The sequence below is a fragment of the Neodiprion lecontei genome, chromosome 7 (genome assembly GCF_021901455.1).
Source record: "Neodiprion lecontei isolate iyNeoLeco1 chromosome 7, iyNeoLeco1.1, whole genome shotgun sequence".
NCBI lineage: Eukaryota > Metazoa > Arthropoda > Insecta > Hymenoptera > Diprionidae > Neodiprion > Neodiprion lecontei.
Genome location: NC_060266.1, coordinates 6232140 through 6520497, shown reverse-complemented (window position 1 = coordinate 6520497; position 288358 = coordinate 6232140). Strand labels below are relative to the sequence as shown.

The following is a 288358-nucleotide window of genomic DNA, read 5'->3' as shown; positions in this document are numbered from 1 at the left end:
TCATACATCGAAGTGTAGACTTATGCTGTGAATGAATGGTAATTTAGAGGGTCGGAAGACTCTTTCTAATTGAGTTAATCGTCTGTCTAATCGCACGATTGAAAATATTATCATCAGACAAGTTTGCTGCTTGAGGTGGAATTAATTTGCGATGGATTGTTCGGCATTTTTAACCGAATTTGTGGAGGGAGAACAATTCTCCGCGAGGTGAATAAAATTGAACAGAATTTTATGTACCGGTTGAAGTGTTCCTCTCGATTATTCAAAGCGCAGTATTCTCAGCCTGCAGTTTCTTACATCGAAAGGAAGCAGATTCGAAAGCTCGTATCTTGAACATATGGGTAGGAGCTTATTGATTTTCAGGTCACGTGCCTCTGAAAGAATCTTGACAATTTGGACGAAACTTGGTTTGTTCCTGCACCCGTGGTATTTTATTTTATTCGCGTATAAATAAACTTGGAGACTCGACACCCAGTCATGAAAATAAATAATTTCTCGGAAGTTTTCTCCGCCGTATTGTTTCTCGGAGAAAAATCATTTATTCATTCACTCTCGACTTGTAACGAAGCGAAAAAGCGATTGAAAGTAAACCGATGTCACAGTTTTCGAAACTGAACAGCTGTACTTGGAGAAATTTCTAGCTGTCCGAAAAATATAGTTTTTAATACAGAACGAAATTCATTCTTGACAACAAAAGAATTGTGTTACAGTGAATGAATGTTACGTATAACATACAATTCACCAAATATTTTTTCGGAGGAATTCAAAATTTATAATAGAACTATTTCGTATACGAAATAAAAATAGGTGGTTTTGTTCGCGAGAAGCTTTGATACCACATTTCGAAATATTCTTTTGCGGCGACGAAATTCGACCTGCGTACTAAAATCATTTTATAAATATCCCAGAATGGTTGATCAATTGTTGCAATTTGTCACGATTTATTAGACAGTTAATGAGTTATTTATTTGATTGTTCCTAAAAAGAAAATATTTATGGAAAACAGTTTCATTTATTTGCGTGGAAAATTGTTGTTTATCTGGAACAATAGTTGCGTAAATCAGGGTTATGGGCACATGATAAACTTAGAAATTATCAACGACTGACTAAAATGAGTCAATCGGCTTTGTACGGTTGATTTTATTAATCAGTTTTGGCTCTATGAAATTCAAATTCTACTATTTCAAGGACTCTAAATCAGATAAAAGGGTGAAACTGAGTTTAATAAAATTTTATAAAAAACAGTTAGAAGCATACCACGAAACGAACCTTAAATGTACTGAACTTAACTGAATTAACAAAGAGGATTAACAGAAATTGAAAGAATTGTCGTTTCAGTCGAGATTCCGCGGTAATAAGTGTATTTCATTTGATCAATTTCTTTCTAATATTACATAAATCGTTTGATTTATTCTGGATTTTCTCTAAAAAAATATTCTGTCCAATCGGGGAAAAATATGTGCAAAATGGATGAAAGTATTGATGCTGCTTGAAAAGCAAAAAGTTTTCGAGAAATATATTTATATATGGAACAGTATTACGTGTGCCGATTTTCCATCTAATTTAAAAAAATATTCAAACCTTTGCAGTCGTTATTATTAATAGTTATTGGCGATGCGTGAAGCGTAAAAATTTAAATCTTCACTAGTTATGGTTTGAATTCGTACGAGGTCAATGTCATGTCTCCAAAATTTTCTTTTTTTTTTCTGCCCTAAATATTTAAATAAGTACGTGTCCTAAGAAGGGCCTGCACAAGGGGCCGAAACGTTAGTAAAAAATTGATGCTTAATTTTGATCGACCTACATTTCCAAAATTTCTTTCCATACGTAAACTTTGAGGTCAAGATGATTCTTACTTTGCGATTGTTGTGGCGATGACAAATTTATCGAATTTTTCTACAGTAACTATGAGAGAGATGAAGTTTTCCTCGGTGTTAGCGCATGACGATGTCTTTCCGATCACCTTCCCACGCAGGTGATGGTGGCGAAATGAAATAGTGGCGAGGTGGGGGTGGATGGCGGGCATGGGGTAGTCTGGTGCAGTGAAGTCGATAGCGCAGTGCCGGTTGGCCTAGGCAGTGCTGCCATCTGCTGGTACGGCCGGAACTCACCTCGAACGAGAGCTGGAGCTTGCAAGCTCGCGGCGCTGCGTCTGCCCGCCTTTAGCTTCCCTGCGCTTCACCGGTTCGGATCACACTCGGATCGGCCGTCGCAAGCGGCGCATCGAACCGCGGAGCTTTCGCCTGAATGTCTGAAAATTTAAGCTCGCGGAATAAATCTTGCGATTCACTTGCAATAAGATATGCAAAAGTTTTTGGATAAAGCTTTTTTTCTACTGTCAGTATCATTTACAAATAGTAGAAGTAATGGAATATCGAAATTTGTCGTGAATGGGATAGTTTTTGGATTTTCAAAATGGAGTTTTTTTTTGGATATTATACTATTCATTTTATCAAATTCTCTCGGATAGCTAAAAATTTGAGCTCGCGGAATAAATCTTGCGATTCACTCGCAATAAGATATGCAAAAGTTTTTGGATAAAGCTTTTTTTCTACTGTCAGTATCATTTACAAATAGTAGAAGTAATGGAATATCGAAATTTGTCGTAAACGGGATAGTTTTTGGATTTTCAAAATGGAGCTTTTTTTTTGGATATTATACTATTCATTTTATTAAATTCCCTCGGATCGGCCGTCGCAAGCGGAGCATCGAACTGTGCCGAGCTTTCGCCTAAATGTCGAAAAATTTGAGCTTGCGGAATAGAGATCCACTCGCAATAAGCAATGCAAAAGTTTGGATAAGGCTTTTGTTTTTTCTGATTTTCTGGCAACATCGTTTACGAACAGTACGAATAATGGAAAATCGAAATTGGTCTTCAACGATACAATTTTTGCATTTTTAAAATTGAACTTTTTTGGGTGTTATATTATTAATTCTATCAAGTTCTATGAAAGTTTTCTCGATCAATTATGCGTTAGTGAAATGTTTGGAATAAAATACAATATCCTTTCATTGTTTTCTGAAATAAAGCTTGCGCAATTCAGATGGAACATTGAAGTGCAGTTTCCGAAGTGTCGATTTTGAATTTCGGATTTGATAGAAGTCGAGTCTGAAGACAAAAAACAAAGACACAAGCAAAAATTTACATAGATATTTAGAGGAGTGTACTTTGAGAGCTCTGCAGGGGAGTTTCTAGAGTCTTTTGGAAATCTAACGATATGACGAAACGCAAAATTTATTATACAGTTAGGAGTGAAATTGACATTGAGTGACAGATCTTAGACATAAACGCAACATTTTGTAGAAGTAAACGATACATGTTTTCGGTCTGCGATTGTTAATAAACAGATGAGTGCAGGGTAAAAGCTTTTCTATGCTGGAAGAATACGATTCATCATCAATTTTCATTCACAGAGTTTCGAAACTTACACATTTCAGTTATTACTTATTTTCCAATTTTCTGTTTAAAACTGAAAGTTTTCACGGCACATAAAGTTCTCAGTTGAAAATTAAGCTACGATTCTTATATATAAGTTTTTCATAAAAGAACCGTAGTGAAATACGATTTTTATACAACGTACGTTTCTTTTCTCTCCAAATTCGATGGTGATATTCGAATGCATTGTTTGGTATTTGAGTGTCCGTAAAAAGTTTTGGCTAAATTGTTGCCTTTCGAATTTAGATTTGACGGTTAAGGTAGCAACAAATTGTTTTCACTTCTTTACTTGGTCCGCGAAAGTTTAACAACACTATTTTTCTTCTTCCAAAATACATCGGGCTCTTTTAATTTCTTTTTGTGTCTTTTAATCCTGTGCGTATATTTTGACATATTTATAACATAAATACACATTCGTATCTAAACAGACGATGCTGAAATTAAAAATCCCGTTTTTGATGGATTGAGTTGAATAAATTTCTTCGTACTAAAAAATACGCAGCTGTAAGTTTATTGAGGTTAACGTTTATTTGTAATAGTGTGAAGAAAATTGACACGGCCAATGACCGGATTATTACAAATGCTTCTAGTATTCTGCACAATTCCAAAACATCGACCGACGTTTTATCGTTTTAGACATATGTATTATAGTACCGGCGTCGAATTAAACGGGTAAGCAAAGTGGTTATTTATCATTTCACTACCGTTTGTTCGAATTGTCAGCATCTAGACTATCTTTAGGAATTTGTTAGCAGCTGATTGTGAAATCGGCAAGAACAGAACTCGAGCCAAACTTACTGAGAATCTCTAAATCTGCAACGAGAGTGCAAATCTTATCGATGCGAATGATGATTCGTACGTAAAAATTATCAGAAATTTAGATTGTGAAAATTGTAAAAAAAGACAGATTGTAATCAATGTGTTCTCAATCAATTTTTTTATTTTTTAATGAAAATTCTCATGCAATATTGATTTTTTCATCCGATTTGTTATTTTTATTCGCCTAGCATTACAAAGTCATTGAATGTTATGTCCATCCATACAACAAAATTGTCGAGATTCGCGTAATTGCATGATTTCACCTGACGTCATAGAGAGATATCAAACGGTTAAACTGTTTCTCTTTGAAAATCTATAGAAAACTGGGTCAATGGGTCATATACTGATATAGTGAATGGTGAGGCGAGTAGGTTGCACATAGAATCGCTGGGAAAAAGAGAATCATTTATTCAGAAAAAGTAGTGAGGTGGAAAAATTATGTTTGTCAAAACATTGAAAATCCGTTTATTTCCGGTAGAACTGGCAGTTCGGTCTAAACAGAACATGGCAATTTTTCATGTCCGGCATTTCGTTGCAAAATCCGACAACCGGACAGACATTTTTCTAAAAACCTGTTTTTCGGATTCTAGAGGTTTGAAAACGCAAAGATTCGTTGAAATTAGAAAAATAGATTTTCGACCGAAACCAGTACTCTTCTTATATCGACAGAGATGGTGAAAAGTAAAAAACAAAAATGTTCTAACATACGATCATTGAACCAGAAAACAAGAAAAATTTGATTGACTTGAATGTCAATTTAAAAATTTAACTGATTAATGAAGCATTAAATAAGTCGAAGTTGTATGAAATTGGCGAGTAGAGGACACGCCTTAATGTCATTTAGTACTCCTACCCTTACCGACCGAGCAAACTCATTTCTATCACTTTTAAAACACACTTTCCTGAATTCCGTTACAAAAGAGCGATGCACCGTCGAAATTTGAACCCTTTCCGTTCATTGGTTTATTTAATATAGGAAGACAAAGGGTGGGTTTGCTCGGTCGGTAAAGGTGGGAGCACTACATAACCTCAAATGGCTCTTAGAGGAGAGATAGAATTCGAAGATAAATTTTTTGCTGTCAGTCGTACTTTAGCTCTGTTTGCGAACGCGTGTTTTGGCCTGTGACCTAAGAGTCATGTGACCCGAGTGGCTACTGGACTTGAGGCACTCGTTTATATACCTGATCGGCTTCCCCCACTTCGATGCGCTTCCGTAACTGCATAGCGCTGCGCGGTAGCCGTGCGCTTTAGTTATCGTTTACATTGTTTCAACGTTTTCCCGCCAATTTCATTGCTTCGATCTATTTTTACACGTCTCGATTGTTGCCATGCTTATTCTACGTTCGCGATCATTTCCCAAGAGATTTACTTTTCTCTATGATTGTTTGTTCTGATTTTAATGTACGCTTACCTTCGTACTTCGATAAGTCTGAAAGAAAAACAAGTTACAAGGAATTTTTTTCTTTCAATAAATAATCCGACGTTTTAGTCCACTGAAGTGTGATGCATTTTTTACGGATCATCGGAGCAAATACTTGAGCGAAGATATTTCAGTCATGTTTTGTGATAAAATCTTTTATCTAAGATTCGTAAAACAATTGCAATTTTTTTCACCAACCGGAGTACAGAGAATCGTAAATCATTTTATGGAGATTCAAAGTGACAGATTTATCGAAGAAAACCCATCAATTTCAAATCGTACCCGAGTGAAGTTATGCTTCAGAAACTTTTTCGATTTGAAATAACTTGAAACCACTCGTATGTGTGACCTGAAATATTTCCCCTTGAACTGAGACACCCTAATAAGTATTCTTGTACTTAAAATCCGTCGACCACGTCACTGATAAATCATTAGATCGTCCAAAGTGACCCGTGGATTTGTTTTTCGATATTTCATGCAGTATGAATAGCTCCGATGGAAAGAAAGCACCAGACAGGTGACTCGACGTCATTTCCGTGTCTCAAACGTCGATGATACACTGAGAAAAATTCAGTAAAACAGGTATCGTTAAAAAAACTGTTTGAATATTGTTGGAACTCGAACTATATTTTTCGATTGTGGTAAAAATTGAAAATAGTTAAGGACCGAGCGGTAACCGGGACTAAAAATTTCTCTCAGTATAAAAATTACAATAACTGGCCCAGTTTCTCCGCCTTCTCGCAAACGAACGATGATGTTAACGACCCTGGACAGATGTAAAAAAGCTGGGCCGACGAACGTCGACGACGACGACGAGGCGAGGATGTCACGGATGTTTCATTGATGCACGGAGATCACATTGAAGAAGTCCAACCAGCCGCTACTCCCCCTCCTCCTCAGTGCAACCAGGCTGACCCAGATTCGCTTCTCGACGAAGCCGGTGAATGGACCGAGCATGATGCACACGCATGCATCCCTTCGCTTTCCCGCGTCACTGTCCATTCGACAATCTCAGAAACAGACGGAAGCGTTTTTATTCTCGACTCGACCGTGATGTAGAATTTTTTTCACATGGAAACCGGGACGAAAGTAGCATATCGGACCTTGGCGATAGTGAAAGTGACACGACTCAAAAATTGAGACCATATTTGGATTTGCCGAGTTCGATTCTGTAGGCTTGAAAAGTGACATTTCTGTAGTTGAATACCATAAACGGTTTACTTCGTAGAAGAACAAGTAACTTCCACAAGCATGCAAAACTTTCACTCGTAGTTATTTGCTTCTACTGACAAATGCCAATGTTTGGTGTGGAAACGGAAATGTGAATCCACACGCGGGAATAATCTTGAACTTTATTCCCTTGTTACGTAATGTAGAATTTTTCAAATCAGAATCTGTGATCTGATGTAATTGTATTGACTGTACTTTATACGGTTGATTAATTTTTTTTTTCAATTGCACAAAGCGCAAAATGTACCATTTTGCAATAGACTGATGAAAAAAGTATGAGAAATAATGATTCGCAGATACTCAATTAATCGGCGCGTAATGACAGTTAAAAATAACTTTGAGCAAATCCCCGCATGAGGATCTTTCTTATAGTCAACCGTAATCACGATGCTTGTAATCTTCAGGTTGTGATCTGAAATTTTTCGCAATTCCTTGGAAATGAAATTGAAGGGAAAAGAAACTAGCTGTGGTCGGTAATTTATCATTCAACTATGGAAGGAAGGATATAAAATAATTGAACCTTTTGACAACTCGAGAATAAAAAAGGCTTATGCTATCAACTGTCATTTGACATCACTCAGTTTCAAGTGAGTCACGATTTGTCTTAGGAAAATGTATTTGCCGCAGAAAACATTGAATCATTCACGTATTATTTATCCCAGTCGATTGATAATATTTTGCGAGGAATTAGAACGTGAATTGTTGGAATATTCCTGCAGAGTCAATTTCAGCACGCTGATCGATAAAATCACGTAACACTGCAAAGCAACAATTCGAAGATACAAAGAATCCTCAGTCTGTGATAATAAATAAAGCACACTTTTTATACGATCGGAATAGCAAAAATTAAATTACATTAAAGACAAAACCGTGAAATCTCATGAGTCCTGAAGGTAAAAAAATTAAAAAAAAAATGAGTGGTAAATTTTTTGAGTTTACAAATAAAGAATACCGAACTTCCCAACAAAACATCATCAAATGAAACGAATGGTACTGCATTTATACTTATTTATACGATCCCTCATCTGCGTTTCTCGAAATGCAATTAAATTTTACCCAACGTGCGTTATATTTAGAGATAATTTTTATTGTGTAATCGGTACAATAGCTTTGATATTTTTTTTCAAACAAAGTATTTTGAATATTCATTCCTTAAATTTCAACGACTCTTTAGCTTAGACGGAGCTCTTAGGAGGTGTCGATCCGCTGGAAATTAAATATACATCGATAGAAACTTACGAGTTAACTTGTGACGACGTCATGTTGTCCAAAACTGTTTTCGTTTCAAACATTGAAGCGACGAACCGTAAGGCGCTTGGTTGGATAAATTTATTTTCTCAACACTGTGCAAATACATAATTTAATATATTTTTTCATCTATCTGTGCGAATGTGCCATTAATTTAAAAAATAAATTACGTTCCAATATTCGCGTGATTTGTTATTAATACATCATATTGAAACGAAAATTGGTTAGTCTGGTGAAATAATGAGAGCCAATAAAAGCACCACGAGCAAACGTCATCGATAAAATCGCGCTGCCGCGTCGGTGAAAAATATATACGACATCTCTACCAGCATCCGCAATGAAAATAAAAAGAGAGATCACTAAACATGGAGATCTTCCAAGAAATTATATTGAATGGTTGGTTGGCTCTAGTTGTGAGATCCGTTGGCTAGTATCCACGATGCGACGCTGCGGACCTGTAGTTCATTCCAGTTGCCCTAAATTTCTGGACACTTATCAGAATCCCGACATGTAAAAAAAATTGGGCGCATTGAATTCACCGTTGGCAAAGGATCGATGCATGCGTTTTTTGGATTTCTTTGGCGTTTAACACGGTAATATCAACTGTTACTTTAAGGTGGTTGAAACAGTTTTTTTTTAATTTCGAGAATTCATACCTAGACACTCAATTATTAAAATTCAATCGGTTTTCTTTTCCTCAAAATTACGTGGAATGAGCTTGATTGAAATATTGTTTTTTTTTTTTTTTAATTAATTAATAACCATTTCAGTCACGGAATTCAGTTTTTATTGTTACGGAAATGAAATTGTAAGTTTCCCTACGTATTTTGCAACGCTGAATACAAATCTGATGTCAAAAATGTGATAAAATTAGAAACAACCCCTAAAATAGGGCGAGAATGGGGTTAATTATAAACATTGTTTTAGACAGTGTTCTTGAATGAGATTTATATGAATATTTATTTTGAGACAGTATGATTTTAGACCGAGAATAGATGCGCGACCTCTAATAGTATTTATACGCACCCCTAAGAAGGGTGAAAACTACCCTTATGCGTTAAATTTTGTAAATCTAATAGCCATCTTGATATCTCTGTTCGTCAGCCAATGCAAAATTCCAAGGGTTTTTAAAATAAGCTTATCATCAAATTTCTCCGCCAACGACTTACATTCACGAAAATACCTTTCTTCCCATCTGTTTATTTATAATAATTCTTAAACAATTATGAATTCACAAAAATCCTACTCATTCCAAAGTTTAAGTGTCTGTTGTCGTTGTTTTTTTTTTTTTTTACCTGAAAATGCCAAAAAAAAATCAGGATTTTGCATGCAGTATAAAAAAAGAAAAAAAAATGACAAAAAAGAAAGGAGGGTTGCCACTGTAGTAACTTCTGCTACTGAAAGAGACAAAACGAAGCATCCAGATTTCATAACTCCACGGTGACTCGATTCAATGCGACAATCGCATGAATTTTCTTTCAATGGAGTAACGTGCGGGAAAATATTGTGCACTTTATTCTTCCTCCGTATCCATCGAACACCCAACCACGACTCTCTATTCACGTCTCTCGTAGAAGATCTGTTATATTGGTGCCGAACTCTCTACGTCGATGATAATTCAACCGAACTCAGGGGAACGGTAGGTCAGGTAGGTATAGGTTGGTACATGGAATGTCATTGGGTATTGGTATTATGGGAAATTGCAGGAAAAATCTCTTATCGAGGGGAAAGTGCATCCGTGTATAGATGAATATCTTTCTATTCTTGGACATTATTGTTACCCCACAATACCAGATATGAATATTACTCCGTACCTCGATCTCTACTTATACATACATACATATATATATATATATATATATATATGTATATATATATATATATATATTACCTACAGTCTCTCTTTCCAAGCAATTTCACTCCGCAGTTCCTGATTAATTCCGACCGTATTGAAATTGATTTTTTTTTTTTTTTTTTTTTACCACTACTTGACATTTACAATGCCCGGATGAATTCTCCATAGAATTCTCAACGGTGAGATCGTTTCGATATAACGAAATTGACATTTCTTAGCATCAGGCGATCAGACTATCGGTGCGCTTGACTTGTCAGCACTAAGAGGCGGCGCTTCTGTGATTATGATTATTTTTTTTTTTTATCAATTCCATTTCTCGCAATGATTGTTGACGTGTCCGAAGACGAAGAATCCGATTACGAGTAATTCTGTAATTGGGTCGTTGAATCATAAATTCCATTAGAAGCGTCGGATAAAACGTCGAAAAACAATCGACACGTATTTTTTTCTTTTCTCATTTCAATGTTTGTTAAAAAAGATGTAGCCAGTTTGAAATTGACGCGTGACGTCACAACGTGCATAGATATAGTTGTACTACAATGTGAGCGTTATGACGTCACTCAAATTCAACTGGCTGTATATCTTTGTTAATGAACATTCAATTTGAAGAGGAAAAAATTCGTGTTAATTATTTTTCGTCATTCTGTGTGACGGAATTTGTGGAAATTTTTCGGAATTTTTTGTTTCGGTGATTTAATTACACTTGTTGAAAACTTTGTCAATGACTGATATCGTTCAATATAAATATGTTGGAAGAAATGTTTCTATCGCTGTTTGTGAAATCTTTTGAAAATTTTCAGTATCAGTTTACCAAAATATTAACTCTGGAATTCTACAAAATCTTGCGATTTGTAGGAATTGTTTTCTTTATATTTTGAATCAAATAATTTTGATCGATTTCACTTCACCGTTGATGCTTCGTTGAAAATTTTGGCGAATGAAGTATCTTCTCGGTTTATATAATCGTCATGGCGTATTTGTTCGATGGGTAGAAAAATAACTTAGATTGGTAACTACTTTATCTAGCTTGATAATTAATTTTTCAACATTTGCATGCTCCAGAATAGACGGTCGTTGTTTTTTTTTTTGAATAGTCATGAGTTTGATTAAATTTGAATACAGATATCTGCAAGACTATTGATTAGAAAATTCCGTATCTGTCTGCAATTGTAATTTGTAATTTATTGATACCAGATAATTTATAAATTTAAAAGTTACAGCAAGTAAAAACCTTTAGATAGGCTGGTATGATATTGATATCTTACAGTAAAATTAAAAATTAATAACAAACTTACATACTACTTGAGACTATTCAACATTAGATAAAACTTCATGAGCTCAACGTTTATTAAATTTATTGTTAAAGTTAATAATAAAACAGTTACACCTTTAATAAATATAATAAATCTTTAATACACTTAAGAATATTTTCAGTTTTCTTTTGATAATGTCTCAACTAACAGTCAAGGTTTTAAGTTCATTAGGCAGTCTATTAAATACTTTATATGAATTTTTTTTTTATCACTTATAGTTTTGCTTGATCTAGGTAATTGTATACTCTTGTATCTAGTATTTAGTTTATTTTTTAAAAACAGAACTTTCAAATTTTCATAGCGATATGATACAGATTCCAGTACAAATAGCTGCGTTAAATTCAAAGGATTATTGTTTCCATGGCGTTAAAGCCTTTGTTTATAATTTTGAATAATCCAGTTCGAATTCTTCGCACGAGATTTATTCCTTTTTTCACCTGCTCCAAACCCCAAGCAATTATATAGCAGCTAATTACGCTATTGAAAAAAATGCACAACAAATTATCGTTAAAGTTTTAGTATCCGTGATCGTTTTAATTCTGAACAAATATGAAAATTACGTGATCGTGAAGAATAACTCTTTGATTTTAACTTCTGACAGTAAGAGCGGGTGTAGTCTCCCATCAGAATTTAAATCAATACAGAAACGGGCAATCGGTATTTTTTTTTCACGTCAAGTGACGAGTACCCTTATGCATGCTATAAAGCAAAGATACTTCAAACAGCCTCTACGGGGGTTTCATGCTATTTATAAACACCAGAATAGCGCGAAGGAAAGTATACTTGTATACATATATGTGTGTACACGTATATGTATGCATGTATACGTGTGCATGTTAACCACAGTATATCTCTGCCCGAGTCACGGTATCCACGAGGTTGAGTTAATAGGTTAAGTTTTGAATATATGCACATACGTATATATACGTATATAGACGTATATTATATTAAAGGACTATCAATCTGTTTTATCGACAGTTCGGTTGCCCGAAAGTTTTGCTTTATGGATGGGCAGCAATTATGCGAACCTGTCTTTTTGCCTCGATCTATACTGCCAAATACTTAGAGCCAGCCATCCCCTTCCCCGTTGCGCATTCCTGCAGTAACGTTTCTACCCATTGTGCACACTCATTCGATAAATTGATTTACATCCAAACGTTTGAACACAGAAATGCTTGGCGGATTCTGTACTTTTCATTTTCAATTCACAATTTGATCGCAGTTTCTCGACATCTTTTAGGGATTGCACGCGAGCTTTTGCGCTTCGAAGGAATTACGTATCACAAAAATTCAGCTTACGTAACGAAGGTTTGATGTCCATCGAAAATTAATGCCGATATCAGGTCGGCTTGTAGACGTTCACAATGTGGTCCGAGTTTCAGCAGCATTCGTCATTTCTGTTACGATAATTCCTGAGCGATTAGTGAGATTGACATCTCAGTGAGAAACAGTGAGATCGAGAATGTAGGAAGCGACACGTGGAAACGAAAGTGACACCGGGAGTTTTATTTTTGTTTCACACCTTAAAACTGTTTTACCAAACTTAACTTATACAAGCTACTACAAAATGGGAAGGATCCAACTTTATGTTTTGATGGTACTTAAATACCTATACGTACATTGATTGGCCATGCTGATATAATTTTACGTAACCTATACAATTTACATTGTTCAAGGATTTCCACGTTCTCGAACTTTTTTGAAAATAATTTTTAACAGCTTGATAAACTTCGCGCATGAAGAACACAACTTCACGTTCGGTAATCCGATCCTGAAAGTGCTTCTGAAAGAAAAATCTTATTCTGTTCCCACTCAACTATAGATGTTCCATTTATCGCGTAGAACAATTTTCAACAACGTCTATAACTTTCGATTTCAAATGAAAACTGCAAAGAAAATTCAGTCCATGTGACAAATGTTATCATGCGAATGGTAAGATTGCTAGATTGATACCGCCATTTTAATTCGTGGTAAAAAAATGGAAATTGTAGATTTAGTATACATACATCAAAATGCTGTAAATACTGCATAGAGGGAAAGCTCGTTATTGTAGCTTTGAGCAGTTGATACTTCAGAAAAAAATGCAGATAAATTTAGATTGGTTATGATGACTGAATCTTCATCGATAAAGAGGGAATAATTGTTCCGCAAGCCTGAAGCACGTTTTTACGTGTGCTGATCTTCGCGTTCAATGGGTTAAAACCACCCTTCAAACTTTCCTTCACAAAAATGACGTGGAATCTGTTGCTGAAACCAATTGGGCGTTACTCATTATCAACAGACCCAGATAAAATGCGCAGCGCTTTACTCTCAGGGGCTGCACCCCTTTTTATAGGGTGAAATTTGGAGGTGAATTTTGCTTCTTGAACGGCTGAATTATCACGTAGAAAAAATCACGTGTCTAATGATTTTTTATGTACTGCAATCCATCACAGAATGAAGAAATTCGATAAGGTACACCTCGAAATATTCAGGGTTCTTTCCTATCATTATCAACAACGAATCTGTCAAGTTCGAAATTGATCCCTCAATTTATACCAAAGTCATACGAAACGACATAACTATTTATAAAAACTGCATGTATTTTACATTTAAAACTCTCAGAGCTTAGAGGCAAATGGTCCAGTTGACGTAAAGCCTTGATACTTGACACAATTTTTTTTTTTTTCTTGAATGATTTGGAAAAGATTTGGGGCCATCCCAATGATAATTTTTCTGACTCCCAAATAAGGACGACCCTATCGCGCTTGGCCACTTCCCTCGTGTGAAGGCAGCTTGTCGTGCTCAGACCTGTTCAGATTCGAAGAAACATATCTGGAAACCATGCGTTCAGGGTATAGTATCGAATGAAAAATGCCGTTGTACCATTTCCAACGAAAGAAGTCTACAAGAACGAAAGTTGAACGCGGCAGTCACAGGTGAGCCCGGCAATCCTTTTTAGCAATGGTAACTCGAACTAGAATAGAAGGGTAGGACCTAATTTGTGCTGCTCGTTCCGACGCCCATGGAAGCATGATCGAGAGTTGAAGTGGAGGGTAGTTTCGTGCGCGTCTGGCCCAAAGAGCAGAAGTAGCAAATTGGTGGCACAAGGACGTCCCATGGTTTCCTCGACGGTTGCACTCGAGGGTGCAGAGCGTGAACGGGGCCCGTTAAGGACCTTGGCTTCATGGTGATGCGAGCGTTAGCCAGTACGCCCGATAGAGGCTGGCGAAGAGAGAGGGACAAGGAGACGGGGGTCTGATCAGCTGACTCGACGATTGTGTGAGGATACACACTGACAGAGGAGGCAAGCCATGATGCGACGGAGGGTGGAGAGATGGTAGTGTCGGTGAAGTTGAAAGAGAAGAGGGGCGTATTGATTGCTCGTGGTTCACGAGAGGGAGGCGACGAAGAGCGGGAAGCGCGGAAGAGAGGGACGAGCATCGTCGCTGCGGCCTTGTCTCTGGCACCCTCCACCCTCACCCCTGCTCACCCTCCTCACCCCCTTCCCCGAGTCCTCGGGATCAATGCCGTCACTGCAATGCTGCCACATGCCCCACGTCCTTCGCATCGCGTAACGGATCCCGTAGGCCGACGTCCTCGCCAAGCCAGGACGATAGAGGGAAAGAGAGAGAGACAGAGAGAGAGAGAGAGGGAGGGGGGGGGGGGAAAGAGAGGGAGACAGGGGGAGTGAGAGAGTTATCGGCATGCAGGCATACATGTTAGAGCCGGCGATGCGGACCACGCTCTGATCAGGGGTGTCGTCGGTGGATACCTGCAGAGGGATGAAAATGAAGGAGTGGTACCCGGTTGGCGGAAATGGCCCGTCGCAGCGCCACGCTTCAAAGACGGAGAGGAACGAGCATCCGAGTTTCGTCGCTTCGCCCCCGGCGCATGGGTGGCGCATTTACGGGGATGCACGAACCCTCACGATTGCTGCTCGGCTCATCGGCGTGCCTCGATCTCCGGGGCCCCTCTGCAGAATAACTCGGATGAATCCGATTTCTTATTCTCTAGATTCAAATATATTTGTTATTTGTCTCGTGTGAACGACCTACAAAAGATGGGATGCGAAATAAAAGTAGGCTAAGGTGTCGTCTGTGCGGCTTGACCGCGTGATGAGATTCGGTTTATCGAGGGGTACGAATTATCTGAGTAGTCGCGTTACTCTCTTGCTTGGTTACTTAAGCGAGGCTTACGAGCCTGGCGTGTCGGTGGGCAGGATCCGGTGAACAGCGGACACGCCACTGCCGAGAAAGCGAGTTCGGCGCGTAAAAAGGTGGTGGCAGGCGGCCGGCGAGCTTGCGCCGCGTGCGCATCCATCCGTCAGCTTTCAACGAGGGTGGCGCCTCCGTCGGCCGGCGCGGCGAGCTTGCGAAGGTGTAAGGCAAGGCGGCGGAGCAACGGTGCACCGGCGCTGGTGTGGAGCCGGCAGCCGTGATAGCCGTGATGGTAGGGCGTGCGTGAGCCTCGCGTCAAGGCGGCTAGGGGAGGGTCGGGTGGGGGTCGGCGGAGAAGAACTCGAGAGGCAGTGGCAGCAGCGGCAGCAGCAACAGCGGCGGCGGCGGCGCGCGCAGCTCGGGCTAGCAGACAGCGGCACGTACCCGCAGCTTCGGAAAAGCTCGAAAGCGTACGCAGCCTCGAGAGACGGTCGGTCGGTGTGTGTTCGCGGGAGACGGGTGTCCGTGGAACGGAGGTGGTGGTCTGTCTCCGCGCAGGCAGCGCGCTGCATATCCGTCCAAAGAGTGCAGTCAAAGAGAGTCGCGGGTGGGGGGGGTGGCGGCCGAAGAAGAAGGTGCAGAGTGCTCGGTTCAGATGAAAGCTAGCGTTCGTTGTAGGCGCCTGGTGGTGTTGTCTGCAGTTGTCGGGTTGTGCGGTGCAGGCTCAGTGAGCGAGCAGCGAGTGGTCGTTGTCGGCGTGACGGGGTGCGACGGGGCGGTTTTTTCATCCCCGTCTGCACGGGGAAGCAGCAGCAGCAGCAGCGGAAGCAGGAGAAGCAGCATAACCAGCAGAACCAGCAGTGCTGTTCGCCGTTGTGGTGCGGGTTGTCGTGTCAGTGGTTGTGGTGTCGGTGGTCGTGGTGCAGGCGGTGACGTTCGCGCGGCGACAAGGGAACCCGGCAGTCTATAATTAGAGGGAACGCGCGATGCCCCGTGGAAGGCTGCGGGTTATCGGGGAAAAGGGCGCCGCCTCCGACCTCCAGTATTACCTGTAATCCTGCCGCCCGCACGAGGTGACCTCGAGGTGACGGTGGAGGGCTAGAGGCAGCGGCCATTTTGGTGGCTGCGGGTGCGAAGGGGTCGTGGGAGGCCAGTGGATGCCAGTGGGCATGGGGATCGAGGGGGGGAGAAGCCCCCTCTCGTAACCGCCACGAAGCGCCAAGATTTCCCGCATCGAGTTCATCGAAAAATGGGGGCTGACCCCTGTCCTCAAACCGAGGCAGGAACTACGCCCCCACCGGAATGGTGCGGAGGAACACGGCGACACGAGGTACGACGCTGCGCCTGCTACCTCGTTTCTCTCACCCTCTTTCGTCTTTCCTATTTCTTCTTCCTCCTCCTCCTCTCCTTCTTCTTCTTCTTCTTCTTCTTCCATCCACCCAACCCTCCGAGGCTTTGAACTATCCCCTTTGCGGCGTTGCGCCCTACCTGGATATATAGATTCCTGTCCTCCTCTGCACGAGGTACGTCCTTTACGCCAAACGCTAACCGGTCACCCTTTTCCACGTCAACTCATATCCCACTTCAAGGTTCTTCACGGATTTAATGCAAGCAAACGTGATCTTGTACACATATCCAATCAGGTTCCAGCTTCCACCTTTCACCTTGATCTTTATCCACCTTGTCTATTATGAAATGAGTAGTATGCGATATCATGGAACTTGAAATTATGCGTTGTCGACAGTAACTCATCATCTGTCATAGTCTAGTATAATGCCGCATTTCAAATCTAGATTTCATCAATAAGCCGGCGTCGAGTGAATTGGGTAAAACTTGTCGTGACAATACCGTACTTACTTATTGATCTGTCCTCAGGGTGTACTAATGTTTACGAAATACAAATGGGCAGGTGCGAGATGGTATCCGCAGTAGTGGTTTCGAGTACCAATGAGGATTTCCATAGTGGGTTGATCTTGCCGTAGCTGCAGTGCGGATACTCGTTACAGCATAATCATCCACTCGGATGAGCCTCGGTGAAATTTTACCCGTACGGGCTAATTGTCCTTGAGGAATAATATACTCTCAATTGGCGTATGAGACGAAATATACGAGGAAAACAAAACAATTTAATAACAGTGTGTTTTACGCTTGTTGTCATCATCTCTAGATTATTCACAGCGTACCGTCATACCGGCGTTTTTCAAATGACAGTGTAAGTTTGGAAGTATCATCTGGCAGCTCAATATTCTTGTTCATAGACTGCTGACGGTTGGAATTGCTTTTTACATTCGGTTAATACCAAGTTTTTCTAGAACTGAACATAACGCGCTACAATACCAGAACGATGCCAAGCATCGATAAAGAAAAACTTGTTCACTTTTCTACGTTCCGCATTGAATAACCGGTTCATCTAACCGACATCAAATCCTAGTACAATATCTCCGTTCGTTGACGTCTTTGAAGATTTCCTGTACGAGTTGCCCAATGTGCGAATGGTGCACGCCCACGCAAGTCAAGCATTCGACGGCCTCGCTGTCAGTCCATTTTTCGCTATCTCTATCTTCCTCTCCGCCTCTCTCTAAACTTGGAATCTCGATGTGATAAATCGACGAAACGGCGAAGCGGAAGAACGAAAATTATGTAAGGGTACAAGCCGGTGCAGGTCGCTGTTCAATAGGTGGTGCAGAACATTTTGAATTCCATATATAATCAGTCCTGCGATTGGACAAGGTTCGTGCAGGTGCCGAATGACGCATCCTGAACGTGATAAGTCGTGCCCTCTTTGTCTTTAACACGAAACAGTTCAGCTGGGCATCAGAGACAGGTGAATGGATTCGAGGTTCTATGGTCCTGGGTCGCTGGGTATTGGGTATGACGGGACGAGTAGGCCAAAGGGTAAGTGGCAGTGCCACTGCTGCTGCTGCTGCTGTTGGTAGTGGTAGTGGTAGTGGTAGTGGTGATGCCGAGGGAGAAAGAGAACAGTGGCAGAGAGGGTAGGCGGCGAAAAGCGGCAGGAAGGGAGGGTAGATCCATGGCAGGTAGCCAATACCGTACTGCCGCAGTTCCCTAGCTACACAGCTCGACAGCTACAATTTTACCGTTGTGCTCTTCCTATACATACCAACGTGTCTTCTCTATGCACTGCTTTCCCCGTTCCGCTTTTCCGTCTCTTCCTTTCCATTCGTTCTGTTCCGTTCTATGCGGAACTCACCTTGTCATCCCTGGCGTTGTACACCTTGGCAAGTTCACAAGGATGACATCGGAATTAATGATTGACGGGATAATCGAATCCACGATCTCACTATGAAATTGATATTTTCGTACACGTTTTACCCTTCTTTCGATCCCTTGTGGAAGACAATGTTTCCCGACTGTCGCGTCGAAAGAAAAGTATGATGATAATTGTTCTCAACATTCGTTTCAGGTCAAGACAAGTCATTCGAAATGCCACGTAATCACAAGAATGGTTAAAAATAACGTATTTTACGTGAGCTAAACCATGAATCAAGTTTGAAGACTTACACAACCATGCATACGCCGTATTTTTATCATAGTGATAATGATAATTCGAGACCTTAATTCACAAATTACGTTTTACGTTTACCGCATACTGACGTGAAGTGTCGTTCTCCTTCGAGCAGTGTATTCAAATTCTCTCAACGCGCGTTAAATCTCTGACAAATATAAACCGATTCAATTTTGCTTATTCATTATTGTCTGGTCGGTCTGGAAAAATGTCTCACTACATCTTTATCGCAATACAGGGTCCTTAGCGTGTATTATATATTCAAAGCACGTACTGGTGCTTACATTAGGACAGACTTTTACGGTACAGACAGATTTCTTGAATTTCTTAGCGAATTAGACCAATGATCATTACAGGAATCTTGATATCTCAGTCTCGGATTGTTCAGAAATTGACACTTTAAACTTTACTCGAGTTATTTAAATGCGGTACAAGGTATGAGTAAATTTTTATTTCTAGGAATCCTTTCTATCTGATATAGAGTTTGAATTATTCAAAGACAGGTATCGTACGTCACAAATCGAGAGCAAGAACCAGGTACCCTTTTTTGTCTACAAATTTTTCTCTCACAAATCTGAAACTGAAAATGTTTATAATGGAGAGTAGATGACACGACATCTTTCGTTGTAGGTTGACAAAGTGAAACAATTCGGATGGAACGATTTCTCATCTAATTACAACCTCTGATACCGTCAGACAAATTAAAGTAGCGTATTTATACCTCCGACGATAGAGTTGTCAGAAAGTTTTCGACGATTCGAATATCCCAAAGTAAAGCAAGCCGTAGACCTAAATCGAAAAGTATAACGGGCGCAGTGAGCTGAAGATTTGCGTGCCGGGAATCCGTTCTATAAGAGCACGTGTCAAATGTTTTTAGAGTTTTGCCGTGTGACGCGGTTGTATATTTTTAAACTTGAGCGCCAAATGCAACGCATTATATGTTTATCAGGTGTGTGTAAATATAAACATGCATACTGTAGGTACGTACAGGGCATTCCATGCCAACTCGATAAACGGTTGACCATGACATTTTTTTATTTCACCAAGGATTTTTCCCACGTTCGTACGAGCCCTCGAAAAGGTTCCAAAAAAAATTTCGAATTTTTTTAACCACTCGTATTAACCCTATGACTTTTTGAATCCAGATCACAAACACATTTGGTTTCCGAAATGAAAAATGTTGACGCTTTTTAAATCGGTTTTTTTATTTTCACACCTGTTAAAAATCTATCTTAACACGTACCGCGTCTCTGATTTAATGACGGATTTTTTTTTTTTTTATTACTTCTCCGGTTCTAAAATACACTCACGATTTGTTTCAAAATTTTATAATAGATTTTTAAGAGGTATAAGAATAGAAAATGCTATAAAAAAAAATGTGTACAAAAATTGATTAAAAAGAAAAAATAGGAAAAATCGAGGTCCCATTCCGAGTTTTGCTTTAAAATGTGTTTCGTTCTTGTTTCACAGAAATCAATTTATGTGCTATTGAGATGAGTTTCGAAAATCACAGGGTAAAGACGAGTGACGTGGAATGCCTCATATATATTTATTTTCTCCCTTAGTCAAACCCACAAGTATAAGGTATTAGTGTAGAACATGTTTACATAGCTATTCCGTGCAGGTACGAAGATGCTGTATCCCACTACGGAATGTTATTTAAACCCATGATTCATTGGATTCGCGGCTAGTCTACGAATACACGCATCCTCTGTTGACCAGTCTGTTCATGAATCGCGATTTATAAATAAAATGCTTAATTGTTCTTTCGACCCGCGGTATGCGGCACCGTTCAACGTCCGCGATCAGGGCTCTGTTCCAACAACTCTGTCGTAAGTCATATAGGAACTCTCTTACTCTGGCAAGGTATAGCGGGCATTCTTTGGTTGGGATCCGGAGGGTGGAGGGTAAGGAGAAATATCCCATATGGATTTTCAACTGAAAAAAGTGTCCACGAAAAAAGATACGGATAAGGTGAGTGTACCAGTTATTGACCCTCTTCCAATGATTGATCTTTTTTGATTACATCCGTCTGATCCTTAGTTCTAAAATTACCAAAAAATAAATTTCCAGTGCCTAACTCTCTGGTAATTGGCTTTAGTCGTTGATAAATTCATAATCTGTACGGCTAATTTATAATTTTTGAAAATAAAAGGGTCAAGAATTGGGTCCGAACGTGTCAATGACCGTTACACTTACCTTAGTGGTTCAACAAGTCACCATAATGGCGTTAATAAGCAATCAGAATTAAATCTGATCGGCTATCTCTTTTAAATGTCAAAATTTTTCCTACAGCAACGAGATCTTAAGTGTACTCTATTTTATGGACACTTTTTATAGACACAGATAGTTCTCCTTACCTCTGCCCTCCGTACGTTGGGGAAAGGAGGCACCTTACGAGTTTATTTGATACTTTTCAAACCATCGCTGATAAACGTTCCACTAGTCGAGAGAATGAGTAAGGACGATTCTACTGCCGACTGTTTGTTTCGTATATGGCAATCCTCACCACCGGCAAGTGCTTTTTAGTCTTTGTTATAAAAGGCACACGTTTATAGAGTACAACTGCAGGAAGGAAAAATGGTTTCCAGAAGCACGGAGTTTTTCTTTGTTATCATTTCTTGTTTTTTTACCCACCTCGTGTTATGTGTGTTTTCTTTTCTCTCTCTCTTTCTCTTTCTCTTAACACATTTTTCACGACTATAATTCCTGCAGATGCAAAAGCAGGCTGAACATTTTTATTTCACCAGATCATCGTCATCGATTGAACAGTTTACCGGTATCTTGTCGATAAAGTTTTAATTTGTGTCGTTTTTATTTCATCTATTCTATCTTGACTGCAGAAAGTTGATTCATCGGTTTGGAACGTTTCAAAAATAATATATTGTTGTGTTTTTGAGATTCTTCAGTCCAACGAATCAACTTAATACGATTATTCCTGACATTGCGTATTTATCGTTTCACTTCAAAAAGACCAAAATGCGTTTCAATTATATTGCCGGCTTCGAGCCAGAAAAATTGAAAATAAGTTTTCGGCTATGTTTATAACACTTCTTTGAATTACACTGGTAAAGGAACTTTGTTGAATCTTTAACTCACAAGATACATTCAGGAAACAAATTTGTCTGCATATATATATGATATATAATATTATACGAAGATTAGTAATTAGAACGAAATTTTTAGTCCGTATTAAAAACGAGTTTCCTTACGATTTTCTATGACGAGCGAAAAGAATCTGCTTAGGCGTGCCAAAATCGGACGTGTTATTAAGAATCCATCAAATGCATAAATCAAAGTTGTATGAAAATTGAGTAATCTAGATCCAAGGATCGTTGGATCTCTATAAACTTTGTATTCAACACTCATAATGAATTAGGTATACCGATCGATGGCACTGAGAGTTGTTTGAAATTTATTTGTTGAACGTTAAAAAACGTAACACTAATATAATAATTCGAATTGATCCTTTCAAATTTTAGTTTCTTGTTTCATTTCATATCCAAGCGTTCAGTTTTCAATTAGTGTGATAATACGTTAGAAAATTTACAATATATTAAGGTTATCTTAATTTAAAAGTACCGTAATCTTATCCAACACTTTTTTCGACACTTTGAAAATTTTTCATCGTAAACCACTGCGCTGGATGATTTAAATTTTAAAAATTGCAAACGAACACGTCTGATGCGGATAATTGACTTGCCAAAATTCCGGGGAAGATATCCGGTCAAGAGAGTTTGACGGATGTAGTCAAAATATGACTTCCCGTTGCGTAATGGACTCGACGAATATTTCGCATGCTGCTACGATTTTAAATCTCTGGCACAAGTTGTTACAACCTTCAATTCTGAAATCTTGCGGTTAGATCAGCAGCAGTTTTTATCTCGAACTCACGACCTCAAACTCAACCACAGTCATATCGTTATTTTTCTCGGCTTGTATTTCTATACCCACCGTATGCGACTTGATCTCTTTCATCAACAAGGCTGTTCATTTCCTTATTTTTAAAACTTTGCCCCGAGGCTTCGATTCCATCACTATTTCTTGAAAACTGATGATTCACGAAAGTTGAAAGGATGAAGTAGATAATGATTTTACGGTAATGCCCCGTGAGTTTGATTCAAACCATCGAAATTTGGAGAATTTGATAAAGTAGAATATTTATGAAAATTTTATCAGATAATTCGATCAGATTTTCCATCCGTCGCAGTTTCGTCGACTTATATCTTGAAATTGTTCTGAAATTAGAGCAATGTGATTATAAAAAGCTGAATTTTTGTTATTTTATTACTCGCTAATGAATACGTATGAAATAATTTTTTGAGAAATATCCGACGTGTAGGTTTTGTGTAATTAATTATTAAAAATTGTATATCTAACATACAGTCAATAGGATACATCGTGTGAAACGCACATTGTTTTATACAATTCAACTACAACTGCTGAAGATAAAAGTACAAAAAATTATAATTTATATTAATCAATTTTCGTAGATTACGCAAAAATTACGAAGAAACGTATACTGACGTGTAGTTTTGTAAATATTCTAATCTCAATGATCGAAAATTTCCGAAAACATTACTCATCCATACTTGAAAATGAATGACGCATCTGACTCGTGAAAGTATGAGAACGTCGGTTAAAAAAACTTTGTTTCCATTTTATAATTTGTTTTTTTTTTTTTTATTTCTCAGAAAATCTTACGTTGTGTCTAAATTGAGTTGTTTAATTACTCGTTTTGTAAATTTATGAATGAAATTCAACGAAACTCTGGCACCAACAACGTACAGCTGTTGGATGCGCTGTTGCGAGATCTATTTTATGCGGAAAAATACTTGAGTCGAAAGACATTTATTTATTTCTGTCAGTGAATAAGTAATTAAATTAATTCGATTAGAAGTGATCTCAGGTAACATCTGAATTCAAGTTAATAACTTACGTATTCACATTTTTAGCATAACAAAAAAAAGAAAATCCCGATTTTCCCTTTCATGCATACATTTTTCCTTAAATGAGGTTCACTTGAAGTTTTGCATTAATGGGCTTTTAGGAACGATTATTAAATTAAGATTCTGAAGCCGAAAGTTGAAAATTGAAAAGGGCGGATCCAATATGGCGGACACAATTTCAAAACGTTATTTGACTTTGATAAAACTCAATGTTACATGGTTTTTGGGGTCACTGATTACGAATCTGAACTCGAGAATCTAAAATTAAAAATGGCAGAACCAATATGGCGGACAGATAAAACCAACGATAAAAATTTTGAAAAAATACTGTAAAGTTGTTTGGTGCGCATTAAGTTTGTGCAAAAATTGGCATTCGGATTTTCGTGGTAGATTGGCTATAAAATGCTTGTTTTCGTGGAAAACTACGAATATCGACCATTCGTTTACACGTAGGAGACTATTTTTGAAATAAATAAGTTAATCTTACATTGTTTTTCAGACTAAGAAATGTTTCACAGGGATCACTTGGAACTAAAAAAAAACGTATATCAGTCGTCAAAGTTGGTCGAGTTTTGACATAACTGGATCAGTAATATTTTCACCAACTTCCGGTCGATCGAAAAAATACTTCGACGATATTTTCGGTCCGCCTAATACAGGGTGCATTGTTTTATCCCGTACACCGTATGCTCGATGTTGCAGGGAGGGCTGATTTATGAGTGCAGGGTGGTCGTTAAGTGGGTCGTAGATAGGTTCGCGTGGTGTGTAGACCTTGTTCACGGGGTGCACCTTCGTCTGGCGGAACGGCAGTGAAGGCGAGTGAAAGGAGAAAGGGGTCGGTGAAACGAGAGCGGAGAAAAGAGGGTGGAAATACAAAAAAAAAGAAAAAAGAGAGAAGAGTGCCGAGGCCACTAGACGCTCTGACGAGGACCTGAATTAGCGATGAGCTACGACGTTGCATGTTTGGTGTTGCATAAGTATGAAACTTCGGGACGAAATTCGCTACCAAAAATTTTACCACCTTGATGGATGATTTCCTCTTGTATCAATGGACCCGGTAGTATCTGACTCGAGAAGAACAACCTCTCTTCAGTGTCTCTGGTTTCCACTCTTTGTTGGATCCTATTACAGCTGTTGGTCCTTCGTCACATAGCCGATGTTATTTATTCCTCTGCAGGAAGGTTAACCCTTGTTCTGTAAGCCGGGGTCAAACATCCGGAATAATCTTGTTTGATCCAAGATGATTAATGAAATATCGTAAAAATTGTTACTTTATCCGTTTACCAAATATTCATTTTTATCCAGTGTTGCAAATTATTTCATGAAAACGTAATGCATTAACCATTACTTTTTCAATTCATAATGAAAATAATTTCCATTACAGCATTAAATTTAACGATTTAATGGATATTATTCCCACTAAAACATTGAATTTAACGTTTTAATGGATATTATTTCCACTGCATTAAATTTAATGTTGCGATGGAAATTATTTCCATTATGAATTGAAAAAGTAATGGTTAATGCATTACTTTTTCATTAAAAAATTTGCAACCCTGATTCACACCAAAGGAATATCGCGATTTCAAAATTTTACTGTTCAGATCAATCGATTGAAAAGAATATCTTACTTTTCTCATTTGACCTTAGAAGCTTTCATTTTTAAGGCCACGTGTTTGTTTCTTTTTTTTTCGCTTCGAAAACGAGTCAAGAATTTTTCTTTCCTCGTACAAAAGAGCCGATTCGGATTCAACTTGGCACTGCTGGAAAAGCTTTATCAAAATAAATAGCTCTTACATGGCAACAAAAAAAACAACACCTTGGTAAAATGCCCTCGCAGTTTCACTCAATATTTCCCTTCTTTTTTCATCCTTTTATTTCTATGTTAATAATTTAATGGAAATATTTTCCATTAAATGTAATGATGTGGTGGACAAAATTTCCATTAAAACATTAAATTTAATAATTGAATGGAAACAATTTCCATTAAAACATTAAATTTAACGATTCAATCGAAATAATTTCCATTGAAACATCAAATTTAATGTGTTAACGAAAACACTAATGCAATTAAAAAAGTAATGCATTATTTGCAACCCTGTTCTTATCCACACAAATAGATCCCTTTTTTTCAACGCGTAGCATCTCCGAGTTTTTTTTTTTTTTGCCTGCTTGAATATCTGTGTCTTGATAGTTGCTTGGTCAATTTACAGCACAAAATAATGAAACTTCAGTGAGTTATGAATTTTTTTGTAGTATGATCCATTTTATTGAACATCATTAATTCACCTGGAAATTTACTAGCTAGTGAGTGGCCGAAAATTTTGTTCAAGTTACTTGAATCGATATTTCTGTTTCTACGCAAAGATTTTTCATGCAGGGTTTGAAAAGTTCCGAAAGAACCTAATTTTGAAATTGTTCGGTGGCGAAACTTGAAGTAAGGAAATAAAACTTTGGATAAACAACAAAGTTTCGAATGGTCGGAAAACCGACGGCACAAAGTATCGGAATTCAAGTTTACGAAAATTTGAATAACGATAGAGCAAAACCAGGATTCCGAACGCAAAAATATCGAAAATCCAAACCAAAGAACGATCAAAGTAGTGAAATTTCACGGAACTGAAAATCTTGGATCATTGGAAAATTTCGATGTTTCAGATTTTTTTTATCTTCTCACCTTCGCGCTTTCGGAACTTTGACTCGTCGCTGATAAGCTCATTCAACATTTTGTCCTTTCGGAAATTTGAGCTTCGGGTTTCGGACCATTAAAAATTTTGATGGTTCTTTAAAGTTCGATTTCTTTACTTTAAAGTTTCACAGTAAAAAAAAATCGGAATTTGGCGCTTTTGGAACTTTTCAAATTCGGAATTTCAACCCCGCCACCAGTTTTTATGCACACGAGATTCGCAGCGTTAGGGTCAAAGGATAGTCTGCTTCTTTGAAATTGTTCTCGCCAATCCCAAGGCGAAAGATCGAACGCACAAGTCTTGAGTGATGACCCTGCGTCTGACCTTCAGCTTTGAATTCGTTCCTTACGCTTTCCACCGATACTTCCATGATTTCTACTATTCTCATTCTACCGCCACGATACATTTACTCTTTCGTACAGTGCATACCTATGATTCGATTCGATGAAAAGTAGGTATCTGATTCCACTCCTCCACGGATGAACGACTCGACTGTATTGTGCAGAGTATTATCGAAGTTCGATACATCTTTAACAGTTAGGTAGCGTAGTGTCTCCTTATATATATATATATATATATATATATATACATATGTACACTTCTGCAGCTTCTTTCACCTTCGTAATTCCCGTTATCTGATGGATGAATGAATATTATTGAGCGTTGAAGCGTGTAACGCTTGAACAAAAGTCGAGCTTGAACTTTGTACAGACGTTTTTTTTTTCAAACCTCTTACTATCTATTATTCGTCACTGAAGTACTTGCAAGATGCGACCAAATTAAGGTGCAACATCGCGAATAGGTCGATTTGTTGAAAATCATGCAAATGTAAAAATATGTATAAATGTGGAACGTTCTTGTATTTGCCGTTCGCACTTTATTCTGTAACCGAATGTCCGCCTGAAGCTACGCTTATCTTCTTTCAGCGTAAGGAACGATTCTGCGGTAATTTCAGACGAAAGTACTTGAGCTAACTATATAATGAAAAACTATTTTTCAGTGAAATTCATTTGCCTTGACTTCAAATTTTCATACACACCAGTGTCTTTCAATGGATTTTTTTTTATCTTACGAACGAAGGAAATCAAGCAATGATTAACATAAAAGTCATCATCTGCAGGTATATTTTACGTAATCCTTATATTTATTCAACGATCTTGATAGCTACTAATTTTCAAAAACTGACTATAATCCAGACTCCGAGTTTGCGAATTCTTTGAAAACTAGTCGAGAAAAATTAATCTTTATTATAAAATGATGTGTATATTTGAAAAAAAAAAAAAAAAAAATTTCGAGACTACTTTGAGATATTTTGGAAACCCGGAAGTAAATTAGATCTGAAAGAAAGCCGTCTAACAATACGTGTGTTTATATGAAATCGCGTGAATCTTAACGTGTTCTCGACAATTCTTGACTCCACAACGTTTTCAGCAGCACAGTATCACCTCTTATTTGCTGGCAATTTAACAGTCAAATCTCGAGCGTATGTAATACGCGATAAACCGAATGGGTCAGTCAAGAGAGACGTAAAAGCTCGCTCGATCAGTTCGTAACTACGTTTAGTTATTCTCAGCATCGTTGTTTCAAGTTCGTGGGGAAGAAAAACGGTCTCAGAATATGTTTTAACGGTCGACTCTCAAGCTGGCGAATCGATCGAATCATATGATCTGTAATTTTGACCGCAAAAATACGCGGGTTCGTGGAAAAAAATGAATCATCAAATGTGGCAACGACTGTTGTATCAGGAATATTTTTCTCAGTAAAATCTACCAAAGCACGTGACTTAAAATCATGTACATTAGAGTGTTTCAAAAAGAAAGATGTTGTTTTTCATTTACATTAAAACAGGTTCCAATGTTTTAATCAGGTATAAAAATATGCCTGTTAAAATTTCAGCTCTTGATATATTAATATTAAGAGGTTGCGCATCGCATTTTTATATTTTCCACAACAATAACGTGGGATAAATGGTTTTTGTTTCTTTTCATTTTCACAACTAGCTAACGATGCGTCGTATAGAAAATTCACAGACATATTTTTCCAGAGAATTGAACGATCTTCAAAAAAGGTCTCCAACTTATTTTCTGATAAATTCATTCGTTGAAAGGTTATTCAAGGGTTGTAAATAACTTTTGAAAGAGTAGATTTATAATAAAACGATGACAGATCTTTTTTAAGAGCGTTCAATTCTCTACAAAAATATGTACGTGATTTTTTTCTACAACGCATTGTTAGCCTCTTATAAAAATCAGAAGAAGCAAAAACCATTTTTCCCATGTTATTCTTGTGGAAAATAGAAAAGTGCGATGCGTAACATTTTAACGTTAGTATTAAGCACTGAAATTTTGACAGGCGTATTTTTATACCTAAATAGAACTTTTGAACCTGTATGGTTTTTTTTTTCTACAACCTAATGTATATATGAGTGAATTATTTTCAAAAAAATTCCTCACACATTTAACAATAATCACTGCGAATATTGAATTGAAAAATACCATTATGTCACAATACAGTTGCCTTTATTATATTTTTTACCTCGTGTAAACCGTAATTCTGTTTATGACAATGCATATTTACTCGGACGTATTATGCAAGTAGAGATGCGTGCAGTTTGAGAAATGAAACGTATAATTCAATCACTGCGTACCAACACGTCAGGAATTATGTTGGTATTTTATTTCCATGGTCTCCAGAGAAAATAGCAGAAACAGACAAGCATTTATGACGGAGTGTTTGCACGTGAAATACCGACTCGTAATATTACAGATCATACAACAAGCCGCCGACGCTGTACGGAAATAGTGAAATTCTTGAATCGAGACAGGGAAATTGCTCGTTTATTCCATGCTCGATTGAGCCAATCCTCGTCCATTATACTCGAGGCAGATATTGTTCGATGCATAATATCTGTGACCTGCGACTGGGGAATTGATACGGTGTAAACAATTCTACGGAGTCCTGTACAGAGTGAACAAAGACGCGATGGAATTAGTGCAAAGTCAGATTTTCCGGTTATCGCTCAGTCCTTAACTATTTTCATTTTTACCGTAATCGAAAAATATAGTTCCAGGTAGAAAATGAAAATTAGTCTTCTACCTGTTACCGGAAAGTCTAGTATCAGTTACTATTCTTTCTCATTACTATCACTGTTGCTTTATTTTCTTGCAACTGTTGCGAAATTTTAATGCTTGTGCAAGAATAAATTGACGTTAAAGCCTTGTTTAACTAAAAAAGTCGAGTAAACCTCACAAACTGATTTTGCGTTACAATAACCAAAAAAAAATCGACGATAGCGCAAAATGGTTAGGCGTACCTCGTTTTTCGTAATCCCAACAATATGCAGACAGTTTTTTTTTTTTAACGATACCTGGTTTACTGAATTTTTTCTTGTTACTGTAACAAATGAAATTCTTCTCAGTGTAGCTGCGTAAGTGATCGACGTGATTATGCAAGGGGCTCTCTGTAATTACGTCTGATATCGATTGTTCCGCAAGCTTGCGCGTTCTACGCATCCTTTCCCGGTGAGGGAGAAAAAAAATCGTTATTTCAAATTTATCAATGAGAAACCCACTGCGAAAACCTACCATAATAATTCAGCTTTTATTGATCCCTAGTACGTGCTCGAATGCCGTTTGTTTTTCTGATACTTCACATATTGCTCTGCATGCTCAAACCTCACGCTTGCCACACGGGGTCAAAATGACCCCACGGCATGTTCACCGTAGATTCGATATATAAATGGTTTAAAACACACATTTGTCCTCGATTTTTCAACGATTTCAATACTGAAAGATTTATATTATATAGTTTATGATTTTAAACGTACTCTGCCTGAATTTTTATACAATGAAAATGAGATGAATCGGTTCAGATCGAGCGATCATTTCACGTGCATTATACAAACAGGTTCTGAATAATGAGGAAACGGTTGTTTCTACAGCCGCGATTATACGGATCAGTTTAACGAGGCTGACGTTAGTAACGTTAATGTATCGAAACGTTAAAACAAAAATCACGATATTGCACCTTTAGAAAATCTGAAAAACTGAAATGTACAAAATCTGAATTTATCGACGCAGTATTAAAAGTTTACTAAATTTCAAGCAATCCGAAATTTGCAAAATAACGATGTTTTTTTTTTTTTGTCCAAAGATGCATCGTTAAAATAACGTTAAAAAGTTAAGCCTGATTCAGGCTTATCAAATTGAACATTCTCACGTTCGGTGAACGCTGCGTTTATTCGTATCGGCAGATTTTACCTCTCCGAATTGCCAGGCGTTAATAATTGCGGAAAATTATCCATGAGGTCAACGTCGAGGAAGCACTTTGGAGCTGCGGAATCGCCATCATGCAAACTTTGAGCGGGATAGATTGTAATCTGCATCCGCCGGTAATACAGTTGTTTGTATTCGAGCACGTTCCTTGGCACGTTTACCTCTTTGTTTCTTTTTTATTTCATTTTTTTATTTATTCATTTTTTTTTCCATTACCATTATTATTTTAATTTTTTTTCTTCTTCTTCTCCGTCCAACTGAAACACGCATGGCATTTTACGGGTACGCGGATTATATTGTGCGGCAGGTAGACCGACGCTTTTATACCTACTCTCTAAACACACACGAGCTTAGTCCTTCGCTCCGTTCTTCACCCGGTTTATTGTTCACGTCCACGACAGCCGAATAATATTTGGGGTGTATAGAGGTACGTATACGGGGTCTAATTTAGCGTGGAGAAACTTTATCTTGCGGTTGCGCAACCGATTAGACTTGTAACAACGGCCGCCATCTTGTTTACGTTTATCGAACTTACTTACCCATTGTGTGTTACAGGGTACGTGTTTATAGGTTTTTAAACACGTTGTACGATATGGTCGTTGACTCGAAAAGAAAGAGAGATTTTATTTTATTTTTTTTTTGGGGGGCTTTCTCTTTTTTCAACGCTGCTCCATGATAAAACTGTTTTGTTTATGACGAAAAACAAATCCTCTGGAAATTCATTGAGCTCGATCGTATAAGATTTAGAGGCCCCAATTTCAAATTTTCGTTTTTACATTGAAGTAATACTGGAAAAAAAAATATACTTGCCTTAACCGTCGCTTTCATTTTTGAAACGCTTGAATTTAATACGATTATTTTTGACCATTCAATTTTTTTATTCATTTATTTTTTTTCTATTTTGAATTTTCAAGACAGAATAATTCTGAAAATATGCAAAACCGAATGAAATACCTGGAGAGCTTTTTTTATACTGAATATTGTTGCCTAAAAAAACGGTCTCTGGCTATTTTTTATTTTCGTATATGTATATTGTTACGCGAAATCGAGACTGCGGTGAGTTGAGGAAAGTATTTTTTTTTTTTTTTTTAATTGCTATTTCAATGCGAAAACGAAAACTCGAAAGCAGGACCTCTACTGCTGAAATTTTCAGGGGAATTGTTTTTCAACATAAACAATAGTTTTATAAGAGAGTAGTATTGAAAAAATAAAAAAATAAAAAAAACAATTTTCTTTGGTGAACCAGCCTATTGAACAACCTATTGTGGTATATTTCGAAAAGTTACTCGACAATCTGGCACAAATAAAATCCCACAGGAGTTCACATTACAACGAATAATATTTATTAATAAATAACTTGCTTTTAAATTTCTTCACGTTACACCTCTCATTGAGAACTCACTTCGGTCATAGAAGGTTGGTTATTTCGAGAGGAGCGTCGTATACACATATGTGTTTCTAACTTGTTCATCGGACCTTAGCCTAACTATTTTTCATTCAGAATACAACCACGGATTTAAACTACAGGGTAGTAATTTACCGGTTTTTCTCACCTTTGTTGTAATACCAGCTGTCGCCATATTTATTGCGTGAAGTTTAATAAGTCATGATCACAAACGATACGGAAGTGATTTCATCCGTACAAAGACTAATTTTCAAACAATCAAGTGTACCTTGGTGAAAATGATTCTACGACTTTCTACGAATTTTCAGAGAAATTGAAACATTCCGTATAATTTTGTACAAAAAACTATTTTCACACAAAACTGTAGACATGCATTGTTTCTCATAAAAAAAATTGTGGATTGTCGTGAAAATTTGTATTGTTTCATTAAAAAATCTACAAAAGAACTACAATTTTGAAAGAAAATTCACAATTCTTCGTGAAAAACTGCATATATACAATTTTGTACTAAATAATTCGATATGTTCCGATTTCTGTAAAAATTTGTAGCAGTAGAAGCTTTCATCAGGGTACCGAGTATTGAAAGCTTTCTAGATAAAAAAAACTTGCTCAGCATCGGATTTTGGTAGTGAAACGAGCAATTCAAGGGATCGAAAGTTGAATTCGTTATGAATACAGAATTGTACAAGGGTGGGCCACGAATGGTGCACCTAACCTAACCTAACCTAAAATAACCTAACAATGGTTGTCGGCATCCTTTTTTTTTCAACTTTATGACCTTTTGCTTTCCGGAATATCTCACCGCTAATTTATTTAATAAGTGTAAATAATTTATATAATATACATTGTTCACCGATTGAAGCAGCCGTCAATGGTCTTCGATGATCTAATCCGAAGAACCATCTCTCTCCTTTTTCAACCTTACGATTCCTGAATAGTGTTTTTATACTCTGATCTTCTTATACAAGTTAAACTTCCCCTTTATTGTTTATAATACATTTGTTAGTTGGAATAAATATTTGGAATGTACTCTCCAATGTACAATGGATGATAATTCTTAATATTGTGATATCTATTGATCTCATCTTCCTAACTGTTGAATTCTATGTTCTTGGCAGTTGAATAAATAATCGATTCGTTGTGAGGAGGGCCCCTAATCGGGTCGAAATGTTGACAAAATTTTACGTAACGCACTTACCGACCGTTTACCAATATTTACCACTTCGTAACCCAACCTAACCTCACCTAACCTAACCTAACCTAGCGTAGGCATCATGCGAATCAAAGGATGGGACTTTTGACGGTGTTTTAACCCTCGATTTCGTTGTTACAGATCGCTGCCAAAGCTCAGCAGTCAGGACGAGGACGGGCCAAACCCCCACACCCAATACACAGGCGTCACACACTTCGAGCCTATACCTCACGATCATGACTTCTGTGAAAGGGTCGTCATCAACGTAAGAAATGTTCATCTAACTTTTTATATATCCGCGATAATTCATGACCGCGTTTCAGTAATTCGACAGAACAGGAGGTATGTATGAGGCTTAATTTCCATGTCAACTCGACCGATGATTTTCTCTCACCATTTTCGGTTCGTTTTAAGAATTTTTCACACGATTCTCCGATGGCAAAGAAGTACCTGATCCTAAAGTTTTTTTTTATACCTTGCTCCTCCAACCGTTAATTTTTTATGATTTAGTCAATTCTGAATACTTCGACGCAAGAACACAGAATTTTTGGAATTTTTTTTTTTTGAGAATTTTCGGAATATTAGTGTTTGGTTTGTTAAATATGTTCAATTTTGAAAGAAAAAGAGAAAAAATCGAAACAACACAAATTGAGAAGACATCCTGTTATGGGATTTTTTGATTTTTACGAAAAAGGCTGATTTTGAGATGGGTCGGAATAATTTGAGAAAATTCTAGAGTACTTTTTTGATACTGGAGAATCGTACTGAAATTCGTGAAGTGAATTAAAAATGATAAGAGGAATAGATCTGTCGAGTTGACATAAAAAAACATCATATGTGCACAGTTAAAAACACTGGATTGGTGAAGCAGGTATGAAAACGAAGGTTTCTAAGTACCTGTTGTCGAATTAGCAGACTGGCGTATCATTCAGCATCAAGTTTCATTTTATAACACGACCGAGAAATATGGTTGTAGGCACAAAATAGAAATGAGTGTTTTAGCTGTAACGTGAGAATTTAAGATGTGCTCATTATTTCTGGTTACGATCACTTGAACGATACTTTTGGTAACCATTACGACAATTTGACGTTGAAGGAACGATAAATCGTCGTCAAAACTTTATTCAACTGAAAAAATTAGGCGAACCAAGCATAAAGATTTATTTCTTCTGATAACAAGAAAATTTAGTATAAACTGAGAGAAAAACGAGGTACGCGTAACAATTTTGCGCTATTGTCGATCCTTTTTTGGTTATTGAAACGCAAAATCAGTTTGTTCGGTTTACTCTACTTTTTTTAGTTAAACAAGCCTTTAACGTCAATTTATTCTTGCACAAGCATTAAATTTTCGCAACAGTTGCAAGAAAATATAGCAACAGCGATCGTAATGAGAAAGAATATTAACGGATACTAGACTTTCCGATAACAGCTAGAAAACTAATTTTCATTTTCTACCTAGAACTATATTTTTCGATTGTGGTAAAAAATGAAAATAGTTAAGGACCGAGCGGTAACCGGAACTAATAATGTCTCTCAATGTAGACAACTAAACAGGTATTTGCATCACATTTTCTTGTAATTTCAGGGCGAAAACGAGTCATGCAAAATAAATCAAGTCAAAATTGTTTGAAATTGATCGCGGCAAATTTGATTGCCAAAACTTATTTCTACTGAGATTCCAAGGATCGTGTGTACAGTTATCAGAAAAACATTTTGAAGAAATAACTCACACGTGAGAACGATTTCTAAAAATTCAGAAACATTCTTGAAAAATAAAGCCAGACGGTATATTTCAGTACACCTGTATAAAAAAATGCGGATAATATATTTCCATGAATTTCTCTGTAAAGTGCGAGTTGCCAATTGTTCATTGAACAGAACACTACATAGTAGTGTGAATGTAATGCGAACAACGTAACGCTAATGAAGTAATAAACAGTGATGGCCAAAGGCAAAGGTCAGGGAAGATTTAATTATAGACACGTAATTTCAAACGTACCTATACTAACGAACCTACGTTCGTCAGCCTTGGAATACACGTTTTATTTTGCAACAAAACTTTTCAAAGTCTGCACTGCGATAAATATAGTACTCCCAATGTCATTTCAATCACTACATTCGTTAGATACTCGAAATCCAAACAAGAATTTATTTTCTTAGTAAAATCAACTTTGAAGAAAGCTCCATGTGACCATGATGCTAAAAATGGTTCAAGACTTTTCTTTCGAAATTCTGTGTGATGATTCTTGACACGTGTTCAAAAGCGAATGAAAGAAAGCGTTACCATTTCTTAATACGACTAACTTTGCTAACCGTTTAACAAAACGCGTTTTCACACACATCGAGAATAGAACTTCATTTTACGCTTCGCGAAATGACCGCGGTAAAAATTTAAGCCTCAAGAATCAAGAATTTGAAATATCAAAGCGAATTTCACTCTTACTTGAACGATCAGTCCTAGTGAAAGGATTTGTTATATCAACGGCACCCAAACCAACCCAACCTAAGCGAATTTTACTCTTACTCGAACGATCAATCCTGGTAAAAGGATTTGTTATATTAACGTTACGGATTTAGTCTGAGAAAATAATTAGCCCGAAGCATTTCTCGGCGAATTTAAATAAATGATGTTTCACTTAGCGTCGTGAATTGTGTCGAATGTTATCGATCGATACATTTTATCGGCACATGTTTGGTTATGTAATATATACGTAATTTACATTTAAAACAAATAAATATAAAAGAAAAAAAATAAATATCGTTTCGAGAATTCCGCATGACTGCAGATCGCTCGATCGATATCGATCGACACCGGATATCGCGGATAGTCGTGAAACCGTGCATACAGAGACGTTAAAAATTATAAGTGCGTGTAGAATCGGTCAGGCGAAAATTTACGATATTTTCATACTGATCCGCATAGCTGCCGCATTTGAGATCGTCCGGTTGATTGTCGAGAATGTGTTTATTTTTATCGTCTTATGGGTTCTCCGTTGGAGTAAGATTAACCCAAGACAGTAGTGACCTAGAGCCGAAAGTTGGCTAGAGTCCAAGTTCACCTTGGTATCGGGAACCACGTATATAAGCACCGAGATTGCCATGTGCCAGGGAATTATTAGTCTTCTGAGGTTGACACGACTGCATTGCGTCGATTAAAACGATCCCAAAGCTTCTGCCGCAATTCGTTTTATTTCCGTAGCGGTAAACCATTTAAATTACAATACGTACGATGCTTTTTTATACGGGATAATTACTCAAGTTATACTTTGTTTTTTTTTGTTGTTTCTTTTTTTTTTTTTTTTTTTTTAAAGATTGATATTTTTAGTCGAGGGTCAAGTATTATTAACCGGTAGCAATAAATTCCTGGAACGATTATACATTTACAACATACTTCAAAAGGCGTGGAGACGAACTAACGTTATTTTTGCAACAAGAATTCAACGGTGATGAAATTGGTTGAAAAATTTACAAACGAGAATTAGAGAAGAGTAGCAATTCGGCGTTACGATAAAGTCCTTGGTTCTAGTACCAGTTAACATTCCAATAGACTTTTTCAGGTCATAACGTCAGCCATTCGATAAGTATTCGCTATGGATAAAGATACAGTGAAAATATATGAGTTGCATGTATCATCAGAATGTTACCCAATGAATAATGCTGCTTTAGTCATTGGAAATCTTTTTGGAACAATGCCATTACTAATCCATTGAGCTGCTTTCGGGTAGTTGGTGAGGTACCATCTGCCACTGTCGCTCCTCTATCCGCTTTACGATGTTAGCTCATATTTGAACACGTGTAGCAGTAGCCAAATGACAGTTTATCACCTTTCAAATATTCTCTCTCCGCACTCTTCGCCGTGCAAACGATCGACGTTAAACGTTATTATAGTAACCAGTTATATTAGCAGTTTGGCTAACTAGAAAATTTATCTGAAAGTCCGCATTTGTTCATTTCTGCACGTGAATGATAGTAAATTGATAGAAAAATTTAACTAAACTTAATGTCCCAGCAGGTTCACTTTTTATTTGTGTTATGTACACTGAGAAAAATTTCATTTGTTATAGTAACTAGAAAAATTCAGGAAAAAAGGGATAGTTGAAAAAACTGTTTGAATATTGTTCGAGTTGCGAAAAACGAGGTACGCCTAACCATTTTTCGATATTGTCGATCCTTTTTTGATAATTGCAACGCAAAATCAGTTTGGGAGGTTTACTCGACTTTTTTAGTTAAACAAGGCTTTAACGTCAATTTATTGTTGCACGAGCATTAAACTTTCGCAACAGTTGCAAGAAAATATAGCAACAGCGATCGTAATGAGAAAGAATAGTAACGGATACTAGACTTTCCGGTAACAGCCAGAAAACTAATTTTCATTTTCTACCAAAAACTGTATTTTTCGATTGTGGTAAAAAAAGGAAATAGTTGAGGACCGAGCGGTAGCCGGAACTAAAAATTTCTCTCAGTGTACTTGTAACGTCTTTGTTAGTAAATATGACTCTAATTATTGTAATTTTAACATTTAAATTGTACTTTGTACTTATTTTTCACTTAGTAACACATAAAAAAATAGTAAAATCAACTTAACAATTTTAGTGAACCTGCTCCTTGTTTAGTTCAAAAGATTTCAAGAAAACGATGATCAATCCCATCATCATGTTCGCCGGTGATTCGATAATCGTTGAATTTTTCCTTTACACAAAAGTATCAAAAATTGTATTTTTAGAACGTACGGTAACTACTGAGCTTTCAGGATTGTTGTTTACTCTCGGAATAACATAGAAGCATCGAAGGTTTACAAACTGATCGATACATCAATTTGTAACTTCCATTGGGTTTTTAATACGAGTATATTATATGATATACATATATATATATATATATATATATATGGTTTTAAGTACTATTGATCGATTGGCAGGAAGCTTTTTGGGTGTGGCTTCAAGATTAAACATCCCACTGAGTTAAAATCTTACATTCGATCTGGGTTATTCAGTTCGCACGATCGTGACAAAGAATCGTGTTCGGATTAGCTTGGATATCATGCGAGGGAGGAGGAAAGAATAATAGAAAAAAAAAGAAAAAAAAGTACGCCTGAACGCCTGATTAGGCACCTGTAAGGATTTTAGTTTCTTGTACAATCTAAGCAATAAAATAAGAAAATGATATAAAAACGTAAAATCAGACAACTAGAGAAATTGAGTCTTTTGTATAATTTTTGGAACTTCGATTTTTTTCTTTCATTTCTCCACTCTTACTCAAATTCGTTATTCTATGATTACAGTATTAAAGGGACACTATTCGTCGCAGGTCTAACAAGCTTATCCTGATGGTTTAAAAAAAAACCAACACATAATAAATAACAAATAACACACAGATGTATAAATAAAAAGACGAAACGATGAGTGAGGAGAAAATTGTCCGTGAAATAAAATCGAGACGAGAGAGGTTTTTTAGTCGTACGTATATATATATATGTACAGAAGACGGTGACGTTGAAAATGAGTAAAATAAGATTTTGAGTGAAGTCTTTGTATTCTCGGTCTTATATTTGGTTAAAATTTCTACCTGGCCAGGATTTACGCTTCAACTCATTATCGTCACACGTCTTATATTCTCGAGCTACGTAGATCTACTAACTCTTTCGACCCAAACTCGTCTATCTATCTCTCTCTCTCTCTCTCTCTCTCTCTCTCTCTGCCTCTCTGTCTCTTCTCCTAATTCCACTAAGAATCGTCACATATCTGTAACGAAAACGTAACCGTGATTGAAACTCGTGTAGTGAAATGTGTAAATCCATGATGTGACGATCGCGTCTTCTGAATGTAACGTCTTACTCTTACTCTTAATCCTGGATACAGGTGAGCGGGTTACGGTTTGAGACACAGCTTCGCACGCTAAACCAGTTTCCGGACACACTGCTTGGCGATCCAGCGCGGCGGATAAGGTACTTCGATCCTCTGCGAAATGAATACTTCTTCGACCGCAATCGACCTTCTTTCGATGCGATCCTCTACTACTACCAGAGCGGCGGTCGTCTTCGACGCCCCGTCAACGTGCCCCTCGATGTCTTCTCCGAAGAAATCAAATTCTACGAACTGGGGGAGATGGCCACTAACAAGTTCAGGTACGAGGGATCATCGATTCCATTTTAAAACAACGCGAGTTTAATCACGCCAGGGAACGATACGGTGCTTACAACAATGCGACCGTCGCTACATTTGATGGTACCGGAGTATAATGCAAGGGCAAAAGGTCTAACGTTTTTTGAGTTTGATTGGCATTAGTGTCAAGATCGTAATTCCCGGGAGAAATTGAGGCTGGAATGATCCGGAGAGCTTTTATTACTTGTGAAATTAATGGAAAAGAATTTCGTGTTACAATTGTTGTGAAATATAATTTTCCCGCTACTCGATAGTCGGCTCTCAATGCGAGGGGGTAGTCAGTTATTGATATCGCAAAACACTTTAGCAGGCAGTCACTTTAAAATCGGTTGAACTTAGTTGAAATCACTCGAAATCATGTATAATTGCGTGAAATCGCGTGAAATCGCATGAAATCACATGAAATACCTAACAATCGCTTGACATTGCTTGAAATGACACGTGTATTTACTTTTTGAAATCGAAAATCAATCCGGAGAAGTCATTTCCGAATCAGTTAAAATCATTTGAAATTAGTTAAAATCACTTGAAATCACCTCTAATTTCAAAATCGCTTGAAATCATTAAAATCATTGAAATCGCTTGTTACCCGATCTATAAGTAAATACCCCCTTGTTTCAAAGTACAAAAAGTAAGCCATGCCTACTTCTCCGCATCGTCACCTTCTGCAGTATAATGTAAACATAACGTGTGGCAGTTGAAATCCTGCAACTGGGAATAGATTAATTGGCGTTCGTATTCAAGTTTTCAAAATGAATCACATCACGTTTTAACAGCCATGCAAAGTGGGTGAAAAAAATTAACGATCAACGATCATACGATGATTGGGGGTAATTATGATACCTGCACTGATTTACTGCAACTATGACAATTCGTTCATCGAATCCTGGTATTATTCTCGGTTTGCCTTAAGTCTGCTTTTCCCTTGATCATGCTCCGGATAACGAATCTAGAAATTATCTTCACCGTTATATATTAATTTATGCATTAGCGACCCAGAGATTGATTTTTACGAAAGGAAAATGTTACACTGATTCTTGCTTTATTGAAAAACGTTTTCAACCACATTCGATTGGTAACATCTGCTTGGTTAGATATCGTTTAGTATTTAGATGTTTGAGAATTCTTACCAAGCACAAGTTCAATTGTTGACTTGTACGAAGTTCCTGTAATAGATTACAAATTTTTGCAACCCGTTGAACCATTTCCCAGTAAATCGAGCAACCACTTATTCAGCAACATCCATAATTTTTTACGTTAGTACGAAGGTAAACGTAACTAACAAGGAAGGTATCTCAGGTCGATCTCTTCGATTTCATTTCTTTTGTAATATGTTATAGTAGACTAAAAACCAAGCGATACATTTTTTTTTCATCTGCCATTGAAAACTTTAAGAGGGTGAAACCACCCTCCAAATTACGGCATGTCATGAGGTGATTTGGCAGTTTATTTTTTTCCAATTGAGAAAAATTACATTTTTCATTTCTCGTCTCAAGAAAACTTTTCCAGTTGGATTGGTTAAAAAATATTACATTCTTCCGGGTGAAACTGCCAAATCGCCCTTTGACATGCCCAACTTTGGAGGGTGGTTTCACCCCCTCAAAGTGTTTAATGGCAGCTGAAAAAAATACGTGTCGCTTAGTTCTCAGTCTACTATAACATATTACAAAAAAGGTGAAATCGGAGATATCGACCTGGGGTACCTTCCTTGTAAGATGATAATAAGGCTATCGCATAGTCGCGTGTTTAATGTTGGGGCTAATTCCTACATCAGTGCATACTGAGAAGGTCCTTTCCTCGAATCTGACGGTCGCAGTGCGATTTCCCTGAAAAACATACCATCCTTATAAGTTTTCGAGGAAAATACCTTGTTGTTGAACGTGTTTTGTGATGATTGACAGGGAGGACGAGGGTTTCATTAAAGAGGAGGAGAAGCCACTACCGTCGCACGAGCTACAGAGGAAGGTGTGGCTGCTATTCGAGTATCCGGAGAGCTCGCAGGCGGCGCGAGTCGTTGCCATCATATCCGTGTTCGTAATCCTTCTGTCCATCGTGATCTTCTGCCTTGAGACCCTCCCCGAGTTTAAGCACTACAAAGTGTTTAACACGACGGCGAATGTCACAAAGATCGAAGAGGACGAAGTGCCGGACATCACGGACCCGTTCTTCCTAATAGAGACTATTTGTATCGTCTGGTTCACGTTTGAGTTATCAGTACGCTTCCTCGCCTGCCCAAACAAGTTAAACTTCTTCCGTGACGTAATGAACATCATCGATATCATCGCCATCATTCCATATTTCATTACACTGGCTACGGTGGTGGCCGAGGAGGAGGACACGCTCAACCTGCCAAAGGCTCCGGTCAGCCCGCAGGACAAGAGTACCAACCAGGCGATGTCCCTAGCGATTTTAAGGGTCATACGGCTGGTCAGGGTGTTCCGAATATTCAAACTCTCCAGGCACAGTAAAGGGCTACAAATTCTAGGTCGCACTCTTAAGGCCTCGATGCGTGAGCTTGGCCTGCTCATCTTTTTCCTGTTCATTGGTGAGTTTCTCCATTACGGATAATTGTTATATCGTATTATAAAAGTAATCGAACCATCGGCACTGGCTGATACATTTTTTTAGGCTCCAATAACACTCGTTCACGTTTATATCGCGTGGAGAAAAGTTACTTACGTTTCAAGCTGGACAATGCATTAGTCTGTACGATTGATCCCTGCTAATTACTTCGAAGTCATGATGTGCATTGATATTTGAGGATATCGAAAAGTTTAGCAAAAATCAATTTACGTTCAGTATGTTGTTTCAATCCGCGACGGACGTAAGAACCTTTGCATTCATTTTATGGAATCTTCGTTTCACTAGAAAGAAGTGTTGGCACGAATATACCTTTAATCATTAGGCACACCCTTTTAATTACCGAAAGTATTCTATCGGAACTGCAGTACCTACAGTATCAATAGACAATAGAAGAGCTTTTCTATGATTATATTTAGATTTTGTGAATTGATATAGAATCTTTGAACTGTATTATTAGAAAAGGTAGTGATTATTGAATCAGGTAAGTTCCATTCGTTTTCCTCAACCGAATTCATTCATTCTTTATATTATATAAACAACGCAGCGTATTGATATTAAAGCTTATTACTTCTCAAACGGTATAATACCTGTTCAACCGATGTCCGGAAACACGAATTAAATCATCGATGTTGTTACGAATAAACGCAAATCAACTGATTGTTATAGTAGCTCCAGGAAAACAGCGAATGCTGTTGCCGCGATTGATCGATATTTTTCAAATTTGACATTACCTAATCTTTTATTTTCTTTCTTTCAATGTCTAGCCGGTAATTTGGCGAGATCAAGTACATGAAGTAAAAATTTCAAATTTTGGACTTGCGATGCTGGAAATTTTTTTATCCAAACATATGGAAACAAAAATGTCACCTACTTTAGTACCATGAATATTAATACTCTGTTGGCACCCAATCGTAAAACTAACGCTTCGGAAAGTTCACTGGAGAATTACCGGTGCAAACTTGAACATTTACGAGGCACTTAGGCTGCACCCGTAAGCCTGTCTGCCTGTCCGGCAGTACGAGCAGGCTTCAAACGATGGTGCGGATTAGTGAAAGAAACCATCTCTCAAGTAATATAGGTTAGGATTTGGTGATCGCCATGAGGTTGGAAAACAGTAAAAATTACCTATGCCTGGATTTTAACGTGAAATCAACGACAGAAAAAAAAATCGGATAATCGAGCCCTCGGGATTATTCAATATTTCGGCATGTAGTAAAGTACTACTCGATAATCTATTGTTTTTCGTTTTTGGTGTTTTTTCACGCTGCACACATCCTGTGTATGTCAATGGTCTCACACCGGGGTCTATAGAGACCCCACAGCAAAAATCAGTGCGTAGAAACAGAGATATCGATTCAAGTAACTTGAATTGAAACAATTTTTGGATACTTTTTCACCCTTTGCGGCACAGTGTCTCATATGTGAGACACCTTTTTTGAATTGATTATTCAAGATTTATATTCAGTTTTTGAGATGACGCTGTCGTGTTTTTTTTTTCTTTTGCGTGATTGAAATTTTAATATGTCAATGTTAATGTTTTAAGGGAGAGATTACGATGATTTCGCGAATATAGTGAGCGCTATGAATAAACAAATTGTTGAAATTGCCTGTTTTTACAGAACAAATGTAATTTTTGGGGTCATTGAAAACAAATCTGACGTCAAAATTTCAGAATTCAAAATAGTGGAACCGATATGGCGGACTGAGAATGTAAAAATTCATCTGATTCGTTTGAAATTTGTTGCTCGGGGGTTTTTGGGATCGCTGAAAGCAAATCCGAAACCATAATTGTGAAATTCTAAATGGCGGATCCAGTATGACGGATTGAAAATATAAAAATTTATCCTGTTCGCTCATATTGGATCCGTGATTTTGAATATTAAAAATTTCACAGATCTGACCTCATTTTTGAAATGAGTGACCTCGAAAACCTTTACGTACCCAGTTTCAAGGAATTTGATCGCAACAAAAAAATGTATGCTTCAAAGGGTTAAAAATTATATTTCGCTGCAAATTAGTTATCTTTAGCAAATTGAAATTTGTAATACGAAAAAATACTTTGCAAAACAACAAAATACCGGAAAATGCATCATTCTACTAAAAAAATCGCAACATACTGAGTTTGAAATATATTTAGCTGAAAATTGACTGACTAACTTTCAAGACGCAGATGTTAAAGAGTAAAAAATATTCAAATACTGCCCGATGAAAAAAAGGTGATTTATTTGAGCTAGTGTATTTGAATTTTTGGAAAACGATGAATTAAAGTTTCTTACGATATTTCATTATTTACATTGGATCAAATCAGATCAGATTTCGAATATTTTTTCACATGAAACTTGCGGTGAAGATGTCGTGGGGTCATTTTGACCCCGGCATGCAGGTCAAGGGTTGATACTCGTAAAATGACCGACGTTAAATAAATCATGATATGATTCGGAGTTCATGCTTCTAGTTCGGCAGGTTATAAGCAAAAGTGCCATCCGCTATCACCTTTTCCGGTGATTGTTTCCAGTATTGATTGTAGTGATTTTCCAGGGGCCAGTGAAGGATGGCCGCGTGTTACGACTGCGGAATCAACGAGGTAACTTGATGTTATTATACTGTATGTATTTTGATCCCGTTGAAAAGTATCCGTTTTTAGTTGTGTAAACAGTTTTTGTTTCTATCGGTATAAACGAGGAAAAAAAAAAAAAATTTAAACAAGTTACCGTGATTTACGATAAATGATTTCAACTTTTTGCGTTCGTTGCCTGGTGCTGATAGACTTTTCAAGGTAAAGTCGAGTAACAATTTAAGCATTAAAAGTAGAATTTTTCTTAACGTTGAAAGAGGTATGAAAGATATACGTAATTTCGGTAGAACGTTGCAGAAACTTTTTGGATCTCTTTAGTTCATGTAAATTATGAAATTCTACTCGATGTCTACATTAAACGCAGAGTTTTTAATGGAAAATGACGGGTTTCTGTACGCGACGTTTGGAAGTTGAAAAAAAAAAAAAAAATTCTCTGGCAAAATAATATCCGAAAAACGAGGATTTTTTAACAATCTTCGAAAACACGTTCAAATAGGGAAAGAATTTTTTTTTTACCCGGTTAACTTATCAATGGATTCGTTTGAAGGGGGTCGAAATATGTAGAAATTAATACAAAGTTTCTTCGCTGCTTCGCAGTCGACGTGTCCATTTCTTTATGGCTTCCGGACTACAACTGCTGTATATTTTACGCATTAACGATAATTGCCGAGCAAGCATTATACTCATAAAACGATTTTTATGTAAGATGATTCGACATATTCCCGCCAATCGATTGATACCTTTACATACGTTGTTACTTGCAAAATAGACAGGCATATGATGCATTCACCGATATTTGTATTTCGGTTTACTTTCTCTTATTATTTTTGAAATTAACATTATACTGTCATTATGCTGCAGATAAAAGATATTTAACCCAAAGTGACGATGAAAAATAATCGCATTTTGTACGTAACGTTTTTCTTAATATTCATAGGAAAACATAAACAAAGTGAAAAGTGATTGCGTTCGTATTCTGAGTAGTGAATAACAATATTAGCCTACCACGAATTAGAGTAGTGCAGATAGTAAACGAAACGGAAAGTGACAGAAGAAAAGTTTATAAAACAGGCGGTAAAACATACGAAATACAAGATGAATAATTTGCTTCTTATTTGATGTATGGTTATAAAATATCATTGTACCGTAATAAGGAATTTCAGCTCTTTTCATCAAGACGATGACAAAGTACTAAAAAAATCCCGTTCATTTGGTCAAATCATAAGAGAGTAGTTCTTAAATTTTATGACTCTCAAAGCTCGTCGTGACGCGGCAAAAAGGCTTTCGTTCTTACCGATATAAACTAACAATTAAGTTTAATAACACATGCTGCGTTTCAAAGGTAATCCATAACATCGAAACGAGATTTATGCATTTTTCAAATTTTTCATACCAATTTCATAAAACTCATTCGCATTTTTGGTAAATGTGATATTCTAATGAAAAATTATGCATCATTAAACAAGCGGGATTGATGTTTTCATTTTTTGAAAATCTGCAGACACTGAAACAATATTGCCGCGTACAAAATTCTTAAGGAGCTTGTTATTTTTTTTTCTTTCCGTTTTGACAATGTATTCGGAACTATCGACAGAATCAGGCAATCTTTAACCCCTACTCTGCACACCGTGTTCAAATTCATTCTTTTTCCAAAAATGCAACTTCGCTCACTCAAATAAATACCTTTTTTTCGTTGCGTGGTATCTTCATATTTTTTTTTTTTTTTTTTCAATATCTGTGTCTCGATAATTATTCGGTCGATTTTCACCAAAAAAATATTCCAAACTCAGTGAGTTATGATTTTTTGATTAGAATGATCAATTTTTCGGTATTTTGTTGTTTTATGAATATTTTTTTTTAATTCATTTCATATTCAACATTTCATTTTTCCAAAGATAACTAATTTGCCTTGAATTATAATAGTTAAAGAGTATCCCAAACATTTTTTCGAATTATTTGAATCGATTTCTTTCGAATCCGTTTCTTTCCAATGATTTTTCATTTTGGGGTCTCCAGCGAACCCGACGTGAAACCAGTCTTGTACAAAAGAGACCGTGTGCAGCGTGAGGGTTGAAGATAACAGACACCGTCACTGCACATGATACGTGCTGACGTGAAATGATTTGAAAGATGGAGTCGTCATTTTTTGGGCAAAAAAAATTAAAAAAAATATACACCTTCTCCCAGACGCGAAGAAGACAGAGAGGTGGAGAGTGTCGATATTATCGCGGTTGAAGAGGTAACGAGAGGTAAAGAAAACCAAAAAAGAATAAGAAAAGATAAGAAGATGAATGAAATTACGTAGCAGACGAAGGTGCTAGGCAGGCAGAGTTTGAACGGAAAAAATGTTGAGTAGATGCGGCAGTAGTAGCAAAGAAAGGGGCCGTGTTTCAGGCGTCATCCTGTTCAGCTCAGCGGTGTACTTCGCGGAGGCTGGCTCGCAGGAGAGTTTCTTCAAATCGATACCGGACGCGTTCTGGTGGGCCGTCGTCACGATGACGACCGTGGGCTACGGGGACATGAGGTACACGCTACGACTTAATCCTTCTGAACGAGTTTTCTCCCTTGTATTGCAGGTGTGGTGCTATTCTCGTCGGCTGTATACTTCGCGGAGGCCGGCTCCGAGAATTCATTCTTCAAGTCCATTCCGGACGCTTTCTGGTGGGCCGTTGTCACGATGACGACCGTGGGCTATGGTGACATGACGTATGATGTACTCATTTTCATTAACATTTTTAGTTATCTGCCACAGTATGCTCCTCTTCAGTTATGTCGTTTGTACGTGGTTTTATACTAAATGGTTGGTTGGTTGGCTGGCTGGTTGGTTGGTTGATAGGTTGGTTGGTTGGCTGGTTGGTTGGTTGGTTGGTTGGTTGGTTGGTTGGTTGGTTGGCTGATTGGCTGGTTGGTTGATCACCTACTAAGTACTGTACTATACTCAACAATACCTAACAATACAGAATACTATACCATACCTACTACTGCCATTACTACTTGTCATCGAACATAGATCATTTCCACCGTGCATCGATGATTCTTTATCTCTCTCTCTCTCTCTCTCTCTCTCTCTCATCTATATCCATATCTTTGCATCTCTTTGACGAGTACGTGGTTAGGCGTACGGTTCTTCTTGTGACATTATCTTCTTCTTCACTTCGACATTCACATTTCACTTGAAATTCAGAAATAATATCAAATCACTTTTTAACGTCTATCGTACACCAACTTTTGATCCGCTCTCTCTCTCTCTCTCTCTCTCTCTCTCTCTCTCTCTCTCTCTCTCTCTCTCTCTCTCTCTCTCTCTCTCTCTCTCGCTTTCTTTTTCTCTGCTTTTCAACACATCGAATTATTCACTTATCTATCCTCTGATATGTATAACCCTATTATACGATTGGAATGTTTTGTTTTCATTTCTCACACGAATGCCATTTTACTGTCTTGAATCATAACTGCAGGGTGTTTAACAACAACATATTATGCACACTGATATATTTACCTGGGTATCTAATATGTTTTCTATTTTCTTTCGTTCTTCTGATCATTGGCATTTCTTTTTTCACCTTACCAATTCTGTTACAACTCTTCTGCCAGTTGTGTTCATTCTACGTAGATGTTACATTATTTTACAATCTTTCATTCATTCATTTATTTAATTATACAAGACTCGTGCTACTGTAACTCACGGAAGTCGTTGACATTTTAAAACGGACTTCGCGTGCAACGAATCGGCTCTTTGCAAGTGAAAATTTCTAGAGAAATGTTTTCGACAATCCAAACTGGCGAACATAATTTTTTGTAAAAAATTCTTTGTTCCTCGCGGCGTGCGATTACTTGCGGTGTTGTTTTTTGTCGGTGGTTGTTTATTTTTTTTTAATTTTTTTTTTTATCTCACCTTACCCGCATCACAAACGGATATGTCACCTCGTCCAACACGCATGTACGAACATCCGATGGGAGATAATAACTAACAAGAAAAAGAAAGATCCAAGCACCACGAAGATTTAGGTGGATGAACCCAGCGACTGGATCATCTTCGCCACATACGTTTTTTATTATATACACATGATGTTTTTTATTTGTGTCACGATTTGAAACGAATCATGCATTCCCTCACCCCGTTTCGTTGGCGAATTGGGAACAGACAAAATTTCACCGTTTCCCATGTCCGCCAATTTTTCGATAACAGAGGAATAGGTGCATACAGTCGTTCGTTAATTGCAGTTTCACGGGGTGAACATTCCCCCCGTAGCCACTCCTGCTGTGAAACAACACATCAAAACAAATTATTAACTGCATCGAATTTATCGTAAAATTAACGCAACTATCACGAACATGTAGAAGCCTCATGAAACCTAAGAATTCCCGTCACCGTCGAGCGTTTGACGCAACCAATGCAGCTCCTGAAGAGCAGGTCCTCGAATATCTGAAGGTTACACGAATCCATGCATGTACATACTTTGATTCAGAGATCAAGAGTCTTGAGAGAGGCATGCTCTTTGACATCTCATTGTTTCATGTTTCACACGGTATAATCATCCTATTGTCAGAGTGCTTATAAATCGGTCAATTGACGAAGGGATTCCTCGGTCATCCTTGGCCAACACCATCCACATGGGATATTTTCGTATATACCAACATTATATATATTTTATACTAACGTTTGTTTTTCTCGATTTTTGTTCCTCAGTATATACATATATACACTGTGTATGTATATACCGGGACGATATCTTGAAACTTGAAAATCAAGTGCGCATGCGCGAGTTTTATCGGCTCTTCGTGCAGGCTTGCCATCCCGAGTTTCAGTCGTCGGACTGTATCTGCGGGCGATGTAGTTGACACAAATTTTCGAGGTTAGAATCTCAAATAATCGAGGTAGCGACTCGGAAAGGTTTGGGAAGCATTTGTTGTAGGGTCGGAAAGTTGATTCTTCAAAGAACGGTCGGAATTTAATGCTTGTGCTCTTTGAAAATTCAAACGTACACATTTTGCGTAAGTTGGCCCGCTTGCGTCAAAGACAAGAATATCGCTGCAGGAATATTTCGCCGACCAATGAGATTGAATTATTTGGCGCATGCGTGGTTGATTTTCAAGTTTCAAGAGACTATCCCGGAATACGTACATTTGTTTTACTTTGTTAATACATTCTGTTTGCTAACTAAACTAAGAACACGTAGACGATTGGATTGGATTTGAAGTTAATACTGATTATCATGATCGTTATTATATTTATCATATTATATACCATAGTTAAACTGCTGCACAATGACTTAGCGTTGCAAATATATTTATATTATATTATTATCAATTTTATATAGATTTAGAGGCTGGTGCACATAACCAATAATAATAATGTAAGGTCTGAGGCAAAGTCGGTATGTTGATTATAGAGTTTAGTGCTGTCACCGCGACACCACACGACTGTTTATCCCCATGTATTTCACATCCATGATTTTATGCGTCTCATCTCAAAGATCCATAATTTTTACAGCACATAAATACCGGAATCTAGGAACGAGACTGCTTCTAATAGTCGTGCGTTCGTTGGACATTATCATACGAAAACAATTTTGTAATCACTGAGTTTCTCGCTCCCAATAACACTGGTCCTCGGTATAAACTCATCCCTGATGAGTGGTCATGAGACTTGACATACTTCCGGGGTATGAAATCGTTGATGGAAGTTTAGCGGTGGGTAAAAAGACCGGTGTCAATTGCTACAATGTTCGCAGAAGTTGCAGTGTGGCGTCCTGTTCCAAGTTGTTTGACAACGATGAGAAAGAACGTTTTAGATCAAAACTTTGCCTCCAGCCAGACATGAAAATTAAGTAGGTAGTCAGTTTGGTGAGATTTTACGAAAGTATAGAATGTACCGAGCCTATTTAGCCAATTATAAGTTTAGCTTAGTTCTTAGTCTAGTATAGACCTAGAGAGCACTTGAATTAGACAAGCAGCACTAGTTATTCACAGATGAACCTCCTGCAAGTAGAGCCACACTATTCCTCGACACGCCAACACAAAATAGACACCACACCTCGCACAACGTTGAAAACCGATATATTTATTCGTCGACGGAAAGTTGTTACCGTTAATTTGACGTGTTTCAGGCCCGTCGGAGTTTGGGGCAAGATCGTTGGATCGCTCTGCGCGATTGCTGGTGTCCTGACGATCGCTCTACCCGTTCCCGTCATCGTCTCGAATTTCAACTACTTTTATCATCGGGAGACTGACCAGGAGGAAATGCAGTCACAGAACTTTAATCATGTCACCAGTTGCCCGTATCTTCCCGGTACACTGGGTGAGTCGGACTGAATCAATTCACCCCTGCAGCTTTGATCGAAATATTAGTGGTTATCCATTTCGAATGTGTTTCACAAGGCGAGGGGTCGGCAGTTGAGATAAAAAATTACGCAATTATCACGGACTACAGATATTACATGAATTTAAAAAATATTTTTTATCCTCACGAATACATAATATTTCGTGTTTTGAATATTGAAATTTGTTTATGTATGATAACGGAAAAACAATCACACTCAGACCGTTCATGTGCCAGTCATGGAACTTCCCATTCTTACAGTGCAGGTTCCAAGTTTATAGAGAAAGAAAAAGAATAATATCGAACTGGAATTTGGAACTAGAAATTCAGAACCGTGATTAACGATTTTAAAGCCATCGGATACCATACTACATGAAAATATAACCATTTTTTTTTATTTCGAACCGCTTTAATGGATCTACCATTACGAATTTTGAAAGTCCGTCCTTGGAAAGCTCCACCTACAAATTTCTACCAAAATCAGAATATTCTTGGATTTTTTTTTTCACCATATTAAATCGCCTGTTTCTATCTAGCAGTCTGACCTTAGATTCGTGATTAGCAATCCAAGAAACATCACGGTATGAATTTTACATTCAAATCCATCCATCCGTTCTCGTGATATCGACATTTTTATTTGATTTTTTGGAATTTTGTTATTTAAATAATTGAACCTAAAATCTAATCACTTTTATGTTTGGAAAAGCTGCGTCGATTCAGACAAGAGTCATTGAAATCCGGTTACTATTTCTCGAGATATCGTTGAACAAAAAAATTGATCACATACGTTCCAATGATTGGAGGTGAACTTCAAAACATGGAAATCTAGTAAAAACTCAACTTTTCATTTTCACGGTGATTACAATATCTTTTTTTTGTCTCTGGAAACAGAAAAACGGGACGTTAATTACATGACTACTGCGATCACGATAAAAACCAATCATATGTAATCATCTGTAATCATCAGTGATTTTGTTTTTGCCATATAACGAACAACGAATAAGACTATCTTACCGGCGCTATTCAAATTTCATGTAATCAAGGTCAAAGTTTTAAGAATTTCATGATTATTGTAATCACAATGACTACAAGACGACTGCAAATGATCACATTAATAAAGAATAATTGTTCGATTGCACACGTTTTCACAATTACAACGTAATTACAATGATTACAAAATGCCTACAATAACGGATGATACAATGACTTTTTTAACGGCCGACCCCTAGCTCCAAAGTCATGTTGAATATTTTTGTGTGCTTTTTTTTTTGATTGTTTTGATGCATGGTGCTAGATTTTTTCATTGAAAAACAATTGCCAATTTGCGCGAAAAAAAAACATTATATTGTAGAAAAAATGACATCGGTTAATGATTTCAACTAGCACTGGTATGCCTATAATTCTATGGTTTCTTGAATATTTACTTAACATGTCTCGAGTCTGACCGCTGGAGGGTTGAGTACTAAATCAATCGGTGTGATAAACAAGTCATTTAGCGTCTATTAATTTTTATTGTCGAAATGATTGAATACACGCGGAATTCTGAACGGGTTTAACGTCGATGTGCCTCTGTTAAAAATAGTCGAGCGGAATCGAATCGCGTAGCTGCTTCGTGTCAAAAAATACAGATAGTTTTGTGAATTGACGGATTCATAAACAGGGCGAATAATTTTTTAACCCGTTCGATGATCGCGCCATGTAGGTTCTTGACACGAGAGTCCTTGGAGATATTTTCAAAGCGAATCATTTGTGCTTTACATTTTGCAGAAAGGCTTTGGAAAGAAGAGAGAAAAACCCGTTTGAAAATCTTCAGTGAATCTCTTGTCTGTGCTAATAATAGTAAATACGAAGAAGAAAACATTTTTACCATCGGACAGAAATGAATTTTAGCAAATTCGAACAACGAAAGATACAATATCAAGAATTTGAGATTTTTTTTCTTTATGATCAGTACCCACGATCGAAATGATTGAAATCTAATGTTTTTGATCCAAATCTAATATCTGTGGGCTCATTTTGAAAGAAATTCTTCGTTCAAGAAATTTCACATTCAAGTGTAGTTATAACGTGTGATTTTAATCTTGTTCGTCATCATTTCGACGTTACAGAGAAAGAACTTTATATCACAAAACGCGTTCGAAGAAGATACTATTCCAAATTCAGTTTTAACGACTTGACACTTTCGTGCATACATTTTTCCTTACCTACATTCGATTCATTTAGAATTTTGTACTTATGAACTTTTGGAGTCGCTGATTACGAATCCGAACTAAAAATTATAAAATTCAAAATAGCGGATCCAATATGGCGGACGTAAATTCAAAACGTTATTTGATTCGTAGCTTACTCGTACATATCCATTTTCACCCATGCTGGTGATGACTACATGAAAAAAAATTCTTAACCAAGTTCTTGGAGATGTTCGAAACAAGTTGAAAAACATTGGGAACTGGCATCCAAAATATAAGCGTGTAATAATTTTTCAACACTCTGATTACAGTAGCTTTTATCGAATTGTTGTTATCTTAGGTTGCGGTAATTGAATTTACTCATATTGATACATAGTAAGGATGTCGTTTCTTTATGATTCACTATTATTAGCACGCATAAGATAACTGCAGATTTTGTAAACGGTTCTTTTATCCTTGGATCGTTATTCCTACGTGCTTGTACGTCGGTTATTTGTGGGAGACATTGCGTCAAGTCTGGGGTTGAATATTGAATGAAACAAGGGTTGAATCGGCACTGGGATTGAGATGTCGAAATCAAAATAAAAAGAAACTGCTGGCCTCGCGAACACATCGTCTCGTGATAAGAATAAAAAGAAAGAAAATCAAGGTGTCAGAAGAAAGTAGAAGACGAAGGTCGAGGGTTGTAAATTAGAGTAAAAGTCCGACATACGTCAGATTAGGTGCAAGGCTGAATGTTCTGCTGTCGGTAATCCCTTTACTTACGAAGCCACAAGATGCTCTTTTCATCCTACTTAAGGCTTTGCCCAGTTTGCGTGAAAGGTATTCACACCCTTTTACCAGCCGATGGATTCAGAGTAACAAGCCAGTGTAACATCTCCATTTAAGGTGATTCTGTCACACGATGTTATTATTGCAGTTGAGAGGCGTTATCGCAATTCTCACATTATTATAACCGCGTTCCTCTTTTCCACGACAGGTCAACACATGAAGAAGAACTCGATGTCGGAGTCATCTTCAGACATAATTGAGCTCGAGGAGGGGATTTTGTTGACCCATCACGAGGTTGCCAGAAGGCCCAACTGCAACTCCCGCCACAACAATAACATTAACCCAGCCTGCGTAAGCATTGAGACTGACGTTTGACTACTAGGTAATTATTATATAAATCGATAATATGATTGACACGCGAAAGTATGATGTATAGACTAGTATCGGGTCCTCTCAGAGAAATACGACCACTCCTGGAAGCCACTCATCTTTCTTTTAACGAAACCATTTCACTATCAGTTTTGCTAGTTGAAAATAACTGAACGATGATACTTTGGAAAGATTCTTTTTCATTTGAACACGAATTCGTCGATCAAAAATCATTCAGGATCTGATCGTTTTAGTTTTTACTTTTTGTATTGCTGTTTAGAAACACGTTCTTTTGATTACCAGAATTATTCAAGCACTGTAAAAATTCACTTTCGAAGCTTGGTGTCAATTTTCACTGTACGGTTATACTCCCCTGTTTGATACACGCGTCTCTGAAGAATATAGATGAAGTATGTCACCCTCCATACGTGAGCATCGTTTGGGTAAAAGAAGACTTGATCTTTTGGGATATTTTCCACAAAAAGAACTCGTACCTACGACAGAAAAAAAAAAAAAAAAAAACTTTACGAGCAGTGACGTTTTGCAGCTGAATTTATATCGATAGATGTAATATAGGAGAAGAAAAAAAATTGTCGGCCTGATTCCACGAGTGACCAAATTTCCTTGGAACGACCTTATTCCAATGTGATTAATCATCTAAGACACGGATAATGAAACCATGCTGTAATTACTACCGAAGAAACCATTTTTGTAACGATCAAAGATGAATTGAATGCTTGGGAATGATTGTAGGACCTTTTAAGAGAAGAATGAAAAATTCAAGAAACCAGTTCTGTACAATTCCAATTCCTACCGGTTCCAACCCCCGTAAATGTTATATCGTAATCTCCACGCCATTTGAGCTATGCCACTTTACAAACCGCGTGTTAATCTTAATCGTTACGTCACGTGATGTATGAGTTTTTAATGACTGTATCAAAAATGAAAACAAGTTTGGATAGTATAAAGCCAGGCTAACACCTCCGTGAATCTATTACGTATTCAATTTGTTACATATTGTTGACTGCCGTTGTCACAAAGTCGTGATTAATAATTTCATCAACTTTTGGAAATGTCTGCCATTTTAATGTTAATTATAATTGATGTACCTAGGATACAAATCCACGTATGTGGAAAGGGACAATTTATCAGTTGATATAATTTTCGATATCCAACTTCTTAACAACGATTATCTATTTTTTCAGGCCTACATATTTAGCAAAACACTCGACTCTCCTTTTTTATTCTCCAAAATTGACAATATTAATTTCTCAGATATTGTAAAAAATTTACTTGATTCAGTAGGTACCTAAAATTGACTAAAATGGTTTCTTCACGAGCATCAGTTTCTGAACGGTTAGTTAGTTAAATAATAGCAGCGAGCATCTGTGATGTGAAAAACTTTACTTTCGGTGAACATATCAGAAATGACTATTGTTATCGGTGCATGGAAATTTAACAGATTTTTCAGATCGACCTGAATTTTGACACGTGTTTCTTCTCGGATTTGCATTGAAAAAAATGTTGATTCTATAAATAGGTACTTTTTAATTCCAACACCTAATCAAATAGTTGAAATGATGGTTGAAAAAAAATGAATAAACTTGAAAAATTGTAACCTATCAAATATGAATACCATTGGGAATTGTCTGTAGCTTCAAAAAATTACGAATCATATTTGTGATTTCAGTTGTTACACATTTGATCAGAAAATTAAGAAATGGAAATTTTTGAAACCTGAGATTTTCGTTTTCAAGAGGTGTAAAATTACCGTATTGTTTCTGACGTTATGTACAATTATTATCTCTAGTAATTGAAAAATATGATCTAGCGTTTGATAAAAATATTACAGACAACTTGATGATACCGAGTAGACGGCTTAAAAAGCTAGTGACCGAATTTTGGAAATTTATATCTCGACAATCAATTACTCAATTCGATTGGGATTTGCGTTGTTCGGAAACATGCCGATCGAACTTTATTTATTCTTTTTTTTTCTGTCGTACGAATCAAGTGATAGAGAGGATTTATGGCAACAACAGCGGAAGTCATTTTGCTCAGTCACATATTTTTCGGCGCCTAAAGTAACTCAAAAATGGCTAAACCGATTTACTCGCGATTAGAAAACGGTTTGTTATTACATAGAGTAATTATATAGTTTAACATTTTTGCCAAATTGAACTGTTTTTTTGTTTTTGTTTAAAAGAAATGATCGTTTGAAGTTGAAATTCGTTTTTATGTCTGGAATTTTTGACTTTATTATTTAATTAATATAAAAAATTACAACGGTTAGGAAAAAAAGTGGAATTGTGGGTCACAGGATAAATCGTTCAAAAATACTGTGTCCAAATTTGACATAAACTGATTCGAGACCCTTTTGAGACATCGGGGTCACCGAGCGAAATGGTTGACGTTATTGCAAATAAATATGCTTCCTACAAATTGACTTTCATAAAAAGAATATGAAAATAACGCTCGATCTACACATTTCCGAAAAAAAGAAACCCCAATCGATTTGAATAATTGGTCGTCGAGATATAAATACTCAAATTTCAACCACTCTTAAAACCGTTAAACGGTTGCTCCATTCTTTACTGTTCAGAGTGAATTCCTAACGGCTACACGGTTTGTCGTCTGCTAAAATCTAACGCGCATGGGCTAGAATCCGAGAAGAGCTTTATGCCAGAGTGACCAACTGTCTTTAACTTAAAAAGTTTTCACTGTCGTCAATGGCAGTTGTGCTCAGTTTACATCTGTAAAAATTTTTGAGGTTAGAGACAATTGGCCACCCTGGCAAATACCCGCAGTCGGATTGTAGCGCATGCGCATTAAATTTTAACAGACGACGCTGCATGCAGTCGCAGGGTTGCCAAATTCAGTTACTTTTCGCCAAATTGGCTACTTCAGAAGTTGGTTTTCGCGGCAGATTTTTTGGATTCGTGACATGGCGATATTTTGGGTATTTCCGAAAATCGGTCGTAACATTGTGTGATTTATCACATACCAATGTTCAGCACGATTATTATATTACATGTGTCAAAGAAAAATGAAAACTATAAAATACAAACGATTTATAAGTAAAAAATATTAAATGCTACGTAATAATTCTTCGAATTTTATTTTTTTTCCAAAGTCTCCTGAATTCCTTCGTACATTCGTACGTAGAGACTGCCGGGAATCATTTTATGATCAGTTCTACATTCAATGTTACAAAGTAAATATGTACTTACATGAAACCGGACTTTTGGAATCATCCCTTGTATTTTGCGTTTTGGATAATACTTCATATATTTTCATATTTAACAATAGTTCGATTTGAGACGCGCGGTAACAAATATTTTTTGTTTTTACATTGCATAGGGATTATTTGTTAAATGGGAGGTTGGCTACATTTGGCTACCTGTTCGCCTCCTTTCGGCGACTTGCGGTATCTATTTATCTGGCAACCTTGTCAGCAGTGTTTGGGAATTCGCGTTGCATACGAAATTAAGTGTATAACTGTATATATATGGGGAATTCCACGCCAATTCGACCTGGGTCGACCTGGGTTGGAATTCCTCATACATGGATACCGATCTTTGTTGGAAAAAAAAAAAAAAAATTCCCACGCATCCGTATCGAATTACAAAAAGTAACGTGTGTACGTATGATTTTCAGTGAAGGAGACGGTGGCGGTATGGTGGCCGTTGCTGGGCAAGTTGTTCAAGAGCATCCCGTTACAGTACCTGGCGTAGGCCTGTATCACCGCACACCTACGAACGGTGTGCGTGCCTCCTGAGTGTGTTGCATGTGTGTGAGTGTCTGTCCGTCTGAACGCGGGTCGCGTTCGCCTGCAGTCCTGAAAAACTTGGAACAATGTTTAATTAATTGTTTGATTAAATAAAGATAAAACAAAATCAAAGTAAGAATGAAAACGAGGAACAAGCAGAAAACAACAACAACAACAACAACAACAACAACAACAACAACAGAAAAAATCCGGAGCACGGGAAATTAAATCTCACGCATGCGTTGCAAAAAAAAAAAAAAAAAAACACAATAATAACAATAATATTTAAATGAATAAACAAATAAATTGACGTGTTCCGCGGTGTAATATTACAATTCGTGTATACATTATACATACATACATGCGTGTGTAAATGCATGTGTAGTAGAGACATTGGTGAGTGCGGACAGACCCTCCTACTTAACACTCCCCCCCCCCCCCCCCCCCCCTCCACCCTCCCTCTCCCACCTCCTCTCCTACTTTCCCGTCAAAATCCGAAATCCAAAAGGAAAGAAAGAAGAAAAAAAAAAAAAAAAAAACGTTCCGAAATTTCCAAAATCCCTCCTTCCCCACCGCCTCCAGGGACCTACGCGGCGATCGCAGCCCCCACCACCGACTCCAGTGTTCAACTGCATCTCCGCATTTACGGTGCTCGGGGACTCCCCCTGGAAAAGGGAGCTCCCTCTCACCGACGGCGGGGATTAAATTATATACCAGATAATACTATATGATAATTATTATTATTGATTAATTGATGAAACGATTGATTGATTGATTGTTTGATTGATTGATTGATTGATTGGTTGATTGATTGATTGATTGATTAATTGACTATATAAGTGAGTATGTTTACGGGGATTGGGGACGAGAAGAGAATTACGTTTAAGGAAAAGGTTTAACGAAATAAGGGGAAAAAAAAACACGAAAAAAAAAAAAATGAAGCTAACAAATGAACAAAGTAAAATAAAAGAGAGGGTGAAAAAAAAAAAACAAAAAACAAAAAAAAAAAAAACAAAAAACGACTGCGATGAAACTGAAAAAAAAAAAAAAAAAAAAAACAAGAAAACGAACGCGCGAAGAAAATTAAGATAAGGGAAAAAAAAACCACACGCGAAGGATAAAGATGAAAATAAAAAAAAAAAATTTTAATAAATTGAAAAAAAAAAAAAACGACAACAACAACAACAACAACAACAACAACAACAACCAAATAAGCGCAAGAACACGAGGATATTATTATTATTATTATAGCTTCTGCGGCGGTGAAATTTTTTTTAAACAATATCGTTTTTACGAGATATTATATATACATATATACACGTTGAGGTGTATCGTAATATTAAAAAAATCTTGGATACCCTCAAAAATCAAAGATATCATTGAAATAAAGGTCTCCGTGCAATGATTCGATTTTTTGACAATATATAGGGGGGGCGCGGGACGTTTAAAAACGCCATATTTAGCGTTAAATTCACTGATTTTATCACTGATAGTATCAATATTTAATGATGATTAATTGAAAAATAGTGAAAATATTGATTTTCAGAGATTTTTTTTTTTCGAATATACGAACCATTTGTTAATGCTCGGTGAGTATGGGTTTGAAAGAGTACATATCTGGGCACCTTGTATATAAAAAGCTGAATTTTTTGATTGATCTGTTTCCGTTTATCAGTGATAAAGTGAATTTAACGCTAAAAATGACGTTTTTAAACGTCCCGCGCGCCCCCTATATATTGTCAAAAAAATCGAATCATTGCACGGAGACCTTTATTTCAATGATATCTTTGATTTTTGAGGATAGCCAAGAGTTTTTCAATCTTTCGATACACCCTGATACACACACACATACATATATATACATACATATATATATATATATATATGTATGGATATATGTATGCTTTATGTGTATTTATATGTATATATAAAGGCGTGCTGCAATGTGAAACGTTTCTACTAATTAAGGTGAAAAAAAGCTCTCTCGCGCGGCGTAGACGTGTTACGCTTTTCGCTGAGGTCTCTCACCACTTGCTCTCGTTTCTTGTTCTTTTCCTATCTGTTTTTCCTTTTCTTTTCTTCTTCTTCTTCATTATATTCTTCTTCTCTACTGTTGTAGAGATATATATATATATATATATATTCTTTTTCTCACATTAGCATATCCAGCCTTTGCATATTATATTCGCAAATTTTTTGTTTTTTTTTTTCTTGTTGCCATTCGTTCCGAAAGCGGAACGGAGGAAGGAAAAGCGTCGCATGTCTTCGGAAAATTTTTTCTCACCAGCTGCGACATGTATGTACATGCAATAGTAGTCGACACACAATTCTGTCCTGATTCTCGATATATTGTCATAGGAAAGCAGATAAGAAAAAACGAAAAACAACTTCCTCTTCGCGTTCGTAATTGCTCTATTTCAATTTCGAATATCCATACATGTGTAGCTATATGTCTGACGAAAATGTTCAACAACCATATCGTGTTATTTATTAGAAAACAATAATTAACGATACGTTTAAATGAATGGAAAAAAAAGGAGGGGAAAAAAAAATATATATATATAAAACCGAAAACACTACCAACAAATCAATCCCGACGCAAAGTCAAGCAGTTGAAAATGAGAAATGAGACAGACAAGAAGTTTCACCATTTTTTCACCAATAATTAATCTATACGAAAGTTGAAGATATTTTTCAACGATTTCAATAAAAATTTTCTCAACAAATTCAATATATATGTATATATATATGTATATGTATACATATGTATCATGTATATATATATGTGTGTATATATATTGTATATATATAGATGCTCAAATCTGAAATAGTTGCGTGCACAATATCGATCATCCCTGAGCCAAGTCTATGTTCTAGCTACCTATCTACTCTAACTGTATTCTATTAACTATACTATTCTATATACTGTCTATGTCACTGTCTGTATATATATATGTATATATACGTATATATATATGCGTGTGTGTTTGAGAGTGTCAGAGTGCGATTACGCATGCACATATATTATGTATATGTATATACACGGTGTGCTTTTATCCTTCCAGCACAGCTGGTGAACTGCCTAATACCTAACAACTAAACCATGTACAGATTATTCCGTCAACTCAATCTACAGTGGAATTATTCACACAGGCCCGAATTGCTAGTTTACTTGAAACGTCGATCAAAACAATTTCGTTGCAGTATGAAATTTCCCTTTTTTTTTTTTTTTTTTTTTTTTTTAATGCTATTCTTGTTTCGTTTTTTCGGTCACTGAATTTCACGATCTTGAACGATCGTCGACGATTGTTATGACGATTCAGGGTACTGGGCAGTGTAAGTAAGACGAAAATCGTTCAGTCTTCAACACTTTGTAGATCAGAAGAAAGTTGAGAAGCAAAAAAAAACTACCTATTGTTTTAGCAACTATTGTAAGGGTATTCATTTTTTCACTGAATCAACTGATGAAATTTTCAATTGATTCCTGTTTCTAAAAGTACGAATAAATTTCAACACGATGGAAATTCTTTGTTCTAAACGGATGCGACAAAGTGTTGTTGAGTCGACATTTTGTTCTTGATAGTGAAACAAGATTTTAATCGGTAAGGAAATTAATGTATTCAGACTCTGTGCAAAATGTGCGTCGAATTTATTTTTAAAAGAATTTAGTTTACTGTCTTTCATATCTTTGATTTTTAGCTTGAGATCTAGAAGAATGAGTTTGGAAAAAGAGCTGCAAAGTTTCTCATACATAATTTATCGCAAATACGTTTCATTCGGATTAATCGATAAAATTGGTAATAATTTTTTTTTTTCCCAAACTTCCAAACAGTAAAATTGAATAGAAAAGGAAAGTGAAATTTGATAGTAACTGAAAATTTTACACGCCTAGCCTAGTATTTCATACTTTGCTAAATTAACATTCCATTGCCTAGTGCCCTTAACCTTATAAAAAAGGAGAAAAAAATGAATAAAAAAAAAAAAAAAAATCAAATCAAATCCCTAGTTCGCGAAGTTTCCAACTTGCCAATCGTAAATTTTCGCTCTATCGACTCTCATTGAATTCTCTTGAAATTGATTCTCTTTGGTAAAATATTTTTTTTTTCTTTCCATACCTGATACGGTGATAAATCGTATTTCGAGGACGTAAATCATTCTAAGCGATTGAATCAGGTATACTTTATCGATTCAATAGTATAAATATTCGGTTTAATGGGACGTGGAGAAAAAAAAAATATACAAAAATGCTTGTCCTAAAATTGACTACGGTAATCCGCATCAAATCCAAATCTTTGTTAAACATAAACGCGAGTTTTGTCACGGCGAGAAAACTGATTAAACAAGCAGTCGATGTTCCGACCATGATATTCGGTGCGTATTGTTATTAATTAATTATTTATCGGCTGTGACTGCAATAATAATTAAAGAAAAAAAAAAAAAAAAGAAAGAAAGAAAGCATTTAGGTATTAGGTCTAAAGCATTTTTTATTATACCGGGACAATCTCTTGAAACTTGAAAATCAACCGCGCATGCGCGAGTTTTATCGGCTCTTCGTTGCAGGCTCGCCATCCCGAGTTTTCAGCAGTCAAACTGTTTCTGTAGGCGATATAGTTGATACGAATTTTCGAGGTTAGAATCTGAAATAATCGAGGTAGTGACTCGGAAAGGTTTGGGAAGCATTTGTTGTAGGGTCGGAAAGTTGATTCTTCAAAGAACGATGGGAAATTTAATGCTTGTGCTCTTTGAAAATTCAAACGTACAGTTATTTCGTACGTTGGCCCGCCTGCATCGCAGGCAAGAATATCGCCCAATGAGATTGAATTATTTGGCGCATGCGCGGTCGATTTTCAAGTTTGAAGAGATTGTCCCGGTATACGATACGTAAGTGACATTATTTGATTTTATTCTAATCTACTATCGTTATTATAAATGTTTTTTTTTCTACGTATAATACACAGAGCGAAATGATACGTTGAAGTAAGAAATGAAGTTTAAATTGACTTGAATTTCATTAGCAAAAATTGTACCTCGTGCAAACGTATTGAATTGTTATTCTTACATTTATATGTATATGTGGGAGTAGGTACGAAATATTTACGTGAAAACAGGTCGTCGGACGAATCTGATCGATATTTACAGAGGAAAAAATACTCTACACACGAACAAACACACACAGACAAACACGCTGCAGTTTGATTAACAGAAATTTAGATCCTGCAACTAGTTAGTTACTCAAAGATATACCTTCGCATTATTTCCCTTTGGTAATATATCCTCAACCTTTAACTGTATTATAATATCTATATACCCACACAGCCTCGAGCTATGATAATTGTATAACAAGTCTGGCAAAAAGTGTCCCGAAATATACAAACTCCTAGGTGTACGGTAAGAAAAAAATCCTAGGTGTAACCTGCATCGTAGCCTTAGCTAGGCTAGACTAATAGGAATTTTCAATAACAATAAAATTACAATTCAATTAAATCGAATTACATTGAATGATTATTATTTACATATTATATAAGTGCGTTATTACTCTTATTCTTGTTATCGTTATTATTATTCTTGTTATTATTATCATTATTATCATCATCATTGTTTCTATTATTTTCACTTTGTTTCAAAAGTTCGCGCTAAGCGATTTTTGATATCGAGGATGGAAAGAGAACAAAAAAAAAAAAAAAAAACCACACTCACGTATACTGGATTAAAATTTGTTGAAAAAAAAATCGTCTCGTCTCCGAAACTATAACTAACAAGAAATTGGGCTTCAGAAGTTAATAAGCGAATGAGAAGAGAATAAAACTACGATAAAAAAAAAAAAAAAAAAAAAGTTGGACAATATTTATTTCTTTTTCCAATGAATAATTAAATATATAATAATAGTCAAATGAGCCGAGTCAGAAATACAGTATATAATATAAAAATCGCACGTCTATACCGCTGTATAAATTCAATCGTGACGTTATAAAATACAATCATGGGACAACGCCTCGTGTACCAGTTGGATACTTTTTTTTTTTTTATAAACAATAGAACATTGCGAACACGGTTTACAGTCAGATGTTATTCTAGTCAAAAAAGAAAGCCTAAAAATAAGACTTTTCTTCGTTCTCGTTTGCGTTTTTTTTTTTGTTTTTTTTTTTTTTGTCTTTTCAACTCTTTGGCTTTACCGTTTGAAATTATTCGACAAAGACTTAAAAATTAGATAGATACTATTCCGAATAACAATGATAGTAGTAATAATAATAATACTTACTATATTGTAATAATTATGATAACATTTGTAATAATAACAATAATAATAATAATAATAACGAATAGTAATGACAATGATTAAATACGTATATACATATATTACACGTATGTATATGTATGTATGTATGTATATATATATATATACATCAAGGATAATCCGTCGTGCAAACAAAATATATCGTTCAATCGACTCCCAGCGGCACTGTTGTTCCATGATGAAAGCACAGAATAATAAAATTATGAGAAACTTCTTTATGCACTCACTGCAGTACGCTAATCGAAGCCTGACATTTTTATATATACATATATATATATATAAATATATATATATATATATGTGTGTATATATGTAATTAATTAATTCCCTTGAGATATAATTTGATTATTTAAGCCTAGAAGTGAGTTCAATAATTCCATGGACATCCATTTTTGATCAGTAAAGAGCGAAACAGAATAATAATAATAATAATAATATTAACAATATTAGTAATAATAACAACAATAATAATAATAACGATAATAATGATAATGTTAATACGATTAAACGATAATAGCGATAAGTGCGTAAAGAGTAAAGTAAAAACTTATAAAAGCAAACGAGGTAAATGAAAAAAAAAAAAAATATACAGAATTTAACAATACAATTCACATTATTGGTATTAGAAGAAAAAAGAAAAATAAAAGTAAAAATGATAAATCACTGACAATGAGGTTTACGTTACACGCTTTCGATACAATACATTACTCGAATCTCTCGCCTCGCTGACGTAGTGAGAAAGCTTAAAATACGACGCATCAACTACCAATTTCGTAGCTAATTCAAAAGGGAAGAAAAATAATAATAAATAAATAAAACATATTCTATAGATAACAAATCTACTATTACTATTAACACCGGTGTAGAAGTATAACAAAGGGAGAAGACGAACGTGAAAAAAAAAAGGAAAAGAATAGAAAAGAAACTACGGTGAAGTACGAATAACTAAATCTGCTATAGAGAGTGTGTATAGGTACTAGAGTACAGGAAAATAGACGATTAGCGAATTTTGCCGTATGAAAGTTTTGTAATTGTGTTGTATTTAGAAGAGATCGAAGAAAACGAAGAGGGAATAACTAACAATAAAACGAAACTATTCAACATTGAGATTATTGTAGGATCGCGAGGGAATCGTCTGTGCGGTGTAATTCGAGTGAAAGTTAACGTACCGCCCCCAGAATTATAATGATATATGCGTATAATATTGTTACGTGTAGATAACTCGTACGTAGAAAAAGATTTCTCAATTTTTCGTCCGAGATTATATTGCCATGTCGAGTGCATAATAGATACATACGCGTATAAATTCTTTAGGTACCCCGATGCCTGTCTAAAGCAAACAATACGAGCAAGACTTGTCGATTAATAAAATTCTGGCACATGTGACATTCAACCGCTTCGAAGCTCGTCCATTAATTTATTTAGTCTCGGAATAAACCTCGAAGTTATAACTGGATTACTGATTTTCACATGACCGTCGTTTTCGATATTTCGATAGTGCAAATCACTCGCTTTTTTTCGTTCGTCTTTTTTTTTGAATCATTATGAAATACTCGGCTGGACTGGAAAGCTCGGGAGAAAATAGAAAAAAAAGTTTGGAAAATCTCCAGCGATTGTTATACGGTTAAGAATGATTGGACTCTGGTAGGTTTTTTTTTGAACCGAATTTCATCTCTTTGGGCTCATTTCGTTAACCTTCGGTATAATTTTCCCAAATAACATTATTGAAATGTTTTTTTTTTTTTTATACGGTTTTGCCTGACATATCTCAATTTCTGATTCAGAAAGGTCACAAGCGGAGTTTCATCCGTAAAGAGTCAGCCTGTTTCTTTTTTCAATACATGTACATATATGTTAAATTTAATATAATTGAAAAGTATTTTTCGCAAATACTTGATGAAAAACATTTGGCTTGAAATAAATCGCTACAATTTCAGATCCGCAGTTTTATAATCGAGGATAATGTTGCTTTTTCAAGATATTGTCCAGACGTATTTGAACTTGGCGCCAAATCAAAATGGCCACTACTACGTTACACGCTTGGATTTTTATTTTTACTCTGAACTGATTTTCGAAGCTCGTTGTACATCAAATTATACTTCACGTCCGATAAAACGGCAGTAAGAGTTTCTGGAGCATAATTTCACGTTAAAATAAATTCTCACAACCGGGAATTTAATCCGCGAAAAAATCACTCGCACGTGTCTACATGTATCGGAACAAGAAACGGTTACACGGTTGACTATTAACGATCCAATTTTCGTCCTCGATTTATTTGCAAAACCGAAGGTCACGTAGTACTTCTACCGTTACCGACCGAGCAAACTGACCCGTTTTCTTTTCATATGAAATAAAGGAACTAACGGAAAGGTTTCAAATTCCGATGGTTGTTTATTCAATAAGGGAAGAAAAAGGGTGAGTTTGCTCGGTCGGTAAGGGTAGGAGTACTACATAACCTTCAACGCGAAAGAAATCGAACGGTTTATCCATTATCCAGCCTAATACGTAATTTTAAATTATTTTTTCTCAACGCTAAACCGTTTCGCTAGCAATAAGTTTATTTCTGCATTACGCGTAATAAACTTGACGCGAGTTATAAAGTTACGGTTATGAATCCGGCGGAATTCAGTTTTATTGTCAGTCGAAACGCTGTGGGCTCGTTTTACAGACATCTTACAATGTATAGCTGCATTATTGCATCGTGAAATGCAAAAGTTGAAACAATGGAAAACTTGATCGTCACGAATGCGTCGAAGCGGCAGCTACGAACTGAATTCACATTATCAAACGCCACCCTATTGTTATTATCATCAATAAATTATATGCACACGCATTGTGCATGTAACAACGAGATCGACAGACTTTGATTACGTTATAGGCTTGTGTGGGCACTCAAAACACTGTCGGAATCGGCACAAACTCCACCATTGGACTTCCATATCATGCTCACTCCACGTCACACGTATAAAGGCAACATATTGTAGCTCACCAGCTCCGCTATCACATCCTTATCACATATCACACACGTTTCTATAATTCCACAGTTTACGGTCGTAATGTATAGACATAGCTTGGTGGGTCTTTAATTCTTAACGCAGAATGTTCGAAGTTACTCCCTTCTTTCTTCCATCTGTCTTCTTCTTTCGCCTCAAAACTGTTCTATTCGTTCTGAACAGAGTGGATTAGAGTTTACGTGAAATTCGGTTCTTCGCTTCGCTGAGAAAAAAATTTACCGGTAAATAATTAATTGAAAATTAACTGGGTTTCAAAAATAAAAGAAAAAAAACAACAAACAAATAAATAAATAACATCTTGTGAAAAGTGATACGTTTTTTTTTTTTTTTCGTTAAAATGAAATTTATTTCAAACTGGGACGTTGATTTGAAGAAACCAAATGCAAGTTAAAATTGTGAATATTTTTTCTCAGTCTTGGAACCGATTGTTGAAGATCGTCAAAAACGTGTATAGAAATTTGGATTATTATTACATACGTGTCGTCGAACTAAATTTTTACCATGGCTCGTATAATTTATTGTGCGATGCGTTAAATGATAAGCTTTTAAAAATTATTCTCATCCTCTCTATATTGTGAAAAAAAACTTTAACCAGCTGCGCTAACGATCTTACATTCTTTGTTTCTTACCAAAATTTTTTTTCAACGTAATTACGTTAAATACTATGAAATTAATACGGTATATGTAAAACATTGATAGACGATACATACATATATATTATTATTTCCTGCATTCTCAGTTCGGAAGTACAATTCCCGTATTTTGGGTATGAGGTTAAAATACGAATAAAAAAAAAGGAAGAAGACACACACACACAAAATCCGTGGCTGTTGTTTTTTTTTTTTTTTTTTTTTTCTCGTTATCACGCGAGTCATGAAACATACGAGTATGTTAAAACGGATGTACGATAAGAATGAAAAAATCGATTTTTAAATTTCATTTCGTTATCCAAGGTAAGGGAGAGAGAGAGAATGAGAAAGTGATATCTGTAGCTTCAGTTTTAATTACGGTTTTGTAAATTCCAATGGCACGCGTATAATAATAATCGGACACAGGCACAGATGAAGAGTGATACGCGTATATGACATACACGCGCACGCGATAACAGAATTTCAACACGATAAGTATTGTTGTTGTGTTTTCCTTTCTTTTTTTTTTTTTTTTTTCTCTTCTACGTTTCATTATTTCGAATCGTCGATTTTTTTTTTATTTTTTTTCTACTTTTTGGAAAGAGAGCGATTGTAAACAAGGGAGAGATAGACATCGATAGAAGATCGAGCATGCATTCCGCAATATAAATATTATATAGTTTTGCTACGAGGCAAACTGCTATTGTAATACAAAGATATCTGTTTACTAACCTTACTAATAATAATAACAACAACAACAACAATACTGATAATACTAATAATAATAATAATAATACTAATAATAACGATAACAATAATAATAATAATAATAATAATATTGATAATAATAGAAACGTTAAGGACTTGTATAAAGTAGGGTAATTGGGCTGGCGATAGAGATTGCGAGAAAACTAGTGCAAATGCCGTTTTAGGCATCCCCCTGTTTCTCTACATATATGCAAGCTTACGTTACATGCATTACATTACACGGTAGCTAAAAGCTTGAACGAGAAGTTTCGATGAGCAGGCTTAAAACCGTTTCGTCATTAGATACTCGCGAAGAAACCTTATCTACCAACTATCAAGATTCGTCTCATTCGTTTGTTGTTGAGAAATTTTCTGATATATATATATGTATCTTCGTACGATTTGTACTGTTTTTTTTTTTTTTTTTTCTCTTTTTTACCTCCCCCTCTCTCCTTGCTCTCTTTGTCAATCCGTTCAACCGCAGCGTATGTATCGTATACCTACGGTGGAAGTGCAGTCTTGCCATCACAAGTTCACTTTGTGTTAATTTCACGATATTAACAAAAAACAAAAAAAAAAAAACATTTCATTTCACATGACTCATGCACCGCGACATGTCGATTCAAATATAACATATTACATATATGTATATGTTTTTTTTTTTTTTTTTTTTTTTATTTTTTCGTTTTTTTCCAAGTTTGCATTCCACCGATCCTGAATTTATGAAAACTTGCAACCTAGTGAAAAATATATCGTACGCGCATACGTGTGTATGCATATGTGACGAAACTTTGACGAAGGTTGCGCAAGTTTGTGAAAGTTAAACGGTGCGTACAATTATTATTGCTGTTGTTGTTATTGTTATTGTTATTATTGTTATTATTATTAAAACACATATATATATATATATATATATATATATATATATATATATATATATGGCGGTGAAAATTGCGACTAAGATGTTTGTAATGTATGGGGGATGCCTTGCCGCATAGAACGAGACACGAGGGGTGGTGTATATTAATTAAAACGCGTGCGACCGCTCGTGGATCGAGCTGACCGCTTTCAAGTGATATATTTAGATATTACAATCGACATTAACATATTGAATTATTGTAATATTAATTAAAATTAATATTCGTTGTTACTGAGGTTTTCAATAATTTGAACCATATTGAACATATGAATAGTATTGAATAAATATAATAATAATAATAATAATAATAATAATAATAATAATATACATATTATAAATATATAATGATAATTATTCTAACGATCACGACGACGATGACGATGATGATAATTATAATGATGATGACGATGATGACGATGATGACGATGATGATGATAAATAACGACGACGATGATGGTGACGATGATTATTAAACGTAAAAATATCGCTCAGACTTGAAAATCATTCATATTTGCGGGGGTAAACAATTAATGTGTTACTATGTATATGAATGACTATATGTGTGTATATATATATGTATAGTATGCATGTATATATACTATATGTATACATATATGATATACTTAAGCTACTTAGTAGGCTTAAATAAATTTGTATGAGGGCTGTACGTGGCGTGGCAGCTATAACCTGCGCCTAACGCCAGCCAGACGGAATCCGTTTCATTAATAATGATAAGTAAAAGAAGAAAAAAAAAAAAAGAAGCAAAAAGGGAAAAAAAAATAATTAATAATTATCGATAAACTTATTTATATAGTGTTGAGCACTGTTTTAAGTGCTTTTCATTTTTTGGGCTGTGTGAAGCTTCAAATAAATCAAATTAAAATAATAATAATTAAACGAAGGGAGGAAAGAAGGAAAGAGAGGAAGAAAGAAAAAAAAAAAAAGAAACGACAAAAAAAAACAAAAAACACAAAACGAAATGAAAAAAAATAAAACCAAAAACTAATTATCATAATATTTGGCTTTTTGCGTATGAAAATATATATATATATATATATATATGTGTGTATATGTATATATATGTATCATTCTCGAGGCATAAAGAAAAAAGGAGGAAAAGCAAAAAAAAAAAAACAAAAATTAAAAAAAAAAAAAAACATCTCTCCGAGGTACGTCGTATTAAAGTTAATAAATAATAGCCGAAGTTACAAATATATGTAGTTATGAGAGAGGGAAAGAGAAGTGATGACAAAGGTATAATGATAATGATCGCGTAACGAAAGATTTAATAGTGGTTTGATGGAAAAATACGATTAAAAAGCAATGTAAATAAACAACAACAACAGCAAAAAACGGAAGAAAGCAACAACAAAAGCAAAAACAAAAAAATTAAATAAATTTAAAAAAAAACAAAAAAATAAAAAATAAAAAATAGTCATAACGTTCGTATGTAACTTGTTCAATATGTTATTGATTCAGCGTCTTCGTTTTTCATCGATTCTAGAAACCTTCAATATATATATAATATACATATACCTATTATAAATTATATATTATATTATTATTCTTATAACGGTACTAGCTCAGGTAAACATCCTGCCGACTTGCCCTGAGTTTTGCTAACAACTATACATAGTCACCTAAGCCATCTTTCATTTATACGTAATGAAAATATGACATTACGATGAATTAAAATACACACGTTTTACATTTATCGTTTTGCGCGTGAGAAGAATCGAAAAAAAAAAAAAAAAAAAACAAAAAAGATACCCTCAGCACAGCGAAAAGCTAATTTTTCCATAAATAAACAAAGGCTTGTAGAGGAATGTGTTGAACGATCTTTATTGAATTCGAATTGCGCTAAATAACCTGGAATAATACGCTTTAACGAAAAAAAAGAGCAAAAACAAAATACCCAACGCAGGTTTAGAAAAATCATTTGTACGGTTGATTATTCGTCGTTTAGAAGCTTTTGATTTTTCCATTCAAGCCAAGGCACTCAGGGCAACAGTATGCATACGTCAATGAATTTATTTATACGATCTGCATAGATTACATATAATAATTGGTTGTATGCCCGATATTTGAATTCGTGCAAACGTATCTTGCAACAAACGCATGCGTATAATTCGAATGAAATTGCGTAATACGTCGTCTTTCAAAACTTGAATGCCAGTTCTTAGAACTTATCCAAATTTCATAATACACGTTATACGTACACAGAGTGATTGTCTAACGGCCAAGCGATCCGTCGTCTGCTGCAATTTAATGCGCATGCGCCAAGATTCGAGAGCAGTTGGTTGTCAGGGCGACCAACTGTCGTAAAATCAAATTACAGTTCGCCGCGATGTGTTTAAACTACAAAATTTTTCACAGCTATCGGCCAGCGATGGTCACCAAGCTTAATATCATAGATTCATCGATTGATCGATTCCAAAAAACAAAAAACCAAAAAAAAAAAAATCGAACACGACTCGTTTCGTTTTTTTTTTTTTTATTTTTATTTTTTTTTATTATAACGGTACGTATGAAACCAAATTTCGTAAATTTCAGTATAGAGTCTTGATAGCGGAAAAGTTTTTTGACAATTTGTAGTTTCATTGAAAATATATTTCAATTCTTAGGTGAAAATATTCATTTACCTTTCACTTATTTATATCAAATAAGTGAGACAACGATAGTAATTCGTACAATAATCGCATAAATTGATATTGTGTCGCAATCGTTCGTATGGAAGTGAAAAAAACAAAAGCCAACTCTGACGAAAAATAATCGATTGTGGTCGAAAAATTAATCGATTGGTGTTGGTCATTTTTAGCTGTCGGTATTGAACATAACTTCCACGGAAAAACTGTCGATATTTTTGAGGTTACATTCACGACGGTTGGTCGCCCTGACAAACAAATGCTCTCGGATCGTAGCGCATGCGCATTAAATTGCAGCAGACGACGGACCGTTCGCTCGTTTGATAATCACTCCGTATAACTGCTATAGACCTCCCCCTCTCCCCCTTCCCCTAAAACGTGTATAATTATGTAAATGCGTATATCATACGTGACAATATTCTATGTACAGTACGATTTGAGAGTTTGCGAGATCCCCAAGAATCTTCACGGAGAGTTAATTATATTTTCATTAGTTAGAGCACAATTCTAAAATTATTTAATATCATTTAAGAGAAATTTATTTCATTAATATATTCGCTCTCCTTTTATTTCCTCATTTCGATTCTTATTACTGTCGGAAAATTGCTCAATGGTGGGTTATATAACGATTATGATTTCAATATTTGAACTTTGCATCGTCATATTATATGTATCAGTTACTTCATTCGTGAGAATCTTTATTCTCGAGGAGCTCGAGAGTAATTTCTCGACGCATTGTTGATTTAAATTTCAACTCAAGAAACGTCGCACGTAAATAAATACGTGAATTGGGTAATTTGAATGCAGTTTAAGAGTCCCGAAAGAAAAACTGTGAATTATGTATTGAAATTTGAATACTAACGAATACAACGCGAAATTTTGTCAACGTTTGTGGTTCTCAAATTAAATATGCTCTCGATCCGTATCTGTGAAAAATAGAAAATAGTACCAAAAAAAAAAAAATCGCAAGATTTTGCCGATCTCTGTTAATAAAATTAAAATTCAGTTTCATTGAATCGTAATATTTTACTTTCAACTTAATGACCGTAAATTATTGCGACGCAGGATTTGTTCGTAGCAAAACACTCCGACTGGTCAAACTTACTGTATCGTAAAACTGTCTTTACATGCGTATACGCACATTATACAATTATAACGACACGTAATTGCATAAAAATTGATTCAAAAAGAAGGAGAGAAAAAAAATAAATAAAGAAATAAGCAAAAAGAAGAAAGAAAGAAAATTCTAATAGTCGGTAATAACAGAGTCACTTTGACGTTGTAAGAATGAAAGCTATAATATTTAGCGTATGATTGCATGAGGTGAGAGCGTGTGCTAACTGCTGATATATACATATATATATATATATATGTGTGTGTGTGTGTGTGTGTATATATATACATACATACAGCATCAAGCATTTCCAATAATACCAACACCAATAAATACTCTTAAAATTAAATGTAAAGTAACGTAAATGTTATCGAAAGAGTTATTATTATCTATATTATTATTATTATCATTATTATTATTGTGATTATTATTGTGATTATTATTATTATCATTATTATTATCACTACCTTTAATTCATTATATATATATATATGGTTATATAATAAATTAAGGTCAGTCGTATAATAATCATATATTATTATAGTCTATTTGTTGATGTTTCAGATATTTTATTAAATGTTGATATAATGTACGACGACGACATTCCTTGTTTGCGAGAAGATGTGAACGGAAGAAAAAAAACAAAAAGGCAGACCGCAACCGAGTTAGATTGAAAAAGAATAAAACGGTGAAAAAAAAAAAAAAAAAAAAACACGTGTCGCATTAAACGAAGAGAGGAGAGAAATTTTTTTATTTTTTTTTTTTGTTAAACAAGTGTAAGAAACAAAAAAAAAAAGAAGACAAGGATTCGAAACGAAACAAAAGTACACCAACTCAACACAGTCTCGTTATAACAATAATATAATCGCTTCAAACTTCTCTCAGCTACTGTAAATAAATTTTTTATCCGTACATGCATACAACCAATGGGGGGAACAAAAGTTATTATACATACATACAATCACCGTTCTAAATCGCAATTATGTTGTACTTTGAACAGCAATTTTATCCTCCAACAACCGAAATACCTTCGCACGATCGAATCGATAATGTCTGTTAAAGAAAAGGAGACGTTTTTTTTTTTTAAACATTTCTTTTTTTTTTTCCCCCTCTCTCTTTTTCCTTCAATTTCTTCCGTTTTTTTCCCCCCTACGCTGATAAAAGGTGACTAAAGATCTATAATGCATGTAGGGTGCGTTTTGTATAAGGATTTGTAACTGTTGTATCCATAATAAGCATTGGAGCTAAAAATTTTTACCGTAATGTTAGATAAAAGGAGGAGAAAAGAAAAAAAAAAAAAAAACAAGTTAAAACATTAAAAATTTTGTAGTAGCCGCATAAGAGACGTTCGTATAATAATAGTAACGAAAATCCGATGTCTACGATTACATAACTGTTTCCATTTGCTATATTATTATTATATAAAAATCAACGGTATCATCATAAATTGTGCAAACACTGCGCGTGACATTGCGATTTAATATATCATCAGGTCACTGTCATACAGAATGAAAGAATGAGAGGAAAAAATAAATGGAGAATAAGTTTAACAAATCGATTCTTGGCCATTTAAGACGGTTGAACTCTGATTATTATTGATATTTTTACTACCGCTGTTATTGTTATGAAAAACAAAACCTTGATTATTCTCGTTTAATGTATACCGTAATATTTTTTGATTTTGAATCGTTTTACACAATTTTACAAACCAAATGTGTTGTAAATAAAATTGTTAATGCGGTTAAAAAATAATTTTTAATAATGGTAATCATATCGCTTAAATGGTACAAGAAGGAATGCTAAGAAGATAATAACAGCAGCAAGTTTTTACGGGCATGACGATTATAAGTTAAATATATTATACAAACAGTTTCGCAAGTTTAAAAATTTTACGTAGCAGCAATATCGTCAGTATTTTTTAAGCATGATGATTGCATTGCAACGACATGAAATTGCGTTACGTTAAAAAAAAAAAAGAAAACGTCGTCAAATGATTCGAGAGTCTTATCGCAGGTGAACAACCAATTAAATGACTGTATATATACATATAATGAATATGTACAGTATACATGAAATATTATTATTATTATCATACTGTATAAATTACGCCGAATAAAAATTTTTCACGACGGTTAAAATCCACGGTAGAAGGATGAATTAATTTCATATCGAACATATCAGATTCCGCATGATGTTTAAGACAATACGATATCCTACATACACATATATCATATATCTATATACGTAATATGTGATATATACGGTATATACGTCATGTGAATGGAAAAGAGAAGAAAAGTAATTTCAGCAATATACGCCTGTATTATGTTACAACATTACGACTTGTGGCTTTTTTCATAGAGAAAACAGAAATTCGTTAATTAATATTACATTACGTATAGATTGCCCAAACATTGCATGGAATATTATAAGCTTCCGAGATTAAACGAATGAAACTCTGCGCATAAGATGAGAAATAAGGAAAATCGTATAAAAAATATCCTCATTATTACATATAATATATAACTTGTGAAATAAATTGGCGAAGTGTAGGGTACGTAATGGTTAAAAAGATCGATTTCATAATGAAGGCGGTGAAGAACGTTTAACATACGTAAAAAAAAAAAAAAAATAAAAAACGAACATTATTATCGTATAATATTATTACGAACGTGGTGGTCGACATTTAAGCGTCACAATTTGAAATTTGTTCTTATCTGCAATTGTAAAGCGAAGATTAGTAAAAAAAAGTTGAAAAAAAAAAAAAAAAATTGCTGAAACAGTAATTAATAATTTGTAACGTTTTGTAAATAAATTGGCATATCAATTTTAAATCAAGACTTCACTTGACGAAGATAAAAAAAAAAAAAAATACATATACATATTCATATATACATACATATATATATATATATATATATATGTATGTATATATATATTGTATGTATAAACGAGAAGGAGGAGAAACAAAAATTAAAACGAAAATAAAAAATAAACGCAAAGTAAGAAAAAAAGTTTTCATTCTCATCAATTATGCTCTGCTGGTTTGGAGCTGTAGTCATATCGTTAGTGTTTAAGTCTGTATGTGACGATGTTAATTATTGTAATATATAAAATTAATAAGTAGGAGCATATCAAACTGTTTGTCTGGTATTACTGGGCATGCTTCGATAGATTTTTTTATAACAAAAAAAAAAAAAAAAACGACAAGAAAAAGAACAAAAAGAACAAAAATAACAACAATAACAATAACAATAATAATACTAATAATACTAATAATAATACTAATAATAATACTAATAATAATACTAATAATAATAATAATAATAATAATAATAATAATAATAATAATAATAATAATAATAATAATAATAAACAATTTGTTTCACACTCTTTCTTAAATTTCAGACTCAATTGTTCGAAGCGAACCTAATATTTGTCAGAGCAATTGCACCTTCGAAAAAAATGGGAAAAAAAATTGAAAAACAAACAAAAAATAATATCGAAAAAATGGAGAAGAAAAATTTGAACGAAAAAAGGAAGAAAAAAAATATATATATATATATGTATGTATATATATATATATATATATATATATATACATAAAGAAAAGAAAAGAAAATTATCCTCGTTTTTCACCTCTGCGGAGTGTTTTGGGCCCTTCCGTCCAATACGCCATGTACCTCTGTCATAATTTATTTAATTTTTGCAAATTAATTAAAATAAAAATTGTTAATCCTAAAATTTTAAGTGTGAATGTACGTTATACTATATACATCATTCCTTTGTTTAACTGTAAGACCTGTAAGCTGGGCAATTCTCTGCGACGAGTATTGAGGCGACAACTCCTGATTAATACGAACGTATCTTCTGAATTAAAATCGAGATAAATAAGAAAGTATAAGGCATACATGTATAATGCGAGACGCGACAAAGATTCTCCTTTGTCAAAATTTATTTTATTGCGGATGATATGATATGATATATATCCGGAGGAATATATCGTACGTATATATATACGCAATTAACGAATATTATGAAAATTAATTTTATTGTTACTGTAAAATTATCACGCAATATATAAAAGATATAAAAAAAAGGCAGCCTTGCAATTTCATCAACTATAGTTTATATACATCGTATATTAAGGAATTATCGGGCTATTTAACTGCAGATATTATATTTCCAATTGGGATATGGCACCTCGTATATTATTTACGATTGTATGATCTTACCTGCTTTTCCTGAAATGTTAACGCGATATGATCTCGCGACAAGTCAGTTTCACTTCTTATCTATAAAAGTGCCCTTGAGAATGATTTACTTAGTTTGAGTAACAAAAAATTTCAATTGTTCTGTTCTTATTGAACATATTTTACATTTGTTTGCAATTTCTCAATTTTTGATCAATTTTTCACTCACGTTCCTTTTTCCAATCCCGCATGCATATTTCAGGAACAGATTGAAAGGAATCAATACATGTAAGAGGACAAATTCCAATGTTTATTGAGTCAAAGTATAGACAATACAGATATCAGATTCACAATTTTATCAGAATGTCCCAACAGGTGTCGAACATTACAGGTAAGTGGTTATGCAAAGGTTTCATAATTAACGACAATTTTAGTCTTCCTACACGGAGGGAAAGGAATACTTGAACCAAGCAAATAAATTTTCTTGGAGTCCATTCGCTTCAATCTATTATCCCTTGTTTGTTCCGAACACGATGATTTCAATTCACCAATTTCGATTGAGTTAGTTTGTCGTAATGATTGAGTCAAGCGAATTCCTTGATTCGTCAAAAGTCTTTCTTGTCGCGATCGAGTGAAGTATCGATTCGAGTGAACATTTTGATGTGTTTCCGAAATTGAGTCAACTAAATATCATTTCATTTCAGGTTTATGTATCGTTCCTCCAAGTCGCATGTTCGTTGACAGAGACGTTTAACTACTTCGAATAAAATAAGTGCATGAATGTAGCCGAGGAATAATTTACATCGATCGAATGCCATACTTCATTGATCGAACCGGAGCTTGTTTGGCCTAACTGGTTGAATCAGTTGCACCAATTCGTTGACTGAAGAACACAAAGACGGATACCTCGGAGAGTTCTGCCTCTATTGACTCTACCTAACGGGCTCGCACCGACATTCGTAACAGCCCAAATAGTGTCGGTATGGAAGCTTGAGATTAAGTCGGTACAAAGTGAGTACGTAAGACTAGTCGTCGACTGCGACTTAGGAATGTCGATCAGCTCGATCATCACCGTGAGAGGACGCGTAGCCGCGTCCACCGCCAACCGCCGCAACAACCGCCGAGCACCTCCAACCACCTCCAAACACTTCCTACTCGCTCCAAGCACCGCTAAACACCCCTGCCACCTCCTACCACCGCTAACCGACCCCTACCACCTGGAAGCACCTCCTATCAGCTCCTACTACCTCATACCATTTCCGAACACTTCCTACCACCCCATACCACCTCCTGCTGGCGCCTACCACCGCCAACCATTTCCGAACACCTTCAACCACCTCCGACCACCTTCATCTTCTTCGTCCCCCTGCTCGTCCATGTATTCTATAACATTATTATTCATAATTCTTTCAACAACTTTTCATTTGCTCTCTCGATCTTGAATTTTGGCAGGAAGAGAATCGAAACGCTGTTTTAGTCAAGTAGCAAGTGAAGTATCTACGTTGGGTAGAGAAGCAGAATTGTTTTTCGAAAAGTATTCTTATGAATATCCTTGGTCAACGGCCGACCATCGAAGGGTAGCCGCTTGAGTCTGGAATCGGCAGGAAAGATAAAGTGCGTATTTCTTGTCTGAAACGTAAAATCTAAAATCGTACATCATATCATATCATCGTACATCATACATCATGCATCATCATACATCATACATAGTATTGAAGTTCGAAACCAACGTTTGGATGTTCGGACGTTCAGAAAGTGATGTAACCCAAAATTTATTTTCTCTTGACGTCATCGGTCTAGAATCAGCTAGCCGAATTCCTCAGTCTGGAAACAACCGCGCGGTAGAGCGGACGTATGAGAATCGCGCTCCGCAGATTTCGAGTAACGGGTTCTCTACCTCCTGAATCCTGCGCTCCGGGTCCACTTTCTGGTGCAACTCGACTTCCAGAACAAGCGCTCCGTAGTTTTGGCTGTCCAGGTACTTGACCTGATGACTTTTGACCTTCCGGACTAATTTTTGAGTTTACAAGTTTGATCATTCGAAACGTCATGTTTTGTACTATCAAGGCAATAGCTAATAAAATTGCAATAATTTTTTATAATTTTCTCATAAATTTCTTGGTGAAATGTGTCGGTAAAAAAATTATATTAATCCTTATACAATATTTTTGATGTGTTACAATACTGAGAATATTTATCAGTATTCGAGTTATAGAACGAGGTGGTTGGCGGTGGTTGGAAGTAGATGGAGGTAGACGAGAAGGAGGACGAGAAGGACAAGGATTTGTGCTCAGTGAGTTTAACATTTGATTAGTATTTCATGGCAATTGTAATGATATTTCGTCTGAAATTTTTCAAACTTGTCATATTTACAATCAATTATCTCAATTCATTTTTCGCGCAAGCACATATTCAGTAGCTTCAAATGAACTGATAAATTTATTACATATTTATTAATTAATTAATTGTATTAATCCTTACACAATATATTTGATGTGTTCTTATACTGAAAATATTTATTATTATTCCAGGTATGACCCGAGGTGGTTGGCAGTGTCGTTGGAGGTGGTTAGAGGTGGTCGCAGGTGGAGGAGGAAAAGGAGGATTTGTGCTCGGTGAGTAAAACATTTTCATAATATTTGATGGCAATGCAATTATATTTCATCCACAAGTTTTCGAACTTGCCATGTTTACAATAAGTTATTTCAATTCATTTTTCGCGCAAGCAGAAATTCAGTAGCCACAAATGCGCTAATGAAATGTATTATATTATTGATTACTCAATTGATTATATTAATCCTTACACAACATTTTTGATGTGTTCTTATACTGAAAACCTTTATTACTATTTCACGTATGACCCGAGGTGGTTAGCAGTAGTCGTTGGAGGTGGTTGGAGGTGGTCGCAGGTGGACGAGGAGGATGAGGATTTGTGCTCGGTGAGTAAGACGTTTTTATGATATTTGATGGTAATTGTAATTATATTTCATCAAAAATATTTCAAACCTGTCATGTTTACAGTAAATTATTTCAATTCATTTTTCGCGTTAGCAGAAATTCGGTAGCCACAAATGCGCTAATGAAATGTATTATATTATTGATTACTCAATTGATTATATTAATCCTTACACAACATTTTTGATGTGTTCTTATACTGAAAACCTTTATTACTGTTTCAGGTATGACCCGAGGTGGTTAGCAGTAGTCGTTGGAGGTGGTTGGAGGTGGTCGCAGGTGGACGAGGAGGAGGAGGATTTGTGCTCGGTGAGTAAAACATTTTCATAATATTTGATGGCAATGCAGTTATATTTCATCCATAAGTTTTCAAACTTGCTATGTTTACAATAAATTATGTCAATTCATTTTTCGCGCAAGCACATATTCAGTAGCTTCGAAGGCGCTAATATAATTTATTACATATTGATTGATTAATTATTCATATTATTCGTTACACAATATTTTTGATGTGTTCTTATACTAAAAATATTTGTTACTATTCTAGGTATAACCCAAGGTGGTTATCGGTGGTTGATGGAGGTGGTTGGCGGTGGTCGAGCTGGACAAGGAGGAGGACGAGGAAGACGAGGAGAACAAGGTGGACGAGGGGGACGAGGATTTGTGCTCGGTGAGTAAAACAGTTTTACAATATTCAATGGCAATTGTAATTATATTTTATTTAAAATTTTGGAAACTTGTCACGTTTACAATAAATTATTTCAATTCATTTTTCGCGCAAGCACAAATTCAGTAGCTATAAATGCGCTTATAAGATTTATTATATTATCAATTAATTGATTACTTATGTTAATCCTTACACCATATTTTTGACGTGTTCTCATACTCAAAATATTTATTACTATTCAAGGTATATCCTGAGGTGGTTATCGGTGGTTGTTGGAGGTGGTTGGCGGTCGTTGGAGGTGGCCGGAGGTGGACAAGGAGGACGAGGAATTTTGCTCGGTGAGTTTACCATTTTTACAGGATTCGATGAAGTAGGATCAGGATCAGAAGTGGGATCAGGAGTAGAAGTAGGATGAGGGGTGGATGTAGAAACAGGAGTAGGAGTAGGTGTAGTAGTAGAAATAGGACGCGGAGTAGGGATAGGAGTAGAAGTAGGAATAGTAGGAGTTAGAGTGGGATTAGGAGTAGGAGTAGTCGTCGTAATAGGAGTAGGAGTAGGAGTAGGAGCAGAAGTAGGTAGGGCGGGGTGGGTCGTGAGAGGGGAGGGGACGGGCGGAGGGAGGGGCGGGAAGGGGATATTATCATATGAAGTTATCAGTAATAAGCGATTGCGGGTAAAATATTAGCTTACTTTTGTAAGTATTTATGAATATAGCCTCTATGAATATTCATTGTTGGTATATAAGGTCTGGCAAAGTACCTACTTTCTGTAAGAGATGTTGAAGATTTTTAACATAATTATGTTTCAGTTCTGTGCCCCACCTAGTGATCCGCTAGTACATATCCTCCGACGTGACATCGCTCTGCTACGTATGAAGAAGAAAAGATTTATTAAGATGCAAATTGCTCCTCTCTTCTTGCCATTGTGCTTTCAGCCATTGTTGTGCTGTGTGTTTAAAATTTAGGACAGTATGTAATATAGAATAACAGGTACAGCTACGAATATAGGACTACAATAAATCTTATAGAAATGAGCTCTCATTGAGATTTCTCTGTATTTATAACTCGACGCGAGAAGGCAAAAATCAATGTAATGCCATCTGTAAGGTAATTGGACTCGTCTTTGCACTACGAGAACTCGTTGGGCATTTTGCGGTGAAATTTGAAAAATTGGTGTACAAGAAATTAAATAACTATAAAAATGGATGAAAAATATTATCTCTAATAGTGAATGTAGCTAATACAGCTTTAACCGTATATTGATTATGTTAATGATCTATTGTGACAAGATCGGAATTAGATAAGCTCTCTAAATACTCTTTTCTAGACTATTAATTTATATCATGTATATGTAAATGTATATTTCTTCAGTTTATACAATCACTGCACTAGGATTACCCTTGCCATGTTTTATGGTGCGCTTGTGTAATTTGTATATTATTAACCTTACGTTTTACTCTATTTGCGACAAGTTGTGAGTGTTTCTAATTTCTTGGCAATTATTTATGTACATGTATGTGTATATATGTATATGTATACTCATGCATGCGTATATACATATATACACATATATAAAACTAGATTCTTACAATAAACACAGAGGTTTTAGTATATTCACATACGGATTTCTGTGTATAGGTATACTTGAACTAAAATATCCTTATCTCTAATACGGAGTTCTTCGTAATTCGCATTTGTTCTTGTAACTCAATGTCCTACATACGATGGCAAAAATCGAGATCCAACTTAACTGTGTCTCAAAGCCCTGTTGACATAAAAGCAGCTATTTGATAGAAATTATAGTTTATAGTTTACACAGCCCATTGCATGATATTTCATTTTAAATACATATGTTTCAATGTATTTAGGAATAATTTATCAAATATATAGAGGTCATGTGCAAATAATAAATGAATTGATTCGACCGCAGTTTGATGTATTCATTAGAGCTTTGACAATAAATTTAAGCTTTGTTACTTCTTTTATTTTATTATGGATAATCAAAAACATTTCCGACTATTCGTGCTGTGGAAGCATGGGGATTAAACCAAATGTAGCAAACGATTAGAAACAGTGTATGTCGAGTACGGGTATTTTTCTAATAATGCAAACACGTGCCGCTAGCTTAGTTTTGACATATCTAGAATACCACGCCTTGCGAATAAGCTTTCCAGACAGAGATGAATAAGCGATTTTAAGGACTGCATTCTCGTTGTTGAATACTCTATGCCTCATGGGAAAAGAAAATCTGTAACGACGAAATTGATGCACCGGATCATCGTCGACTTCAACTTTTGAAATGTCCTAGCATTTCCGAACACCTCCAACCATCCTATTTACCTATATTACTAGATTAGCTATGATATGAAAAGAGAAGAATTATTCATTTTGAAATGGGATTCTATTCGACACGCGCTCGATGTATCCCATAACATTAATATTCAAAATTATTCCAACAACGTTTCATTTGCTCTCTCGATCTTGAATTTTCATAGGCATAGAATCGAAACGCTGTTTTAGCTGGTCGCAAGTGAAGTAACTGCGTTGGGTGGAGGAGCGGAATTGTGTTTCGAAAAGTATTCGGATGGAAAAAAATTCAGAGTACTAATTTTGAACGAGATGAAATGGATGCTTCGTATATGAGACAGTATTTAACGCTGCGTAGTGATTTAAAGACCTAAAAAGGTGACAGGGAGAGAAAGAACGAAGCTTCTTAACACTTCGAGTGTTTTTTAACACACATTTGGAAGATACGAGCAAAATTTTTCATCGCCAACTGTCGCAGAACGGCAGCGTTATTAGCCGACCCGTTCACTGAAGAATATATCTTCAGTCAACGGCTGACCATCGAAGGGCCTGGCCGCTTGAGTCTGGAATCGGCAGGAGAGATAAAGTGGGTATTTCTTGTATGAAACGTGAAAACTAAAATCATTATACATCATATCATATCATCGTACATCATACATCATACATCATCATACATAGTATGAAAGGTCGAAACCAAAGTTTGGATGTCGGATGTTCAGAAAGTGACGTTACCGACCTAAAATCAGCTAGCCGAATTCCTCAGTCTGCAACGAACCGCGCAGTAGAGCGGACGGATGAGAGTCGCGCTCCGCAAATTTCGAGTACCGGGTTCTCAACCTCCCGCATCCCGCGCTTAGGGTCCGCTACGTATTTCGAGTACCGGGTTCTCAACCTCCCGAATCCCGCGCTTCGGGTCCGCTACGCGGTGAAACTCGACTTCCAGGATAAGCGCTCCGTGATTCCTGATTCATGGTTACAATAAATTATTTCAATTCGTTTTTCGCGCAACCCCAAATTCGGTAGCTGTCAGTCCGCTAATAATATTTCTCGACTTCCGGGATAAGCGCTCCGTGGTTCCTGGTTCATGTTTACAATAAATTATTTCAATTCGTTTTTCGCGCAACCCCAAATTCGGTAGCTGTCAGTCCGCTAATAAAATTTCTCGACTTCCAGGATAAGCGCTCCGTGGTTCCTGGTTCATGTTTACAATAAATTATTTCAATTCGTTTTTCGCGCAACCCCAAATTCGGTAGCTGTCAGTCCGCTAATAAAATTTCTCGACTTCCAGGATAAGCGCTCCGTGGTTCCTGGTTCATGTTTACAATAAATTATTTCAATTCGTTTTTCGCGCAACCCCGAATTCGGTAGCTGTCAGTCCGCTAATAAAATTTCTCGACTTCCAGGATAAGCGCTCCGTGGTTCCTGGTTCATGTTTACAATAAATTATTTCAATTCGTTTTTCGCGCAACCCCAAATTCGGTAGCTGTCAGTCCGCTAATAAAATTTCTCGACTTCCAGGATAAGCGCTCCGTGGTTCCTGGTTCATGTTTACAATAAATTATTTCAATTCGTTTTTCGCGCAACCCCGAATTCGGTAGCTGTCAGTCCGCTAATAAAATTTCTCGACTTCCAGGATAACCGCTCCGTGGTTCCTGGTTCATGTTTACAATAAATTATTTCAATTCGTTTTTCGCGCAACCCCAAATTCGGTAGCTGTCAGTCCGCTAATAAAATTTCTCGACTTCCAGGATAAGCGCTCCGTGGTTCCTGGTTCATGTTTACAATAAATTATTTCAATTCGTTTTTCGCGCAACCCCAAATTCGGTAGCTGTCAGTCCGCTAATAAAATTTCTCGACTTCCAGGATAAGCGCTCCGTGGTTCCTGGTTCATGTTTACAATAAATTATTTCAATTCGTTTTTCGCGCAACCCCAATTCGGTAGCTGTCAGTCCGCTAATAAAATTTCTCGACTTCCAGGATAAGCGCTCCGTGGTTCCTGGTTCATGTTTACAATAAATTATTTCAATTCGTTTTTCGCGCAACCCCAAATTCGGTAGCTGTCAGTCCGCTAATAAAATTTCTCGACTTCCAGGATAAGCGCTCCGTGGTTCCTGGTTCATGTTTACAATAAATTATTTCAATTCGTTTTTCGCGCAAGCCCAAATTCGGTAGCCGTCAGTACGCTAATAAAATTTCTATAACTTTATAATCTTCTCATAATCTTTCTGGTAGATAATATCGATAAAAAAATTATATTAAACCTTACACATTATTTTTTATTTGTTCTTATGCTGAAAATATTTATTACTATTCAAGGTATAACCTGAGGTGGTTGAAGGTGGTCGGAGGTGGACGAGGAAGAGGACGAGGAGGACGAGGATTTGTGCTGGGTGAGTAAAACACTTTTATAATATTTGATGGCAATTGTTATTATATTTCATCTGAAATATTACAAACTTGTCACGTTTACAATAAATTATTTCAATTCATTTTTCGTGCAAGCACATATTCAGTAGCTATGAATAATCTTATACAATTTATGATATTATTAATTCATTACTTAATATTCTTATAATATTTGATGGCAATTGTAATTATATTTTATCTCAAATATTACAAACTTGTCACGTTTACAATAAATTATTTCAATTCATTTTTCGTGCTTGCACATATTCAGTAGCTATGAATAATAATCATATACAATTTATTACATTATTAAATAATTGATTAATTACATTAATCCTTACACAATATTTTTGATGTGTTCCTATACTAAAAATATTCATTACTATTCCAGGTATTACCCGAGGTGGTCGGAGGTGGACGAGGAGGAGGACGAGCTGCACGAGGAGGAGGACCAGGAGGACGAGGTGGACGAGCAGCAGGCGGGGTGGGTCGTGGGAGAGGACCTCTCCTCTCCTTAGAGGAGGGGCAGGAAAGGGGAAGAGGTGGGCGGGGAGAGGAAAGGGATGGGTAGGGGTTGGGGGAGGGGAGGGGGAAGGGGAGGGCGAGGGGCGGGGGGGAGGGGGAGGGGGAGGGGAGGGGAGGGGAGGGGAGGGGAGAGGGAGGGGGAGGGGAGAGGGGGAGGGGGAGGGGGAGTGGGACGGGGAGGGGGAGGGGGACGGGGACGGGGAGGGGGAGGGGGAGGGGGACGGGGCGGGGGGAGGGGAGGGTGGGAGGGCGGGAGGGCGGGAGGGCGGGAGGGAGGGAGGGAGGGCGGGCGGGAGGGAGAGAGTGGAGGACGGATGTCGATTCGAGCCCGTTAGAGTTAATAGAGCAGTACCGCCCCCCTACACGCCCTCCCCCGCCCTCCCCCCCCTCCCTCTCTCCCTCCCTCCCGCCCTCCCACCCTCCCACCCTCCCCTCCCTCCCCTCCCTCCCCTCCCTCCCCCGCCCCTCCCCCTCCCCTCCCCTCCCCTCCCGCTCCCCCTTCCCCTCCCGCTCCCCCTGCCCCTCCCCCTCCCCTCCCCCTCCCCCTCCTCTTCCCCTCCCCCTCCCCCCGCCCCCTCCCCGCCCCTCCCCCACCCTCCCGTTCTCCCCCCGCCCCGCCCACCTCTCCACCTTCCCTGTCCCTCCCCCACCCCTCCTCTGAGGAGAGGAGAGGTCCTCTCCCACGACCCACCCCGCCTGCTCCTCGTCCAGCTCGTCCTCCTCCTCGTCCGCCTGGTCCTCCTCCTCGTCCAGCTCGTCCTCCTCCTCGTCCACCTCCGACCACCTCGGGTAATACCTGGAATAGAAATGAATATTTTTAGTATAGAAACACATCAAAAATATTGTGTGAGGATTAATGTAATTGATCAATTAATTAATAATGTAATAAATTGTATAAGATTATTCATAGCTACTGAATATGTGCTTGAACGAAAAATGAATTAAAATAATTTATTGTAAACGTGACAAGTTTGTAATATTTCAGATGAAATATAATTACAATTGCCATCAAATATTAAAAAAATATTAATTAATTAATTAATAATATAATAAATTGTATAAGATTATTCATAGCTACTGAATATGTGCTTGCACGAAAAATAAATTGAAATAATTTATTGTAAGCGTGACAAGTTTGTAATATTTCAGATGAAATATAATTACAATTGCCATCAAATATTATAAAAGTGTTTTACTCACCCAGCACAAATCCTCGTCCTCCTCGTCCTCTTCCTCGTCCACCTCCGACCACCTTCAACCACCTCAGGTTATACCTTGAATAGTAATAAATATTTTCAGCATAAGAACAAATAAAAAATAATGTGTAAGGTTTAATATAATTTTTTTATCGATATTATCTACCAGAAAGATTATGAGAAGATTATAAAGTTATAGAAATTTTATTAGCGTACTGACGGCTACCGAATTTGGGCTTGCGCGAAAAACGAATTGAAATAATTTATTGTAAACATGAACCAGGAACCACGGAGCGCTTATCCTGGAAGTCGAGAAATTTTATTAGCGGACTGACAGCTACCGAATTCGGGGTTGCGCGAAAAACGAATTGAAATAATTTATTGTAAACATGAACCAGGAACCACGGAGCGCTTATCCTGGAAGTCGAGAAATTTTATTAGCGGACTGACAGCTACCGAATTCGGGGTTGCGCGAAAAACGAATTGAAATAATTTATTGTAAACATGAACCAGGAACCACGGAGCGCTTATCCTGGAAGTCGAGAAATTTTATTAGCGGACTGACAGCTACCGAATTTGGGGTTGCGCGAAAAACGAATTGAAATAATTTATTGTAAACATGAACCAGGAACCACGGAGCGCTTATCCTGGAAGTCGAGAAATTTTATTAGCGGACTGACAGCTACCGAATTCGGGGTTGCGCGAAAAACGAATTGAAATAATTTATTGTAAACATGAATTAGGAACCACGGAGCGCTTATCCTGGAAGTCGAGAAATTTTATTAGCGGACTGACAGCTACCGAATTCGGGGTTGCGCGAAAAACGAATTGAAATAATTTATTGTAAACATGAACCAGGAACCACGGAGCGCTTATCCTGGAAGTCGAGAAATTTTATTAGCGGACTGACAGCTACCGAATTTGGGGTTGCGCGAAAAACGAATTGAAATAATTTATTGTAAACATGAACCAGGAACCACGGAGCGCTTATCCTGGAAGTCGAGAAATATTATTAGCGGACTGACAGCTACCGAATTTGGGGTTGCGCGAAAAACGAATTGAAATAATTTATTGTAACCATGAATCAGGAATCACGGAGCGCTTATCCTGGAAGTCGAGTTTCACCGCGTAGCGGACCCGAAGCGCGGGATTCGGGAGGTTGAGAACCCGGTACTCGAAATACGTAGCGGACCCTAAGCGCGGGATGCGGGAGGTTGAGAACCCGGTACTCGAAATTTGCGGAGCGCGACTCTCATCCGTCCGCTCTACTGCGCGGTTCGTTGCAGACTGAGGAATTCGGCTAGCTGATTTTAGGTCGGTAACGTCACTTTCTGAACATCCGACATCCAAACTTTGGTTTCGACCTTTCATACTATGTATGATGATGTATGATGTATGATGTACGATGATATGATATGATGTATAATGATTTTAGTTTTCACGTTTCATACAAGAAATACCCACTTTATCTCTCCTGCCGATTCCAGACTCAAGCGGCCAGGCCCTTCGATGGTCAGCCGTTGACTGAAGATATATTCTTCAGTGAACGGGTCGGCTAATAACGCTGCCGTTCTGCGACAGTTGGCGATGAAAAATTTTGCTCGTATCTTCCAAATGTGTGTTAAAAAACACTCGAAGTGTTAAGAAGCTTCGTTCTTTCTCTCCCTGTCACCTTTTTAGGTCTTTAAATCACTACGCAGCGTTAAATACTGTCTCATATACGAAGCATCCATTTCATCTCGTTCAAAATTAGTACTCTGAATTTTTTTCCATCCGAATACTTTTCGAAACACAATTCCGCTCCTCCACCCAACGCAGTTACTTCACTTGCGACCAGCTAAAACAGCGTTTCGATTCTATGCCTATGAAAATTCAAGATCGAGAGAGCAAATGAAACGTTGTTGGAATAATTTTGAATATTAATGTTATGGGATACATCGAGCGCGTGTCGAATAGAATCCCATTTCAAAATGAATAATTCTTCTCTTTTCATATCATAGCTAATCTAGTAATATAGGTAAATAGGATGGTTGGAGGTGTTCGGAAATGCTAGGACATTTCAAAAGTTGAAGTCGACGATGATCCGGTGCATCAATTTCGTCGTTACAGATTTTCTTTTCCCATGAGGCATAGAGTATTCAACAACGAGAATGCAGTCCTTAAAATCGCTTATTCATCTCTGTCTGGAAAGCTTATTCGCAAGGCGTGGTATTCTAGATATGTCAAAACTAAGCTAGCGGCACGTGTTTGCATTATTAGAAAAATACCCGTACTCGACATACACTGTTTCTAATCGTTTGCTACATTTGGTTTAATCCCCATGCTTCCACAGCACGAATAGTCGGAAATGTTTTTGATTATCCATAATAAAATAAAAGAAGTAACAAAGCTTAAATTTATTGTCAAAGCTCTAATGAATACATCAAACTGCGGTCGAATCAATTCATTTATTATTTGCACATGACCTCTATATATTTGATAAATTATTCCTAAATACATTGAAACATATGTATTTAAAATGAAATATCATGCAATGGGCTGTGTAAACTATAAACTATAATTTCTATCAAATAGCTGCTTTTATGTCAACAGGGCTTTGAGACACAGTTAAGTTGGATCTCGATTTTTGCCATCGTATGTAGGACATTGAGTTACAAGAACAAATGCGAATTACGAAGAACTCCGTATTAGAGATAAGGATATTTTAGTTCAAGTATACCTATACACAGAAATCCGTATGTGAATATACTAAAACCTCTGTGTTTATTGTAAGAATCTAGTTTTATATATGTGTATATATGTATATACGCATGCATGAGTATACATATACATATATACACATACATGTACATAAATAATTGCCAAGAAATTAGAAACACTCACAACTTGTCGCAAATAGAGTAAAACGTAAGGTTAATAATATACAAATTACACAAGCGCACCATAAAACATGGCAAGGGTAATCCTAGTGCAGTGATTGTATAAACTGAAGAAATATACATTTACATATACATGATATAAATTAATAGTCTAGAAAAGAGTATTTAGAGAGCTTATCTAATTCCGATCTTGTCACAATAGATCATTAACATAATCAATATACGGTTAAAGCTGTATTAGCTACATTCACTATTAGAGATAATATTTTTCATCCATTTTTATAGTTATTTAATTTCTTGTACACCAATTTTTCAAATTTCACCGCAAAATGCCCAACGAGTTCTCGTAGTGCAAAGACGAGTCCAATTACCTTACAGATGGCATTACATTGATTTTTGCCTTCTCGCGTCGAGTTATAAATACAGAGAAATCTCAATGAGAGCTCATTTCTATAAGATTTATTGTAGTCCTATATTCGTAGCTGTACCTGTTATTCTATATTACATACTGTCCTAAATTTTAAACACACAGCACAACAATGGCTGAAAGCACAATGGCAAGAAGAGAGGAGCAATTTGCATCTTAATAAATCTTTTCTTCTTCATACGTAGCAGAGCGATGTCACGTCGGAGGATATGTACTAGCGGATCACTAGGTGGGGCACAGAACTGAAACATAATTATGTTAAAAATCTTCAACATCTCTTACAGAAAGTAGGTACTTTGCCAGACCTTATATACCAACAATGAATATTCATAGAGGCTATATTCATAAATACTTACAAAAGTAAGCTAATATTTTACCCGCAATCGCTTATTACTGATAACTTCATATGATAATATCCCCTTCCCGCCCCTCCCTCCGCCCGTCCCCTCCCCTCTCACGACCCACCCCGCCCTACCTACTTCTGCTCCTACTCCTACTCCTACTCCTATTACGACGACTACTCCTACTCCTAATCCCACTCTAACTCCTACTATTCCTACTTCTACTCCTATCCCTACTCCGCGTCCTATTTCTACTACTACACCTACTCCTACTCCTGTTTCTACATCCACCCCTCATCCTACTTCTACTCCTGATCCCACTTCTGATCCTGATCCTACTTCATCGAATCCTGTAAAAATGGTAAACTCACCGAGCAAAATTCCTCGTCCTCCTTGTCCACCTCCGGCCACCTCCAACGACCGCCAACCACCTCCAACAACCACCGATAACCACCTCAGGATATACCTTGAATAGTAATAAATATTTTGAGTATGAGAACACGTCAAAAATATGGTGTAAGGATTAACATAAGTAATCAATTAATTGATAATATAATAAATCTTATAAGCGCATTTATAGCTACTGAATTTGTGCTTGCGCGAAAAATGAATTGAAATAATTTATTGTAAACGTGACAAGTTTCCAAAATTTTAAATAAAATATAATTACAATTGCCATTGAATATTGTAAAACTGTTTTACTCACCGAGCACAAATCCTCGTCCCCCTCGTCCACCTTGTTCTCCTCGTCTTCCTCGTCCTCCTCCTTGTCCAGCTCGACCACCGCCAACCACCTCCATCAACCACCGATAACCACCTTGGGTTATACCTAGAATAGTAACAAATATTTTTAGTATAAGAACACATCAAAAATATTGTGTAACGAATAATATGAATAATTAATCAATCAATATGTAATAAATTATATTAGCGCCTTCGAAGCTACTGAATATGTGCTTGCGCGAAAAATGAATTGACATAATTTATTGTAAACATAGCAAGTTTGAAAACTTATGGATGAAATATAACTGCATTGCCATCAAATATTATGAAAATGTTTTACTCACCGAGCACAAATCCTCCTCCTCCTCGTCCACCTGCGACCACCTCCAACCACCTCCAACGACTACTGCTAACCACCTCGGGTCATACCTGAAACAGTAATAAAGGTTTTCAGTATAAGAACACATCAAAAATGTTGTGTAAGGATTAATATAATCAATTGAGTAATCAATAATATAATACATTTCATTAGCGCATTTGTGGCTACCGAATTTCTGCTAACGCGAAAAATGAATTGAAATAATTTACTGTAAACATGACAGGTTTGAAATATTTTTGATGAAATATAATTACAATTACCATCAAATATCATAAAAACGTCTTACTCACCGAGCACAAATCCTCATCCTCCTCGTCCACGTTGTTCTCCTCGTCTTTCTCGTCTTCCTCCTTCTCGTCTACCTCGATCACCCGCAGCGACCGCTAACCACCCGGGTTCATACCTCGAATACTAATAAATATTTTTGGTATTAAAATATATCAAAAATATTGTGTAAGGAATAGTATAATTCTTTCAATGACACATTTCATTACACTGATACATATATACATTTCTCACTGGTACCTGGACCGCAGAAACTAAGCAGCGCTTGGTCAAAAGTCACGAGGTCACGAACCTGGACCAACCAGAACTACGGAAAATTAGTCCTGAAGGTCAAAAGTCACTAGGTCAAGGATCTGGACAGTCAGAACTTCGGAGCGCTTGTTCTGGAAGTCGAGTTCCTGCAGGTAGTTGACCTTGAGCGCAAAAACTACGAAGCTCGTGTCCTGGAAGTCGAGTTGCACCAGAAAGTGCACCCGGAGCGCAGGATTCAGGAGGTAGAGAACCAGTCATTCGAAATCTGCGGAGCGCGATACTCATACGTCCGCTCTACCGCGCGGTTGTTTCCAGACTGAGGAATTCGGTTAGCTGATTCTAGATCGATGACGTCAAGAGAAACAAAATTTTGAGTTACATCACTTTCTAAACGTCCGATCATCCAAACTTTGGTTTCGAACTTCAATACTATGTCTGATGTATGGTGATGTATGATGTATGATGTACGATGATATGATATGATGTAAGATTTTAGATTTTACATTTCAGACAAGAAATACGCACTTTATCTTTCCTGCTGATTCCAGACTCAAGCGGCTACCCCTTGATGGTCAGCCGTTGACTAAGGATATGTTCTCCAGTTAACGGGTCAGCTAATAACGCTGTCGTTCTGCGACAGTTGGAAGATATAAATTCTTGCTCATACCTTCCAAACGTGTGTTAAAATACACTCGAAGTTCTAAGAAGCTTCGTTCTATCTCTCGCCATCAAAAAAAGAAAAAAAAATCACCGATAATCACCTTTTTAGGTCTTTAAATCAGGACACTGCGTTAAATACTGCCTCATATACGGAGCATCCGGCATTGAGTCGATTAACTTTTGGAATCGATTCATCGGAATTTCATTCCACTCATTTTCGAGAGCTTCATCAAAAGCGTCTTTGTTCGAATCATTTTTTATTCTCATTCTGCGATCCAACTCCTCCCACAGATGTTCTATAGGATTCAAATCTGGACTTTGACTTGGCCACTCTAAAACCTTGACTTTTTCGCGTTTTAAAAAATCACTAATATACTTGGACTTGTGTTTGGGATCGTTATCTTGTTGAAAATACCATCCAGCTGGCATGTGGTGTTTGGCGTATGGTAGCATTTGAATCTTCAATACTTTTTTGTAAACGAACCGATCCATATTTCCTTCAATTCGAACCAACGGTCCAACTCCAAAGCGTGGAAAACATCCTCAAACCATCACACTGCCACCTCCATAATTGACCGTGGGAATTTTGTACCGATAGTCATATTTTTTATTTACAGGACGTCGAAAATACTTGATACCATCAGATGACATTAAATTAAATTTGCTCTCGTCACTCCACAAAATTTTAGATAAGTCTGATCTTGACCACGATATGTACCGTTATGCAAACGCAAGCCTTCCTGTTTTTTGTAGGTACTAAAGGCTTTTTCGTCGGTCTTCGTCCATGTAATCCAAAGAGTTTCAAGCGTCGTTTGACAGTGGAAACGTGAATGTCGATGTTATATTTTTTTTCAATTCTCTTTGTATCATTACAACTGACTTCCGAACATCACTTGTTGATGACTTTTTTATGATATGATCGACTTTAGGAGACGTTTTTTTTTTCGGACGTCCACTGCGAGTTTTCCTACCAATTTCGGAAGAAATTTACTCTCATTATTAATTTCTTGTATCGCCGACAAGTTGGTAAGTACACACGGGCTGAGTACTGGCCTGGGCTTACCATAACGAAGTCTGTGTTACTCGGAAGGTGAATGCAGCCTGCATCACGTCGAAATCGGTAACTCTCTGATGTTCTGCAGTAAGTTCTCAACTCTATCGTAAGAACATCTCAGGTAGCGCAAGTGCACGACGATTTTCGGTTGTCACACCAAAGCCCATTAGGGCAACTTTCTTTATACTCTTAAGTCAACGACTAGTTCGTTTACGAGGTAAAAGAAACACGACATGATTTGAAACGGGTGAAGGATATAGGGATGGTAAAACATCAGTGTACTAGGTACCATAAACGGCCACTAGGCGGCGAAGTTTCTCGCTACGGAAGTAGCTTTAGGGATTATTATAAAACTGGCCATGTGGCTAGCCAAGTCGGTACGGATAACACGAGATTAAGTCATCAATCGATCGTATTACAAACGATGAAGGCACAATACCAAGTTTTGAGTCTCGGCATTGTTATTGTCGACAAACAATCAAAAACTAGTGAGACATGTGTCTCATTCATACTTCTACGTGAACATAATTAAGTTGTCGGGTATTATCCGTTGAACATCGAGTATATCAGCCAATATTTTCTATAAACAGAATTAGAAAATGATTATCATTCCAAGAATACGTTTGGTGCACTCGCATAACATTAATGTTTGGTCGATACTAAAGATTTGTGTAACAATAAATCTCATTATGTGGTTCGTTTATTGAACTCTTGACTGAATCAAACGTGGATTTAGAACAAGCTTAATTTGTTTTAATTTTTTAGTCGTTTCAATCACACATTTTTTGGTACAAAATTCACATGTCACAATGCAGACTTGTTCGTCCCATCGTTCGTGACACTGTCCATCTTATTTGCGGAATCAACGAACTCACAGTGTCCGGGATCAAGACCGATTTGTCTGGAGGCTCGGCTTCGACTGCCGTTTCTCTCCGCTCCCGTAATCGGTACCCCTTGTGTTTATCATCAAGTTTCCCTTAATCCCGTGACTGCGACTACGTTTGGTGTTTATCCCATAACACCCAATTTCGTGTATAGCCCTGCTCACAATAAATCAACTCTCAACGTATAACTCAAACTGGTTTATTATCGATCGCAAATAATACAGCGTAACGTCAAAGAAACAGGTACAGCTTTTACTTCGACAAATGAATATTATGTTCGCCAAATTGATTACAGTAACTAGTTGAATCAAACGAGTATCGCTTGATTCAAATAATCCTTTCCATCCGTGTAATTATCTAATTTTCCTCATAAGATGCGAATGCTAAATATAATTCAGTTTAAATATAATTAACAGACTGGACAAGAAGAAAAAAAAAGTTTAACGATTTATTATAAAAATACAATACGTATTTGTTTTTTCCTCGGTTCTCACATTCTCAATTTACAGTAATTTTTTTTTTTTTTTATTCACCAACATTTATAGATCTTAACTAAACGGTCATGTTATACAATATGTAACATTATTTTCGGGCAACGGTTGATAGTTGTTCTCGTATTCTGGTAAGACCGTCTAAAAGAGTGTTCAAAGTTTCCGGAGGGAGATCCAGAACGAATTTTTTTGTCTTCATTTCACTTTCTTCGTAAGATTTTGGTTCCTCGACCTGAAACAAATTACATACATTCGTAAATTCACAAGGAAATTTGGTTACCTAATTTTGTTCGGACCTTAATTATATTTAGTATATATAATATTTAGAACTCTTCGAACTGTTGAACTATGAGCTGTTTATTTTAGGGAAAACGGAATCTTTTTATGTTCGGCCTTTTTTATTCGTTTATGGAAAAAAATATCCAATAAATTCGATCCGTTGTTTTTAGTTTAACAATTTCGTTTTGAATCTCGAAACCATGTACCAAAAACGTACAAAAGTTGAAATATATGTAGTACGGTAATAATTTCATTTTCCTTTTTTAGGTTTCAGTTGCCAATTTTTCTCACATAATAAAAATTTGCATTTATATCTACAGCTGGCATGAAAAATGTATTCTTCGTAATTCGCATCAGCAATTAGACTTTTGAAAATCTTAAGTCATTCGCGTGAAAATTGTTTCATTCCATAAAAATAGAAATCCACTCATTCACATGAATTAGATTATAAGATAAACGCTGAAATTTTTTTACAAACTTTGAAAATACTAGCATTCACAGAAAAATTAATCTGTCCAACAAATAATAAAAAAACACTTAGTCCACGACTTGTAAGTTTGAAAAACCGTTTTAATTGTATCAAAAAAAGATCGCAATTATTCATTCATCTTTTGTTTCTCTCGAGTTTGCAAATCAAGCATTACAGTGTCATCTACCGGTAACTGGTGGAATTGATTTTCTTCTTTACCGAAGGTAAACAATGAGTCACATCAATTTTTCGATAACGAAAAAAAAGTGTAAAATAAATATAACAAAGGTTAAGGGAGTCAATAATCATCACCAATCAAAAAACTGAAGATACAGAAATCTGCCATTAGGATTTCAGAGCCAGTCGATGTGAAAATGTTGAGACTCGATTCGTGGAATGAACTGTGACAGATGAGTTGAGCTATAAGTACTCACAGTCAATTGCAGCAAGCAAGTTGCCGACTTTTCATTCGTTGATGTGGAATTCGGACTTTCATCGATCACGCAGGTTGATTCAATGAGTCGCGACGGTGTTAAACAGCTCATCGCAATAGAGTTGTTGGCTCACTTCTGCCAGCAGTAACGACAGGAGAGGAATAATAACGCGCAACGCAGTCGAGAGAGCTTCTCCACTTTCCTTAGTCGTTGTTTTGTTTAATACTCGTGGCGCCATCTGGGGGAATTTCTCTTAACATTCGGTTCTTCCTTATTTCACTGTTGGTATCCTCAACAATGTACCCGAGAATTGTTGGCCCTAGAAAATATTACGTGCTAAATTGTGTTTATTAATTTATTATTGTTCACCTTTTTGCACTCCAACATTATTGACATTTTCTTTCTTTTTTTTCACTGAAATTATCGATAATTTTGCTTGGTTTTGAACCTGATAAATATATGTTCGTAGTAAATTATGGTGAATTTTCAAACTGCTATTATCAGAAAAATTGAGTCTATTAATTTATTATTTTACACCTTTTCGAACTGGAACATTACTGACATTTTGTTTCTTTTTCTTCACCAACGTCACTAATTTTACCTGTTTATGAAACTGATAAATACATGTTTGTAGTAAATTATGGTGAATTCTCAAACTGCTATTCCCAGAATTTTGAAAAATCGTCAAAACAAGGATTACAAGAAGTTTAAGAAAAATAAAAGAAGAAAATTGCGAATTTTTAAAATTACCAAAATATTGTATGAGTTTTGCAAATTTTTGAATCGAATGAATCACTGCAGAATTAGCGGTTTTTATTCTAATAGAACGTGATTCGAGATGAGATTTTCTTCGTGTAAAATTTTCGATCACGTTGATAAAGAAATCTAGGCTTGATCCAGTATAACAGAATGTTAGTAATAGAAAAATAAATGACGAATATGGGTTAAATAAATTTTCGGCGTGATTCATGACAGAATTTATAAACAAGTTTGAAGTTAAAATCGAATAGATCATTGATCGGTAGAAGGTACTTTAGCTGTACGCTGTAAGTCTGACGGAGTGCAGATTACAAATCTTTTTGTCAACGAAGTAAAATATTGAAAAAAATTTGCTCGAAATTCCTAGACTCTGAACAAGGTTCGCAACTCTAGAATAAACAACATTGATTACGTATGGTAACGATTCCAACAACGAAGAGAGAAGTCATGCCCGCATGCGAAAAATTCGTATAATTTTAAGGTACCTCATACATGGCGTGACGTATTCGGCAGTAAATTGCACGCATCACGGTTCTTGGTAAAAATATTACGGAAGCAGTTTTGCAGAGTTGTGTACACACGCAAAGTTGAAAGCACTTACATCGGCAATCAATTATACGTTTCTTCAACGTTTATGGTTTGGGCTAATCGTGATAGTTGTCTGTGACGGGTATTCCCCGGAATATAATTGACGGTATGAAAAATTCCGTGGTACTATCAATTTTATAGTAACTATATACCGACGAGATGCTTAATTCGATACGATTTATATTCACGCGTACATTAACCTTGGTTAAACCTGTAATCTTAATTACGAAATAAAAAACATTCGTCATCGTATAAACACAATCGTTTTATACAATTGGTTAAAGTTTTATAAAAATTGACAGGAAACTATTTTCTAATCAGATTTCTTGAACGAATCTTTTTTCTTCAAGTCGCAGTGAAAATAAAAATGCTTCGGAAAATCAATACTTATTACTAAAACGCGTTCAAGTTTCATCGGATAAGTAATTAGTTATTGGACAAACATAGTATGTGAATAAAAAAATAGAAACAATTATACGAACGCTGTGAGCTCTGAATCAACTTTGAATTTAAATATTTGCATATCGCAAATATCGAAGGTGAGTCATGACTTTCAAAAGTGCCGTTAGCCGACACCTTGAAGCAAATAAAGTTTCTTAAATGCAAATGCAAAATCCGTGCGGTAATTTTTAGTGGAAGTATAATTTTGTGTTCGAAGCCTGATGAAGAATGCAACGAATTTTAATGTGCCAAAAAACCACAAATTATTTTAATAAGCCGGTGACGTTGAATAAGGTTGTTCACATTGAATCGTCATTCGAACATTTTTCAGACTCAGTCATTGACATTTCAGACACTTTATAACCGCAACGAGTTCAGACAAATTAAATTCAAGAAATTTTAAATTTCGAGCATCGTACGTTGTTTTTTTTTTTTTTTTCACAGAGAATGCGAAAATTGCGGAAAATGTGCCGATAAAGAAGGAATTCAAGTCACCCGACCGTTTACAGATACAGAGTTGGTAGCATGCCGACAATTGCGCTCCTCTTTTCGGCTTTTGGTACCCTTAAATTTACCGATGATGCATAATATGATAATAATTTCTGTGTTCTATGATAAAGAATATTTTTTCGTACAAACAGCGTGTGAAATAACATTGTAGAATCATGTGAATTGAAATTGTTCCTATGAAATTCCAACCAAGCGGTTCGAGATCAACAATCGGACGTGACTAATGCAAAGCAATTGTTGTTAACAACGATGGGTAAAGAGTGAAACGATGAGTAGCAAGCTTGTTGCTAATCGATTCAAGGTAGACACTTGAAAGCGAGTAGTGGCAGGATCAAATTGGTGATAATTATTAGAAACCGTTGAAACTTGAAAGGTTTTTTTATATTAAATTTTCGCAAAAACTCAGCGGAATATCTACCGCGAATTGACAATATTCGAAAGCATCTGGCAAAATCAGAGAACTGTAACGTATTGAAGCAATATTTGAGGAGGAGTAAGAAATTTGCTGGAAATTTGAATATTTCTCAAGCCTAAGCGTTCCGCGGAAAATCAAGATTTTTTATTTACCGTTCCTGAGGTTAGTTTCTCCAGAAATTCTTCTTCGGATAGAAAATCGGAAAAAATGCTGGTACATCTGAGAGTTTTGAAGAAATTGTAATGGAATACGTCATTTCAGAGTTGATCAGTGTTTCAGTCATGAATATTTCCTTAGCTGTTTATTAATTATTGTAATGATGGTTTGGCAAAATAAGGATCGAAAATAAAAGAATATAGCAAAATTAGCACTGTATTGATTAGCAAAAAAAAAATAAAATAAAAAATCAATGTGATTTGAGGATCATCGTTCTCAAAAGCAAGCAACGCTGACCACGTTCCATTTTAATCGGATGGGATTTTCCAATATTTAATCCAATGTTATTAATTTTTTTTTTATTCGTTTCGTCGATAAACGTCCATTCATTCAAACTTGGATTAAAAAAAAGTATACCGTTAAATCTCAGCGTCGTCCGAGCGTAAATTGTCCGGAGATATTTTTTAACCTCCGATGTTATTGAAGCGGTAACTTTGAAAAGTATAATTTTCACGTAACTTATAAAAATTCAATTAGATTCGTACAGCACATCGCGATGATTGAGAATGATAAAAATAATCAATATACTGCTATACATAATAAATTATTCGAGTTGATGTAGTCGACAAAAAATTAAGAGAGAAGGTAAAAACCTAGTTGCTAATACTCGATGACGCAATCTTTGGTTCACTGATTGAGATACGCGTTAATGCTGAATCACGATCTTAATGAATTTTTTGCTCCAGCTGTTGCCACGACGCGTGTACGATTACTTCGGTACGATTTTTGAGGCTGCTAGAATCTTTTACAAGTTTTCCACACTGAGAAAAATTTTATTTGTTACAGTAACTAGAAAAATTCAGTAAAACAGGTGTCGTTAAAAACTTGTTCGTGAAAAATAAACTCTCATTTTCAGAAGAGTAAAATCAATTTTCGCAGAACTTATTCGATATTGTTTATTTACTATTCCAAAGAAAGGTAGATGAATCAACAACCGTTTGCAAAACTCCTACAATTTGTTTTTTTTTTTTTACAAAGCGGGTAATACGTAGATGATTTCTTTTTAACAGGCGTATCGGTGTTTCGTCTTCCGATTGCGTCATATCTTCAATCATTTGACATCTCTTCGACAAATTATGAATTCGAAATTATACGGCCGTCTCTCCTTCGGCAAATTCCCCCTCCTGTATCCTCCTCACGGGAACGGACCACGTCTCTTCGTTCGCACTAATCACAAATAATTAATGTGGCTCTCTTGATTTATTCATAAGCTTCGCTCGACTTGAACGCCCTATCCTTACTCGAGAAAATCGATTCTGCGAACACGGCTTTCGACGCAAATTTACGACCCGTAATAAGACCCTTTTTGTCCGAGAACAGAATAATCCAAGCATGCACTTTCAACTATATTTTCTACGTCAAGTTTCAAAATTTTCTTTTATTTTTTTTTTTTAAGGATTTTTTTAATACCTTTTTCGAATTCACTCTCGGTTCAGGATTCAAATTATTACATTTTCTTTTTCACAAAATTCTTGTTCTGGACGGACTTGTATGTCTAAAATTGTTTTAAAACAATTCAGAATCATATTTAAACTATGACGAACAATTGACTCAGGCTGAAAAATAGAGTATATATGAAAAGAAGTTTTTTTATTGAATCGAGTATTTTAATGAAATTTTTTTTTTCCATTTTTAGGGGTGCGTAACGCAGTGCAAGTCAAAATAATGAGGAAGTATTTTTTGTTTTTCGTTAAAAATGATAATGTTTCATGTTATAGGTGATTGAATTTCACTGATTTTAATATATATAGATACATCTTAACACGGGTGACGTCACAATCTTATAGTTTTCAATCTGTTATATTAATGGCAATTTTGATTCGATCGAAAAAATAAAAAATACCTTCAAAATATTGTTTTCCAATCTGAAAGAATATGAAATAAAAAACTTTCTATCAAATACTCAATTATTAATCGAGCGTTCGAAGCAATGATTTTGAAATTGATCGAAAAGAAATTCAATGCTATCAGTTTGTCATTCTGAAAATCGATAAGATCATATTTATTACACCCATTAATTTGTTTATCGCACTCTGTGATAACAAAAACGTAAAATTTTTGAAGAATATAGATTTTTTGAAAAGTTTTCATCGAATCCATCGCTTCGATTACGAATAAATGTCGAGAATACAATTTGTAATATCTTCGTCAATGCGCGCAGTCTGTAAGTGAGATAAATCCTTGAAACTGTTTTTGCGTAAATATTGACAAAACTTTTCTATCCTCCAGAGAACGTGAATCAAATACAACGACCGGCTACAAATATTGCAGTGTATGAAAATCCCATCTCATGAATAAACCCAGGTGACGTCTGTCCGCGATGTTTCATTCGGTGAAAAACGGTTTTAAAAAATGACGATAGAGAGAGAGAGAGAGAGAGAGAGAGAGAAAAATACACCCAACACGCGAACTCTTTGGGATACACAAGCAAACACGTCAGGCACACTCGATCCGGCCAAGATGGAATTAGCGAAACGTGATACGACCGGTGAATCTAATCGGTTATGCAAAACTGTCTTCATACCTACGTGCGGCTAAACAAATGACCGTCGAATAAGCGTCTTGTCTCGATATTTCAAACAGAGTTCGCGGAGTCCAAGAGCTATATAAGCAGCCGGTAAGCTGGCATCGGCATCAGTTCCGATCCTGAAGTTACAAGCATCACTCAATAAACAAACATGAAGGTACTGTGACCGTAACGTGATTCAGCCTATATAGTTTCTGATTTCGCTAACCAGTTCTTTTTTTTATTTTTTTTGTTATTTTTTTTTTACGAATTCCGTCGGTAACAACACCGAGTTTCGAATAAACATGAGTATTTTGAATCGAAATAATAACAACGATAAGATTGAGAATAAAAAGTACCGAAAATCCGACTTCAGATACGTGATCAGCGATTTAAAGAAGCTTCGAGTACCAATTTTGATCAAAGTTCAAATGTTTTATATATATAGTTCCTTCTCTCCGGCATATCTGACCCACCGAATTTAAATTCAGCAAATCCGACTTGAAGTTCATGATCAGGATCTAAAAATCATCACGGTTATATTTCAGTCTTCATTCGAATTTGTTATTTATTCTCCAGATATAATCATTTTTATTATACTCCTCAGAATTTCGTTACATAAATAATTGGAAAAGTACCGAACCGATCAAAGCTAAAGTCTACTGTTTTGAATTTAAATAATAGTAACAATAAGAATGAGAATAGAAAATATCGAAAATCTGACTTTAGATTCGTGATCAGTGATTCAAAGAAGCTTCGAGTACCAATTTTTATCAAAGTTCAAATGTTTTTTAGATTCATTTTTCCAGCATTTTTCTATTTCCAATATCCATGCACACCGAATTTAAATTCAGAAAATCTGACTTCAGATTCATGATCAGCAATACCAAAATCATTCATTCTCCAGCTAAAATCATTTGTATTTTACTCTTGAGAATACTGTTATTTAAGTAATTGTAAAAGTACTCTCTACCGATAAAAGTTAAAACACTTTTAAGTTTGGCAAAGATCGGAGTGATTACAAAAACTTCCCGTTCTCCCTAAAAGCATAGAAAATAAGAATATTAAAAATCGTCGAGCGGATGTTGGATTTTACTGGCTGTGAAACGTAGCTTTGGCCTTGCTTGGCTGAAATTAATTCATCATGAAAAATTTTTTCAGGTCGCTGTGGTCGTTCTTGCCCTTGTGGCTTGCGTTTGCGCCAACTCTTACACCACCAAGTACGACAATATCGACTTGGACCAGATCCTCCAGAGCGAACGTCTTCTCAAGAACTACGTGAATTGTCTTCTTGGGGTCGGCAATTGCACCCCCGATGGCAACGAACTCAAGAGTGAGTCGCGCATTGCTGATTATTAATAACATTATATTATTATCATTATTATACACGCATTCATCATCATTATTAACGTATACAACTTAATTTTCCTGTCGCATGTACAAATATTCCACGTTATGTATTTTATCAATCTCTTGTATCAAAACTTCAATACACAGTTCCAACGAGTAAGTAAAATCTTATTCGTGTCATTTTTTTAAGCGGCACGTTACTTGGACAAATTTATTAGCCTTAATCGGATTATCGTGTCTGCAATGAGAAATGTTTCATTTTTTATAGACTCTCTGGTAACAACCAGAAAACTAATTTTCATTTTCTACCTAGAACTGTATTTTTCGTTTGTGGTAAAAAAAATGAAAATAGTTTAAACAGTCTAATTTTTCTAAGTCTGTACGAAATTTACTCATAGATGAACTATTTTTGTTTACTTAGATACTGTAATAAATTTTGAAAATATTACAGGAAACACATTTTTCTCATACCCTTTAATTGTGTTGATGTATGTATAATTCTATCGTTGGAGAATTCAAATCAGTTTTCTAAATTCAACCATAGAAAATCTAGTATATATATATAAGTTACTGTCCATTCGATTATGACAACTCGTACTACATTATTTTATAAACGAATGAAGAATCGTGACAGTAAAATGATTCCGTGACGTTTGGCAATAATTATATAAATAATTAACGAAAATTCGTTTCTTACGTTACAGAGGCTCTGCCCGACGCTCTTGCCAGCGATTGTCTTAATTGCAGCGAAAAGCAAAGACTCGGTAGCGAGAAGGTGATCCGCTTCCTGGTCAACGAGGTATGTACACGAGAATCCAAGATATCGTAACATCTCAATTTATACCGTAGTTTAGATGTGCAGTTAATCGATACGGAAGTTTGTTACTATTCCGCATATCCAGCGTTTGCCTCTGGCATCAAGACGGGTCTGTCAATATTCGTTTGTACGTTACAGCGGCCGCAAGTTTGGGCTAAACTCGCCGAGAAGTACGACCCTAATCGTCAGTACCAGCGTAAATTCGAGGTCACTGCCGCCAAAGCTGGAATCAAACTGTAAACAAATACAGAAGACAGAGAGAGAGAGAGAGAGAGAGAGAGAGAGAGAGAGAGAGATAGAGAGAGAATGCAACGCGTTGATTAGTTGGGATTATAGTTAATGTTAAATTGAATTGTAAAGTTTATAAAATGTTTTGTGAGAATAAAATATTGTTATAACAAATGCAATAATTGGTAGTCATTTATTTATAAATAATTAGCACAGTTACAGTTCGTTGAATATGCTCAAGAGTGCCCGCGGTTCTACACTGAGAAAAATATCATTTGTTATAGTAACTGGAAAAATTCGGTAAAACAGGTATCGTTAAAAAAAAAAAAACTGTTTGAATATTGTTGGAATTACGAAAAATGAGGTACGCGTAACCATTTTGTCCTATCGTCGATCCTTTTTTGGTTATTGCAACGCAAAATCAGTTTGTGATGTTTACTCTACTTTTTTAGTTAAGCAAGGCTTTAACGTCAATTTATTCTTGCACAAGCGTTAAATTTTCGCAACAGTTGCAAGAAAATATAGCAGAGAAAGAATAGTAAAGGATACTAGACTTTACGCTAACAGCTACAAAACTAATTTTCATTTTGTACCTGGAACTATATTTTTCGATTATGATAAAATATGAAAATAGACAAGGACCGAGCGGTAACCGGAACTAAAAATTTCTCTCAGTGTATTGTATAGATGATAATAAAATCATACGTATGGAAAGTCATCGAGATGAAGTGAACACAGTTTCCCACGCAATTATCACTACAAAACATTAAGTTACACAGCTATTAATTCATAGAGGTAACGATCAAAACAGGAGATTCTTGATATAATTACTGAGAAAAAAAACTGTCCATCTCATAGAAAATTTCTTTGGGTGAGGCGGAAAAAAATTTTGTTGACGCGAATAATTTTATTCGTGGGATAGCAAAAGATTTGACAGGGTCAATTTGGCGGTGCAGATTTTTCCTAACAACAAAAAATTTGGTGAAATCAAGTTATATTTACGTCGAACAACAAAATATTGTTTTCACTAACCGCAAAAAAATCATTTCAAATCAACAGCTCTTTTTATCAGTGTTCGTTGATTGTGAAGTGTTTCTTTCAGAACGACGCGACGTCTTGATTGAACTATTCATCTTCGCAAAACGACAACAGAGTTTCGACTCCGAATGTTGTTGACGTGGTTTCACTATAAGTAGGTTATGTTATTATTATACCATAAAAACGACCAAGATGACCAGAATATTTATCTAAATAAAGATGAAAGATAAACTTGACTCGCGACAAAATATGAGGTTATGTAAGATGACAATCTTAGATGAAATTATCTCTATTATATACAACACAGGTTCGGTAGCAATTGCGAGTTTATCGATCGAGGTTAGACTGTACATCAGATTGATAAACAGTGATGCAGAAGGGCTTGGAAAACTATTATTGTTAACTGACTGACGACCGTGATTACATTTACAAGTCATCATGAAAACATAAATTTAACTCACCGCTTGACACGTTCCGAGTGTAATGGCTCCCCTGTCTTGTAGACTGAAATATTGCCATGGTTCGCTCTCGCAGGCCAATAGAATTCAATTGATTCGCGCAAGCGCGGTCGATCACTCAGCCTCGTTATTCTCTATCGGTACAGCAGTGCGCTGTAAAAAGAGTCGTATGAAAATTTACCAGAAATGTCCTGTTCGTACTAAAATGGAACAAGTTTAGTAATGAATTCGGAAATTCAACATCAGGTAGCGTTGGATTGACATGATATTATAGTTTCTAAAAATCCAAATCGCATTTGCAGAGATTCAATAACGGCATTAAGAAAGTTTTAACGGCGTTACGCAGCTAGTCAAATTTCGCTTTCGTTGGGTGTCTGACTAGCCTAGGTATTAGATTTTTCAGAGTTTGGCAACGTCGCGTCACGTTATTGCGAAATCTTTGTATATTCACTCCATATATAATATTTCCAAGATCCGTCATGCGTAAGACCCACTTTATTTTTTATTTATAACCGAAAAGTTACTCTAATCCAGCGATTTCATGTTTTATGCATGTGATGCGCTGTTGCCACATCGCAACGTGTCATCGCCTGCACAGCTAGATACAACTTCAGACCTGAATACGTTTTTTTATATTTCAACATAACATTTTCCAGTTTCACAGAAGTGGTAAATAATTCTGAAATATCTTTATCCACAATTATTAGACTTGTTTCTGCTGCCAAAGTACTTCGACGATATTTTAATGTAACTTCATTACGTAAAAATATGTGTGAAATGAGCGAAGACATATATTGCTTATATCTTATAAAAAATACCGTGATACGATAAAAAAGAATTTTAACCTGGGGATTGAATTGTAAAATTTTATCGAAAACCGAACGTGAATCCTCGTATGGTTATAACTCCCGTAATGACGGCGCAGGCCTTGAACTTGTGGCTACAGAGCCGGTTGGCATGAAGTATAATTAGCTCGCGGACGCCGAAAAGAGTGGATTGGAGAGAAAGAGCTAATAGGTTGTGGCAGGGCGAAAGGCTATCAGCTTGAGTGCTGTTGAGCTTCCTAACTCGAGCCGCCCGATCAGCATTACATCTACTTCTGGTAGAATCATCCGGGGGTAGAGTTGATGCCGAAGCTGAGAGAGGATCGAAGGGAAAGGTGATCTCGCATTAATGTGACGCTGTATCCTCATCGCGTATACAGTTATCGCTTTTCATCCGAACGAGGAGAAAATTATTACAACGGCCAAATTTCTGGTCAGCATAAAGAAATCAGCAATACTTCGTGACGATTAGACCAAAACTTCTCGCACTAATGATTAATCGTCAATTTTTATGCACGCGTACGAATTTTTCGAGACAACTGTACGTTTACGTTTCGAGCTTATTTCGCAAGCTCGATTCTCGGTTTTTCGTACATACATCAAATATATTACATCTAATGCGAAGTAATGATTGAAATATTCTTGGAACGAGCTTTCTATGATATGAAATTCAATGTTTGCTTATTGGCCAACGCTGGAACTAAGAAAGTATGATTGCAAGCTCGACGTTATCGTGTAAGCACTTCTTCGCCTCGGCCAAGCTCACAGTTTATCAACCTTTCGCCTGTGTTGCTTCACGTCGAACTTTCGAATATGAGAAATGACGTTGGTACCATAGTTTGGAAAATACTGTATTATGGATATCAGAATATTCGTATTGAAAAATGCGCTTATAGTTTTAAGGTGAATTCAAGATTTAACGATGAGTCAGGAACGGGCACAATGAAAAAATCCTGGAGAAGTTTTAAGTACAGTTGCAGATCAAGCTAGGATATTATTTTGTCATTATTTCGTGTACAGCAGAAATACTTCCCAGTAGTTTAAAATTTTCATAAGAATATCGACAAGTGATACTAAAATGCCGCCGGAGTTGCGTATTTTCATATACGCGGATTTTATTATTACCTGGAGCTTTTAGAAGTTCAAAGGTTCACTGCTCGAGGCTACGTCGTCCTATTGAACTCCAGCTCCTGCAGGAACGGACGAAATATTGAAACTATGTTCAACGTTGATTTGTGCTTGCATACCCCGAGTCCGAATATAAACCTTTACAAAGTCGTCATCCCATGTGCATTTCAAATATTGCAATCCACTCCGAATCTCAAAATATTCGGCAACAATCTCTGAACGCTTATTATGCTTGTTCGGTACGCGATATTATAATAATCATTCATGTTGCGATTATTAATATCATAGTCACATTCGGAAAATGTTACCTAATTGTGACAGGCAAATTCGTGTTCACGCGTGAGCAAATTTTAGAATTCATGAACGATCTATAAAACATTGTGTAAAAAAAACAACCAGATAAAAAGTTGAGTCGAACTATTTTGTACAAGCATGTAACATATTTGTTACCAAACATTTTAGAAAAAACGATAGAAGAAGTAGAAAGTTTTCTCCGTGGATTTGAAGACACAGAGCAGCAGATGAATATATATAAATACTTATAGTATAGTATATTAGACTGTATAAAAAAAAAATTGAATATTATTTTGAAAATTTAACTCAAAAGTATTGTTTCGAAAGACGAACAAAAAAGATGCTTTCCAACTTTCAGCTCTTAATATGAATATGTAGAATTGCATCATCGCGATTTTCTATTTCGCTTTTAAATAAACTGTATTTTTCTATGGAATTCAAGGCTCTATGTAAAGGACCACATATCGTTGTACGATAAATCTACTATTTCAAAAGTTATTCGAGGTTAAAAGGTATCAAAAAATATTAACATTCATCGGTGGCAGTTAGGCTCGATTCAAAATTTTGAGGTTAGAGACGGTTGGCGACCCTGACAAACAGCCACTCTCGGATTATAGCGCACGCGCATTAAATATTAGCAGACGACAGGCCATGCAGTCGTTAGGAATTCCTTCTGTATATATTTTACACTTATGTACGCGCGTGTGTGTGTCATTAAATCCGGTGATTCATAACAGAAAGTAAAAGACCGAGTCCCGCGGGATTGTCGTAAAAATAAGCGAATATCTCCTGTATTATTTCCATCGGTTAAGCTCGCTCTTCGAGCACACCCGAGTATTTTCCAAAAGGCTGAATGAAAAGTTGTCCTTACTCAGTCAGAAGGACAGGTTCAACTAGGGCTTCGTGGCTTCGTGGCTTCGTGGCTTCGGTGGCTGATCCATGGGGCGAAGAGATCGGGCAGTGGCGGCTAGTCTCTCGGTTAGTACCTGGCACTTGTCCAATTCGACATCGAGGATTTCAGCTTCGAATGACCGCTGAGCACGGTCTTCGGAATGCTCGAAATTGCTGCCAACCAATTCTCGCGATTTCCTGCTCTTCGCTCGCCTTGGCAAGAACGCTCGTCATGCATAATGAAGCCGTTATCAAAATTTCCCGAATTCCGATCGTAATTGTCGCCCCGGATGCGAGCTCGCTTTATGCCCTCCACACTTCGCTCCAATCCCAACAATATTCAACTGCAGTTGACATCTATGAGGTGTTTTAAGCACTCGGGATGACGAAAAAGGCGATTTTTCAACGATTTTTCACGAAGAGTGCATTTCAATTTCTCGATACAAATATTTGTACACATATTTGGGTAACATTGAACTTCGTTCTGATATCTTTTATCTGGAAATATACCGATTTTTAAAACTGATATGGCCGATCCTCTGGGAGCATTGCTGAAAAAAGGCGTCAAGATTTCTCGGAAACGGCTGATCCGATCAGTCTCAAATTTTTACACAAGCTTTATGAATATATTTTTCATTTCTTAATCCGAGATTTCTTCTCACCGATAAAGATTTTTCATTTTAACTTTTTTTTGAGAAGCCGCCGTATTGTTGAAAATCAATACTTTCCTCATTCCTTAGATTAAAGACCAAATAACACCTTATATTAACTGAATCTGTCTTAATTTTTGCATTACAGATGATCCAGTCCAGAGATAATATCTTGTTCACCGCAAGACGCTATTTTTAAGGGTGCTCCCGAAGATAAGCTACAGCAACTTTAGAAATCATTATTTTTACAAATAAAAAACATCAGGATAAAGTTCAATGTTACCCTGATACGTATATAAATTTTTATAGTAATAAATTGAAAAATCCTTGAGAAATCGCCTTCCTAACTGCGAATAATCACATATAAATCGAACTTCCGCTATCGACACTCGGCAAATTATTGCACTTATACGTATATATATTATTCTCGTATTTAATTCAAATTAATCCCTCTCCGTAACAGAAAGATATTCGAAACCGGAATTCGGCCCGGATTCGCAACGAACGGGGGATCGGAAATCAAGATGTAATTATACGTCATCCAGCAAGACTCTCCGGGATTCTCACGAACGATATAAAAATCTGTCTTGCTTCCTGTCGTTCAGACCGTAATCTGTGAAAAGTGAAGTTCGAATCGCGTGACGTGGCAATCCGAGGAAGGCTAATTACCTCTCGATTTACTTCTCTTTTTTAGTCTCCCTTATCTGATATTATCGTAATTATGCATCGAGGTACTTTTACAGGTTTCTTCTTGATCGGTGTAACTAATTTATCCACGCGATCATTTTTATTCCCGTTCTTTTTTTCATTCCTACGATACTATTATTTTTAGTTATTGTTAAGTTTCAAAAATTTTTAGGAACATTTAAGACAGAAGATTCCGAGTTGAAAGCCGGTCATCAGTTGAAGTATAAAAATTCATATCTCTCTGTGTTGAATTGAATACGCACCTTGAGAGATGATTTTTCGTAATGCGAAATCTGCAAAATCTTCCTCAAAATTCTATGGAAACTTCCACGTGAGAAAAACCGTAACGGTGTTTTGAAGAAATTTCGTTTTTCACGAATAATCGGTAGAAACTTTAATCAACAAATCGGTAGAAACAATCGTTGGAAAAATAAGAACAAATATTCTGTAGAAATAGAAATCTAGATAAATTTTTCAACACATTACTCTCAGCACGCCTTACAATTAGAGATCAGATACTTCTGAACAACTTGCATACCATCAAAAGTTTCCACTGATAAATTTTACCTATTTTGTGATAAATGAATTTTTCTTTCAATACGGATTTAAACATGTGAACGAAAAATTCGAATTTTGAACGATGCGAATTTTGACATATTGATTCTATAGACAAATTATTTATACAGTATGTGATGTTTTTCTTTTCTTTGTTTTGTTTTATGTAACGATTGAATATGAAGTAAAATAGATCACTAAAGAAAAGTGCACAATACAGTTGAGACTAGATAAAGAAAGAAAGATTATTCACTTATTTAGCTAGTTGTTAGCGAATCCTATTCGTGGCAAGCCAAAAAAATTGGCTTGATAGTACTAAATACGAAATATAAATCACAGCACAGAGTGCACAAATAAAAGTATACTTTAATTTCAACCCAAAGAAAACAAAACGGCAAATATTGTAAATAGTGAAATACATTAAATGATGAAACAACGACGATTAACATTTATATTAATCAGTAGAGCGTTTTATGACGTCAGGTATACGAAGGGAGATCGAAAATCAATAGTATTTTGTGCAATTTAGACTGTTAAAATAATTTTCCGTTCTCTTTCCTCGTTCTACGTTGAGCTTCGAATTAAATGGATGGTTGATTAATTACCTGATAAGGATTTTCTTACGAAACAACACTTCCGCAAATTGTACGAGACTTTCGGAATTCACGGCCTCGCACAGATTCTAATCGTACCGTCTCTCTCACAATCAAACGTTGTAAGCCTACTGACTCTCTGATCCGCTCAGACCTTCTATACTTACTATTTATTTTGAAATAGAATACAGCGCCACAGCTATAATTGACAAATTTTCTCAACTCTCTGACCGGCGGTGGTTTGTATACCATATTCGATAATCGACCGGCTTCCGAATATAACTGAGTATAGCAAACAAGGTATCCTAAATTTAATTCTACGAAATAATTGAATTTCCAATTTCCGCTAATGTGAAACAACTTTGCCAAGCGTAAGACACACGATCATCGCGTTACCACTCGGAAGTCTAGTAATCGAATAATATTATCTCCTTTCCGAGATCACGCCGATTCTCGCTCGCCTTCGATTATCTCCGTAATAATTATAATTATCGTTTAAAATTGCTTCACAGCGTTGGATATTTTTCAAATCACATCCACCGAGAGAAATTTTTAGTTTCGGTTACCGCTCAGTCCTTAATTATTTTCATTTTTTACCACAATCGAAAAATATGGTTCTAGGTAGAAAATGAAAATTAGTTTTCTAGCTGTTACCAGAAAGTCTAGTATCCGTTACTATTCTTTCTCATTACGATCACTGTTACTATATTTTCTTGCAACTGTTGCGAAAATTTAATGCTTGTGCAACAATAAATTGACATTAGAGCCTTACTTACCCAAGAAAGTACAGTAAACCGAAAAAACTGATTTTGCGTTGCAACTACCAAAAAAGGATCGACAATAGCGCAAAATGTTTACCGCGTACCTCGTTTTTCGTAATTCCAACAATTTTCAAACAGTTTTTTTCAACGATGCCTGTTTTACCGAATTGTTCTCGTTACTATAACAAATGAAATTTTACACTTTATTGTAATGCTCGTTATAATTCTCAGCACTGTACATCACCTCTACAAGCTGCGTTTGACAACCTGAGAAGCTTGAGTTGGCGAGCCTGCACGTACGATGTGAGAACAAAGACCGCGCATGCGCAGCCTGACGTTCAATCTGCTGAGTTTTACGGTTTCTTCCCAGTTCAAAAGTAACTCATTCTCCTGAACCTGCAGCTTTCAAACTCCGCTAGCTGACCGTTTTTCGCGGTCTGAGCGATGGACGTCGATAGAGGGGAGCTTTGATCAGCGAAGCGCGAGTCCGACGTACGTCAGAAAACGAAGCTGAGGTATTGCAGCTGTTGCAGTTGTAGCTGCTAACCAGGACATTTATCAGCGATCAGGTTGGCAGAAGTCGGTGCAAGAATTGTCAATATTATTGGCTTCCCGTCGTCGACAGAGAATCCTGAGCTTTTCCACTCCTCGTTTCTTAACTCCCTGCATCGCGTTGCGAGGGTCCATCTCCCAAAGCTCGATCGCGATAAAGGGTCTTTCTTGGAAGTCTACAGATGGATGGAGGGGAAAATAGGTGGTTAGACGGGCGGACAGGCCGCACTGATGTTGTGGATCTGACATGCTGCATTGGGCTCGGACCCCTGCTGAGTTTGACGAGGCTGAGACGAGGCTTTGGGCTTCGTGTGATCAATCGAGTAGGAAGTTTGGGGTGAGTTTCGCGCAGAGTTTGATGGTTCGCTCTGTTTAAAGGGGCCAATCGTTCGGGTTTCCAACATTTTTTTTTTTCCTTCCTTTTTCTCTTTTTCACCTGCGTTAATTTTTGTCCCCTTTAACGCGAGTGTGCAGGGCGGTTACTAAAGCACCCGTAAACCGGTTTGCTTTTCTTTAAATCACCCCGAAATGACAGGAACTTTCCCGAAAAACCATTAGTCAAACGTAATTAGGGATACAAAAAGTGCGGCGAAAGTACTGTTCCTTTTAGGGTCGAATTAACGCAGACCTTTTACTCAATAAAATGTTGTAGAAAATCAGCGGGCCTGCTCTTAATTAACTGACAAGAGCCGAAAGAGCGAACAGTTTCTCACGTACGTAAAACGAATCACCGAATTCCGTCGTTCCTTAAATGCATTTATACATTAATTAATTAAGGAAGGAGTAAAAAAAGTCCGGAATTGATCAAACGAAAAGCTTTTGGACTGTGTCGGTAGTCAAAAAATGTTCCCTTCATTGGATTCAGAGTGGTATCGATGAATCAAAAAAATGAACCGATGTCGATAAATTAAACTTTGGGATTCCGGCAATTTGAGATATCAGAAATGGTCTGTTTTCGCAACGTAATATCGGTCACCTCGCTTAACATTCGGTGCTTTTCATCATGGTGAACCTCCCGTCTACACGTACCCAAAACGCAAGGTGTAATCTGCAAACTACTTAGTTTCGCGTAATGGCTTCTGGTCCCGGTGAAGAGCAGCAAGCATGCACGTGGCAACTTGTCGGGAATACTTTGAAACTTGAAGTTGGAAAGCTCAAAAACTAATCCCGCCATGCACTCGTGATCCAGGCGAAATGCTTAGCGGCATGCTAAAATGGGAAACGCGTGGACTTGTAACACCGTCACAAACTACTATTACCACCCCGGTTTAGTGATAATTATTATCGCAGCTCGTCACGTGTAGACTATACGTTATTATACAACCAGCTTCTAAGCCAATATTCAGGCAAAAGCTGAGTCGGTAAGCAGAGAGAGAGAGAAAGCGAGATGAGCGCTGAGCAAAGATACATTTTACACATATACATGTATGAGCCTAATTTTGTTTACCTTACCTCTAAATACTGAACGAGAACTCCAGGCCTGGTTTACGGAGTCGAAATGAGAACCCGAGGATTATAGCACTCTGCTTTACCGGTAAACATCTTTGCGGATATATTTCTGCACGTGCGAAACTTCTTCATCTTCACGGGGCGCGTGTCTCAATCTGCGTATAGTATGTCTCACGACACGTTTTCTAACTTGGAGTGAAAATATGGCGATTTTTTTTTTTTTTTTTTAGTACCTGATTATACATATGTTTGGGCATCTTGTTGCCTTGGTAAGAAGTCGACTTTAGTCAGTTCAGGACCATTATTTCGTCCGTAGAAATTTTTGTTATGTAATATGGTGGTTTGACAGAGCTCAATACATATGAATATATGTGGTTGTATAGTGGAGAAGTATGTTCATCAAACAAATAATTCAATTGATTTATTATTTATTTCATTGGAGAAGGGTCATTCAAAAGTGAGTGTTTCTTTTTTTCTCGTGAATGCGATAGTATCTGAAAATTGACTCAGGTCGGATTGAATTCTTCTTTCTAAATTCCTCGGCTTCAATCGAGATGATAAATGAGGTTCGTGGGCTAAAAATCATTGTTTTTGCGTTGATTTAATTAAGTGATGAGATCGCAAAACGAGTTTTAATCAAATTCTCATATTTCCGAACTGTGCCGAGTTTTATGGAAGTACAAGAAAATTTTGTACTAAAATTTTTAACAATTTAGCTTATAAATCGATATTTCATCCCAAATCACTTAAAAATGGTTGAAAATTCAGAAGATTCGTTTTAATTTCATTCAGCAAATTATATTTTTTTCCAATTTCAGCAAACGGATTTTTTTTTTATCCTAAGAATGTGTGAAATTTACGTTTTAGTCAAAAAGCTGTGAAGACAGAAATACAAAATAACAAAGATTTGAAAGTGCAACTAAAGTTAATCGAGTTCAATTGAGTTCAAACAATATTCCCGTAATACCGAAAAAAAAAAAAAAATTCAGGAAAGCATAAACTTTAACTACATAATAGCATAATTATTCATGATTCTGAAGAGATTTCATCATCAAATCTTGTCTACAATTCAAAAGTCGTATTATTTGATCAATTTCAATGAACTACAAATCTACAAAATTAGATTTTACGTAACAGTTGAGTATTTTTCAATCAAGTAATGGTTTACTATTCATCACTCATGATGATTTCACTAATCATGTTTTTTCGACCAACCAAGAATCTAATTGTAAGTAGAAAATATGACTGTTTATTTGTAAAAAAAATTATTCATGATGAAAATAAGCTCTAGTTTATTAAAATTGTTGAATCGATGTTAATTTTTTTTATTATAGAATTGATTCAGTAGTGAGATCTCTGACAAGGTATCAATAATTATGCTATTTATCATTTCAAAGGAATATCGCTTTAACTAAATTGAACTTATTGAATTCCAGCTGCACTTTGAAACTTCCGTTACATGATATTTCTGTCTTTACAGCTCTTTGACTGAACTCTACATTTGGTATATCCTTAATAGTCAGTTCAGTTGCCGACTTTGTTGGTCAAAACCAGTATCATTGCAGTGTTGAAAAATCTAATATTCAACGAAACTAACGTTATGAAAGAAGTATGTTTTACAATTAGTGAGATAGTAGAAAATAGAACTGTGAATAGAATAAGTCACCGCAATTAGCCGAGTTGAAGAAATCCGTAACATTTTTACCACCTTACAGCAATTTGAAATGACAAATCGATATAACATAAGGTACTGCTGATAAATTTAGTATTTCATTATTGAGGGTTTTCAGAAAAATCTTTACAGCTTAATATAATCGGTGTACGACTGTTCCTCAATAAAACAAATGAAAGAATAATAATATTCTAGTCGTCAATCTCCGTGAAGCCAATATTTGGCAACAATTAGGCTACGTTGGAAATTCAAAAATATTGCGAAGGGAAGTAGGAATAACGAATTGTGCACCGATTACGAATTTCCGTTCAGGATCTTGAGGATCACATTTCCGGGTGCAAGCTTCGGGGATTTCTGTTCACGAAGCCTGAGGTAACGGGAAAATCTACCGGGAGTAGAGAAGGGGTGAAAAACGGAGAGAAGACAAAGTATAAAACTCGATTTGAAACCTGCGTAGCTTCCCTCGGGCGAAAGAATTTTCCCACCCTTAAACCGAATACCGTTCCGAAGTAAAAGATTATGAAATATAAATCCGCTGCAGGTAGATCCGAGCTCATTAAACCAAGTGCGACTGGAATTGATACAGAGGCAGAACTCCAACGAAGACATTATCAACTTCCATCGAACCGACTCGCATGATGAATTAATTTAATATCTCAGATTACCGTTGTAACCAACTTTACAACCGAGTTTACATACGTCTTTCCTCCGTTTCTCTGCTTCTTTCTCTTCATCCCTTAGCTCTCTCCTCCCTAACCGCGAGCTTTCCGACAATTATATACCAACGTCTCGAAAATCCGCCTTGAAATATATATCTGTTCAAGTACACTCTCGTCCTAGTTCCGTATTTGACTTTTCAATGCACACAAAGCAAGTGTCCACGACTCTTACCTTATTATATTCCGTCTTATGCTTCCGGTGTGTAACTTTCGCAAACTTATTCCGCTCCACGTCAAATACAGGTGTTATATTTTTCGCAACTCGAACGTAAAAATTGGCATTCGGTCATTTAGAAATTCATTTAGATGTAGGCAAAATTACCTAATTTTTCATTTTTTTTTTGTCATGAATGTGCGAGAAGCTTCTTACGCGATTTGAGTCATTTCTCCGGTCCACACTCACACTGGGAAAAATTTGGTTTGTTTTAGTTGTTATTCGTTGTTACACTAACCGTTACGAAGTTTTCTGGGTGCAACTTAAAAACTATTTTTCATTTTGTACGCAGAATTGTATATTTTGGTTATGGTAAAAAATGAATCACAACTACAAATTTTTCTCCCTAAATTCTCACTGTCAGAGAATAACAGTAAAATTTTTTATAGTTCGTATTTTCTCGCACGGGTGAAGAAATAACACCGTTTTTGATGTTTTCGTTGTCGTTTTTCAAGTTACGATCAATGGCATCGATCAACGTAGCAATTATATGGTTTCAACGGTCAACGAAATTGTACGACAAGTTTTACAAATCAGTATGAAAGTCCTGCTACAGCAGAATAATTATTATACATTAACAATAGTAGTGGTTATTGTAACAAAAAATTTGTTTTTCTCTCCGATTACGAACAATTGAAATTCGATGTTCAGAATTTTTGAACAGTCCAAGCATCGTCATGTTCGATATAATATGTGTTGTACTTGCAAATTGATGCTCAAATCATTATTGGTTTGAATCAAAATCGCGAGTTAAATTTTGCAAACGTTCCAAAAAGAAGGCATCTTCTATTGCTAATCGTAGCGGTCACGTTTCACAAGATTTGCGGGAACAAGAAATACGTTCCTAAATAGATCCATCAACGACGTCCACTTTTCACAACAATTTCCACTGACTATTATCCCAGATCAAATCCGTCTGAACAGTTTTCGCCAACTCAGCGGCCTCTAGAATACTCGCGATTATAGATAACGCGGAAATCGATGCTCACGAGGTTGAAATCCGTTCAGTTTCAGGTACTGAAAGGTCCGAAAGTCGAGGTAGGCAGACGGTTGTTCAGTATCCCGGGTGATCATTGGCGGAGCAGAGTTTTCGGCTAATTTTAAAGCTGTTTGCGGAAGAGTTTCGTACACCTGTGTAATGAGCAAAGGTTCGCGCATGTACGCCGTTAACACGGGTTCATACTGCGACCTACATTACGTATACAAGGTGTTTTCAAGTGAACGCCGCGATATGTTGAGTTGCCTACCACTTAGGGGAACAAATATCGGTAATACAGACTTACGAGTTATCGGTGGGTAGCGCTTTTAAAGTCCTTACGAGCGATCTGCAAATGCTTGTGCTTCCAAGTTGTGTGTATTTGGCGAAAAAGTTACCAAAGCGTTCAGTGATTGCGTTCCGGAGTCATAATAAAGTGATTATATGACTTTGACTTGACTAAAGTGACGACGAACTCGTAGGTCTGTTTTACCGATATTTTTTCCCCTTAGTGGTAGGCAACCCAACGTACTCCGGCGTTTACTCGGAAACACCCTGTAGACGTTCTGCATACGTGACAGGGTGTCGTTTCGAGACCAAACAGTCCCGACACACCCACCTCCACGTGCTAACGAGTTTGTGACCTCTGATATTCACAATAGCTGGCCCTCTGCACCCTCGCCCCTGACCGCACCTTCGGCCCTTGCGTGCACGAGCATTGGAGAGCCCGGGGGGTGGAAGTCTGCTCGTAAACCTGCTGCGTATCCTAATTGCATCGAACCAGCGAGTACATACGGTTTTAAGGATGAATGGTCGAAGGTTACTCACGATAAGATGTCTGTTGACTTTACCGAGTACTCTGGTAAATGATCGAATTGATCGTTGAAAGAAATTTTTCGCTAATTTTAACAGATACCATGTCACTTAAAAAGACTAATTTGTGTTTTGAGCACTTTTTTGCTCAATGAAATGACACTTCTCTGATCGCCGTATTCGGTTTAATCGATAAATCCTTTCTTTGTGATTGATAAATCTGTTGCTATGTTATTCACGCCGATGATATTAAACACTAATAAAGCGACGTCCATCCTATGTGATACAAATTATTATAATTTTAAATTACAGAAGCTAACGATATGAACAATCGGAGAAAAAATTGTACCGATGAAACGTCCAATATTATTGAACACTGAGGCTTTCGATCCGATTCTAATGTTTTTCAGTTCACGTAGTTTGTTCATTATAGAGATCTTTAAAAATCGCATCAACAAAATTTCACGAATAGATATCTCCAGAGTGAATAAGAATAGATTTGAATATGTAAGGTACAGAATATATTCGTTGACAAATACATTTATTCGTAATAATTACGTTACAATGTGAGACTTTTTAAATGTTTATCAGTCAATCTTTCGGAATCTGGTTAGTTAACAAAATGAGCTCTAGCATATTGAAATAGATTCAGAAGAAAAACAGAATTTATTGATCTCGAGACTTTTCTCAAATTGTTCATAATATCTTATCTTGTGGGGTTAGCATTTGTTAAAACTCATTTCTCTCACATAGGGAGAAATTCAAAGTGATTCCACTATAAGCTAAGATATCCTACGAAAGTAGTTAGTGACCTTAAAAATCTTTACAGGTCGATTTCAGTCTCAATCAAAAAATCTCAAAAGAAAAATACACATATAATTATTGCGAAAATGATGAACACGATGTCCGAACAGGCAGTCAGATTTTTCGGAATACTAAATTTCGCAGCGGTAAATTTTAGAGAATCGTTGGTGAAATAATCAGTGAGTTTGAAATAAATGTATGAAGGTACGCTTAAGATGAATCAATAGTTAACAGGGAGATTATATTATAAACGAGGAATGAAATTTATTCTTCCATCCATGCCGTGTATTTTAATTTAACAATTTATCATAAAGTTTTAACGATAAGAGATCAGGGTATTGGTTCACTAAAATATTATCTTTTGCCGGAGGGTAATGAATCAGGGCATTTTATCTCAGCAAGAAATTATTTTTGGGGGTTTATATTACGTAGGGTTCTGAGAAACCGAGGAGGGAAGAGCAAAGATACTGCTCCAATTACTAAGGTTAAAGACTAAAGAAGAGACCGGGACGAGGGTTGATTATCAAATGGAAATTGCCAATTGGATAAAATCGTTCTTTTGTTCGTTTGTTTTTATGTTTGTTTTTTATATTTTTCTTTTTTCTTTCACTCACTCCGAATCTGACGGAGCGGAACTTTTGCATCAAATCACAAAACGCTTCCAATCAAACTTTAAAAATCGAAATAACGCGGCAAAGCGCAAAGTGGAGAAGCCGTGACTGTAGATCAGAATTTAATTGACGCCACTGAGTGACAATTCTTACCGTTATACGCTGTACTAGTTTGAATTTCCCTGGGTTGAGAGCTTCGCGTGCTTTTATAGGACTAATTCATTGGGATGTGCGCATTTCATTTCCGCATTCAACCAGAATTGCGTATAAAATAAAGGGCTAATTATCGCACGGCTTTGTCGTCCCTACGAATAATTATATATATATATATATATATATAGACACTCGACAAATAAATGCCGAGCAATAAACTTCGTTGTATAATATATATTCGCGATTATTTATGCAGGATGGCTTTAAAGGGGTTGGATTGCCGAGAGTGGGTACGTTTTTCAATTCATTAAATTCGTAGGCTGCGAAAATCTATTTAACAATACAAGGACAGAAAACAGTGAAATTATAAACGACAGCTCAGGCATTGATTTTTCATTTCAAATCGCTTCAAAATTATTTAAAATCCAGAACCCAGATTCTTCGGATTTAACTCCTCGATGGCTCATTTTATTCAGTAGACTATTTTATACAAATTTATAGAACCGGTTTATTTATTTTTTTTTTTTTATCACGGCGGTATTGTTGAATATTTGATTTTACAACTTGCAGCGATATTAAATATATCAACGACAAATAACCAGATTGAATTGACTGACGACAAAAAATCTTCTGAATAAAATCAGTCGTTGTTGAGGGAAATTGAACTAATTAACTATATTTTTAGACATTTCGCAACGATTTGAGATGACCCATCCAACCTTTTTCATGAATACCCAACGTATGACTGTATCTCGTGATATAAACAATAGAAGACATCGATTTTTGGATATTCAACCTGCTTAAGATATCGTATCGGGAATTCCTGTCTTGACGATTATTTATTGGATAGGTTTTTTTTTTTTTTTTTTCAAATGTCAGAATTTCAGGTAATTGTAAATGTAGAAATTCAGGTATGTGTACAAAATTTAGCATCAAGACTATCCATTTAAGATAGTCTTTTATCCAAGACTATTGAACTATTTCATTCCAAGTTTCTCAAATATATCTGAAGAACAGTTCATGCGATCGGAATTGGAAACTTGAAATTTGAGGACAATTTAATTTTTGGTTAAATTATCCTCCCGTACATATTTTTTTAACGATTATGAAAAATTTCAATCAAATGAAAGAGTTGAAAATCTTATTTACTAAAAATTAAAATTCAACTACGTGTCGACGCTGTTTTGCGAAAAAAAATAATCCGCTTTCCACCCTGGTGCAAAAGTGTGCGGTCTTTGTTGTGGATTTTGCACAATTTTAGTTTGCAGAAGCGTTTTACGCATCCGTGTCTTTTTCATATGCCTTAAATTTCATTAAAACTTGTTTCAGTGAGCTAGGCGCTGCAATTAAACTTTCTACTCTACTCCTAGACTTCGACAAAGGGATTCACGCGTCACTGCAGCACTTTAATTACCGTTCTATTATCATTAAGTGCGATTAAAAGCTGCTCATCCGATAATCCGACTCTTTATAACAAATGAGTGTCATTAAACTACGGACAAATTTTGATTCGAATATCTAATTACTCGTATTGCAATTCTGATTAGGATTGTAGAATATATTATCTTACTATTAAAATACAGTTACCGAAGCATTATACGTATACTATATTTCGCGCTGGCTCTTATTTATAGGCGCTTTAACGCCCTCTTCTTACAAGTTTCAATTAATTTTTTCTCCTCTATGCGCCCGCTTCATATATTATATAACTTTATCCTACCTCGCCAGCGAGCATTATGGCAACCGTATTGTTCCCTTCCTTTTCTTCGCTTTTTTTTTCGTAGTAATCAAGCCTAATCTTTTCTTTCTTCCTTCTTCTTTTTCATCCTGGTTTTTTTCTCTCACTCAACTTGCGTATAATTCAAGCACACGAAAATGAGACATTAATTTCAGACGTTGGAATACAAGACACGAACATCGTACCGTAAAACTGATATGAATAAAAAGTGCGTTGAATATTATTATTGCGTTGTAATACGAAAGATCGTTGCTCCCCTTGTACAGGGTGTTTCCAACTAAATGCCGGAGCATGTCGTGTTGCCTACTACTGAGGGGAACAAATATCGATAAAACAGACGTACCGAGTCATAATCCTTAAACGCACTACCTGCCGATAACTTGGTAGGTCTGTCTTACCGATATTTTCTCCCGTAAGTGGTAGGCAACTCGATATACTGCAGCATTTACTCGGAAACACCCTGTATTCTTGTATATTCGTATAAACGTAATAATTTGCTAGGTGAAATAAGAAAAAATACTACTCAGATTCGGTGATGGAAAATGAAATTTTTATTCACTGCACGTAAAAACACCTTAAAAGTTTTCAGACCCAATAATCACAGGCAATTATGCAATCATCGCGCCCTGCTTCTGAATGATTGTGTATACGTTTATATGATTGGAAATAATTACAAATCCCCAGGAGTCATGTGCTTCTTTTTCAATCTTGCTCACGCTCAAAATTGCTATTGGGGATTTAAAACACTATTCCAAACTATCGAACAATTACTTCAAGTATCGATGATTTTCAATTGTTTTGAATAGTGTTTAGACACACTATAAACAGGGCTGTCATTAATCATGTTTGACTGTGAGTCAAAAAGAAGAATGGTCGAATAATAGGACAGAATATTAGTTTCCAATGACGCGAAAAATGCAGGTTTGAAGAACATTAGTAAATTTGACATGCAATAAATACTAGCTTTTATTTACAGTTTGAAGCTTTATATTCCTACTTGTGATCGGCTGATTGAATGCTTTAATAACGTTTCTGATTTGAAAACCCGCGTCACTGCACCCATGATCACTTATATAGCATACTACCAACCATATTTTGTAACCTTTTTCTGACAATTTGACCACACTTTTTCATAACGTTGAATGTGCTGAGGTGTGAAACGATTCAGAAAAATAGAAACGATACGATAATTAATAATTGGAAGTAAAAAAATAAAAAGCACCAATAGCAATGTCTTAGCTCATAATTTGCATTCTCATTAGTATTTCTGTTGGGGTATTATTGTAAGTTCTACTCATCGAGAAATAATCCGTTGCAATCGGTATTTGGTTTCTGCAGTGAGCAAGCCTGATGCAATCAAAACTTTTCACGATATTAGAAAGACGAATGTGCGCCAGGGATTTTTCAGCGAATGAAATGTTCCTTACATGTGATATACGGCATCTTTCGTATGCGATTTATATACATATACTGCACCTGTAGGTATATTTGTTGCTGGTATATCACGAGCTTATGAGCTATGCGAAGCGTATAAACAAAATGCAGTTTTCTACTGCCTGTTCCCTCGAAACACAATTGAAAAACTTTTGGGACAACTGCGGAAAGTTCGAGGCCAAAAGCACCCTTCTCCAATCTAATCTCCGGCTATCTGCATATTTCTGCCAAACTGGGATAAAACTTTTAATTCCGTACCTCTTCTCATTTTCATTATCATCCCATTTTAACCTGTAGCGAATAATTGTTGGGTGCATAATTTTATTTGTATATTCATTTATTTATTTAATTTATCGAACGAAAAAGCTCGTGATATTATACAATAAACATTATCTATAGATTAACATTTTCTTCAGTCATAGCTAATTGATTAACGAAAGTAACAATTATTGATCGTTACGCTGTTGCTAATTTTCAAAATACTTATTAAATATTTCAGAACCATGGAGAAGTTTGAAGCGTTTTATACAGTTCGTTGTGTTTTAGTGATACCTTTTTTTCGTTTCATTAGATCTTCGGATATTTAAATTCTATATATATATTAGGGTGTTTCAAAAAAAGACGAATTTTTTTTTTTTTCTTATGGTGTCCAAAAATTGATAGTATATCTAAAAACAAAAATTTTGCGGCCAATATGAGCTCTTAATATCAATAGGAAGGTTTGCCTCTATCCATTTCTTTATTATCCATTTAAATAACACGGGAAACGGATCATCGTAACAACAATCTGAAAAAAGAGATTTGTAGGAAATTTCACGCTCTACAAAAAACGTCTGAAGATCAAAGTTCCTCAGTTCAACCGTTTCAAAGATATCAGCGATCAAAAATAACACTGATCAAAAATTTCAAATATTTTCCAATAAAAGTACAAAAAAATATCATATGCCATATTTATATTATTTTTTATGTAAAATTACTTTAATTCTGTTAACCTGAGACTGTGAACTTTTTTTTTTTGCTAATTAATTCAATATTTACCTCACAAAAAGCACAAAAATCATTTATGTGATATTTTTAACCTTTCTATTTATGTATTTGTGCATTTTGTGAGTTAAGTATTGAATTAATTAGCAAAAAAAAAAATAAATAAAATCTGTATTATAGCGTGTTGCATATTTAAAATGTTTTCAATTTTCCTACGCAGAAAATGCTTGCTTTTGGTCTGAAAAGAAGCTTCAAAGAGACGGAACACTGTAGCACCAGTCTTACGGTCGGTGAAAACGATTTTTTCGGAATGAAAAGTGAAAAATTGATAGAAGCATTTCTTTTTTTCCACAAGCAATTGACCCTTCAAGACTTTCGCATAGTTTATCATGCGCCTTTAACTTCACCGCAGGTATCTTACGTATTAACACTCTAATATCAAGGCTGAAATTTTCCTAAGCAAACAGGGACAAGGTCCGGGTTTGGTTACTATCAGCCAGTTCAGGCCTATAATTATGCAGGCCCTAATTCATGCCAGTCATGCACTGATCCTAAGTTCTCGATCACGGAATATGTTACAAAATTATATAATTATGCAAATCTCAAAGGTTAGAGAATTGTCCCCTTGAATGGTTTAATGCTAATGATAAGCAGTGACGATAAATCTGCTGGACAAACTATAATTCAACAGTCAGTGACAGAAAACTTCAGAATTTTCAGGTTGATCTGATATTTTCGTGGATTATAAATCTTTGATTTACAATGCCGAAATAATTTCCTTATCGCGTATATAAAATTGTCCGTCAATATGATTTGCAGATTTCTTAAATTGTATTTACATTGAGAGAAATTTTTAGTTCCGATTACCGCTGCGTCCTTAACTGTTTTCATTATTCACCACAATCGAAAAATATAGTTCTAGGTAGAAAATGAAAATTAGTTTTGTAGCTGTTACCGGAAAGTCTAGTATCCGTTACTATTCTTTCTCAGTACGATCACTGTTACTATATTTTCTTGTAACCGTTGTGAAAATTGAATGCTTGTGCAAGAATAAATTGACGTTAAAGCCTTATTTAACTAAAAAAGTAGAGTAAACCTCACAAACTGATTTTGCGTTGCAATTACCAAAAAAGGATCGACGATAGCGCAAAATGGTTACGGGTATCTCGTTTTTCGTAATTCCAACAATATTCAAACAGTTTTTTTAACGATACCTGTTTCGCTGAATTTTTCTAGTTATTGTAACAAATAAAATTTTTCTCAGTGCAGAATATCGGATAATCAAGATACCGAATCCTACTTTTGATAACAAAATATCCAAATTTAATATCCGGAGAGTTTTGCATTAAAGTAAAAGGCCTGCTGAAAATATAACCCGAGGTATCCCAGGATTTGGAATTGAAGGTCCTTAACGAAGGATAAAAAAAAGTCAACAGAGAGATTTCCACTGACCGTATAATCGGTACAACGCGATCGGGGGCTAAGTAATTAGTTCGCTCGATATAAAGCGATTTTCAACCTGCAGCAGCCTCGAGACGCGAAGACTGCTAATAATTTAGCAAGCGAAATAGTTATTCCGCCTCCCTGTGCAGCGGGATAGGAATGCCTAGAGAATCTATGATAAACTGTTCTGTGAGAGTTAGGTATCTCCTCTCCTTTCAAAATTTCTACCTCCAATACCTTAATATATGCCTCGCGGTTGCGGGAGGCTGGGCATTAAACTTCGTTCGGGGAAAGTGAAGACGGCAAGCATATTGGAGTATACACGAGGTATGTGTGTGTATGTGTAGACACTGCAGAAACCCGGGTGAGCGAAGTATACTGCATACCTAGTAGGTATATCGCTTAATCTGCAAGGGTGAAACGACGCGGACGAAGAAGCGGCGGCGGCGGCGGCGGCGGCGGCGGCGGTAATGTAGAGGATATACATATCTATTCGCCGAAGCTGGCAGAAGCTCGCGAAGAATGGCGCCCCTTGCCGGAAGGAGAACCGCTATGAGGGGTATTAGAAAGCTATAAGTGAGAGCGAGCAGGAGTCAGATATTACCGAGTGAGAGAAAGGGGTCCAAACTACGGGCCCACGTGCCCCCTTCCCTCCCTCCCTCCCTCCCGCCCTCCATAACCCGCTTCCGCCGCCTTGGAAAATCCACCAGGAGCGTGAAATTGCTTCAAAAATTATGTCCTCGTTCTAACCTCGTGACGTCTTACCTTAAGCTTATATATATATATATATATATATACCTATCTATTCTATCGTTTCTGCATCAGCTAACTACACTCGCTGACGAGGTGAGAGAGGGACTTTTTTGTTAATTAGAAAATTTCGTACCGGTAAATTATACGGACGTGGCTGATGTGCGATGTTTCAAAAGATTTTACCCTTGGGCCGAAAAATTATAACTACATCTATTTATGTCTGGTTATACAATCTTGTAACGATCTGTAACGTTGAAATATATGTATAATATAAAGGTGTAAATATATATGAAGGTATCTTGTGCTTTTTTCGTAAAATGTATATTTACACTGGCAATTATGATCTTATCTAAATTTTACGAATAAAGACCTTAAATAAACACGTAAAATCGACTTGCGCTACCTCTAAATCTTGAGTAAAAAATTTTTCCGCGTGCAGGCATTATTTTTTCGTCATTTCGAATCGTTTTTTCACTGCCACTTTTTTTCGAAAAAAATAATGATTTTTTTTAATCACCCTAATATATATATGTTATAAGATAAATTGTTGGATTAGAGCAAACCAAATTATTGTATACATTACACCGATAAATCAAAATAGGTTAGATTAAACACAGGTGGATCAGAATGGATTATATCTGGTTAGAGCAGATTGGATAAAATTGCATGCTGTCGGATTAGATTAAACAGAGACAAGATATGAATTTAACTATATAATTTGATGTATTCATTTTGTACTTTATACTCAATAACGATCGTATCGATGAGTGTACACTTGGGGACAATGAATCTGAGACGGCTTGTTTTTTACACTAGACAGTTATGTTGGTAAAACAGCGAAACCTACAGCGCTACAGTCGGCTGAGGGCGAAACAAACTCAATCTCAATAAACATAGCATAACCCATGACCGTCGAATCTAACCTTAGAATACCGCGGGGATAATGATTTGTTGGATTGACACGTCAATTCTAAGGTTAGATTCCACGGTCATGGGTTATGTTATGTTTATTTAGATTGAGTTTTTTTCGCGCTTGGCTGACTGTGGCGCTGTAGGTTTCTCTGTGTTGCCAACATAACTGTCTAGTGGAAAAAATGAGTCGTCTCAGATTCATTGTCCCCGAGTGTACATTAGGCAGTTGCTTGCGATATTTTGCGCTTGAACAGTCGGCGCCCGTCGAGCAATATGCCGCACGTCGAAATACGTTAATGATGTATAGGGTTATAAATATGTATAGTATATTATTCAGGTATTGACCATACGTGCCAAATGTATGGATCAATATACTGATATTGAGGCATATATTGATACGTTACGTACATAGCAGAAACGGGCCGTAACCGAGGCGTGTATCGATCAATACAATTGCCCATCACTTAAATAATATGGTCCATGATATATACCTACTGTCTAGATTCTGATTAGATTTTTTCAACAAATTTTCGATGTTTGTATTCCGATAAATATTATGCAACTTCCAAAATACGATAGTAAAAATTTCTCACGGGATCACCATACGATTTCGCGTAGTTAAATGTACAAGAGCAGATTGAAACAATGTATGGGATAATGAAGAAATCGTAAAATCTTCTTCCGCATCTCGAGAACTTGAAATCAATTCAAGATATTAACGAAAAGAACTCAAGTTCTCTCGATCGGCGAGTTTGCGGAATATTTTAACACACTGGCGGTATAAGAGTTACGATTTCCAGTGCATACATATTCATAAAAATTTAATATTCTCTCAACTTCAATTCGTAATATATAAGAATGAATATAAGTAATGGCATAAAAACCAGGGAGAAAAATTTATACACTCCAAGGTTTTTTTTATATGTTCGGGTCGTGACATTCCGACGTGTAATTTCCTCAATCAGCCAATAAAGATCATTGATAAAGAACAATCGAGGAACTGTGTTGGCACTATGTTATAAAAGAAGCCGTGCTTTTTGCGAGGAAATCTAAGGATCGGCGTGATGTTAAACTGAGATTGAACAGTGCTCCATTACAGTGACATTACATTTTTATTGTACAACATTTACACGTTTTATGTTGTTAGGTCACCGGCGTTAAGTCTCTGCGTCACGTTTTCAGTGTCACGCAATGTGCGATACCAAATTCCTTGTAACCCGAGAATTTCAGATAAAGGATGAAGATTGAACTGTTTTAATCTATCGAATGTAACAACAACTAGTCATAGAGTAACGAACAATTGTTTCAGACAGACGTTTTTTTCCTAGATTTAACATACAAACGCACCTACGTTATTTGATGCTGTAAAATTCCGTAAAATCATTACGGTGAACGAATAACTGTAAAATGAATCGTCAGTCTTTGCCACGGATTGATTAAATAATGTTCAAAATTACGGCCACTACAAATACACTTTAAAAAATTAACGAGGAACGATTTTTGGGATTATTTTCAAATTAGAGTGGTAGCTGAGGTATGCAAAACGAAATTCATTGTGAAACCCTAGTCAGTGAGATACAATCGAAGTTCCGACCCCTTTAAAGTTCGATCTTTCGGACATGCAACACTTGACAACGTTGAAATCCCAGAATCAGTGACACAAATCCAAAGGTCGTAAAATTTTTTTACAAACCAATTAGACTATGTTTTCGGAATATTAAAATTGAGGGATCGACATTTTGACACTGGTGAAATTACGCAGTCACGATATTCCTGCCAGTATTTATTTTATCGTGTAACGCTACAGCGATTGAAATGCATCGAGCACTTTTAGTACGTGAGGTAGAAAATCTGGTGTTTCTAAGTATAGAATAGAGTAGGTTTATTGTCTAACTTGTTGCTAGTCACATATATGGTCTGGTGAAACGCCTCTTCCACACACGGGACAAAGAATCGTTCAACGAGCTGTTGAGGAACAGAGATCGAGGAACCTAATACCTCTTCAAGATACGGACCCTAGGGAGGGTTCGTTGATGTAGGATTCCATTTCCCGGTAGCAGGGCGGGGAAAACACCTCAACAACAAATCCCCCGCGATTCAGGAGCAAAAATGAGTAAGACAGAGTCCTGCGTTCGGGGACCCAGCATCCCCATAGACTGCGAAGAAATGTCCTTCGGCATTTACACGCGTCGCTCACAGATTCTTTTCCCTCGATATGAAGCAGTTATATCAGTACATGGCTCATTGGTGTCATCTAGTCGGGTTCGTGAGTGGAACTTGATAGCCAATTACAGAAACGAGGAATGAGACTGCTCACGGTGACTCCTTTTCAAGCTAGGAAAGTTCGTTTTCACACAAAACTAGTTGGTGAAGTTTATTTTTGGGTAGGTTAGTTTTTTCTTTGATCCGATAGAAGATGTGGTTGGTTCGGCGATTGGGAAATGGCAAGAGATGAACTGAATTCTGGTTAAGTTTTGTTTTTTCTTTTTTCTTTTTTTTTTATGCTGCACACTAAAAAACGTCGCGGCTATTCTTCTAATGTAGAGGATTTGTGTAGATGCATGGGTATACACTATCCTTGGTACTCGAGGGAGCACTGCACATTCGAAGGCTTAAAGTAGGATGTACACTACACAGATAGAGCGAATTAAACCAGCCGTTGCGTTTTTCTCGCACTCCGTCGAGGGTATAATTAGCCTTTTAAAAGCCCCTTGGTGTGTCAGAATGAGGTGGAGCTCCGTTTATACGAGGTAAATGAAGCATCCTCTAAAAATTTATTGATTTACCAGTAAACGGTTTGTGTAACATCCATGCAGAGTCCGTTTAAGTGCAAGTACTGTTATCGTTGTTCAGTATTTAGGTGAACTTTGACAAAGGTAATTTTAAATCTTTGTCAACTTAACTACCAAATAACAAAACAGTTAACTTTTTCAATCGATTACACAGCCACCCAAGAAAAAGGTGTCTTTTCCGGTGGATTAGACCACCATACTTATGTGTTTTCGGACATGCTGATTCCGATTCTGATCTCAGAATTACACATCAACTCCAGATTTTGAGTTAAATATATGCGGTATTCCACTCCAACTTACGCATTTAGAGATTTTGCAATGTTCGAGGTCAACGAACAAATGCTTTGGACAAGAATATTCAAAATCTGAGGGTGATGGAGCAATTCTGATACTGGATTCGGATTTAGTGTGTTGGTTAATTCGTGACAGCGATTGAAATTCATAAAACACTCAGTTATAAAGTAACAACAGCAATTCAAGATTATGCCATTTTGTTTCAGATGAGTTTGGAAAATATGCGTGCTATCACTTGGAGAGAAGACCAAGAAAAATGACCGGCCTAAAACATCCAATCGCTCCGAATCAAGAAATCATCGATGCGGATAAATTATCACTGTACTTCGGATATTCAAGAAAACATGTGAATTATTGAAAGGTAACTTTTCCCTAAACTGTACAAAATTTGAATCGATATCAATCGATTCTTTGAATCAGAAAAGTTATTGATTGGTAGATTCATGAATTTTATTTATGTATCCGTCCTTCCTGTACTTAAAAATTGGGAAATAAGAAGTTTTGAAAACTAACGGATACATACGCACTAGCTGAGCTTTTGGCTTTGGGTACAGAATGTTAGTTCAGAATTTTATTTGAGCTGTTTATATAATTTGATTCAATTTGATTAACTTCTTCCGTAGTAGAAATTTTCTATTCACATTCAATGAATATTTAGCTACGGCTTCCCATTACTAATGTATTATTTCCTGCAGTAATTGGCTTTGACGATTACGCCATTAATCCGAGGATCGTTGATGGTCCTCGAAGTTTCTTGCGAAGGACATCCTGGGGCTTTGATGTACATGACGTATCGGCGGCAACAGGATTAAATGAAGTACCAGTGTACGTACATCGTGGCGTGTCAAGACAGGGAGATCAGGATTACAGCGGTCAGGATCATTAAGCTGGAACTCAGTGTCCTCTCACTGTTGCATTAGAGTACAACTCGAACATATCGACATAATCAACCGTTTCAGCTCGAATGAAATCTCATATTAAAATCTACTCGCACCTATGTGAAACGCCGTGGAATTTCACGAAATAAACTAAATCTTCTTTCTGCGTCAGTATCATGATTTGGGCATTTTGTATAACCGCTTGAGATTTCACTTGGGCTAACAAATGTCCTTCCAAAAGATATTGGATAGAAAGGAATAATCGAAAAATATACCTACGCATAAAAATGAAAATACTAATTGTGAAAAATATCCTCTCTTCACAGTTTTAAAAAACTTGTACAAATGATAAACAATACATTGTCAAAATGAATAAAGCAGAGAAAGAAATTCAAGTCATTTGCATTATTGACATTTCCTATGAAACACAATCGTTATTGATTTTCCTATTCAATACACGACTACAGATTTCTGATAGCATTAAATAGAAATAAAGAAATCGTGAAATCTCAATTAAAAAATGGCAGTGCAACAAATGGAAAAAGAAATATAGAGATTTCTCCATTTTTTAAAAGGATTGGACGTCGTTTGTTCACGTCGCACAAGCTCGGACGCGTTTAATTTGACAGTAGGAAGTCAACATCGTAGTCTCGAACAATCCAATTAGGCATATTCACTGTCACTCGGTTCTATACGAATAAGACTCAGATTCATTTTCTGAGTAAAAGCTTTTCGTGAAAGACCGATTTCGAAGAACAGTTGACCACGTATGTAAATTCTAGAAACTTAACCGCAGTTTTTCCTAGTTAACTTGGACTTTAGAATATTCTTAAGCGCTTCTGAATGACAATTGACGTTATGATATTGAGCCTAGAACTCAGTTCTACGGTTTGAGCAATAGTCGATTACCAATAAAAATGCCAATCTTACTGTCAATTGACAAAATTCGATGGCGTAAATCCTCATAGATGGCTGCAGGTCAAAAACAGCATGCTCCGTAATCGTGTTATTTGTGATTGTGCGATTTGCAAAAAATTCAGCGTAGAACTGCTACTGTGGTGGAAATAGACATCTAAAGTCGGATAAGATGAAAACAAGAAATTGATACAGATGTTTGCTTGTTGGTTTCGATTTCGATGACTACTGCATACAAATAAGCCCACACGGATAAAACAGAATTGTAAAGCTTGCCACTATAGTCATGTTATTCGGAAATAGATAATTCGGAGGAATTTCAGCCACAAATTACTCCTGGTATCAGGAGCGCAAGAGAACGGAGGAGCTCTTCTGAGAATAGGGTCACATTGATTCATGGATTGACTGCATGTGATGTCGACGCTGTGTGGCTGAAGGCATGCTTGCTTGATCGAGAGGGCATGTGTTCGCTAATTTTCGCGCCACTTCCTATTAAAATTTAGTAAATCGGAGAAATTTCAGCGGAAACTTACTCCTGGTATCAGGAGCGCAGCAGAACCGAGGAGCTCTTCTAAAAACAGGGACACATTGATTGACTGCATGTGATGTCGACGCTGTGTGACTGAAGGCATGCACGCTTGATTGAGAGGGCATGTATTCGTTTATTTTCACGCCACTTCCTTTTAAAGTGATATTCCAGGTCATAACTGAAATTACACTGAAATTTTTGGTTTAGTTGTCACATTTTGCCACTACGGTTTCACCAAAATCACACTCTTTTACTAAAATATCAATATTTTAATCCACTGGCGATCTCCAAATTATAAATAGAATATTTACGAAATTGACCAAGTTTCATCGAATAATTTTTCACGGGGAAGAATTCCTTCTCGAAATTGTATACATTTTTCATATGCAAATCTTCAGGATATGATTCATAGAGTAACGTTGAAATTATTTGTTTCTCTAATTTCCACGACTTGAAATTTTTTGAGTCCAATTCTTTTCCTCTAATTTTCAAAATTCAACACTTTTTAGTTCAAATAAGTTCACTTTATTTCTACAAAATACACTTATATAACAAATTACCCTTATTTTCGATGTTTCGGAAAAAATAATTTCTCAGGACCAATAGATGCAGTTAGTTTTTTTAGTCAAAACTTAAATTTCATTTCAACAATTTGACAGTGAACACTTATACACAAATACGTGTGTATGTTAATCATACGCCTTGACTATATTTGTGTCTTCGAACATAATTCTGTAATTTCTTTCTATCCATTTGCGGCAACCGATTATTGCTGGTTCGATAAAATATCGATATCAGGCACTTTAGTTTTGTACCGCTCAATTTCAAGACGTGAGTACCAGAACCGTACAGTATTTCTGTTCCGTTCCATGTATTAAAATACCTGATTGCCAAGCTGCCTGCCTTCCACATGGATAACGCTCTTACTTTTCGGAACGGAAAACGACTGCCAAATATACGAATTCGTTCACATTACGCGTCGGTAGTTGGGTCATCTTTGATCTAATTGTATGTTTACCCGAAAAAAAGTCTGCCATCAGTGTCAGATTTAACGAGCTGAAACCATCTTTTCCGGGTACGCAAGGTGTACCTTCTAAAGTGAAAATGTGCCAACACAAGTTAGAAAATCCGAGAAGATTTTTACGCACGACAAATGGCTTGCGAGACACGCATGGACGCCACGAACAGTTCTTGAGAATAATTCTGATCGCAAATCAGGAAAAGCTTTGAGTTTCGTACAACCAGGCAATCCATGGAAATGACCTATGAATATCCGCGTACATAGATGCAATCGCGGAAGCTACTGTGCTGTACTATGTAAGGAAATTTTTATCAGAGTAAAATCACGTGCTTTGTATATTCGAGGTAAATGACAATGGGCCGCCGCGTACGTGGGGCAAAGTACAACTATTGCACGATAATATAAAACATACGTGGGTTACGTGAATGTACCAAACAGCGCGCGCAATACCGGCTCGTACCTACCGACCACTCGTAACTGTTTTGTTCGTAATGCACGCTGCTGCTGCTGCTGCTCTCCCAAGGGGATGGTTTTAATTTAAGTGCGTCCACCTCAGTCCCTGTTTTCGTCACGGGGTCAAATTCTCACTGTAAACACACACGGATGTGCCAACGTACATTTGGGGACGTTGGTTTGTTTCTAGGAATGGGATGCAATTATGAATATTTCAACGAACTGGGTTTTACAGAATCAATAAAACAGGTTCGTGAGCTTATGAAGCGAACAATCAGGCAGCTAAATTAAAAAGTTCGGAAAAATACTTCAACGACGATGCGTGTTTGCAGTTTAAAGTTTGAAACATGATTGTTTTTACAATAATGACGGTTGACGCAACAAACTTATTAATTTTGTGACACGTGACAGCTTATAGACGTCTTTTATCCGTGTCGACTACTAGATCAGAAAGCAGGGCAAAACGGATTATTTCACCTTTCGTGACAATATATACTTTATGGTATGTTCCTTTAAGCGTGGATTACCATTGGTTCTCGATGCCGCAGGGTGTATGTTAGGATTTAAGGCGGATAGAGGAACCAATAATCAAATTTACAGACAGGCATTACATTTTCTGATATAATCTCCTCAGGTTATCATTATTGACTTGTGCACCGTTCGAGATATTCTTTAATTGAAACAACGTGCAATGTGGAGACAAGACATTTCTGACAATCTAAGCTTAGAATAGCGACATTCCACTTACCAAATCAGAAAACTTTATATTGGGGTAGACATCCAAGCTGCTTATTATTACTCTTTATCAATTTCAGGGCATTTTCATTTATCGGAATGAGACATTAGACAGTGTCATCAAAGTCATCAAAGCATATGTACAGTTCACTTCGTACACAGGGTACGTAGTATGTACTGGAGAAAATTGATGATGCTTCAACGTTAACAATACATCGAAATGCTAAGTAAGCCTTGAAGGAAACACAGTAGGCATGTTCAATCGATATATTATACATATACAGTACTCTGCAATGTGTACATTCAACTGAATTGATACGTTATACTTTGTCGTTATAAATATCACATTATCCCAAGCATTTCAGGAGAAGAAACCCGACACATTTCCGAGGTATGAAAACAATCCCCTTGGCGTTGAAGCTTGTGTAATATTTACTCCAATAAATACTCCATATAACGCGTATTGCAATAATTTCGCAACACTTTGTAGGTATCATACATGCATCTACGTTGCTGGAAACTTTGTATTTTGTAAGTAAGATCCGGTTGGATTGATCGTTTGAACTTTGGGTTGCATACTTTACCTTGAAATGGTTCAGAGTGCTACTTTTCGATAGACATTTTCATCTCTTTGATGGTCAATCAGAATTAGAGCCAAGAGGCGTGTTGTCTTGAGTTTTCACAGTTAATCCTCTTGTCTCGGAGGAGCACCCGTCTTTTCTGAAAACAAAAATGCAGAATGACGCATGAAAAAATTGTTGGTTTGAAAACTTTAAGTTCCATTAAAACATGCATATACACAGTACTTGTATTTCTAAATATTGGAATAGATTAAAAAAAGGTCGGAGTGCGATGATTCCGACTGATTGACGATTGATTTTTCGTTCGAGTGGAACAAGGGCTCCGCAAATTGGACGGACTTTGGTAAACAGACAGCGGAATCGTTCGATATTACGTTGAACAACAGGAAACCAATTAGAGTATACTCGTGTATTTTTACAGGTGAAGAAAAAAAAGGAAATAAATTACAAGATAGGGAGAAAGCGAGAGACAGATAGAGAGAGAGAGACAGAGAGGGATAAAGAAAGAGATAGAGAAGGGGAATGGGAGAAGCGATACGGGAGAGAAGAAAAAAGGAAAAAGAGATGTGTAGATAGAAGTTTATTAAGGCTCTGCGACCGAGTCCCTTGAGAGTCGAGACGAGGAAGAACATACAACCGCCTGAGCGGACATACAAAAATAAAGATAAGAATGATAGGGAGGGAAATAAAAATGACAAAGCAAAAAGTACGCGAAACGTAAGTGAAGCGGAAGTAAGCGCTGCACGGAAATTAAGGTCCTGAGAATGAACAAATGCACGATTCGATTCATTAATCATCGAAATTAAAAGGCACAGATTATTAAGAAGTGAGTGACTGAGGATATTCTCACATCAATTGTAGTAGCTGATGCCGTAAATTGAATTGAATTGCAGCTCATTTCAATTAACGAATCGAAATTGGAGCGAGAATTAATGCGAATTACGATTGACAAGAGCGTTAAGTGCTGTATGGTTTAAAACCAGAACAATGAAAGTGCTATGACAAGATTAAAGTACCACCTTAATACTGCTTCAGAAAAGCACTGTTTTTATTGGTGATATACTGAACTGTCAAAAGTTTATCATCAATCAACCGTGTAGCTGACACTTATCGCTAATAGAGGTTAAGGAATTACAATTTGACATGACGCTATGAAATAAAGTTGCTGTTGAACAATGGTACCGTTGGTAGCTATTCCCGGTTTATTGGGTGTCCAATAATCAGGTGCTTTTGGGTACCTTGTAATCAATAACGGATGAATGGATTGAGGAAATTACAGGGGGACAAAAAAAAAAAAAAAAACGCAAAATGCAGAAAAATTACACTGTCGTCGTTAAAACGGTAAGCCTTGGTATTTGTTAGTATCGCCGTTGTGACTTGGAGGAAGCCAGGAAGCGAAGAAATCTCGGACGATGAGCGAATACGAAGCAGGTTCCTATATTGTTCCGATCGTTGTAATATAAGTTGCTCTTCTGGATTAGCTTCCTTGCCGTAACAAATTAGTCCGCATCATTGGCGCGTGGTAGGGAATTAGTTAACTTTCTGGAGCCATTAGTTTACTCGTATACTCAAGCACCCTACACGACTATACCAGCTATACTTGCTGGATAGCGGGTCCCACGTACCCTACGTAATGTAGCTCACTCCAAGCTGTGAGAGGTGAATTTATGTAAACCTTCAGTCTTTCGTATGTTAAAACTTTGCATCAGTTAAAACTTTGGAGTCTGATTTTAGATATGTACATAAAATTCATGTCGATTCATTGAAATTTTTTGCACGGTGTAATTAAGTGAAATTATCTGATTTGGTTAAACACGGTTAAACTGCTGGAAGGTTTTTTTCAATCCTCTTTTAGTTTCATCAAAAACTACGGAAAATATATCGGATTATACCGAATACATCTCACTGAGCGTTTAACGGTCCCGCGACAAAAGGAGTTCCCAACTGTGACATAACCTCAGGCTATTCAGGACCATAAAACCGTTTCGGATTTCATCCCGCCCTAGTTTTCCACCGAGTGTAATCTATAGTATTATCATGGACGGAGCAACACAAAATGAATTTCGCACATTATTAGCATTTATTTGATTTGTTGTTGGAATTATACAAGTTTACGCTGTGTATAAATTGATGTTATGGTAATGTAATCCTCTTAGACGTGCTTGTAGTTAAATTACAAAGCTTAATTCCGTTCACTTCTCGTCGGGGTTCGTACAGACTATTTCCCAAACATCGTTGAGATATCAAAAACAATCCACCCGATGTTGCATAGTTGATAAAACAAAACAAACAAATATATATAATATATGAATGTGTGTATTCAAATCAGAACATAATTTACATCGCAGGGTAGGGATTTTGAATTTCTGGGCTTTCTATGGTCTTACGAGGGTCCGAAACTCCCTCTCGAATTGTCCCAACGCTAGAAGCGGCGGCTTATCGGACTTTCGAACTTTAGCTTCGTTTTCTGAATCCACCAAACAGTCGAGCGGGATGAAAATTTCAAGCCAATACGACTGCCGTAGGGTAGAACAGAGGAACAGAGCTCAGCTTTATGTTTACTTTATTATTTTAAGAAAACCCTGAGCCATCGATACGGGGGTTCTGATCCTTGCGCCCTACTTAAAATACACCAAGAAAAGAAAAAAAAACAGATTTCGCTCAAGACCGGAGAAAAAGAGAGACGCATCAAGGTTTTTGGTCAAAAACACCCGTTTCAATTAATTTTTTTACTACGAATGTAGCAAATTTTGATCCGCACACAGTGATTTTCACTGGTTCTGGAGTAATTTCTCCTTTCCTGCACCTTTAAGTAAAACCTACTCTTTTATTTTCTCCATATACGTGCCTGACCCAAGAGCAGAGCTTTAGCGATTACAAGGACCCCAATCTCGACCTTTTAGAGGGGCGAGTCCACCGCGAAGAGACGTTATTAAAGGAGGAGAGGACTTCTCTGAACCCGGTTTTCCTCGAAATTCCGTTCTATTATGCAGCGGTAGACCGACGTTCTTCGAATATAAACAAGCCTTCTGAAGTCATTTTTTCAAACTTTACGTGACGTCGAAGGGTCAGTGTACAGTTCAATCTGAATATGACGTTTCTTGAAGGATAATATTTCATCATCAGGAGTATCGGTGAATTGTATATTGGTCTTGTGACGGCTGATCGTAAGTTTTTTGCTGCTTGAATGTTTTAAATGCCTGAGATAATGGTAGTTTTGGTCATTATCATGATCATTATATTATTTTTAGCCATTAACCTTCACCGTAAATTAATATCGGAGACCATCTTTAACATAATATTTTATTTACGTTCCAGGAATTCACGGACATTTTGCTTTGCGATCGTATAAACACCACACCGTTCAATTCAGGGAAGCATCTGGAAGACTCGTGTACCTAAAACGCGGACTGCACCTGATACCAGAAATAATTCTGCGACCCGAATTAAGGTTAAGGATTGGGGTTTGGTGGGTCGCTGGCTTGTGGGACCTGAGCTTATAAGTATACAGGTTGTTTCGGAGGGAACCCCGAAGTATGTTGGGTTGCCTACCACTGAGGCGCAGAAATATCGGTAATACAGACCTACCGAGTTATCGAGTTTAATTGAATGTTTATCGTTTTGACTTACCTTTTTTGATTCAAAGTATTCTCTTATCAACAATAAATACCAGTTAATTAGTTACAATAAATACCAAAGTACCCTAAATCAAAAAAGGTAAGTCAAAACAATAAACATTGAATTTTACTGGTAGTATCTGTAGCACAAAAATTCGACCCGATCGAATCAAAATAGATATGGTTTTATAACGAGGGTAGATAGATATTTCAAAATTAGTAAGCACCTTCCTTGTTACAAAATTTTGTTGACCAGTGGTACGACTTGGTAAATCTGTTTTACCGATATTTGTTCTCCTCAGTGGCAGGCAACCCAACAAACTGCGGCTTTTACTCGGAAACACCCTGTGCCTGTAACAGCATGCCAGCGTAGGGTCAGCAAAGGTATAATTTATTTATCCTGGAATAACATAACAATGTCGAAACCTAGAATTGGTTTTCCCGAAAACGCGAACGCCTGCACGTAGGTCTTCCCTTTAATCCATGCACGGCAGAATGCTTCTCCGATCAACGGTCATTCAACAAAGAGCATCGGTTCTTCGGTCAGATTGATTCGTCCTTCGCGTGATCGAATAAGGTATGCAGCCGTATCGAGCGATCCTGCGGTAAGGTTTATCTTCCGAAAGGTAGGCGATGGGCTTGCGCGCAGTTATAGCTCTTCGGAGCCTTCGGGACCTTCGGAGCTTCCGGAGCGCTTTCGGGCGTCCGAGAGAGGCGAGGGTTTTCGGACAGATAGGAACCATTACCCGGGGCCACCATAGCCAGACCTGCGTCCACCGAAGGCGAGAGAACAATCTAACATTTCAGCTTAACTCCCGAGCTCTCGGACTCGTCCCACAGTCGAAGAGACCTTCGGCCCTCCGTCGTTCCGTCGTTTCACATATACATGCGACTGGAGAAATCCACCCGCCAGAAAGGCTTTTTTCCACGAATTTACCGGCTGCTCCCAGCAGCCCAGATACGATTTTCACGGGTCAAGGGTATCCCGAAAAACCCAGCGGAACGCTGACTTTAGAGCGAATTCGCGGGAGAACGAAGGGGAATATGAAAGAACGTCCGTGTCTCCTCGTAAATAAACTTCTTTAAAACTTTACGTAATCATATGTATTGGTATGACCTGCGTTTTTTCTCGCACGAACGGTGCTTTCATCGCGAGCTTCAATTTGCTGTGCATTGTGAAAAATTGCCGATTGGAGTCAACCAATTTCAGGGTTCACGGCGAGTGAGTCATCGTTTCATTTTCAATATCGCTGAGGAAAATACGGATTTTCAGTTTTACAAATTGAATGGAACGGTGTGGGAAGATTTTTGGGATAGGGGCGGATTTTACAGAGCACGTGTCACGTCTTCCACCAATACCTGAGCTGAAAACAAGACGAAGAACCAAAAAATAATAATAAAAGTATACATGAAATAGTCGAGGAGCTATAAAAGTTCCTATGCTTGGCGATCGTTGCACGGAAACAACTCTTTTGAATCAAAATTACTTTGATTGCGGTATGTGACAAGTTCAAAGAACATTCGCGAATGTAACTTGAATATACATTCTGATCTCGATCCCTCTAATATACTCTAAGCAAGTGCTGTGTATTTAAATCGAACAGGTATTATTTTCACAATATAAATTGGCATGAAATATGAAATAAATCTATAAGAATTTTCATCACGGTGGAAAAAAACTCTTATAGGATTCTACGAATTACAATTTATGAACACAATTTGTATTTCACTATCGTAATTGTGATCGTATTCAACTTTTAATGGAAAATAAACGTAAATTGCAAATTAGATTACATTTATATTTTATGATGAGAAAAATCTAGAATACATGTATTTATAATTTGTAATTAAAGCAGAATGAGATACACATTTCAATCGTGTAAATCTTGAAGTATGTTGAATATTTAAATTCAATGGAATGATCGATTGCATTCAACAACTGTCACTGAATCAAATGAAAATAATAAATAGATTTGAAAGTTGTAATCCACCCGAATTACTTGCCGAAATTGCTACAAAATCAAATTCAATTGATCATTACTAATATAATACGTGTTTGATTTTACTCTTATTAAGAAATGTAAATGCAATGATTTCAATTTATTTTGCCGTCCATACGTTAATTGCAATCAAAACGTAACAACTACAATTACAAAATATAATTATATGCAAGTACTGCTATGCACATGAGTTTGAAAAAGGTAGAATCAAATTTTTGTTTTAAACACGAAATATCGTAAGGCTAGCCTTCTTCGGTAGATTTTTTGCGATTTTTCAAGAAGACGTGAATTGATTACGCTTTTCTGTTATTTACTGAAAAGAATTTTCCCAGAGTGTAACTCGCTAAAGAAGTTTCCACATTTCAGGTTTGTGTAACCGAGCGGTCGAGCTTTAAAGTGTCCCTTGAGAATCTGCTACGGTTCATATAAATAAGCCATGCCGTCTAGGGTATGATTGCGAGTTGATTCACATGGTCGGTTTTGTACATTTACCTATGTATTCTAAAACTAAAACATGCCGGGAAGATTTTTCCCTGCAGTCTCGTCATGATTCATTGATATAATATTCAGAGAACCGAGCCAAGCTGCCGTCTTGTTTACTTTTAAAATTGCCCGAGTAACGAGAGACTGCAAATCTCGCTGTTTGAATTATTGCCGTTCCGCTCACTGCTTCTGCAGATCGATACTGCATAAAATCAGAAATTGTCGCCACCCTTCGCGCCAACTTTTCCGATCCAATTACAATTCTTACAATTGGATCCATCCTTCCATCGACTGTGCTCACGCATATCAAATTAGAAAATGTCTAGCGGCCAGCTTCGATAGGTTTTACTTGATTCAATATACTTCGCAAACTTTTTCCAAACTTTTTTTACTGGTCAATAGTAAGATTTTCACAAACCGAAATGAGAAATCGTCGCTCTTGATTGTAGTTCTCAAAAAATCAAGAAGAAATGTAGAGTTTATTAAAAAAATTCTCTCTCAAATATCTGGCTTCAAAATGCAACACGTGTTTTTTATAGTTTCGATGTTATTGAAATTTCTACAAAGATCGGAATCCTGAAGTTTTTCAAGCTTTCCGACACAAATATAATATTAAAAATGGAAAAATCATCATAACCGTTTCAACATCATGCACCGAAATTGAGAAAAAAGGTTGACAATGAGATTCTACGAGATTATTTACTATTCACTTGGTTCATTGAGATTAAAACTAAAATTTAAAGCTGTAAAGCCTGTTTCGAACAACCGATCTATCATTAATTTTCACAAAATCGTACGAGTTCAAAATTTGTAAATTATATTTGAATCTAATAATTTGAGTCACTGGAATATTTTCGCTCATTTTTCAATGTCGTAGCGCAAGTAGCGTTTTATCAAGGTTCGTGGTAATCATCGGATAATATTTATTGCAATAATTCACTGCGATCAAATCAGAGCGACTAATTCTGTTCTCCAATAAATTTAAGAGTTTGGTCCTGAATCCACAGTGTAGAAAGTTCCAACGAGAATTTCTCATGTAATTCTAAAAGACTTGGACGGCGTTCTGCGAAAGTATCATGAAAAAAATTGATTCCGCCGACTGAGCCTGATATTCGAAAGATACGGTGGTTTAGTACGAGAAATAGACGTAAGAGTGAAAGGCATATAAATTCGGTGCTCTCAGTCCATGACGGAAATTCCCCGAATTGGAATTCCTCGGTTCATTAAGTTGCCAGTAGGCGCCTCCGGCTCAGAGTCCAGAGTAATGTCGATAGGCCGGCAGGCATGTCGAAAAAAGAGGTGGAAAAAAAAAAGAAAGGGGGTTAAAAGAGAAGAGAAGAAGACGGGGAAAAAATTTCACCAAACTTTTTCTCCACTGGAGAACCGTCACTATCCAAGCCTAAGGGTTGATCCATCGCGTGCTCCATCTGGAATACCAAATATCCCCGGAAAGTTACGGTCTGAAAATGATTTCTCGAGAACGAAAGCGAGGGCTTGAGGTTTGGTATCCGAAATCTGCCTCGAGGGCATCGCAGCTGCACGCTACGATACAGAACTCTAATCGACCAACCAATTAGCGGATAAATTCGATCAACGCTCAAGATATGTATAAAAAAAATAAAAAATAAATAAAAATGAACTGGTGCGAGATTGAGAAACGGTCACGAGACTTGGTTTGCAAAAACACTTTGCTCCGGTTACCCGGAACTTCTCGGGCTATCCTTCAAACACTGGCTACCACGCGTAGCTCTCCGACGGTTCTCAGGACTCGGCCAAAGAGCACGTAGGAACCGGCGATTATCTCGGTGTTAATTAACTGAGGGATACCGCTACGGTGTAACTCCTCCAACGACCCTCCTCCAGGTTCGCGATCTTTCCCTGTATCGAACAACTTCTCGAGTGTTTCTATCTATCCCATTGCCCCGTATATACGCTATCGAAAACTTGGGCTAACTTCGTATTTCACTTGCTTGGTCACTCTGTGGAATTGCTACGAAAACCGTGCTCCGAATATCAGAAAATGAATCGTTTATCTTGACATTTTTTTTATTTAATTCTGATTAGACTCGATATCGAGTGAAATGTACTCAGAATGGTAGTTTTTTTTTTTTATTCATGGTTGATGGAAGTAATTATCACAAGCTATAGTGATGTGAAGTGGGTAAAAGAATTGCAGGATCTTACTACTGAGCATTATATTTCATCCAAGTTTTCAAGTGAAGAAGTTCACACGTAAGAAAGTCTATTTTTTTTTTTTTTTTTTTTTGCGTATACTTTTTTTTCTCAAGAATACCGAACGGAAGATGAATTATTTGATATATCTAGTTCCATGAAAACTCAATTTTCCAATGTCGCATTGGATTCGCCATTTCGAATCGATTTCTCGAGCGTTGATATTATGCTCCGATTCAGGTATCTCAGAAATAAAAAGACGACAAGTTTTTTGAAAATCGTAAGCCTACCATTGGATGAATCGCAATAAGAAAAGTGATTACGTTTTCGGACCGTCGAAGGTTAAAAATTGACGATAAACTCGTTTTACAATTCTTGATTAAATAAAACACAGTCAAGAATAATGTTGTTATTATTAATCTTCGTTTTCTTCCCGTTCATAAAATAGTTCAAATCACTTTGAACATTATTGTAACAAAAAGTCAATATCATAAAAAAAAACTACTTAATTACGATGTATTTCCGTACTACTAAAGATTCACACAGAAAATTTACCTAAGAAAAATTAATGATCCATCTACACACGTGGATATTAATGATAGAAAGAATTAATTGATCTAATGCGTCTGGGGTGCAATTAAAAGAGGAAATACTTGGGGAAGAAATTGATGATGCTGTTTACTCGGCCACAAGGTCTTTTTTACCCCAGCATAGCCACCAATCCAGTCGTATATCGTATACAACACAGAAACCTGATTATAAGTGCGACACACATCTGAATAGAATCGAATATATATACAAACAAACTCCTGCTCTCAGTTACAGAAACGTACAAGCTTCGCATTTTTTTGGTGTAAATAATTAATTTTTTTTTGTGTGAGGAAAAACAGTAATTACACGTTCGAGTTATGAATCTGAGTCTGGAACGATTACACATATTTTGTAACAGTATATAGTTCAGTACTGAGGGAAATTTTTTGCAAGCGTCACATATTCGAGACAGGTTTTGAAAATTGAACATTTCTAAAAGCAGCGTACTAATGAATACACATTGTTAAACCCTGCATACCTAAGGTGAGTGTATCAATTATTGACCCTGTCTCAATTGTTCACCTTTTTTTTTCTAGAACTAATGAACAGTAAATTCCTAGTGTCTGTCCCTCCAACGATTGGTTTTAGTCATCGAGAAATTAACAATTTGTACCGTAAATTTATAATTTTGAAAAATAAAAGGGTTAAATAACTGATAAACGTACCTTATATTTTCCTATACCATTTCCAATGGTTTTGAGAAATCAAAGTCCCTGATCCGATTGGCTCACCATTTTCTGCAAGTGATTTTCAGCACTTGGTTAGGTCACGAAGTCCTGAACAAGTTATCAAAATCACGTGATTTCAGCCAGCAAGTTTCTGTCTGAAAACCCATAGCAGAATTAAACGAATTTCCACTCGTAGAGTGTATATTAGTAATTATCGAACAAGCCATTATAAGTTGTACGCTTCAAGCCGTTTGATATTATAGAGAGAAACAACTGTAAAACGGAATAACTCAACTCGGGTCCGGATAAGTTTATAGTGATATAAGCCGTTTGAGTGGACTAGTCAATTATTCCACGTAGAAGTATTTGATTACAGAAAGCAGTAGCCCTGCTTATATGGCATCGCTGCTGTATTACATCGGGCGTATAGACTTGGGCCGGTGATTTGCATATAAGCGCAAAATAACTCGCCAATCTCGGAGTCCGCCTGTATACATGAATACTGAAGTACTAATTTGTAAGCAAAAATTATTCCCGCGTTAGGCTTCCGCAATCAAATGTGCCGGCGCACCCACCACCGACCACTCATTTAATTCCCTTCAGAATAACCAGAAACCTAAAGAATTTCAACGTTTCGAATTAATCCATGCATGTTCTTTCATGATTCATATTCCTTTCGACGACTATTCAAAATCTGCATACGTATTCGCGATATGGATGTACACTCGTCAGCAGTGATTCTGAGACGGTTAATTTTTTGGACAAGTCGGTTACGTTGGCGATGCAATATCCGCTAAAAAGAGCGACGCAATGTCGAAATTTGAACCCTTTCTGTTCGTTTGTTTATTTAATACAGAAAGAAGAAGGGTGAGTTTGCTCAGTCGGTAAGGGTAGAAGTACTACATGATCTAAATCTTTGTAAACCTCGCACAATCGATAACCCATAACCCTTTGATCTTGAAAATGTAAGGTTCGAGGATCAAGAGTTACGTTAGGTTTGGAAAGATCGAGCCTGTTTTACGGCCAGCCGACGGTGACGCTACGTGCTGATTCTGCACTGCCAACGTGACCGACTTGTCCGAAAGATTAACCGTCTCAGAATCTCTGCGGACAAGTGTGCCGGACGTACAGTCCAGTTAAGGCGCTGAAAAAGACAGAAATAGGATATAACGAACGATTGGAAGTGTAACTGAAGGTAATTCAGTTGATTTCTGTCGAAACAATATTCTCTCAAGACAGGAGAAATTTGAAAAAGCAATGACTTTCAACTACAATGACGCAATTGTTTATGACTTGTAAGAGATCTCATTGTGAATCATTTCTACAATAAAGAAACCACAGCATTGTTGTTCGTAAAAAATTCTGTACACATCTGTGAAATCGAATTTTGGATAACGGCGAAGTATTTTTAATTGTATCATTGTTTTACTGTTCGTCGCTTGCGATGATTTCATTAATCAGACTTTCTAAGTTAACTGAAGGGCCAAGTAGAAAATATAACCTTATTGATTTGTAGAGAATTCGTTGATGAACAAAATCATTGAAATCGGTAAAACGTTGCAATTTTCCCACTGTAGAAATGATTGATTGAATGATCTCTTCGAGGTCATCAATAATGGTACATGGCTAAAATCTATGATTTTCTAGTTTTTTCTGCGCTATGGTAAACTTCTTCCGATTAAATTCCACGGGATCAACTTTTATTCCATTTTCAAAAATCAGGTGTTCGTGAGAAAACATCCATCCAACCGTGAAGAAAATCGTTACGATGAGAAGTATGTGATGACAAATGATAATCTCTTGAGTCAATTCCAGGACAAAGGGCAGCAGCACGTTAATTGTTAGAAAATGGTCTCATGGTCCGTTTCATTTCCGTTAATTGTTACGTTTCATATGGACTTCCTGCCTGTACAGATCACCGAAGGTCTACGCGTATGCGTGTCGTGTATATTGGCTAAGAATGCTTTGTTCGAAGGGACAATCGGGCATGCAGATCTATAGATACGTAAAACGGACGGGTGTTAAGGCGTGACGTCGGTTTCGCGTAATTCATCATCCGTACAAATACTGCAGGTAGGACTTCGTCCACGTACCCACCATTGGAACCCTCATCACGCCATTTGTACACCGCACGATTCACCATTAACACTTTGAATCATTCCGGTCGTTCGTCAATATCGCTTAGCTGAATTGTAAAGTAAGCCGTATCGAGTGCTCCAGAGCTTAGAATAGGCTTAGCTCAACTTCTCTAAGACCATATTATCCTTAAGGATGTACTGGCTATACAATCTCAACGAGAAGCGAGTCTCGTTGATAATATTGAATAATTTATGATAAGATAAAATTCGGAAACAATGTTTTTACGCAAACGTATCCAAGATTCGCGATTTTTTCTCCATTTTTCGAAATCTAAAATTTTCGAAAACGGAGATTACAAGATTCATATTGTTACGACTTTTCGGTCGTTGCATGTCCGGCCATCCTCAGTTCTGCGAATAAGAAACATAACATGTTCAACAACCTATGTTAAGTATAATAATCTTCACAGACGAGAACAAAATTACGCAAGTTCCTGGGTGGAAATTTTAACGCAATTATCGGAACCTGTATCAGTTGGAGGTTAGGAAACCCCACTCGACATTTTGGCTCTAAAACATAATGCAATGATTCTAAATTGAACGAAAAACAAGATTATCTGGATGCATAAAAATTTTAGAAGGGAGCAATTACGTTTATTGAATGCTAACTATTAATAACTTACGATATTCGACTTCTATCAGCGGATCAAGATGTTGGCTGAAGATGTGACGGAGAGAATTGATCGAACATCAAAGTTTGAAGTAAACAGCATACAGTTTACAACTTCACCAAAGGTACAATTTTAACCTTTAGCTGGGTGTCGTTGGGTTTGTTAAATACCCCAACCGAAAATTGCTTGCTGTAATGAAGCAGTTCCATATTTTGACCTGAATTTTTTTGAGGTATTCACCGAAATGTCTTTTCCAGGATAAAAAAGGTGGCAATAATAATATTCAACTTTCAGGTAGTCAAAAATGAAGTCACATTTCCAAACTTTCAATTTACAAAAATCTCAATGAAAAACCCTTACGTTACGAACGACCCCAAGCTGTCGGTTGAAGGTTAAGAAAGGTCATCGGTATATTTCCAATTGAAATCCATACTAAATGATATCTTTTATCCAAGTTCAAAAATGAGCTGTCGAGAAACAGTGAACCTGATTTGCAACCCTTCCCAATGTGAGTGGATTATTTATATCGCGCCACATACATATAATTAAGAGAAATCGACAGTGATAATGGTCAGTTTGTTATTCCGTGAAATCCACTCCTAAATACTCACAAGAATCTCAATTTATGCCCAAACAAATCCCTCGAAAATCCGTCCCTTCTGCATTGTAATCTTACATCGGGATGTAAGATGTCCACAAATCACAACAAGATACAATATTGCCCGAGCCATGCGAATCGTAGTGAACGCAACGGTATCTGACAGCCAATTAATTAGCGAGAGGATACCTCTGCGCGCGTGTGTGTGCCTGTATGTGTAACAGGAGAGTTTCCTCTGCTCTCCGAAAGACAGATTATCTCTTTGAATGGGTACCGTGTAACACACGACTGGCGCCTTGAAGGCGTGTGTGTAACGGCTCATGTGGCGACCACTCATACACTCGAGGCTATCGGCCGGAGTATCCGAAGATCCACTTAAAAGCACATACCTAGCTTTGGCCGAGGAGCACTCAACCCGTATCCTCGGCGTAACTTCCTGTCTTATTCGCTGTCCCATGCGTGGTTCAGTAGTAATTCATTGTCCTGCCCCGTCGTTTCACCGCAAGAAGGATTTACTACGTCTGACCAGCAATGCATTTGTTCACCTCTATCCAAAGTCCCAAGGACCTCTTTGAGCTAGTCTCCTCGCAGAGACTATCTTTCAGCTAACTTTCTTACTTTACTAGCGATTCGTAAGAAGACTCCGATAATCATCTTCCAATCTGTGAAGACCAAGACCATTGCTTCTGGCCATTCACATGAATGTCTGAATAGGTGCGACTGACATTTTTTATCGCGACTCAGGCTGGCCACAAATTTGTGGAAAGAAAATTCCATGTCATCCAGGTTTTCCAGAACCTAAAACCTGGTTTTCCCTGACATTTTTCCAGTTCTAGTAAGTTATTAAAAACTAAATCGTTCAGTTTATCAACTCTATGTTCTATGAAAAATATAATGTACATAAAAGTCGGTTCAAGCCAACTTGTTTTATCGACGAAAAAAGGTGAACTTGTTACCTCAAAAAATCATTTCCAATTCCCATGATAGAAAAGTGATGTTTTCAGTTTTTTCCACGACCAAATTAAAAATCTCATTACAATTCCAGGTTGTCACGCAGATCGTCGATCATTTCAATTTAACTCTTGCATCGTGCTTTTCGTCATCTTTTAAACCGTCGAAAGAACGTATAAATTGAATCACTGTAGTTTTAAAAAGTAATTTGTGTGCAGTTTACTCTGCAAGCAAAATACACGGCATTGCTTTCCGTGTATTGCAGTTTCGTGCGAATCTATCACACTATCTAATGATAATCTAATACCTACATTTAATGTCAATCTAACACTTTTTGACGTCGAGTTTCGAAATTGACCGCAAAAATTACGCTATGTTAATAGACATCGACCAAATTTATTCGCATTTAATACCATAATTTTTTTGCAACGGATGTTAAAATCGTCTTCCAAAATCAATGCTCTTCGTTAAAAATATATTCACGGGATTTCGAATTCCGTCGTAATATTCTGTCAGAATGAACGTGTAGCACTGCGGCACCTGAAAGATATTCAGGGAGAAAGCTGAGAGAGGTCTTAGGGCTTTTTGATATAGCAGATAAGCGTATGATAATGAATGCAGTAGCGTGGATACGTCGAGAAAGATACGTCATCGATTGATTTCTAGAGATAAGCTATGGCTACTGATTTAAATTAGACTCGTAGCGTGCACTGCGTATGCTATTTATATCACAACGGTAGCTGTTGATACGCGTGAATAAAAATTATGAAGGTGTGTGAAACGGTCTATACTGAAAACATGTAAGATACTGTGTGAAAAAATAAAGTTTTTTTCCAAATGAAGGCAGTTTATCGCCGTTACTATGTGGAAAAAACAATCGTGTAAGATGCTGTGAAATGGACAATCACAACAATAAACCAAAGAAGCTCTTTGCGTGCTCTTTTACAGCTCAATTTTTAATATTTTTTTTCTAAATTTGTTCCAACCGTCTAACATTGATTAAAATCCCAACTTCAAATGTAGAGTATGAAAATATATGAACATAATATTTTTACATTCGGAATCGGTTCAGTTCCTCTGATTATTTACGGTCGCTCTTCGAGTAAATCATGCCGTGTGAGTACATTTCAACTCTCGGAATTTTACACTATCGAAACTTTATTGTTCGGAATTTTACTCTTCGCAATTTTGCCCTATCGTAATTTGAATTTTCAGAATCTCGCATTTCGGAACTTCGAGCCATCGGGTTTCCGACCGTTTGAAACTTTGTTGTTTCTGTTTCTTCATTGTCCGTACTTCAAATTTCGCGATTAAATAATTTTGAATCAGGAGCTTTCGGTACTTTTCAAATTCGGAATTTCAACCCCGCCCCGTTTTTTTAAACTACCTAAGCTGCCAGAGAGGCGTTTGTTTATTTCCACGATTTTCGTCGTTCCTGAGAAAGTCCCTCGTGCATCTCGGTATAAATAAAACAACGAAACGTGTTAATAAATGAATAAACAAGCATACGAAAATCGCGGGTTTCGTCACGCGAGTCTGTCGGGAGCCGGAATGAATTATCGGTGAAGTTGGGCTGGCACTAACGGGCGGTGCGCGTGCTTTATACTTGCGTGAAACCAGCCCCAAAAACATGCATAAATTATGCCCAACGTTAGGCCGATAAACATACACGGATGCGATGTGATTAATACCAATTTTCACCACTCCCGCAAACGGACTGCACGCCTCGATTAAAATACCTGCAACAACGCGAATTGCGCGGTTTCACCTTTAACGGGGTCTGCAACGCGAGCCGACAATTGAGGCATTAATGGAACGCAACTGTGACATACACTCGCGGTTAGCCACGGGCAGGTTGTTCTTCCATGTAAACATTCGTAGAAATTTAAAATTCAGAGGGGCTCTCGGTCGGATAGACCGAGTTTCAGTTACACGCGTTCCGCATTTCTGATGGTGTGCTTGCAGAACGAGCGGCGCTAAAGCCCGAAGGATTCCCTCTAACGAACTAACCGTAGAATTATGTAGGAACCCGCCGCTTGAGCAAACCGTATCCTTCGGGCAGAGATCATCCAAATATCGAGACTCCGGCAGCTTCAATTTTTCTCTTTCCTCTCCGTTTGCTCGGCATGAACGGTATTTCCTCCACCAAATGATGTTCGGCATTGAGAAAAATTTCATTTGCTATAGTGGCTAGAAAAATTCAGTAAAAAAGGTATCGTTGAAAGAACTGTTTGAATATTGTTGGCGTTACGAAAAACGAGGTACGCGTTACCATTTTGCGCTATTGTCGATCCTTTTTTGGTAATTGCAACGCAAAATCAGTTTGTGAGGTTTATTCTACTTTTTTAGTTAAATAAAGGCTTCAACGTCAATTTATTCTTGCACAAGCGTTAAATTTTCGCAACGGTAGCAAGAAAATATAGTAACGTTGATCGTAATTAGAAAGAACAGTAACGGATACTAGACTTTCCGGTAACAGCTAGAAAACTTATTTTCATTTTGTATCTGGAACTAAATTATTCGATTGTGGTAAAAAGTAAAAATAGTAAAAAGGATTGAGCGGTAACCGGAACTAAAAATTTCTCTCAGTGGGGGTTTATAAATAAATTACAGACACGCGATTCTTTGTTCAATGGTATGGAAAAATCGAAAATATATTTACACGGAAGTCGAAAGCCGAAGGGGCGAAAACTCGTACGGAAGCACTTCTATTAATATCAATATTGCTGTGTGCATGAGTATAGATATGACTTTGTAATATATTTGGAAATTTGCTTTGAAACTTTTCCCAAAGTTTCGAAACGCCTTGTCAGGCGAAACCCCGCAGGCGATGAAACGACGGTTTCTCATCAATTTGAACATGAACCACACTTTCAACTTTCAATGAAGTACGGAGCTGATAAAAAAATTTCAAACAGAAACTTCCTATCAATTTGTCAAAAATTCAAAAACTGATTACCACTTTCCATTCCCGAGTTACCGGACGTCGCACTTTTCAACTCAATTATGTCCATCTGTCTGTAATTGACGTAAAAATACGTGAAAATTTCTCGGAATATTAGAACGAAGATATTTTTTCAACTTCGCCTATGTTGAAGATTATAAATTCACCCTTGATAATTATGACTCAGAAATTAGTTAAATTGGAGAAAAAACTTTCGTGTTTTGAAATATAGTTCTCAAGATTTCTACATCGTAAAATACAAAATATGAGAAAGGTGTGCTAGACTCTTTGTGTTTCACAATTGGATAAAATAATTTCAAAATTTTAGTACATCTCTACGAACTTACTGTAAAATTTGTTATAAAATACACTTTGTACGAAAATTCAAGAAATCGGTGAATTGTTACCTGTTATTCCAAGTATGCTAAACATCAAAGTAATTTACCGTATTGGAAACTTCTGATAACTAATTCTGACGATGCAGCGATGCGCTCAAGATGATTGACTGATCATTCGTTTACACAGAAAAAAAAAAATTGAAATTTTGCTTTACTCTGAAATTTAAGGAATTCGATCATGCACTTTAACTGGTTGAAGACGACTCATAATCGGGCATTATATTATAAAAGATCAACTGTGCTGAGTATAAATGAGTATACCAGTGACACCAATGTGACATTTAAATCCTTTGAAGACATGAAATTTTCCATAACGCACATCCGGCGACTGGTAGGTAGCAGATATCGAGTATCTGCATGTTGAAATTTATCCTGTGAGTGAATAACGTTACCCGAAGCAGCCGTCAAGTGGAAAAATGCAGAGAAGCAATATCGTTATATTCACAAGTCGTACATTTTCTGCGTTTACTTTACCGCTAGCGTATCTCCTCCGTTTGTTTCCGTTTGTGCAGTGTTCCGACTGCGTGCAGTAGAAGGCAGCAAATTTCCATGCCCTCTCTCAATCCGCGATGTCTGTGTGAGCTTCGATTCCCGGTTTTCTGGCTCGTGCAGCCGGCTCCTGCAGAGTTGCTCTAACGAGGGGCAACTGATATACCGTCAATTTGCTGCACCCGACGCTACGTACGCCTCGAGGAACTCTGTGCAATCCAACCCGGAGTTATTTCACAGCCAGAAACTTGCACCGAATCTACATCGTTAAAGCTTTCTCGACACGTACACTACGAAAAATTTCATTTGTTGTAGTAACTAAAAAAATTCAGTAAAACAGGTATCGTTGAAAAAACTTTTCGAATATTGTTGGTATTGCAAAAAACAAGGTACGCGTAACCATTTTGCGCTATTGTCGATCCTTTTTTGGTTATTGCAACGCAAAATCAGTTTGTGATGTTTACTCTACTTTTTTAGTTAAATAAGGCTTTAACGTCAATTTATTCTTGCACAAGCATTAAATTTTCGCAACGGTTACAAGAAAATATAGCAACAGTGATCGTAATGAGAAAGAATAGTAACGGATACTAGACTTTCCGGTAACAGCTACAAAACTAATCTTCATTTTCTACCTACAACTATATTTTCCGATTGTGGTAAAAATGAAAATAGTTAAGGATTGAGCGGTCACCGGACCTAAAAATTTCTCTCGGTGTAGAATTACGGTGTGAACCGGAGTCGTGGGAATTTTTTTATGTATTTTTTCTTCATTTAATACTTAAGCCGTCTAACCTGTAACGGATTTACTGGTAAGTTTGAGAAAGTCAAGCGTTCACCGTACCGAGGTTTGAATTGTTCGATTCTGAGCAAGTTAAAACAATGATCATTGTTTGGAAAGTTTAATGAAATTTTCCAGGACTTTAATTGGGAGTTGCCCGAATCAGCACTCGTTGGAAAGCTCTGAGTAACTAATGTCGTTATGTTCTGTCCTGATGTTCTTGGCACCATCAAGATGATTGGATGAAAAGCGTTAGCGCGTATGCGTCAAGCACCGTACAACTGAAGGCCTTCAAGTCCGTTCTTGATTCGATACCTGAGCTTAAGTACATTTTTTTCATTTATGGGATCCGTTAGAGTGTATATTAATTTAAGTTGATTAAAAATAAATTAACCAGAGTTTTCTGTTACGTATGATGAAAATTTTAAATATTTCGCTTCATTTTACCGTCTCAATTTTATAGCAATAGCAAAAAAAAAAAAAACATTGCATATTAATTCATTCATCCATTCAATCATTCGCTCATTCAATACATAGATTATCTGTCAAATGGTGTTTAAAGTTAAAATTGTAAACGTAAATTGTTTTTTTTTTTCCACATTACGATTGTTTCTCTGATGTATCTTTATTCATTTTGAATACTCTCTCACTTTCATTGTATATGTTTTCGTTGAAGTTTTGTCTTTTTAATGTTTGAATTGTTTCTCTAATAATCACTCATCTTCCGATTACAAGTAACGTAGATCACTCGATGATATTAATAACAGCGAAACGTTCGTTGGAAACCAAGATCCATGTGGTTTTATTCTCGAAGATAATTTCCAAAGTTTATGCTTTACCGGTCACTGACTTGTTTCTATTGTGACGGAATCTTCGACAAGGAACTTCGTAATGAAAAACGGTTTCATGATCATCAAAGTTCAATCGATGAAAAAAAAAAAAAAAAAAAACAACGACAATTATTGTGAACGGGAATTTCACACATTTTGTTCCGAAAAAAGATTGTTACAGAGAAATCTCGATTCCGAGAACAAAAGTGTAAATCGACGAAGGTAGACACCACGTAATTACACCTTGAATCAATTCCAATTGTAGTACTAGTTTTGGTTTGAGGCGGGAATATTTGAATTGTTACAAGTGCCAAATATGTACCGAATGATTAGCATAAGAATTGGAAGTTTGCTTTCCAGATCTGTTACTGCGGTAACAGTAATGATATTATCACACGACTAGATACTCGAGAGTTTACACGAACTGTGAAACTTACTGTCCACATTATAATGTAACTGTCGCACACGTCGGAGAAGCGTAACATCTTGGTTTATTCATGGTGTATAACCGACACCGTTTCATGGTGGCTTAAGTTTGCTGCTACTTGGTAGCTCGTGCATCTTTATTCCGTCCCTTCGTAAAATCGTTAAACCTTTATATGCTTGCACCGCACTTTTCACTAGGAATTATTCCATGAGTATTCTGTTGAACAGTGTTCGACACGTCTGCACGAGGTGTTTAAGTCGTGGGAAAACTCACTCGACAAACACGGGGTTGTCATTTATACGTTCACCGACTCTTTTTCAAAGAGTAGCAATGACATCGTTGAAGTTATACAGAGTACAGGGTGGGTACGCTAAAAAATTCACGTATGGTACGCGAGGTGTGCTAGCGAGTGGATTTGCCGCCTCTCGATGGAAACTGGTCTTATACTGTACAGAAAATTGTACCTGCTATAGTTGTGGTAATAATTGTGCTTGGAGTGTCGGTATAATCGTTATATTGCAACGGAAATCCATCCATTATAGTAATACCATATGCGACTTTATATTATACTTTTTTTGTAGTTTAATCAAAGAGATCGAAGATGAAGGTCACGAGTGGTTACACTGAGAAAATGATTTGGTCGTAGTGACCGAAATTTTGTCCTCGAAGCCAGAAGTTTCAGGGATAATATACATCCTACCAAACATTACTTTGACAAAACCAAGAAGTTTAGATGATTTTATAGTGGGCAGAACACAACATTTTTTAGTAATATCTAAGAAAATTTTTGGAACCACAATCCCATAGATTCTGTTGCGAATATGAAATCAGATCTACTCAGTGAAATCACGTTGTAAGGATTGGAAAATGATTGTTTAATTGTTGTAACTGATAAAATTACCATTCGATTGTAATTTATGTCATATGATTTACCTGCCTCATCAAACGATGAGAGAAAAATATGCAATTGCAAATTGATAGTATTAGACCACTAATGTAATCAGTTTTGCTGATTATACTAGGTAGATGCCTGTTCAACTTACTTCTGTTGCGAGAAGGGATTTTTAACGCTTTATCGGGAGTATTTTGCCACTTCGACAAAAATTTTTGTAGATTTACGATGTATATCATTTGATAGCGGTAATCATTAAATATTTCTCATCACTTCATAAATTTTACTAACTTTATCTAGTGAACTGCATAAGGCGATTTAGATCAGAAGGTATTCGGTATTTTGATAATAGCATGAAAAAAGTATACAAAATACGTCAAAAATTGATTGACACGTGGAGCAAAGAAGTTGCGTACGCCTGTCTGACCGAGTATAATGAACACGGGTGTCCGAGACTGCATAGGGTAACTTCCGTGCCAGCTGTCTGACACAAGTATATAATGAGTGGCATAGTAGCCTCGGGGAATGCCCACAGGGAACCTACACTGTAGGGTAAGTTATAACTAGATAATAAGGCACAAGCGTGTCTGAAACGGTCGGTGATGGGGAGTCCTGGTGCAATTGTCGGCGATGGTGACTCGCCCGCCTTAAAGACCCTGGAAGATTCACACAGGCGGCGATGGAGTTCGAGACAAGGAAGACGAGGATGGAAGCGGGGACACGGAGAGACACACCCTTGTTATTTCCCACACTCTACCCATTCTACTCGCCATTGTTTCCGAGGGAACAATGTTCCTGTTCACGTGTCTCTCGGCTACTGACACGAAGGATGGGTGAAGTAGCTGCAATCTCTGAACTCCGATCAACGGAAACTAGATCGATTCCGTTGGTTGGGATCAGATGCCGATTTCAGTGAGTAACACGTTGGGTTTTAGCTTGGTATACTCCGCTTGAAGAGTAGAGTGCTTTCTCAACTTTCTGGGTCTCCTTGTATTTCATCATGCTACATTGGCAACTATTGTCACTCGTGTATAATCGACATTAACAGCTGTCACCAATTCTCATACTGGTAAAAATATTTTCCACTTGGTCTTGGGTACAATTGATGACCTAGTGTTAGCGGTCATTGATCTGAAGTGTGTGTTACGTTGTTTAACGTTCCCTCAAGTTTCTTGAGCAAAATTGTTTGGCTTGGAGTTATAACTCTTGAAAGTGAAATAGCTCATTTCATTAAATATTTTCAATACGATGTAATAATTGTTTACAGAAGCATGAGAATCAGGAGAAAGGAGACCAGGTTCAGGGTCTTCGAAGATTTACGAGGCGTACAGTTTCTGGTCATGTTGCAGTTAATAACGTTATTGTAATGAATCATCTGGAGAAAAACTTGATTTTGCGACTTTGGATTTGGTTGAAATTCAGTAAACCGATAAAAAAAAAAAACATATTTGTATTTTGAAATTTTAGTTTATTAAGTCATTGTAAAAATAAGAAGATAGTCAGTTTTTTCCCGATGTTTCGTTATGATAACGTTACAAATTTCAACCTCATGACTTCTGACATACTCACATGTGTTGGATGTGTTATATGATTATAATTTTTTCTGTTTATTTCGAAAATGCCACAGAAAATTAAAAAAAAAAGCCCGATGAAATTTTGTGGCTATGTTTGAATTTTGAGTATTACAAGAAATTGAAATTTCTAGAATATTAGAAAATTTGGTTTCCTTTTTAGGATACCCTGAGAGCGAGCGAGAGCAAAAGGTTTTCAATCATGGATCAGACCTAAAACTCATTGAAATCATGCGTGATATTCCTCATAACATTAATGAAATGCGGATAAATCCGAGGATAAATCACTCAAACATGGAAAATCCATTCATCAAATATGTATCAATCTTATTATTCTGTTGAACCTGACTGTAAATCGTTTAAAAATTTTCGATTCGTGATCACGTACACACTTATACAGGTCTGTGTTTTCTTGGCACTATTAATTTACTGAAATTTACAATTACCGGCGCGAGGTTGAACTTTTTTCAAACTGCGGCGTCATGTTTTCACCTCAGGCCGCTGTGGTTCTGCGATGTATCGAGTTTCCTTGTCCTTTGAAGGGCACTTTGAGCGACGGAGAAAGAGCTGCCGGCTGAAGGTTAAATCAAGGAGAGAGAATTCAAATTTACAAAAAGTGTATAACAATCAAGTTCATTGAGTGTGGAGTTGAAATTGAACGGATGATGCAGTCGTTGCACGGTTTCGCTAATTTGGTTTAATTGTCAATTAATTTTCCGCCGCCGTAGCGGACAAAAACGGTCCTTTTATTTTCTTCAGAAATAAATTCCTCCTGCTCGAATATAATCGAGCCCAGATTCATTGTTATTATCATCGCCACCTTTTATGAGGCTATTTAGATCGATTCTCTGCAGCCTGCCTGCCCACCTACGTTCGTATTACCCACCGAGACTGTGGATTTGAAAGGCCGGGAGACGCAGCTTCAACTTGAACAAGTAACTAATTAAACCAGCCGTCATATTTTCCGTCCGTTTCACGATCCACTTCCAGCTGGTAATCCGGAGGGCGGCCCTGGAGGGATTGAGTTCAGCTAACCGAAGGTTTCATGATAAATGCGTTTTTGAAATGTGTTCTATAAACTCTATTCCGAGATTAACGCCTCCGGCTCTCGCAATCAATCACGCTGTGTATATATTCACCCGAGAAGAATTGCCAGGGATTTCACCCGGAATATATGTGTTACATTACATTACATAATCCCAGTGGGAAACATGCATCAAAATTTTTTTCCCACAAATTAGCCCCGGGTGATCATTCTCAGACACACCTTCACGAATCGCCTTGCATAAAGCCATGCTTATGTGTCATCGAGGTGACAGAAACGTAAAAATTATTTTTGCAAGCTACTTATACATGCCCGAATAGGATGCAGATGGCCGAGTTCTCGGATAAGAATTAATACCGAAATGTTGGGTTCGGAAGTGTCAAAAATCTGAATACAGGCATTTCATTAAAACTGGTGAGTAAAACCTGTTCGAAATACGTTATTCTCGACGGTCAAAATTCCGAATGGTTAAGATTACAAACGGTTGAAGCTCCGAATAGTCAAAATTTAAAATGGTCAGGATTCCCAATGGTCAAAACTTCGAATGTAGCAACTTGCGCAATATGCCGTGGATTAGATGGTCAGTCCAAAGTTTGACAATTTAAAATTTTTACTCGCACCTGCCATATTCATCTAAATTGGTGGCTACCAACAATTCACAATTTCACTTCGTAATCTTCTCATCAACGATACCAACGTTCGTGGCGTGTCTCAAAGACGGACGAGGAAAGCTGAGTAAGTTTTACGATTGCTCCTTGGTCTCGAAAACTCCAATAGCATCTAATAACATTGAGGTGGCATCGATCTTACAGAGCATGTAAAAATTGTACTACCTTTTTGGCTGGGTAAAATCCAGGAGTCAGAATCATGAAAATGGTCTCCAGTAGGTATAGACATTTGGCAGCCGTCTGGAAGTCGCATGTGTGTCGATGTCGCGGTTAGCTAAATGTCTAGCATAAACCGTCAACCAGCCATGCGGTGACCACATATGTTGGCTCACTCAGTCCAGTACATTGAACCATTAAGTCTGCGGCACAGCCGTCACACGGCGACCATTCTAACACTACACTTTCTCATACCATACGAGTAGCTTTGAAATGTGTCGCGCTTTTCCTAAAATCATTAGGAAACGCATGAATTCACTCATTGCACGGAGTAATTTACTTGAACAAATATGTGATTCGTGTAATTTTGGAGTGACTGTTTTATTCGAGCTTGGAATTATAGCTGCGTTTTATCAGTAATTTGCTATTTAAATTTGCTCTATGAGAGAAAAAAAAAATTCAACTATATTGAGTCAAGTTGTCATCATATGAAAACCGTACTAGTTCGGATGATGTCACAATGGTGTTTTAGAAGTATTGCGAATGACTGGATGACGCTGGTGCATTGAGGTCATGACCGGTAGAGGTCGAATGAGTCTCTATGATCTTTTCGTGGCAGCTCCTCCAATTTGGAATCCATGCAAAGTCCTAAATGGTAGTCATGTAAATATGATATCGACTCGGAGTGTGGTGTTAGCAGCTAATCCTCTCGAGAAGCCACAATATGGCAATGCGAGGCCGTGGTTATGTGGCTATGGATTGAACTCTGGACACGGTCAGGGTAGCTTGAGCCAGTCAGCGGCAATATGGTTGATCTATGTGGGGTGGCCATGTAGAAATTGAGTGAGGTTGAAGCGTGGCGGTGACAGTTGGCGTGAAAAAAAAAACACAGTATTGCATTCCAGCGCAAAATGGTAACTGTGTTCGTAAGAACAACATAATTTTTTGACAGATCTGTATGAATAATGCCGATGAGTTTGAGTCAGTTGTTGGTAACAAACGGTGCCACCAGGTAGAAATTGATCGATATAGTTATACCCGTTAAACGTATGCGACCTGGCCGTTAAACGTGGGTTTAGTCACTACCACGAAACGGCATCAAAGGCCGTCGCCGTATTAACACCATGTCGAAAACCATCTCAAAGCTCAAAGCTCAAAGCATTTTGTGCTTGTAATCTCCACAGTACCCAATTTTGATACTTTACTATGAGAGGCTTCTTACTTCAGGGTGTTGCATCTTTGATCGAGTTTCAAATGAATAAGTAATGAGCATTGTTTATTCGGTAAGCGGAAACGCTATCATGAATATTTGTAACATCGCATCTCATTTCGATAGATCCTGCAGTAAGGTATAATTGTAAAATTAATCAAAATTACAGGAAAATGTCCGAAACAAGAACTGCTTGGTTTCAAATAGATCGCTACTAAAAATTTGCTGAGTTTGTCTGAATCGATGTATCTTGTAGATTTCGAAGTCATTCTTCTCTGGAAGAAACCCATTTCTAGAGATTGAGAATTGCTGTTGATAAATGTGGTATTAGAATTGAGATAGTATCTACTGAAAATTTACGATCAGTAGAACTTGATTTCCGAAGCCATGTCCCGTATCTAATGAGGTCAGGGCGTATAATTATTTTTCTTTCACCATTACCTCCGAAAATGATCATAAAGTATTATTTAATCGAGATCAAACGTTTGAAAATAAAAAAAATTAAATTAAAGGAAAAAGGTTGTATGTCAACCAGATACGACCTTTCACCAATGATAAGTACATGAAACCAGAAGGTCGTAATAACCATTTTTTGTTTGTTTCTGCAATCGCTTTAGAAATCGTTGAAATGCATGAGAATATGGAGATCTGCGGAAATTCTGAAATCTTGTCAAACAAAACATTAGACAAGCGATATTTAAGAGCTTTGATCTGCGATACGACACCAGAAGTGTGGAAACCTCGAATGGCAAACGAAATATAAACATAAAGTAGTGCCACTCAAAATCAGTCTTCAGAGCGTTTTGGAATCACCGACTTCGAATCTAGCTTTGGAATATTGCAATTCAGTATACAATATATCTCATCTAATATTGTAAAGGAAAATAAGAAATGAATATCTCTAATAAAGCCTTGATTCGATATCAATTTTCACTGAGAATACTGATTACACAATTTCGAATACCAAACTATTAGGGTTGAAATCGGTGAACCCAAAAGTTCAAGACGGACCTTTTTTCTAGAATTACTGTACTCCGAATTCAATGGTGGTGAAGGAAGGTTCATTTTACACGATCATTTGATTTTAAAGAAACCAAATTAGCTCCGAACTCGAAAGGGTGTACCGACTAAGAAGGGTTGAATCTATCTGATGTAACACTCTCTTTAAGCCTTCACGAAACTGTTGCTCGAAAAAATTATTCTGTTTGTTCGTTACTTTGGGAATTCTTACCGGGTGTATGTGTCAGTATTTACGTAATGTCTCCGCGAATCATGTCATTCGGTATAATTGAGTTGCCCAAAATTCTGATTAATAGGCACTCTGAAAGGCCTCTGACTTCTACGAAGAAAACTCATTGCCTTAATAGACGAAATTATAATCCCTGGAGAAGATCGGGGCCAGCAACAGCGTCTGGTAACTGTCGTCGCCTAAGTTAGTTGTCTTTATGTTTTGAGTCCATTCAAAGGCGTCGAGTTCCTTGGCAACGCGAGCGTTCGACATCAGCCACAAGCAGGTAGAAGAATCGATCCGTTGACCTAAACTTACCGCCGAATGGCCTACTGCAATCGAGTTAGATTATTAGTGACTTAAGTTGTTATTAGCGGGAGCTTCCAAAAACTTTTCACATTTTTCCGTAATCACGAACGTTGAAGCCTATTCGCCAAACATCAGATGATGGTGATAAAACCGGATAGATTCAGTGTTACAAAAATTATAGGGTGTCAATCTTGCACGTGATACCTTATAAAACTCGATTCTTAGATGACGGTGAATATGACGGAACCATTAGAAAGCTTATCGCGAAGTACCTCGGAAGTTACAGAGACAATTGAATTGCGACAGTTGAGGTTCCAGTCACGCTGGAACGATTAGTTTAATCATTTTTAACATTACATCGACCCTTTGATTCATTACATTTTACAATAAAGAATCATAGATCAAAGAACGCCGGTGTGAGGCATTACTTCTTGTCTCTTGGCTTCTGATGTTTCATTTTGCTCTTTTTATTGTTCGTGTACTCATTTGACTTGATTAATAATAGAATCAGCACACGTACAGATACACAACTGGCAATCACAGAGCTTTTGAGGATCAAATCAAGAAAAGTAATCAAAAGGTCAGTTCTGCTGTCACTGCAGTTTGTCGATAATTTTGAATATACATATAAGTATGATACCTGAAGTGACAGTCAACGACAAGTTCAATTCAGCCTTGGAGTTAATTTGATTCGAAGTAACAGTGCAGGATAATGCTGGGTAGGATAGCTTAGGAGATACCCTTGAAACTCGATGGAGTGTAACGACTCCAATAAGCGTGTCTAAATTCTATATCCGGTCGATAAACGTCGATTCTACGACCATTTTTACAGTGACTGAATTTGATTATCTTTGACTGGAAGTGGTACACAGGATCCAAGAAAATCAGTTCTTATGACATCTCATCCAATTGTTCAAGCTCAAATCGTAATCGACAGAAGATTGCAGAGGTTGTCATCAGTACTGTTGACGACTTGCCATCACATCTCACAATGAATGTATCCCAAGTCGATGTCTCCGATTTGACTTCTTTCGTAATATTTTACAGTAGATTAAAAATTAAGTGCACATATTTTTTTTTCAACTGCCATAAACACTTTAAGGGAGTGAAACCACCCTGCAAAGTATGGCATGTCAAAGGGCGGTTCGGCAGCTTTTTTTTTTTTTTTTTTTTGAGAAAATTACATTTTTCATTTCTCGTTACAAGAAAACTTTTCCAGTTGGATTGGTTAAAAAGTATTACGTTGTTGTTAATGAAACTGCCAAATCACCCCTTGACATGCCTGACTTTGAAGGGTAGTTTCATCCCCTTAACGTTTTTAATGACGGTTAAAAAATAATACGTGTCACTTGGTTTTCAGTCAACTATAACATATCGCAAAAGAAATCAAATCAGAGAGATCGACCTGTGATACCTTCCTTGTAAGTTCACGTCATCATCTTTTTATTCTAGTCTGCTGCCCTGATTGCCGGCGAAGTAGGATTTCAGGAAAAAAGAAAACTTTATCCGAAATTGTCCTGAGGTAGAAGTTAACAAAATTACGAGATATAGGTATATAAATAATCTGTATTTCGGTGGCAGCAGTTTGCCAGCAAAACGTAAGGGTTCCTTGCCTTCCGCTTGCAGCCCAGCCATGCGAATGACAGCGTTCAACAATACCGTTAATTACGTTCCAGTTGGTATTTATCGAGACTGTTTCGCGGAGGAATCGAGGGGTCAGGGGAGAGAGCTTTCTCCGAACCTATCGATCCTTCGTCTCGGTGCCGACTGAGCAGCGTCGTCGAGGCGGCTGAGACCAGCGAATCTTGCAAAAGAGAGGAGTCGAAGCGAGGAGTCCCTGATTCGAATGATCAGTTATGCGACCCTTACCTTCCAAGTGTCAACAGTGTCTCTCCGGTTCCGAGTTCTTCGTGAGGCTGCTCCCGCGGTTGTATGCATAATCTAAGTGGAAAGTTACCGCTTCCAAGCACCCGAGGTAATCCTCTGTCTATCCCTGCCCAAGTAGAAGACCACGGCCGTTGCGAGAACGACGGGTTCGATTCAGTTACCGCGAATGTAACCCCTTGCCTCTTGTCGGGGTTGGGTTGGGTTCGGTTAGGTTAAGTTTTACTCCACCTAGACTTTGAATATAAATCCATTCCTAGGTTTGCTCAAACCGGATCGTCAGACCTCGAATCTTTTGAAGCCAGTTTTACGACGGCAAACGACTCTCTCTCTCTCTCTCTCGCTGTCTCTCTTTCTCTCTTACTCTCACTCCTTCTCTCTCAGGTTGAGGATCAAAGAAGGAGGTGCACCGAACGACTACACTTTGAATTTATTTTTCGAGACTGATGATATAAACGTCCAATTGGTTCGATTGGATGGCTTCCATGCCTTTCGGCTATATGTTGTACATCATTGATTCACACGTTACAAAAAATGTACACACCTCACCTTTAATATTGTAGACACGTTTTTATGAAGTAGTGTCTCATCTGGTTCGTTGGATGTAATTCTGTTGTCACGGTAATCTTGGGAAACTTAAGTTTTATTAAAATGACACACGTTATACGTTATGCAAGTCATGCTTAGTTATCTTCATTACTATATCATTAGACCGATTCAACCAATCCTAACATCCTAGGCTTTTTGAGGTAACAAGCCGATGTAATATAAATTGATGAATCACAAGCACGTCATTCTCGTCCAGAGAATTAGAGTTCACTTACATTAAGCGATATGCGCCAATGGAATGGGAAAATCGGTATCAAGTGTTTGAATTGGGAAGCACGTCACATCATCTGAGCACAAAAAATAAAACTCGATCAATGTTGAGGGGTAGGTAGAGTTTATGTACCGGATATGACTGTGAATTTGCATGTGGGGTATTTACTGTTCCAAGTAGGTACCGCACCTAGCTAACAAACTGATGAATGTCATGTAGGATCGAAATCATCGAATGCAATGAAGCCCCGCTCATGTCGAACTACTCGAACTGCCGGTAGAAGAGTTTCACTATGTTGATTAGACTGACTATGAGGGTTCACACGGTAAATAATTCCAAGTGATTACTATCGATAATGACAGCTGTTGTATGTACAGTCATCATTGATAATGGTGAGTGTGATGTCAGTTTCACCGTGTGAGATGTAAACCTATCACACTTAGAGTTTACCTTCTTTTTCTAGACACTTTCGCCTAAGCATACCATCAATGAAACATAACTTTGAGTCTAGTTGTAATCTTGATATAAGTCTAAGCATGCTCATTTTTGTAATTGAATTCATTTCGTTACTCAAAGAAAAAAAAAATGGCGAGTAAATGACTTTTTTATGAAGTACAAAAATTTTAGCATATCCCCTTTAAGTAACAAATAAAAGATGTGATGAAGCGAATGAATATATAATTAAAGGCCGTTGTTAACATTCATTACGTCTTTCGGAGAACATTGCTCATAGTCGCTTGTTTTTACGGAAATTATACAGAGTCAAATTACTCTGAAACTCATTGCAAGCGTTGGTCAAACTTGATGTTTTCATCGTGAAATGCAAACTCAAAGGTTGGAAAATTGAAGAAGAATAGTTTTTAGCTAGCCAGACATAGTGATAAGAAAAGGTATGTCCAAATATGTTTAAACAAGGACACAACATGTTATTATTATTTTAATCGCTCTTTAAATTACCGCTGATACATGCCAGTGATACTGTGTCGATTAAACGTTTACATCTTTGTGGAAAGATTGGGGTATTAGTGAATGATGCAATTCACCGGTCATGGAAGTAAGCTACGTCGGAAACACCGTTCGCGATATTTTCCCCTCGACAAATCGTATCCCTGGGGCGACGGGTCGATAATCGATAAGGTATTTGAGTGTACAGGAGGTCGGGGGCATTTTATATTCCAGTAAACATCGGGAGATTTGATATTCCATCGAGGGCGGGTGAAGAACGCATTAATTATTTTGGTCCAGGGGACCAACAACAAGCGGTAAAACACCAAGTGCGTGAGCTAGAGTTCTCGAAGGGTCACCCTTGACCTCGTCGATCAAACAGAGTGTGGATCCACAAGAAGGAGACACAGTGGAAAAAGCGCGAAAGCTGGCAAGTTTTTTCCAGCAGGCACAAGATCGGATCCAACACGCTGCCACCTTCAACAAGAATAATGTATGAGACTCGTTCGCTGCTTGGCACGACCAACAGTTAACCAAAATGACGAGCTAAGTTCATTGAAACGACATCGCCGCGTGTCTGTGTGTCAACACTACAGTTTGGATATGAGGCCCTTGAATATCGGCATGAAAAAACATCCCAACCGTCTTTTGAAAGGGATTAACAGCGGCTGGGTAGAAGCACCAATACTTATCTTCCTGAATAATGGGCAAGGTGGTGAGCTTCATGAAGTAAAAGGGTCATTTCGGTAGAACACGGGCACTGATCGTCAAACCTAACGGCCACTAACGATTTTGACCAAACATCTGCGTCAAATCTGCCCTAACGACGAAAAATTAACTAACGTTAATGTCTCAAGAGATTTGAAAATCAGGTACTCTTTTTAAGACATGACTTCTTGATGGGATACCTCTCGACGAGAGATCCTTTTCACTTTGTTTTTGATAATCCGTACGTTAGCTTCGAGGGTTTCCTGATTCAAATATATGAGCAGTACGAAAAAACGTCTTGAGCCAAAAATATACGGCCTCGCTATAAAAACTCGTTGAATTCACTTGTTTACACTGTATTTGTTCATAGCGGTATTATAGACGAATATGAACTTATTGCCGACCAAGAATAAAGTCGAGAATTATGTCAGGTGATGAAAAATACACATTCAAAGTGAATGATTGACCGAATACAAATCACAAGTTCATCAACTTTTTCTAGATTGTCGATTCACGAGGGATGATAAAAAAGTTGAACGTGAATTAATTCTTCATCAAGTAACATTCAAGAAACGCTTGGAAATTTAAACAAAAAGAAGATTTTATTGATTCTATGTCATGTGGTGATTATTCATTATTTATTCTAACCGTCTCGATCTCGATATTATAAAAATATTTGAGATCACAAAGCGCGAACTTTAGTCTTAATCGGTGTCATTGCCACATCACTGAGTGTTGCATTTTTCTAATAGATCTAGTAATTCTTTCTTCCACGAAGATGTTTTCTAATATTTTCTGTAAAGTAGTGCAAAGAATACATTTATTAGTGACCAAACTCATTGGTGTAATAGTAACTCATACGTAGAAACTTGGTAAGTTTAAAAGTAGCCATTTGTCACAATCAGTATACCAGTTTTAAAACTTTTATCCGATCCCGGAGAGGAGATTCCACTCTGTTAGCTTGTTCCCCTCCATCAATCGTGAGCTTTTATATTCCCGTTCTCGAATCCCATTGCTTCAGATAATTTCTCTAATCATCAAACGTGAGAAATACACAGGGAGTCTCATTTTAATCAATCCAGTCAAGTACCTCAAAAATCAAAAGTGTGAGTGAAAAGTGATTCGGACAAAAGTTGTAAAGTTCAAAGGGAGGAAAATAATAACAGTAATAGATTTATCGTAAGTGGAACAGCCAAGATCTGATGAAAGTCAACTTCATTTTTTAAACCTAAAGTCGACTGATGATGATATACGAGCCGGTCAAGTTGCTACAGAATGTTCCTGTTGTACTTGGTTCATGAGTTTTGCATATTCAGAGGGATTCGCAGAGGCGTGCTTCTGACAGGGGCCGTGACTTCAACGCTTTTGCTGTGGGTCCTTTTTATCTTTTTTTTTTCTAAATATTTATATGTTTTTTTTTTTAAGTTTTATCTTTAATTTTATGGGTTTAATTCATAAATCTTTCACCTAAACTACTTTTAAAAGGACGTTTGTTGATTTTATTGAAAACTTTAAAAATAAAATATTATTTGTAAACAATATTTACGATGGCAAATTACGTAGTTATAAATCACTTCAATGTTCGTAAAAATTTTCGCGCGCTTTAATGCACCGTTCAGCTCTCGTTTGAAATTGTTAGACTGTGGGTAGTAGCACAAATAGCTCTTAGAATAGCGCAAAACGCGTTGATAATTCGATAATATGCTATCGTTAATACGGTGTATGAGTAACGTTTTATACCTCAAGTTCATAATGAAATAAATAAATATCCTTCTAAAAGCAGTTGAGGTAAGAAAATATTGGAATGATGAAAATTTAAACTGAGTAATTAAAAATGTAAGTTGAAAGAATTAAATTATTTGTAAAATTAAAGATTAGTCTTGGAAAAAAAAATTAAGTATTTAGAAAAAAAAGTGAAAGGGGTCACAGCAGGAGCTTTCGTGTCGCGGCCCCTGTCAGATGCACGCGTCTGCGAATCCTGCTCAACATGCAGAACTCATGAACCAAGTACGACAGGAACCTTCCGTAGCAACTTGACCGGCTCGTATATCATCATCAGTCGACTTTAGGTGGTAAGTATGTGTGTACTTTTTGATGAAGAATTTAATGTCCTTTCAGATACCGATGAAAAAACGTACTGTTCTATTAAAAAAAAAACCAAGTTGACCTTCATCTGACCTTGGCGGTTCCACTTACGAGAAATCTGATACTCTCATCTTCTTCACCCTTTTGAACCTTACGACTATTGGCTGAAACATTTTTCACTCACACTTCTGGTTTTCGAGATATTTGACTGGATTGATTGAAATAAGACACCCTCGTATTCTGAAAAATGCCGATGAGAAATAAAAATGCGAGTAAAATTTTTACGACAACAGTTGAATGGTATTGAAGGCAACACTACCCAAAGCGTAAATCACTTTTTCATCCAGAAGGAGTAGTAAGTTTAGAATAAAGTCCGCTAATTTGATAGCAAAAATAGGAAGGACTCACATCCTCTTAAGCCAGCAGTAAGAACCTCCTAGTCCAGACTAATGAAGATATAGCAGGTAATTTGGTAAGGCCCTGGCTAGGTGCTGGTCAGAAAGGATTAAGTAAATTGGTTGGACCTTCCCTGCAATGGATGGATAAGCCATTCTTGTTGGGGTACTAGCAACGAGGTTTTAAAGAGTGCTGAAACGATAATTTATTATTGATAATTCAAGCCATAAGACACTTTTACGTACGATATATGTATAGTTGTTGCCATAGTAACGACAAGAGGCATGATAAGAATGTTCATTCTTTGTTTCATTCGTGAGATTGAATCTAAAAATCACGCAAGGTATATTTTAGACAGAAAATTATTTAAAATGGAAATCTTAATTTTATTTCAAGCGGCTTCAGTAAGCAGAATAATCGTGTGATAATATTGTATATTATCTACCGAATATAGTCATAAGATGAACGTAATTTTTAGCTAGTCTGAACAGATTCAAGAACGTCAAAGTTGGAGGTATAGATTTTCAAGAAATCGAAATGAATGAAATAAAGACATTCCGGTTGAATCCCGTGAACTATTAATATTAGAACAAGCCGATGATATCGTTGATAAGATTTGGGATGTGCTTTACAAGTGTAAGTCATTACAGCTACTTTGTGTAACGAAACTGCTCGAGATAAGCCTTCACATGTAGTTATATTACTACGGGAATAGGGTCCAGCTCACATTTCATTATAGTAAAGCCTACAGACACTCATGTAATACGAATATATATACATACGCAAAGCCCGAGCTGTATGGCGCTATTTATGGTACCACGTGTGGCGAGTGTTACGGAGACGGGGGCAGCCAACTGTCGACCCGATAGATAATAAGGCTAATCCCATAACGAAGTTAATTCATTAGTCGCGCTAACTGCATGAAAAGCTTCGCTTTCCCTCCTTCGCCACTCCACTTTACAACCGAGCTTCTCTGGAGGGCTATTGCACTTCCAAGTGGAACTTTAAAACGCGAACGGATGGTCCGTCGCAATAGTGAACACTTACAGCTGATAGTTTCAATTTGAATGATCGCCCATTAACTGCTGAAATCCTTCGACCAACTTCAACAAGAATATTGTATGGTAACTACCGGAAAAGCACGTATTCTAAAAACCACTAAATTTTGGTTTCAAGATTTTATTGTGTCTTCAATGTTGAGCAATAATGCTTTACACATACCGCTGTTTGAACCCGAATATAACTTGCGATTTTGTGGTTAGCACACACATACACCTTCAAGAATTTGGTACATCAAAACAAACAAACGGCTTTATTGTTAAAATAAGGATATTATTATTCTTGTGCCACCTAAGCTACTGGTCCATTGCACGTAAGTAGACACCTCACACACAATACCTGAAACAAATTCTCATCTCATCGTGTTTAATGAACAACACATGTATTTCAAAACAAGTAAAATCATTAGCATTCTGTTATGGTAATTTAGAATGCAGAACAGCCTGATACTATGACATGTTATGACGTTGCACATTCAACTTTCCATTGCACGCAATGAAAAGTTTAGACTGGCTGCAAAGTGTGAATCGTTAAACTGTGACCCGAATATCAGCAATACAATATGAAGTTACACTGGTTACGCATACCAATCCTACCGCTGTCACCATTTATTACATCTTTTACTTTCTCAAGTGACATTTCAGTATTGCAAACAATTTTCGAGGCGAGTTAATTTACTAAGCACTGATAAAAGATACATTTTAATATTTCTGATGGTCACACACTGTTTTTCTGTTCATGCTCGAAATGCACGAAACAAATCTACGACACGTATTACTTCGAATATTTTCAAATCACCTAACAACTTGGATTCAGGTGATCGGTTTGAAGGATCCAGATATTGTTGAGAGATTGTTTCTGTAGCTCACATTGTTAGCAAGAATTTATGCAAGAATGTTTGCCGGAAGGGCTTTCATGACGGATGCAACGATGAGAAGTGTGCTAGCGGGATGATCCGAAATCTGTTATACACCAACGATTTCAAGAGTCCCTCCATGATTCCGAGAACCACGCGTCGTCGACGGCTCAATGCTTGTATTTCGTTGATATTAATCGAGGAAATGTAATTCAACCGTCCGGCTGTATCGCGTTGATACCTACAACAGCAGGTGATCCGCTTACTAATAATTCAGAGAATACTTTGGTCGAGGGACTTCGCGTCACAAGCGTTCATCCTAATATTGATCGTTCGTGTCGAATAGGGTCAGATGTGCGAATATCTGCGCAAGGAGTGCATGCAAGTTCGTATAACCATGTATTAAGCTTAGGTCAGGCTAGGTCAGAACAGATTTGACAAGTAGGTCCGCTTATTTGCAGATCAAGCAATCGAGAGCAATACGTTTCGTCCGGTTGATCAAGTTCGTTATTAACGATCAGTGAAACTACGCAACGGGATGATTCGAATGCTTCGAGTAATCGATCGATTAAAAGCCATATAAGCGGTTGGATTTATTAGCGAAAATCCGCAACGTTATTAACGTGGTTCGTTATTGCATGGTCAGTATTCCCATCGGATGCTTCGATTTGCTGTAAATTGATTGTGCCAGAGTAATGTTACCGATGCAACTAGGCGTTGAAAACTATTAAGGTCGTCAGCCAGCTGTTTGTGCTTAAGTTTTTTTTTTTTTTGTTAGTCCTTGGGCATGCACTGATTGTTGTGGTTATGATATTCTCATGATTTATGAGTAATATTATACTTTGTAATTTCTGCTTCTGACAATCAGAGCTAAAAAATTATCGCGAACTTTGGTCAAGGCCGAGAACTTGAATCCTACTTTAGACTAAAATCACCAGAGCTGGGATATGGCTGTCGGTTTATGGCTATTGAAAAGAAGCAATTGCTTTGACAATCTCACATGCGACGATGCATGCCTAGCAAAAACTGGATATCATTTTTGAACTCGTTTCTCGAAATAAGGACCACGCTAACAAAGAATGAAAAAGTTAAGCAATTAGAACGAACCATGCGACGTTCGCCATTCCGGGTTCTAATTACACCAAAACGCAGTGTTGAACCAACTATGATACGTTCAATTATAACGTTCCTCCCCAGTTCTTTTTTGGTTTCAGCGACCCGGGTGTTGAATTCGAAACTACACGCCCACGGCGTCCTTGCACGGTTTAATTTCTCTCAACTCCTTTGTTTGCATGATTTTATTTTCACCTTTTCAACCGGTGACCTCTCCATAAATCTTTTCCGGGAAAATTTCTCTCTGAGGCATTCTAAATACCGGTTTTTCTGCTTTCCAACATAAAAATAGCGCATGTACCGCTATTGTGCGTTAGACACACCTAAAACACACATACCAAAAATGAGTGCGTTTGGATGAATTTTTGTTAGAATTTTACATGGATTGCAAAACGCTTTTTCCCATTCGACATTTGTCAAAAAATTCATAGCTACTGTCAACTTTATTCATTGCATCGAAGTACAGATTTGCAAATATCACTCCAAGGTTCCCGACCTGTGAAGGCCATGTCTTTGCTCCGAAAGGGAAAATTAGTCAGAATTAGACACTCCATTAAGTCATTAGACCTATTTTCAACAGCTCATTCCTGCAAAGCTCCGGTGCCGTTTAAGCTTTACCATGTACAACCATCTGCTTCCAGTTTTCCACTCCCCGGAGAGGGCAAAAAGGTTCTGCACTACCATTGTTCGAGCGAAGCCACGTTGTGCATCATCAAAAATTCATCTTATTTGACGACGACATTCTTTCCCCTCACTTAGCTCGGTGCGACTGAAGTTCTCGGCTTGCTCGAAGTAAACTTCGATTAACTCACTTGTACATGCGCAGCTTACTCTGTGTGGAGGAGCAATTTGAGCCTGTAAACGGGAATTGCATTGGCGTCTCGTGTAACTTCTGTGTGAAACGTCAGATTGAAATTACATCAGGTATCAACTAGCTCACAGTATACTTAAGATGAGAGCATTTCCGCGTGATTTTTTATGGACTTATCGATCCGGTAAGAATATACCGTTGATACAAAAATCATTCGTGTGATTAGCATTACCCATATCTTTTTTCACTGTATGCAATTAGTATCCAAATTATAACGCTTATCTCCGTAGAAATAATAAGGATGCAGCACTTGAATTTGATTTTGGTGACCGTTTATCGAGCAGTTGACGTATTTTAATTGTGTAGAATAATCACAAAGAAAATGATGTTGATAGTGTTATCATCGTTTTGAACTCGTCACTGTTCTACCTTGACATTCCAAATCAAGAAAAGGTGATGAATGATACAACAACTAGAAGAAGCAAAATAAAAAACACATCTACGGCATATCTCACGATGCGATGACTCTCAAATGCTACGTACCTATCAAAAAATCTTAACTCAACGGCAAAGATCCAAAAAATATATCCTGTCATGCTCTATGATCAGATGTGAATATTAACGTATTCATCGCTTTGCTGGATGCAAAACACACCGTAAACAATCATGGTGTTGAAATTGACCAAAATTAGATGGTGTGGATTACTGTATACCAATTTCTGCAAACAGTGTTACATTGGCATCGGTCAGTGTTATCTTGTCGTCACATAGTCTTGGATTGACATCAGACAGCGTCGCTTTAATATCAAACATAAATGGTGAATTGTCATCCGACAAAATCAGGTTGATGTCAGACACTATTACATTGCGAGTTGCCGTAGCACGATATTCACATTAAATAAAAGCATTAGATTGATATAAGATAGTGTTAGATTAACATCAAATATACGTATTACATTGACTTCGCCATCGGCTGAAATGGCATTGACAACGTTGTCTGGTAGCGAGAATGATTTGCCATCCATATTCAGTGACGTTATCGACGGAGTCCACCGGTTGAACATTCACAGTGACGTTACCGACGGAGTGTACCGATCGAACATTCGCAATGACGTTATCGACGGAGTCTGCCGGCTGAACATTTAATTTTAAGACAATGAAGCATGAGAACCAAGAGTGGGCAGCTTTAAGGTTAAAGGTGAATTAAGGAGGTATGAGAAACGTTGCGTGGTACCCGCTGGAGAAGGGCTTGGGGGGGGGGGGGAGGTGATATTTTATTAAGGATGACGCATCCCCGAGTGTCTCCGAGATATTTCCGACACTTAGGTGAATATTCGCCGGCGTTTAAGGTGGCCTTCCAGGCTCGCGCGAAAAGTGCTCGACCATACCGAGCGGGCAGGTCTGCAGCCCTCGGTGACACGGGATTCGCATTTACGCTAGTTAATAATGCAAGAAGCGCTCTGCAGAGATATTACGAGGGAATATGGGCTCATCCTGTGGTAATAACGGTTTTAACTGGGGCTCGTTGTCAGCGCTTCTCGCCTCGAACTTGCAGGGGTGAACCGTAGGGTGGGAGAAACGGCGATGGGATGAGCGAACCGGTGACCCTGCTGATCGGGCGACTCATAAAGACGCAATTAAACGTCCGAGGTGCCATCCCCAAACTCTTATTGACGGGCCATGGGGTGAAATCGTAATAATGACAATGACAAAATAACAACAATGCTCACAGTCGGGGCGCGATAACAGCAATATAAGAGCGATCAGACTAATGACGTTAATACGTCACGACCATTGCAAAATCCATTCAAACACGATTCCGTGTTTTGCCTATCCCCATTCAATGAATCCACATGACGTTCATAATTGTGATAAATTTTTATAAAATTCTTTTATGGTCAATTTGTTGCTTCAAATCTATTCCAACACCCCATACGTTCGCAAAAACCGACTTCTAGTGAGAAGAGAAGAGAACCTTTGATACTGATTGATACACTTCACTGTTTGAAAATTGGCGTTCAGCCAAATCAGAGCACCTTTGTACTATTTGTGATCGTAACCTTTGATCACGCCTAATGAATAACTTTTCTTTTTATTACCTCGAATCGAGTGAGTCAATTTCATTCTCTGAACCGAGAAACGTACAAACGTTACTCTTGAATTTCACCGTTAGCATCAGAGCAAAATTACACAACATGACGGTGAAACTTAAGTGATCGCTACCATCAATTAGTAGGGATAAAAATAAGAATATTGTTTTTTCATCTGTAATCTTTGATCCATAAATAATGTTGGACACTTTGAAATTTGTTATTTATTTGTATAGACTAAAGAGTATACTAGGTACTAATTAGGCTCATCCATCAATGAAATACGTCTCCTATCTTACGAAAAAGAACATAAGTTTCAAGCTGTCCACAAAATTTGAAAGTCCGAGAAAGTCTGTAATTGAATCCTTGATTGGTTGGTGTAAAAACTCATTAGCAGTTCAACACTTGTTTCTCTGTTGATCCTCACTTTTCTGGCATACTACGCAGCTCGTTTCCTAGTTTTCCTGTTTTCGTCCATCTTTTTTTTTTTCTAAGAAGCAAGTCTGCTCAGCGGTGTTTTACGCTTGAGTGCCAACCGTTGCAGAATACGTTACTTATATCTACTTGAAATTATAAATACTGTAAGATTCTCCAAAAATTCTTCAGCTTCAACCGTTCCAGGATTATCTCGGTATGGAAATAAATTTATAATTCATATAGAAGCGAATTTCACTCGATAAATTTTAAGTACTACCCCATTTTGTCCGTGGAAAAATTTTAACTGAACTATATTTTCTACTGTATAAATCTCGTCGTGGTTTGAATAGTTCTCAGTAACTGGTGAGTGTTGGAAGTTATCGCGTAACAACTCAAATATGTCGTTGCAAGTGTTCCTAAGACAGTTTATGTTAATTTTTACGTCTTCGTTTATAGATGCGTAATATTTGAAATATCTTCTTCGTTCACGCGACCGAATTACTTGTAAACTAGTGATGGTGAACTACAAACTTCAAAATAAATATATTTTTTTTTAATCCATGAAATTTTACCACCGATATAAATCACTAATTACGGTTATACGAGTACTTCGTGTATTGAAACAAAGGGTCTCAACGCTTTTGGAGAAAACTGGTTTCGCAAAGTTATGATATTCATGGGTGAGTGTTTTTCCTCAACAGTACGTACATGCCCAGCTGGATTAGAGACGAGGGGATTTATTCGAGAGGTGAGGTTTATAATGAAGTTTTCGCGGGACGTGTTTTACAGGATAATTGTTTCCGAGGAGAGCGCGCTGTGAGAAGAGGTTATATGCGCTCAGGTTTAAAGTTACAGGTTTCATTGTATGGGCTATTCCTTGTGAGTATTAACAAGTTCTTTTTTTATGTTTTCTGAATTTCGTATGCTGCCAGGCCAAGGGGATTTTTTTCTAATTAGGAAACAGTTTTCTATAGCGTTGAAAGTTTCGTAAAATAATTCACAATTTCAATTTCACTCGACATTTTACTTGATACGAATTTTGTGAATATTGATAATTATGTTGGGATTGTTTTCGATCATTTTACACTAAGATGTCAAAGTTTTCGGAAAGTGTCTACAGCTTGGGAAAAATGTCGAGTAACTTGCTTTTCTTATGGATGTCAAAAAATCCATAGAAATAAAGAAATAAAGAGCCCGAAAACACTATCAGATGCGGCATGAAATTTCATCAGAATCTATCGGTTTGAATTTCAATTGCGCTGTTCGTAAAGTTTGAGGATAAAAATAACAGAAAATTGATGTTTTAATCGTGATTTCTGAGTTTTCTACACCATCGAAAACTCGGAGAAACGCTTATTGAATGTAACGTAAAGCGTAGTGTATAAATATCATCTTATATGTGAAGAGTAATCACTTGATGTTGCCGAATGATTTTGAAACCTGCTCGCAATTTAGGACTACAATATTTTATGCTCGATATTGAAAACTCACGGACGTAAATAAAAAGCATGAAAGTATAACTGTTCAATCACGGTTTTCACAACTCATAATTACCAATAATTTCGAATTGTGTAAAAAATGTAAAAACAATCGCAGCTGTGACTTGATCGATTCTTTGAGTTTGCAGAAAATAATTTATAAAAATCTGTTGGAGTTTTCTAGAACCAAGCATAGATATTCCTAAAATTTTATTCACTACTATCCGTACTGAGAGAAATTTTTAGTGCCGGTTACCGCTCGGTCCTTAACTATTTTCATTTTTTACCAAAATCGAAAAATATAGTTCCAGGTAGAAAATGAAAATTAGTTTTCTAGCTGTTACCAGAAACTCTAGTATCCGTTGCTATTCTTTCACATTACGATCACTGTTACTATATTTTCTTGTAACCGTTGCGAAAATTTAATGCCTGTACAACAATAAATTGACGTTAAAGCCTTATTCAACTAAAAAAGTGAAGTAAACCTCAAAAACTGATTTTGCGTTTCAATTACCAAAAAAAGATCGACAATATCGCAAAATGGTTAGGCGTACCTTGTTTTTCGTAATTCCAACAATATTCAAACAGTTTTTTTTTAACGATACCTGTTTTACTGAACTTTTCCAGTTACTGTAACAAATGAAATTTTTCTCAGTGCGAATTTTTTTTTTGACAAATATATCATCGCAGTTTAAAAGTACAACAATAATATGACCACCGTACAAACTATTGCGTCGTGATAAGATTACAAAAGAAAAATAAGTATCGATTTTCGGCAAACGCGGAGCCTCTCAAAGTCCCGTAGCTAAGAAAGAGGGTAGATTCGGGGTGCGAAGGGGTGAAATAAAGGGGTATCCAGGCTCTTGGCTCAATCTGTCTTTCGCTCTAACTTTTGCCGCAAACTTTGAGGGAAGAATCGCCGGGGTTCAGGTGGGACGGCCGGATCTCTGATCGGCCGCAGGTCCCAGGTTCACCCTACGGTGGCCGAGCTCCAAGGGTGGCGTGCGGTAAGCCCTGAGGGTGCAGCTCGAGCAGCGACGCTTCGTGGTTTCGGCGCCGCGACGCCTGGCGTCTTTTTGCCGATGGTTCGAAGTATTGGCGCGTCATTAGTTTTATGTCGGAGAATTGGCATCCGTGTGTCAAGTATTGATTTGGCGAGGCGGAAATCGGATAAAAGTGTTATACCGCTATGGTAATGTGCGAGGATATCAACGAGTTTTCTTCCTGTCTTTTACCCCCGCTTTTCAATCTCTCTCTCTCTCTCTCTCTCTCTCTCTCTCTCTCTCTCTCTCTCGTTATTCGGTTTCGGCGAACCTGCGACGGGCCTTCTTCACCCAAACCAGATATTTTCAACCCCTCCCACGAATATGAGTAGGCTTTTTATTTTTACGAGAGGAATCGCGGAACCTCGTTTTCGAGATAACGGATAGTCGCCGAGCGAAACGCGCCGCTGCTTTGAGAGGGGATTTTCAAGCCTGGAGACAAACTCCCGCCACCATATTTTTCTGTTGTATTATCACAGCTGCAGACTATTCTCGTACTTTCCAAACGATTCTACAATCGCTTTATTGGAAACGATAAGACGCTGATCAACCTGTCAACTTCCAAGGCGTTATAAAGTAATTCAATGTTTTTGGTGTCCAAGGTAAATATTTACTTTTTAAAGCATGAGTTTCAAGTATTTATCAGGCCAAGGAATCCGATTATGAGCGTAAAAGTTAATTTTTACGCGCAATCGTAAAGTTTTGAACCCTCAAATTTGACGAATTTTTTATCAGTTTCTCAAATGCCCTCATTGATCAAACTGTCATTTTCTTTCTTCGGTATGAATTTTTCTTTTTAAAAAACGTTGAATAGTAATATTTTTGAGTTCACTATTCCCTTTAGTAGGGGTGAGCGCGACGAAATCCCAAAATAAAGGAAAATATATATATATAATCTACGTGCGATGTGAGCTGTAAATGTTTGCACGCATAAAATGAGGTATACATATCCACGCATGCACATGTTTAAGCCCTAGGGCACGGTTAACTCTGTAATGTAACCCATACACCAAAAGTCGTAATATTATTTATGAAACCTTTCGGTTGATCCTTTAGTGGCAGGAGCGGCCCTGACTACAACGTGGACTTTCCAGGATCGAAAAGTTTCCTCGAATAAAAAGCTGTCTCCCGGGTTTCCTTCGATATCGCCTCGTTTCCACTCTCCGGCTCTCTGTCTCCTTGCGGTTTGTAGCCCCGCGGCTCGGTGGCGAGGCTTGAAACCTTGGCGAAGCTTCCTTCGCCCCTGGGCGACCCATCCGGAATAGCAATGCGCACGTAGGGGGCACCAATTTCCCGAAAGCCATGAACCTCTCACGATTTTACGCGCCAAACGTCAAGCTCCGGGACCTTCGAGTTTCTTTTTTTTTTTTTTTGTTGTTTTTTTTTCGGTTTCCTTCCACCACTCGCGCAGAGCTGCTCTGTCCCGCATACTTTTTTCTCCCGTCCTCATTCATCTCCCCTCTTCACTTTGCCCCGCGAGATTTTGGCACAGAGATATAGACGCGGCTGTTGTACCTATCTGACGCCGCCGGAAACCTTCGACATGAAGATTTAACGATGCGCCAGAGGGGCGGGGTGGAAATTCCGGGTTTGAAAATTCCGAGAGCGCCGAATTCCGGTTTTTTTTTTTTTTTTTTTTTGGGGCGAAACTTGGAGCGAGGAAATCAAACTTTGGACGAAACATCAAAGTTTCGAATGGTCCGAAACTCGACGCTTGAAGTTCGGAAAGGGAAAAATTCCGAAACGACAAAATGCGACAAGTCAAAGTTCCGAAAGTCCGAGAATGAGATAATTCAAAAATTTCCGAATGATTTAAAATTTTTATTTCCGTTCATTTCTGGCTAGCGAAATTTCACCACTTTGATTTATGATATTTTTACACCCACCCATATTGTAATTTTCGGAAATTCACTCTATCGAAACTTTATTTTTTGATGTTTCGCTCCATTAGAACTTCATTTTTTGGAACCTTGTTCTGTCGTAACTTGAATTTTTAGAATTTTGCATTTCCAAACGTTAAGTCATCGGGTATCTATCCGTTTGAAATTTTTTTGATTCGTAAGTTTGATCTCGTTACTTTGAGCTTCGCCACCAAATGATTTGAAATTAGGCGCTTTCGGAACTTTTAAAATTCGGAACCTCAACTACGCCCCGCGCTGGCAACAGCCGAACATCGAAATGATACTGTACTTGTGCGAAAGTTTGTTTGGTTTATAGCTCAAATCACAAATAATCGAGGTCAGAATGATCTACTTAATTAAAGGGTGATTCTAATGCGCCGAATAAGAGACAAAGAATTTCATTCAATTTAAATGATAAATCTAAATATTTCGTTGAAGACACCGTACGGTGGACGAGAAAATTAATAGGAACGCAAGAAGACTATTACCAACAAGTACTGGATACATGAAAATCTTAAAAAAAAAAATTCAACACCTTCCATTAGTTTCCAAAAGTGTATGTTACTTTCACTAATTTACTCTCGTATATATTTGTAAGATATCTTAATTATTCCCAAAATTACAGTGAGAGATACAATTTTATCAAATACTCACCTACAATACTACTTAAATATTTTCAAGCCTCATTAAAAAGAGACTCTACCGAAATGGGATCGAATATTATTAAACAATCGAATTTTCTATCAGAAAGATATGATTTTGAAAAATCTTTTAATAATTTGTTTCTAGACACAGTAAGATGTGTTCCAAAAAATGAAAGAGAACGAAAGATGAAATATCTATAAAATTTTTTTCGACGAAAGACAATAAATTGTATTTTCATTTGTTTGTAGAGATGTAATATATTTATTATAACTGTCGTTATTAATCTTGTTTTTTTTTTTTTATCTCTCTTATACATTCTAAGTAACTCTAATTCGAATCACATGTGTAAAACTGTCTATACATGTAATATGTTTGCAAAATTATTAGAATGTTCCCTGACAAATCGATTGGGAGAAAAAAAAAAAAAAAAAAAAAAAAATGGTTCACAAAGTTATTCACATTCAAACGTGTCATAAAATTCTCAGGCTAATTCATACCGTTTTCCTCGAGGTCAGAACGTGCAAAAGTCGATATAAGGCTGTTTAAGAAACGTAAGACTTGTTAGACGTTACGTAACGAGGAAAGAGAGGTTGGGTTCAAATATTTTATCCTGGTTTTCCGGCCTCAAACTCAACCGGGTATTCCGAATGATGAACGACAAACAAAAGAAGGAAAAACTTTTTTTTTTTATCAATAAAGATCTTTAGCTGTGAAGGCAGGAAAAGAGCGGTTATCTTTCTAGTAAGATTTATGCGATTCACAGAATCGTAGACTTCGATTAATTAGTCTTGAGCTGAATAATCGAAAAACGATTCGTTCGAAAGTCTTCGTCGATTTGTTGAAAGAAGAAAAAAAGAAAAAAAAGTCCAATTGCAAAAGCTGAGTAATCGAATCATCGTAAAACGATTGAAAAAAGAGTTTAGTAAAATAATAATTTTTCAATAATAGAAATACTCAAATATCCGTCAAAAATTTTACACTCAGTGTGCGTGCACATGCAATTTGTGCGGCATATATGCGAACGATAATTTTTTTTTTTAACTTTTTTTCCAATAATTCGTTGGTACAAAACGCAGGTATTTTCATTCGAGCAGACGTAGTCCGAAAATTCAGCATAGCACTAAAGTCCCTCCAGGCAAACGAGACGCGTCGATACAAAAGCAATCAAAATTGAAATTTCCAGCCGAAATGCAAAAAAAAAAAACCAAAAAAAAAAAAGAAAAAAGAAAGAAACACTAGAAAATAAAAAATACGAGAAATAATCAAATGCATGAGATTATTCAAAACAATAGAAATAAAAATGCACCGTCTTCTATGCGGCGAGGCAAACGAATTACGCAAAAATAGAGAATTTCGTTATCCATACGCTGAAGGTCTGAGGTTCGTTATCTACTGATATGCACAGATCTTTACAACAGATGTATAAAGCACACGAATCTACGTTAAATGAAATTTGACTTGTTATGCTTACTGAAAATTTATAGTAATATTCGATACCGTTACAAAAACGATTTAAACATTGTTAATATTACAAGATAATGTGGCAAAAGCAACTGTTCAGTGTGTTTACAGTTTTCAAATATTACATTTTATGGTGATCGCAATGTTAATTCTGTTGATTCAGTTCGAACACATTTGTTGTTTCATTTAAATAGAAGCTCGACAACATTGTATTGCACAATTAACATCAAATTATCGCTAAGGTTCAAAGAAAATTTATTACGAATAATCATATCACCAAAAAGATTTACACATGTATTAATTATTTTTTTTTTTTGTTACGGTGAACAAATGAAAATACCCAGGCAAGGACAGTAACAAGACATTTTTATCGGTGTGTATATTTACGGGTCGTAAAATAACAATAATTTCATCAATTTATGACTGTTTATATATTTTTAGCACGCGGTACCTTTTACGCACATCCTTTAAGCCGGCTAAGCCTCGTGCCTTTCGCCTCTATGTGTTAGATATTGTATATAATATACCGGTAGGTTATATACGGAGAGTCGGGTAACGTTCGCCTGCTTTTGACGTAAAAATAATTGTCCCTCTCCCAAATTCTTCCGACCTCCTTCCTGCACCCCTGACTGGGTTGAAAATTGGTTATGTGTGTATATGCGTGTATATGTGTATATACACACGCACACACACACACACATCGGATACAGTGTATACGGTTATGTGTAGTTACTGTATGAATAACAAGTTGTTGGCGTAATAAAATTCGCAAGGGAAGCGTATTATTTAGCTGCAAATCCGTACCGACACGTAAAAAAGCTTCTGTCGTTCGATTTATTTCTTTCATTTTTTTTTTCACAATTCCTTGGTTTACGCAAGATAAATAAAAATTTACGATAATAATAATGTAACTTAAATGCTATATTCAAGTCGTATAAAAGCTTAAGTAAAGAAACTACACAACATTAAGAATTGCAATGGAAAATCGTATGGAAAATAAATTTGTTTAACAGAAAGTAGAGATTCTCATTACCTCAAAAATGGGACATCATTTGCTTCGGAATTTTTCCGGTATACTCAAAAATATTATGGAGCATTATCCAATTCGCAAAATGTCAAATCTTAAAATCCGCTTCAGGTTGACATATCCATTCGAGATGTCAAATTTTGATCATTGTTTCCCTAAAACTTCTCCGCAATGATGCAACGTATCGATTGGGAATTGAAATCGTTTACAAATCGTTTGAAAGAAAAAAAAAAAAAAAAAAACACTGACGTGACAAGTGATCGTGAGAAATTAATTACAAATTTTGACCCCACAAGTCGCATAACACGAGGAAAATATTTTAAACTATTGTTAAGCTTATTCCTGTTTGTTACAAGCGAGTTCAAAATAAAATACGACTTTAGAAGCTTAAATTGAGAAATCATATTCATCTGCACAATCTATTATACGGTATTGTGTCAATTTCCAGTGTTTTCTGATATTCTTTGTTTGAAACTTTACATAGATTTTCTTTTTTCATGATTTAAAACAGGTCTGCGAAACGTCGCATTGGAAATTTTCTCCATCCCCAAATACGGACCACCCTAATATATATATTAACGTTTTTTAAATCAACCAAAAACTTGAACTCCCTTTTTGCAAAGATCCCTATTTCTATACACACACTATGAATTGCTAACGACAGAATTTTCCGTCGTCTGCTATGGTTTAATGTGCATTCGCTAGAATCCAAGAGTAGTTGTTTGCAAAGGCGATCAACCGTCATAAATTTAGAAATTTCGCCGCGATGTACGTAACCTCAAAAATTTTACCAACCATCGGTGTAGAACACAACTACCATCGAAAATTGTCAAAATTTTTGAGGTTACCTTCGTGACGGTTGGTCACCCTGCCAAACAACTGCTCTCGGATTGTAGCGCATGCGCATTAAACTGTAGCAGACGAGGGTCCACTCTGTAATTAGGAATTCACCCCGTGTTCATAATATTACAAGTGTAGGCCCAGCTGATGAAACTCGAAATGAGTGACATTTTACTCAGTAGTTATATTATATGTAGGATAATACCCCGTTAACAACTTTGTTCAGCATCTGCAGAAACACCATTTCAAGATTGGCGGTGCGAAGACACTCTCCTGCAGTTTATATGGGACATTTGAAATTTTAATGACTGGACCCGACTTTTGTAGTATATAACCTTATACCCGTTATACAGCTCTGCTTAACAACGAGTCGTAAAGACGTGTAAAGGGTGCGAAGTAACCGTAAAAGAATCTCCTCTCCTCTCCAACGGCAGTGCCCTCTACACTTGTATAATAGGTTTAAGGGATGTCATTCTCGGTAAGCTGTTGCGGAACCGGAGCACGAATGAAGCGAGAAAACTCCCGACGAAAGTATGACTCACTTCTGTCTCAGTACTGACACCCTGCAGCTGGGTGTACGAAAAGCTGTGATAAAATCGAGTTTCGGATAAAACGCGCGGGAAGGTGGGAAGGGAGCAGTGCTGCCACCTTTACGACGAATTCATGACGAGGAAACTTGGTTCCCTCAAATCGCGGGGGTAGATGTTACTTCTTCTTCTTTATTTCTGACTTCGTATTTACCTCTCTGTTTTAGTTTTATCTTTCTTTCGCCCATCCATTTCAACCCCTAACCACCCTTTCGCCTACTTATATTGGCAAAAGAGAGATAGAGAAGTAGAGAGAGGGAAGAGGAAAAAACATGTCTGAAGCATTGTTCGCGAACAGCTGGTGAAACTGCGAATTACTGTGGCGGCACACACATATTATATTTTCTTGTATATTTCACCTTTGGTGAGAGTATATAATATAAAATAGAGAGTCGTCAGACTGCAGGGTGAAACGGGTGGTAAGGTGGCAATATCTGCCAGGATCGCAATTCAAAGCTGTCTGTCTGTCTTTCTGTCTGTCTGTCGCACTGTCTGATACCTACTTTGTAAGACATTATTTTTTTATTGAAATACGAACATACGGTTTAAATTTTTCGTCATATGATTCGCGCTTATTTATAACGTCGCTGTGCTTTTTTCAGACAAAATTGAACAACTTTGGTACTACGGAAAATATTATTTTTCGGAAAGTGAATTGACGAATATAATTTACCACTTAATATCACATAGCAGATTGAATTGAGAGGATATGTTGTATTGAAGTCAGCTTCACATTCTCTTAAAGGAAATGATTCTCCTTCAATACTATTTAGTACGAATCGTATCTAAGACTTCCTCAAAATTAATCCCGTTTAATTCAAGGCACACAATTTACACATCTGCTTATTGCCGACAATGCCACTTTTTCATGACAAAGATTCTTCATGGCTACGTCTTATTCCTTGAAATTAAATATTATACCTCTTGCCTCCAGGCGTAACGGGGAAGATGTAAGAGAACTCTGACGTAGTTCTAGATATAGTAGACGCAAAACCACCGAGCAACCGAGAGAGTTCAACAAAATGAAGTTCAAAGACAAACGGGGATCAAAGCAGTTTTGAAATTCAACAAAATTCTACCCATAGTCAGATAAATTAACTTACAAGAATTAAAGGCTCGAATCTGTCGCACATTTCGGAACACAATTACGCAATTTAAAACATTCTGATAATTTCGGAAAAGCTCAGAAAAAATGTTTCAAAGTTCAGGCTAATCGAAGAAATAATTTAAATCGTCATCATTCGGAAGTATCAAGTATTTTTGATATTATAATACAAACTATCACGTGAACGCATTTCAACTTGGACCAAATGAAACCTTTCAAATACAAAGAATTCAAATTTTCCTGGATTCAAATCCTCGGAGTTTTACTGTACATAATGCAAGTCGGGTTGTCGACTTGATTTCACGAACAATCAATGGAAATTAAACCCGATCAGCATTTCTGAGGAAGATTTGAACCAGATGCGCAATTTGTGATATTCGACAGTTTGTCATTCGTGGATACGAAGCATAAATTGAACCAAACTATCAATCATACGAATACAATCTATCTTACCGCGCGTCTGCACCAGACACTGATGACTGCAACGTATCATCTGCCAATCTCAGGTGTGTCACTTCACCTTCGTGTAATTATTCCGACAACCTTGATTTTCACAAGTATCAAGTACGGAAAAAGGAACCAAAGTATGAAACTGGCCTGAATTTTAATGATGATTACATATCGTGTTCGATTTGTAAATTACACCTAGACTAGATAATTCAATACCGTCAAGATTGTCTGAGATTAGGATGTAAAAATTCACTCCCATAATTTGTCTAGATTAAAAAAAAAAAAAACCTGTTTTGAATTGACGACACTAATTTAACGACTGTAACAGTACTGAACGATTGTTTACTTAATGAAAAAATACGCATCGTACAACGATAATACTTCACGAGACGTATCATTAAAATTCATTTCGGAATAGAGCAATCATTGTTTATTTTTGTAAAAAACGATACAGTTTTAATACCGAATATTATGAAGTAGCGATGCAGAGATTCAAGTATTCAACCTTTTCTGCAGCCAAATTTTTCCTGACGTAAAATTTACCTCAGAAAGTGATTAGATGAAAGATTATGAATATAAAAATTCCAAATTACATGCAAGCTGCAGAGCGAAGTGAAAAAAAAACCATTTTATACCTCAATATCAGCGTACTTTCGCTTCCAGTTAATGTATCGATCGGTGCAGCATTGCATTTCCATTAATAATAACGCAGGTGGTCCTCAAATCGTAATTGAAGCGTTTACCTCAGTCGGTTGTTGCCACGGTTTTGTTTGTCATCGTCCAACGATCCGGGTGTTAAGCACAGCATATAATGCATACAGACGGTGTTTCCGAGAAAGCACCGCAGTATATCGGATTGCCTACCTCTGAGGGAAACAAATATCGGTAAAACAGACCTCCCGAGTTATCCTCTCGAAGCATTTATATCAGTCGGTTATCGCCACGGTTTTGTTTGTCATTGTCCAACGATCCGAGTGTTGAGCACTGCGAGCTTCGCCAGCACACATGAATGGCATGGCACTGTGAATGTTTGAGAAACACCACTGTTTCATGTCACACATGGTACAAAGCACACACTTGTCGCCCCTTCCAAACCTCCGTTTTAGCCTGCTCTGCGCTACTCGGTTCTAATGCCATACGTTTGCGTAGACATTCACCTGAGCGCTAAGCCGCCTCGTGAAATAGGCGAGCATTATTCCGGAATGGAACACCTTGGCCTAAGGGCTCCCCAATGTTTTTTCACCGCCGGATTTGTGCCAGCCTTTGGTCATTAGGTTCGGCTGAATCGGTTCGTTCTCGATTCTTTACGATGGTAATCACGTGGCGAATGCATTCCCACTTTTCCCAAATGGTCTCTTTTTGGACTCAAACTGATCATGCATTAACTCTAGCCTCGTTACTGCGACGATAGCGGAATTAGTCCGTTTAAGAAGGCTGGTTTGCGGAAAAACAATGTTTTTTTACTATCTCATGAAGAGATAGTTATAAAAAATCGAGTATTTGTAAAACGTTGATATTCGTTCGTAAAATTTCGAAAGCTGTTGGAATAGCAAAAAAATGATATGCTACAAGTGACCATTCAGCGCGAATAATTATCATTTTCAAGACTACAGTTTCTGACCATACCAATTTTACATCTGTCTGATCATTAAAAAAAAAAAAATCAGATAACGCAGGCCTTGTAGCTCCAATTTATTGTTGCACCAACATCAAATTGCCGCAATAGTTGTAAAAAAATATTAGAGGTACGTATCGCTAATAGTGACATAATAATATACTACATTTTATGATTGCATCTACAAACCTCATTTTCATTCTGCACACAGAAACACATTTTTGTTTGAAATATAAAATTTGAAAAATGAATTACAGTTAAACAGGTCAAGAATAGACAGAATTCACTTGTTTCTCCTCAATGAAGTTCAGTTACAACTCAGCGATTTTAAGCTCATCAAGCGCGGCTGAATTCTCCTCATAAACTGACGTTACTTGGAAAATTTCAGTAGGCAATTTCTATCCGTTACGAGTGCATAACGCAAAGTACTGCAGTCAAATAGCTTATGCGTATACTGTGTGCGGCCTTTTGTAAGAGCTTTTCATGGCTCGCAATGTTTATGGTTCAACCATACATCAATTCATACGTGGCACCATCTTGTTTCATGATTCGTGTTGTTTTGTCACCGAGATGCTACTTTCAAAATCCTGCAAACTAGTGAAGGGAAATGGTACTTTTTTCTACTCGAAAACATTTTTGAGGCAAGAGTTTGCAGGATGAATTCATCCCACCACATATGATTGAAGGTGAAAATGGAGAAGTTCATCTTTAATCTGCTCGACTTTTTCGTACGTTATAAAAATTGCAAGTGTTATTTCAAATAAGACGAGAGTATTCGACGATCAAAATTTCCGAGAAAACACCACAGTATGTTGGATTGCCTACCATTGAGGGGAAAGAATATCGGTAATACAGACCTACCGCTTTATCGACTGTATTTCTTTTTTCTTTTTTTTTTTTTAATAAATCAAATGATAAATTTTCTTCGGTATTCAATTGGTGTTTCTCAAAAATTGAAAGTTTCCTCAAACACTCGAATTCTATTTCGATGCAAATGCGATTGCTTTTCACATCTGGAATCGTGCGAGTGCCATAAAAAAAAAAAGCATAATACACGCATTTCGTTGGTGTTTTGAATATTCAATGCTTTCTCCTTCACTTAGCCCCTCTATTACCTCTTTCAGGAATCTTTATCCGACTCACTCAGTCACTCTTTCTCTTCCCCGCTCTTTCCACACCCCGCGCGGGTTCCCAGTAAAGAAATTCAGGAATATTTCCTTAAACCTAAACCGCAAGAAAATTACCTCAGAACATTTGGTGAATACGTGGCTCGAGTTTTGATACGATGCCTGGTATCTCTGGGAGGGTACGCCTCTCGTTTTCCCGTTCCTTAATTCCAGATCGTGGATGCTTTCTCCGGCTCTCTGTCGCATCCACGAGCAACGCTTCATCGCCTTTCATCCCCCATCTCTTCTTCCCTCCACCCCGGCTGCTACTGTTATATGTTTCCTATCTCCTTACGGAGGCAGCTGCGTAATACGCTCACATCTGTCAGTGCCGAATCTGGTTCTCTTATTCTTATCCTTTTTCCTCTTCTTCTTCGGATCGACAACGGCGTTTCCTAATTCCTTTGCAGCCTGCATCGAAGACCGAACAGAAACGAACAAATTCCGCATCTTGGCACCAAGCGACTTTTCGAAGATATTCTCAACTCCGATAAAAATTTGTAGAGGGTTCCTAACTCAAGTTTTTTCAACCGTGGTCGCATCGTTCACGATGAAAGATGACGTCGCTATTCCGACGACAAAAACATGAGGTGCAATTTTTTCACAGTTTCAATTTCGATATTTTTCTCACACAAATTATTCCGACAAATAGTCGAGAATGCAATATCGTTTGTCATTTTTATACTCATATTTAGATATAGGTTGGAAATGGTTGCAGATAAAAACTTTGAAATTTTAGTCATGGTTCTGTTTCAGGTAATTGATTAAAAAGCGTTCATGTCGGTTTTTTTTTCTAACTATACGGATAACTTGCGGATTTTAATTTCAACATAAATCAGGCTATACGAGGATAATCTTGTTCTTCTCGCACACAGATCGAGTAGAGCGATTGCTCGGTTTGAATTAAAAACAGAATCAAAGAACTCGAACCTTATTTCGTCAACTGAGAAATATATGTTCATTAATTCCAAAAGTTACACCATCTCATGTTTATCAGAGGCAACCTTAAATAGTTTTCAAGAATAAATAAAATCTCAGTTAACAAGGTATGTAAATATGCCAAAATTCTAAAATATTTAGCAGAGTTGATGAAAATAGCTTGTACTGAAATCTATGTGTATTCAAAACTCTGATTATTGCAGGAACAATCGCATTGCCCGTTTCCCATTTTTAAAGCGCGTCTCGCGGCGCGGCTGCAAAGCGAGAAAAGATTTATAGCATGTCTTACTCGAAAGTGCAATACCTTGGATTTGCTTAACTTACGTAACACGGATATATTCGATTGGTAGATGAGAATTGACGACCTTTCAGATTAATTTTAAATTGCATTTCGTTCAAATATTGCGTGATGCTGGATTAGGCGAGACATGGTCGCTTTTTTTAGAACCTCTGTAGCGTCGGGAATTCATGATAGCGATGTTGATTGCAACATTTTTTTGGCTTATTCGCCCTGCAACAAATTCCGATGCAACGATTATCATGAATGTTTCGCATATTCTGCGAAAATTTGGAACGGTTAATTGAACTGACCTGCCACAGTTTTTCATCGGAATTCAAAGCCCGCGTATCGAGCATTAATTAGTCACGATATTGAGGTTCATGAACGTCGGGCTTATTTTCTGATCAATGATTCTGACCGTAACTATGGAAAATAAGAAAATTAAAATAAGTAAAAGAATAAATATTGTTTCGAAATCTCAAATTTTAATCCACCGATGTCAAATTTCGCATCCTGCAGACTGTTCATGAGTAAACCGTTCACCAAAAGCAAAAGTATACCAAGTGTACCTACCTCACTGATTTCTTTCATTCTGTGATATGTTAGAGAACATCAAGAAACGATCAACACGTATTAATTTTGAAGAGAAAGTTTGCCCATTTTAAGGCTAAAAACCACCCCTGATGTTAACGTCCGATAGTCGTTTGAAAAAAAAAAAAAAAATTTCAGAATTTCTGGATGAGGAGAAAACATTGTTTAATAAAATCGATCAGGAATTATTTATCATAATTAGACGATAGTATCCGCGGAGTACTTTATATTCTGGAAATCTATCCTTTTTTGTTAATGGCGAACTGAAGGGTGGTTTTTACAGAATGAAGAAATTTTGTGAGGTACATCTGGGTTACTTTCCTTGCAAGAACCAGTCAAATCAAATTATTGGAGCCTCGTATTTTACGATATTACTCATTGTCCGAAAGCAGTACCTAAACTGGTAAGAAGAGACTTTCTTGAAGTAGGTAAGGTAAGGTTAAGGTAAGGTGTATTCTACGTCTGTATGTCCTCTTGTACCGAGTTTTCGTTTAATTTAAAAGTTCAACAATAAAATCATGGGAGCTAACAGAAATAGGAAGCTCCAAGCTCGGGCAACTTTGTGCCAATTTGCAATTCATACTGCGGAACCGAGCCCATTCCGCACTCTCTTCTTCCGGCCTCTCGCTCACAGTCTATATACTCAATTTTGCGAGTGTATTATAGGTGTGTGGATATGACGTGAGCCAGTTATAACAGCACAAAGCATAAACGTATGCGTTATACAATAGCCGAGTTCACAACTTTCCATTCGCGGAAAATTCAGTTCAGAGGATCTCGCAGACTGTAGACTCTCTTCTTCTTGGCGAGCTAAGTTTTCGCGAAGCTCACAAGCTCAAAATCATCTGGCGTTCGTTCGTCACACTTTGGTCTTTGACCCCCTAAATTTTCCACCAAGAAAACGATCCCGGCTGAAGTGGATTCGGAGATGGAGCGAGAGAAAACTGTTCCGACGTGAAGTGCACTCGGTGGCAGTTTCCAAATCTCACGACTTCGAGTGCTGTCGAAACTGTATGTAGCTCTTTTTGATCTTTCTTGGACTCATTCCAGCCAGCCGGGTTACCCAGGCCTTCGAATTAAACCAGCAGTATCTTCTGCTTCCGACTTTTGACAGCTTACTTTGCCCCCCACGATCCTGTCTCTGACACGCGACGCCAATTTACCCTTCATTTCCACCGACATTGACGCCCCACAAAGCTCTGACAGTAAGAGGGTACGGAACCCTCGACAAACAAGCGATGGATGGGAGACTCCTTCTCTTTTCAATATCTGGATTGTGAGTCGGAAGAACGAGTTCGCTGACAGCTTCCTGATTTGACGTCGATTCGTGACTGTAAATTCGTCCTGATGTCTTTTGAGACACAACTCATCGTGTCCTCTTATTTCGTTTTTCCAACTTCCGATGTACGTTTTCCAATTGATTTTCATCATAGTCATAATGACTCGTTGCTATTCGTATTTGCTTGTCATTAATGACCTGAAAATATGTAAAGCGTCTACTTTGTCGTAAGAAGCTTACTGAAAAATTAACAGAAAAATGGAAACAGGTGAGGAGCTCGACGTTGGTCGACTTGGTACGAACTTTCCGATATAGGTACATGTACGTAACATGGTTCTGCAAAAGTTTGATCGTATCTTGAAAAATAGTCGTTGTTACTACGTACATGGCTTTTCTGATCGTAATGGTTCAGACTTTTAAACCGAATGACCAAAAGCCAACGCGGAAAGCAGTAAAACCTATAACGCACCCATAATAGTACGGTTATGGAAGCTCAACGTTGTATCAACAGTTATAAAAAGTCAAACTCCATTTTATGCCAGGTAATTTCAAAACTTTCAGCTGAACTTTAGTTATTTCCGACATTGTTCCTTGCTCAGTGCGATCATGTCAAAGTGAAATCTGATATCTGTAGGACAAATTTATAGATACTGGGCTGACGACTCTTTTTCTCATTTGATGAACTACCTCAATACATTCCGTTTTGATACTTTAGGTAATTTGATGTGAAAATAAACTGACTGTTGATTTTCACACCGGGTTGTCAGACTCAACTTGCAATTATTACCATATTTTTATTTCTTGGATACTGAAATACGTAGTTTACGGTCTTTGATATTCGTACAATGCCGATAAGCTTATGACAAAGAAAGCCAACGTTTTTATGCTGGGATATAATTTTATTAAGTGAAATGATTACGCGTTTCAAAGTCTTTGTTCGATATTGGGCAATGAACAAAGTTATCCGGGGAGCTTTACATTCATTATTATTTTTATTCCCAAGCGTTCAATAGGCTACATTGTCAGTGCAATCGAATCGGACTTTTTAGTGTGGCGATTATTTCTCCTCATTCACAATAGGCCAAATAATTGATTCAACTTTTGAATACCAAATCACCGGATATCATGTCGTTTGGATATTTTAAACTTAGAAATGAACTGGAGGTCTTTCTCGTTAATGATTAAATGATTACCATCATTTTAGGAGGTCTAGTATGATTTACAGTCTGAGTTGGGACGAAAGTTAGAGTCTATCTTGGCGTTCACAATTGTTCTCCGCGAATTCATTCAGTCGTAAAAGATATACTCAACGTACGATGAGATTGTTTTGTAAACTTCCTTAAAAAAAAAGAACAGTCCATTACTATGGTCGAGTATTTGCCACTAGAATTGTTGTACAAAAGTACAGTTGAAGAGACACAATTATATCGAAGCACTTTACGTGAGCATCGGTACTTTTATCACACGGTTATTATACGTCATTCGTGAAGATACATTGAGAATATAAAGAGAGAGCGCTTATAAGTCTGTTATACCTGATTCAAGAAACTGCTGATCCGATTTTAAAAGTGTTGACAGAAATTAGAAAACTTGGAAACTTTCTCTAAAGTGCCATGGAAGGTACGAACTAAAATTATCTCACAAATGAGCAGAGAAAAACTTAATAGCACAAATTTTCAACGGCGCAGGAATGACGGAAGTCTTTGTGCAGCTGCAGCGTCTAACTTCGGAATCCTCCGCCAGATGGAGGGAAGCTCAAACGTCGTTCCCACAAGCAAATTGCTGTTCCAAATCTACGAGGCCGGTGAAGTTACATGAACTAATGAATTTGGGTTTAACTACAAACGAGCCTACGTAATTCCAACTTACAAATTGAAATGTCACGGGGGAAGGAAGTCAGAGCAAGTGTTAAAATGAAAGCTTGCGAGAGGTATCGACTTCCATGGATGAGGTGTACGCGCTTCATTTGCGACGAGCAAAGTTACGGCACAAATTTCACAATCAGTCTCGTTTTATTCGGATGTTCTAAGTACATAATATGTGTATTTGACTGATTGGATGTGGGCGGGTCAGCATTATAAGGCAAGAAATAAGGCTCGAGAATTTGTTTGCATAGTGTGCGTGTGTGTATGTACATGTAGAAAGATGTCACTAACGCAACCAACGAAATTCTGTCGCTTTGATAAATTTTCTTTGATATCCTAGATTGACGAGCCCGACGCCACCGCAACGAGAGCAGTGATTCCAAAGTTAGATGACATTAATTTTACGCAGCCATGGTTCCCGGGGAAGCGCTACGGCTTTCGTATGAAGAGCCTGTGTATAGACGTAATTATTTGCGCCCGGGACCCGGCAAACCCAAACCCCACCCGTAACTCTTGGCGCGAGTGATAACATTGAAATATGGAATCGCTGCCTGCCGGCGACACGTGGCTGAGTCTCAAAACTTGACGAACCAACGCAGAATTGAACCACTGAAAAACGAATTGAAAACCGATTTCTGGAAATTATGTAATATTACGTGTATGTAAGCAGAAGGCCAGGCTGAAACTATGATACGCATATGTTGCAGAATCTTTAAAGTGAAACATGGCGAAAACATCTTTCGCGTCTTGTCTTTATTTTAGCCACCTGAAGCGGTACAAAAATTCTGAAAAAATTTAGGCAAGTTCTTTAAGGCTTGTAGTTGAAGATCTGATAATCTTAAAGTTTTTTTTTCATAGAGGATCAAAAATCCACGCGTCTTTTTCTTTACAAGGTATAGGGGAGACTAGGGCTACTTGTCACACTCTTATTCTCTGATTTTCAGAATTTTTATGAGGAAAACTTTCATTCAATTCGGATACAGGCACTGTAGATGCACCTTTCGTGCACCTATAAAAAATTCGTGGTTGTTAAAAAAGCAAGTCTGAATAGGGTTTTTCAAATTTTCAAAATACATGGCGGAGTGTCCTATGTGGTTAAATGACGAGAACTGATGAAAAATGATCAATAATTCTTTTTTCACACCTTTGTTTTCTTGTTTTTGTTTTGATGTGAGAAACTCGAAGGTTCGATGTATATTTTTGAGCAACGATTCTTTTCTCCAGTTTAATTTTTCCTGGAAACCACGAAACAGTCGACTTGGACTCCGAAAACCCCAAAAACGATGAAAAATTCAACCAAGACTCCAAAAATTTCGAAAAACTTGACGCGGACTGATAAAACCACGGAAAAGTCGAAATGGGGCAAGTTGTCGGGAAATTATTGTTACAAGTGAAAACTTTCCTGAATCCGCGATTTTGTTTAAAAATGGTATTCAAATATCAAAAACATATACATGTATCAAATGAGAGCGACAAGAAACGCCTTTCCGATTATCTTATTGCGAAATATTGCAATGCAGCCAAGAAAATGGAAAAACAATATATTTGGAAGTTGAAAAATAATTACTTATTAGGTCCAATTTCACTTTTTCAATCACTACGAGCCCGCGTATGATACGATATTCTAGTTAACAACATTCATTTGTTTCAAACGGTGAATTACAACTTCAATCTATAGCACGGCTTTTTCCGATATCTAGCAGCGGAGATAAAAGCCTCGTGACAACTAGAATATGTGACAACGACGATCCGTCTCCCCTACAAGTAACAAGAAATAACGTGAACAATAAAGACGCCATGTTTCATCATAATTCATCGTAATTGTTCTGTCACTGGAGAGCACGATAAACTAGAAATTTTCAACTCAGTAATATGTCCATCAGCCATCAGAAACGGCTGGTCTTTGGACAACTATCGACGTAATAACGTTTATTCAGCTGTCTGTTTCTTTGAATGTGATAAAACAGAGCGAAAATTCTAGGGGAATGAAATTGCTATGATACGCGTAACGACATCTGCTTTTATTGCGAATATTTTCAGTGAAATGAAAGCAATTGAACGTTGTTTTTCACAAGTTTTACTGCAGCATCGATAACTTGTTTCGTAGTTCGTTGAAAGCATATGGGAATTTGTGAATAACGGAGCATGGTTTTTGGTGAAATATTCGTTTTTTTTAACTCACGTTTCGTACAAACTAAAGAGAATGCGAGCACAAAAATTTGTAAACTGATTAAACCATACGCAACTTTGAACTAAAGTTGTCATAAACCGCATTTCTCTGCTTTATTTTGTTAATAATTTGCTACTAAATTCCATTTAGAATAAAATCGTCATGGCATTGAAAGAAGTGTATTATATACTTGTCATTTTTCTTTTATATTAAGTACATTGTGAAATTGGTAACAATAGTTAGTCAGTAAATTATCATAAAATTTATCGATCTATACTTCAGAGCTTTGACATTACGTATTAATATACCGTGGTTAAGAGTTACGAAAGAAATAAAGTTTGGCAACATGAAAAAAGCCCGCATCAAGCTGATCCAGAGGCTTGACAAAGAAGCAAATCGTCAAATAGTTAATAATTTTCCATGTTTTTTATGCTGACTGAGACCTATGGTTTTAATTTTGAGAGCCTGATTCAGAAATTATCCAATTCGCGCGAATCAGATTCCGTCTAGGCGAGCTAGCTGGTTCGTAAATGGAGCAAAAATTTTAACAAGGTAAACGTGCCGGCGAAACGAGGTGTGGAATTTTGTAGGTACGTGTATGCATACATGTGCGTATCGCGGGATGAAATGCTGTGTATGAAACACCAACACCCTAAACGAAATCTTTGAGCGTTGACCGAGATGAGGGGTGAAAAAGCTCTCGTGCGATCCTGCACGCGGAATAACGAGACCCGAAGTGAAAAGGTTGGGGAAGCCTTCGCCGATCCTGAAATGACGACAAAGTCGAGGAACGCCTGAGCGCGTTTCAACCCTTCACCGACGTGGCTCGTTCAAATTTGAACTTTGCCGAGGTGTCGGTCTGCGCCGTCAAGCGTGGGGCTTAATTTTCGTCAATCCTGAAAACAAAATCTTCCTCGAGCATCTCCCCGATGAACGCGACGCCGAGGGAGAAAACGAATTTCGGATCAATACCGGCGGCAATCAAGGGGATGCGATAGTTAGTTTTATCGATCGAGTCGACAGATTTTTACTCTTCGTAATCACTCAGGACCATGTGATAGTTCTTTTTTATCGACCGAGTGGGCTGACTCTTATTTTTCGTCATCACTTGCAAACCAGTGAATGATATTTCTTCAAATTTCTGCGGGACGTTGCCTTTCCATCGTGTAAATTCAACGAATCATCAATACCAGGATAATTATGAAAAAAAAAAGACATCGCAAAATTACTATGAATTGTAGCTCTGCTTTCAGGGACTGAATATCATATGAGAATAGTCGGTCGGAAGCTTTTACTTCTACTCATTTTCACAACGGTGGAAAGCCTCTGGATCATGGAGTTCATTGCCTCGAAAATTCGAGAATTGGGAAATAGTATCACATGGTAGAAAACGATACATTTTTCGGGGAGTTTACAGAGTACCAATGATTATTCCTAATTCTGCAATCAAGAAGCAATTTTGTCCCGAAAATTTGATCAAAAACTATTCGTTAGTTCAGTAATGACGACGAAAAATGAGGTTAAGTCATCTTAGTCGATAAAATCGGATTGTCACGTGTCTTTAAGAGAATGCTTCAGTCAGTCCTTACCAATCGAGTCAAATGCAACTTTTTCCGACTATTATCAAAGCTTGGTAAATGCTTGTTTTTAGAGAATAAATGTAATTGCAGAAAGATTATGGGGACCGTAAAAGTAGAACTCGGCAATCTGGTGTTTTTGGGGTCGCTGAAAACGAATCCAATGTCAGAATTTTTAAATTATAAATGGCGGATCCCTTTGTACTCGGTGACTCAAAAAACCCCTGAGTGTGAATTGTCGAGTCGTTTCGATCACTTCTACATTTTTAGTCCACCACATCAGATCACCCACTTTGAATTTTTTAAATTTCTCACATCTGACCCCATTTTTGAAACTCGCGACCTTGAGGCCCTTTTTATACCCAGTTTCACGAAATTTGACTGCAGAGAAAAATGTATGCTTCAAAGGGTTGAGATGATGAATGAAAAATCATAGGATACGAAGACTAGACAAGCGTCTTGATCTGACCACGGTGCATGGTATATAATGTGCAATGCTTGACGCTGATTCAATTAAAGCAAACTATTCGAATCCGATTAAGTAGTAATGGCTGCGGTCCGCGATAATTTATCGCACGAGATTAACCGCTATATTGGCTCGGGGGACGAGCCGATAAAAGTTAAGCGATGGACCCGCCCTGCACGCCGCGATAACACCTAGCTGTGAAGTACACCGCCAACCGCGATGCTCCAAGTACCGCTATATACCCCGGAGCTAATGACTATTGAAACATTTCTACATCCATTTGGCACCGCTGATAAGTGAGCCGATGCCCGGATCACCGTTACGCCGGGAGAATACCTCGGAGAAAAATGTCAATAGATAGCGAATAGTGAAGATACGGTCGCAGGTAGGAATAAATACTTACCAGGAAATCAGACGTACACTGAGAGAAATTTTTAGTTCCGGTTACCGCTCAGTCCTTAACTATTTTCTTTTTTTATCGCAATCGAAAAATGTAGTTCCAAGTAAAAAATGAAAATTAGTTTTCTAGTTGTTACCGGAAAGTCTAGTATCCGTTACTATTCTTTCTCATTACGATCACTGTTGCTATATTTTAATGCTTGTGCAAGAACAAATTGACGTTAAAGTTACTTGTTTAACTAAAAAAGTAGAGTAAACCGAACAAACTGATTTTGCGTTGCAATAACCAAAAAAGGATCGACGATAGCGCAAAATGGTTAAGCGTACCTCATTTTTCGTAATTCCAACAATATTCGAACAGTTTATTTTAACATCTGTTTTACTGTTTTTTTCTAGTTATTATAACAAATAAAATTTTTCTCGGTGTACAGCAAAAATCTTTCCATATTATTTTCACCCTTCATTTGTTTTGTTTGGTAAATCGTATTATCTCTAGGAATAGTGAGAATTTCTGTAATCTGTATTGCATTCAAGAAATCCTACAACTTCGAACACTCTCTTCCGTGGATATCAACATTAACTAATGTTTTTCCATCTGTTTGAAATATTGAGTTTCTACGTTCAATTTTTATTCACACTGTATTCGATATTATTTAAAATATAATATCGAGATGAGAATAATTTTCGTGAATACTTACCGGGCATATTTGTGAAATCAGTTCCTTTGTTCGACCCGTTGTGCGGACGGTGATTATTTGAAACATGATATGCATCCAGGAATAATTGACTTATTTCATCTTTCTCAAGTAATGTTTTAATGAAAACGTATTTCTGAATTCACATAAAATTCACGAATGCCGAAGGCATGCAATTTTGTCATCTGCCTTGATTGATTTTGCTTAATGGCATAATTAATTATATTTGTATATTGAAGATGAACAAGGTGTAAATACTTCGTACTCTGGTTTAACTTTTAATCACGTCTTCTGTTTGATAAAAACATGATCAGCTACTCAAACGAGGACGAGCTAATTAAAAAATTTTCAGTTACGAGCTGGTGCTAGTGATTCATTGAACTAGTTCCGAGACTAAACTTTTACCAACAGTTGGTTTATTTTTTTTTTTTTTGCTTACACAGACGTCAAAAATAAAGTAAACCAGTTCACACATAACTCTTCAGAAAATTAAGTTACCCGCAAAATAGTATTATAACTAAAATAATAACGTTTCGTGAAGCAAAAGATTTATCAAAAATTCTCTATGCCTGAATTTTTCCTCGGTCGTATCGTGGTAAACAATGTTTCGATACGCACGTTTCAAGTTTTGACCGATAAAAAAAAACAAAAGAAATATTAATAATTTGTCAACGTGTAGATACAAAAAAAGCTTGTTGTAAAAAAATTGAAACCAAGATGATTTAACCACGTTTTGTGATGACCGTTAAAAAACGTGTTAAAAAATTCTTGAAAATCAATAAACGCACGGAAAAGCAACATGCAGCTAAATAACTAATACGACCGAAATGATATGTATAAGAACTTTGAGATGATTTTCCGAGTTATACAGTACGTATAAAACATGCTGCCGGCAACGTTATCCGACAAGATTGCTTCTCTCTGGCAACGACTTTCGATTATCTTTTTTTACCTCCGTTATGTACCCGAGCTGCGATAAATATGAATATCGATTCCTGTTTGCCCCGGGGGGGGGGGGGGGAATTCTCCGGCTACCAATACCAAAGCACTGCTTCATCTCACTGCACAACAGCAGCAGCAGACAGTGCTGTGCTGGAACTGACGGCTATTGAAACATTTCTGCATCCGTTCGATCCCGCTGATAAGTGGGCTGACATAAAGCTAGGTTACTGTAACCGGAACCGGAAAATAATCGGGGATCACAGAAGTACGGTAAAGAAAAAAAAAAAAATTTGCTCTGCCTGTCAACCGGCGGGTAAATAAAAATCAAACGTATAGTTTTGTGTAAAATATGCGTCGGTTGTTTTTCAAATACATCGATACATGTTTGGATGGTTTGGGAAAAAGAAGAAAGAAAGAAAATAAAAAGAGACGCTGTTGAAGAAATTGACTCCCTTGCCGCAGTATTAAAAAAACGTGAGGCAATGCTTGCAGTTTATTGTTTGCAATTATTTTTCATGTCATACTCGTAATTGAATCATTATTCGGCAGAAAGCACGACGAGTAACTGAGACACAATAACCACCCTGTCTTGCTTTACGCCTCCTTCTTGTCTCACTTACCATCCTCGGTTTTTTATCCGTCGACAGGTTGCCCCATTAAATTTGTCAGGCATATTATACGAGATTGGCTGACAGTATTCATTTATAATAAAATGCATTAAAGGCGGGAGTCGCTAACAATAATTTTTCGTTATACATGAGCGAATTATACGCAAGACTAGCAGTTACTGTTCAAGAGGTTGGGGAGTGTTGGGGCAAGCGGTATGTAAGCTCGTACGATAATATCATTTTTTGGCAATCGAGGCAAAATTTCACAAATTCTAATCACTCCTAACAAGTTGGCAATTTCAAAAGACAGTTGAAATGTAAAGGTCAAAAATACGAGAAACCCCTGGGAATTTTAAAGACCTTCTGATCACGTGTCCAAGTATCAATTCATTGCTAATAGCTGATTCAAAGACTCAACTTTTTCAAATTTCTCAATTTTTTCCTTCATTGTCGAATTTGTAATCATGAACCTTAGAAATCTCAGGGTACCAAATTTCATCTAAATAAAACGATGTCTTGCTTTGTTGTCAGCCATGTTAAGCCCGCCATTGTGAATTGCCGAATATTGAACTCAGATTCGCAATAAGCGTGGTCAAAACTCTCCTACTACCAAATTTCGAGTCAATCGGACGTAATGAATATACACCCGAAATGGGTACCTAAATAACCGACTTTGTTTTGCCACATAAATACATCAGGGTGGTCCTTATTTGGGGGTTGAACAAATAAAGAAACTCTGTATGAAGACTTAATGCTCTAGGTCAACTGGAACACGTGCTGCTAAGCTCCAAAAGTTTTAAATGTAAAATACATTTAGTTTTTATAAACAGTTATTCAGTTTCGTCTGTCTTTGGTATAAATTGAGAAACCGATTTGAAACTTGGCAGAGTTGTTGCTTAAAATGTCAGGAAGAATCCATAAAAAATTCAAAATTTTACGATCAATGTTCCCTTGCATATAAAGACTAATAAAAATGTATGTTATGAAGCTTATATATAAAGAGAAATACATCATAAAATTAGGATGAAATTTTGAAAGTTTCAGAGTTTCTTCCTATCATCATAAGCAAAAGCTGTGACAAGTTTCGGATCAGTCCCTTAATTTAGACGTATGTCATACAAAACGAAACAACTTGTTATAAAAAATACATGTATTTCACATCTAAAACTTTCGAAGCTTAGGTGCACGTATTCCAGTTGACGTAGAGGCTTAAAACTGTACACAGATTTTTTTTTTTTTTATTGATCTGAAACAGACCTGCAACGTGCGTCCCAACAAAAAGTTTTCCAATCCCAAAATAAGGATCACCCTAGGATACAAGCATCCAAAAATTGCAGAAACTGCACGTATCCTGATCAATCGACGTCCATTTTGTTTCAAGTTCGCACTGCAGCTTAGCGGATGTCTGAACGCGTATCTGAGAATCCCGGGATGATGTAACGTCACGAAATTGCACCCGTCCTAATCATTGGAGAGAAATGTACCGTAGCTGGAAATTGGTCTGAGAAGGAAATACACAGCAGCGTTTGCCTCCTGGCTGTAGTTCGATGCAGTTGAAATTTCACGGGAGAGAAATCGCGACGCAGTTCAGTGCAGCAATTTCTCAGAGGCAATACCTGAAGGCGGACTCACAACGTAGTCGATACACACGGAGACATTGTTCACTCAGCAGTTGTTCCAGAAACGTTCTCTACCCTGTTATTTTTATTAGCACACGTGTCGAAGCCCCGGCTATGGTCCACGTCCATGTACCGAACACATAATGCCGATCTGCAGGTGCGACTAGCGAGAAATTACTATGCTCTGCCTCCAGGTGCAGCGTCCACTGCACAACATCAGACGCCGGATTACCGGACTGCCGGACTCCGATACACAACCATTTCTTATGGACGGTACATTTCAATTTCCTCGGTCTACACGGTACGCTTTACTTTTATCACGTTGCCAAGAGTTCTCTTTATCGTTCTCTTCCAAACGGGTCAAGTCATCACGATTTATCGTTAGTGACAATTTATTGGAATGGATTCGACCACGTTACGATCAGCTGAACAAGTGCCAAATGGTACAATTATCTGGGATTTGTGATGATTTGAAAATTATACGTTTAGGCAGTAGTGTAATGATGTTAAAAAAAAAAAAATGGTACTTGATCTTCTATATTAACCTCTTACCGAGGGTTACCCAAGATCCCTACTTGGTAGCACTTTGGTACCTTAAAGATCGTAATAGATGCTTTTATGGATATACAGCCTATAGGAGGACTTGGTTGTTTCATCCATCCAAATACGTTAGGTTCGGGTTGAAATCTTGCCAAAAATCAGGCGCTCATGCTGAAGAAACTTTTTACAATTTTGCTATGAGTCTGTTAACACGTAGGTGCACCAAAAACATGAGCTATTAATGTCAATATCGCATTATTGTGTTTGAATATCACTGTGTCAACTAACTGGCACTACAACCCATCAAAAAAATGCGGCTCACTTCGAAAAATGATATAAATGGATAATCAGTTTTGGTAAGTGTCTACCATTACTGCAACGGAACGTTTTTTCTTAGCATAAAACAAACTTTTCAGTTAGTGGAACTATTCAATGAAACTCATATTTTAGGTCCTAAAGTATGAACTAACAATAAACTAGTGTATCGCTTTGGAAGATATATGTTTGAAATAACACAATACGTATGAATTGAAATTTTGCTACAATATGACAGGAACTATAGTGGAGGTACATTGATTAAGGGAAGCCACATGTTTATTATCGTCCTGAACTACATTCCTGCTATTATATTAGTATCTTACGTAGGTCACGAAGTATAAATAAACCATGAGGGATAGTATACGTTAGGCCAACGTGTGTCCGGAAACTTGAATTTTAAATTTCAAAGATACTGCCTTCATTGGAATAATCCGTTGGGCTTATCGATCGTCCGGTGAAAGTAAAAAAAAAAAAATTGTTAAATACGGTGAAACTTACGAATCACGTGTTTGACCGTATTGAAGTATAAACCTAATTGAAACGAATCCAGGGGAATTTTCTTTTCTTCGAATACGTTAATCGCGTCGCCTTTTAATCAATTGCTCAAGAATCTCGTTAGGATTATGTTTTATGATCCTTTGGATTCTGGGATCAGACCCCCAAGCGATAGCTATTTCGGAATAAAACGGTATTTTCGTGATTTCTAGAAGTTTCTTTCTCATACAACCGAAGCATACGAGGGAATGTGTAAAAAATCGAGTACGTTGTTACGACATCGATCATAAATATTTCATGGTAGAAGGATTCGGAGTGGTCGTACTGAACGTGCGTTATACATCACTATAAATGTGCGTTGACGATCGTCAAAGTTTTCATTTTCCTGTCGTCAGAGTGTCGGTTGATGGAACGAAATCAAACATTTTATAGTCACTTATGCACCCGGCAATATTTGAACACTTTGAGGCCGCATACGATGAAACATTTATCACCAGTATCGTATCAAGCATGGGCTCGCCTTTATCCATATTTCAGGATGCTTGGCATGAAAAGAATTCCCAAAAACAATAAAAACTTGGTTAATTCTAAGTACAAGAAAAAAACTTCAAACACCGATGAGAAAATTAAGATCCAAACAATTCGTTTCGTGACTTATATCCAATCCAATGCATTATAGAACCTGATTGCAATAATATCTGAATTTCATGTCTTGCAGTTACACGAGGGTCTTAAATTCACCTTCTCCAAACAATATACTCCACGTATTTCAACATTCATCGATCTTTTCCTATCTGTCAACTTATTACTGTTACAAACTGAACGAAATTATGGTTTTCCGCAAGGAGATTGTATATTCTGAGCAGAACAACGTCATCGATTAAATGAGACGATGATCGATGACTCTGATCTATTTTCCTAGTTTCATGTTCACTCTGAAAATTTCGGTTTCAAGTCTGACTCCTTCACTACGAGACCATTTTTCTTCTTTACCACTAGTTACTTTTTTTCAACGATAATCCTTCAATTATATCTATTGATAAAATCGCGTCACAGATTTTGTTTATAGGTATACAGGTTCTTTCTTAAGTGTCATCAGAACGTGCGACAGAAGCTGCTGTCTCTGCGTGAGTAATAAACAATCTTTTACGGGCTAATGGAAGTTTTATTGCATCGAGATGGAAAAAGAAAACAATAATCTGCGAGTGTCGCGTAGGTCACAATCAATAGATGGGCACATAAATATGAGCGAAAATCGATAAAGTGAATCATTATTATCCAGCAGACGCGCGCATCTTCAACAGCAAAATTCAAGTACACTATAAGCAATAGGCATATTGAACAGGGTGAATAGAAAATGAATTGATATAGTAAAGTGCAAGTGAAGTTTCTTCTACCCCTATATTCACGAATTTATGCGATTCAGAAAAGCTGCAGTTTATTCACCATTTCGGGGTTTAAATTATTCCTCAACTCATTGATCGACTCGAAGTTTGAAAATCGGGAAATTTTGAAGTAGCTGACTTGGAACCTCAACTCAAAAGTTGAAAATTCCAAGTAGCAAATCCGATATGACTGACGAAAATAAAAGGAGTTGTGTCGTTTTGTCAAAACATCTGGAGGCTTCTTGGGTCGCTGATAACGAATCTGAAATTAAGATCCATAAATTCAGAGTGACCGAGTTTTTGAGTGAATTGCTTTGAATTTCGCAAGTTTGACTTAAGAAACGTAATGAGCGTAGTAAAAAATCTCCAGCTAACAAGTTTCATCCAGTCCCAATAATTTCTTGCACGTTTGTATTACCTAAATCCAAACGATTCTTAAATCTCAAATTTGAAAACTTCATACTCGATATCAACCATCTCCATCATCAGCCGCGATTTCAAGATCAAAAATCAATCGGTGGAAAGAAAGACACCATAAAAAATGGATAAATAGCAAGCTGATGTTTATCGCATCGTAGCTTGGTAAATTTTTGCGTTACAAACCTACGAAAAATTTCTGATCTTAGTAACTATGCTGTACTTGACTATTTTCAATTTTTTTTATACGTAACATCGAGGAAGAGAGGTCGGAATTGAAGATGCATACGTGACACGCGGTCATGCATCGATAGTCAAATGGAAGTGGAAAATCGTTCGACTCGCTGAATATAAAAGTTGGAAAGCTCTGCCACCGAGGAATATACAGTTCACCAATCGACGTCACGTCCGCAGACCCGATGTTATTGATACCGGAGTCACCCGATCCGCGCAGAGAACCCCATCCACTTTCCACCTCCCATCAATGTGACGCGATAATCGAGTGCGCGCCGAGAGTTCCTTACCCGATAAAAATGATGTCGTATTATATAACCGGGAGGCGAGAATGCCGGAATTCTTGGCCTTGCGGTGTCATTAATTGGCTTTGGTATCAAAGGTGTATATGGTGCATTCCACGTGACTTCGACTGTCACTGTAAAAAATTGGTGGTGTTGAAATTGACCAAAAGTGGCCGGTGTGGGATACCATGGAACAATTTTTTTGGTGAATTCAGAAATCGAAAGTCGGATAGTGTTAGATTGACATCAAAAAATAATTAATTCTATGGAAGTCCACAACGAATTTTTTTAAAGTACAGGGTCTCACCCTTTTGAATTTGGACTGCAACTTTTTATATTGTTTTCCCAGCACTAAAAATCATCCCGAATTTTTTACAGATTTTTTCCCATGCTTCCAAAACTCCTTAGACGATGACATTTTGACGGTGATTGCGACATTTTTGAAAATAGTGAAAAAAATTACAGTCAATCCTGTGACCAAAAGCAAAAATATTTAAATCAAAATCAAAGTGGGCAGGCAAACCGGTAATTTCTTAATAATTTTTTTACCTGATCAATAATTATTTTTCAGTCATTTTTTTTTTGTTTTTTGTTTTCAGGGCTCAATATATTGTCATGTTGAAATTTTGTTCAGTTCTGACATAAATTTAAAAAAAAATGAAGAAAAAAAACTCATCAGTCTGTACGACTTTTGATTTCTGGCGATAGGAATTAGTAAAACGATCTTTCAACTTAATTATACAATTTATCCTGGCCGTTTTAGTTGTGATTATGCTACTTTAAATTTCCCGTAATGATGAAACGTGTTGATATTACGATGATTACGAGATTGCGAAATCTTCAGCAGTTTTTCAAATTTCTCATAAGTTGATTGCTGATCTAACCAATAATGAAATCAATATTTTCATTCTATACAATTCAGTGGGAAATTGATTGGGAAAAATATTATACAATTGTTTTGTGCAAAGATTACTCAATCACTTTGGAAAATTGTAAGTTGAAAAAAGGACCGAAGAAAAAAACCACCAACTACACGAACAATAAATGTTGAAAAAAAATTTAAAGAAACAAAATTCACATTTCGTGGCTATTCTCATAATAAAAACAATTTCCAATTATTTACTAGCCTATCATAGAATTTACCATTGACTAGAGAAGAGAATCCCAAATGAAAAATAAGATGAACCAGTAAAATATAAATATTCATTTGTTTTCCACAATTAATTTCGTCGTAACGTCAATATAAAACATGAAGGTAATATTGGAAACGTATCAGGAAAGCTTCGAATTAATCTGTTATTATTATTCTAACTCTTATTGTTATTATTATTATCATTATATGTTTTCCAAAGACGATACGTGGTTTTGAAAATTCCGACGAGAGTCCTGATCGGTTGTTGAACGGGAAATACACTCGGGAGGCAAAGAAATCCGTTTGTTTTGTCAGTGCCTGAGACCTGAGCATCAATGAAGATGGATGTACTGTTTTCAACGCCATTCTTAAGCACCTCTTTTTCGGTTGATTGATGGTTCCTCTCCGCTCTAGTCCTCGCAGGGCAATGTTCCTGACACTGACTGCACCGTTTGTTACTTACTTCGTTTATTTTAGGGTCTATAATTACTAACTCCCGAAAAAAGTGGTTCGTATTTTTTTTTTTTTTTTTGTTTTTCACTCGGCGCGTAATTATCAGGCTCTCCTTTAAGTACTTCCACAAAATACGAAACGAAGGAAGACAAAAAAAAAAAACATTAGGCTACTACTGTCTCTGAAACACATGTTACAGTTACTAGAAAATTACAGTAAGGTACAGGCACTCATAGTTACAGTAATGATTTAAAGTATTGTTTGAATTGTAAGAAAATGAGTTGCATGTGCAACTTTACAAAGCGACGATATTTTTCAATGTTATATTCTCTGGTTACACATAGAAAATCAGTTTTCATTTTTCACCGAGAATTATGTATATTTCTCGGTTATGGTTTCGAAAAAAAAAAAAAAGTAAGAAACAGCGAGTTAATATGATCGAGGACCGAGTAACCACCACTACTAAGAACTTCTCTCGGTGTATAGAGTTGATAAAAATCTTTCATCGTCAGACTTATGTCTTCGCTCAAAAACCGTCCGTGCTCATTACCGTGTGTCTGATTCTAAGTCGTTACAGCATGGTTACCTTTCAGATGCTTTACATTCCGCAGTGAAATGAGGAATCAAATATTCTCATCTTACTGCACGGTAATCCGGCATCGCCGGTAGAATTCTTAAGGTGAACCTCAAGATTCGTTTATTTTTCAAGCCCTCCTTCAGAGCGCGGAAAACCAACTAACCAACCCGTACGATAGTCTGACTGCAGAGTACTTCGAATCATATCTTGAATGAAAATTCGGAGGGATGCAGGAATATTTTTGCCGGAAGGATACGACCTCATTTCCTCGAACCAATTTGGCGGGTGAATTTATTTTATGAAAAATCAACAGTAGGTACGTTTTGATGATACCTTTTACTCAATATATTTTCCTAGTTTGACAATCCTTGTTTGACACACTTCTGTAGAATCACATACTTGACATACTGGGGTCAAAATGGTTACAAAATCTGATGTGTGAAATATTTGTGCTTGAAATTTTTTTTCGGAACATCTAAAAAAGTTACCTTTTCGAACTGTATATAGGTTATGTAAAAAAATAATAAAATGCCAGATGGCGTCACAGATCCCATTTTTTTACACTCAGGTACTTTAAATTAACGAAGGCAAGGCATGGAGTCGTTTTTACGCCAGGGTATCAAACAAGGGTTAGAAGTTCTAGACACGATTCGTCCCGCCAAAATTTAATTGGACATTAGAACAAAAATTCAGCTTGATATGAAGAAAGATAATCGTGAGAGGTGAAATAACACTAATTCATACCGGGACAATCTCTTAATACTTGAAAATCAACCGCGCATGCGCCAAATAATGCAATCTCATTGGTCGGCGAAATCTTCCCGCAGCGATATTCTTGTACGCAATGCAGGCAGGCCAACTTACACAAAATGTGTACGTTTGAATTTTCAAAGAGCACAAGCATTAAATTCCGACAGTTCTTTGAAGAATCAACTTTCCGACCTAATAACAAATGCTTCCCAAACCTTTCCGAGTCGCTACCTCAATTATTTGATATTCTAACCTCGAAAATTCGTATCAACTACATCGCCGCCATAAAAAGTTTGACAGACTGAAACTCGGGATGGCCAGCCTGCACGAACAGCTGATAAGATTCGCGCATGCGCGGTTGATTTTAAAGTTTCAAAAGATTGTCCCGATATGTTGACGAGCGCAAATTATCTTCACAGTGAAAAACACTCCCGAAAATTGTCGTCCGCAACGAATCGCATTGTTTAAAATTAGCGCACTGAGCACGAGTGAGTTTCAGTAACCGGTAAGCCATCTCGTTCAGGTGATAAAACAAGCAAAGATAAAGAAAATTCGTGGTTGGTTTGTCGAGCCGTCTTCTCGAAGTTGCAGGTGAACGAAGTTGGTCGGTATTAGTTGCAGCTAAAGTTCTGCCGCGACGACGAAACAACAAACTAGATTCGAAAAGCCGCGAACCAAGCACACAGCGAACCTGAAGATAAGACTAGAAGAGTAGCATTGTGTCGGCGTGCCGAGCATACAACTTAACTTTTTCTTCACACCAACAAGCTGCCTCTCCTCTCCTCTCTCCTCCTCTTCGCCCCTCTAATACCTCAAGCCATCGTTTTTTTTTCTACGTAGTTGTTGTCTCAAAGTTTCCTTAAGACCTCGCCTTTCAACGAAACCAAATAGTGACCAAAGTCTGATAAAGATTTTTTCCAATAACCTGACTCGACACTCGCTAAATGCGATGAAAGCTATCCTCGAACCGTTGGATTTAACGCTGTACTTTGTTCATATTCCGAATTTCACTCAACGGAATAGAACAGAATTTCGAATGACGCGTTCTAAGCTTTCAAAAAGTCCTGAACACTGCATTGTAATACAGATAAAAGCTTCATTTTAATTACATTAGACATCAACAACATTACTGACAATCTAGATAGTTTAGATACACAATTTAGATTTGGTTATTAATTCACGATGCCGAACTATTATGGAAGTAGTAGTAAAAAACACCAGTGTTTTTAACGTTCATATGTCATAATAATCTATTCATCGGCACTTCATTCAATAAACATAAACCGAGACCATAATGACGTGACTCGTTGGAATATCAATCCTAGCCAAATTACACTTTACGAATTGATTGACAAATATTTATTTTAGTTTAATTGGCCTGTTTGCTGACAATCGGAAGGTCTTGTAGACTTTTTCGGTTAGTTATCGTTCCGCCGTTACCGGCTAGCCGGTTTTGTTTGCATTCGTGACCGCTCTTTATGTTTACACAACGTATACGAACTCACGAACAAATATTCTCACACCTGATGTTGTGCCTTGAAGTAGCCCTTACGATGTATTCCAACACAACTACATACGTGAGGTGAAAACGTTGTAAATGTGTAAAAGCTGTCAGGCAGGTACTTGCGAAGGTCGATCATTACCTCTCTGCAGGCATGTGATAAAGTGATATCGCAAATCATACATCTCTCTACTTTAAACATACACCTGGCTCAATGTTCACGTTTACTCCTTTGTTGCGTCGGATGTCACGTGAACTCCTATTCTGAGACAAATTTCGTTTGTCATAGTAACTGGAAAAATTCAGTAAAACAGGTATCGTTAAAAAAGACTGTTTGAATATTGTTGGAATTACGAAAAACGAGGTACGCGTAACCACTTTGCGCTATTGTCGATCCTTTTTTCGATAATTGCAACGCAAAATCAGTTTGTGAGGTTTACTCTACTTTTTTAGTTGAATAAGGCTTTAACGTCAATTTATTCTCGCACAAGCGTTAAATTTTCGCAACAGTTGCAAGAAAATATAGTAACAGTGATCGTATTGAGAAAGAATAGTAACGGATACTAGACTTTCCGGTAACAGCTAGAAAACTAATTTTCATTTTCTATCTAGAAGTATATTTTTCGATTGTGGTAAGAAATGAAAATAGTTAAGAACTGAGCGGTAACTGGAACTAAAAATTGCTCTCCGTGTATAATGCTAATTAAAGAATTACAGGTGTTTGGGTTCGAAATATATGCGTTGATAGTGATTGAAATTGATAACGAATATATTTATCAAGCATTGATTTTTTTTATATAATGTTCGGATTGTTACGTTGTTACACGAGTGGATCGAAATATGGTAGAAAACGACTCGCGGAGTGAACACGTCTGCTCTGATGAAGAGTGCGTGGACAACTAACTTTTGAAATTGAAAGAAAGCTTTGGAGAGGTAAGATTGTGGAGGAAGGTAGAGGAAAGCCAGAACAAAGGTCATAAATTTGCAGGATGCGGACGTGGTGGGAAAAAATGGAGCTAGGTACTTGAAAGGTTGAGAATAGCAGGAAGGATGAGAAACTTAAGAACCTAGCTAAAGTTGGAAGAAACCAGATGTGTGTGTGCGGCTGTAAATTATCCTTTAAACCTACCGAGGGTTTTGCGACGCAATATCCAATTTGACTCCAACTCTCCAACCTCAGGGATGCAATAATAGGTTCTTCTCTGTGATGTACGAGTGGTATCTAACGTACCTGATGACAAGTTACTTGAATATACTCAATGCTAGTTGAAGTCATCAAAGCAAGTTATTTGTTTCAATTTTTTTCTACGTCATTAGTAATTCGACCTCTCACAGGTTTCACCATTAATTGTTCACCTGATACGTAGCGTGTGAAGTCAATCGTTGTATTTATGGTAAAGGTAGCTCTAATATCAATTTTCGTCAAAGCGTAAATGTCGGTGAATCGATTGTGGGAGAAATTTAATTTTCTATTATAAACCCGCCGCTGAAACTTCGACGATAACGTTGCATGGGAACAAAATATCCCTCATCAACACAGGCATTTTTTTTTATTTTTTATTTATCAGTTTCAAATTAAAATCTTGTCAACTGCGTTGCATGCTATGATACCGATTCCTTGACGTACGAATTTTGTGCCGACACAGCTATATCCAGAGGAGATAGAAGACTGGTGATACGGTTGAACTGAGTTAACCAGAAGGATAAGAAACAAACGAGACAGTGTTAATAGCAGAATATGATTGGTTTCAAATTATAATTGTTTATGTCAATCGAACTGTTCTTCGATCATGTCTTAAGAAATTAAGTGAAAATCAGTCACTTTTGTCACGTATGTCAAGATGATCAAAGTATAGATCTGGTACTGTCAAGCAATGAAGTTGGGAACGTATGCACGGATTGCTCAACTCTGTAGATCTACTGAATTCAATTCTCACTCTGACTCTCGATCCGGCATGTTACGGTATTTTAGTATTTAATTGACTAAAATACAGAGGAGCTGATCTAAACTGAGAAACTAGAGACTGTGCATGACCCAGTAAATGTATTGAATTCTAAATTGTTCTGCAGTAACACAAGACTCCGACTAAAAATACGTCAATAAATATCGCTGAGTGTTATACCAAAATCTATTCCAATATTTCGAATCGATCAAGATTCACCAATCATCAGTCATTGTCATTGTAACCTAAAGTGTAAGGAATGTGGTATCAGATTAGCTGATGTGGACTACACAATGAGATGATTTTTTTTTTTTGACAATTTATCATCAGATGGTGTTGGTTAATCGTTTCAAATTAACACGACCTTATAAAGTATTAGATCGTCATCGGATAGTGTTATACTGACATCAGGTGTAATGTTAGATTGACGTACCAAAGTTTTTCTCACAGATATGGAAAGAAGTTATGCGATACCATTGAACCAAAATTTGACTCCATCCTTGAAAACAACTCAATCTTCAAAAACGTGTGCCTACACATTGATACCACAGTATCTATCACTCGTGATTTCAATTCAATCAAAGAACTCTAACGATGCTCAATCGGCGAGACGATTAGGAACTAACGCAGTTCAGCTTCAGCTGGCTGTGGGGTGTAACGTTAAGCGTTAAAGTCATTATATGTGCCGCAAATTCCCTTGGGTGGTAGCTTGGTCTAGACGCGAATGAATTCCGAGCGTAAAACGTAGCCGTGCTTCCAGCTACGAGATACAAGATATTTACAGCCTTGGACGGAGGCACGGAAAATGAGAGAGCAGCTCCCTCCACACTCGCGGTGGTGCTTGATGATATTAAGTTGTTGATTAGAGGGTGAAGCTATGCAGGTTATTCGTGTTTTGATATTTAAAGTGGTTAATCACCTTCGAAATCGTGCGATGTATTGATTTTGAGAAGAGCTTCAAGTCCTTAAAAATCGGGTCAACCGAAAGTAGACGTCGAAAGTCAAGAAAAGAAATTGTTCATCACGTGTTATGTTAAACAAAAAATTCTTGAAAGCAAGAATTTCACATTTTTGCATCAGGAATTTTATCTCGCTGAAATTGATTACCTAATACACTTTTTAAAAATGTGTGAGAAAAAATTTGGACTTATTTCGTGGCCAGGAATAACGATGATCCTTTCATAACTTTTACACTAATACAAGAATCTTGTGGTTCGTTCCAAAATCTAATATCAGAGTTGATAGTGTTATATTGGTACCAAACTACACAATCCATACCAGTTCATGAAATTTTTATTCCAGTGTACATTGAATTAAAATAAAATTTATGATCAGTACTGAAATGAATTGTTGAAATGGCATCTTATGCTCGTTTTGACATGCAACCCAATCAATTAATTAGTTCAGCTAACGACAAATCTTTTTAGAGAAATCATACAGTACCTGTATTTACTTTCAACCACCATTCATTCCCAAAGATACGAACTTTCCAGTACTTTAGGTGTCGATATCTGCTGGAGTTTCATATTCTTCATGCTTTAATACTAGTCTTAAATCCGCTGTCGAGAAAAGCCAAGCTTAGCATTCCAATGGAGCTGAGTTTATTGTGCAAATAAAATGGTGATGACGTTTTGGAATACCGGTTGACATGACGTGAGTCAGTTACTGATATTACTTTGAGCAGGTATTCGACCACAATTTACTCGGTTGAACAGGAATGCTAATATTACATTTCGAAGGGTGATTTCAACAGAAATTTGGTGCTGCGTTGACCAACGGCGGTTATTTCATCAACGCCACAACTTCATTTTAGGTGAGTTATTTAGTAATTCCAAATATTGCTTTTCTACGTTGTTCATTGGGAAAAATTTGTAGTTCCGATTACTATACCTTTTGATTATGATCATTGGTGCTATGTTTTCTTGTAAAGAATAAATTGATGTTATGCTCTTTTCTAAATGAAAATATATAGTCAACTTAACTAAGAAATTTTAACGTTACGATAACCAAAAAATGTGGTCTTGACAGCTATAATATGTACTCTGAACAGTTACTTGTTTCACTTTGTCTATAAAATTTGAACAATATTCGAACCGTTATTGTAACGATGCCCATTTTACAAGAATTTTCTCTTAACCAATAACAAATGCAATCATTTTCAGTGTTCCGCTGTAAAGTTAAATATAAACAATATTGCACGGTATGATTATTCAATTGTCCGAATTATACCGAAGAAATACTATCGCAATTTTATTCGTTGTTTCAATTATTGTCAATTGGTTGAATATCGATCGCATTTCACAAAAAAAAAAAAAAAAGACAACACATAACAAGTAGGATAAAATCTCACATGCCAAGATACGGGTGATACACACGGTTGAGATTTTCGCAACATATAATCTAAATTGCGAACGTTATTCGGGAGTATGAGTCAAATATTGACAAGAACAGAATCAAGCTCGTAGCGTTTCCGTCTCGCGCAAGAAACTTCTCCCTCTGAGACCTCATATATTTACAAACGTCAAATATTTGATGAATTTCAAATGCAACAAGATTCAAAATTGTCAAAACGTCAAACAAGTTACGAATTTCTAGAGAATCCAATTCTCCGGAGCCGTCTGTCTTTCGCACAACATTGTACGAAACTTTCGTCGAACCTTGAAGCAGTGAGCAGAAAAAAAAAAAAAAAACAATAAAAGAAGAAAAATAAAAACGGAAAAGGATCGAAAAAGGTAAAAGCTCCGGATGTTGGCTAATTTCAGCTCGAACCTCCGACGTCATCACAAATTCACTGGTCAACATAAAAGACCTTCGCTCCTTCGGTATATAAACAGGGTTTAAAAACAGAACTGTGCAACGATACGAGTTTTATCGTACAGAGCAGCACGGTCAGGCAGGTCCGGATCGAAATGATGTTGCTTTTTGCCTCGTAAGTTGGCGCGAAGCGCTGCACTCTCCGTTTAAAACGATCGCTGGAACCTGGAGAACGATGCTCGCAGTGTACAGTCAGGGATTAAGGCAACGTAATTAAGCTGCACACGGTGCGCAAATTCTAGTGCAAGTATAATATGTACACACGCATACATTTACACGTAGCGCTGAACCGAAACGAATCCGTTTTGCACCATAGACTCTAATCCCCGCAACCTTGTATGAATTGCTCAACAATTTGCCAATGAATGAGTTTCAGAAATTTCAGCATTCGACGATGTTCGCTTTGCCGAGATTTTGAATAACAACTAACTCAGCGTTATCGTACGAGATGACGAGATATTGTTCTTTATCTTCAAAATCATATAGATAAGATGAAAGATAATTTCTCGTCAAATTGCATCTGTGAAAGATTATTTTATACTCAATTTAATCTAGATAATAAAAAAAAAATAACGACGAATAATGGAAACTTCCAATACACTGAGAAAAAAGAATTTGTTGGTTCGGAAAAATTTTTCTTTGTAGTTATCAAATGAAATATGTCGATGGAAATAATATTCCGTTGAAGCAATACAATATTTGGTGTGATCGGTTAGACAATACGGGTCAACGTTTTTTTTTTTTATTTCGTAATAACGAAAGACTCGGTGAGAAAAAGTGCGATTTAGAGCGAACAAATAAACAGTTTTTCCGTAACGCGCAGAAAATAAGTTTTCATGTACACAATATTTCTTCTCAGTGCTGGAAGATAGTGACGAATTTTTTTCCGCAGAAAGACGTTTTTCCACGTAGAGTTGCGTCAGAGTCTTGAGTCCACATCACGCTGCCCGCAATATGTTTCATTAAGAGTAGTTCAATCTTTTCTTTTATGAATTGAAAAAAAGTAAAATAAATAAATAAAGACAAACAGCTGAATTATGTCGGTAAAAATAAGAGATGAACTTGCCGCGGGTTATCTCTGTAAGAATGAATGGGATAAAAGATGAGACGAACTATTTTTGAAAAAAGAATCTCGTATAAAATGATCTTCTAAATAACTCAGAGCGGTGAGAATATAAACTTCATAAATGGTAGCAAACTAACATACGGATAAAACCGACCGATAATATCAAAGATTCATAGAAATATGTATACCAGAATAAACAGCGTCATATACAGACATTCGGTAAAAGTCCGTAGAAAATATCCCATTTCGTTTTATCGAAGAATGGGAATCGGGACGGAAATGCCGTTCGGTTAAAATCGTGGAAGTTATTGTATGTTAGCCCCGGTTTAGTACCCTTTATGATTGAAGACGGAAGTGCGCCGTTTCAGGGTTGAATATCGCCACGTGCAACATGTATGGTGAAAAAGCAGGGGTGGAGAAAGAGACGGGAAAAGGAAGAAGAAGGAAAAGGAAAAGGAAAATTTCACGACCAGGACCCGAACATAGAATTACCACGGCCGCGAGGCGAGGCTTTACTACCCGCGCTATACGAACCCACTTGAATTCGACTCGCGCGAGCGCGTCGCTGAAACCATGCGAGTAACCTGGGCAGTGGTTTTCTCTCGAACGGCCAGGCTGAGTGTTTACGGCAGCGCAAAAACACGTGTCCCGGCTATTTGATTCCGCTTTCACGTTGCCCGGACTCTGAGGAAATAAAAAAAAAAGGTTTCCTCTAAAAGGATGTTGTATAGTCCGTCTTTATCGACCGAGACGTGACGTCTTCGAATATTCGAATCACCGTGAAACGGTGACGTAAAATTAATCGATGCAATCGTTGTTTGGTTTATGAAGTTATTTGAAATCAAGAACAAAACCGCTTTTTCGTATTTTGAGTTACGGGAATGTCACTCATTTTGACTATAGTATGACGATTTTCTCTAAAACGATGCTGTACAGAGTCCGTCTTTACTGGCCGAGACGTGATGTCTTCGAACATTGGAATCACTGTGAAACGGTGACGTGAAATTAATTTATTCTACAATTTTTCGATCTGTAAAGTTCGTTGATATCATTTGAAACACAGTTTTTTTCGCATTTTAGGTTACACTAAAAAAATGCTAACGATTCCGTCTTTATCGACTGAAACGTAATGTCGTCGAAGATACGAATCACATAGAAGTGGCGATGTGGAATTAATTGATTCTATGATTTCTCAATTCATAAGGTTCATTAATATCAGCAAAAATATATTTATTTTGACTACAGCACATTTCTGTGAGATACAAACATTATCCATAATCTTCGGAAAATTTCTTATAAAACGTTGGGCGGTTCAGGAGAAAAAATTTCATTTTTATCCTTTGATCTCGTACACGATGAATTGTTTCGATCACAAAGAAATTGATATAGCTAGTACGTACTAGGAGAGTAATATTACGGAATATAATATTCTTGGCATGTTTTCTTAGTATACCTGAGATACATTGCAAAATTACTCCTATTTCTATAAAAACAGTGTGCAGTATTCAAGAAAATTCACATGAAATCGTTCTTGAACACATGGATTTTCAAAGAATCTTGAAAAACAAAATTGACTCGAACAGGCGTGCGACAACAGCAAAGATAACACTCTAATCGATGAATATTTCTACGAATATTTGATACCTGCCTGTCTTTATACATGTCTAAATTGTAACGAATAGTAAAACCGATCAAAAAAAAAAAAAAAATTGTGCAGCTAATCTGAAACAGAGCGAACGTCGCTGTTCGGAATAGTGATTACGACTGCAGTTTAATAATCGGATAAAATTAGCGTACAGAGGATCGGAATTCGGACACTTGCCGAGTACAACCGAAACTCGTCGTCGATGTAGAGCTAACCCAATTTTGACCGATACCTACGAGTAAATGCAGCTGTCCGTAGCAGAGAGCTCCGTTTATTAGTAGAAATTGAATTATCGACGCGAACGACGAGTGTCGGCATCAAGTAGGCGCAAAATCCAGGCTTTGGGTTGTCTCTAATTTCCGAGTCTTCGATTGAATCAGGGGCGCGACCAAAAGTGTTCGCGGGTAGTAAAATGCGTCAAGTTAGATTCAACCCCAACGCTGCGGAGTTAAAAAAGAGGCGGAACCGTTTCGAACTCTGCACCAATTTTTCACAAACAAAAGGAGAACGCGCGTCCCGCGCAAAGATCCCGAGTTAATTACCTGCGTCAACGGCAAAGGCAGAAGGGGGTGTGGAAAAAAGGGTGTGCTGAAGGGTGTTTCTTCCTCGTCGATAACCGCCATAGCACGGCGAACATGGGAGAAGAAGAAAAGTTGGGCTACGTACCTATAGGTTACCTCGAGTTTTCCCGGGGCCCGGCTTCCGTTTCACTCGGCAATTCAAGACTCATTTTTCTCCACGCGCGGAGGGGAATAAAATTGCGTGATAACCTTCCCTTCCATCCCCCTCCCCCTCCCGCCTTCTCTTTTCCGCCATTCTCCTTCCTCTCTTGCTGCTCCTCTGCTCGCTGGCTGGTTGCTTCCTTTTACGCTTCTTTTATCCACCTCTTGCGATCCTCTCGCCCCTCCCCCTCCTCCCTCCCCCCAGAAGACCACGGTAGCGTCGCAAGATAAGGGGCTAAGCTAGACGAATGCACTATATTATACCTATACATTTCTGCCTCGTTCTTTTTTCCTTTTTTTTTTTTTTTTATTTTTTTCTTGTGTGTGTTTTTTTCCATTTTTTTTTTTCTTCCCTTTGTTTTCTCTTTTTACGTTTTTTCGGTTTTTTCCTCTTCTTCCTCTTTTCCGTTCTCTTCTCGTGTTCCATCGGGTGTACGGGATTCGCGAAAGCTCTGCCGATTTCTCTCTCCCCCGCGATTTTCTCTCTTGCTTTCGCTCGCGGCTTCGCCGAAATTCATCTCCTCGTATTACCCACGGTAAAGTATAAATTTGCAATCATCCGGGAAGGCGTGGTTGCCCAACTCGCCATGGCCCACCCTTTTTGTTATTATGGAAGGTACGGTTATGATAAACCCCCACCACTGGCTGAGTTTACGCCAGTTTCAACTTTTTTTTCTTTTTTTTTCTTTTTTTATACCTCGGCAGCTGATTTTACCTTATATAATCGTCGCGGATATATCCCAGCCTATTCTTTATTTCGTGCAATTTTTATTTATTTTTTTTCTTCTTCCTTCCTCGTTAAATCCACTGTACACAAGGAATACTGGAATGCAGGTAATTCATAAAATTAACCTTGACTATCTCAACTGATTTCTGAATTTTATCCGTTTCAACAAAAATTCTAGTTTCTCGTCATTCAAATTTGAGGATAGAACAGAGAGGAATGATCTACGTTAATTGATATGCAAGAAAGTAGACGGGTTCCAGAATAGTGCTCGAATCGAAACCAATTTGAATTTTTAGCGCTATTCGAATAGATCAAATTGTTGTGTCAGTTGTTGAAACAGTTAGAATTATCCAGGTCGTTCAGTACAAATTTAAAATTTCACCTTTTCGTTTTTCTCTTTTCAATGTACTTTATACAATAGTTGTCATAGTTATAAAGTAACAGAAAGTGTGATGTCCAAGTCAACTTATAAACGAAACTGATTAAAACATCGCATATTTGAGACGACGAACAAGCTATACAAATATTTTATCACGTGGCATGAAAATAAAAATCAAAGATTACACTTCTTACCGGATGATTAGAGAACCTTGAACTATTCGTACGCACCTACGAGAAAAAAAATGGTGTTTCTATTTTACAGAATTTTCTATTGTATGACCATTGTTTGACGTAATTTATTTTTTAACTCTCATAACAGTCTAACTTGTGCAGAGTCAATTTTTCCCTCTATAGCAAAACCTCATTTCATCAAGAATTTACGATTCGAAAGAATAAGTACCTACCCACCTACCCAAGCGAAAGGAATTTGAAGCATCGATCGTTCGTAGCTAGTATGATTTACATTTGCGCAACTCGATAAAAATGTTCATAAAAAATATCAAAGTTGATTTAGATTTGAATTTTCGTACTAGCCTGCGATATTCACGTTCTGAGGTTAGGTTTAATCGCTTGGTGAAAACCCCAGCTGTTGGATATTATATCGGCTGATTCTACAGAATACGTGTTAAAAACGGTCTGGAATACGATATTTATGTATTTGAATAGCTCCGTTCAATACGTATGGATGGATCAGCAGGATGATCAGATTAGAGGGTTGATACGTTTTTTAAAATCAGATTCACTTGCTCTCACATTGACAAATGAGATCGCTGAATGGGTTGAAAACAAAAAATTAGATAGAAATGAGTTCAAGTCAATATAGTACTTTTGGCGATTGACAGAAGAATCTCAGTGTAAGATTGATTATCATAAATAATTCGTGACATGAATGGATAATTAAGTGTTCTTTCGTTTTAAAATTATTACCCCTCAATTTTAAATCGTATCTGTTTTTAGATCATATTCCAAATGAGAAGCTTACATTGAGTTTAGTCGGAATCCTCAATAAATTTTCTCAAATTCGTTGAATATTTTTTTTTGTACAGCTTTACAAAAAAATTTCATTTAAAATCTGTAAACGATTGATGGAATAACTGTAAAAATGTAACAGCTTCACATTTCATTGTTTTTTTAGATAATTTTCGTGAAGATCTATGATTATTTATGTTTTTAATCAAATATAATTTTCCAACACGATGATTCGGAACTTTGAAAACATCTGCCTATGTACGAATAAGATATTCTCTATCCTTGGAGATCATGAAAATCACCTATGCAAAGTTTAAACAGACTCGAAAAACTTGACTTCAATTCAAATTTACTGTAAATGCAACCTCGTTAATCATTCTCGTGAGAATATTTGACAAGTACTGTTTAAATTTTAATTTCGGCTCGATGCGAAAAATTAATGAGTTCGATACACTGAGTATTAGATATTTCACCACAATTAGATGTTTGTTATCGATATTTTTATCTGTCGATTTTTTTCAGTGTTACAGCAGGTCAAATCTATTTAGAAAGTGAAATGAAAAAAACCTCATCGATGTTCGTTTGGACGGTATAAATCATTTAGGAAGTTACAGCTGCAACTGCAGTTAAATAATACGAGCTCCACACGGCATTTGTGTTAACTAACATTTGCCTCGAAGTTCGTCTTCAGAAATGGTGGCAATCGAATCTTTATCCGGAGTAAACGGGCGTGTAGATCAGGCAGCTAATAGCCAGCAATAGTTACCTACGGCGACGGGCACTTTAACGTTATGCATACAACGGTCTGCTGCTGCCATACCGAGTATGCAGAGTCGATTTTGACCCTTGAAACTTTGAGCTTACTGTTATAGAGGCAGCTGTGTACATTACACTCCGAATACAGCAATGCAGTGCTGCTCGAGTAAACGGCCATAATTTTCCCCCTGAGACAAACTTTTCTTCAAACTTTAGAAATTCCTCAGTGCAATAGCCGAGAAGCGGAATAATTTTTCTGGGACAATTATACGATGTACCTATAATTGTATCAAAGAACCTTGTATTTTGTAAGGATAATTGTTTGTCGTTTTAAATAAACGTGACTTTCTTACAGTGATTAACGTATGCAACTTTAGCATTTTATGCAAAGAGCGTGAATTCAGTTGCAATGTGACGGTGTGAAAAAATCGGGAATTATTAGCTTGGCTGTGAATTGTTGGAATGGCAATTATATTGTAAAATCTGACAGACAGACAGTCCGGAATTCGGTGAAAATAACGTTGGCCTGTATTTTCGCGAAAAGTAATGTACATATATAAGTCATTATGATGCAAGAATGTAGTAACGACCTGTGGAATCTGAGAGAATAAATCTTAAAACCGAGTACCGTAGTCGACATTAAACAATCTCATCGTCGGCTGAAAACAGTTCCGAAAGAATTGGGGATAAAGAGCTGACGAATGTAAGAGAAGGAAGAACAGAAAAAACAAAAATAACCAAGATGCAAGGGGAAGAAGGTGAAACTGAAATTAAAGAAAAGTGTTTCAGTTTTCTCGAGGGTAAAAGTACCGAAGCCCCTCGATTTGCGCCTCTGCACCTAATTTTTCCATCACCGAGTCCGCGTAGGGCGAGAGAACTTGGGTTAGGTAGGTAGGTAGGTATTCAGAGTAATGATGGACATAAAAGTAAAGTGTAATGAGCTGCTGACATAAACTGAATTACTCGAGAGAGAGAGAAAGCAACGAAGCACACGCTTTCCCGTGGGTTGTACTTCACACTTAGTTCTCACTTCCGGAATCAGGACCAGCTAAGATGAACCAGAGGCTGCTGCAGCCAAGGAGCGGTTGCTGCCCAACCAATTAAGTTCGCCTAAATGAAGCATGGCTCGGCCTTGCGGGTATGGAATGGAGTACTTGAAGCGAGGGTGCAATTTCTCAGCCCCATTTTGCTCGGGGGTGCAGGACGCTGGTTATTCTCTGGCATTTATTACACTCCGGTGGTTCGTGCATCGGGCTCTTAAGTATGAATTGCCTGTATGGGGAATAAATCGTTCAACAAATATCCGATGGTGGTCACCGCGAACGGAACGGTAATTAACAGCCTCACCAAGGGATAGAAATTACTCTTAGCAGTGTTCGAATAGTACGTGACACCATATCATCAAATTTGAAATGTACTGTTTGTCCAATCCCCAAATTACTAGTCATGGAGTTTTCTTTCGGGCGATCCCTGGTTATGTGTAGTATGTTGGGTTGCCTACCACCTAGGGAAACATATATCGGTAAAACATACCTATCCACTCATAATCACTTTGGTCAAGTCACGTAGTATTTACACTTCAACGTGAATCCAGAACGCAATGACTGAACGCTTCGACATAGGTTATAAACAACTAAAAAAATTTTTGGCCAAATCCAGACAGAGATGGTCACTACCGATATTCGGTAGTTCTGTTTTACCGATATTTTCTCCTTTTGGTGATAGGCAACCCGACATACTGCGGGTTTTACTTGAAAACGGCTTGTCTATGGTGAAAAACATGAGTTCAAAAACATTAAATTTACGTAAAAAACACGAGAGTTCAATACATTTTTGAGATTATAATCATAGAGTCTTTTTTCAAATTGTCGATTTATGTTGACTTGCGTTCGCATTTTTTCAGATTCACTTATTACTGCGTAAAAGCAGTTCTAGTTTATTATTCGTATTTACCGTCGTCGACGCAAATAACGCTAATAGAGATTTTTGAAACGGTTTTACCGCATCTTTCAACGTTTCATTCCAACAGTCCGATTCATCCGCGACGTTGATCTGTCGAGATCTCTTGGAGGTGAAAATATTGCCGGAATGTTCGTCTCTTTGCCGCGTGTAGGAACGGTTACAAACGCTCGAGCAATCCTATATAACCACTCTAGGGTAGCGGAAAAACTTCCGAGACTTCAAAAGAGCTGCTCTTCTCCTTGGAAAGGGGGCACGGCCGAGGCATCCGCCATTTCCTTTTAACTTCAAAAGAGCATTGACAAAAGAAGACGCGGTCATTCGCTTTTGTTTATTGAATTCGCACAGATCAAACCCCGCACCCTTTACCGTATAGAGTTTTTCTGCCTGGTATGGGGTCCGCGGTAACTGCGGGGCACTTTAACAGACGAACTGAAACTAATGGACGCCCCTTTTCATTTCATTCCATACTTTACTCACATGACCCAAACTTGTCTAATGTCAACGTATTATTTTGACGGATTGTCAATTGGACTGGAGAATTGGAAAAGGCTGTAGGTGTAATTGGTTTTTGTCAAAAAAAATTCTTTTCTATGTCTTTTTTAATTTTTTTTTTTTTTTTGCAGGCATGTACTGTCTCCATCAATTCTCCTCTTTAATTTTTTCCAATGAATTGAAGTGATCGACTTATTGTTAAGTATTGCGGGAATGATAAGAAAATGCGGTACAAAAAATTATTCACTGTAATTGTAGCTGTAAAAACTGCATTTTCTGATTATTTTAACATTAAATCCGTTCGATTGGTTCACTCAATTTTTTCAGTCAATACGTCTACAAAAATTCATGATCGTTGCTGTGAAAATCATCAAATGGACCAAGACCATGACGGTATATTCCATAGAGTTCTAATCATTTTTATCATAGATTTCTACACGGGTTCCATGGGACTATGAAAAACGTTACGAGATCTCAAAAATTCTTATGGGTTTTGAGAGGGGTTTCTATTTCTAATGAGATTCCAAGAAAATCTCATGCGAGTTATCCGTACTGGATTTAATCGGTTTTAGAGAGTTTTTGCGTCTGGTTTGAATAATTTTGATGGTGCGGTACCTCTTGGAAGCTCATAAAAACTCCCAAAGGACCGTGAAATTTAGAATTGCTGGAGAATGCTTTTGACGTAATGCAACGAAGGTGAAAAGCTTTAAATTCACATCGTCATTACATTGTAATAACAATTTCATTTGCTTTTTGCAACTTTCCCAATAAATTCAGGCATCTACGGATGAGAGGGTGTTGCGTGTATGGTATGCAGGTCTGTTCGCTTCATCGCAGAAGCTGTGTCATATTATCGCACGATGCTAAAGTGTCTCGCCTCCGTTGAAACGATATCATGACCGGCCAAATCATTTTTCAGTTTACGATTCGTTCAAATTTATTTTACGATGTATCAAGAGGTTTACGGCTTCGGCTATAAAGGGAACTAGAGCAACTTCGCTGAACCATAATCCGATCGCCTGACCCTTTATTGTATACATATATTGCAATATAACCGCAAAAGTGTTCCTGCTATTAAACACCTTCGCGTCACCCCAGATTTTTATGGACACCGTTCGAATTCGGTAAAATCCTTTACATGCGCGTCGGAGAAAATATAAGTTCAAAGTTTGAAAGGAACTAATTTTGTCTTATAAATATCCAAAATTCACATCAGGCGTCAAATGAATTACACGTCTGTTGAAAATTAATTAGGCATACCATTTTTGAAAGAATAAATTTGAATTCGGACTTTTCTTTTATTCACTTCTTATTCGGTAAGCTCAAGCGTTCCAACAAATCCAGAAGTCGAGAGTAACTCCGCACTAGATGGGGGTTCCGTAAAACGGTCAGACTTTTTGGGAGCTTGTACAAGATAAATAAAAAAAAAAATTTCAAATAATAAAGATTCCGAAATGTCATTTTGCTTCAAGTACAAATAATTGACCGTGGGTATTTATCCTTCAAAATTTGTTTGTCGTCAGTAGAATGACAAAGCTTACTGAATGAGAATTGATCGGATATCTTTCGAAATATGTTAGCCGACGACAAAAAACTTGCAAACTTGGTTTGCAAATTTTTCAGACCTCAAAACGCTACGGAGAAGAAAATGTAAAGATATTCAAAAGACCTTTCGGACTGTTATACTTAATTGTCATTGAATCGAGTCTTCGTAAATGGTTATCAGAAATAGCTAATCCGTGAAGAATTGTCATTTAAAGCTTGTGGTGCACTAGTTGAAATTTAAAGGTTATTCCGGAAAATAAATTTCAATCTATTCGATTCTCTGAAGTAGAATGCCATTTTACACTCACAACAGTCTTACAAACTCTATATTTGACTTTCCCATTTGCACTTGCAACGTAATTGCAATCTGAGTTATTTAATATAATAAAAAAGACACCGCGTAAAATTAATGAAATTCTGAATTATTGAGGTCAAAAGAATATATTATATATTAATATATATTAATATATTATAAATGCTGGTCTTTACCGATCGAGTAAAGTGTCACTTATTTTCATTATCATCAAAGTCTACACATTACTGATGTGAAAATGCCGCAATTACCGGAATTTTACATGTGATGTCAATTACAAATATCTGAAAGAAATTTTGTTTCACCAAACAATAATTCCAAAAAACTTATTCCTGTAACAGAATCACCGCTAACGGTAGGAATACATTTGACGGCGTTTTACTACTACGAAACAAGTTGATTGTTCGATATTTTTGTTCGGCATTGCATGTAGACATCAGTGCTGCGGAGGCTTCGATAAAAGTCAAAATACGTGACATTTCACTCGACCGGTAAAGAATCACTAAAGCATCCTCTTAAGTACGATTTCAAAAATTGTAGACAAGTTATGTGTAAATTTATGATTGCCGTTGATTGTACTATAAAATTAACGGCAAAATGGGATTATTTTTATTGAACATTTCGTACGCCCTCAGAATTTACAGAACCGAAAGAGCAGCCGCCATCTTTCGAAGATAAAAAAATTCAGTCGAGGCATGACGCTTGCCCGTGAATTGATTTATGCAGATTCGTTACGATGAAATTAATTTTTCCAAGAACCGATTGGCGAGAAATGAATTCCACTCGTCAGTGTTAGCCCCGTCGATAAAGAAGGGCGTCTTTCGTACTGATGGGAACGTAGGGCGCGCAGTTTCGAAGGCGAGAGTTGAGAAAGTATGTTGAGTAGCTTTAATTACTTTCGAAAGTTGGACAGGCCTCCTGGGCTCTCCTCAACCGAACTCGACTGCTCCGTCCGCCTGAGTGAAGCGAGGGCCAAACATATTTTACCCCCCTTATCCGCTCCGAGAATATTCCCAATGAGGTGGCGGGAAGTTCCTGAGAGGTTACCCAGGAACTCCCACTCGATTAATATTCCAGTTTTATCAAGTATTTCACTAATGTAATCTAGCGCAAAAAATATCCCAGAAGATTATTCGCCTTCGGTTGGATCAATCAATACCATCTAACTCTTTTGAACACATCATGAAATCAGCTAAGACGAGTTCGATGTAAAAGTTGATTGTCGAATCAACGGACTAACTATTAGATCTAACTATTCGGCAAGTGCTTTTGTTGTTTCCCATCTATAAGGTCATTTATAAATCAGGTTATGAAACTCAACGCGCAGAAATACACCAGATAGAGACTATATAGAAAAATGCCTTCTAACTACGGAAACTAATCTTATATTCGAAAACAATTATTATTATAACCGCACGTGTTTTTCTCGCATTTATATTTTTTAAAGTTTTCCACGTGATACCTTAAGATGTTTTCAAAACTAACCCCAAAAGGATCAGCTGACTGTTGGACGCCATATTGCTTGGCCACACACATGCGTTCTACAGCAACAGGAATCACGGAAGTGGATTTGTGGCTTAGCCGCACAGAATATACGACGCGAAAATTACCGGTGTGAAAGGTATAACGTTAAGGTAATGCTTTTCTTGTGTTACAAATTTGTTGCGAGCATTATGGAATACCAGTCTAGACGTAGAGTGCCGCAACAACCGCGTTGGAAGACGATAACCGCATCACGAGAGGTTCCGAGGATCATCATCACCCGTCTAACTGCCTGGATATATCACCCTGTTCAGCACGGTACCTACCTGCATTAAAAAAAAGTGCAGGAGGGTTCAGCTTCGGAAGAAAAAAACGTTGCTCCCCTCACTAATGATCGATGCTTCGAGGTCGAAGGGGCCGAAGGCTGGGGTTGAATTTGACAAATGGGAAGAATACAGATAATTATTTTCTGCCAAACACGATTTTCGAGACTACCGATGTAAAGAGATTAGTTTCGTCTTCGAAATATTATCAGAGTTGCAAACATAAGCGATTCGTTACGGTTATATATATATAACTGTACGAAAATGAACAATTCAACTCTTTTTCATTAGAATGGCTACATCGGAATCAAGAATTCCCAGTTATTAATCATTTGTACAACAGATTACAGTTCTTGAGGTCAAAATCTAAGTCGTCAAAACAGGAGATCACATTAAATATACCATTTTTTTTTGCTGAAAATACCCATTTTGATGCCATATACTGAATTAAATAGTTCATGGAAAAATATAACTGTCTTATGCAAAGAAAATTTTTTTTGCCTGGCTTCAATCTTCCATGATATGCGAGTTTATAAAAAATATTTCAGAAACGAGTAAATTGAAAATTCTGAGAAAATTCGCAGAGACTACCGCTAAGTCGTACTACTGTATAACCAATTATGGAACAGAACCGAGAGGATAAAAGAAAAGGGGCTGAGTTGGTGGAGAACGCATCGTATATAATATAGGTACGAGAATATTTTTCAAACATGTCAAAAACGACTTGATGAATTATCAATGTGTGATTTGAAGCGTTTTGCAATAGCGGCCCTGTACCGAGGCAATCGTCCAAACACTTGTAAACAGAAAGTACAAGGATTATGAGAAGCGGCTCTATTCGGACGGGCCAAAATTCGGAGTCAATACTGTAACTAAAAATCTCTCCCCAAAAAAGTTTAAAATATGGTCATACATAACTTTCGCAAATAATTAAAAAATCAGGTGTCAACGTGACAACTGTAATCACACTAATAGTCCCTGCCGAAAATGTGCATGTCATAATTCATCAGATGTTATGACCGAAACAAACAAGTAATTTTTACATGATTTATCTGGTAAATCAGAGAAAACTCGATAGAAAGATATAGTAGATCAAAAAGCATATCCAATTGACTCTATAACTTTTGATTTAGTGTACTTGATGATTGGTGCTTTTGCAATTCATTACGTAATTATTCATATATTTTTCTCGAATTTACAAGATAAATTATGTAATAAATTACACGTTGATTTCGGTCACAACATTACGTGATTTAAGAAATGGTAATTTTTAGCAGGAGTTACTTGCCCCACATTTTCGTGCAATTCTAGCAGTATAGGTAGTAGCATACCTAACCTAAGCCATTGTTGTAACTATACCGATTTTACTATAATTCGAAGAGGACTGGCACACTTGCCATTCAAGAATGAGGGTGCGAAGCCGCAATACCGAGAGAACTTGAGCAGAGGGTTGTTCCCTGTCGCGCGTGTTCGTGCGCCTAGTGGCAATTGACAGACAAGTCTTTCACGCGAAGCGGATTCAAATGGCACCCCTGCCGGGGCCATTTAATTAGCGCCCTGGACGTGGCCACCCTTGTCCAAGCCGACGGGGTGCCCCCACTCGTTAAGGCGTCCTAGGACTCGACTCTCTGCCACTACCGGGAGAATGTAATTTCTGACACTGATATAACAGCTGGTGATGTTCCAACGAGTTCCGGATTGATCTACGGAGGTTATTGGCGATCCATTGCTGCTGACAGTGAAGTCTGAAGTACTCTTTTTAATCACACACTCCTGGAGCAGCAGAGCTGAAAACCCTCGTATACAGGGTGTTTCCAAATATACGCCTTAGCATGTTGGGTTGCCTGTCACTGAGGGGAACAAATATCGGTAAAACAGATCTACCGAGTCTCAATCACTTTAGTTGAGTCAAGTCATATAATTACTTCAACGTGACTCCGGAACGCGATCACTGAACACTTTAGCATGATTATAAACAAAGAAATAATTTCTTGACCAAATCCACACAACTTAGCAACACGGGTAGTTTCAGCTCGCTCACGAGAACTTTAAATGCGTGGAATACCGATAACGCGGTATTCTGTAATACCGATATTTTTTCTCCTCGGTGGTAGGCAACTCCATATACTGTGGTGTTTACTCGGAAGCACCCTGTATACCGAGATCGGAAGTGATGCGAGCGAAATTAAAAATAACTTCCCTCTCGTCGCATCGAGTCGAGCTGGGAAAACAGTCAGCTACTCTGCCCGCGCCAAAACAAGATTTTTCATCTGCTATCGACTAGGTATTCAATATGTCGCTTGCAGAAAATAATTTAGAAGCATTCGAGACAGCGGCTAATTAGCGATTTCGAGTTATACTGCGTTAATTGGATAAGATTTATACCAGTAAGCAGGACTGAAGAAAAGTGGGTGAATTTTGCGAATTTGTACATCGACAATTAATTATTCAATCCAATCACGGCTTGTTTTATTCAAATTTATGTAGATCGAACTTCATTTGCATATTTTTTTCGTTTCCTTCGCAATTGCGTAAACCATTTCGCTCACAATCAGTGACATGTTTTGCGATGCCCACGGTATTTCGAACTTGTTCGACCGATTTACTTCAAATTTCGACAGTATGTTAATTGGATATTTTATTCTATTTGCCATGGCCAGGTTTTTATCCAAGAAATAGCGGCTGTTTGGAAGTGAATTCGATTTTTCGTAAAAAGTTTATAACTCTTCATGGAAATGCAAAATTGATTCAACGGTTGGTCTGGTATCCTGACTAAACCAGAATGCTTGTAAATGAAACCGTCAATATAAAAAATTATTTCTTTTTAATTCTGGAAAATAATTCTTAAAATTTCGAATATCAGTCAAATCGTCTAAGCGAATATGATAATATAGAATTTTCAGCATTGTCTGGAAGCTTGAATCTTCGCCATTTTCAAATTGAATGTAGAATCGGTCTAGGGAAAAGTAAATGGAACAGCTGGAAGTGGATAATTTTCTATCCAAATTTCAACGAAATTAATAAAGCAGCGGATTATACGGTAGAGTATTACAATAACACGCTTTGAAAATACTTGCAAACGATTTTGCAGCTGGTAAAAAATATTTCTATTCTAGTGTCAGATCTTTTTGCTAATCATTTGTGATCGTAATTGCAGGGAAAACCATTCCGTTTACAAACAGTTGTACTTCCACTTGGCCTTCAACTCGTTTTTTCTGATTCATGCTACTTTCTAATCTGCAGCTACTGCTTGAAACTATATTTCTACAGCATTTTCACACCGATGTCTTGAAGTTTATGTTTTTCAGCACGCAACAAAATACCTCAGACTACATATAATAAAGTATATCGTCTCTGTAAGTTGAAATTTACTACTGCGTGATGTTTGTGATAAATTTTCTCTAATCGAATTCCTAACCGAATAACTCCAACGAACTGTATATCGGTTTTCAGGGTGTATGTCATGCGTCAGGAGTTGAATTCCAATCGTCAACTCGCCATTCTATACGTCAGCCTTCGCATGTAAAAGTTATTTTACTGTTAAAGATTTAATTTCATTCTTTCCTTCGGGAAAATTAATATCACGTGAATACGTCGTTTGAAAAATGTCATTTTCTACTGGATTACCCCGGGTTGATTTAACGCGTAAGAAACACCTTTTTTTCGTGGCTTTTATGTAGGGGATATGAAAAATGTTGAAAAGACTCCTGGCGGTTGTTCGGAGGCCTCTGACTACCTCCGTAAATTTATAAAGGAGAAAATACGAAGGAAAGAAAAAAACGAGAAAGGATAAAAAAAATTAAAAATTAAACTTCCAGTGGACCGTTTGACATGCTGCTACAGCGTCCACCCCGGGGTACAATTTTGCTTTACCCGTCCCAAAAGGGTAGCTTATTAAAATTCTCCTAATTACTTACGCCGGGACAACAACGTCACCGTGCTTACCGGGCCAATAAGGCACCATGCCTTTGGCGTATTGACCAAAGCTTTGAATTTGAATCAACGTTCATTACAGTCGCTGGCTTTCTGCATGTATAACTCAAGGGAGCAACAAATGATTCTGCAGAGAATTTTTACAGCGGAATAGCAACGAGCAATGACTACAATCAGTGCTCCACAAGATGATGAGTATAATTATTCAGATGAAGGTTAGATTATTTATATAAAAATTCACATAGATAATATAAAAGATAATCTACCATGCAGTTACCTGTATAATTTTGATTCAGATCATAAAAATGATGCCGATAACAAAAGATTATTGATATACCTACTGTGCAAAAAAAAAAAAAAAAAAAAGAAATATGGTTTGTTTCATAGAATATTTCTTCGCGTCTGGCGAAAAAAATATTTTGTTGCTAAGAATAATTTTTTGTTAAGGCAACAAAAGATTTGGTGGGACCAGCTAAATAGTGCAGATTCTTCCTAGTAATGAAAAATTTAGTAATATCGTGTGAAATTTACCATGTTTTTCACTACGCGCAAAGAAACTCTTTCTCAGTGACCGTAAATTACAAAGAGTTTCTTCCAAAAAGACGTTTTAAGTCAACTATTTATGTTCAAAAAATAACATCATTGATTTGACTCCGAATGGTGTCGACGTTGTTTCAGTACAAGCTGTTATCTTATCTGTATACCATAAAAAAGATAGAGATGAGTAGCATATTGATTTAAATGAAAATGGAAGATGAAATTGACTCACATTATCTCTATAAGATAAGAGATGAGGTACATTTATCGAAGATAATTATTTTCAATAAAATAATCTATATGATGTACAACACTGACCATAACTCATAAGCACATATGTTTTCAAGCTTAAAAACAATCGCCATCGCGGCTGCTCCAAGCATGATATCTGACTCTAAGTCTCTCAAATTTATCTGTAAAAATTAACCCAAGTCAAATAATGTGAACGTTTAAATTTTTCCCACTGAGCACACGCAATGAAAAAAAAAAATATAGTGTCACGAAATAAGCGTGAAATTTTACTACACCTTTCCAGCAAGGTGTTATAGAAAGAAAACATACTTGTTCAATAACTGCGGAGAAATATAAGCCGAGTATCCAGAACTCGAAAGTAAATATTCAGGGTGTAAACACCGTAGAATTTTGCCTACCACTGAGGGGAGAAAATATCGGTAAGACAGAGCTACTGAGTTATCGGTAGGTACGGCCTTTGAAGTCCTCGCGAGTGATCTGGAAGCGCCTGTGTTACCAAGTTGTGTGGATGTGGCCAAACAGTTGGATCGTCATTTATAACATCTGTTAAAGTGTTCAGTGATCGCGTTCCAGAGTCATACTAAAGTGATTATATAACTTGACTCGACTAAAGTGATTATGACTCGGTAGGTCTGTTTTACCGATATTTGTACCCCTTAGTGGTAGGCAGCCCAGCATACCGGTGTGTTGACTCGAAAAAACCCTTTCAACATTATACTCGTGGCGGATTTCATAGGCGAAATAAAAGAGACGAAAGGAAATCCAATTTCAAGCTAATCGAATCGGCTTAAGAGTAATCACTGAAGAGCTACATACAAGGTGACAGTTGAGAAAAGCGATGCGTAATATGTTTGTAAAAAGGTGTAGATCATAGTAATCGCAGCAGCAAACTGATTACGGTTCCTCCGAAGCGTCAACGATTCGGCGAACTAATCCGTCCCTTTAATGGCCACGTTAGCTGTTCGAACGGGGGAAGAAGAAGAAGAAGAAGAAGAAGAAGAAGAAGTAGAAGAAGTAGAAGAAGACGGTGTCAGCGATAAGAAGATGGCACCCTGAACTGCAGCAGGTCTTATCGTTATAAAGTACGCTTGCGCCGAGGGATGAAGAAGGTAAGAAGGCAAGCCGATCGGTCGAGATGGGGGAACCTCTCTAATTATACGCCTCACCTCTCAAGCCACGAGCAAAGAAAGACTGCAGGCTTTATCCGATCGTTAATCCAAACTGACAACTTTGCCTGTGAGAAACGGGGAGAGGCTCGATCGAAAACCGGGGAGAGACGGAGAGAGATATGACTCGAATGGAGAAAAAAAAACCCGAAGGAAGGAGAGAGTGATGAATAAAGCAAAAAACAAAAAAAAAAAAAAAAAACACATAGGAAACTGATCGCTCTGGTGGACAACTTTAATTGGACTGAATTTTTACCGCGTCAATTTCGTACTGAAAATTGTTTATACGCAGTTCTCTGTCTGTCTTCCTTTCTTCTTTACCAACCGCGCTTCACGGAACATGATTTTCATTATCGTGTTCCAATTACTAAATCTTATTTTTCTTTACTGTTATCTTGCATCTCTTGTTCTTAATATAGGTCCGTAAATATTATGTTTCAATTAGTCACCTTCGGTTATTATAAGGCAAGTGATGGATCGATGGTAAATTGCACGTTATCGTGAAAAATGAAATCCGATAAAATCTCATTATTTCAAAAGCTTTAGCAACCATGGATTTTAATTGTGGTGATATCATAATCGTTTGAAAATTATCTACCGCTTTCGCTGCTCATACCAAATAATTGACGGTTTCATCCCTTTTTCAATACCTCATATTCCCCGCTTCAAAGTTTACCTATTGATAGACTAGACGTCGACCATCTTTCAAGGTGCAATCAATGTTTATAAAATTAATTAATTTCATCCAAACCTAGTTCACCCTCAAATTGTGTAATATGGATTTTACTCAAAAATATGCAATAAAATTCTATCAATAAACTTATTTGCTGACAAGTTTTCCCAAAGCTTTGAATCCCTTATGCGTTACGAATAATTATTTTTAATATCCAGCGGTGTACAGGAAAAGCTGAACGTCTTAAAAGCGTGGGAACACGTAAGCTTCAAATTGATTTTTCTTGAGACTCTCGTCATATTAATGGTGAAGAAGAAAAAAAAAATTGGAAGCGTATAGACTTCGAGATGACGTAAAAGTCTTCAGTGCTTTTGCCACGTTCATTTTTTTTTTTTTTTTTTTTTATTTTTTTTTACCTCACTCTCTCTCTCTCTCACTCTCTTTCTTTTTTTTTTTTTGGAACTCTGGGAAACTTGTGCAACAAAATACCTTACACGAACACGTAAGCCGTTCCCGTAGGCGTTTTACCTCTTCGCACCGCGATTTTACTTCTACCTTCTTCTTCTTTTTCATCCTCTTCTGCTTCTTCTTCGTCTTTTTCTATATGCGGGGGTGGCAAGAATCACGCGTCGCCCAGCTGGCTTTGTCCCCGGAGACAATACGCCTTCCCGCAAGCCCTGCTTTCCCTCAAGTGGTTAGACCTGGTTTAAAGCTCATCGTTGGAACGAAATGGCGTCGACGACGCGAAGGCGTGACTAGAGACACGCGGACGCTTCGCGTTTCTCTTGTAATTAATGTTTCTACAATATTCGGTCGTTTATTGTATGTACGATACATACATATATACCTCGCAACATATTTCACGGTCACTAGGAACAATGCGGCCTTTATACCATCGTCTGAAATTCTCTACTCGATCTCTTTTAATGCCGCTCAAGCGTATGATATGTACGCATCAAAATTATGCAGACTCGATAATCAGAAATCGATGGCATTTTTAGAGCACAGCGTTAAACTGCAGATTGAAATCTACCTGAGAGAGTCAAGATCTTTTTTTTTTCTATATTGCCGTTATAACTCAAAATTTTTATAATTAATAAGAACATTGAACTGCAACATTTATCGAATATTTTATTAGCAACTGATAATTTTCCCAGGCAATTTTTAGTTCCGATTAATTCGATACCATCGTTGTGACAAGTTTTTTGGCACAGTACGGAAAAATGTAAATCTTTGAAAAATGAATCTTGCCCGGAACTTTTATCCTACCGAATTTGTTAAGGTGTTACTTTTTTCAGCGCGTTTATCATCTATTAATCACCGATTTTGACAAAGATGCGCATCCAACTTTGAAAGTCTCGTTTGATCGGGGAGCGGTGACCTGTAAAATTGACGTTAAAAACTCTTTCTTTACATAAGTGGGCCGATTGATCACTTGACGAATTGTTCTCAAATTCACGCGGATGTAGGGCCCAAAGTAAGGATTCCTAAGAGTTAAAAAAAACTATCAACATCGTTGACTAGAATTTTAAAAAACTTGCTTCTAAAATTAGAAATCTGAATTTTATTCCATGTAGTTTCATTTGGTTATTGAATCGTTCGTAAAGTTTCGTAAGCCATTTTTTATCGTAGATAAAGTTTTGTGAACGGAATCACGAGTTTGGAAATAAATTTAATTTTTTGATAATTAACGTGTTAATTTACTCCAATCCTTTGTTTTTACTTATTTGCGATTGTATCTGATCGGTGAATTTGGTAAAGAAATCGTAGGTCGTTTTTGGAAAACCTTTTTTCAATTTAAGAACCTCAGTTTTACAGCATCCCAGTTTCGTTTGGTTAGTGAATTGTTACAAAGTATAAAGTTGTACTTCGGAACACATATTCGATTTTCGATTTCAATAGGGAAATTTTCCATATTTTTCCTAGCAATTATTACCCTTCTGGATATCTGTAGATGAAAGTAAAATGGAACGGTATCAGAAATATTTTAGACATCATATTATTATGCCTATCTTTATAAAAAAAAAAAAAAAAACTACAAAATTTACCGTGATACAACAAATTTCAATAAATCATCTTTAACGATGAATTTAATTTTGCAAAGTTTAAACTCAAATTATCCAACTCTTTTATTAACCGAGAAACCAATTTTAATCAATTGTACAGGTTGAATATGATGAACTAGTTTTACGTGTTTATGTGTATTTTTGCATCGTAATGGGATACTTTTCTGATAAACTTATCGGAATTCCAACGAATTATTGATTCTGTGTTCGTCCTTTTAATAATTAATTCTCGCGTTTTGAGAATTTTTCGACTGGACTATAGTATAGTCACCTGATAAATCATGAACTTGACTGACTCATCGAATATCGATGCTGGTGATTTCGTATTCCTTCTAAACCTTCGAGGTGGAATCGGGTGAAATCTATTCTACGAAAGAAATGTCGATGAACAGCCATTTCTATAGTTGCCTCGATGGCGTTCGCATAATCATTTAACTTGCATTTCAGGTTCTAGCGACTAGTATAGTAGACGGCAAAATATCGAACCTCGGCTCTATTTAATATTCAATGCGATTGTCTCTCCACCGCTGTCTCTTCTTCGATCGTTCCGAGTTTCATCGGCCCCGGGGCAGACTATTGTTTGATCCTATACATGTGTCGCTTTCGTATTTCACCTCATCCATTTCTGATCACTCCGTAAACATTCATATTCTATCCAGTTTTCATCTCCAATTGTTTTCCTACCGGTCTGAGAGGATGCGCAATACATGAAATATATATCCGATTTCGCTTCCATGAACCTTAGAACAGAGTGGAGAGAAATTTCAATATGAATTATAGTGTGGCGCTATCTCCTAGAGTTTTCGACGTGAAGAACTCTTTCATAGAATTTCCCGAGTCAATATTACGTATGTGCTGTATGTTGTTTGTAACATATGTTTATTTAAACGATGTTAGATGCGAAAGATAAAATTTATTGGTTATTGGATAAGTTTGTTACAAGGCTCGGATTGACTCGTCGTAAACACACCAGAGATTAGAAAAAAGAAGAAAGAGAGGGAAAAATATGTCCCAATATGGTCGCTGGCAGAAATATTCGAAATTTTGATACTACTCTACACGAAACACTTTATCATTTATTCCAAAGTTATCCCAACATCTGACCCAAATGAACGGTTAACAACAAGTACAAAATCAACATTAGGTACAAAGGTGATCAAAAGTGTCCAGCGCGTGCAGCAGTTCACCGTAAAGTTATATTTTCAAGTGAAAATTGGTAGGAAACCGAGGTGTAATGTTGGCAAATTATACCAGGGTGAATCGAGATTAAGTTTTCGAGCTGTGGCGCAGAGGTACAATACCGAGTGTATCGTGTAGCCACGACTGTTCCTAATCCCTGCGATATAATTGTACGTAGGGAAACATAGCAGGAAGGGTTATTAATGAAATAATCCTGACGCGGAGATGAGGGATCAGCGTGGAAACACGGATTCGCAATTACAAGGCCGCCAAACTAACCATCTGTAGGCTACTAGGCAACCGAAACACCGACGTGGAGCCATTTCGACCGGAGCTGTCGGACTCCGGGAAAACCGGAGGAAGGGGCAGTTTTCCGTTTATTTGGAATTCTCGCGCCCAGCTGACCTGCTCGTGCGTGGAACCCCAAATCCGGCCGCACGCTGCCCGGAAACAATATAGCCGATTTAGCTCGCTAATCTGAATTCAACTGGTTCCGCTTTAGCCACTGTAACTTCGAGCCCAAGTCCTATCAGTTAACTCTACGAGTCTATATGGACTTATTGGGTACCTCAACCACATCATGTTTCATCTCTTATTGTCGTTTCATCGAACGAATAGTGGAGGTCACTGATCCCATAGTGCAGGCTAAGATTATACCTAGTGATGGGACATTTGGTCCATTTGACAAGTTTCATGACTTCTTTAGGATTTGTTTAGTCTCGTTTCCCGGAAGGTTTAAGATCGATAAGAGTGATCTGCCCGACTATGGACTACGATCCTTGAATTCAAGGAATACGGTTCTTAGATTCAAGTCACTGCTTCAGGTGTCCGTGGATCGATGTGATTCAGGTATTCTATTCAAATACAGAAGGTGATTTTTGGTCACTTTTGTCACCTTTATCTGCCTTTGTGTACTATGAGAGAAACCACTTTGCATTGACGATTTTGAACACTCACTTACGGGTGGATATTCGCAGGAGAATCTTTGACTACCTGCCAGAACGAACTGGATATACTTTTGAATCGCAGGATATCGAAGGAACACTTGAAAGGCTCCTGCGCTTTCCTCCAGGAACATCATCGTCAAACTGAACTAAACCACAAGAGAACTATACTTTTGATTATAATCTATCAAGCTGCGCTTCTTGAAGTTAATAAGTGCGTTTTGTGAAACTTGCTCCTCAAATGAGGAGAGTTATGATTTATTCTTTGTAGTAATAATCCGCAATGAATCCAAATGAAATTGCAAAGAACTCTGAATAAACGGTTTTTACTTTTGACAGGAATTACATATGTATATTCAACGCAATTTTTAAATGAAGGGTCTTTAGTTAAAGTAACGGTCATTCAGAAACGTGAGAGTACATTATCTATCTTCAGTTCACTTTGTTTCAAGTTGAAAAACCAATTGATAAGCTTATGGACGAAAACCGTGGTTGTGGAAAATTGAATACATGCCACTTCAGGAGATCAGTCAATTCAATATCCAAACATGGCATACAAGAAATAACCGCATACTTTGGCACAAGTCAGCGAACCACTTGTATCAGATCTTTTACCTTAGCTATTCGGAATAATTTACCGAGACCAGTACGTCCCCGAAAGCGATTCTACACGATACAAAGATCGCATATTATCTCGAGTGTTACAAATTCTCGAGGTTTTATAAACCTGTAAATTTCACAATGCTCCCGAAAAGAATCGACATCTGCGTCCCATACTAATTAGTTTCCTTGACATAATGGCTCTCTCAACGAAAAGCCGATACCCTTCAGTTGTTAGGCAAAAACATGGCAATGGCAGTGAATTGATGATAGATCCGTACGAGCGAGAACGATACGACACACCTTGAATTGCACGTCATTTGTACAGCTGCTGTGAGTTTCGTCTGCCACGTGACAGGAACAGCACTGAACCCTCACCGAATAACGGAGACGCCCCCCATGTGGTGATTTTCGGATCATGTTGGGAGGATGTTCTTGCACGTTTTCGTCTAAGCATGTACGCGGCTGGAGTTGGGTTAACAAGTGTCAGCGCCGTTGTTGGTGACAACGATAACGACGAGGGCCAACGAGCTCGTCAAGTGACGGAACGTTTCGGGACGTTGATCGAGGACCTGGGATCGTTGTAATTTTTCTCCAAGTCCACTGGGACAATCACTTCGCTGAATACCACCAGCGCAAAACCCACAGACATTGCGGACATGAGAATCACAGCGCCGTTGACGTTACGCAATATAACAAATTCGGGAACACCACTTTCAGGTACAGCTGTATGATAATTGCAGGTCTTCAAATTATGGCTCTGTCATTTTTTCAGCGCGAATTTTGAAGAGTAAAATACCGTGCTCAATCCTCACATCAAAGTCCAACGCAGTGACGATTTTTTCTCTTCACAAAACTTTTGGCACAACCGTCATTTCAGAGTATATTATATAAATATGATACACATGCATCAAAGATTGGAAGAATTTTCATGCTTTGAAAAAAAAAGTTCCACAAATTTCATGGTATACATAATTAACCAAAAATCAATAAGTGAATTATCAGAAATAAATGGTAATCAGATGATTTTCCACGATATTGAAAGACGCTGAAGAAGTTTCATTCACAGAGACAAAGATTCCAGTCGATTATTGAAATTCTTTATGCTGCGTGGTTTAATTTTTAGATTTTATCTTGAAATTGGTTGACGAAACATAATTGAAGATTATAATTAGCGCTCTTGAATGGAAATCTACGATAGTGATGATTGTCATGTCAGACCATTTTGGTCTTCGTCTCAGCCATATTTAATAGCATTGTTTACATGACTGTATTCGAAATTTTCAACACGGCACTTGATTTTTTGCAACAGAAGTTTTCACGGGGGAAAACAAGAACCCGAAATTCAGATTCCGGATATAATACGTTCTACGAAATGAACGATCTCGTTAATATCACCTTGATGGGGGAAAATCTAACTAGAAGAGTAAAACAGAAGTGTATGGTAGGTACACGGAGTAATTAGAGTAGTACTTTCCGGGAAAGTCTTCGGAGTAAAGGGATTAACACGATTCGATGGTTCGAGCGTGAAACGAAAAAGTGGATAACGGGAGTTTGCAGCTACATTGCTGCTACTCGACTACTTGGTCGTCGTAATGTTTTATCAATTCGGCTCGGCAGAGTGTGATTCCATTTAATCCCGGGTAATTTGCGTCCCCAAGAACGTACACAGAGAACTTTCCGGCTGTTTCCCTTTATACTACAGTACGGGGGAAATTTTCCCACGTGACTTTGCCACGCGTATACCTATCTCACCTACCCACCCACCTTCATTGGAATAGTTCCGGGATGGTTCTACGCAATCAAAACAATTAGATGCCGCAGCTTAAGGGGGATACAATGCAGCTGTGAATTGAATGCGCTGTATTCCCAAAATTGTGAAAATTCTATTTCCCGAAACTTTATCTCTCCGAGTCTAAACTTACAAAGCACCGTACTTGTTCAGTTTTTGCCCGCACCAGTCGAGTCAAATTTATAATTCGGTTACAAGTGGATTACGATTTATAATTCGGTTACAAAATGGATTTTGACTTCAAAATTTCAAATCCAAAATACATTTGCGTTAGTTGTTATTAACGAACTAAATTCAACCAAGAAATTCGCCGATTACTGTCACGATTTTATTGAAACAATGCCGGAAATACATTTGTAACATCGTGTAATTTGTAATTACAAAACGTATTTCGATTTCAAAATTTTGACTACTGAAAACATTTATGTAACTTATTATTTATGATCTAAATACAACCACAAAATTCACTGATGACATTTGGAATTGAGATAAAGTGATGCTTCATTTTTTCAGTAGCTGACCATAATTGTCTTTAATTTAGCGTGGATTACATGGAGCTGAATTCTAGTAATTGGGTAATTGATTTGGTGTTTTCAAGGTTCTCTGGTGAAGACTGTTCTCAAGATTAGTCGATGAGATTTATCGTATAATACTTGTCGGGTAAACCAACTTGAAAGTGATACATATACATAACGGTATAAGAACACGTCTAGAGATCGGAGCGATATAACACGATTACGTACGTGACACGATCTGTTATTCCCGTCTAAAGCAACAAGTATATAATATGAGAGCCAAGATTGACACGTAAGATTGAAAGCACCCCTGGAGAACAGTTTGATATTATATCATGTATGTAGAGGATGCATGGCAAATTTTCCAACGGAAAATGTATTTCGTTCATAAAACTTTAGCTGCGAATCGATTCAAAATTCGTGGGATACTCCCGACGCAAAATAAGATCAAAAATAACTTGATACATCCTGAATAAACGGCAATTGGCTTGGCAATTGACTGACAAGAATTTCACCTCTCTTTACTTTTTTCAACGTTTATCAATTTAGCTCGTTTAATAAAAATGTGTTATTTTCAGAAAAAAAGAATTTTTTAAGACAATTTTGAAAGTTTTCGAGTATACTTTCCGTATCTGAGTATACTTGCTACAGCAGTTCTTTTAAATCTGTTGAAATATGTGCGGAAATAATGGAAAACAAATTCTGCGAGAAAACTAGCTTCTTGCTTGCGGTTTGATGGAAGGCTCTTATTTATATAAAAGACTTTTTCAGAAAATTTCAAAGTTCATTTAAAAAGGAAAAATTTTCAAACGATATTACACATACCGAATTCATTATTAAAATTTAATCGTGCGATTCCTTAGAACAATTGGTCGAAGAATTCTACGAAAATTTGTGTACAATAACGCTTGCTTCGAAAAAATCGTCGATAGTATCCAATGTGAATTTTGAACTGGAGAACTAATGTCTCGCGAAAATCGCAAGGCGTAATTAGAACGCAAAAGCAACTCGCAGTGTCGCAGTGAATTGTGACAGTGAATCGAGCTTCAGATTTCGGACCCTGAGACCTGAGTAACTTGCAGCATGCGGTAAAGCGATCGTGTGTAGTATAATTCAATGGCGACGTAGGTGCGTCAATAGAGTCGATGTACGTATAACTTGTCGAGACAATGTGCTGCTGAAACAATAGGAACATGCTAGCTGGTCCGTATCCCAAGCAGACGGCCATTCAGCCTTGCGAGATGCAAAATTAACAATACAGAGCATTTCATGTAGAAAATTCGTACGTAACGTAAAACAATTACATCGAGTCTTGAAGGACCTGCAGTTTGAACGAAAATTTCGTTCTCAGAAATACATTTTATAACCGATTTCTGCAGCTTATAGGTGTATAATTTGTATGGAGATTATATGAGTGAAATAAAAAATTTGATATCACTCAATCACGGTTTTAGTCTAGAAATAATTGCGGAAGAACTGGGGATGAAACAGTTGATAAGAAGTATGTGAATCTAACATTATTGATAGCTTTAACCCTTTGGGTCACGCATTGTTGTGCTGAGTAAAATTTTATAACAAGATAACATTCGGTGGTTTTTTTGGTCACTGATTACAAATCTGAAATCATATACCAAAAATTCAAGATGGCGGATTCAGTACGGCGATGGAGAATTTAAAATTTGATCGAATCCGGTGAAAAAAAAACTCTATGCAGGGGTTTTCAGGATCGCTGATTGGATTCGTCATACTGAATTTTCAAAATCCGACGTCAGATTCGGAATCAGCGACCCCAAAAATCTTGGTACAAATTTTTTTCTCCGGATTCCATTGGTTTGAAATTTTCGTCCGCCATTTTGGATCCATCATCTTGAAATTTTAAAATCCGATTTCAGATTCGTAATAAGTGACCTCAAGAAATTATAATCTATGTACATGTGTAGAATGGTAACTTTCTAACGGAAATGAATTATTCCTTCAATTTTCACAATTTTTCTTCAATCAATTTGTTTCTAACAATGATAATTTACATTTTACTGCAATAACTACTCTTTAGTATTGAAAATCTATTAGTATACTGTCAGAACTAGCGAAAAAAAAAAAAAAAACCGCAAAGAAATATACTGAAAAGTTCTCTAAATATACAGAAAATTGATATGAACTAAATGATAAGAATAGTTACGACTGTGATTAACAAAAGGTTAATAGTACATATTTTTTTACCAAGAATTCTGCTTCACAGAATAAACGGTAACTCAAGTCAGAAAACATGCGTGTGTGTAATGCAGTTGATAAGTTCGTTCGATGACTGACCGTTCGAATTGACTTTTTATTCCATAGATTTCTTTTGATACTATTAAAATAAACAAATTTATTAATTTAAGTGCGAATCCCTTTCTGCACGGAGTGTAAAAGAATACGGACTTCCGGTTGTGCGGTTGGTGGGAAAATGTGATACTCTTGATGATAGAGAACGAAGCTTGAAAGGAAGAGTAACGTTAACTGGTGGAGAAATCCGGTCGCCGAGCCGGAAAGGTTAGAGAAAAACAACGACAAACAACCCTCATCTTTCAGGTGTAGCTGCAGTTTGTGGAAAGTGAATAAAAGCGAGTCGAGGGAAAAAGATAGAGAAAGAGAGAGAGAGAGAGAGAGACAGAGAGAGAGAGAGGACGTGAGAGATGAATGTAAATTTAAATATTTATACTAAGACCCCTGTCAAAAGCCAGCGAGAAGAACTTATTTTCCATGGTTGTTCGCAAGAGTTGAACGCGTCGATTATCAACACACGAGACTCGGCGAAGTTGCGTCGCGGCCCTTCCGAGTTAAAAAGAGCAACGTGGCCGGCGACCCGATGCTCTGAAACCCTTGGAAAAATTCATTCGCGTACGCCTCTATTTACTTTGATCAACTACCCCGATAATTTAGTTAGGAAAGGGGTCGTAAGCCAAGAAATTACGCACCTCGATCCTACGCGTGAAATAAAGTTGTAACATTTTCGCGCGAAAAGGGGATGCCGAAGGGGCGGAGCAAAAAGAGTGCCTCCTCCAGCTCAAGATATACGATTATAATTTTCCAAGAGGCTAAAACAAGAGGGTGAGATTTCCGACCCCAATTCGCAAGGTGAATTGCAATATTCGCAATTCTCTCGGAGAAAATCTAGAGGGACACATATTTTTTTTTGTATTCCTTGAATTTGTTCTTGTTTTGTTTGTCAACTAGATCGACATCCTATACACTTAGAAAAATTTCATTTGTTATAGTAACTAGAAAAATTCAGTAAAACAGGTATCGTTAAAAAAACTGTTTGAATATTGTTGGAATTACGAAAAACGAGGTACGCGTAAACATTTTGCGCTATCGTAGATCCTTTTTTGATAATTGGAACGCAAAGATCAGTCTGTTAGGTTTACTCTACTTTTATAGTTAAACAAGTAACTTTAACGTCAATTTATTCTTGCACAAGCATTAAAATATAGCAACAGTGATCGTAATGAGAAAGAATAGTAACGGGTACTAGACTTTCCGGTAACAGCTAGAAAACTAATTTTCATTTTCTACCTAGAACTATATTTTTCGATCGTGGTAAAAAATTAAAATAGTTAAGGACTGAGCGGTAACTGGAACTAAAAATTTCTCTCAGTGTACTTAGAAAAAACTTACCTAACCCGTTTACTTGGAAACAAAAATACTAACTCAAAACGCCTTTATTTGACTAAAGAAAGACTTTTTTGGCGATTTTGAGATCTTTTGAACATGTTTCACGAATTGAGTTTTTTTTTTTTTCTTACGCAACGTGAGAATAATTCTACAGAATAAATAGCGTTAATCGATTTGTCAGAAAATTTCACCCCTGTTTCATGCACTCGACAATTATTTAATGTTTCGAATTTTCATCCACGTTGTTTTTATAGCTCTCAATAAGTTTCCGATCTCACCGATCGACAAGAAAAGCACCGTGAAATTTACTGTAATCCAAAGTGAATGTTGCTTAATTTTGCGAACTCCTTCTGTAGTTACTGTAGTAATTCTTCAAATCGAATTAATCCAACTGTGAATAAATTGTCAATTAAATTGATGTCCACGTGCAGCAAATCGTTCAGTTTTCTTTCCTAATTACATGCAAATTCTAACAATATTCAATCTGTGACAAAGAAGAAAAATAATTCAAGTAGAAATTACATCGAATTGTATATTTCACTCTGCTGTAGCTGGTAACCGCAGATCGCAGAATCCTGTTTTTACGCAGGGAGTGAGACAGTAATCCCAAGCTTGATTGCACCGCCATCCAATTATACAGAACTAGGAAGCTAAAATCGAACCCACAGCTTGTGTAAAAATGTGCACCGCGAAGCACGCTGACCAAACTTCTCTTTCGGGTTCCTTCGATTCACCTTCAACGAAGTTCCTTTTTCACGAAAACAAGAAGCAAAGCTCTGAGAGCTTTTCTACCTATTTTATACCGAATCGAATCCCCGAAATTAAAATGTAATACGATCGAACTGCGATTAGTTCCGCAATCCGTTTTCGATTTTTCGTTTTTAATGCTGTGGTAATAGTTATTTCAACAAAAAATTTCTTTACGCAGATTTTCAAAAGCCAAAACAAAAAAAAAAAAACGTATTTCAAATCGAGCAAGTTTAAAGTTCCGTATCCCATCGATTTTCACTACCCAACACCTCAGTTCTCGCGCATAAAAAGCTTCGTTGAATGGCAAGTAAAACGCGTGCCTAAGCATTTTTCAAAAATTTGTTCAAACGTAAGAGCGTGCTGATAGTTTTTTTCTTTTTTTTTTTGCTTTTTCTTTGCTTTGCGTTAAAAAAACTCTGTTGAAGATTTGCCGTTACGTTATGTGCATGAGAAGAGGGAAAATATTCTCTTGTGCAAATACGTAAGAGAGGAAAAATATTAAAAAAAGAGGTAGAAAAAAACGAAGCGAAGAAAAAAAAAAAGAAAAAGAAAAAAAAGAAACGGAAAAGATTTCAGCGTACCTGAAAGAAAAATTCATTCTCCGCCTGTACTTTTGCACGAGGGGGAACAAAGTAAACGGTTGAAATTGAGTTTCAAAAATATCTAATTTCCATAGCGAGGGTATCCCGCCAGTCTGCGCACGGAATATGATCTATATTATCGATTACCGAACATTGTACGAGGGTCCCGAAGAGAAATGCTAAGACCCGAGCAGCGATTTCCGCGAGGAGTAGTTATTATCAAACTGCTAAGAGAAGTGAGTGAGTGCTTTGAAGTAACTTACTCTGATCCTCGGAAGACGCTTACCACGCAATTGTTTCTTTCGAAACGTTTCGAGCCCCATCGTCGAGGACATTTTGCGGGTAGCAAAGAGAGACAGATAGACAGAGAGAAAGAGAGAGAGAGAGCTTTAAAGCTTCGCCCCGAAGAAAGGAGCGGAGGTATAATAATAAAAGTGAGGAGAAGACATGTTATAAAGCAAAGTGCATATCAGGAGGCGTATAAAATATTTCTAACATACCTAGATAAATGCGAAAAGCTTTCAGAGGGCAATCGCTGTCCTCCTTCACGCGTACATGCAAAGCTTGCAGCAGGCTTTTCTCGGTAAGGCGACTGTACGAACCACTTTAATACCAATCCGTGACGGAGGCGACCACGTTCCGACCCTTGAATCTTCCACCCTCTTTCAGCCCACTCGTTTTTTAAATCCGTAAAACGGTGTAAGCCGATTTACACGGAAATCGATAGCTACACACCGCACCTGAGAGTGATGCGCGTCGGAATTAATCGCGTCGACTTTTTGGATCGGAGGAACTTTCAAGTTGGAGGGAAAAATTTGGGATACGTATACATGGTTGGGAAAATTATTTAAATTTCGGTCACGACGTCGAGTTTACAAGAACGTGAAAATTTGTTTCGAACAATTTTTCCATACGCGGAAACTCGAAGTGTAGAGAAATCACTTGGTTTTTTACATTCTTCGAGAATTTGTTAATATCTGACTACCATTGTTCAAATTCTTGTAACTACCCAAATATACCTGTACATATGTATGTAATAAGTAGTGGAAGAAAAAATGTTATGTAGTGATTAGGAGAGGACGAATAGGGTCCTAATGAGAAGTTAGAAAAGAGAAGAAACCGTTTAAAATATCTCTAGCGATTTCATTTAGGCCAATGAAATGGTGAAACGAACAAAATAACGTTCGTATTTCGTGAGAGAAATAAATATAAGTGGACAAATTACAGAAGCCAAGATAACAATAATTCGAGAAGAGGGTTTTATAAATAGAACGATTGAAATCGTGGAATACGAATGTTCTTGTGATTAATTTTAACGTTTTTAGCTCGTTTTGTTTGCCATAAGGATTTTCAAAGATCACTCGAAACAAATTTTACAAATGGATATCCTGAGAGTAGATAAAAATAGATTTGTTTAAGTACGTTACAACAAATAATCGCATTTAAGCGTCGTAACTAGGCTATGATGAAAATTTTTCGAATGTTTTTGAGAAAGTTTTTCCCAAAATGAGCGCAAAAATATTAGACTCGAATTAAAAACACTGAAATGTTATTTTCGGGGATTTCGATCTAGATTTATTTTTTCCATGTTAGCTAAATAAAACTAAATTCTATTCTATAAACCGACTGATGATACTTTCTGCTGAGAAATGGAGGTTGACAATTCTCACTGTCAGTTTAACCTTTAACTTAGCATGACTTCGATCAGCTGCTTTAAAATATCTTGAAGTCCTTTTATCGCGGCTTGTTGAACGGGTAAGCATCTCAGAATTGGTCATTGTGTAAATATTAAGGACGAACCCGGAGCAAAAAGGACCTAATTGAAGTTGAGTACTAACGAGTATATATTCAGTCACTGAGAATCCTCGTTACGTGATTTGTCGTGGATAAAGCTGAGCAGAAGGATCAAATCCTTCAGCTTGCGTTTTATTGTCGAGAAAGTCTTTCTTCAGTTTATATAAACTGGACCAAAGTCAAAAAATCAAATTTCATATTTATAATCTGAAATGTGATGCTATATTTACAAGTCTCTATAAAAATTGACTAATCATCAAAACGAGGAATATGACACCAAAAAAAAAAAAAAACTGGAAAACAAAACCAATCATAACTCATCAGAGATATTCATTTACGCACACGATGAAATCATTTAAATCATAACATCATTTAAATATATTAGAGCCTGAATTTGTTGTTGTCCTGTGTTCTTCTGTACTTCAATATTTGTAGGATACATTGTTAAGGTCTGTTGGAAAATCATCGCATCGCTAGCAAAATGGCAAAGCTTTATTCTCTTTACACACATACTAGTACAGAGTTCACGGTGCAATCAGTGAATTTTCAGAAAATACTATAACAGAAATGGATTTAAAAAAATTCAAAAACGATTTGTAACTAATTGTAAGCATAGATGTTTGAGCCACATATCACCAGTTGTTGTGTAACACTTGCCGATGGATTATTCATAAATCGTATCGAATTGATTCCACGAACTTTCCAAGTACCGTATTGTTGGGCGGAGGGTCAAACTGTGGACGGTCACAGTTTCGTTAATCACGATTTCAATTTCAACCGATGCTCTGGCTTCCCGCCCAGCAGTCAATTAAACCGTCTTTGTCCCGGGACACGGAAACGGACTGAACCCATTTCGAAAAAGCACGCGTGAATGTTAACCGAGGAGAAATATATCTTACAATTAGACTCAACGAAAATACGATACGAGGATTTTCATTTTAACAAGACGAATTGACTCGAAAACATTCTGCGTTCGGTACTTTTGTTACTGGCTGGTAAGAACAGTGAATCAGACTAATTGTAAAATAAATATAATTTGCAAATGGTGAATTTTTACTCGTTTTCGGTTCTTTTTCACATCGCAACATCAAATCACAAGTTCTAGAAACCAGTTACAAATACAGCTATAAATATATATACACGGCGATTCTAAGTGAGCGCTGCGGTATGTTGGATTGCCTACCACTAAGGGGAGCAAATATCGGTAATACAGACCTGCCGAGTTATCGGTATGTAGCGCATCTAAAGTTCTCGCGAGTCAGCTGGAACAGCCCGCGCTGCAAAGTTGTGTGGATTTGGTCAAGCAATTGTTTCGTTGTTTATAACCAACATTGAAGCAGTCAGTGAGTTACGTTGAAGTGATTATGCGACTTGACTTGACTAAAGTGATAATGACTCGGTAGGTCTGTTTTATCGACATTTGTACCCCTCAGTGATAGACAACCCAACATATTGTGGCGCTTACTCGAAAAATCCCGTTTATTCCTAATCAAGTTTGGAATAATTAAATTCTAGACATTTTCCAAGTGACGATTTTTCATCCATCTGGAAAAAATGATAAAAAGTGTCAGCAGGTAGCATTTCATTAGTCACGTCGATTCGTTTCAATTTTCAAGTGTCCAACTGACTCACAACAAAATATCTCTTTATTTTATTTTAGGATCTCTTTAAACGGACACGCGATGTCTCCAGTTTTTTTATTGGATGAAGAAAAAGGAGAGCTTCTGGAAGTCAAAATCCTTAAGGGAGTGAATTTCAAACGGTTAAAAATAGCCGGTATTTGCCAGTTCCAAGAAACCTGATTGCCTCTCGACATCCTGACTGAAATATTCACCGGATATGGTTCACTGTCCGGAAGTACTAAGCCATCAACCTCCGGAAACTGGGCCATTGTCAATCCAGCCTTGCCAAGTGGTTGGCTCGGCTTATATTTTACTCTGTACTATTTTCTGTACACGCAGTTCAGTTTTTATACGCTCAGACAAACGTAATCGAAATAAACGAGGACCAATGGTTCTTACCTTTGCTTTCAAGCGGTAAAAAAAATTCTGACCTATTATGAAGCGTAGCTACACTTTAATCAATGGATAAGAACAGCATAAGAGAACCATCTCAACACGCAAATTGATTACTACAAGATGTAAATATCAATTGGCTGCTGAAAATGAATAGTATAAACTCTACATTGTTTGAAGATAAAAAATCGACATTTCGGCTTATTAATTCATGAGTAGTAAATAGATCAGCGAATAGGTTCACATTTTGACATCGTCAGTCCAATTCGACTTCGTAAGGCGTTGTTCTCTTCAGAAGACATATACAAATACTTTACTTGCTTTTCATTTTTGGTTTGCCGAGTTTTGTGCAAAATAATGATATATTTTCTTTAATTTCCCTAAAAGTCTAGCAAACAACCGGTATTTTCCGTGCTGATTTTTTTTATGTTTTTTTTCACTGATTCCCCGACTCCAACGATAATAGCTTGTTTTCTGAAAAGAACACTCTCTTTATGAAGTCAAATTGGACAGACAATGTACCTTCAACCTTGTGACGACCAACTAATATTGTTGAAAAATGAACCTATGTCCTGATCATCCATGTACTACCCACGAGTTGATAATCTGAAATGTAGATTTCGATATTTCAACAACAGATATGAACCGCAAATTTGTCGATACCGTCGGAATTCATAATTCCTTGAAAAGTTTCGTAAATCAGTTTGAGCCGCCAACGTTTCGACATCGATTTGACCATATTGATGATTCGAAAACCTTTGCCCACGCTTAACGCTACACACTGTAGGAAAATTGCTGCCTTGGTCCGAAATATCGTACATACCATGAATTATGCCCGTACCGAAACATTCGCAGACAACCGAAGTCTGCAAGCACTGAAAGCATAATGGACGAGATTCCTGCGGCACCATTGTCCTTGACTTTTGGTCACACCCTTCGAAGTCAAGGTCAGTGAACTTAGTTTCCGATTTATCTTAGGTATTTACCAGCTACACGTACATCGGTAAAAAAACCGGAGAAATAACATCGTTTTGGATTCTGCTCTCGCGTTTTTTCCGTCGAGACATATTCGTAGCCTGTCACTTCGTTTCATAGACACACCACTTATTTCTCTTCACGATAAACATGCAGCGTACTACCCATCTTACTAACAGAGACATATGCTTTAGTTATATGAAGGAGACAGCAGACAACTGCTTTTATACGCACAATTAGAAGAATATTATTATTGCAGAATTAATGCATTATAAAATCACTGTAGATAATTTATTTCAAATTGGGACGATCAAGGAAAAGAAAATTTCTTCTTGATATCTTTCAATTAAAATTATCATTCATCAGACCCGATTTCTCTCTAAAGCACTTCATAAGCCAATTACAACTGAAATTTTCAAAATTTATCAAATCTTACTCTTCTATGTTTCTATTTTAATTTCAAAGTGATTAAGAGTATTAATTTTGTTTTATTCTGTTCTTAACAGTTTTGAACAAATGCATCGAACGATATCAAACTGAAAAAATTGTTTCGAACTTTTGCAATGCTATAATTTTTGAGACCTTTGCTTTTTCTCTAAACTCAAAAGCATTTTTGTCAACTTCTTGAAGATCGTCTTGAAACAAAATTAATGTGCCATTTCGTTGCAGGACCGAAATGATGATAATGTTATATAAATAATTCAGAACCGTGGATAAAAATCAAAACCAAATTGTCAATTCTGGTTAGAAAAATTGTAGTTCTTTTCCTATTTGTGATGTGATTGTAATTCCAGCAGTTTTCTGCAATATTCCCTGATTCACTGTAGGAGAAAAGGTTACATTAACAATTTTATAAATAAATAAATAAATAAGTTTCAAACGAGTAAAATAAATTAGACTAGATAGCTTTCACGTTAACAATATACGTTGTTTAAACATTCAGCGTAACTAGAATTTACATTCAAATTATCCCAATAATTGAATATACGCCACTTTTGAATGAAAATAATAATGCAATGTAATCGACAGTAATTCGCTACGTTTGTTGTTTGCCATTCGAGTTACATGACTTTGTTAAAATAATCTTCGCGTGAGCCCAAACGAGTTCCGAGTACACAAAAGTATTTTTTTACGTCGATTTACCGAAGCATAACGATTGTTGGCAGAACTCGAGGCAAAACCACCCTCGGAAAAAGGAGCGTGTGCCCGTGAGAAGAGGAAGGAAGTACTCCGCGCCGGTAGACTAACAATTGCTTTTTGTTATTTCGACTTTTATTTCAGCCTCTACCTACCGACACTTTTTACCATCGAATTGTTTTCATCATTTTTCCCGGAGAAAGAAAAAGCGTCACTTGGAAATATCTGGATTATAATTGTTCCAAACTTCATTAGGAATACATGGGATTTTTTCCAGTAAATGCCGCAGTATTTTGGGTTGTCTATCACTGAGAGGTAAAAATATCGGTAAAACAGACCTATCGAGTCATTGTCACTTCACTCAGGTCAGGTCACATAATCACTTCAACGTAGCTCATTGACTGCTTCAGCGTTGGTTATAAACAACGAAACAACTGCTTGACCAAATTCACACAATTCTCTAACGCCGGCTGTTTCAGTTGACTTGCGAAAACTTTGAACGCGCTATTTACCGATAATTAAGCGGGTCTGTATGACCGATATTCACTCCCCTTAGTAGTAGGCAATCCAAGATACTGCGGCGTTTACTTAGAATCACCGTGTATATGTATTTAGAGCTGTATTTGTAACTGGTTTCTAGAACTTGTGATTTGATGTAGTCTGAATCACTGTTTTTATGAATTAATAATATGTCTATATTCTGCGCTACTACAATTTTAATATGACAATATAAAAGATACAATTGATGTTTTATCAAGACGAAAGTACCGAAAATTAATTCATCTATCCATGGCTAACTAGAAAAATTGAAGAACCCTTTTTCAAAAATCACATTCATTGTGATACATACTATACAGATACGTATAATTGAAATCTGATACTCGAAACATTTGCGAGCTAGCAAGTACGGTGGAATAAAAAAAAAAAAAAAAACTGGGAAGAAATGAGCATCAGGTCACAGAAATTGCTCATTATGGATGTCAGTACTGGAGTATCGACTTTACTTCCGATGGATCTCTGTAGTTGGTTGAAAAAAGCTCACAATCAGTTGGTAAATGGCTTTTTTCACGTAAAAACCGTTGTAAAGAATTCGTTTTTTGTTCACTACACGATTGTTCTGTTTCATAATTGCATCGCAGCTGAGAGACAGAGAGAAAGAGGGAGTGAGAGTATTAATTTGTGTCGAAGCTCGGCCCCCAAATGGGACTCCTCAAAATGGACGCAAACAGGCGTGACTCAGGCACGTCGAGTATTCTGTCACAGGGATGAAAAAGCCCCGCGATGCTTTGCGCATTGACGCGAGGGTGTAATTGTGTGCTATAGGAGCGCCATTCTTGACTGGGTGGGATAATTGGCGAATGTGTAACTGACAGGAGACGAGCGAGGTGGCAAGTGCTTGGATACTTTCCTTTGGTAGTAGCTGTGACGCGAAGAAGCGTTGACAATAAGCAACATTGTCTTGTAATTCCGCGGTCCTAACGACGCGCCACGCTAGTGGTAGAAGATGTTGCCAACGGAGCGGAAGGAGGGAAGCAAATCTCCGTGATTGAGGTACAACTACTTAAAAAATAAACAACGCGCTCCAAAATCAACCTTTTTCTTAATCAAAAGTCATTTCACATTGGCAAAATTATTGGGATATAAAACTGTCTCCTAAGGTTTCTTCCACAACGATGGCTCAATTCAGACCCTTTAATTAACCATCGCCCGTCAGAAATTGGTGAAAAAATTTAATGTGATTCTTTTCATTTTAAACATTAGGATAATTCATTATGACTTCTCGTATGGTTTTATTATTTACGAAACCCTACGTTCGTACTATCAAGAATTCTTTATCGAAGGACACGAGCCATAGAAAAGATGAATTGGGTTATCGGTGTAAAAAAAACTTATGCGACTCAATTTTTTTTTTTCCAAAAGATATTTTAGATGTGAAAGGGACTTTGATTAAGAATCAAATCATTTTGGACTATGTTGAATTTTTTGAGCAATAGCTGTATTAATTTGAGAGAAAAAATCGATTCTGAGTACGTTAAAATTCTGGAGATCTGCTCTGCGACAGTAATTTTACTAAATCCTAGTTTCTAAGAATTTTCTACCGTTTCAGTAGCCTCGGGCTCAATTATCTATCTCATGTGAAACAAATTGGATGTATGAAACGAGGTGTTCAAAAATTGCAAACTCTCGACATTTTTCCCCTGTGCCCTTTAGACAGCCTTCGGTAACTAAATTTCACGACTACGACTAGATTTAGGCTACATACCGTTATCGATCCGCAGTATATAATCCACTCTCAGTAATGATTCTGTATTTGTTCACCGTTCCGCCAAGTAGTCAGTAAAGTATAACTGTTTATAACAAAATTCCGCTATCGTCGACGAACGGATCTCAAAACATTTAACTAATGAAATAGTATCTTAAAAGAAGAATTATTATTGTTTACAGTGAGGTACAATTGCGTGCCATTGAACTAGAAGAATATCAAGCCAAGTTGCCGAACATTTGTTAAAAAAATGACGACTTTAAAAATCGTTAAATTTATACGCCAGTTTATGGAGATGACATGCTGGTAATATTTTTCCATATAATAATTTATATACTGCATGATTCTAGATGTCTGATACGAGGTACGTAAAACAATTTAAAAAATCCGTATCGACGATAAAAACAGGGGGTCACAGAATGCTTAAGAAAATAATAACGATAAAACTTGGAAAAATGTCACGAGCATAAGAATTTTCGTGACCACGACTTTTTAGGGATTAAGGTTTGGCAGTACAAATCGTGAGTTGATTCTAGCTACTCATACTCATATCGCACTAGGTGCGTTAATTAATAATAACTAATTTTCGGTTCACGTTAGATTGCGAAAATTGTACGTTGAATATATTGTATTAATAATTGTGAATAACAATCGAACTCACTCTGAATTTGATACACAATAATGTGACTAAGCATAAGCTTAACGTTACAGAGTCTCTAGTGACTGACCGCATGTAAATTCGGGATGAATAAGGGTGAATTTTGGCTATTCAAAAGAAAAGTACTTCCAATTTCAAGCCGGCGTCAACATTTCTGATAAATAACTTGACGACTATTTTTTTCCACTTTTCTCTATAAGTACCCATGAGTATTCACATCTGTATGATAACACCCTGTGAATTGGTAAATTTTCGGTATTGTCATCTTAAAACGTTATCAACCACTCAAACGAGAAAGCTGCCGCTAATACAACTTCCCTATTGTCGAGTGAAATACTTTGGAAGTGAGTATAAGTTCGCTGCGAGGTTCAAATATAAGAGGACGTTAAGGAGGACACAAAGTTCGATCAGGGAGGTGGAGCGGTAAGGAATTAAGATGACAAAGAAGAAGGTGGGCGGGTTCGTAAGAAAATTATTGTCACAAGTTAAACAAAATTTAGTCTCGCGAGGAATAAAGTAAATTTGGTTTCGATGTGGCATTTAACCTCGAGCAAGCAGTTCGTCCCAAGGTACACAAGGCGACGAGTTCCAAGATCGTGGCTACGGAGCACCTAGGAAGGTACGCGATGTAAATAACCACATTTCTATTCTCCCTTCCAAATTTTCGTCTAATAACCAGCGGAACTTTACGTTTTACTCGGTGCCCTGGTAACGACTGAATAAAGTATGAGAATAACGCGCTTTCTCTCCCATTTTGTTTCTGGAACAAAGAACATGTTAACGCGAAATATATTGAACGGTGAAAGCTGGGTGGAAATAATGTTGTAGGATAAAATAATGACAGTAAAACGTGTGAGCATCGGGTATAAATATAAATATATGGGAGAAACATTCTATCTGGCTGAAATTTTTGGAGGAAATCAGCTCGCATTTTTGAATCCTGGCTTTGTCTTCAAATTTTCAACATTTTCGTGGGAAAATAAATATAACGTATAACGTGTGTTTTGTGTGAAAAGAAAGTCTGATGTTTCTGAAACCAAAAAACACAATTTTTTCGATATTTGCAGTCCTGTGTGTGGACAGATACGAAAAATGAACTGATTTCATTTTTTTTATTTTGTGAATGAACTGTAGACACTTTGATTAAAAAATATATATTGTTTTCATTTTTTGGTTGCAGTGTGAAAAAAAAACATTTTGAAGTTTATCCAGAATCTTTTATAGTGAAATGGAAATGTGATCGTAATTGAATGGGGATAAATATTATAGGGTTATGAAATACATGTATTCATGCAAAATATTAATATCTCTAGAATATTTATACCAATTTAATTGTGATTCCATTTTCCCCCAGACTCTGAAAATTTCAAAATACACTCTAAAATGCCCACTTCTTCACACACAAAATAAAATCAAATTTACTTTCATTCCCTTTCCACATGTAAGACTGAAAATATCAGAAAAAAAACTTGTTTTTATTTTGTAGATCTTGAAAATCTGTCACAAGGTGAAATCCATTCTCGAAAAGATCAAATTCTTCACATGAAAAACAAATTAGGTCATATTTTTTACCTGACGACAGGAAGTGCTAGAATTTGAGGACAAATGTTCAGCTGATCGATAGGGAGATGAACATTGTTCGAAGTGTTTCTTGTAAACGGTTAAACTTAAGAGCCTAAGAATTTTATGGATTTTAAATTTTAAGCCTGTAAAAAGCTGTCCAAATGTTGGTGCAGATCAGCTCGTATGATATCCTTGCAGAGAGATCTCCTTTCCCAGCATCCTTCGAGCCTGTAAAGGGGAGGGGATGGATGTGAAAAAAGACATTGGAATAAGACGCCAAGGTTTTCAGAAGAGAATGGAAGGGAAGGTAAGAGAGAGAGAAAACTTGGTAAAACGAAGTTCCTCGCGTCAACTGCAAACGAAATGAAATATTCCCTATCTTTGTTACATCGGAGAGCGAAATTATTCTTCGCTGTTTGGGAACTCCATTAGTTGAGTCAACATGGCGCTTTCGTGAACTTCGCAGCATCCCAGCTCAGCCCAGCTCTTCTGAACCTATACCGAATAGGTGTATATCCCGTACCCAAGGACCTTTCAAACCTCGTTAAAACAATGGACGGTTTCTTTCCAGAGCCATAAGTCAGCCGTGAGAGATCAGAGGTCAAACTTTACCCTTAATTTTGTACGGGATCAATTCTGTTCACTTCGTCTGATTATCCAAGTTTTCCGATTTCCACCAGCACAGTTGTGAAAATGATGCACAAAAATGATGACCAGGAAATATGAAACGTGAATATCGCTGGCTTTCAATAATAAGGCTGGTCTTGAATACAGATTTCTGTACCGACGTGGGGAGTGTCGATAAGATATCGGTAAAGGAATCTGTATCCAGAACTGACTTTGTATTTCTACTGCTTTCTATGATAACATACACGATCGATTCTTCCAGCATCGTCTGATAAATTATTCAAGTATTCCGATTTCCACCAGCACAATTGTGAAAATGATGCACAAAAATGATGACCAGGAAATATGAAACGTGAATATCGCTGGCTTTCAATAATAAGGCCGGTTTTGAATACAGATTCCTGTACCTACTAGGGAGTGTCGGTAGGATGTCGGTAAAGGAATCTGTATTCAGACCCAGCTTTGTACTGTGACTGCTTTCCACAACAGCATGCGCAGAATCTCTTATTTCTTATTTATTTATTTCGTGTACACAAATGGCGAAAGTCTTTTCAAATACCGAATTTCTGTCACGCAAAAAGAGAATTTCCAAAGAATACAGTAAAATAACACCGGAGATAAAAAACCGAGTAAGCCAAACTCGGTAAGGGAAAAATTGTGTCTCCAACTTGACGTCGGTCTTGGCAACGAAAACTCGTTTCTGATTATATAGTCCACAAAATCGAGTGGCACACAATCAATAATTATAGCAATACCAATCAGCGAAAGGTTTTAATTCAAATTCCGGGCTTACAGAATTGAAATGAGCTTGATGAATTCATTCTAATGGAATTGCAAATTTCCAGTGGGAGAAAATATTTTCAAACTCAATTTTCACAAAATGATATCAAAATTGTTATACTTTTAAGATTCCCCTTCGCTATACCGAGGATGTTTTTTTAACACGAAGATAACTTGAAATCGTCAAGAATCCAGGTAATCGCGACAAAAACACGAAAGCACAAAAAATGGACCTGTCTTTTGCAGAACTTCCATGCACAAATTCTGCCGCTAGTGAAAATATTTTATTTCATTAAATTGTTCTTGAAACGAAAACGATGATACATACGCTACGGAAGATGAAAACAACGTATTCATTAAAATTATTAAAAGCTGCTGTCAAGTCTCGTGAATCATTCAAAGAAAAATAATCACAAAATCGTAATCAAATTTTCTCGCCACTGTTACGTCCTTCAAAGCTTGGATTCTTTTCCCGCACTCTTACAGCGGCCTTGTAGCTTGAATCCTCTTATTATCATCACACTTATAATCCCACATTCAACTCCTCAATTCAAGTTCCTCTCATTTCCTCTCATCCTTCGTACGCTAATTGCATAATCGACGGATTACAAACCCGAAATAAGCTGTAATAACATCACAGCTGGTTGTGGATACGGTCATCGATAGCCGCTCGTCAAAATCGCCAATGACGTATCCAGTAACGCCAAAGCAGTGAAAATTGTGTATAACAAAATATGTTCTCTTGTTATTTAAAAAAATAAAAAATATTTTTATTATTACCACATTTCCGCGAACAATTTCAATGCTCGGATTGCAATCGAACGATCTTAATATACCATATATAAATTTGAAGAGGAAAAGAAAACAAGGGCAGAATAAAAAAAAAAATACAGTCCAAAATTAATTGAGTACCGAAAAAAACCAAGTTTGTTTTCCAACGATGTAACGAGTAAACAGCTGGCTGTCAGCGTGCAGCCTTTGATTTTATTCCAGGGATAGGGGCGAATTCAATCTAGACCATTTTTTCATCGAGCACATAATCGTTTTTAACGTAAACAAGGGCGATGTTTACGGCCAGAGATTATTGGAAAATAATCAAATTGCGTCGAAACTCTGGAACGGGAAAATCGGAAAACTCAATTTGACGCCGTGGCGCATGCATATGTATAATGCATACGTTGTTAGTGGATTTATCTCGACGCCTGCACGACTCAAAATTACGAAATGCTTACAGATATGTAACAAACAGTAAAAGCACGGCTGAACTGTTGTTGATATTATTGACGCTAACTTTCTGAACTTGAAAAATACTAACAATAATAATAACAATCTAGAATCCGACCACTATGAATTATTGTTTGAAAATTTTTACAAGTAGCATCGGATTTTAATATATTCGTTTTTGAAAAATGCAAATAATTGAATAGTTTTAAAAAATTTTGAAAATATTCTTAAAAACTCCGGTGTTACATCTGAAAACATATGAGTAACTGCCCGTCATAAACTGACTCTTCCTTTGAATTTCTTTAGCATTTTTGATACGTCACAATCTCTCAGAATTGTTTCTGATTGTTAATTAAATCGCATCGATCGATACGTCGATTTTAAAAAATCCTAGATAATTCCTGTCGATTCGAAAAATTTGAAGAAAAGATACTTCAAAAAAAAAAAAAGGCGAACACTGCTTGTTATAGGTGACAAATTCGCTTATACGTGTACGTATTATATACGTGCTGTCTCAACTAAATTTCACCCCAAGTCGCAAACTAATTAAATAAGCGATAGCTTTGCCTAGACACCGACTGACATTACGAGCCCAACACCTTCTACACGCCTCGAACCTACAACGAACCCTTCCTTCGCCTGCCTAGTCGCTCCTCCATCCGTTGATAGCGGCTGAAGTTGTTGCTGGGTTATTAAAACGCGCTCTTGCCACGCTGAGCTTGTTATCTCATAGCTCTTCCTTTCGGCTTGTCATGCATTACGCGTAAGCTGCTTTCACCTTCTTGCTTTGTCCCCAAAAACAGGTTGTTAACTTACATACACTCACTCACTCACTCACTCACTCTCTCTCTCTCTCTGTCTCTCTGTCACGCATTTTGATTCATCTTTATCTGCAACGTTGTGCAGAAATAATTGACGTGGAAAAATTCCTTCGATGAAAGAAATTTTTAGTTCCGGTTACCGCTCAGTCCTTAACTATTTTCATTTTTTACCGCAATCGAAAAATATAGTTCTAGGTAGAAAATGATTAGTTCTGTAGCTGTTACCGGAAAATCTAGTATCCGTTACTATTCTTTCTCATAACGATCACTGTTGCTATATTTTCTTGCAACTGTTCTGAAAATTTAGTACTTGTGCAAGAATAAATTGACGTTACAGTCTTGTTTAACTGAAAAAAAATAGAGTAAACCGAAGAAACTAATTTTGCGTTGCAATAACCGAAAAAGGATCGACGATAGCGCAAAATGTTTACGCGTACCTCGTTTTTCGTAATTCCAACAATATTCATACAGTATTGTTAACGACACCTGTTTTACTGAATTTTTCTAGTTACCGTAACAAATGACAAAAATTTTTTCTCAGTGTTACTTGAATCGTTTTCAAATATATTTTCAACATTCCTGACAGCTGAAGCTCCATTTTTTGACATTTCATACACTGTGAGAAAATTTCGGAGAAAAAAGAATAATAATGTATTTTTTTTTCACGTACAAATTATTATGAGATTATTTTTTTGTTATGAATTATGCGTAGACAATACATGCGGATTGTATGAAAAACATTGCTTAAAACTAAATAACAAGATAGTCAATGATAGTTATAGTTATGAATCGAAATTTATTCTAAAAAAAATTATTAGTGTAACGACTGCAGGTATAATCAAGGCTTAAAATATTCACTCGATATTAAAACTTCGAGCAAAGTTTTCTAATTGATTGTTGTTGTTTCAACTTGCGAACTTTCAGTATCCACATCATTTATCACTTCGGATGTCCGTCTGGGGTTCATTTTCCCGGGGAGTCGATAAAATTCACTGTACCTCCTTCGGCGGATTTTCGGTTCGCTGGTTACCGGGATTGTAAAAAATGAGAACCTCGCTTATGATTGAATTAATGCCAGACGGAACGTGAACAAGATCGACAGAAGTTCAGATGCCTACTCGTCAAAGCATTCTGTAGGCACAAAGAGCGGCATTCGTTTTCCATGGATTTCCAAATTACTTGCCTTTAGCAATTTCTTGCCGGCTAATTGGCTCAGTTAAAGGCTTGGACTTCTGAACTGGCACGTCAATAAATCTGAAGTCCATGCTGTACCTTTGAGAAATGAAAAAAACGCCAATTCCGAGTGGATATTATTCGCAACTGCCCTGGGAATAATCGGCCCCTGTTTGCATGATAGCAAACTACGGAAAGAAACCGCAGAAAATATTCCCTGATAATTTGTGAACCAATGTTTTGTTTAAACAATGAATTGATAACTCTTGCGCATGACGATTGTTCAAATTTAATTTTCATATCGTCTTTATTGTGGTTGATTTTTTTCCGATTTTTATCTTGTCATAAAATATTCAATATTGTCGACGAGACTCACTTTTGATTGAGAATGTACAGCCAATACATCCTTAAATAAAAATGTAACGTTAATTGAACAAGTGAAGTAAAAGGAGCATAGAGAGTGGATTCCTAACGAGTAAAAATTGTGTCGTCTGCTAGACATTCATTGCGCATGCGCTATGAATCGAGATCGGCTGCTTGTCAGGGTGACCAACCACCGGAAATTTGAAATTTATCCGTGACAGTTTACCGCGTGGTATTTAACCTCAAAAATGTAGACAATTCGACTTTAACTGCCTTTGGGCTGATTGTCGTGTATCGATGTCAAATTTTCGATGGTTGGTGAGCCTGACAAACGATTTCCGTTTACAGCGCAGGCGCGATGAACTCTGGCAGACGACGGTGTGTTTACTCGTTCGGAATACACTCTGTACGTGATGCGTAACGAAATTGACGAGTGTTGTGTATATAAAGTGGAATTTTCTGACTAATTGGAAACAATCCGCACAGAATATGCGGATGGGAACCAATATGTGTGCAAAAATTACTCATTGTTCCCATAGGATACGAACATCGATTTTTATATCGATTAGGTACTGGAGATTCATTAGCATGAAGTTAGTAACGTTACTGTAACAATGGATGTTTAGGAGTAAATCATTGCTTCGCACTGAGAAACATTTCACTTGTTACAGTAACTAAAAAAATTGAGTAAAGAAGGTATCGTTAACAAAATTGTATGAATATTGTTGGAATTACGAAAAACGAGGTTCGCGTAAACATTTTGCGATATTGTCGATCCTTTTTTGGTTATTGCAACACAAAATTAGTTTCTTCGGTTTACTCTATTTTTTCCAGTTAAACAAGACTGTAACGTCAATTTATTCCTGCATAAGCATTAAATTTTCGCAACAGTTGCAAGAAAATATAGCAACAGTGATCGTAATGAGAAATAATAGTAACGGATACTAGACTTTCCGGCAACAGCTAGAAAACTAATTTTCATTTTCTACCTAGAACTGTATTTTTCGATTATGGTAAAAAATGAAAATAGTTAAGGACTGAGCAATAACCGTAACTAAAAATTTCTCTCAGTGCACGATAAACAAAAAATGCTCATATTTTTAAAAACCAACTCCCCGAAAGTCATTCAGATATTTCGCAGTAATTATTTTTGCCCTGACGTTTCGTTACGTTGACGTTACTAACTTCAGCCCGGTAGAGATTTCTGACTGTGAGAACGAAGAGAGAAAAAAATAAATAAATAAATAAAGTCACGTTACTCCGCTCATGACTAAGAGCATAAAATGAAAATCTCTGTGACCGGAACCGCGAAAGAATTTCGCGCGCTTTCGATAGAAGATAAGGAGGAAAATAAAGGTTTGATCTCCATCAACCTACTTGGCTAGCGTCTTATTCTTAAAACAGACAATGGGGGATCCGGGCAGTGTGGCCAACGCGATAAACCTGACTCCAAATATGTCCGCGACAGTTGAGGTCTGCTGCCAGAAAAGCTGGGAACAACGGGTGAATGCATCTTTTGTTAGAAGCTAGCTCACTGGATTTTCCAGACAAAAGGGATCCACGGATCACGATATGCTATTCTGAGTAACCGTGTTCACCGCCGATTTCGAGGAGTATCGAAGAATTGAGGATAAACGGCCGGACCAGTGGAATTAAAAGTTGAGAGAAGAGAGAAAACTGTTTGAAAAACATCCAGTGACGTTACTTGTGCCAATAGTCAACACGATAGTGAAACAATAAAACGCGTGCTATACGTAAAATGTAAAAGTATTTGAAAAAATTCAAACAACACGAGATAAGATGTCAGTAATTTGAGATACGATTGTGTAACTCAAACTTGCGAAATAATTGAATTTCAGTGTTTATAATCCGATGCTGTAACGTTTAGAATAAACGGTAAGTAAATCAGAATCTGATCCAAAATACTAGAGTCTGATAATTTTTTACAAGATAATAACAAGGTAAATTAGAATTATCCAGATTGAGATAAGATTGTTTAAGCGCAAGTCCATCTATTTAAGATGAAAGACAGTATCTCGTGCAGTTATCTCTATAAGCGATAAGATTGTTCTCACTTCTATCTAGATAATCGAAAGAACGACGATTGAAAAGATAAATTCATGATACTTTGAAAAAAAAAAATAACAATTTTGAATGAAGAATTGTATTTTTTTTCAATATACTGTACACAGACACAGATAATTTATGTGGAATATATCGCAAATATTTTTCAGAAATTTTTTAGGATCCGATAAACCAGCAAACCGAGTTCAAAAAATCAGGAATAGTATAAAAAACGCGAGAGCTTAAGCATGTTGAATTTTTGAATAACGAAACGATTTCTCAAACTAAATTGTTATCGAAATTTGTGTTGTTCGAATGAGCACAGATTCATTTTCATTGCACGTAAGGATTCATTCTCAAGGCGTTTTTCTATTTTCGTATTTACGAAAATCATGATAATTTTCATTGAAGACTTCAAATCGATTTAGAATTTTTTTTAAAATGATCGTGCTATCGTCAGGAATTGTGCTCCGACCAGCTAAGACTAAATAAATATCACAAGGAGTTTTGTTTCATTTATTTCGGTGCGAGACGAGTTTTGAGGTTATATTTTGCATATCGTTCAACCATCAATTCATGTGACAAGTTATCATTCGAATCATGAATTCTGCAACAAAAGAGCGATGCACCGTCAAAATTTGAACCCTTATCGTTCGTTTGTTTATCTAATATAGAAGAAAAGTGAGTTTCCTCGGTCGGTAAGGACAGGACTACTGCATGACCTTAAAACCGAGTAACCTCCAACAGTCCCGCAGTGGCTTTTCCTCTCCTGAGTTTCTCGGGAAGTTTCACGTCCGACATGCATTGTCCTCGTCGCTCGCAGATTCCGCGTCCTTCCGTCATCGCGCAATTAGGCAAAGTGTCCAGATCGGCGAGGCAACGTTCTACTTCACTCCGCATAGCACAGAGATACCAGCTGTACATACGTTGACGGAATTGCTGACGTCCTTCGAGTCAGCTTCGACGTCCGTGAAAGGGTTCCATTATGCGGAAGTTACCGCCGTGCCATTTCCGGTTCTCATCCTAAAGCTCCCAATTCCCTGCCTCTCTGTCCGCAAGCTCGCCTGAGAATTGCAAGACCATTCCTGCAGTTTACCGATATTCGAATTTTCGAGACGAAGGAGTGAATTTTATTTGCGATACCCGAATTTGGATCCGTATGATTTTTCTCTAATCGCGTTTCGAATTTTCTGACAGACTCGCTGTTGGGAAATATTTTGTTACCCCTGCCGTTTTATCGAAACGGAAGCGTAGAGATTCGTATAATTTTGTTCTTGGATTTCATTGGTTTGTCTTAAAAAATTAGCCAAAAAACTTTTTTTAAAAACAGCCCTCACACTAGGCGACCTCCTCAACGACCAATTCTCTGCAACGTGTGTAAAAAAAAAATATTTTAAATAGAAATATGGAAAGTTGATGTAACAAGAATCCGCAGCTGCATCTTTCGGTAAATCATAACCCTTTGGCTGCCGGAAATATTTAGCATAATCTGGATTTTAGGTGTCTACATAATTTTCAAAAAAACCAACGTTCCGATGTCTGTATTACAATATCACCTTTTAATTCAGGTACTGTTCTACATTTTAGGGAAGTGATCTCACATCTTTTCAAAATGGCGACCAACCAGCGGAAGTTGAATTTCAATGAACATTTTCATGCGAATGATATACTCAATACTGTACGAATTTCCTTTGGCAATTTAAAGGAACACCACATTTGCCTTCAATCATAACCTGAAGAGATTTTCACAGTCACTTTAATACAGCCGCGTAAAATAGTATCAAGAGATTTTGAAATCCAGTATTCATTACAGAGTCAGATGAAGCTTGTATGATGTATAAAAAAAAACTGTATCATACGGCGAATTCAAGTCATGCAAATGGTCATTCGGAGGACTTCGAACTCGCATGAATGGGATCTTTGAGTTTTCAAAGTCGTTTCAACGTTCTGAAGTGACATGAATAGTCAATCCGCGGGTTGTCGAACCCATCGAATACCTATAGTGCATTCCGATAGTGAAATGGCCCATACAGTTGACATAAGGCAGCCCAAATTTTTGAAAAATCACGACGTACATTCGATTATACGTGGTAAAAAATTGAAAATTCAAAAACTATATTTATGTATACCAAGCTTTGAACCGAGTTCCGAAATAATCATTTAACGACACTTCAAGATTTATAACGTTAGAATTCTACTTTTTTCGATCAGGAAAAATTTCCACTTACTGTCAACTTTTTTACCCCAAGAGAAAAGTACGTATCCTTTTTGGGAACAAGGTGAAGATAATTTTTTTTTTTTTTAAGTGTAACCAGAATTTATAATGCAAACATTTTCTTCCGTTATTCTTTTTTTTTTTCTTTTGTAATTGAACATATGTACTATATTCTTCAATTACAAGTATTGCAGACTGATAAAATTGTTACTTGCATTACATTTCTATTCTTGTGTAATTTTAACATTATTTCAAACTGTTACCATTGATTTGATCGCAATAACAAAAAAAGGCAGATATCGAGGGCGTGCAATTTGTCACGATTGCATGTGAATTTTTTTTTTTCAGATTGTAGCACCAACTACCAATAAAACCTCGCAGTTGCAGATTTTTTCGAGCATTTTTCCTCTCACAATAAAATACATACTGAAAACACAGAAGAGCGGCAATTTTAAATTCTCAAAAACCTGAAGATTTGTTTTATCCAATTTTTCAAACGTTGAAGTACGTTTTAAGATCTATAGAAGTCTAGGTACAGAAACCTCCAAATACATAAAGATAAAATACACAGAAATCTAAGTTTACTATTATATTCATCTCCATTTTGAAGAATCTACCTTGACCTTTCAGAGCATTTCGAAATTCCGTTTGACACCGATTTTTACATTTTTGAAACTCCGGAATTATAGCCGTTCCATTTTATGTTCATTATAAATTTTTAATTTCCACCCTGTTTATACCTCGTTCCCGTTGACTGAAAAAAAGACAGACGAAAAAAAAAAAAAAAAAAAATGCTGCATGCTCGGAAACGTTCGTTCAAATTCCAGTCACAATTGCTATTTGTCAACGTCTCTCCACGTGCCTACTCAGAGAGTTCCACCTCCCGGCCTCTCGCCCCTGCAATATCAGGGTGAAACCAGCAGGCAGCCAGCAACTGTCAGTCGAGGCTACCGGCAAACTCGGCCGTTACCTTGGTATTAGGTACACAAATCCAACCCGTTGTACAAAGCTGCGCGCTTTCCCTAGCGGATCAATTTTCCGAAAGCCACAACCCTCCACTTTTCCCTCCCTCCCTCCGCCCTCATCGGCCCAAGGCACTTTCGCCGCGTCTCGCTTTTGACAAATAGCTATTTTGTACAACCATGGTTGTTGTACCTACACCCCCATTGTGCGATTTACGCGATGTACACGCCAGGGTGATTTGAAAATATCGACATTTCCTTCTTTTTTTTTTCACATTTACGCATTCAATTGTTTCGTAAGATGCCTGCTCAAATACAACACTGAGAAACATTGAGTAAAACAGGTATCGTTAAAAAACTTGTTTGAATATTGTTGGAATAACGAAAAACGAGGTACGCCTAACCATTTTGCGCTGTTTGATGGTGTGATGGTTTTATTATTATCTTTCCCGTAGCAACATTGGGAAACATCGATACAAAAGTATACAAACTCAAGCTATATACAGAGTCTCAAATCCGAAAACTTAGCCTGGTTCTATATTTAGTGTAAAGAGGAGCACAGAATAATGACAGAGAACTACAACGACATAGACAAGAGTAGAAATATAGAGATAGAAGGATACAAAAATTGGAAGAGTGAAAGGACGGCAAAGAAAATGTCAGAAAACATAGAAGAAAGTGGAAACACAGAAACGTGGGAAGCAGGAAGTGGAAAAATCTAGATGAAAAATCACCATCAAGAGCGAGTCTCTACCTAGAACTATATTTTTCGATTGTGGTAAAAAAAAAATGAAAATAGTTAAGGACCGAGCGGTAACCGAAATTAAAAATTTCTCTCAATGTGCGGTAACGATTTTTTACCCAAGCCATATCACACCATAGATGTTCGAGGTTTATTCTACGTCAGTTTCTCGGTCGAAACGCGCAGCTTGTCCGAAGTTGTTGGATAAGAGCGAGACTGAATCTCGTGAGATTTTCCTAGGCAACGTTGGTACTCAGCCCCATGATTAATATTATTTCACGCCCATTTGGTCTAGGCTCGTGACGCAATCAAAATCGACTTTGGGCGATGTGGTGGATACCGGCCATGGATGCATGGATACGGAATACGGATACGTTGCGTTTACTTAGTACCAGCTTACGCACTCGACGCGCATGCGCAAACAGACGTGTGCCCTACACCACGGCTAATATACGTACACCACGTGTTGTATAAACACTCGGGGCTTCGAATCGAGAGCTTCTAATGAGCCCGGTTTATAACAATGCTGTTGCAGTCGGACGGAACAAGTGTTGCTTTAACCTCGCATGAATTCATCATAGTCACGAGGTGACAAATTGATCTCGTTTCGTGGTTCCTCACACTTGTGAGAGTCGAATAATACCGTGACGACTCCGTTTAATTATTCTCGGACGATTTTATAAAGTGCCTGTCGATTTAAACGATACATTCTAAACCAGACAAGGTTTTGTTTTAATCGAAAATTAGTCAAAAGATGAGAAGTCTGTGGAGTTTATTAGTAACGAAAAGAGAAAGGCCGCCTGCGGAAATAAAACTGCGGAATCGACTCGGGAACCGATTTCGATAGCGATAAACAAAATTAAAAATTCAAGTAATACAGGACGAACAACGAATTAACGGCGGTTTGATAGAAAAATACTAGTTATAGACGCATTGGGATAAAAAAGAAAAGAACGTTACGATGAGTATTCGATGCACAAATGGCGTATTTCAATCTTGCGAAGAATGGGCGAACGGCTGAATGATTTTAAACGATTATCAATATTTACAATTTTATTTCTACAATTATACACCCCTGATTTATTTATCTGTTGTACCTGTTGTTTTACCAAGACCCTTTGTACTAACTAACCAACTAACTGAAAATATTACACCAAACTTGTGATTACACTCGATTCGTTTACTTTTTCCCTTCCTTATTTTTATCACCGTATTTTAGCACTTCCTGTTTCAATGCGTGACAGATATATAAATTTACTTCAGATAGATATAATAAAATGATTTCAGCAAATTAAATCTCACTGAAAGATTATGAATTTTTTTAAACGCAATTGCAAAATCCATCGTATATATTATATCGTAATGTGTGTTTATAAAATTATTCCAATTCGATTTTTCCAAAAAAATAAAAAAAAAAATGCAGAATTAAACCGTGTTTACGATTCTAAAATGAAATATTGAATATATTCATGTGATACGATTTTTTGTAGAGCTAGATTCACGGATAAAAATATTTATCGAAGCAATTTCTTAGCATTTTGTGCGTTAAATTCGCGTCAAACGCACCGAGACACTGTAGGTATAACGCATTCGAAAAAGTCGATCGTATTCATGCGGCGATTTAATTCAAAGCCGGTAAATAACGCGTTTAAAAATTGAATGGAAAATCTCTAGAGCGCATAAATAGCTAAAAAAAAGCCTCTAACTTACCGCGGAATTGAGCTTGCAGGTATCGTTCAATAATCACCTCGAGTCCATACACTGACAAAAAATGGATCGAGTCCAACACGATATTCGCATTAATATTCGTGGCTTCGATTATTAATTGTATCGATGAATGAAAAACATTCAAAATTTTTTGAATCCACATCTCTTTGTGCTTCAAGTTATTACAGTAAATATCCTTTTCGACCGAACATTCTATAGTTCCCATTGTCGGTGCGTTTGTTAAAAAATTGGTTTTTTGCCCTGAAACAGAAAATAATACGATCGGTTGAACGAGTGTTTCTGTATATTTCAGATATATTTCATAAATACTTACGCCAAGATTCTTCACCATCATTACACACTCCGCGATTTTTATCCCCGTGAATTACCCGCCAGCTTGGAAACGCGACGCTTTCTCTCAGAACCAAAAACTATCAAGTCGACGCGCAACGAGCGCGGTCAAATTGAAGCTTGAAAACTTAGTTGTTGGTAAAAATAAAAATTGATCGAAGAGCTGCAGACTTAATACATCGAAAGTTCTTTACTTTTTCATATACCGTTTACGAAATCGCTAGGCAAAAAGCGCGATCGTTCGATTCGCATTATCAGGGTGGCGACAATTTTACTAAAGTATAATTGCTCGACTTTTCCTTCACTTTTCCGGTAAAAAAATTCCGAATTCCTTGACATTTTTCTTCGAAACTTGAATATTATTGAGCAGCTTTTACGACCTCACAGCTCCAGAGGTTGTGCACCTTGAATATATTAACTTGGATCTAAAAAACACGTGTAAGCATTGCTTCGTTTGAGACGAATAATTAGAAATTGAACGATTCCATTTCCGATGGTCGGTTTAACTGAATTTATGAAGCATAGTTCAAGATTGATAACGATTTTTATGAAAAAAAAAGTACGTTTCTCCATTTGGTCGATCATATCTCCCTGACTTTTCCCGGTTTTAAAGGTCTCTCACCACGCTGCTCGATCACTAGATCACTCGATCACTCGATTCAACTGGCTCACTCGAATCGAAACTCAGATCACTCGGGTCACCGGATCATCCATTTTTGGGCCACTGGATCACTCGATCACTCGATTAGTCCCGGAGGCAACGTCAAAAATTTGCGGGTCATTTCCGCAAGCTTCATCTTTTTTAAGTTATATGTGTAACATATAATATTAATACGAACGTCTGTCAAATCACCCTCACGGCGGGAGGTTGCGACAAGGTTACAATTATAGCAAAATAGATTTAAAAAAATAAACGTATTGCCGAATACGCGAAATTTATCGTAGGCATTAATTGAAACATAAGAAGTTTAGAGAATATCGACGGTTGCGTAGAATAACCGGCTATCTCGAGTTAAGTTCAGAAACCGGCTATTTCGCGTTTGAAATTTTTTGGCGGTAAATTAAGTTGATAGCACTGTCAGGCTGAATACGAAATTCGCCAGCACCTCACAAAATTCATACAAGCTCCGTTTTGTGAATGCAGGTATTTACACATTTAATGTCACTATCAATTTAACGTCATTATGCCGAAACGATAATCTTTAATTTCATCTCAACATACGCCTGATGCTTTATACTTTCATCTCTGCTTTATAATTCTGTGGATAAACACATAATACCTACATTCACAAAACGGAGCTTGTATGAATTTTGTGAGGCGCTGACGAATTTTGTATTCAGCCCGACAGTGCTACCAATTTAATTTGCGGCCAAAAAATTTCAAACGCGAAATAGCCGGTTTTTGAACTTAACTCGAGATAGCCGGTTATTCTACGCAACCGTCGATATTCTCTAAGCTTTTTACGTTTCAATTAATGCCTACGATAAGTTTCGCGTATTCCGCCATGCATTTTTTTCCTCATTTTCTGCAGTAATTGTAAGCGTCGTGTACCACCCCTCGTCGTGGGGGCGCGTTGGAAGACGTTCGTGCTACTCTGTTGTATGTAACACGGATAACTCGGACAAAAAAAATGAAGCTCGCTAAAATTGTGCAACGAAATCTGTCGTTACCTCCCGGACTTGATCACTCGATCACTCGATCACTGGGATCACCTTGGACACCTTAACCACTGGATGGAGTCGATTACCGGATCCCACCGATCCCTCGATCACTGGATCATTGGATCATTTGCAGGATGGCGCCGATTGTGCTCAAATAAAATTCCCTGACTTTTCCCGTAAAAAAATTCAGAACTCCCTGACGTTTTCCCACGAAACTTGAATATTGTTGAACAGCTTTTACGATCTTACAGCTCCGGAAGTTGTACAATGTACATCTTGAATATATCAATTTGGATCTAAAAAACGTAAATAATATTACTTCGTCTCACACGAACAATTAGAAATTGTACCATTCTATTTCCGGCAGTTAGCTTGGCTGAATTTACAAAACACGGCTGAAGTTTGAAAACAATTTATAGAAAAGTGCGTTCTTTCCCATGGTTCGTCATAATTCCTCGACTTTTCCCGATGGACAAAATTCTCCGACTACTTTCGGTTTTCCCGGTTTGTCGCCACCCTGATTATTGATAATCGCGCAAAAGGCGCGTCCGATTCCCGTGATTAATTCACACGCGCAAAAGGGCGCGACCGATTTACCTGTAAAAATACCTTAAATATCTAGGACTTGTCGCAAAATTCTGCAGAAAGCCAATCCGCATCCGCGTCTTTTCGAATCCGACGCGTCGCGATGCGGATTGTTCTTCCGAGATGCGGGTCAAGTCCGGGAGGGAGGTTGGAGGGCATGCATTATTGTGTGGCGTGACGGTCGGCGTTCCTCTTCGACGCGAAGTCTTCGAGCTCAGCATCTCGCCATCCAGCGTACCACGGAACGCGATGGATGGTCGAGAGATGCGTTTTGCCCATTCGGACGATCACAGAAATCAATCGAATGGAATAACGATCGGTGATGACTGAATAATTGTATTGAACAACAATGGAAAAATGGTTGCGGAGTGACAAGCAATGGAAAATTCTATCTCGTTGATATTCAAATGCTTACAAACTGTCGAGAGATTCGAATACCGATTGTTTTGGGAACAAAATTTCCGTGATCGTACGACGCTGTGGATTATAAAAGTTAGCAACATCGCGGTACATCGCGACCTTCCTACCCTTGCCTGTTTCCCAACGAAACCACCCAACGGAAAAGAGAGAGGCACACACACACACGCACAAACCCCGCGACGGATCCCAAAACGTTCGCCTACCTACCCGGTTACCTATATTCGATCTAAACGATTCTCCATTTTTTCCAACACACGTCGTTCTTCGTCATTCGCGCCGTGGTCACTGACTTACATTTTCGTTGTTTACCTGTTGGGAGCAAAATGTTTTTGTATCATAGTCTGCCTACTCAAAATACAGTATCGCGGTTGTTTCCCGCCAACCCTAATATCGTATCTATCATTTTAGCAAATGTTGGCAGACTATCGGTACATCAACCTTTTGTAAAAGTGATTAAAAACATCCTGTATGCCAATTAGCATTTTTCTAATCGAGCTAAAAAAAAAAAGCATTTGATCGATACTTGTTGAATGTTAGAATATTGAAAATGACGTATAATATAAGATTTGCAATTTGATTACGTTACGTTATGCCAGACTTTGGAATTTTATCGATACAACAATAATGTGAATATTTGAATACGTTAAAGCCTCAGGTGAAACCACCGCTTAAACGACATCGTCGGTAAATTGAAACGTAGATTATTACATCAGTTGCGAAACACAATTCGATCTCGCGAGTGCCGAGTAAGCGATGGTTACCTGTCGCGATGCTCATTCCGCTAAAAAGCAACGTGTAAAATTTCTAACTTCAAGTAAGCTACGGTTAATTAAATTGCGAAACGAAAATTATTCGACCAAAAGTCAAGCACGTTGCGATCGCGAACGAGCCTATCCATGCAGCTAAGAAATCCAAGATTTGTGTAACAATTGTTACCGCCACGCCACGTGACAGGGGAATCCCAGGGAAATACCCGTAACCTAAATACGTGCAAACTCACCGACGTTGCCGAGTAATGGAGAAGTTGCTCGGATGTCTCTGCTTAAATCTGAAAAAGCAAAAAGGAGGCCCGAATTAATTTATGTATAAAGCTGCATTGTCAGTTCTCGAATTAACTATCATCGTTGTTTACAGATTACGCAAGGGCTAAAATTATGCTATTAAAATGAGTATTCTTACCTCCTTTAGGTTGCTCCACACTTGAAATGTAGTAATTCGTGTAGCATCTCGCAATCAGGTTGAATGGTGAAGCGTCGCACTTTTTACACTGCGATAAGAATATAACAGAATATTACTCATTGAACATACTTGGATCAGATTTCATGTCCCTGCAAACTGTGTGTGTCAAAGTAATAATAATTTTTTTTTCACAACAATAGAAAGTTAATTAAATAGACACAAGTATCGAATATATATGCGTAAGGCCTGTGAACAGCTACCACTATTTACGACCAAAAGCGACAATGTAATCAAGAATCATATTTATTACGTACCTTCCAGTTTTATTCACTGTAGGGTATGGTCTAGTTTTCACCTTATCTCCAGATATCAATCGATCGAGCCGACTCTTTCGGATCGTTGCTAAATTTGGTCAATCACACTGAAATGTAGGGAAACTTATCGTAGTCGTCCCTGTAGTCAGTTAAGAGATAAAATTTTATTAGTATTCCATATTCCAAATAAATACACGCGCTATTGAAAATTAGCGATCATTTTTACAAAACATTATCAAAGATCGAATACCGATAAAGTTTAACCGAAAGACAAACCTCCGAAGTGACGAACATGTAACTACACAGCATCACATGCGTGAATAATAACACTTCGGTATTCGGCTAACGAACCGATAATTTATTTTTATACAAAAAGAATGACGCCTAAGTGAACCACTCACTGATAATCACGTCACAATTGCATTACGAACTCATTGTCAAACGAAGCTCACCTTCCGCAAGGCCAGTTTTTTCAGAATATTAGAAAGAAAACCGCGACGGAATATTATCCGAGTATTTTCTTGTCACAAAACGCTTCCGACGAGTCAAGTCTGCCCGAGAGAAATTTCAATATGTTGTTAGCCTGTTCGGCAAGCTTCGGAAAGCTAAAATCTAAAAATCTGCAGCGTGATAATTAAACTTGATTCCACTTTTCGCGTCGTAGCTGCTTGCCTAAAAGGACTGATTGTGAGTTGAAGTTGCCAACGATGCAGCTACGCATTCACCGAAGGTCGGCCGGACAAACAATAACAAACGACACGCGACGCCGAGAGTCGAGAATTCAATTCGCCACGACCTGAAGTTGCACGTTGGAACGAAAAAGGAGGCCCGGATTAATTTAGCATATTGGCTTTTCAGTTTTCAAATCAATTATTACCGTTGTCTAGTTTAATATTCACGCATTGCACGCTGCAACAAAAGTTCGGCTTCGAATGTACGACATCGAATTATCAATCAATAATAATTAAAGTGAGTAACCTTACCTGGAATCTGTGCTGCTCCACACTTTTACATATAGTAGTTCTCGAAGAATCTCAGGTTTACAGGAAGTTGCACAAAACAATTAACACTCGGGACACGAAATTCACCTTAAATTACGTAATACAGCGTAACAGAAATCGTTGAGCTTATACACTTGGCCCGTTTTTGTACAGTCACGTAGTACGAGAATAATTTTCGGTACCTACATGCGTTCGAAGCCAGCTTCGGTCGAACACTGAATTTCGAATAAGAAGCACCGATTGTCAATCGACGTTTCGAGCGTGTTTACATCGCTGCGTCCTTCGAGACTCGCGTCAATGTTACGATCGGCTTCAATGGATCGTAAACTTTCGCACGTACGCACAAATTTGTTTTCTTTTCAAACAGTGAGGTGGTTGCGAGTTGTATTAAACGATTTAAAGTAACCTGCATGCCTAGAAATTGAATCTTTTCTTCTTCTTTTTATTCGATAATTCGGTCACCGCCGACTCGGCAACCACTCGACCTCTACGTTTGTTTCTCGCAGGCTGGCCAACCCGGTCTTTAGTTTTAACCCGTGAAAGACCGTAAAATGATTGCATCGACAAAGACGACGATTATATTTTGACAATGAATGCCCCGTAAATAAAATTGAAACATAATCGTCGTTGTTGTCGTCGATGCAACAATTTTACGATCTTTCACAGTTCGAAATTAAAAACGGGTCGGCCAAACTGCGAGAAACAAATGAAGAACTTGAGTAATGCCCAGTCGGTGATGACGGACTGCAAACTTTCAAGATATTCGCTCGGTATATAAACTAATAATTCGATCCGTTTAGCGGAATAAAAATTACTTTACACCAAACTCGAAGAAACGTTTTCTTACGGATGTATAAAACTTTTAAATACTGCAAATGTGTGAGGAATTGTGTGTTTCGTCGATTGTCTAAACGCAGTGACGTTGAAGGAAAGATGGTGAAAAATTTTTCTACGCTACAATAATAAAAAGAAAAGAAAGATTCCTTTCGCAATGTGGTAATAATTCGATTGAATACTGTATTCGGTTTATTCCTGCCACATGAAATTTCAACTGCAGATTAATATCGTTCGTTCACTGCAAAGTTAGTTTACAATCAACAATCGGCAGGGTGAAAAAATAAAAATTTTGAAATCTGCCTCCATATAGTTTTCTTCGTTGAATCGAAAAACATTATTCAAATTCTGTGTAAAATTAATTATCTTATGAACTGACTGAACGAGTTTAATAAAAATCATAGTGCGTTTAAATTTGGTTCAGTGATTAATTTTGTGTGTTCAGAGAAATCACAGTGAAATCAATCAGCGATGAGAGATGGAGAATGTCAGCTGATGGCAGAGTGATCTTCAAGGTATGTACATATATATTTTTTTTTTTTATTTAACAAATATGTGTTCAAATTCAGGATTATAATTCATCAATAAATGTATAAAGTTTTGCGGAAAAATGAACAATCAAATAAAAAGAGTTGTGAGTGAAATTAGTGGCAAAAAAAATGTATTCTCTAGAAAGTACACTGAGAGAAATTTTTAGTTGGCAAGAGTCCGATTTCCTGGGTGACGTGATTTGACGATTGATTCTGATGTATTTCGACGATAAAAATCGAAAACGAAGAATAAAAATTTTCATTGTTCATTTATCGATAATTTTTGGGCATTATTATTATTCAGATTTTAGTTTCTCATCTTCTTTATTGTGGTTGATATTTTTCCGATCCTTATCTCATTACGAAGTGTTCTCAATACTGTCGACGAGACTCACTTTTAATTCAGGACGCATAACCGGTACATCCTTAACCCAATTCCGGCCTTACACCGATTGTAGAAAAAAGAGTCTTGTTACAGTGAACAAGATTCATTTACCGTCAACAGATCATACACTTGTATACGGCGAAATGAATATTTAGTTGTAGATAAGAAATCGCGCATTTTTATACACATCATTGCACGAAATGAAGATTTGTTATATAATAAATCTTCATTTGGGATAACGTGGTGTGAAATTTCTTACAATTGGTGCTGATTTTTTGGTAAGTGATGAAGAAAATTTTTTAACGATTCTCGCTTTATCTGCAACAATTTTTTAGTATGTTTTCAATAACAACAATTACCAAAAAAGGATCGACGATAGCGCAAAATGTTTACGCGTACCTCGTTTTTCGTAATTCCAACAATAGTCAAAAAAGTTTTCTTCTAACGATACCTGTTTTACTGATTTCTTCTAGTTACTGTAACAAATGAAATATTTCTCAGTGTGAACGAATCGGAAACCTTCGCATTTCACTCGCGGTATAAAAGTTGAAAAAGTGTCGTCGGTCAGCCGGGGCGTCTGGGCGCTGATTAAAAGTTATTGCATTAAAAAGATAAGTCAGCTCTCGGCTTCAGGGTGTTAGAAAACTGAGCTTTAGCATGGCTTTATTTAATGAGAACTTCCGCACGGATGACGGTGGAACGTTTAGCGGAGCGACCGATTAAGGATTGATAAGATTATACGTACCCACCATTCTCTCTCTCTCTATCTCTTTCCCTCTCTCTCTCTCTCTCTCTCTCTCTCTCTCGCATTATTCCTACTCCATTATTTCACCTCCGCTTATCTTTTCCTCACCCTTGAAAACCCGGAGCTGGACTTATTGTTAGAATCCGTGCTTCGTAGTAATTCATAATACTACACTCTCTCCTTCTCTCTATCTCTCTCTCTTTCTCCCCCCCCCCCCCCCCCCTCCATCGCTCCTCTCACCTGATATAATTCGCAGCAGCTGCCGCACGAGTGGAATCTTTTTAATTTTCCCGAGTGGAGTTTTCCTCGAGACTAATTTTGAATAAGCATTTTTTCCTTCTTTTCCTTATTCTCCTTCTTTTTCTTCTTGTTCTTCTTCTTCTTCCTCTTATTATTGTTATTATTAATATTGCTATTATTTTCGAAATGCTGATATTGTACCTCAGTTAAGATTCAGGTATGATTAATTGTCAGATCGGTTGTATCGGTCGAAACATAAATTTTATCTACATATTTAATAATGAAATTACTAGGATCTTCGATGGTTTTGAAAGAATTGATCCGTGGATCGATCTGAAATCAGTTCACCGAGAATCAATTCGCTCAAAAATCAACTTTCATCGCAACTTAATCTAAAATATCGTTGAAATTCAAAATTTCTAAATGTTTTTGACAATGTTTCGGTACATCTATGTTCCACATTCAAATGCTTTAATCAATGAAGAAATAAATCACAATTCTCAAACCAATTATTATATTTTTCACAAAATTTTGCAAGTATGTGAAACATTCGGAGTTTTTTATTGAATTTTAATGATTCTGCTTTGAAAATAAAATACGATCAGAATATCGATTCTCGGTATTCCGCGTAGTACGAAATATAAAAATACCACAATCTTTCGTATCAAAATATGAGATTTCGACAATGTAGACTACTTTTATTGTACACGTATTCAATCATTTGCAAACATTTTTCAAAAGTTTCAGTCTTAGCGTTAAAACTCGTTGAGAATTATACACACGGAATCAGATATACCCGATCTCAAGTAAAAAATCGACGTTTCATTGACCTTCGTGTGGATCTTTATCTTTTGTTTGTGCGAATTGAAAAACGCACGCGGTATCTTTACATACAAAGTCTGAATTGCTAAACTGAAAAAAATGGTTCGGGATGTACAATAATACCGTTATTATTAGCCAGTTATGGGTATACTCGTAAAAACACATTTCCCACGCAGGAAATGCAATGGCTCTTTTGGAAAACTCCGATTGCTGCAAAGTTCATACAAATATGACTAGCGAAGTAATTCTAATCCAACAATCATTCAGTTGGTTAAGGCGGAACAGTTTTGTCCATGTGAGACTACTGCGATTTTACGAACCACACTCAATCGTTTGGCAAGCTTAGCCATTCTAAATAACTGGAAATGTATCGTTTCGGTGAGACAGCCGTACCAACATAGCTTGCGAGACTACACTGTTATTGTTAAAACAGCTACAGTAGCTGATTCTTACGGGCCTAGAAATTTTTGAGGTTGGGTTCGTGACGGTTGGTCAGCCTGGCAAACAACTGCTCTCGGATTGTAGCGCATGCGCATTAAAGTGCAGCAATTCGCACTGGATAAAACTCGTCATCTCTCCGTCTGTTCGTTTGTATAAAAGCTCATAGCTGCAGAACTATCGAACGGATTTTATTTCTCGTTTTTTCTGTGAACAGCCACAACGTCTGTACATATTTCAGACTTTATTTCTTTACAACCAGATTAGTAATTTTGGAGATCACACGATTAATACGCAAAAAATGCTGGAACAAACTGAAAATTTAGACATTTACCAGTTCATGTTACAATCCCATTCTCTTAGTTTAAACGTTCAGTGACGAGTGAAGTGGGCCCCAGTCGCAGGTCGGATCGTCGTTGATATTCACCCTCTGCGATCCGAAATTGATAATATTTTAGGATGGGTAAAATGCGATAAATCAGTCTCAACTCGTCGGCCGAACGACGGCCTTGCCGGAAGTAAATAAACTCTCCGTTTGTTCCGGCGGCGCGATCCTTTCCTTTTCGATCCCATCCGATCGTCAGCCGCGTTTCTACGCTGGGTAAACACATTCGGAAATAAGTGAGACCATTATCACCGTCAATAGCATCGTAATCGCCGGCCAAGTATCGTTTGAACTCGAATTATTACGCGGTTTAACTTTGTGACGTTTGGTAATTATTATGGCATAAAATAGACCGTTGAAGAAAAATTCGCAGTATATAATAGTCGAAGATAGTGTCCAGAAAAACAGATTATTCATTTATTTATAGCTATCGACAATCTATGCAATAACATTTATTGTAGAATAGAAAATTGATTACTCTACGCAACGTAGGCCAACAAACTTGACTTAATAGTTAAATACTGAATAGGAATATACAGTACACAGTGCATGCAATGAATATAAGATTCGAGTCAAAATTGTCATGAAGAAAACTAAGAGAGAATAAAATGAGGATATTGGACAGTATTATTAAAAGGTATATGAAAATGTCAAGCGGTTCGGAGAAGATATAAATTAGAGTGGTCCTTGCATGGGGTAGAAAAAAAAAAAAAAAAAATTCATGACGGATCCTGTCAAATCGGTTCCAAATGGTGAAAAAAAAATCCATAATTTTTTCATCGTTCAAAAATATGCTCATTGTGAAAACGGAAATTTCCAAATAATAAGAAAGTTCCTGAAAAGTTCACGTGTATTCCGAAAAATCAACGAATTCATTTCGCATGGCAAAAACGAAATTACTAGCATTTTGTTTTTTATTTTGTGTATCTCTCTGTCAACGAGATATTTAGCAAAATCCACAGTTAAAATTTTTAACTGACTATATCTTGAAAAGTATGAAGTACAGAAAAAAAGCTCCGTAAAAAAGTGATAGGAAATTAAATTTCCTAGAAGAAAAGCTTCTGTCATTTTCATCGTCCGACGCACCGTTTACGAGATGTTGATACGGAACTAAAAATTTCTCTCAGTGTAATATTCTTCGTTTGTTAATCATCAAATACCTTTAATCATTATCGCGATTCGCTCAGTCCTGTCCTCCGTCACTAATTCGTCACAATTAAAAATAAAACACTTTTAAATTCAAGCAACTATCTCGAAAAAAAAATATTTCCAATCTGTCAATCACCTTCGGAATTATGAAATACAATCCATCGCAGCGAATGGATTGCAACGAGGATATTCTACGCTTTGGCTCTCGCTTCTCCTCTTATCTTATTTATGCTTACCGAGATCTATATAATTAATGCGGGGATAGTGCAAAGTGTCACGCGACAGCTGCACGCTAATGCTTCAATTAAGTGCGGAGCTGTGAATTTCAAGGCGCTCTTCCCTAGCTGCTAATACTTTTATCACGTATTTCATGAATATGCATATCGGCTGGGTGCTGCCAATTTTTCCAAATTACTCTCAAGGTGGTGCCTTTCCTCGCATTTCAAACAGAAGCAGTTTCGTAGACGGTTTTATATAAAAACAAAGAAGTAATAAAAAAAAAAAACAGTGGCAGACAAAAACGTCACGTCCGAGACTATTTGAGAGATTTGAATTTCTAAGAATGAAGTAATAATCTCAATATTGTTTCACAAATTTGACCGAATAAAGTGAAAATAATATGAAGACTTGTGAACCAGAAAAAAAGTGACCTGACATGTTCCTTTTATTCCCAATTAACGGAACCTGATTTCCTAGTGATAATGAATGTAAACTTAGAATTATCATATATATATATAGATATATAATAATTCCAAGTTTTGAAGTTCTGAATTCTTTATTTTATTTGGATACTTTGGTTGAAAAATGCTTTTCTCAAAACAAGGTATAATAAATCGAAAGTATTTGTTGCTGAGAGTTGAGAGTTGCTGAAAAATTAGTAAATTACCTATAGCATTGAAATTGAACATTGTCTGCAGAGGAAAGATTTGGCAAAACAGCAGAATTTACTACGCGATTCGACAATTATCGATCAAATTTATGCGATGGAAATTTGTGAAGGATTTCTCCCTCTGGAATCCCTAACTGCTATGCCGTAGTGCAGGAGTGAAGTGGTATGTTCGAGCTTAATGAAACCTAGACGTTCCTCGACAGCTGCAATACCCCCCAATCCAATTAATTCCACAACTGAAATCAAGTTAACGGAGCCCGCATCACGAGTCGTGTTTTTTTTTTTTTTTTTTTTTTTTTTTGCAATTAGGCTGTGTCTTATTAAAAAAGAGAAGATTCGAACCGAAGCAGCATTTGAAACTTCTGTGCGATTTATTATATTTTGACTATTACACCAATGCAAAATGGAATTGTGTCAGCAATTTTTTCGTCATTTAAATTGAGAAGAACTTGTAATTTTTGTAATTATACAGTCCTTAACTATGATCATTTTTTTAACAAAATAGAGAAATATATTCAAAATGGGTGAGAAGAAAATATAAAAGAACTTGGTTCTTTAGCTGTATTGAGAAAATCTGGTTCGTGTCGATATTTTTTCTTATCACAATTTCATGTTGCTGCGATAATCCACTGAGAAAAATTTCTTTTGTTGTAATAAATAGAAAAATTCAGCAAAACAGGTGTCGTTAAAAGTACGAATATGACGTCGGATTTTAAAAATTCACGATGGCGGACCCAATATGGCGGACAAAAATTTCAAATTCGATCGAATCCACGAAAAAAACTCTGTCCAGAAGTTTTTGGGGTCACTGATTATGAATCTGAAATCAGATTTCGAAAATTCAGTACGACGAATCCAATCAGCGACCCCGAAAATCCCTACATACAGTTTTTTGACCGGATTCGATGAAATTTGAAATTTTCATCCGCCATGTTGGATGCGCGATCTTGACTGATGGAAATTTCCTTTCAGTTTCGTAATAAGTGACCCCAAAAATCATAAAATAGCTTCTTGTCACAAAAGTTGACTCGGTTCAATAACGTGTGACTCGAATGGTTAACCTCTGCAATATAAAATCACACATTTCGTATTGCAGCGTTAATTTGTGCAGCATCACGAGAATGAGACATCGGCAATCAACCTGTGAAATGTCGTTGTCGTTCGTTCGAGTGTCCTAACGAACTCATCAATTACGCGATTCAGCTCAACCAAAGAAACTCCGAATTATATGGATGTGATTTTTTGCCCTCCCGAATTCCAATTTTTTTTATTTATTTCTTAATTTTTTTTTTTGTAATTCCTTTCTCTCTCTCTCTCTCTCTCTCTCTCTCTCTTCTCTCTCGATTCGTCAATATTGACCGAACCCGTGATTTCGACGACTTTTTGAAGACTGAAAGTGCTCAGGATGAAACACTGTTTGCGGATTCTTGACGAACTGTACGAGAGGGCGAGTCAATACATGCTTGACTACTAATTAAAGCTGATCGAGTGAAATTTATTTCACGTCAAATAGAGAAAATATTTCAGGATCAAGATGTGGACTTTTTTTTTTAATACTGTACCATCGACGAGAAGTGAGATTCCTTTTTTTTTTAGAAATACTATTTGCCGGATACGTGTTTTGGTTGGAAATTTTTTTTTCCATCTTTATAAATAATTAAGTCAAATTGGCGATGACCTTTCTCAAAATGACAACGACATGTATTCTTCAATAGAATGAACGAAGGGCTTTTGAATTGATCTAGTTTAAGATTTCCGCATCTCAAAAGAACGGACTTTGGTTATGTCAGCCTTTTTTTTTTTATTCTCGTTCGATTAACGAGCTGCATTATTTTCCTATTTATTTTTCTAAGCCCGATGCAGAGGCCGTTTGTTTTCTCTCTCTCTTTCTCTTCATTATTGCCAAAGGAACCAATTGTTTTGGAACTAATCATCACTGATTCACGGAATGTTGGTGCACCTGAATTTAGATCTTCCTAAAATTTTTTTCAAGACTTCACATCGACCTAAAAAGAACATTAAAAAGAAAATACCGCTATTGTAAAATATTCCAATGAAAGGGTAAGAAATTCTGTATAATTTTCTTCTTAAAATAATGCTTCCAAACGTACAACTTGCAGAAATATGTTTTTTCAGTTTTGCAAAAATCGCAATTTTCTACCTAGAACTATATTTTGCGATTGTCGTAAAAAATGAAAACAGTTAAAGACTGAGCTATAATCGGAACTAAAAATTTCTCTCACAATCAGTGCACCATTAAAAAAAATATTCAAAGATGTTTAGTATAAACGCATTTATTGTTTATATGAATCTCATTTCCGTTTACATAAGACTTAGAAAAAACTATCCGGAATTTTGAAGCGGCAATATCAAACAATCGCATAAATCTGTTTTATATGATATAATTTAAAAAAAAAAAAAAAAAACAGCTGATTTCGCTCCAACTTCCCTTGGGTGTAATAGTTATTAAAAACGGCCAACAAACTATTGTTTACGCGATGGCAGGTGAATGGGGAAAAGAAACAGCGAAATGAAGTAATCGCAGCCTTTCCGATCGCGCCCAACGCGGCCTGCCAGACTTACTTCGTCGAATTCAATGCGAAGGAACTCTCGGGAGGCTCGTTTTCCATGGAAAAGAAAATAACAAGACAAGGGGCCGGAAATCGTCCTGGTTAGGCAGCATCCTTCCGTTCATTTCCATCATCCCTTCCGCGTTCTTCCCGTTTCTTCCACCGCGGTATTCGCCTTGCCTCGTCTCCATCCTGCGATCCTTCATCGTCATTTTATCATCTCGTCTTGCCTTGGTTCGTTCAAAGTACCCAATTAGCCTTTCTACTCATTCCTTTCTTGTTTCCGGCATTATTACGCCTTGACAACCGTAAATTTATCTTACAACTTATAACGCCGGTGTCTGACGGTATAACCGATAAGCAGCGACGGTCCGTGCGCCAATTTTAATCACCGAAGAGACTTCAATTACCACTCCTATATATCCACCCCTTGTTCACCGGTCAAAAATTATCTTACCTTATCCTGCAGGATTGCAAAACGATTCTTGGCTCTTTGCCAACTTTTCGTGAATTCTCTCCTACGGGGCAATGGAATTATACGATGTATAATTGCTGACGGATAAATTATCGAATTAGTTGCTGACGAGTACGACTTACGTTGCAAGATCTTTTAATTGAGAAAGACGAGGCGAGTAGCACGTTCTTCAAGTATCCTATTTCGATGTGCAAATAAACGTTGCATTCGCAACTCAACATTTACTGTATAAAAATCGGTGATACTTAATTGCTGCAATTCGAATTTTCGCGCGTTTTTAAGATTGGTTGAATAGGAGTAGAACGCTGGAATCGGGTAGGAATGTGGATCAGGAGCTGTACGATAAAATTAGATAGGAATGTGGAACGGAAATAGAAGGATCGAATTCGGTAAGAATGTGAAACAGAAGTGAATCGATGGAATTGGGTGAGGATATGGAAGAGAAGTGAAACAACGGAATTAAATCGGAATGCGGATCAGGAGCGGAATGATGAAATTAGATAGGAATGTGGAACAGAAGTAGAAGGATCGAATTCTGTAGGAATGTGAATCAAAAGTGAAACAACGGAATTGAATCGGAATACGGAACAGGAGAGGAACGATGGAATCGGGTAAGGCTGTGGAACAGAAGCGGAACAACGGAATTAAATCGGAATGCTGAATAGGAACGGAACGATGAAATTAGATAGGAATGTGGAACAGAAGAAGAATGATCGAATTGTGTAGGAATGTGAAGCAGAAGTGGAACGATGGAATTAGTTATGGACGTGAAGAATAAGTGAAACACCGGAATTGAATCGAAATGCGGAATGGAATAGGAACGATGAAATTAGGTCATAAAATTGCGAGGTGTGTTATAACAAGTTTACATCAATTTGATGTCGACTCAGTCATTACCCTCAATATTATTAGTCCTCGACAGTTAATTCGCCATTATCGTGTAAAAAGTAAAACAAACTTGATTAACAACAAAATTACCGGTCTGTGAATAGAATATAGCAGTGTTAGGTATTTCGTCCAAAGAGCTTGTCATTATATAACTCGAATGCAATTCGAATTCGATGCAGTGTAATTTTCCAAATGCAACAGACTGTAATAGGTAATTACAGTCATTGCATCAAATGATAGTGCAGCATCGGTGTTTCGCAAGCTAACGTACTCAATAATGCTTGATGGTATTTCAGAGACCAATCGAACGTTAACATTAACGTATAATTGTAGTTCATGGCCGGATCTTATTACCGTATTAAAAACGGCAGGTTAAAGATGAATAAATCAAATTGACGAATAATCCTGTCCGACCTAAACGAGTGATTCCAATTCGTCGTTTTTACTTGGATGACGCGAAGATGGAGCATCGAAGCACATGAATCTAGGCACACTTGTGGACAAGGAATCTCAGACGGCTAATTTTTTCCACTAGACAATTATGTTGGCAATACTTCTAAACCTGCAGCGCCACAGTCGGCCGAGCGCGAAACAATCTCAATCACAATAAACGTAACATAACCCATGACTGTCGAATCTAACCTTAGAATACCGCGGAGATAATGACTTGTTGGATTGACACGTCAATTCTAAGGTTAGATTCAACGGTCATGGGTCATGTTACGTTTATTGAGATTGAGTTTGTTTCGCGCTCGGCCGACTGTGGCGCTGCAGGTTTCTCAGTGATGCCAACATAACTGTCCAGTGTAAAATATTAACCGTCTGAGATTCGTTATCCCCAAGTATACAGTCGGCCGGCACAATCAATTTATCACTGCAGTCTCGAATGTGACTCCCCTGAATATTTCCGTCGTAGGAATAAACATGAGGGTAAATTGAATGTTTGCCGATGGGCGAGATCCACCGACCAAGATTACAGCTACCTATATACTTTAAATGCCGCCCATGCTCGAGGATAAATATTTTACTCGAAGGGCAAATATCAATCTGACATGCGAACGAGATGTCATGAGATTAGCTGATGAGCGATGTTCGCGTGGTCGTTCGTCGATGGCAAGTGAGGTTCGGGATGAGGATGGGTGGGATCGGCTCTGCCTGAGGGATTCGCCAAGGGCTTCGGGATGGGAGAAGGAAAATAAGGGAGAGACGGGTGGCGCCACCCTGCGGCGAAGGGTGAGTCGTAGGGAATAAAAAGAGAGAGAGAGAGAGAGAGAGAGAGAGAGCATGCGAGTTAATGCGGGCAACGCGAGTGACGCGGCGGAGTCGCGGATAGCAATCAATGCGCGTTGTTTGCTGGGCGGCCATATTTGCCCCCTTCAATCATCCGTGCACGGTATGCCTCTAACGAAGTGTTTAAACAAATAATTCACTCAATAATTCCCCGGCTGTAAACCTCCGGTCGCCCGGTCATCGATGTGGTCTATGTGCACATGTCCGTTCGATATTTAGTTGACATGCAGGCATTGAAGAGAGGAAAGAAAAAAGAAAAGAAAAAAAAAAAAACCGGAAATCGCAACGTCGGCAATAAAGGAGGTTTTTCTTATCCATTCTCATCCGAAAGCGATAAAAAGGATCTGTTTATTACAAAACAGATTTTGAAAAGCGTGCAGGATAATTTGTTCTGTGTAATTTTCAACCTCCATTATTTTTGTATGATAAACTTCGAGTTACTCGAAACGACAAAAAAAAAGGGGGGGGGGGGGGGGGATTGGAAATTGCAAAACAGGTAACAAACGAAGTTTTTTTTTTTTGTATCGATTGTTTACAAAAAGGGCAGTTTTATTTATACCTTCTATCTTGAATAATTGTAATATATCCCTCGACACTTTTAAACCACGTAAAAATTGTTTATTACTTCGCAAGCGTCATGCTTTTTATTTCTATAACTGAAAAAAAAATAAATAAATAAAAAACAACTCCGTAAGGGTGCTCACTTTATTATTTATTTACTCTTTTAAAATTCACGGGGTAATTACAGATTTGCAATTCAGTGCCAGTAGAAGTAATAAGTTTCACAGAAGTATTAAAGAACGCAGTCGATGTAAACGTTGCATGTATCGGTAAATTCGAGTACACTCGTACAACGGTGTTGCTGTAATGAAAGAGGATCATTAACTGCGTCAGGAAAACGGTGTAAATTTAATTACCGACGATTGCGGTTACATAATTTGCAATTAGTGTCACTGCAACATTTTATTATCATTATCGTACGTTGGTTTAAAAAAAATTTTCACGCGTGTACTGACAG

The 288358-nt window shown here is 37.1% G+C and overlaps 2 protein-coding genes and 6 long non-coding RNA genes across 22 annotated transcripts in view; 5 read left to right on the top strand and 3 right to left on the bottom strand.

Moving 5' to 3' along the window:
- Positions 1–60487, top strand: part of LOC107227889 (potassium voltage-gated channel protein Shaker) — a 259093-nt gene extending 198606 nt beyond the window's left edge. For 6 of the 12 annotated variants that reach the window (XM_046745583.1, XM_046745582.1, XM_046745584.1 and 3 more), the window contains 7 exons: positions 33635–33758; positions 39352–39617; positions 41556–42199; positions 47389–47518; positions 50920–51110; positions 54300–54473; positions 58118–58824. In XM_046745583.1, coding sequence (XP_046601539.1) covers positions 33635–33758; positions 39352–39617; positions 41556–42199; positions 47389–47518; positions 50920–51110; positions 54300–54466 — 1522 coding nt within the window. In that variant the 3' untranslated portion in view covers positions 54467–54473; positions 58118–58824. Of the gene's footprint in view, positions 1–33634; positions 33759–39351; positions 39618–41555; positions 42200–47206; positions 47337–47388; positions 47526–50919; positions 51111–54299; positions 54474–58117; positions 58825–60476 lie in introns of those variants that run through there. The other 6 variants (XM_046745581.1, XM_046745579.1, XM_046745577.1 and 3 more) reach the window with 6 other exon arrangements.
- Positions 60488–76505: 16018 nt separating this feature from the next.
- Positions 76506–79636, top strand: LOC124295398. The gene is made up of 3 exons (XR_006905355.1): positions 76506–78176; positions 78490–79399; positions 79586–79636. It is a non-coding gene; the product is annotated as an uncharacterized LOC124295398 (long non-coding RNA).
- Positions 79637–79704: 68 nt separating this feature from the next.
- LOC107227890 lies at positions 79705–81334 on the top strand. Of its 3 annotated transcripts, XR_001525733.2 has the most exons (4): positions 79705–79763; positions 79987–80078; positions 80317–80400; positions 80652–80672. It is a non-coding gene; the product is annotated as an uncharacterized LOC107227890 (long non-coding RNA). The 3 variants fall into 3 exon arrangements; XR_006905353.1 differs by lacking the exons at positions 79705–79763; positions 80652–80672 and adding an exon at positions 80965–81012 and having other exon boundaries at positions 79779–80078; XR_006905352.1 differs by lacking the exons at positions 79705–79763; positions 80652–80672 and adding an exon at positions 81288–81334 and having other exon boundaries at positions 79781–80078.
- A 15-nt stretch (positions 81335–81349) lies between these two features.
- On the top strand, positions 81350–82274 carry LOC124295397. Its single transcript, XR_006905354.1, has 3 exons — positions 81350–81410; positions 81651–81745; positions 82216–82274. It is a non-coding gene; the product is annotated as an uncharacterized LOC124295397 (long non-coding RNA).
- Positions 82275–91329: 9055 nt separating this feature from the next.
- On the bottom strand, positions 91330–92254 carry LOC124295351. Its single transcript, XR_006905268.1, has 3 exons — positions 92194–92254; positions 91859–91953; positions 91330–91388 (listed from the first exon to the last, which is right to left on the bottom strand). It is a non-coding gene; the product is annotated as an uncharacterized LOC124295351 (long non-coding RNA).
- A 3953-nt stretch (positions 92255–96207) lies between these two features.
- Positions 96208–102869, bottom strand: LOC107224963. 2 transcript variants are annotated; one of them, XR_006905272.1, is made up of 3 exons: positions 102855–102869; positions 97398–97716; positions 96208–96447 (listed from the first exon to the last, which is right to left on the bottom strand). It is a non-coding gene; the product is annotated as an uncharacterized LOC107224963 (long non-coding RNA). The 2 variants fall into 2 exon arrangements; XR_006905273.1 differs by having other exon boundaries at positions 102851–102865.
- LOC107224964 (ejaculatory bulb-specific protein 3) lies at positions 102870–105406 on the top strand. Its single transcript, XM_015665243.2, has 4 exons — positions 102870–103010; positions 103994–104165; positions 104887–104981; positions 105138–105406. Exons 1-4 carry the CDS (start codon positions 103005–103007, stop codon positions 105237–105239), a joined length of 375 nt encoding a protein of 124 aa, XP_015520729.1. The 5' UTR covers positions 102870–103004; the 3' UTR covers positions 105240–105406.
- A 1086-nt stretch (positions 105407–106492) lies between these two features.
- LOC124295353 lies at positions 106493–270292 on the bottom strand. The gene is made up of 4 exons (XR_006905271.1): positions 270192–270292; positions 146060–146217; positions 136535–136670; positions 106493–106876 (listed from the first exon to the last, which is right to left on the bottom strand). It is a non-coding gene; the product is annotated as an uncharacterized LOC124295353 (long non-coding RNA).
- Between the last annotated feature and the right edge of the window lie 18066 nt (positions 270293–288358).

Bases quoted from the DNA above. Each gene is read 5' to 3' on its own strand.
- LOC107224964 (XM_015665243.2), top strand. The intron at 104,166-104,886 runs GTGAGTCGCGCA...CTTACGTTACAG, and splicing joins CGATGGCAACGAACTCAAGA to AGGCTCTGCCCGACGCTCTT. The intron at 104,982-105,137 runs GTATGTACACGA...TGTACGTTACAG, and splicing joins TCCGCTTCCTGGTCAACGAG to CGGCCGCAAGTTTGGGCTAA.